This window comes from Acanthopagrus latus, chromosome 2 (assembly GCF_904848185.1).
Source record: "Acanthopagrus latus isolate v.2019 chromosome 2, fAcaLat1.1, whole genome shotgun sequence".
In the NCBI taxonomy this organism is placed as follows: domain Eukaryota; kingdom Metazoa; phylum Chordata; class Actinopteri; order Spariformes; family Sparidae; genus Acanthopagrus; species Acanthopagrus latus.
Window position 1 is genome coordinate 21,782,377 of NC_051040.1, and position 288,358 is coordinate 22,070,734.

General features: G+C 43.4%; 1 protein-coding gene across 12 annotated transcripts; it reads right to left on the minus strand.

The window, feature by feature from the left end:
* Nucleotides 1-36,325: 36,325 nt before the first annotated feature.
* On the minus strand, nt 36,326-202,163 carry kirrel3b (kirre like nephrin family adhesion molecule 3b). 12 transcript variants are annotated; one of them, XM_037086759.1, is made up of 17 exons: nt 201,839-202,163; nt 201,618-201,685; nt 101,472-101,621; nt 95,791-95,940; nt 81,439-81,608; nt 74,750-74,900; nt 65,029-65,134; nt 57,497-57,645; nt 57,203-57,330; nt 56,633-56,759; nt 49,167-49,267; nt 46,233-46,443; nt 44,660-44,767; nt 44,067-44,150; nt 43,634-43,743; nt 42,794-42,880; nt 36,326-41,420 (listed from the first exon to the last, which is right to left on the minus strand). In XM_037086759.1, exons 1-17 carry the CDS (start codon nt 202,132-202,134, stop codon nt 40,959-40,961), a joined length of 2,658 nt encoding a protein of 885 aa, XP_036942654.1. In that variant the 5' UTR covers nt 202,135-202,163; the 3' UTR covers nt 36,326-40,958. The 12 variants fall into 12 exon arrangements, with proteins under 12 accessions (XP_036942654.1, XP_036942647.1, XP_036942742.1 ...); XM_037086752.1 differs by having other exon boundaries at nt 43,628-43,743; XM_037086847.1 differs by having other exon boundaries at nt 81,451-81,608; nt 201,839-202,162.
* Nucleotides 202,164-288,358: the final 86,195 nt, after the last annotated feature.

Here is a 288,358-nt window from a genome sequence, read left to right on the forward strand (position 1 = left end):
TGCAGGGTTTTCTGGCAGCCCGTCACTCGAGGCCATGATAGACGTTACCTCCTCTCCTCCATCATTCATCACCATACACTGCTGAGTTGTCCTCCGCTGCTCCAACAGATGGAGCTAGTGCTGCACTGCAGAGCTCTGCTGTCAGCTTTGCTGTCAGGCAGCTTCTTCCCAGATGGTCAAAGCGAACACAAAAGCTTGTGTGTGTTTTTTTTGCCATGTAATACCTTCCTGTTCCCTTTAATCTACATTACCATCCTGCTAACTGTGTGCATCAAAGCAAAGCGCTGCCATGTCGCCAGCTTTAAGCTCATTAGTGTGAAAAGAGACATTAGACTGCGCAAATGTGTAAATATTTAGTTTTGCGGCTAAGAGACAAATTAGTTATGTGTTTTAAACGGTGGTTTTAGATAGTGATAACGACATGTCCCCCCCCCCCCCAACATTTTGCACTGACTCATACTCTCTGACAGACACACACACACACACACATACACACACAGGCTCACATAAACAAACCCTCCACCAGACGCTCATGAACACAAGCCACCTGAAAGGAAGCACACATCTTAATCTCTGGTTTGTAAAACAAACAAAAAAATAACCTTATTGACTCACTCTGGCGCTGTGTTTTCAATATTTTGATTTTCGGATAGTGTTTACTTGTCTGACGACTTGTCTCGCGTGCAAGTCTGATTCATGTGCGCTTTATGCACACGTGCACTTGGATAAGATCTGATTGTTATTCTGATGGTGTATCATATTGTGACAGTGCTGGCAGCTGGTATGAGGCCAGAATAACAACAATTTTCTTGATAATGTGTGTAACAATGTGTAATAATGTTAATAATTAATACACCACTGGTCATTTCATCTCTTTTAAAAAAGGGAACTCAACAAAAACCGTTGGCAACAAAATGCGTCTCAGCTGTCAATAAACAGACGCGTCCAACACAAAGATATCTAAGTGTGCATGTCTGTTTCTGTAATGATTATTAAGTGTTATGGTGACATTGAGCAGTTTGAGACATCTGAGAAGCCTTCATTATGTCTGTGCACATAGCGAGTTCTGTTTAGTCTTCATTCAGCGATAATAAACTACATCCTCCACAGAAACCTGACAGCGCAGTAAAAAAGAAAAAAAAAGAAAGAATCCTTGACGGCTGAATTTGATTTGCTCATGCTATGCATATTTCTTTTTTTTTTCTTTTTTTTTTTTTTTTTATCAGGAAACAAACAAGCCAAAGAGGCCTTGTGACAATCCCACAAAGACTGACTTTGGTGATTTCTCCCCACGCTGTTATCTGATGCAAAATGTGGCGTGCTTTGTTTTGCAATTGGCACATTTGCCTGCGCAGCGAGAGGACAAAGCCTTCAGAATCTGATTGAAAAGATTTGTTTTCTGCACTTTTCAATTACCTCTTACTTGACGTAGGCGTAGGAGCCCATCTCCCACAGTGTGCCAATCCAAGGATGGAGAGAGAGAAATAAAAAAGAGCAGCCGTGGAGACGGGAACCAAAAAGATGCATCTAGTTGACACACAAAATAGATTTATGTCTGCTTTCTGTATGTTCATGACATTTTCGAGACATTCAAAGCTGACGCCACTGCCTTGGGTGAAAAATACAGTATGTGCTCAGTGTTTAGAAACTCCTCGGTCAAGGCTGCCAGTCGTCCAAACGTTTGCATAGCAATGGCACTAATGCTAAAAGTTTAACCCAGTTTTTTTAAAAATGAGTTCAAAAGCAAAACTCCCTGTTGTACTCCCCCCACTTGCGCGTACCATATATTCAGTAATTAATGCAAGACTATTGGAGGCAAAAACACTCTTAGTTGCTCTATTTTGCATGTATGGCCTCGTTGAGAGGCAGATACTAAACGTGTCCTTGAAGTGAAGGAATATGGACTGCAGAAGTTACTGATGTAGCCATTGATATGCACGGCAGTGTTTTTTTTTTTTTTTTTTTGTCTTCCCACACCAGAGACCTCAACTTCTGCTTTTATAATGAACCGCCCACCTCAATCAATGAGTTAATTAACATATTCTAGACTTGCTCCGAGGAGTGTTGACGAAACTTAACACCAATCTTCAGCTGCAGTCAGTTACCCTGTGGAATGAAGACAGTTCCCAAGGTCGTACTAATCAGACAGCTGATTCAAATTATATTCCGCCTAAAGGGCTCTAAAGCAGCAACAGCCAGAGACAGTCCGCGCTATCAACGGGCGGTTAAAGACAGGAACAACGCTGCTTTTACAGGCTGACGCTCCTGTCGTGTTTGTCAAACTAAGCTGTGATCTGGTACGCTTGATTCTCTCAAGATGTCACGGCAGAAATCACGCTTTCGCTTTGTTTAGTTTGTCACAAAATGTTCGTCCTCTCAGACTAGCTCCTCTGAGCATGCACTGTAGACTCGCGTTCTCTTTTCACTGGGGCTTGCAGAAAAGGCTACATTATGCTTTATTTGCAGGGGAGAAGTCAAGGGAATCAGTTACCAATCACGCTTTGAAGTGCTTCTCAGCCGTCTTGCTGCCACCTGCGCCATGCTGCCCTCTGTCAGCCTGAATTGCTCCTTTCTCTTAATAACCTTGTCGACAAGTTCTTTCTCTACCTCTCGCTCTCTCTTTTCTCTCGCTCTCCTGCTCTCTATCCCTCTGTCACTAATGCTTACCCTTTAGGAGGGTTCTCTTTGCATCATCTGACAACCCTCTCAGCGTTCGAGAGTAAGGGAAGCATGGGGGGGGGGGAATCATAGGCTCACACTTGGCCTGACAAGCATTCAGATGAAGTGTTTAACTGATGAAATGTTATAATTTTGGAGGGTTTTTCTCAGCCTAAGGGAAAATAGACGTTGAGGTAGAGACGAGGTTAGGATTTGGGTAAGATGTATAAATATTTTTTTAAAAAATGACTGCCTTTTTGTGTTTAGCTCTCCTCTTGCTGAGAAACACATCCGTCACTCCTGTGGGAAGGCTCTGTAAGTCGGTATAAAAGTGGCGATTAATATCCTACATCGAACTTGAAAGCATACTTTATTGTTCATTCAACTGATGACTGATTGCTGTGTAAAAAAAAAAAAAAAAGAAAAAAAAGGGTTGAATTGGTGTGTGAAACCCGTACAGCAGAGGCTCATGAAGACTTTCTCTCGCTCTGAATTATTAGAGCCATCCCCACAGAACTGTACCTGTCTGTTGACATTTCAGCGAGCACGGTTGTGCTGTTGTTTGTGCAAGGCACACAACCGGCCGAGCTGAGTGTGAGCGGGCACAGACAGCCGCTGGAATTAAAACGGTGGCTGTGATTTCAAGGCAGTACCAAAGGTCGGTCCAAGGTAAATACCGCTGTGTGCAAAATATAGATTACAGAACTTATTTAAGATGGCTATTTAGTCAGCTAATCGATATTATGGATCTCTCTGTTTCTTTTCTGATACGCCTCAGATTGCCTCGCCCTGATGCTCTTGGAGTAACCTATCTCACTCCTCGTGCCTGAGTTTAACCAACCAGACCAACGGAGGCCACCAATCAGAGGCAGAGCGGGACAAAGAAAGGAGGTGGCGTCCAAAATAACGTGTCAGCTATCTTCTCATTCTTCACAGTAACTGAAGTAGTTTGCGTCTGTTTTAACAGAATACAGGGCGATGTGTCACGGACATGCTTGGACGGGATCCTGAGGAAGCAGCTGTGGTGAGGAGGATGTTTGGTCTGCGTATGTCGGAATGGCATCTCTGCTTTTTGCAGATGACACGGTTCTGCCGGCTTCTTCGGTCCATGAGTGCGCCTAGGTGGTTTGCAACTGAGTGTAAAGAAACTGCGACAAGGGTCAGCACCTCCAAGTCCGAGGCCACAGTTCCATGCTGGAGAATGATGGATTGCCCCATGCGGTTGGGGGATGAGCCAGCCCCAAACAAAAGAGCTGAAGTATCTTGGGGTCTTTGCAAGTAGCGTTTTTTTAGGGCATCAGCAGCATTCCAAGCATTGTGCGGGACCATCGTGGTGAAGAGGGCACTGAGCCAGAAGGCGAAGCTTTCAGTTTGGTTGATCTAAGTTCCGACCCTCACCTGTAGCCATGAGCTTTGGGTAGTGGCTGGATGAGAATGAGATGGCAAATAAAAAAAGGCTGAATCAAGGTTCCTCTCTAGGGTAGCTGGGGTCAGCCTCAGAGATGTTGAGAGGTGAGAGTGGAGCCCCTGTTCCTTCGTGTTTTCAGAAACATATGTTAGTGAAGTGGAATACATGATTCTTTGTCATCAGCTGAGCATTTTACTGTTTCCTGCTTCAAAATGGCTGAGGAGCGAAAACCAAGCAGGGTTTTATTGGTTCATTCTGTTTTTTGTAGATTTTCTACCTTTTGAGCAAACTGGACCACTAACGCCGTCTCTCTCTGTTTCTTTCTGGTCATGTAGCACCAATTCCAACAAATATTTCCAGCATGGAACACCTTCAACATCAGCATAGCATTTCAACTTGACTTTCTGACTGCTTGACTGTTGTGTGTCCCTTGAAACGCTCTAACTTTCCAATTGTGCTTCACCTGCAATGGCAAAAGAAAAATTAAAAAAAAAAAAACCTCCAAAATCCCTACAAGGACATCTTTTAGAAAGTGGATACTAACTTTGCAGTGGCTACATTTTACATCTTTATTAACTATTAATGGTGGGCAGATTGTGAAAGCTTTATTGCTGTAAAAAAACTTTAAAATTATTGCAGCATAGTTCTGGAGAGTGGCTCCAGATAGGAAAGTTTGATTTTCACGTTATCAAGTAGGTGTTCTGGGAGATTCGTGAAAGCTCTGGGCCACGTCATAAAAATTCCAAGGCTGAATCAGCTCGAAGGAGCTGAAAAATAAAACCTTAAGTTCAATATAACACCATAGAAAGCCAAAGGCCTTCACCAAATACCTGCCTTCATTAAGCTTTGTTGTCGACTTGTGTCATTAAAATGTTTTTGTAGCCTTGACATAGTTTTCAAGACCAGTTAGAGGATGTTGAACTAAAGTTTTGGAATGTGAAGCATTTAGATTTTACAATATAATAGCAATCAATTAAACACATCAAAGATTACCAAAGGACTGAATAAACTGTAAGCACTCTGTCAGCATCTAAAGGTAAGTCAGCACTACATGCTTTGTATCCTTTCCTGGACATCTCCTGTTATTTTTTGGATCTCGGCGGACTCACCTACAAGCTTTGCTCCACCTGAGGTTCTGGAGGCGCTGACCCAGACAGAATTTCAACTGGCAGCCTTTTGTCATCCTCTGCCATATAATTGTTGGAGTGGGGAATTGGCTGAGATACGTCTCCAACCTCGAATGACCTTCCTGTGAGGAGAGAGCAATGGTATCCGTCACGATCTATCCATATAGCCGGCTGATGGTGACCATCAATCTCTTTACTTCTCTGCAACCCAGCTTTTCTCATCATCATCATCACCCTCTCATCATCGGCTTGTACAGCTCACAATTTTAGACCTGCCGAGGAGCAGCACAAATCACTGGTGTAGTAGTATTCAAGTGTAAGAATTGGAGGTAGCACTAACACCGTGAGGGCTTTTCAACAACAGGTGGTTATCGGTCAAAGAAGACGTACAGGTGGTTAAACATCCTCACAATCCCAGTACCCTACACTAACATCAGTGAAACATAACTGTGGATGAATCAATTCATCATGTTTCAGATAACATCATAGATGGGTCACGTAAAACTTGTCTGCTTGCTATGACATATAACCATCATTCAGTGCGTTTACATGAAACTTAAGAAAACCGAATTACTGGGTTAGTCCGACTATGATCAGATCTTTAAGATGCATGTATACACCTTAGTCTGACTAAAACTGGACCAGATCTGATTTCTCATAGTCGAATTAAAGCACCCAGATTATTCGATTGATACAGGCACAGGTGCAAGATTTTTCCCCGGGCCATGAGCCGGAAGTAGACGGACGGCGGCGGAGGCGTCTTTCCTCCGAAGTCACCGCAAGAAATAATGCCACTGTGCACCTAGTTTGTGTAATTATCATGTACACCATATACGAAGTGTACAATGATGTCGCTTCGTCTCGCTCTTCGTACGCCATCTTTCTTGAATGCCGAGGCAGCTGGTGACGTAAAGAGGTCAGCCGGAGGTGTTTCTGTTCTGAAATGGGTACAGCGCCACCTAGCGTACCGGGGTATGACATGCTCCGGCCAAATAATCTGATTTTCTCTCCGGCATGTATACTCGGATAATTGCAGTTGTCTGATTGAGTGGCATTGTCGAACTATGGCTGTAATCTGACTAAGCTGTGCATGTAAACACACTGATTGATGTGGACTGTTGAAAATTTAGACCCAATTTTATGCCGAGTTACAAAATAAATGCATACAAATCTGTAAATCAGATTTTTCACATTTTCTGTTGATTTATTATTTTATCTGTATTTAGGACATCAAGTAGGTTTACAAAACCCTGTTTACTAACCCTAACTGTAAATACAGAAAGTGGTCCAATGTAGCTTGCCAGATAAGCTAACATAATATAAATAGTGAATAGATGATTGAGACCCTTCTCTACATGGCTAAACAAATTGTGACATCAACTGATTTGCCAACTGGGTTGAATTAAGAATAATACAAATCTGGACCTAACAAAAGGTTTTATCAGGTTTAAAAGTGGCTGATGCCTGATTACTCAATGCAGTTAACCTACAGTAGTGTCAGATGTGCTGCTAGCATGATGACCTTGTCCAGAGTCATCCTTGAACACTGTTGCAGGTTTTCAATGAGTAGAAATAACTGTGAGGCATTAGTGTGTTTGGCAGAGCTACATGATGCACTGTGTATACAATATATTTTATGTATATTGTATACACAGTACATCATTTAGCTCTGCCTAACACACTAATGATGATCTGTGTATACAATATACTTCATGCATGTTCACTGAATTCTGGGCTTGCAAAGTAGCACTACAGCCTACACTGGAATATAGCGGTTAGGCAGCAGAAGTTATTAACACTTATAGATTGCAATAACATGGTTGTTTTGACTGTAAATATTAAGTCATTGACTTCATTTCTTTCAGAAATGAGGAACAGACTTTTTTAAACTTTTCGCTTATATCTGAAGTGTTGTGGAGATCTAATGCTTATGAAGCACGGGTATAAAAAATATAATTAAGTCTACAGTGTGATGGACTGTCAGATCTGCTTGAGATAGTTTTTTTCCCACAGCAGTCTGTAAATAGCAGCTTTAATTAGATCAGTTCCCCATTTATAGGATTGTTATTGTGTAAGAAGGAAAAAGAAAATGTTACATATTATGCAGTTAAGTGCAATACAGCCTTTTGAAATTAATTCCGCTGCTTTTCTCCATAACACCCAACCTACTCAGCCTCTGATTTGGTTGGCCTTGTTGGTTGGGTTGGTTAAGATTAGACATGATGAGTGATGGGCCTTTCAGACAGCATTCAGGGTGCAAGCATGCCAGCAGTGTCCCCGTCCTGCTGCACAAGTAATTGGAAATAATCGGTTCCAGAGTGCAGCAGTGCTGTTTTCGCCATTTGTCGTTAGGATTAGCGTAAGATAAGGAACAGAGCATGGTGGGTCGTAGCAGTAAAAGAATGTCATGCTGTTTTCATTTTGCAAGTTGTATAATTGTTGATACTCTGAAACACTGACATCAAACTGATGACTTTTTAAGGTTTCCCAGTTGATCAGCTACTGAAAAGATGACGCGTGATGAAAATCTGGAGGGACAGTTCACCGTATTTCAAGGTAAACACAACAAATTGGATAACTTGTTAGCTAATTTGAAGAATGTGAAGATGTGTGTTGATTGTTTTTGTTTTGTCTTTTTGTTTTACGAATATCATTTCACAACAGTAAAGTTAGCTAGAATGTGCTTGAACGGTCACGTTCACTGTCGTTTAATGGAGGCTAATCGGTTATCAAACTTGTTACCTTGAAATATAAGCCGCTCACATTCAAGCTGGTAAATACATCTTAAGGACACAGCAAGTATTCATCTTCAGCCACTACATAGACCTTTTGCCTCTGAGTGAATCTTGTGTGTTGAGTAATGTGTCGCTCCATATGGTGCCAGAGAGGTATGTTACATCATATTCTGTGGACTGAGGTCAGCGGCTCAACCCTAACCCAAGCAATATGGCTGCCTTTATGTGTGCTTTCTAGGCAGGAGGTGATAATATAGCATTTGTGTATGACACCATAGAAGTTTAATGCTGTGCCATGGCAATAAATATCCATGGGATTTAGTATAGTCTCCAGCTTAATGGTCGGCACAGGTCACCAAGGAAAGCTTTTAGCACTGGGTCTGACGGTCGTGAGGAGCTTAATGGACTGGAGTTTCTTCTTAAGCAAAGTGCGGAGGAGCTGGGCTGGGCCCCGGCTGATTGGCCGTGACCCGAGGAATAACGCAGAGTCAAGGAGGCTGCTACGTCTTGCTCATGACTTGACTGAGAGCGCGTGGTTCCCACTCCTGCCAAAGTCCTACCGCCAACACCAGCACCCTCTCAGCTCTGTGAGAAGCTCGTACTTAATGAGGCTTGCAAGGTAATTAGCAGCGACAGAAACCTCGACATACACGTACCGTCTTCATCTTCCTTGTGCTCATATCGCCCTCTCATCTCCTACCCTTTCCTCTCCCCCTCGTCTTTTCGGCATCCTTTCATCTCTTCTCCCTTTTCATACCTGCTCTCCTTCATACCAAACAGATACAGCCTATTTTTGTCAAGAGGACGGAAAGGTACTTTTTGAGCAGGCACTGGCGCGGTAAACACAACCGATACGGCGGATAAAGGAACAGACAGAGAGACAGACAAGTCATCCCATAAAACAGGCACACGGATGATGGACAGGTCCTGCAGATGATTAACTGCAGAACACAGCCATTTTTTCCAGGTCCCATAAGGGACTCAGTCAAGGTGAACGCCAAGACATGATGAAACTTGAAGCAATCTGACCCCCAGCAGGTGAAAATGTGAAAGCTGTCTTCCATCCTGATCGATGTTAACACACACATTTTGTCATTTAGTGCAAAACAAGCTCGTTGTTCACTGGTATGAGACGCTGAAAGAACACTCTCTGACTCTCTTGGCCTTTAAAACTAAAAATTTATTGAAAGGTACCTTAAAAGCAGCAGTACACAACTTTTCACCTTGAGGCAAGAAACATGGACCTGCTCCACTCCCCTTCAGTTGATAAAGTTCACTTCCCTGTCTTGCCACTCATCCTGATGAGCTGTCTAAGTTGAAATGGCATACAGCCGGAGGCTGAGGTAACTGGTAAATAAACCCACTGCATGTGTAGAAGTAAAAGAGGTATAAAGAAGAAAAACCTTGTTTACCTCTGTTTTCATTCTTATCAGCTCTGTTTGTGATACATTTAGGTACACGGCTCTTTCATTTTCATGCTCTCTGCTAAAGCTGAATCTTCAAAAATATTTTGCTTTGCCTTCCTTTTCAAGAAACCTTGAAAAGCAGGCCTTCAGAAGGAAGACAACATCCTCCCGAAATTATATTTTCCTTCTGACGGCAACAATTTATTTTGTACTCTACAGTTCACCACACAACTTGTGTTTTCATGTCGGATTTGTAGTGGGCTTTTATTAAAACATGTCTCAAGGCAGCAGGAGTTGGCAGGGCTAAATGTGGATAAAAATGTCTTCTGCACACGGGTGCTTTTTTCCACTATCTGCTCAGATACTGTAACGAGACGCGTGGATGGATGGGCAGAGGTCGAGGATGGGGTTTAAGGTATGAAGGTGGTGAAAGGTGCCCCAAGTCAAAACTGGCTTTAAACGGTGATCCAAAGTAAGCCGACGGGCTGGCCTTGTCCAGCGCTCAGCCGTGCTCCCGTCTAACAGTCCAGCTATCGATTCTGTTTCCTAATGAGTTCTTTGGGGCCATGTGGGACTTCTGTCTTCCATTTGCTGTCTTTCCTTGATGAGAGCGTGGTGCTGTTTTCCCCCCTGCTAATTTATGAGTTTTCTTTTACATCTTCCGCACATAAACTTCCCCAGTGAAATTATTAAGCTAATTAGCTGATATATAATAATTTATCTGTCAGGCAGGATTTTTTTGTTTGTGAGGTAATAAATAGCCTCACAGTCTGCCACGTTCACATTAACACAGCTGTTTCTTGCCACTTGTGGACTGTGTTTGACATTTTCTTTTTCCCTGAGTTGTTTTTGTTCAAAAACTGAAACAATACATGAAAACGCACTTTAGATATGACAAACTTAAACTATGTTGCTTTCACAAATTTGGATTTAGCATTGTGTTAAAGCACTTTTTATGTTTTTTACTTTGTGTCTACATGCCTTTATGCATATGGTATTTGCATGCCTGAAAACAGGTTGAATCTAATGTTGGAAATTTGTCAAGAAAAACGGTATCCTAGTTTGTTTGTTTGTTTGTTTTTTTAAATGTTTTAACATTGAGCTTTTAGTTCAAATTAAAGGGACATAAAAAAAAACCTACAATGAATAGGTCTTATGAGGTATTGCATGTGCAGCAAAGTCTGTTATAGCTTCTTCTTCTTCCTCTGTGCCATGGGGCTACATTGTTGTATAAAAATCAGCGAGCCACACTGCTGCGCAAATAGAGCTAGTCTCCACATACAGTAGGTCCCTCAAAGGAAAAAATAAACAACATACAGAAAGGTATTTTTATTCTCTCTTTCTTGCGAGCTACTGCATGCTTTTCCTCTTTTAAGATCAACCCAATCCCCAGAGTTAATGTATGTTTTTGCCAACCATGAATATATTAATCTCTTTTCTTGACAACTTAGCGTTTCTTCAGGATCCATTTTTAGGTTTATCTTGTGCCCACTTCGTGCTTCTGGTCTGGTCAAGCTTAGGCACTAACAAAAGCTGGTTAAAGTTATATGAGATGACCCAACATCTCATCACAAAATATCTGGTCGTTTTCTTGCTTGCAAATGTTAAAAGTTCGTCTTAAACAGTAATCTCTGGCTTAGATAATGCAATACCCATCTTTGAGTAATATTTACTAAAAACTACAGGGGCAGCTGGTTAAGATGAATTCTTAAAAGAATAAATTAAGTACATATTTACAACCTTTAGAAGAAGATTTAATCTTCAATTGGATCCAATGAGAATACACTGATCATTCATACTCCTTGTTCCCATCACCATTCTACTGTCTCCCAGATGCAGCCTTGTATATCCATTCTAGTCAGTTCTTTGTGTGTCTGGAGCTGGACACATATGTACCTTATACATAGTATATTATTGTAGGCACGTCATCTATTAATAATTGAACAACCTGTCCTCCATCTCCTTTGCAAAATTCCCAGGACACCTCCGTGATAGTGTAAACTCTCCACTTAAGGGCTCATCAATTCACAAAGGATTTGTTAAATGTCCCAGAAAAAGAAGCCATCACAGCTCTCAGCAGGCTACATTTCCTGGGAGAGAGATATAAAACTGGATTCCACAGCACCATCCATCCCTCCAGTGGTAGTTAGGGCTTGATTGCCTGGCTTGTCCGGCTACACCTGCGAACAAGGCGAATCTCTCGGATAACCTGCCCCCCTTTCTTCTACCTGTCGGTCTGTCTCGCTTTATGGCAGCCGACAAGGGTTACAACGTCGCTCAGGGATCCATTTTTTAAATGTTTTTGCACACAGAGAGTAGGTCAGGAAATCCCCTCTGTGCGACTCATGTTTCGTGCTGGAGTGATTTGTCCATTGTCTTTCCATACGCGCACGTATGGAAGGTTTATTTTTATCTGCCTGTCTTCAAATGCCATTTCTCCTTCACCTCACCTCCTCAAAATGCTGTTTTTTCTTCTTCTGTGTACTATTCCACTGCAGTGCAGGCAATCTCCCTTGACTCACCGTCTCTGAAAAAATATTACCATGTGACATCTTATGACATCTTGTGTGCGTCTAGTTTGTGTCGGCATTGCAGAGGACACGAGTCAATGAACAAGCCCTGACCGGTGAACTGTAAAGTCTTCGGGAACTCCTGGGGGGACAGCACTAGAGGAGGAGGGGGGGAGGGGGCGCGAGCAAGAGCACAGGGATGAGCCATCAACGAGATCAGCTGGCTATACCTGGTATTTTGACAGCTCGAGGTGATCGGCACCACGTTCATGTCACTGAGACTGCGACGACAACAACAATCGCCGAAGTCGCTATGACTGACTACACAACCGATCACAGGTAATTCAACAAAGTCAATTCTGGTAAGATAATAACAACCCCAATTGCCAAAATAAATGTTAGCTGAGTACGTTTCTGCAAAACTGAAGATTAGTTCAAACTGAGCATTTCTTTATGTCTGTTTAGGCTGAACTTTTCTACATCTGTCCTGTCACAGCGCTGCGCTTATGCTCTGCCTGGGTGTTGGCTCAAAAACCACCTGGTCAGGGTCGGAAAAAAAAAAAAAAAAAAAAAAAAAATTGTCTTAAAATACCTGTTTGGTTGCCATGATCACCGATGGAGATGGTCCGACTTCCTGTGAAAACACCACTGGAAATGTTGACTGGTCTTCCTCCTGCTTTTGACAAAAACAGATGAAAATATGCCCAGCCATCCTTAAAAACATCAGCTGACGTGGTCTGCCGTTAGCAGCTAACATTGCATCCTGGCGGCTGGGCTGCAATGACTGCACGTTGAGAGTGTAAAACTAAGAGCTAGATGTTAATTCATACACATCCGAACACAAATCCTGATTTAAACACTGTATTATTACAAACATAATAATTGGGACTCCGATACCGAGGGGATGAGAGCTTGTTTACGCCACAGCTCGCACTCTGAAAGCTTAATTTTTGCATTAAGATTCGTGTGATATCGCAGACTAATTGCGGCTGTGTTCTATCCTTGTGCTGACCTTTCTTTGATTTGTTTTCTGGATTTGCAGGTTTTGCAGCTCCGCTTTGTTATTATTCATTTCATCATTAACATTATACTCTCATTGTTTGCCTTTCTTGATACTTGATGTACTTCTACTTTGAACCTTTAAATAATATATCAGCTCAAGTCATTAAAACCTCTTTCATCTATGGGGGAAAAAAAAAATAAAATAAAAAAACGCACACTTTTGTTATGATTCAGAGCTGTTGAGAAGTCTGAGTTCTTGTCAAGGCAAAAACAATTTAGTCCTATTTGACACTGGCTGTCTTGTTCTCTCGGGGAAGTATCTTAGTGATCTGGGTACTGGACCTTGCAGGCGGTGTCTGGATGTTTTCCTCACTTTTCTGCTGATGGAGCTAAGTGAAGACAACAAGCTATGCTCCACTGTCAGCTACCACCCACCAGTATCTGGCTCGCTGCTAATGATGCGTGTGTGCGACTACTGTACAGGAACCGAGGTATTGCTGGAGCCGCTCATGTGTGGCCGCGCTTTATCGTGGAGGTGAGACGCGGGGCTGGGGATTGACACGCGGTGATTCTCATATGTCAAGATTAATCGCAAGCGTGTGAAGCGTACATTTTTCTTCGACTGCTCACGTTTCAGGACTCTGTTTCTGCCAAAGTCAAGAAAAGCAATCCGCTTAAATGTCGAAATCGGGGAAATGCAAGAAACTCATGATTTCAAGGAAATCTGCCAGCAATCTAGACATCAGACTCACATGCAGAACTGTAACCTGCAATGCCGTTTTCATCTGTGACTCCGCACATTTGCAGACACAGTTTATTGTGTTCTGGTGTGTCTGTAATGATGAATGAATGTCGACTCGACTCCATTGCCCTTAGAGTTTGTAATGAACCTCGTTTCTGCTTCTTTGATCTCGGTGGCGGCGACAAATGAAGAACCCACTCGCTGGCTATTTATGAAAAGATGCATGACACACACCCACACAAACAAGGACACACACATGCACGCGCCTGCACACACACGCACACATGCGCAGATGTCAGAGGGGCAATGAGCTACTTATTAGAGAATATGCTCCAGAGAGAAGCTCTGCTTTAATTAATTTTGTGCCTGCCAGTGACAAGGAGAGGAGGGGGAAACGTGGTCAATTTGGTCTCCTTGGAGACGTCTTCAGTCCAGTTGGCAGTGGGTACCTTGAGTTTACTTCTCTAAAAACGTCTAAATGTTTATTTATTGATGCTCAGTCTCAGAGAAGAGAAACATTTATGCCACTTTGAGTAAAATAGTTCTGATTTACTCATCGTTTATCATCATGGTAATGCAATTATGTTATAATCTCAGAAATCCCAGTACGACATTATACTGTGGCTCAAACTGGAAAGCTTTGGCACGGACCACAAGCGTCACACCCCCAGCTAAACCACCACCAGGGCCTCGTGTCTGCCTAACAAGTCTCTGTTGCCCTTATTAGGCTTGCATTAGCTAGACACATTGTGCCGCCCGCTGCCCTCTATCCCAAATGTCTGCTGTGTGGATGACAAACTGTTTCAAGCATCATCCACCCCAACATGCAGCACAAACGCACACACGCAATTAAACAGTGATGGTTTCCCAAGAACTTCCCGCTCGGTCCAAGCAGATGGACGTATAGGCTGCAGCGTGTGCGGTGGGAGGACATACGGGGGGATAGAACAGACGACAAATGTGGGCATTATCCTCTAGCTCATCTTTGTGCTGCAGACTGATCACTGTCCCAGTGTTTGTGGCTTGCAATCACAGACATGCGGCACATCACAATGACAACCAGGTGGGATTTTTTTTTTTTTTTCTGGAGGAAGCAAAAGGACCAACATGGTAAATAAACAGAGGAGGGCTTTGGCAGGTTAACATGTACTGAATATGATGAAGTCTACACAAAAACAAATCAGCGAAAATGAAAAAGGAATCTGGCAAGAAATGAATGGGGCCCTTTTTTTTAACGCAATAAAGTTGACTTGAAAAACGTTCTCGCACGCGACGACAGAAAACAGGCATGTTCATCTTCAGCTCATTATACTGTATATCCTGGAGGCAGCAAAATATGGTTTGGCTCATTAATCAAAGTCAATACATCCTTGGAAGTAAACCTGAGGTCGGTGTACAGGAGCAAGGCGAGACAAATTAGGCTTGAAATCTGTAATGAGACGCAAAAAACCATCAGCTGCGACAAAACTTTGACAGAATGTGTTGAAGCGTCAGGGTATCCTGATGTCTAATAGTTTGCAATTTTATATTTTGAAACTCGGTATATACAAAATATGCATATGTTCTGCTCAGGGCTATGCATATGTAAGTGATCTGAATTTGCTCATGAAGAATGGCTTTTTGCATTGTGTAAGGTCTGCTGCTCCATTCAGCACTGTCTTTTTATGCCTGATGCACGGTTCTCTAAATTGCCTTGTTATTGGAAGGTACAATATAAATGAATCAGCCCGGCTATTGAGATGACTGCATGTGAAGGAGAAGGAGTAATGTCAGTGATGATGAAGCAGTGTTTACAGCACGTTACTGCTTATTGTGTGCCTCGATGCACATGGCGGACATTGTGAACACCTTCATCTCCTCCCAAAAGCTAAGTGTCCTTGTTCTGTTTGGACTTTGATCACTAACTAAAACAAAAAGGTGTTGTTTTTTTTCCGCCCCTCTCTTTTTGGTTCAGCTCAATGTGCCAAGGAGTTAACTCATTCTATTTTCATCTCTCCATCACAAAATTGTCAACTGCTGTGAAACAACATTAACCGCTTCTCAGGGATGGGACATTTTTTTTTTTTTGGTCATGACTGATGTTCCTCCCACACCCATGGATAATGTTTCATACTAACCCAGCCCTCAGCGGCAGAAAGTTATGACTGGCCCAAGTGCAACGTTTTTTATGGGCTCTCCCTGGGGGACTCTGAACGGGTAGGAAAACTGAATAATTCAAGGGATGAGGAGCCAGGTCCTGGGACATGCAAAGGATTATTGATATTTACTGTTTCAGGGTCCTGAGTAAGCTGTTGTCAGAAGGTGCAGGATTTCTGGTGAGGCTTCTGATCCTCCCTGAACCTATAGGGACAATATAAAAACACACACACGCACACACACACACACACACACACACACACACACACACACACACACACACACACACACACACACACACACACACACACACACACGTCAAAAGCAAATAATGTAAATATACCTGGTAAAATTGAAGGCTGCTGATGCATCAGTAACAGCAACGCCACATCAGGAGCTTTGAGGTTAAGTATGAACCAGCAACCTTCCGATCACCAGCCGACCTGCTCTACCCGCTGAGCTACAGCCGCCCCCTGATGAGCCGTGAGATGTACAAAAAATGTCTTTATCTTGAGTTTATGGCTTAAGTTGAATAATAAAGAGCTGTTCTTAATGACAGATGCTATTGTGTTGTCTCTAAATTTAAAGTATATGTGACTTGATTTAAGCTCAAGGTATGAAACTCAAACTTATTTCAGTTCAAACAAAGACTTTGAACCTTTTTTTTCTACCTTTATTTTCCAAGTTGTACTTGTGTCCGTAAACCACATTACTGGGAAAAGAGTGACCTCTTGATATGTTTGACATCCTGTTAAAAACTATGTAAATATTCTGCCTTCTCCTTAAAGAGCAGACAGACATCACTGACAGACAGAACCCTGTCTATTCTCTAGTACTGCAGCCACTACATGATAGGTCATAAAAATAATATAAGTCAATACAGGTATATGGGTGATGATCCACAGTGGGCATCTTTGCAGACATTAAGAAGGAGAAAACTTTCAGTCAATACATTCTTTTGTACAGTGTCACATATGGACACTGTCTGAAGGAGCTTTATGGTTCTTTACCCAGACCAAGGTCTCAAAGAAGACAAAGCACTTTTCAGAAAAAAATGAGAACAAAAAATGTGTATACAGATAACAAACAAAGGTTATACAGCTCAGTAGACAGAGGTAGAAGGAAGATGTCCTTCTCCTTGAACAATCAGCTGTGCAGTGATAGCTTGGATTGGGCTACAAAGATGTATCAAGCTAGGACCTCTACCTCTATGACAGCAAATAAAACTTGTAAACTTGTGAAAAGGTCATGATTAAAATGAACTCAGACAAATATATACATATTGTAATATCATTTTGTGAGGCATCTGATCTTATTCCATTTTATTTGCTTAATTTGTCTCTCTTGTACTGTATGGTATGATATTCTTGTAACTTCGGTTTTGAAGGTTCTATAGAAAAAAAAAGTATTGTTATTATTATAAATATATACATACGTAAATATGGCAAACTATATAACTATACATGAAACTACTTTTGCGTCCTGTCTGACACTTTCCAAATGCAAAAGATCTTATTAAACATGACCCATTTTTAACCATTTGACCAGTGCTCTCGCTCGGTCCTTCATGCTGGTGAGAACATTCTTTCTTTATGCAACAACTGATTTTTCGGCTACTTTTTGGCACTGGAAAAACAAAATATTCTGACCACTATATTGATTAATTGGTGAACTTGTAAAACAAAGAGCTGCTTATGGGCACATCCTGCATTCATCATTCATTTGGAGTCATGTTTCTGGCCACCTAAGAAAAAAAAAAACTCTCCATTTTCGGTCTCCACTAACTCCTGAGCGCCTGTTCACCAGCTTGTTGCTAATTGTGCCTGTCTGCTGTCTGGTGTGGAGTAGACAGTGTACAGTGGATTTTTGGAGCTTGAGACCAGACCTGACCAGCTTGTTGCTGTTGGAAATAACAATAAGAGAGTGGTGAGACGAAACCAAAACAGTAAAACAAGGTGCTAAAATTCGCTATAAAGGAGGAGCTGCAGATTCCAATGATAATTCTCATGCAGATCACTGTAGATATCCCAACTAACAAACAATATTCATTACATGGCTGCAGACAGAGTTACCAGGTAATCATTACCCAGTGCAACGCCATGCTGCCTTTCTGAAGCATGAGTAACGTTATTTCTCTAAACCAATTCAACCACTTAAGAGACTACTGAACGCAAACTAATGTTATTATAACTGCCCGGTCACTTGAAAAACACTTTTACTAACCAGTAGCCATAACGACAAAGCTAAACACCGGAGTTAGCATACAAGCTATCAAGACAGATTTACCAACAAGCTACATCGCTCGACTGCATCATCGTACGGTGATATGAGCTATTCCGAGTATTACTGTAATCACTGTCACCATAGCCTTGTGGTTAAAACATAAAATGAGTCCTTACAAATCCTGCAGCTCCCTCCACCTCTGAAATGACACACCAATATTTGTCCTTGTTTTCTCTCTGGTTTGGTCCAGTTCATTCTTTTTCCACTGTTTTTATTCATCAGTATTCCTATTTCTTGTCTTTGACGTGGGCAATGGTGTGGCATTTTTCGGCTCTGTTGTTGTTGTCTGTTCTCCCCCATTGTTTACAGTTTGGGCTTTAAAGTAACGGACCAGGTAAGATCAGGCACTGCGCCTGCATGGGGGACTACCACTGCCCAGTACACGCTGCGTGAGGGAGGGGGGCTGCATGCAGCACATGCACGAGAGTGACTGACACTTCTCAGACACTCTCCTTGGCTCTGATTAGTTGTGTTGATCCAGGAGCAATGGATTCTTGCGAATCAAATTACAGCCCCTGGGTGGACCCACAGACAGTTGATTTTTACACAGCTGATCTGTATCTCATTCTACTGTCAGATCATAATGACAATTTTAGCAAATACAACAAAAAATATTTACAGACTACAGCCTTTAAGCTTGAGCATGAGAGTAAGAGCTGCCTGAGCTGAGCAGTATAAATGAGCTGTGCTGTTGCAGCATGACATTGCCTGTTAAACTGGTATCCCTGTTATGTTGAGCAGGAACCTGCAGAAAAAAACAGAGGAGGACGTAATGGGAACCGCAGTGTTAATTTGATAAATAATTTTCACAGTGCTGGTGATGCTCTGCTAAGCAATGTTGACCCCCCGGTGTGATGGCATATGTTAATAAAAAGCGCTGCAGGACGTCCTCTGCATCCTAATCTGCTGGTGTCTGAATGAGTTTGTGTGTGTGCATGTGTGCATCCGTCTGAGATTCCCCATTTCTGTGCTGCAGCGTTGGCCTGACAATCGTATCAGCGCCAAGTCGTGTGCGTGTGTTGTGCGCACGGACATGCATATGTGCCCATTGGTGTTTATGCGTGTGCTGAACGGGTGCATGCACAGGGTAGTGACAGGCACAGCGCCTAATCTACATATCAATTTTCCTCATTTGAATACACCACTTATTGGGTGATGGCGGTGATAATTACCTGTTGTGCAGTGAGTAGGGCACGGGCTCCCACTGGGCATCCCTTTGTCAGCCTGGGTCACTGAATCTGCACATAGTACAGTCGAGTATCTTACACTGGGGACTGGTGAGACATGACAGCACAGCACGAGTTCCAGCTTTCTTTCGTGTGCATCAAACAATCCCTGGCTGCGCACGAGGGCCATCATGTAGGAAATGACACGAGGAAAATGTGTCTTAACAACTGGGATATTTTCAGCACGAACTCAACAGTCTGTGCACTGTAGTAAGCTGTCTTCCAGAGCACAATCTGTTGTGTGAGAAAAGGTTAAAGGATTGTGGAAAAGGTCGAGAGATAGTGTCAGAGAAAGGCAGCTTTGAAAGGGTGTGAGTGTAAGAGAAGGAGGATAACCTCCATTTGTGTTTGATGAAACAGTAAAGACTGTAAGATGACACCCCGGAGATTAAAGCTGACAGTGTGTGATGTCAGGTGTCAGTATGATCGCTGAAACCAAAGAAAAAAAAGACATCATGGAAAAGAAACGGATGCTCGATTCAGCATGTTTCTATAAAAGACTTGCAGATGTCCTAAAGAAAAAAAAAGGACCATCACTGGTGAGAATATTCTGGCAAGTGGATTCATTGTGAAACAGAGTGTGCTTGTAATTAAATCTGGTGCGTGTAGCAATTTTCTCCCTTGCATAACTCACAAAAAAGGGCTCAGACTGTGTTTGTGTGAGCACAGGTGAGTCATGCTGTCCAACCAGCAACTGTACATTGGACTGCCCGCAGGACCTCTGCCATCATTCCGCTTGGCCGAATCCTGAAGATGCCACTGAACATTAAAAATGATCCCACTCTTGCTCTACAGCTGTATGTTCCCTGCCACTGCCGACCCTGTGTACCGGTGTCCAGGACGCACTGTGAAGGGCCCACAAATGGGAATGAACAGGTGTCACTTTAATTATGTGTCCTCTCGTCGGAGCCTGGCAGAGTCGGCCAGGAGACGGAGGCTCTTTTAATTAACCTTGGAGCTCTGCTGTTGAAAAACAGTGATAGTGCCACGCTGGGTACCTGCAAATATAGGTGGACAATGTCTGTGTCTACATGACTCCCTGGCTTTTAATTACAAGCGCCGAGGGAATGTGCTCGCTTTTCTTCACCCCTGCGTACGTTTTATTTTCCTCCCCACTCAGGCTGTCTGCTGAGATAACATCGGTTTCACATGTTTCAGTCCATTCGGCTAACCCCACCACCATCGGCCCGTGGCTGGCTGAGACTGACAGATTGCTCCTCTTATGTCATTCGACTTGAAATGAGGTCAGCCCACCCTCAGAATGTATTTTCTGTTATCTTTACATAGATGTCTGGCGGCCTAAAATGAGCCCTGCGTCGGAACTTTCAATTTCTGGGGCCCTCTTCTGGTTCAGAGATGGAGGCAAATGGATCAGTTTACTGCTCTCTTCATACTGGAATGCCAACGCCGAGGCACTGATGCATATTTCAGTATGTTCATATTGGCAATATGGGAATGCCTGTGTAGATCTACCACACTGTGGGTTTCACACAGCGTGGCTCAGCTTTCACCTCACAGAGCTGATTGACATATTTATCCAATTATACTGATAATTATCTCCCAAACTACAGATGTTGGATCGCACATGCTTCGAGCATCTTTTGACCAGCTAGGAACAGGCTGTGAAAATCAAAGCTTATCCTTCCGTGTGATCATCCTTAATTTCATGTCATTTCTGGGCCCATACGTTGCTCTTATTTATTGTTATACAGCAGCAGGGCTTTCATACTTCATAGTTCTTCTTTTAAAGAACCTGTAGTGCTCATCAACTCTTATTTTGTGCATCCTTAAACTGAATCAAGTTACCACATGATGTTTTGCACAAACAACATGTCCTTATACCTAAACAGCTTCACTGGTGTATTGCCAGTGACTCCCGAAATGACACACATGACCATAACCAGACTGGACCTTCGTTATCGCCAGCGACTGATAGCAACATTTACTTGACGTCCATTTACCCAAAAACTGCACTGAAGTGTGATTTTGAGGTACTTGTACTTTACTTGGGAGCTTGCATTTCTTGCTCTTATACAGTGCATCCATTTTCTATTAATCTTTTCAGCAATCAGATGATATAAAAAATCATTCTGATGATCAGTAAAATGTTGAATGTGGGATCTGATAAGTCAGGCTGATGATACATGTAGATGAATGTATAATGTACTTCTGATACTTGATATATTGCCAGAAAATGATTTATGTTACTTAACTGCATTTACTCTTAGATAGATTAAATAAAACTAAGCTACTTTAGTGATGTTAAAGATGGATACATGACATTTAAATGTCCACTTTATGTGGAAGTTGATTTTTGACTATATGCCTAACTCATCAAATGCTGACGCTTTGCGAATGTAGGTCGGGTTGGTCGCCATAAAAAACTCAAAAAGACTCAAGATTCAACTTTCTCACAAACCTCAGCTTAAAAGAACTGAGGACTTTTGAGTTCATGCTTCACATGGACATCAGTTTCCCGGGGTACAAGTCCTGTGCTTGTTTGTCCCGACCACCAACCCTAGCCTCTTCCTTGTGCAGACTTCGTCGCTTTTAACACAACGTCACCTGATTTCATCCCTTGCTCCGCTCACTAGAGGTCGTAAATAGGCATCATGCTGAACTGCTTGCGAAAGACAAACCCACGCAGCCGTTTCTTCTGCCATGGACTGTGCAGGAATCAGATTGCCTTTGACTTTTACACAAGCAAATGTTACTCGAGCACTATGTCAGAAAATTATGCAGACACTAAAGTGAATATTTCAGAGCTCATGCTGATGGATGATGCATCATGTTTCTCATGTTTAATTCACTATCAGCGCGAATTCACTGATTATACTGATGATACATCTGCAGGCCTGAATGAAGAGTCCAATGCTTTCTAACCTAACCCTGTGCTTCTGCTAAGGCAGCTCCAAATGTACCAAGAACAGAAGAGCGTGTTGAATAAAATGAGTGTGGAAGATGTCATGGAAATATTCACCTTGAGAAAGGAATTTTACTTTCCTTTGCCCACACGACCCTTTGAATTAGGATACAAACACTCCATGACTGATCAATTCAGTGACAGTTCAAATACAACCGGTCCAGTGGCACTTTTAGAGCAACTAAAGGTTGAGTTTAATGAGGTTGTTGTTGTACAGTATGTTCCAGATTGTTCCGTGTTGCTTTCTGCCCTTCCAGACACAAGAGACAGCTTTTGATCAGTGACAGCAGATACAACTAATTTAGCAAGCTTACACGCTGCAAACAGTCTTATGACCAATATATGGCATCACACAAGAGCATTGTGGCTGCCAAATGTGCCAAAGGGAAATGTCTTCTTTACAGGACATGATGAATTATGCTGCTTTGTTGTTAACAAACCAAGGGTGCTGCAGTAGAAACAAGCTCAGCCCCAGCGCACGAGGAGGAGTGAGGATGAGACTTCGCAGGATCCTTTGACATGTCAGGCTTTATTTGAAGTTAATCAACTGTGATAGTTGGTGAATACACTGGACAGTTACGAGGATGTCTTTTGAATTCAGGTCACCTCTGATTGCTAATCATGGATTGATGAAAATAAAAATACATCTCATCGATTCTTTTTTCTTCATAATGAAGGGCACATTTGAACTAATAAAGACAAATCCACGCTCGTATGTGGATCATCGGTCAAATGTTTTATAATGGATATCTCATTTGGACTTTTGTCATTGTTTGTCTGACTCTCCCCATTGTCAATCTTGATTCATAAACCCCCAATTATTTCTCCTCTTTTCCCACACTGGTTACAGCTCTTGTTTACTGAGTGTAGAAAGCTACGATCTGTAACTATTCAAAGCTTCCAAAACTTACTGAACAGCTAATTTGTAAGTTGTGGCTGTAAAACCGAAAAGGTATTTTCACATATGTAAAAATATGTTTTCACAGACAACCTATGTGGTCATATCTTAAAAAAAAAACACTTGGTTAAGCTTAGTAATCATCATGGTTTGTACCTGTACAAAACAGTTTGTGTACCTGTTTTGGTTGTCACGATGACACACAGAGATGGTCAGTTTTGCCCAACACATAATGTCTTTCGGTGTCCTAAAAGACTGATGTGATTTTATGGTCAGCAGTACTAACACAACCACGGTCCCCTCCATGCCCTGATGCGAAAGTCAGCAAGTAAGCATATGTATAGGCCTGCAGAAACGTTAGCTGCTAACATTATATCCTGGCGACTGGGCTGGTTTTACAGCATCTGAAGATGTTTTCTCGCAGGACATTTTCACAGAGAACAAAAATAGTATTTGTACCTTAGTGTGGGCAACATAATCATATTTAGAAGTGGGAAACAAAATAAAGAATATGGACAGATTTATACTTTGTTTTCTATATGTTTACATATTTTGCCTTTAGGAAAGGAGATTGAGTTGATGAGGTTCCATCATCCACCTACATTATTCGAGTTGTTTATTGAACCAACAAATAGCTATTCCAAGGACGACTGCAGTAAATTAGCCATACATTAAAAAGGCAAACTCTCACACAAACAAACACAGAGCTAAATGTGCTGATCAGATACAAGCTTTGTGTTGAGATGTTTGGGGCTAAATAAAGGCAAGGATGCCGCTTTAGTTTTTGTCATTTGGCAAGTGAGACAGTGGGCGCTAGATGAGAAAAACAGTAAATACAGTGCTCATACGCGTCAAGGTCACTGCCAATTACGGCGCACATAGTTGGGAAGCATTCACACTGTAGACCAAGGAAGTATTATTTGCTTGGTATGTACAATCTCTTTTCCCCTGTAAGAACAGGCACTTTTCACACACTTAGGTAGAATGACTTGAGAGAAGCTGCTCAGAAACAAGCCTATTCAGTCTCCCTCAGTCTCTTTCTGTCAGTCTCTTCTGACTTCTTTCTCCACTGAATTTCTATTTACTGAAGTACTGTATTGCAGACTTTTTGGTAAGATACAGCCCGGCTCCATTTTCTGACTCCTTTTTCTGGCTCTCCAACAGCTCTTAGTTCGATTCTGGGATCTTGAAGACTCCTCTGGCGGTATTGAGTTTCGGGCCTTTGGGCTCGACAGGTATCGCTCTCAGACGGCTCGCCTTCGCCTTCGCACCCACTGCACTCCAGTTTGAATTACTAGACTCTCTTCAGGTCTGATACTGTCCCCCTAAATACTGTTGATATTGGATTTTCTCCCTCAAATTCAACATCGCCCATCTGAAATACAACCGTGAATTGCCCGAGGGCAGCATGTGTGTGTAGATGTGTTTGTTTGCGTAATGGAATGCTCGCCGTTATATTGCTCACCATGTCAATGTGCAAATAAAGTCAGGATCTTGGCCCACGCAGAAATCCAATCAATAATGCTGTACTTGATCATGATCCAATTTGCCTGCTGCACTTACCTAACAGTAAATACAACGAGCTTTGAGTTTACTGGCTCTTGCTTCACTTGTTTTTTGTGTGTGTGTGTGGGTGAAATAAGGAATGCAGCTTTGCTTCTTGTGACATAACTGTTGCTTCTTGCCAGCCTATAGAACTGCTTGTCAACAAGGCTGCAAAACAAACTCATTGCTGGAAGGTCAGGGATGTATGAAATGTTCAGTAAGGTAGCAACGCAAAGGCTAAGCCATGACTTAATACTCCATCAAAGAGCCTCAGAAAACTTTCCTGACTTCAAAGTTTTGTGAAAAGATGTTTCTATATTTTCTTGGCCTCACTTTCATCATGCCATGTACTTGGCATTACACTTTTTTTTAAGTGAGTGTTTGCACATTGTAAATATTTCTGAAATTTTCTTGTTATATTTTCTTGGTTCTCACATATTACAGAAGGGATATTTCGGCCTGTGTTGTTCCCACACAGTGCCTTCTGCTGTCATATAGAGGCTGCTCTCTCAGGCTTTTTGTTGGTTCAGGTACTGATGCTGTGTGAGCTGCAAATGTCTCTATAACACAGATTTTTATTTTTTTTTTGTTATACCGTAAGTTCACCTATAAACAAGAGCTTTGTTGTTTTCTCAGTTTCATGCAAGCTGACACAACAATGTGCAAAACATCTGCGATCCACACAGTGAGTGTGTGCTGCGCTACAGTATGAAAGCTAATGTAATAATTGCGATGGGACCATTTAAAGTTACAAAAAGAGTACATCGAAACATCGATTAATATGGCATCTCACGGAGCCATTGAACATGAAATTGTCAAAACATAAAACAGATAATGGGATTACGATAATGTGTTGTGAGGATGCAAGTTGTGTTCCACTGTTGGTGAGTACCCTCTCAAGCACGCCTAGCAGTGGTAGAGAACAGACTAATACTTACAGTTGATTTGATCTTTTCTTTACTTCCAGAGATCTGTAAATTAATTTTTTTTATTCATTCTTATGTAAAACTTTAATGTCAAATTGACATTTTAATTAAGTCATCGTGGAAGGAAATATGTATATAATGATCCCACAGATTTTGTGCCTGAATGTCAATTTCTCAATAACGGCCTAATTGAAGAATGAACCCATTTTTGGAGATAACGGTGACTTAACATTTAAGCTAGGGTCTACAAAACTGGAGAGCTAGCAAGATTTGAAAGTGGCACCTCCTCTAAGTCCCCCCATCAGTGCACCGTCCAAAGCCACGCCCCCACAAACTTGAACGCGCGGCAAGTCAGCTGAATTTAGCACAGAGCAGACAGGAAGTAAAGTGCCGAAATAACAAACAACATCCGGTTACTTTTCAAATTAAAACACTCCATGTTGACACCAGCACAGGTCGTGAGGCCAGCTGTCTACCGTACTGCGCCGTGGTGGACTCAAATCGCGGAGCAAAACCGGATCGGAGCTGCAACGCAGCGGACCATATCCAGTGGAAACTGGGTCGACTCATTAGCCATTCTCATGGCTAAAAACAACACACAAAAAAGCTAACATTAGCATTGAGCTAATATGAGCTACAAACATAGCCAAGTTGGCAGACCTTACATACTTAATGAAAATAACAAATCCCCTGGAAACAAAACAAAGAATTACCTGTCCTACAGAAAGAGAGCAACCTCTGCATCACTTTTCAGGTCCTTCACATGCCCCAGTTGTCTCCACCACTCAAACATCGCACCCGATGTTGGCTCGGGTCTGACTTCTTTCTTTATCCAGAGCCTTTTTCGTTTTCTGCCTCAGGCTTTCTTTTCCTTGCCTTTTTAGCGGTGAGCTGTTACAAGTAACGCTGGCTGCATTTTCTCTGCCATTGTAGCTAAATGAACGTCTTCTCCTGCAACTCTGTATTTCTGCAGAGGAGTGTGCTGAATATTTCCGGCATCATTGATACGTGACGTGTGCATGCGCGGAGGACGTAGGGACAGAGGGGGGCGCAGGCAGAAGGAGACATGAAGGCATCTGACCAATCCGAGCTATTCGGGGGAAAGCACAGATTGATCAGCTTTTCCTCAGTCCTGCAGCTGCCACAGAGGTCTGATTATTTTCATTCCTTTTTCCTTTTTCTAGATACATAATGTATCATCTACTCTCAGGACAGCAGGACCATTTCACCCAGTATAACAAAATGTGTTTCTGAGCAACATTACAGACCCTAGCTTTAAGTCCCTTTACAGAATTTAACATTTTGGAGGACCCATCGAGTTGTTAACTCAGTGTTCTATGTGGGCAGCAGATGCTAGCTAGTTAGGGTAAGTAGCTTTCACTTGGAAATATGATGCTAGTAAGCATAGCTTGCTAATGCTAGCACTGGTTATGACTCCTTGTCACTCTTTATTCATTTTGTCTGATGTAACATAAATAACATTGCTTATTTGAGGTTGGCCCAATTTCAGAAGTTAAAACAAACACTAGTGATGAATTTATTGATTTCTTGACTAAGTCTTTGTCTAGTCTGTTGGGTTTAGTGGCATCTAGTGGTGAGGTTACTGATGTCAACCAGCTAAACAAACGTCTTTGGGCCAGTACGTGTTAATCAACATCGTATTGATACAATTTGGCCACTTTGTCAAATCAGCTTCAAAGCCCAGTGCTGTTCCTAAGAGTTTACGGAGGATCTGCTCCCTCTGTAGATATAAAGGGCTCACTCTAAAGTAATGAACAGACCATCGTTCTTAATTTGATGATTATACGCAAATATAATTATGAATATTATACTCTATTTCTGCCCAAAGACCCCCTCAAATCCTACACACTGGAACTTCAATTGTCAGTATGTCAGCTGTGTAGAGATGTGTTTCTGTGGTAGTTTTTGCTATTTGCTCTGCGAAGACCGAAAATCAAATTGAAATACCCAAAGCTCTGTTTCCTTGCCATTTACCGAATTATCATCCATCGACACCATTTAAATGAATCCTCGTACGAATATGTGCACGCTGTATCGCTTTCCCCATCTCAGTCATGACATTCTCTTTCTGTCTCTCTCTTCCAGGATGCCATCAGACGGGTTCGTCACTCCATTGCACCCCGACTGTTCTCCACATGGGATTCTGAGCTAATTAGGATTTTTAACATTAAGGGCGAATAAATGCTAATCTTAAAGAGCCCTTTATGAAACAAAACACTAAGAGGTAACTCGTGGGACACAGCCAAACGCCAACCTACACGAGGCATTTTACTTGACTTGATGAATAAGATTGATGTGTTGGATAAATGATCTGCTCCCAGCATCAAAGGTTAATCAAATGAGAGATAATTAAATAAGTGGCTTCTTGGGCGAAAATTGCTCCTTGTGGATGAAGGAGTTTAAGGCACCTGAAAAGTATTTGACTTCCAAATCCCTTTTTTTCCTCCATCCATAGACTTCGAGTTATTATCACAGATGGAGGTGTTCTTCAATCACCTAATTCTGCACCTTGATTACGCTTGACATTTTATTCCCGAGTGCGGAAAAATTGTCGCCGTATATGCAAATGAGTTCAACATTTCTTCATTATGCAAATTGGCTTACTAACATTTCAGAGGCTCCTGGATGAAATCACAACACGCGAGTCATTCCAAGTCACAACACACGTATGGCGATCGTGTTGTAACACGACTGTACAGCTCAAATTTTGCCCCGAATAATTTAGGTGGGTTTTCACAGAGAGGCGATCTCACGCTGCTCAAACCGTTGTGCAGAAAAAAATAAACCATGCACTGAGAGTCTGTTGACAGGGAAATGCATGTTGTCTCAGACGGTGAACACAGGGGGGCAGTGTGGAACCACAGTCCCTGAGACGCGTTCCTCACACAAATGAGCAGAGTTTTAGGCTTTTCTGAACGGAATATCTGCAAGCCTGCGATATCTGACCCGTAAAGTTAGATCTCTGCCATAATCTCCGGTCTAACATTTTCACGGTGTCCCTTAAAAGTTTTCCAGCTTCATGGACTGCATGCATTTGTTACTATGCACTATGTCATCTTCAGACAAAAGGAGAGGAAAAGGAAAATAATGAACGGACAGAAACGTTATTAAATGAGATACAATGAAACACTCACTGGCATCTTGCGTCTCTGCTCTCTGCTTTGTGGGGCCTAATTAGTAACTTTCAGCTCACATAATGCAGTGGAAGAGGTTGTTTTTGTAATGTGAACGGTTTACATCTGACTGACCAAGAGACACTCAGAGGGAATGTTCAGCTCATTAGAGAAGTGACTCATTGTTTTCTGGCCTTCCTCTGTTCCTTCCTTGACTACAGGCACGGTCACAACCCCTGGGCCTAGATCACCCCCCCCTCCCCCATCCCTCCTCCCGCGCTTGTGTGAATTACTCAATAACTCCCATCCATGGCACAATTAAGGCATTATTACACCCTCCGCTGGACCTCACGCTCTGGGGTGAATTGTGGGGGCAGAAGGGGCCTGGCCTGACCCCCATTTCCATCCCGGCCGACTGTGAAGCCTTGGCTACTCTTTTCCCTGACCCACTTTACACTCCCCCATGTGCCCTGGTTACACACACACACACACATACACATACACATACACAGGCACACATGCAAATGGTCTCTCTGACACACACACATTCACTAAGACACTCTGTTGTCTCCATCCAGCAGGCAGAAACATGGCATCGTGAGTCATGTCGGTGCCAGCAGCTGTGCAAGGGGCGCCATGTGGGGCGCTCGTTCGGCCAAGCGGTGGGTGGGTGGGTGGGGGGGGGAGTTTGAGCAATCGTTAAGGGTTGAAGGGTGATGTGTGGGCACCTCTCCTCTGTCTCTTTCTTTTACCCTTCTCCTCTCGTTGCTCTGCATGAAGGAAGCCATCTGCCTACTGCCAGTCATCTGAGGCTGTGAGAGCGTCTGTGACACTCGGCACTTTGAGCCTGTCCATCACCCACCCACCTCCTCGCCTCACAGTCAGGATGAAACCACACTGAGATCTACCGCCCCACCATCTTTGGCTTTTCTTTTTTTTTTTCCTACACTCTCTCTGCCACCTCTAAGTTACGATTTCCCTCAATTGTTGCACCGCTCCTCAGCTATCGTCCTTATTATCTTCACCTTAGAAATGCTGCTGTATCATGCCATTGTAGTTTGTTTGTGCTCTGGCATTGTCACGTCAAATGTTTTTCTTTTCGCACACAAAGAAATACTTGACGGGGCTTCTTGTCAGCCTCTAAAGAGCGGCAGGCTTTGAATAAACTTCAACTTCAAGTTTCACTGGCCTTCATCTGCCAGAGCATCCTCCATTGAAAGCATTGCCTTCATTATCAACTCTGAAACCTGTGAGAGCATGAGAATTTCTTAGCACAAGAAAGTAAGCTACTCCAAAATGGTTTATCTATGTGATAAACCATGGGAGTCGAGTCAATATTTGTCCACACGCTTCCCTCCCGAGCTGATCAACGGCACGGCGAAAAACTCATCCATTTATTATCAGTGAAGAAAGAGCCAGCCCCTCTCTCTTGATAGCATCAGAGACCAAGGTCTTGTTTTCTGTATTCTAGCTCTGGGAAAGAAATCTTCCATTTCAGTGGATTAGCTGAAATAAAGGTCATCGCTTTCTTTCATCAAACTGCAATAAACAATGTTTCATCACGATTTGCAGGAATTAACTAGATAAGCTGCAGCTTCAGACGGCCCGAAAGAGTCTCAGGCTGCCGAAACAACTGCTTGTGTTATTCGCTAAGAAACTCTCCCTGTGTCCACTGTCCATGGGTTATTAATATTCATACGCGCTCGCATTTTCCCCGAACGCTTCCAACTCAAAGAGACAAGTTGAACGAATGGACTTGCGAAAGAAGAGAGGCTTGCACTCCAAATGTCACGTCTGCTGGCTGTTCCATTTGTTTTGAATGCACTCCAAATGAAAAGCAATTTAAGAGCTCCAACCATTAGAGAGAGCCCTCATCACTGAAGTGCAAACCGAGCCTTAATTAGTGAAATGATGATTGTTGGGCACACATGCTCAATTTGCTGTACAATTGGCCGGGCCTCTTTTCTTATACCCCCCCGACAATTCATATACTTCAGTCTGTCTGCGTTTGCAAAATGTCAACATGCCAGAGATTAAATTAAAGCAGGTCCCTGTAAAGAAGACACATCTATCACATCATTACTGGCGGAAGATTAACTGGTTGACATTTCTCCCTACTAAGTCGGCACAATAGAACCTGATCCAGACGATTCTCTGTCAACAAGCCGCGTCTGACACACGTGAATGATGGAGAATTTAATTGAGTCGAATATCCGTAACACGTACCTCCCCCCCTCGAAAAGACCTAAAAGATTGCGTGTTAACTTTGTTTGACTTTTGTGTTCAAATGTCAAGGACGCCGTGCAATTATGCTGCTGAAAACGTTCTTTCAATCAATTCGGCGATAAATCAGAAAGCAAGAGCTCACACACACACACACGCACACGCCTCTGTGTGTACTGAGGCATGTTTAATGATACCTGCCCGTGGCCCCATGCTTCACCTGTTATAATACTGTGCAAATACAGCCAGAATAATTAACAGTCTAATATGGAAAGCTAACATTTGATCAATCCAAAGTGCCCATGGTGTGAGTCCAGTCAACAGCGCTGGAACAAACAAGAGCAAACCTTAACACAGGGAAAGGTCATGGGATCAATATTTCATTTAAGATGCTCCCTGGGATTGACTCTGCAGCCGCCTTGTAATCAGGAGGGGAGATTTATTTATCTTAACTAACTTTAAATCCACATTCCTGCGGAAAGGAGGGGAAAAAAAAACAACAAAAAAAAAACCATTGTGCCACCTCGGTCGATTTTCAGTGCCCTCACGAGGCCATGAGATTTTCTTGTTTTATTTACCCCCCAGGACCTGGCAAGGAGCAGCTCTTTAATAACACTTCAGCTGTGGACTAAGCATCTATTAAGGAAACTTTGTAGAAGAAAAAAGGAAAGGATGAAAATCTAAGGATGAGGACAAATCCAAGGATAAATGTTTGTTTACTGCGAGGGATGCAGCATACACCTGTAAGTTGATTTAGTGAAAGTGAATTTCACGTGTTGATGTGTTTTGTTGATTGAAATGCACAGAGCCAGCTGCAGTCTTACTCTTTGGGTCCTTCTGAGCAACATAAAGCATTTCAGATTTTTTTTTTTGTGTCTTTGTCTTTTTAAACAATGCCCCCTATAATGATTTATGTGTTTATTACAATTATAGGTTATGAAGTCACATGCTCCCTCTGTGTGTGTTGTAATCTGAGCCTATTCCCTGAGCATGCTCTTGTTTTGGTAGCCAGGACAGCTGTGTGCCTGCTTTCCACATCAACAGCCTTGTAAGAAAGGTTCATACGTCACAGCTAGAGAAACATCAGGGTTTGGCTTCAAAATACCACTCTCGGTTGCCACGATCACAGATGGAGATGGTCCGACTTCCCAGGACAAATAGCAGGTTTTGGTCATGGCTGGAAATATCCCCAGGTGTCTTTAAAAAATATCCAGTGGTGTGACTCGGTCTGCAGTCAGCTGTCATGTGAACATGAACACACTATGTTTGGTACAAATGTCAATCTTAACTGCTAACATCATAACGTTGCGACTTGGCTGGATCTGAGATACGTGAGTGCACAAAATGGTGGCCAACTCTTGTTTCAGAGCTAAATGGTACACTAAAATATGGTTTCTGTAATCATTTCAAGAGGGAAAAAGGCTATAAAGGAGGGTTGTGTTGGTGATACAGTTTTCCCCATGACTATTACAGGTTGTGACAGTGCTTGTGTTACACAGTAGACCAGAGAAAGAACGCTCACTATCTGTAGAGCGCTGTGGTAATTTACTGCAGTTTGAAAACCAAACATTTCTTTCAGCGGCAACGTCACATTGAAAGCATTCAACTGGTGAAACACGAGTTGACGCAATGTGTTCAGTCAGTTTTGTACTCATCGCTAATGTTCATCAAAAAGATTATTACAAAACAGTTGTACGCAGTTTGCAGGAGAATTGGTGGTTGTTAGATGCAGGCAACAGGCCGCACCCCTCCAACTTCTCAGTGAGGTAACTAACTATTGATCATTAACGTTACAGGTTTTCCTTTTAGTGTTGAGTCGAATCAAATATTGCCAAATAAGCACTTTTCTTTCCCTCACTTTGACAACAAATCGTCCAGCATCATTCTCCAGGTTAACTCCTCTCATTTCCATTGCCTGATTCTGCTGCAACATCTTTACCTTATTGTTGTAGTCTCCATCAACAATAGCATACAAAAAGTAACAATAATGATAGTGTTACAGCAGTAACACTGACCACCGCAGCAAGCCTACTATAAAGTAACAGAATCCTGATTCATTTTTGATCGGCACTGCCAAGTTTTACAGTTTGATCCCAGTTTCGTGAGCAGTGTGTGGTTGGATGCCACCGTCTTTTTTCTTTTTTTCTTCCTTTCAGGTTAATTGCGAGAACTACTACTTGTATTTCTTTTGATCTCTAATTGCAGTGGCTGCTTTACATTTAACCTCTAAATGTCCCTGAAAAGGAACATGCTTTGTGATATTTCCAAATATCTGTCATTTAGTTAGCGGGGCATTTCATGTTTGCGGTGCTCACAGGAGTGGATGTGACTGTTTCGCAGACATCAGCACGTCCTCTGATTTAAATAATGCAGCCCTGCTGAGTGGAGGCATCGACTGGCTATGAGTGCTCAAATGCTACAAACCTGCCTGGCCTGAAAGATTTACCGACTTGCCAATCAAAGCCATGTCCAGGCGTGATGTGGAAACTAGATTTTCCAAAAACGCAATACCATGAAATAAGGATAATTACAACACATTTTATTAGTGTTTTCTTTACACATTCCCCTCCCCCTACCTGATGTGCAGTTAGCAGATTCAATTTTATATTCCTACTTTAGGCATCTACCTCAAGATGTTCCTCGAACAGACAGATGCTGCTTGAGTGAGTTTTCCTCTGAAACAGCTGTCCTTAATAAACAAATGGCTATAAAGGAGGCATTTCATAGGCAATTGCATCAAGGAAGCAGCAGTGTGGAGTTTTGTTTCAACGTGTCACTCAACTCACATTTCAGCTTGCTATTAGACCATATGGTTTACAGTTTGGAGAACATAAACAAGTTTGACTGACAATCCAATGAGACAGTCGAAGCGGGGAGAAAAACATTCAAATCGGAATGTAAATGTTGGCTAACGCACAGCAGTGTGATGACCTCAACAAAAACATGTTAAGTTTTGTTGGATACATCCCTTCGCCTGTGTTGTCGAGTCTGCTGCCTCCCACTACTTTCTCCCTCACATCGTGCGGATACTTGCCTCAGACTATTTTATAATGGAGTGCATCGGTGCACCAAACGCTTAGTCTGCCATTCGTTCTAAATTTGTGCCTTTGTTAAATTGGATTCCAAATGCAATTATCTGCCAAGGTAATTCATGACAGAGTGGCCCGCCGTAACAGCTCATTTGAAAGGATGCGGAGTCATTTATGTGTCATTTTGGAACAATACTGTATCTCTTGGATGAGGTGAGGCCCGTGGGGAGCACGGCAAGCTTTCTACTTTGTCAGGAGAGGCAGGAATGAGTGATTAGTGCCATCCAATAACTAGTTCCAAGGAGAGCGTTTAAAGCGATACTGTAAGCAAATGTCTGGCCTAGATCTGCTTGGTAATGAGTTGGATCTCTATGATTAGTCAAATCCATCACAAATGGCGCTATTTGTATAATGTTTGCAAAACATTTTTTTTTTCTTTTTTCACTCAGCAACGAGAAGCTTTTCCAGGGAAATCATGTTCTTGGCAGATGGATTCTCAATATCAAGACCAGACTGGTTATAGCTCTTGCTTTGAGGTAACCTTAAGGAGGCACGGAGAGTCCTTTTGTCTGTCTGGGTGCTGGTTTGATGTGCAGCGGTGAAACGCTTACTTTCTTTCCCCCCTCTAAGCCGCGCAGCGCTCACAAATCAGAGAATTGTTTCTGATGCGGGGCTTCAAGAATTCTACGTTTCCATGCGGGCTGCAAGTGGATTAATCCAGCTAAAGAGTAATTGCCCCTGCATTGTATTGACTCTATGCATGAGGGAATTCAAATCACTTTTAAGTTTCAGTTGTGTAGGATTGGAGCCAGTCCTTGAGACAGGCTAAGGTGTTTATGTGATTTCATTTAATTTGGAGTAAGACTGCAACGGTCCTATTAATGGATTAAAGGGCTGCTTGTAAATGTAATGATGTGAATCTGCTGACTGCCTGCCTGGGAAAATATCAAAGGGGGGAAGTAAATAAACAGCGGTCTGCCCTCTCTTAACAAATACTGTAAAAGTGTGCTCGAGCCAGGCACAAAGTGCTCAGAGTGGCTGATCAGCGGCCGACTGCGAGGCAGCGATGGGGATGAATCAGGCGTGTGACTGTGTGATTGTTTCTATTCTTGTGCCGCCACAGTGGTAGGCTGCAGCTCTAAGTAAGCTGTAATTCTACACCCCCTTATTAAGCATCCTCTTAATTTCTTCCTCATTCTGTCATGGAGAATGAGGATGATGTAATTGGTGCAAAATCACAAAGAAAAAGCCCCAGTAAGTGAGTTTGTCACAGGATATGACGTTTTAAGTCTACTAGCCAGCAGTACCTTTAGACATTTGTTGACACAGTGAAAGCCAAAAGCAGCAGCAGAAAAAAAAAAAAATGTAAAGATTATAAGTAAGGATTATATATATGCATAACAGTAGGCGATTTGTTATTATTTGAATGGTGGACCTGTTTGTTTCATTCACCCACAACTCCCCTTATGCAACGGAAATATACTTTATGTATACAAATGCACATGTATTATTTCAAAGTTCTGAAAGTTTAGTTCATTACATTTTGTAATTTTCTTGAAATATATTGGCAACACGTTGGGTTGTCAAATATATTAGGGTATTTTTAACACATTATGTTATGTATTTCAGTTTATGTCAATAAGCTCAATGCTTGCTGAAAAGGGTCAGAGCCTTGTTCATGGCCATTAATCCTAACTCGCACAAAACTCAGTTAGACAAAGGATCAGTGATTCAGGCAGACTAAACTAACGTAGTCAATGAAACAACCCCTCAGTCCCCACATGCTCTCTTCTATTAGGAGATGGAGAGTGGGGACCCACTGTGCAGCAATTGCTGAATGGAGCAAATGGTGCATAGTAGTTTGATATGAATAGTTTATCAAGTTTTATGAACAAATCAGTAGATTCCAACAAAAAAAAAAAAAAAAATCTCACATTTTTATGCAAAATGTGCCTGCCGGGCCTGAAAAAACAAAGCAGCACATCAGCCAAATCTCTGTCAAATTTGAATCAACACATCAGTTGAAATATTTGGCCAGCATCAGGAAATATCTGTGAATGAATGATGATCATGAGAAATCGTTAACAATGGGTTAAGACCAGAAGACAGACTTGCGCTAGACCACATTGTGGGGGATCTATGGCAAATGTGAACTGGTTCATTTTTTGGACTGTGAACTTCACAGTGAACAGAAAAAGTGAGATCGCTGGAATCTGTATGAACTGAACTTTGAGCCGGCTCCTGTGAAGTGTGAACATGTGTCCTTGTTTCCTTCCACTGAGCTGATGTGGAATGTCTCAGCATGGCTGTTAATCATTTATATCTTTTCCCTGAACATTGTACATTGTCCTGTAATATTAATGATGCTGCTTATTTATTCTCACTGATAGACAGAAGTGCAACATACACACGAACTCAAACATCAGTTTTATTCTCCAAATATACAGAGCAAAAGCATCATAGATTCACAGACCAGTACAGTTAAAATACAACCATTTTTCTTTTTTTTTTTCTTAGATACAGAGGGCCACTGCCTGAAAATAGTGGTTTACCCAGTAGAATTTACATGTTGTTTTTTTCATTACAATTATGCTTATGGTTCACTATTTATACAAACTCTTGAAATGACCTTTCTAAGTTAAGTACTCTTTTTAGACCTGGGTCATGTAGTATTTGCAAACCAGTTCACTTCATTTGGAGTCGTGAACAAGTCAACCTATCACAGAGAGGCATACTCGTTTGACTTGCAAATGCTTGTCTGTGATTCTTTCACTTATCTGTGACTTATGGGGATTCAGTGCGTTTTTTTTTTTTTGTTTTTTTTTTGCAACGTACGGTGTTGCAAAAAATAAAACCGCGCTGACTCCCGGTGTGCCCTGCTCGTCGAACCCGGAAGACTATTTGCAAATACTAATGGCCCAGGCCCTTTATCCTTGTAGTTGTTTGTTATTAAAGTACTAACAAGGTATTGATTGGTAGAAAAGAAAAGTGAGAGAGATAGAGATAGACAGTGACAGAGAGCATTTACACAGTAAAGAAAAGGGCTTTTTCTTTTAAATGATCAATTCGACGCTTCAAATGGCACCGTCCCCAATGTGTTCCACTGTGGACAGCAACACCTATCACACGATGAGGGAGACTTTGAGAAAGCCTTATGTAAACCACCCGTTGCAGGCATAGGCTAGATACTGGCAGTACGAATGTTCAGCAATTCTTTATGCAGTTTCTTCCCAGCTTACTCAGACCGAGCGGAAAGTTTTGTGCGGTAAACAAATGTAATATAGCCTGTGGGCAGAGGAGCCTTTTACAAGCCGGTCTTCACCTCGCGCTGTTTATAACCCCTCTCTCTTACCCCCGAAATGTCCCGTGTGCTACAGGCTAGTCTTTAGCATCTCTGAATAATAGACTGCCCCGCGTCCTGCCGCCATGAAAGGCGTGCTTTGTTTTATGAGGGAAAAGGGCAGCAACCCCTTGTAATTGTTCTGGGTCTTTGTGTTTATTCATCTGTTATGCCCTGGCATCTGTGCGCCGCTCGTAGCCAGGCAAAAAGGCCCCGCCAGCACCAGCCGGGGAGGCGTTCGCAGGTGAGCAGGGCAGACTTTGTCCCCACATGGGCTTTGATTCCCAAAGACTGACATGGCACTCGCATCATGTGGCGCTCTCATGCCCACTCTGGCTGCTGCCACGGCTGGTACGGGACAGAAGGCTGGCCCATCAAATATTTATCTGTTTGCTGTGCAGTGTGCAGATTCTCTGGACTGGGGAAATGCATTATGTTTGGATCAGCTGCATCAGATAAGTAAAACTGGACCCTTTGGACGGGAAAGCAAATTTGTTTTGTTTTTGAGGGAGAGACGGGCTGCGTGTCCGCGCTGTGATAAGTTTCGAATAGCGAGCACTTTTGACACCGTGGATGTAAACTGATGCATAATATATGCAAATAATAACAAAAAACTGAAAACCGCTTCTTGCCCTTTGCAAACTAGCTCAGACTGTAATTGACTGTGGCTGATATCAGGGCAAGAGTGTCCTCCTGCACTCATAAATGTTGAGAGAAATAAATAAGAAATGGAGCAGGCTTACTTGACAGTCATCATGGTGCCAAATGCAATATATTGCTGGGCATCTGGGCATCTCTCAGAAGGGCTGAAGGTATAATAACCTCTTACTGCATCGCACTTCAAAGCTGCAGCAGCTAAGCTCGGCTTCTCATCCTATAGCCTCCTGTGTGCTCGGTGCGCGGAGTCTGAGTCTTCCCCATGAGATCCGGGGGAAGAGAAACTGCTCGCACAACCCTTTCATGTAATTTGCGAGGGACAAGTAAGGTTGATGAAATTTTTTGGAAGGGAAACAAAGAGAAAATGATTGTCTGTCGTGCAGTTGTTGATGCCATGTGGATTTGTTGAGCTCTAGTATAATGAAATCTGACTGAGGAAGAAAGAAAAGCCAGGGAAAAAATTATATACAGAGAAAGACAGAATTAGAGATTTATATACAGTCTGCTAAGTGCCAAGCTGGATTATCAGCGTTGAAACAGAGCTTTTTGTCTTAAGCTGTACAATGGGCGCCAATCCATTTGTAAAATTAGAGTCCAAACCACTGCCACTCAAGTGGAAAACCCCATTCAACTGCTTTGAATATAATCATATGTAAAGTGCTTACAACAACAACTTGCTTTTGTTGGAAGTGCCGCGCGTGTTTTTTTTTTCCTCCATGGTTTTAGAAGCAGATTTCATAGTTTGAGGCTCACTTCATCCCAGCTGACAGCTGCACTATGAAAACAAAACAAAAAAAAACTACATAATTAGATTAGATATATTGTAACCTAATATACTTTCTGTCAAGTTTTTTGTTTGATTCGACAGAAAGCAGAAGTGACACTGACAGTGCGGGCCACCGTTTTTTAGGTTTGTTTCACAACAAGCAAGCTGTTATTTCCCAGGAACGCGTCTTTACCCTTCAAGGATCTGATCAAATAACAAACAAGCTGATTCTATAAAGTACAGCTGGAACAAACCTTGAAATACAAAGGATGTATGAAGCTTTTGATGGCTGAAATCAAATGTGATGTAATGTATGATGTAGCTAGGGCTGTTGCAGAAATGTTCCATGCTTCTGTGAAGGGCTGCCCTTCAGTCAGTAGAGGCCTGCTTTAAGGAGACAACACTCTGATCACAAGCTGTCCTACCTTGAGGTCCGTATTTAACTTGGCACAGGGTGCTAGCATGGTAGCGTCCTGATTAAAATAAAGTGAAATCATTTTTGCCAACTTGCTGTACAGTATCTGCTCAAATCGGCATGAGGTTTCTTACTTTTCGGTGCTGCAAAACAAAAATTTTCGAGCAAAAACCCCCCAGTCCCCACTTTGTGTTCTGCCACGGAACACGCACGGCGCATTGACTCACGACACTCCTGACGACGAGGCTCACTTTTAAATTTCACATGGAGTATGAGTGCCTGTGTAGCTGCAAGTTAAATCCCTACTCTCTGTCCCTACTCTCGGCTAAAAGAAAAAAAACAACAAAAAAAACAAATACAGCGTCAGTGATTAAACAATAAATCCAATTTCATATATGTCACACACAGTGCAGAAAAAACAGAATGAAATAAAACAATGCACTTGAAAACGAGTCAGTGCGCCACCATCAGCTCCACAGTAGCCAAAAAGAAACGAACAGCGGACAGCGAAAATAAAAACAAAAAAAACCAACACATTTTCTAAATTTGCTTTTCGTCGCCCTCGATGGCCGGCACGATCACAGGTAGGTATGCAGTCAGGATGCGCTATGCTCTAGTGTCAACGGTGATATTGACGACGGCAATGGGATAACCACACAATAAAGAAGCCCGGCTAAAATATGTTTACATTTCACTGAACAGGTACCCTCATGTATATATGGCTGATGATCTGCGGCGTGAGCGGGAGGAGCTCACAACCGCAACACGCGCTGCAGTTTGTGGGCTTTCCGGCGCGCGTGCCTCGGAGCTAGAATTGGTGCGGGAACACCGTGGCGGATCCAGCCCTCCATCGACAGAGGAGCTGATAGTGTATGCCTATCTCGCTTAGTCAAAGTTTGTATTGACACAGTTCAAACATACCCTCAAGGCAAAGTAGATATGGACAAGAAGAGGAGCTCGCGTCTCATTTAGAGTCCTCCGTGAGGAAAAAACAGAGTCAGAAATTAGAAGCTAGAAAAAGAAATTACAGTCACATATGTACACTGATATTCTTTATCGCAGAGTGTCACAGCAAAATAATGACTCAGGGATTTAAAATGAGATCTCAGCCCCTCTTTATCTGCCCAGCGCTGTGGCCCAGATACCGCTGCGGGGAGGGAAAAGACAGCCATTCTCTCAAACGTTCAATCGTCTGTGGGTACATGGAGAAAGTTTTCTTCCACCTACACAGGAGACCAGTTTCAACAAGAGAAGCTTCACATACAGTGTTTGAAGGGGAGGTGGGGGGAAGGGGGGGCGGCGTTATCGCTTTAACAACTAAAAACCACATGCACATTCATTTTTGTGCTTCAAACTACGAGTGAGCAGCAGGACATTGGCTCACACTCATTATCGCGCCGTTCGTGCTGAGTTTTTATGAATGACAATCTTCAAAAGGCAAAAAAAAAAAGAAAGAAAAAAAAAAACGGTCTCTGCCATGGGAGCTGATTGTCACACAAAGCCTTGTGGTATTCCTGTCCTCTGCAAACAATCCCACTGGAGAATCCAAGTAGTGAATGTTCAAAGTCCAGGCTTGTGTTGGCAAATAACCTCTCTGTGGCACAATTCTGCTCATGGGTTAAAAAAGGAGGCGGTTGATGGGTTAAGCAGGAGGGAAATATAAGGCTTCTTGATCCACTCTTTTTTGGACATTGAGAAGTCTCAACAAGTCACACAGTGTGTTAAAGCCAATCAGCCTCTGCATCTCCAGGTGTCCAGAGGAAACAGTAACCTAGTTACTCTAGGGGCTCCTGGGAGCTGATTCTGTCACAGTTTTTACAATCCTGGCTGCTTGTTACACCCCGTTCAAACACCCTCCCAGCCTGGTGGTCAGACGTGGGTCTGCATGCGCTTCTGCAGCGGCCGGGTGAGGTCTGAGTTCTGCGAGGAGGACTGGGAGTAGTGGGAGGAGGAGGAGGCCGACGCCTTGCTGTCTTTGTCGAACTGCACGTAGCCGTCCGGCTTACTGTAGCTGCTGACGCTGCTGTCACACTGCGTGTCGATAAAAGAGCTGGAGTCGCTGAGTGAGCCGCGCTGGAACTCCCGCTCGCACAGCTCAATGGAGCTGCTGCCCATGCCCAGCACGAAGCGCTGGCTGTAGTCGTACAGGCGGTTGGGACCTGCTCCCAGAGTGGAGTAGATGTTGGTGAAGGACATGCCCGTCGGTACTCGCTGCTTGCCCAGGGTACCTGTGTTGGTGGGGTTCCTCACCTCGGCGGACTGATTGCCAGCCATGGTAGGCGTGTGGTGCTCTTTAAAGGTGTTGACACTGTAGTAGCCATTAGTGGGGTCCTATTGAAAACACAGGAAAGACAGATTGTAAGTGGTAAATGGTCAGTGTCATGGCTACCCCTAATTAAAACAGGACAAAAAGGAAAACAAAATCACTCCTTTGTCTGTATGGATTTAATGTGTAAAGCTTAGGACCCAAGGTCATTCTGCAGGTAATTACCATTCACATTTGTGAATAAATAAGGAAACAGGCTGCCGTGCACATCATGAGAAAAACAGTGCTTAGTGCTTGGATTTAGTCAGCCCCCATGCTAACCTTTAAAGCATGTTTCTTGCTAATTAAACAGGCCTTGATTATTCATAGTTTGGCATCTAACGTGTCACTGCAAAGTTCACTCACATACCAGCCCTTAATTGGGCCTAAACGGCTCGTAGTGTCTGTGGCTTCATGTGTGCCCCGAAATGGCTTCTGAGGGTACGGCTGTGACACTTGTTTGTCTGCCACGCTGCAGGCGCTGTGCTGTTGCTAAGGGTCCGGCTAGGGCGTGCGCGCCCGTGCGCTATTTCATGTTTCCTCGCGTGGATGGACGTGAATGTCAAGCACGGCGAGCGCGGTGGCAAATCCCAAAAGAAGAATGTTCATAATGGGAAAATGAGAGTGGCAACCTGAGAGGATCCTCGTTATGCTTGTCATTATCAGACAGCAGACGGAGGGGGATTGTTTGTGTGTGGCCTTTATCTCTTGTTCACCCCCCCCCCCCCCCCCCCCCACCTCTCGCCTCCTGCTCGCTGCCATTAACGAGGATCAAAAAATCCCGGCCCTAGAGGGAGCAGGTAAGCAGGCGGACACAACAGAGGACCACTCGAGGGAGCCAACGGCAACACTGGTTCGGACAAGATGGCGTGTTTGTCCGCACAACGGGTTTTTGATTTGACAGGTGAGGCATTCATGGGAACAAATTGTTGCTTCAAAAGAAAAAAAAAAACAACTCAATTTCAGATTGAGTTTTGAATAATGACACACTGGACCACCAGTGAAAGATGGTGAAAGATGCTTCTGAGAGAGGATAATCAGCACGTCTTCCTCCCCGTCCAATATGTTCTCCAAAACCCGTAATTAACACCTTAAGTAACTTAAGTAACAGCTGAAGGGCCAACCGGCCTCGGATTTGTTGAACCACTCTTGATGAGAGTCTAATTAATAAAAATCAGACCTCTAACAGGAGTCATTTTGCCTCCGGATGCGTCCTCGGAAAAAAAAAAAAAATCACGTGCAGCAGGAGAGGGATTAATGCTTTTCCAGCTATTTTTGGTCCCAGAGCTGAAGACCACCCTCTGCCCCAAAGGTGTCCCATCCCTCTCTCTCTCTCTCTCCAACACCACCTCTTGCGCTCTCGTATTGTCGCCTCCCCATCGCCGCTCGTGAGTCGTACCTTGATGTGCTGGTACTCCTTCTCCTCCTCTTGTAACACCTCCAGCTGCTTCAGGACCGACTCCTGCTGGAACTCTCCTCTCTCAACCTGCACGGAAAATCAAGCAGAGCATACTAAGAGTCTGTGTGGCCTCTGAATCGCTTCCACTCGGAATGAAAAGAGACATTTTGAGATGGAAGGATTTAAGATTTTTTTTTTTTTTTTATCACTCGCTCTGCTATTTTATGATATCAATCAGGTAGCTTCACCTTCACTCGGAGCTGGCAGGGAGCATTAATAATGCATTTATAAATATCTTTTATTTATCTTTACAAAATGCAGATTTGTAAGGTGGGTAGGCTCATTTCCCCCGCACTGACATCAAGTGCCGACTGTATGAAGTCTTTTTGAAAGAAAAAAATGTAATCCGAAAAAAACGCACACTGCAAATAGCCCAGCCCTGGAGCAAGCGGCATGAAAACCAAAACACTGGTACGGATCGAAAGAGGAAACAGTCCTTTGTATGTCTAGAAGGCATGTAGATACAGAAGCACACCCACGGTAGGATTACCCAGTATGCATCAGCATCTCCATAGTTACAACGTATTGGGGTTTGCTCTGCTTGTTGGGCTGGTCGCATCGTATAGGTAAATACAGCCCCTTCACTTCGACTGCAGCTTTATATCTACATGCCTCTCTGTTCTGCCATTACTGTCCATGCAAGAAAAATGTAATTCACACAAAGTGCCAAAAACGTTATGTTACAGTCAGATCAGGAAGGGCATGCAAAATAAAAAATATTATTCTAAAAACAACAACAACAAGAAGTGGAAAGTAGTATGTTGTGACACTCACACTCACCATCAGCTGTTTCATGGAGGTGTGCTCTTCGTTTTCGCGCGCCGCGTTGTGGTCCTTGTGCACGATCTCCACCCGGATGTCGTTTTTCGCCGACACCACTCCCTTCAGATCTGGCAGAGAACAGGCGAGACACATGCATCTCAATAAGCTGAACAAACAGCGTTCTGTATTTGGTGACTTTATCATTTCTCCCCGTGCAGTCTGCAGCATTACGGAATTTAGCAAGAAAAGATCCCCGGGTTTTTGGTCTGTGAGAGCTCTCCACCCCCCCGTTCCCCCAGAAAACAATACAAAGCATTATTAATCATTTGCTTCCTGCCAACACAAGATTATCTCTTTTTCTGCATACATATGCAATCTCACACAGCCTTTCCACGGTGGCTCATTCTGTTCGGGATAATGCTGATGATACTGTCATATAACAAAGTCTTACTTTCTGTCTTAATTTTGCTTGCAAGTTCTCTCTGGTGAGCACAGATGGAGACGGGCAGTGAGGGCATAACCAGGTGCGCTTCCTCTGTAGTATACAGACAATAGACATGCTGAAGGGACCAGTAGCACAAATTGGGTGTTGGATAGAGACAGCGCCTGACTGTCTCTAACCTGAGTCACTTGGTACATGGGTGGGTGGCAGTGAGCATAACGCAGGATGTAAATAGCCTCACAAGCGAATGCAGCCAGACTGAGATTGCATGAAATGAGCCCTTATTACAATCTGGCTATCTGCGCACCACAAAAAGATGTCCATCTCCGTAAGTGATTTCATCTTCCATTAAGTGTGACACCATGTTCCAGCAATTCACATTGTCACAGCAGCGTCTTCAAGATGTCCCTTTTCTTTTCTTTTTTTTTTTTTCCGCAGACAACCAAAATTGCTTAACCCTAAGAGCAGATTCTTCTCTCGTGACTGTTAGTTAAATCAATATCTGCGTTTGAAGAGATGGACATTTTATTTGTGTGCTTGGGGGCGATACAGTACTTTGACATGCATGCTTCAGTGGAAGTGCCATGGGCAGGGAGACGTACTTCTCTGGGAGCGGGTGCAGCAGAACGCCCCGATGGTGCCCATGAGGACGATGACGGCCACGAAGGCTCCCACGGCGATGCCGATGATCACCGCCACCGGGAGCGATTCTGCGGAGAGAGAGAGCAACAAAGAGGAACGTCATCCCACAATCTGACGGCACACACGTTTCAACTGTGCGGGGCACGCGGCGGAACGCACACAACAGCGCACACAGCCGTAATGAAGAGGCAACCGTTCTCTTTCAGGCACACGCATGCACCGCCTCTCCTCATCTGCCCCTCTCTACGCTGTCTCTGCAGCAGACAAGAACTGAGGGAAGATTTGCTATATTTTATCCCTCTAAGTGGTTCTGACAATATCCCTCAGGCACAAGGCCATGCAATAAAAACACGCGGGCACAATACCACAGGAAGAAACAGCTCTGCGCTGTAGGTCCAAATAACAGCAAATACGGAGGAAAAACTACACTATAGTTATCAGCGAGCTGGAACATTTTTTCTGACCAGTATTGTCCTATTCTATTGTCTAATAACTTTTAATTCACACTCATTTAAGCCGAAAGAAGAATTTCACCGAAGGCTTTTATTTTCTTCGAGTGTGGGCGCTCGTCTGAGCACAGCCACGTCGGTGTGCCTCTTGCGTTGGATGCTGCATTTGTGACGAGGAGGAGATTAAAACCTGCGTCTATATGCTCCCCCGACATTAAAGGTCCTCATTAAAGCACATTTAATGATCTGAGTTACCAGCCCACGTTTATGACCTTCTCGCATTTTAAACAAATGCAAAACAACCAAGTGCTCTGCCCACACCATTAAAGCCTATTTAATGTCTTCATTGATCAATGTCACTTTCACATAAGCAGCTTATAATTTATCGTTTGTGATAAGTGGATAGAAAACACAGCTTCCCCTGACGGCGGAGGGGAAAAGGTCGACGGATAGAAAAAAAAAGTATTCATGTTCGAGGCAAAAGGAATGGAGAACGTTTTAAGTAACTCTTCTGCATAAGGGAAGCAGAATGTTTGTATTCAGGACACGGTCTGTGCGAAAGGTCACCAATTCAAATTAACAGCAAGTTGCACTTTATATTAACCCGGAAAACTAATTTGTCAGGGAATGTACCGGTGTCATCACCACATTTACAGTACTGTACATCAGAGTGCAGGCCATGCAGTGGAAGCTGCAGCTGGAAGTGATAAAATGTCAGTTTTGAACACATTATTTCTTAAAGAATCTGAAAGCTAATCTCGAATGTTGTTTATGTAAATCAAAGCCCTCCATTCAAACATTTAACACATACAGATACGCTGAAATCTGTGTCAATTTTAAACATCTATTCCAGATTTGTATTTGTTATTGTGCATCAGCTATCAATTATTCATAAGTGATTCGTTATGAAATCCTTCCCTGCACCCATACACAATAGCACATTAATACAGAAACCCAACCGCACATTCAAATATGGGGCTAAGGTCGCAGCGCAGGCACAGCCTCAGTCTACCATCTATCACTGTGTGCTGCAGGGAACCACGGTCACGTGATCTGAAGAAGAGGAAGGTGGAACTTGTCGAACCTTGGCTCCCACCTTGTTCCTTAAGGCGTATGATCTCGGTGTCGGAGCCAAAGCTGTTCCACGCCGTGCAGTTGTAGATGGTCTGGAAGTCGGCCGGGACGATGTTGCTCATGGTCAGCGTGGAGATCACTCCTTCTTCTGTGGTGACGGTCTCCACGGTGTAGCGGCCGGACGTTCCAGACTCCAACACGGTTTCCTTCCATGACCAGGCCTGGAAAAAAAAAAAAAAAGAAAGACAGGGTGAAGAGTTGAATTGTGTGCCAAGCAGACGTGCTAGCAGTGTGGCTCCATGTATGAAAATCTCTGCCTGTCTGTAGGGCCACCGTATGTTTCCAGGTTTCAGTGAAATTTGACAAGGCCTCCTGAGTCCGGTGATCGCCATTTTCTATTCCCGATTGAACGATTTGAAGACTGCAACCCTTGCAATGAAATTTGGTTTATTTTTTAGTATATCGGCATGCCTGAGCACAGCCCACGGAGTCAGTGCCGTCATTGAAGACTGTTCTCTAGTTATTCATTTGCAACAAGTTTTGTTGAGGATGATGGAATGACGACGAAACCTTGAAACGTCCGCTTGTACACTTTTCTGTGTTTTTAGTAACCTATAGCTAACAAGGCTGCTTCTTTGGTCTTTCTTTCTTTCTTTCTTTGGTCGAGATAGCGAACAGAAGAATAGAAAAACTTGCTAACAATGACCCTAACAAACACTGGATTGGCCTGCAGTATTCAAGAGCTGACCAAGCCAGCACATAGCCGTGCTTCGCAGGGTTACCCATTGTTAACCAGTAGATCCTCCTTTCGAAGGGTGCCCAAGTTCACTGGCAGGGGTTAACCAGGAGGGTCTCGGGTGATTCTTGCACTACGGACGGCACCTGTATGTTGCAAACGGTTCACATCTCCGTGGAGATGTGGTGCACAGCGCACATAATGGTACACATCTCCATGGAGATGCACGATGACCATGAACGGATGAACCTAGTGCTCAGTAATAAATGGACACCTATACGGTGTTCTGTTATAAGCTGGTACTAGTGTCAAAAGGCTACTTCTGCATGGTACAACTAAGAGTTGGGAATACGCTAACAATGTTATATTCTGTTTTGGTTAAAACACTTGAGAACATTGTGCTATGGGTAAAAATGTTGCGGCTAAAATGTGTTTGTTTACTAGCCATTTGCTGCAGTTCATCTCTGTTTGACAAGCTGCCAGCTGACTGAGATATCGCTGGCATCTGTAGACTGAGCTAATGTCTGATAGATAATTGCAAACTGCATGTACTCCAGGCACATCTCTTCTCACCGTGGTGTTTGTAATACTGTGCTTTTTGGATTCTGGCTGTTGTGCGAGTGAAAGCAAGCATTTGCAGAGCAGCGCTCTGGGAGACGAATATGAGAAGGCAGGGAGAGCGATACTGTGTGTTAATTAGAATACAGCACATTATTGTGATGGCAAAAACAGCAAGATTGAAAGTTCTGTAAAATAAAAATACAGGTATTTTTGTTATTTCAGTGTTACAGAATTTGGATCATTTGAGGTTCTTGCATGTTATGAATTAATAGCAGGAATACTGGCAGTTTGGGGGATTTTTGCATAGGCTCTTTGGAAAGTAAGTGTGTGTCTTATTTGTAAAAGTATATAAATTGGATCTCACCGCGTAAACATGTATTGTTCTTCACGCCTGACTCTTCAAAATGATGCAATGCTGGATACACGGCACGGTGTATTGGTGGATGTGAGCGATGCTAAGCATTTTTCTTCAAAAACACTGGATAACAATAGCTATTTTGCATATACAGGATTTATTTATGCAGTGCTATTATAATGTAACACGTACCGTTTAGTGGCTGCTTTTGTTCGAAGCGTCTTAGCGCAGGCTTGCTTCGGGTGACCGTGGTGAGAATTCCATTTTTCGCTCTCCCTGATTTTTAACTAACGATACGACGGAAATGTATTAAAGAGCGAGAACGACAAAATTGGTTTCCAGAGGATAAACAACACATTCGACGTCAAGCTTGGAAGAATGGACAGGTGGCTTAATAGAGTTGTGAAGTGCAGTGTTACATTGTTACAAATTTTGCCTTGGCTCAAGTGCTTTCAATTTACTCCGAGGCGAAAGCACACCGTTAATTGACTGCTAGGATACAAAGTGAATAATGTGAAGAGCTTTCCTTGAAGTTACTCAAAAATCATTTCCGCGGAGTGTTTGTTTTAAATGAAGTGATGTTTTCATCTGTGAGGAGACCGTAAAGCCCTTTGGGAGAGGTGTGTGATTTCTGACCACTGGCTTGACATCACCGCATCCAAACACTCACATATATCATATCTTATCACATGGAGCAAAAGAAAGGAACGACGGGCCGATGCTTATGGGTGAACATTAACGACGACCTCCGCGTGCACCAATCTCAAATGATTCTGGTGTTAATTATGTCGCTTGTTCATGCCGGACATCAGTATAATAAAAAACTGTGGCAATTAACCACACGCTTATGCACACACTCGCATGCAAACTAATAATAATCTCAAAGTGAGCTCAGACAGTAGGCTGTTTATATAAGGTCCATAAATCTTAATGGGATCGGTGCTAACAGAGCATAAATGTGTGTTAAATGGGAATCTGAGCCATTCAGACTTTTCATGCCCACCTTTTCATCGCAAAACAAATGATGGAGCTAATCCTTTAAAACCCCTTCAACTTGTCTTTCTCTTTACCTGCCCGTGCTGTCCACGTGTAGCTAAAAGATCGATAGTTCAGTCAGGCATTTTCATTTCAGATATGAAAAAACTGGAAATAATTTGCGTTGTTCAGCTTCCACAGGTCCAGAAAATACCTGTTCGAGCATTGCAGTGCTGGATGTGTCCTTGCAATAACATTAGGTAGAAGTTGGCACTAAGATGAAATCAGAACAAAATAAATAGCCCAGATGTACTTACAATGCGGTCCGGAGGAGGCGTACTTCGGATGAAACATTTGATTTGTCCTTTCTCTCCGTGTAAAGCCTGCTGAGTCTGGGTACTGGAGATAGTAGGTGGCCCTGAAAAAGAACAGTCGTAAAAAAAAAAAAAAAAAAGTTTTGAAGATGAGTCACAGAAATTGAAACATGAATTATTAAATTCATTTTCACTTTCAGGTCTTATGACAATTCTGCTCAATCGAGTTTTTGAGGTACATTATATTCTCATTGCTCTCTTGTTCCGAGCAGTAACACCTGAAGTGTTCAGTAATTTGGGACTCCTGGGGAAGATTATATTGCAGTGCGATATGAACATGCCTCATCCCTCGGCACAATCTACCCAAGGACACGCCAGGACTGAAGGAAGGGCTTAAGTGGGGGCCCAGACCTCATTCTGGTTCAAGAAAATTGTTGATTTATGGCCGGCTTGATTTCTCCCATGGAGAGAGGCGTTGCTGGAGAGTGCTACAGCGATTCTTTGGAGAGTATTTAGGACTGCAAAGATGTAAAATAGAAAAAATACCACTGCGGTGAAATGAGACACTTGTCCGCTTTATCTCCTCAAATCAATTTGCTTGCAGCATATTTGATCCCTGAACCAATAGGTTAGCAAACAAGTAAACACTGAGCATCAGCGCTTTTGCACAATCCAGCAGTGACTTGTATGAATTAATAACACAGAACATCCAAACTCTGTCCAACAAAATGTGTTTCTTATCACGTTTGTAATGCATTGCTCGTATTGTAACTGTAAACACATCTTTATGAGCTTCAAAATTAGTTGTGGGGAATTCAGATTTCTCCCAGATGAGCCCGATGAGCCGATGGAAGGGCTTGATTGGAATCATAATCTGTGTAAACAGTCCAGTCAACAGGAGCTGCAGGTACGGACTTGGAGCCAGCGTGTGTTAAACCTTGGTCGGGCTACAAGATCTCATCTGACAAGGGCAGCTCGGCCTAAACGACTGGTCTGCTTGCCATCTGGCCCGGAGGCTGTTCACGCCAGGTGACAGCACTAATATGAAGACAAGATGTCACACATGACCCAATTCTGTCTTTCAAGTCTAGATCCCGCCTTTGGTCTTGAGGAGCTCACTGTAAGTACGATTCCAGCACAGCAACATTTCAGAGGTTGACATATTGACATAAGTAAATGCAACTACAGTATGAGAACAATGCTATGGAGATAGATAGATAGATAGATAGATAGATAGATAGATAGATAGATAGATAGATAGATAGATAGATAGATAGATAGATAGACAAGATAAAAACACAGTGGCCGAAATACAACGTCAGAACCAATCAGTTACCGTCTTTAGCTTTTCATTAGCTTGTTTCAAATGACCAAACCTACAAATGCAGATGTCTGTTTATAAAGATCACAGCCGAAATTACCCAAGCAGCAGAGGGAGACTGTGTCTGGATATCCGTTATCTAAAAAGCCCCGAAACACTGGCTGCTGCCGCCAGACCCTCTCCCCCATCGTTGTTATCCAAGAGAATCATTATTATTATTTTCAGCTGGCTGTTTCCATCATCACTGTGAGATGTCAAATTTGGAGCCAACGTAATCAATCATGTCTGGAAAAAAAAAAAAAAAAAAAAGGAAACATGTGGGCTTCAATCGGCAGTTTTCAGTTTGTTCACAGTAAGTTCGGCAAATTTTTCAGACCCTCGAGACGCACTGTGGAGATGATTCAATTCAAAATCATACACAGGCAAACTGACATTCCCTCCTTCTCTGCGTTTAGATTCTTCGGTTCAGCTTGCAATCCCAAACTGACACAAAAAAACAACTCAAGGCTTCCATTTTTTTTTTTTTTTTTTTTACAAGGCCCTTAAAAAGCAGTTAAAATCAAACATTTAGCGCGTCTCCTGTGATGGTTAAGGTTAAGAATGTGGGTTTAAGGGGGTGGCAAGTGAGGCAGCTTCTTGATAAGGGAGACGACTCGCTTCTCCGCCAACTTCCCTCAAACTCCCGCTCTCTGCCATCTCTCTGACGATACATAATTGCAGTTTATTACCTGTCTCTTATTAAAATGAATTAGCATTTTAATGAGACTTTGCCAGATGGCGTCTTGGTATGCTACTGGAGGATGCTGGAAGGCTGCTACTGCTGCAAAATGAATGCTGCAGACAATTTAAGAAATAATGTATTGAAAGCTGTTCCTCTTTTTCCACTGGACTGCCAACATGTAGCAGCAGTAAAAGTACAACATGCGTGCGCTTTAGGTCCTTCTTTTTTTATTAACTTGTGATTCGGAGATGAGAGGTAAGTTTCGTAAGAGCTGCAACTGTCAAAACAAGATCAGTTACTCGCAGGCTGCAAAAGGCTGCTGGTAGTGACTGGGAAGGATCTATTTTATGGATCAGAGCTGCAAATGAGGAATATAATTAGATAGCTTTATCTCACTGGCTCAGCCTGGGTTGAAAGTGTGTGCCCGTGTGTTTGCCACTCAGACTATGTGATCAGAGCACAAACACGTTGGTAGCAGGGAGGTGGGTGGCACTACAACATCAATGTTAGCAGCAGGGGAGGTAATCAAAAATGTTGGGTGCAATGTTTTTTTTTTTCCCACTCATTCATTTGAGGAGGTGTTAACTCTAGAGTGGACATTGCAATCTGATTACACAACATCGATGTGGGAGTCGAGGAAAAGAAAAAAAAAAAAAAAGGCCAGGGCTCGCGTTTCCTTCCTAAAACTGAGGCATCCGCTTTGAACAGGGGCTTGACATTTCCCCGCTACCTCGGCGCAGCCCTTTTGATTTGCCTGTTTCTCTTTTGTGATAAAAGAGAGCATGAAACAGCTAGAGAGCGACTCGAACAGAGGAAAAAAATAAAAATAAATGTCTGATGTGGTCACCAGTGGCCACATTTGCCATTGGGAGAAAGCCACGGTGAGTGAGGGGACGGCAGTGATATGTTGAAATTGCCAACCAGAGTCAGTTCTTGTTCTAAATATTTTACTAACTGTAATAAATTAAATATACCACATTCAGCTTTTGCTACATACTTCTTAAAATGCTTTGAAAAAAAAAAAAAAAAAGCAAGATTGAGAGTGTTGTGCCAAAGGAGATTTTAAATATTTAACCCGATACTTTGTGTGTTTTAGTCGTCTCACACAGTCCAGTCATACTGCAGCGTGTCCACACATAAAGAGGACAAAGCAGTCGGACACATTTCGGTTAGCGAGAGTGACTTTATTGTTATAAAGTGGCTTGTTATCGTCCGTGCTAGCCTATAGCAACATTAGGGGGAATCTTCACGCTGTTTTATCTCGGCATTGCTATATTAGATTACCAGCAGCAGGTCAGAGTGGGGCCGCAACACAAATAATTTCAGCTTCATCTCTAATTGGTCAGCCGAGGTACAGCTATCATATTTACTCCTGCAGAACACACACTTTTCTGCCCTGAACGCTCTGACAGCCCGGCTGCATTTTTGCCTGTTTTGGCTCAATACATCTTTACAACAGGGACCGGAATGTATTTTCTGCCTGTCTCTTTCCCTGCACGCAGTGTGAGCCATACGGCCCTCGCTTCACACTGTGAAATACATTTACAGTAATAACTCCGGACAGATGGCACAGGCCAAAAGCCACCGGATTAGTCCCCGGCCAAAATCAGTGCTTTATCTGATTTTTACAACTTTATAGAGGCGCCGAAAAGCACGATTTCAAGCAGTATTCGCAAACAGTCTCAAGTCTTCGCGGTACGGACGAATTGGAAGAAAACATCAACATGAAATATCTGGATCTGCCTCAGAAAGCAAGCATCTTGCTTGCATTATGTTATATATGTATACAACTGTGTATTTAAAGTAGGAACATTAGTCATGGAAAAGAAGAAAAAAAAAGTTGTTCTTTCGGGGAACATTCTTCAGGAATTGGATCTTAGTGAGTGAAGCAACTTGTGTATAATGAGGTTCGGATTGGCTGGCGATACATTGTGAAGAACACCACTGGCAATTTCAGAGTGCAGATGAACACAACTGAGAAAAATCCTGGACAAGATTTATGTGAAGAATTCTCTTTCTTTATTAGCATGAGTTGAAATAACGTCTGCGGCGTGACTCCCTCATTATCTGTTCAGGTACCGATAAAGTTGATGCCTACTGATTATTATCAGTGCGCGCTGACCTCTAACGTGCTGCCTGTTTATTTATAGACTTCCTTTCCGCTTCATTGGATGTACGAAGGAGGCTTTCTCGACCATGGTGTCCTCCCTGGACACACAGAGGACACCTTGGAGCTGCTGACCTCGGGGCTGCTGTGCTCCAAAAATCCCTGTAATCCACCGTGAACACGCCTAAACTTCTGAATGAACCTCCCTGATGGAAAACTTTTAGTTGTTTAAACATAGTGAGAAAATATATAAAGATATTATTTGCATTTAAAAAAACAGAAGAGACAGGTACAAATAGAGAGGAAAGTCGGTTCAAAGTCTTGCAGAAAGCCTCGCGGATCATATCTCACTGCGCTCGATTTTTAGCCGGTCAGATGAAGTGCGCTGCATCTTAAATGCAGTTTTCTCCTTCATTAATTTGCACTTTTCTTTCTTATACGGTGTTATTGCCAGTTTAAAGCAGGCTGGAATGCTAATTAACTAGGCACATACAGGCTGTCTAGAAAGAGAAACAGCGGGGAAAAAGAAAAAAAAAAAAGATCTATAACAACCCGGCGCTCTGTGGGATATTGTGGGATTCTCTGGCCCTCCCTCTCCCTTACTGTGGTAATGGGCTTTCTCTCCCTAGGCTGCCCGAGTACTGTGCGTGTGTCATTATACATACTGCTTTGCCCAAAGACACACACACGTGCACACACACACACACACACAACCACAAACGGCCGCACAGATCTACTCGCACTCGTGGATACGTTAATTAATATGTATTGCGTGAATATATGGCTCTTAAATATACACAAGCTCAATCCTTCCAAGCATGTCAGATAACTTCTTGCCGGAGTCTGGAAAAAGCCATGCATATATATTGTGTGCCATGTATAAATAATCACACGCATGGACGTGCACATGCCCCCCCCCTCGCCTTCCGCCCCGCCCAGTCATACATGCAGCCACTTGATGGCCACATATGAAATGCTAAGGAGCCTTTCCATCCTCAAAATGTTTGACTAGAGTAAGCAATACGTATCCATTAGTGTCTTAAACACAAACTGCCTCCCCTGCTAGCTGTTTGATTATAATTAAATTACATTCTTCCCCCGGGGAAAGCAGGAATCCTCGTGTCTGCGTGGAGTTGCCACAGTGGGAGCCGGTGACACGCGACGGCGGGGAAGAGAGGGAGATACAGAGGGAATGACAAATTATAAACACATGTAATTTTAAACGACGACATTAAAGGAATCTGTTGGGGGGGGGCGGGGGGGATGACTGCGGGGAAAACAAACAAGAAAGAGCAACGATCAGACACCGTTCACGTCGTGGCATGCGCAAAGTGGGCGGCCTGATGTTTGCTGTATCACGGCCGTCCGAACCCAAAAGCCTGCCCCGGCCGCGGCGTTAGCTATTCGCTGTCGGATTCAATTGAGTCCCGCCGACTGTCGGTGGTGCTGGATGTATAGGCTGAGGAGAGGAGAGGAGAGGAGCGCCGGCATTCATCAGCAGTTGGAGACACTGGCACAGGACAATCAATGAGCCTCGGGAGAGAGAGCTACACGCGCGCCCGCCACTACTTCAACCGCAGTGTTTGCACTTTCACAAGTTTGACAATCTGATTCGCCTCAAGGATCGGGTAAGAAATGACTCAGGGTTCCTCATGTGGTTTTCGGGGGAGTGGGGAGAAAAAAAAAGCAGATGATTTTCAATTATTCAGAAGGGTAAAAAGGGAAGAGGCCTTTTGAATGTCAAACACCGATTCGTGCGGGGAGGGCGCGACGATGCCAAAAGGCGAGGAGACGAATACACGCACATAAAAGAAGACAAGAAGACATCCAGACCTCGCCTGAGTGAAGTCTGCAGAGACTAAATAAACATGCCATTTTAGCTTTGTTGCATTGTTTCCCAGTGTGCTCGGAGTTGTTTGTGTGGTGTAATCTTTATTAAAACAATCTATCTCGTCTCTCTCATGGCATCGTTTTGGAAAGCAGCACAACCTCAGTAGCTGCAAGAGCAGGGAAGGGATGGATCAAAATAAACTGGAGCGCTGAATATTGTGCATTCTGTTTACGTATTAAGGCAGCAGACAAAGGATGCCAGCATAGGTTTCGCTATCAACAGAACGGGAGACAATAGAATTAGTCATGATTCTTCCTCACGCCTCTTCTGCCTTGATTTCCGCTGAATTCCTGGTTGAGGAGCCGGGGGGGGGGCTCGCTGCAGTTCATAGAAAGTCACGGTTCTGATCTCGTGCTGGAGGGAATACTGGTATCCCACTCTCCCTCTGATATGCAAAGCTCGTGTCGGGTTTTGAAAAGAAAATCTTTACACACACTGTTTGCTACTTGATGTATCCTCATCCCCGAAATCAGCGCCAGCGTTGCTTACAGGCAAACTCTTTTGTTAGCTTTGGAAACTGTGCAACGATACACTGTCAGCATTAACTCTCGACATCATCTCGCCAGCCGCTTTAAAAAAAAAAAAAAAAAAGGAAAAAAAAAACCCCTCTCTAGTTTTTTCGCTCCGTTTTTATTTTTTTTTTCTTTCTTTTTCCTTTCCTTCACATTTGGCCCGGGTTTCTTCAGATGGACAGGGAGAAAATAAGAGCCATGTAAATTCCACAACTCTGCCACGCCGAAGCATGCTCCCTGAATATCAAGTGCTGATAATGAAGTCATTTGTTTGAGAGTTGCCAGGTCTCCCACCAAGGCTGGTATTCATTAGTCAGTCAGTGCCTCCGAAAAGGCAGCTTCCCTGTGACTCACGCGGAATATAATTAACATTTAAGTGCATTTCACATGTTTATGAAATGTGCGACCATATCTTGAAAAGACCAATTCTATGTTTACGGCTCCATAGGTTTAAAAGGCTTCACGAGGATGAGAGCTGATGAAACGGATCTGTTATGTCACATCACCTTTGTGTGTGTGAGGGGGAAAATTAATTTGCACAGGCACGCCATGTGCCACATCCTTGTGCAGTCTGAGTGTGTGCGTGTCGCGGGGCTTGTGTTTTGTTTCTATACCTGCCAGGTAAAATTAGCCGCGTCTCCAAGAAACTGCTACACCGAAAAGGAGACTACAGGAGAGGAATAAGGCTGCGTATTCTGTTGGAGGGCTTTTGTAAACCACAGAGGAGGCAGAATACTGACTCCCTTGACGGATTGCTTTCTCCTTGCCGCCGTTGACCCCAGACATCAAGATTCACACTTTGTACGTGGATGCAGCTGACAACTTTGCGGGTGTGCATCTGTGAGCCTATTTGTGCGAAAAAAAACAACAACAACAACAACAACAAAAAACCATACAGCATTAGCAATATAGCTCACCGTTGACCGTGAGAGAAACCTCCTTCTCGCCTGCTCCTACACGCGGGACCACGGCGCGGCAGACGTATTTGCCAGCGTCCTCCTGCCTCACCGACTTCAGCGTCAGGAGGTTCTCGTTGCTGAGAACCTGCGGGCGACAGAGTCAAAGATCATCGAATGCAATGACAGCAAATGCACCTTTGCGTCCCGACATTGCAACAAGGCAGTGCGATGGGGGAGAAAGGGAAAGGCGGCACATTGAACATTTAATACCATAAAGGGCACCTCTCCTCAATTATTAAAATCCAATTTAGGGCCTGAGCTCAGTGGAGTAAAGGAGTTGGCTTCGGCCTTTGATGTTGACAAAAGGGAAGGTGGAATGAGTCAGAATTTTGGATCGAATCAACAGATCTCATGTGAGAGCAGGTCACATAGAGGCTGGGACCTTAATGGCCTCAGAATCTCAGCTTTAATAGACTTTTAGGAAAGTCTAGAATGCCGGCCTCATCAGAGAGGAGCAGCTTTTGTGAGCCGCGGCAGCAGCATGTGGCTGTTTATTAAACAGGTGGCGGTGCAGATCAGTACACTCACCACCCCGGATCCCCTCTTCATCCACACTATGGTTAGCGAGGGGTTTCCTGTCCAGGCGCAGTTGAACACGGCGTCAGATCCAAGATCCACCTGCAAGGACTGAGGCTCGGCAGCCATGCGGGGACCAACTGTTGAAATAAACATCATTAACCGTTTATGAGTCATCCATAATCAGGCATCAGCTGTGGTGGCACCGGCTCTTGGAGCAGTAAAAAAGTAAATGTCCATAGCGGTGCTACATCACGTCGCTGGCACAAATGAAAGGCGTGCAGTATCGCTGAAGGAGCCACTCACAGTAGACGTCGACGTTGCGGCTGATGTTGGTGCTGCCGAGAGGGTTGGTGACCTCGCAGGAAACCGGCTCTGTGAAGAAGGAGTGGTCCACAATAACCTCATACGTGTCTCCAGAGACCTCCTTGATTATGCTCCCTCCTTTGGCCCACCTGGTGAGAGGATTAGAAGGCGCGGGAAGGAGAGACGGTGAGAAATGGAAAAAAAAAAAAAAAAAAAAACTGAGGAAAAAGGGGAAAAGGCATTAAGACAGGTTTTCACACATGCTTATGTCAATAGCATTCTTTTGTGTGAATAAATCATAATTCTGGGGGCAGGTTTTTTTTTTTTTTTTTTTTTCTGTGCTGGCTTCAGCATATTTTTGTGGCAGCCCTCCATGCTGTGACAAGCTCCCTGGCGACTCGGAGCAGACAGCACGTTCCTCATTACGGCAGGCAGAGAGTGCGGCACAGAGTGCCAGCTAAGAAAAACAAATCACAGAATGATAAATGGGTTGCTCCCCCACCTATGAAGACGTTGCTTGACACGTACTGTATTGCAGGCAACAGCTGATGTTAATAAATTGACACGGGATCACATAAAGAACATCTGTTTGTGTTTGTGAGTGATAGCTCCTGTGACAGGGATACAGACACTCCCCACATATTTAGGTGAGACTTTCAGGATGTCAGAAGTGACGGTGCACCGCTCTGCGTGGCGCGGATCGCTCTCTGCTGCTACAACAGACGAGGCCCATTTATAAAAGCTGAGCCAAGGCATCTGCGGATGTCTCAGGTCTCTTTGGGAAGTTTAGACGGTGCTGTGGGACATGCAATGCATCATGCATCTAAACGCTGCCATCCTCCACAATAGAGACGTGGCAGCATGCTGATGTGGCAAATGGAAACAATGACGACGGAGCCGGCGCCTGTCTCCGTTTTATATTCCTGCCAGTACTGAGAGTGGTTTCCACGGGATAGGGACCCCATTTGTTTTCCATGACTAAGCTGGCCCCATGCTTGACTGAAATGCTATCATTTAAATGAGAACAGATTACCTCATTCAATCAGTAAGTGAAGTGAAGCAGAATTCTAATTGGGCTTCATGGGATTTTTTCGCTGCTTTTCTCCGGCAGTAGGACTTTTTTTCGAGTTGTGTTCCTGTGTGACAAGGACACAGCTAAGAGCCCCGCAACACCTGTGTTTCCAAAAATGTTGAAAATAGGGCAGACGGGTGTTTTTGGCCTGTCTGATCCAGTAGTAGAAGTACTTATACGGTGTCTGGGTGCCTGTGTGTGTCAGCGAGTATGAACAGATGCAAACCCTAGATAGCCTTGGGACAGAATGGAGTTTATCTGTAGTCATACATATACATCTCACTCTGTCAGTAGCAGGATATCATATCACCCCAGTATCGGCATGGGAAGTCATATGTCTACTACACATGGGGAGATTAAAAGCATGTGAAAACCGTTATGTTAATATCAATGCAAATATCACTGTGAACGTCTCCGCCTCTGTTTGCATGATGATGATGATCAAGATGATGATGATGGCGATGATCACGGTGATATTAATTACACTGGCGATGGCTGTTGAAAACAGTAATGACTATGATTAAGACGATGACAACAGTGGTAACGGCGATGATAGCGGCGATGACAATAACGAAGATGATGATGATCATCACGAAATGAATTACACCAGTGATGAGTTGGTGCTGGAAACAGCACTTGACGAAACAATCTCTCAGTAAGGTTCCTTTTTGTAACTGCTGTGGCGCTTTCTCTCGTATGACACAAGCTTCGCCGGCAGATAGTCATACAGAGTCATACAACTTAAAGAAAAGTAGAAGTTCCAATTTTCAGTTTTTTTTTTTTCTTTTTTCGGAGCACTTCGGGGACTCCAAGGTCGTTCCAGCTCTTGAAAACAGCAGCGAACAAAACAACCTTTCATGATGTTCCATTTTGTGGCTGTTGTGAAGCTTGAGATCACATCACAAGCAGTAAAAAGTGCTCTGGAAAAATGGACGACTGGGCCAGCACACACTCTTAGCTCAGTGATCGGATAGATTTTCAGTGATTTCCAAAACGACTCGTGGCGCCGCTCCCAGACGATGACTGTTGCAGCGCACAAGCGGCAGGAATTATGTTGCACAATTGCAGTTCGGTGAGGTTTAGGAAAAGATTGTGGTTTGGGTTCAAGTGAATGTATGACTTATGTAACTTAACTTACAGACATTACACACCTAACTGATGTTGTGTGATGTCAGTTTACTGTGTTACTACTTGCTGTTGTCTTCTGGTTTCACATGGGACTTGTGGTCTCCATTCATCCTACGTGGACCCTGTCGCTCTTTACACATGGCCACCTGACTTCCTCCTTTGCTGCCATCATTTTGCCATAAAATGTCCACGAGAGCTCGCAATGAATCAAACTATGGGATGTTATAAGCCGCTTGCATAGTTGATCAATATGGTTGGATTACTGATGACAGGCAAACTTTGATCAAGAGCTCCAAAACACTTACCAAATGGATATCTAGCAGACCTTACTCTGCAATATACTGATGATGGTTCTGACAGTTTTGACCATTCCTGAGACATCAAAAAACATGCACGTGTACATATAGTTTATCGGTATCAGCCAAAGTTTCCACCTACGCTTCAGCAGCTCATACTGTAGGAGTCGTAACGGGCTGAGCGCAGATGTTTGGGCAGCCGGATGCTCCCGAGTGGAGGTTGCGGCTGCCAGATTTGGGAGCCCTTGACAGTGTTAGAGGGAGCGGAGACAGAATGCCGTCGTCCTCGGGGAGCATGGGAGCTCTGTTGGGGTGTTGGGCCTTGTCCAAGACTCATGTCTAAACATAGCTGGCCCAGGGTAACACAAACACCTGCATTCCCTCTGGGAGGTTAGAAGGGCCAGCGCGAGCTTACTCAATAGCTGACTCACTTTACACTGCTGTATCCTATTCAGGGATTTGATTCAGCCAAAGGGTGTGAATCCCGTACGCTAGACTCTGTGTGTGTGTGTGTGTGTGTGTGTGTGTGTGTGTGTGTGTGTCTACGCGTGCGAGTAGAGGCGAGCTGTGTGTTTTTGCGGGTCTGTAAGCTAACACCGTTATACAGATAAACAGGTTTGTTGTTAATGGAAGCCCGGGATGAAGGAGACGTGGGGCGGGGGGGAGTTTTGTATTCACTGAATGTGATTAAGGCAATAAAACAGTAACAATTAAATTAGGCAGGTATCTGTGCCATCAGCATCGAGACCCACAGTAAATCAGGCCCCACAGTTATTATCAGCATGGTTAAGCACAGCGCAGTGCAGCTCCTCTCTGCTTTACATGCATATTGTAAGTGATGACTGTTGAATTCTCAGCGGAATATAAAATAAATATGCAGGGTTTAGTAATGGCATGCTGTGATTTCGACATGCGCATACATTACCGGGCTAATTAATGTTCTGCCAAGGAATTGGAGTAAACAGATATGTACTCATACGTGTGTACCATATCTATCTGAAAACCAAGACAAGTGTCATGATGGCAGTAAACCTGAAAAAAGAAAATAGAAGGTGGGCATAACCTCGGAAATATACAACTTAATAAGTGACTTTTCTGTGGGGGATATTTTTTTTTTTTTTTTTTTACTTCTAGGATATTACATTTTTTTCTCAACTTTTCAGGGTTATCTGAAAGTTTCAGGTTGTTAAATACTTTTATGTGCAGTCTTAACTTTTCAAGGTAATTTCCAACCTGTCAGGGTCTCATTGATTTGTTTGCAGGAACGGCGCACATTAATCTACAATTTTGCAATTATGCTGTCAATTACTGGAACCAATTACATTTCAGGTGTTGCGCCCCGGCACTTATGTCCTTTTAAATAAAGCAACGCGCTAAAAGGAGTTGTTGTTTTTTTTTTTTTACTCCACTACACTTCGTTCCTTCGCACTTTTTTTTTTTTTGGTGTGTGAGGTGGCATCTGATGGAGGCATAACAATGTGGCGAGGGAATAGGAGTCTTGTCCAAAAAAACAGACAATGGCATGTATCAATTAGCTACCTCCACAGTTTGCAACGAAAGAAGAGACGGTGATTATAGTGTCAGTCAAAAGCAAACAAACAATCCAGCAGCAGCAACAACAACACTGAGAGTTGGAGTGTGGGGAGGATTGGGATGTAATTTGCTGCAGTTCCGTGCGAAAGGAGGGGGGGGTTTGTTGTCGCTCTGCGCACGGTTGTATGTGCAGACGAGGGACCTGATTTGCTTTGTTTGTTATTCTTTCTCGTCTCTCTCGTGGGTTCTTGTTTGGGATCTGAGGAAACCCTCTGTGTCTTCATCAGAGGGTGGTTGAGTGATAGTGATGTATGCCAGTTCGCCCTCCTACCATTCTAAACAGTAATGAAGATGTTCCGACCCACTCGTCTTTCCCTCTCAGAGACTGTTGATCCCCTGAGAGCAAACTGCAACACATGCCCATTACTCTTACCTCATTCACACCATCAGCACCACTTTTATCTTTTATTCCCCCCCGCCTTCACACCTCCAGTCCGCACCGATCCTCTGACTTCCTTCCTCTGTGCTCTCTCCTTGAGCCGTGCTCTGGCAAAGGTTCAGGTATCTGTGGGGATATATCTTATTTCCATCTTCACGTTTAAATTCAGATTTATTGAACCCGCGTGGCAATCACCGGGGGTCGCAGGCAGCAGAAACCACCGTGCTTTTTCGACTGGTGCCCCGTACTATCTTGGGTCTGTGTCTCAAGTGTCCATTGAGTCGGAGGATGGCAAAGTGGCGCAGTGCACATTGGGAATGGATGGCTCTCTTGAGGATAGAAAAGAGGCCATCCGTCTAAGAACTACTCTGTCCTTGTGCCGTATCTGATCTGGGGTAGACGGAGTGTATTAGCACTGAAAAATGGCCCCACACTGCTTGACCAGCTTCCTGCTCTCCTCTGCGATATTGCTCTCTAGAGGGGGAATTTGTGGGGGGCTGTCCCTAGTCGAAGTCTCTCAGGCAAGCATTATGAAGCCTAAAAGTGTGCTGTCTACCATGTCCTGAGCTCCAATGGCGCACGGGAGTCCTGAAGCGCTTGTATAAATTGCAGATAAATCTAAATGGGAGACTGTGAAACTGGAGAACCGGTGGAGAGTATAACCTTGAAGTATCAAACGTTATTAGTCTGCGCGGATATTATTTAATCCTACGGTGGATTGTGTCAATGACAGAGAGCCAGGCGGGCGAGAGAAGGCGAGGCAGAAGAGAAAAGGGAAGAAATGAATTACATAAAGGGAAAGTTCAACCTCCAACCTTTTTTTCACTCTGTAGTTTGTCAAAGTAAAAGAAAAAGTCATCTCAACAGGCATTGCATCTCAGCTCTTGATACCCCGGGGAGAGGTCTGATTCTCGCATTGATCCAGTCTCATAACAATAGAGGTGAAATCCCTTTGCAGGTGCAATAGACGTCCTGTCTATGCCGTGCACCTACACAATCAAATAGAAACCTTGTTTTCCACAATATCGCTGCCCTCCCTCCCTCCTTTTCTTTTTCAAAAGGGCAGAATCCATCAAAAAAGCAACATCTCTGTTTTGCCACCTGTGAGTGTGTTGTACATCCATTTCATTTCCCAGTACCATTACAAGATTCAGAGCTGGCCAATTCCCTTTGCTATCGATTTCGTTCCATTTTTTTTTTTCCCTGCCGGGTTTTTAAAACCTCCCACCCAGAAAAAAAGCATCTCTTGACAAATCGCTTCAGAATTACACTTCTAGATGACCGTGCGAGATTTTATAAGGATAATTACTGTTCATTTTGTGGTTTCATCACAAATACAAGTGTCGTAGGATAAAATATGAATGGGTTGTTAACAGGATTGCAACTAAGAACGCGCCCATTAATAAAAGACAATGGGCGGAAGGCAGCATTAGATATTGTTGAAGAAAAGAAATACATTACAGTTATTTCTGTTTTTGGTCAAACTTGACTCAATAAGTGCCAGGTCATTTCATTTACAACCGCGTTTTCGGCGGGGTTGTGAAGTTGAATTGCAGTATAAAGGGAGGAGGAAATGGGGCTGCTTTGTGTACTTGAATTCAGCCTTATTAAATCATTTTTACTTTAATTATTTGAATACAAGCCAGCTTTCAAGGACTCTTGTACATATTGGATGATTCTGCAGTGCACAATTTATGTGAAGTGCCGATATTGGGCCAATGCAGGTAGCAGTTTACTGCAGCAAAGTGGAGAGTTGGACTGCGCAGGTTGGGGCGGCGGATGGTGTGTGTGGATTTTTCGACTTTTATTTAGTTTAACGCATAGTTTGGCATAAACACACTTTTACTAGCCTTAATCTAGGTGTTAAGCCCAGATAATGTGTATAGAAATATTTCTTGAAATGTTAGCGTTTGTAGATTAAAAAGAATAATTCAAGAGGAAAAACTCTCTGATATTGAATATCAGCAGTCTCTGTGGCGATAAGGGTGCTGAACGCGCGAGGTCCGGAGGGTGAGTATCGATGCACTACGTGAGAGGTGTAAGGGTGTTCTACTTGTGCAACAGCCTCAGAAACCATTGAAATCCTCTGATGTGTTTTTATATCTTTTGCCACTCAGATTTTAAGTTAAAGCTAGAGACAAGGTGAAAAACCTTAACATGACATTTCAACTGAAAACATGCTCTCGAAACTGCTAGAAATGCATGCAGGAAATAAAAGTAAATACTGCTAGGGGGTCACATATATAATGCGAGGGTACATAGTAATCTTTAAGTTGACTCTTTTGCCACATGCTTTATTCTTAAGAAAATAGAAGGTGGGCATAACCTATAGTAATCTTCCTTGGCCTCTTGGCCATGTGTCCTCTTGAGTTTAGTTTACTGCCCTATAAGGACTTTGTTTCTGTCCCTCCTCAAAATGTTCTCTGGGCTTGAACAAAAACTTAAAGTATGCACTGTACACCGCGTCGACCATCACTGCACAGCACACACATAAAAGCACCGGCAGAGCCCTGGGGGGAAACCTGCCTTTTCTTTTATATAGTGTGGAGCACAACCTAATCTCAGAAAAGCTGTAATCTTGACAGCTCCATCAGATGTCATGCACATTATGTTTCCATCTTTCCTCCAACACACTGTTGGACATTTAATGTTCAGGGGAGATGATATGACCACGAAGCAAACAGCCATGCAACAAAACACTGTATTGCTTTGCTGCAACCCAGTGGAACATGACAAGGTTTCCCAAATGATCTTTTCTGTTCTGTGTTTTCATTAAATCTTGCGGCATGACGGTGTTCCATTGTTTGTCTGTTCTTCATTTCAAAAAGGTGCTGTGGGCTGATTAGATGACATCACACCATCTTATGAAGGTGTCTGGTCATGATTAATGCTATCAATAATGAAGTGTTGAATCAACTTAATGTGTAAATGTATCATCCACAAGCGTTAGTGATTACAGACGACCTCATTTAAAGTATGTAAATAAATCTTTTCTTTCCAGTCTGCATCACGGGATGGTTTCGTGTTTCACTGTACTCCAGCAACATTTCTATTGCGATCTCACCTGTAGAGCGTGACAGGAGGGTTGGCCTTTGCAGAGCAGTGGAATTTCACGAGGTTGCCCTCCAGAACAGGCTGAGGCTCCACTGAGAGATTGACAAGTGGGAGATCTGGAAAAAGAAAAAAAAGAAGAAACATTCAGACAAAAAGACAACCAATTACAGGGCTGGCAACCTCATCAAACATCCTGTTGTGAACTGTGAGCCTGAGACAAACACTATATTGTTGACATTTACTGTGGCTGAGTAAGGCTTAGAAAGAAAAGAGAAGCCTAAAACAAAAAAAAAAACATTGCAACCTCAAAAGGAAAACACCAGCCAAACACACCTACATGCAAAATACATTCTCTGTTTTATTAAGGGGATCTACATTTTCCACCATATTTTTTTTCCTTGTGACCCAAAACTGGAGACCTTTTATGTTGCTGTACCACACATATAGTACTTCAGGTAAACATGTCTCCCTTAAAACCACCAGGGATTATCTCACAATACGCTGACAGAACCGTTGTGACAACTCATCACAGTTTGTGGCAGCCTTTTCTCCCCAATAACAGGCAATTACTCCTGAATAATTTGTTAACTCCCTGCCACCCACCTAGGGTTTAGGCCCAGTTGTTGAATAACATTCCGGTGTATTTCACAGGTGTGGGAGAGAACACACTATTTTTAACAATGGTATAGTGCATATTAACAAATCAAAGGAAAACTTGACTTGATAATGAGTTTTGGTAAATAGTAATTTGGAAAACAGCGAATTGTCCATAGCGCAAACCACTGCAATTAAAACAATGAGCAACCCTAGTGATACAGTACAATTAAAACAGTTCTTGGAATAACAAGCACAGAGATTATGCAAATTTAATAAACAACTTAATTTATCCTAATTGACAAAGGTGGGATCCTTTTTGAAGATATGTGTTCATTTCCATATCAATCCGGTCCCATGTGGAACAAACAGCTATTTACCACGCAGACTCGGGGAATGAATTTCAAGTAGGTATATCTACAGCATTTGTTGGGGGCTGCACTGGCATATGTTGTGGAGAGTTTCCGACGCAACAAGGGGCAACAATGGACAAACTGACCATGCTGACCGGTAGTAACTGTAATTTTAATGGAGAATCAAGTGGATGGAGAGTTTCCCCATTTTTACAATTATAAATGTTCTCATTATGAGTTAGCTTTCAAGGAAACCAAACCCCACCCAAAGCATTGTCCTTCACAAGGGCTTTTTTTGCTATGGATGATGGATTGCCGTATGTCATGTCATACGTTTCATATCAATATTCCAACAACATGTGTCATGTCACGTTCAGGTTACACATGTATGAGCTGATCTTCCTGTCGGGAGGAGGAGGGGATGGTGGTGAACCTACAACAAGGTGAGACAGCTGCCAAGTCAGAGACCACTGCTGGAGATGGTATTTCAATTTCATTGAAACGTATTGATTTTTCGATGACATTTTCCATCCTTGTTTGTGAGGACACCACCAGGGAAGATAAAACACAATCCTCTACTAAAACTAACCTAAGTGGTTTTGAACCTAAACCTATCCAGTCCATAAATTCAGCGTTGTGAAAATACAGAATTTAAAGGTGCAATATGTAAGAATTACGGCAGTATATCAGCAGACTGTTGACTGTTGTCAACTGTGGCTGCTGTGAGCTAATTCACTCAGTTAGCTGTGTCAGCTAGCAGTCCAGACTGAGAGCTCGGAGCACCATGGAAGTGTTGGTGTTTACAGCACTAGCACAAGAGCTTTGGACCAGGATGAGGCTAGCTGGTTAGCATGCTAAACATGCTTTGCAACAGTGCATGCACCTCACGGCATCTAATCTAATGTTATTTCTCAGCTGTTGATAATTTTAGTGAGGTTTTGAATGTTTTCAACCCACATTCGTACATATTACACCTTTAAAATTGAACCTGAAGAAATTTAAATTGGCTTGTAAAACTTCAACATATCCATGGTTTTCAGAGGCGTATAGTGCCGACATTTATTCTGGTAATTAGGTTGATTTTTTTCCACATGATGGGCTAATATATATGTCTGATCTTGAATGTAACACACACTCTATAGTCTGTACCATTTCATCTCCAAGAATGAATGTGATTTGTTTTTTTGTTTTTTTTCATTCATATTTGACCCTAACAACATGAACTAGTGCTAAAAAAAAACACCTAAAATCAAAAATAGGATGCAACTTCAAGAGACTCAGCCTCCACAGTGCCATAGCCAGTTTGCCATTTGTGGATCCAGTGGCGTGCTGGTAAGGCATCATAGGCAGTAGATTAGTCACGTGGAGTGAAAAGCTGGTTTGGAGTTTGATGCTGGTGCAGCCATCTGTTTCAAAGGTGCACTCATGCTATCTGCGCTGTGCTCAATAACACTAATGTACTAGCTAGGGACCGTGTGGTGGGCCAGGAGATCCACAAAGAATTAAAGAAGCACACAAACACTGCTGCAGTGAAGCCAAACAACACCGTGTACAGCTATGTCATTCTGTGTGAGTATGTGTGTGTGTGTGTGTGTGTGGGCATGAAGTGTAGGGAAACTGCTTTTTACCCTGTGGCTGCGCAGATGCTCTGGGCTGGCTCAGCTGCCACAAAGCCCCAGAGAGGGGGGTGGTCCAGGTGCCACATTCCTCCCAGCTCTCTCACTCGCTCTCTCACACACACACACTTGTACCATATTCCCCCATCAGCAGACTTATACCCCTCCTAGACAGTTGGCCCCCCACCCCTCCAATCCCCACCCCAGCCCCCACCGACCACTCTACCACCTACAAATCCGTGAGCTCCACCTGTGCCAGTTCTCCCCAGGCCAGTAAAGCAAACAACAACATTGTGGACACAGGAACAATGAAGGTGCCCAGCAAGTGTCTCCAGGTACTGAGATTATGACTGTGTGTTTGCAGGAGAAGGCACATGTTTGGGGGGGGGGGGGGGGGTAATATTTGTGCATAACAAAGGGCATGTGAGTGTGTGTGATAGTGGAAGGAGAAAACTATCCACGCCTTGAGCAGCACTGTTAACTGCCCAGTAGGTTTGTATTGCATCCCGAGCAGGTAATTGTGTGGACAAAAACGCGGGGTAGAGGGAACCTCAGAGGCAAAATGACAGATGTGGCAAATGGTGAGGGTGGTAATAAAAATCCGACAAGAAGCTGGAGAGTAAAAAGGCAGAGCAGACATAAGAAGAGTGCGTGGGAGATTTTTCGAAGTCTGTGTCTGTGCTAATAGACACAGAAGCTAATTGTAGAAGCTGATTCACGAGCCTGAAAGTGTTGCTGTAATATACTTTTCAGTCATGCCAACCTTTTTTCCTCTGGTCTCCCCGCCAAGAGACTTCTAAGGACACGAATGCTCATTACTGTCAACCTGCCGACTAATTAATGTTCTTTTCAAATTGATAGAGGGCTAAAAACTGACCCGCCCCTTAAAAAGACCTCCGTCCCTCTCAGCGAGCGGTAATGGCCTGATGACTTTACATCCATTTCTAGGTCAGACGAGCGGTTTTGTTTGTAGATTCAACTCCCCGAGGAACCGCCAGCAAAGACAGCCGTGGGAGCAAAGGCAACCATACGTCTCCCAGCAAAGACCTTAGGTGTGAATCGGGGACTGACGCATATCTAGCCTCTGACCCGTCGGATACGACAGACATCCGCTGTATAACAAAGTCCAGTTTCCACTTTGATGTATAAATGCATGAGTTGCTGGGCAAATGCATTTGAGGTATCTTATGATGGCACATCATTATGCAAGACTGTTAATTCCCTAGATTTGTCAAGAGAGTAGTGGCGAGAAACAGGGGAGGAGGAGGAGGAGGAGGAGGAGGAGAGCTGGATGGATAGAGGGGGAGAGTGGGACCGATCGGTGCTCCAGTGAAAACAACAGGATGTATGGGCGGGGTAGCGTTATAGTTGGCCGACAGCTTTTGATCGGTTAGTTCAAAGTGGAGACCAGATGGTGTTTTTGGAACAATCTTCCAGCTTCTCTCTGTTTCCTGGAGATAGTGCCAGCACAAATTGTTTTTCCCTTTTCTTAAAGCTCAATTTCCAATCTCTCCGGGTCACTGTTCTCCAGTAGGACCAGCCTCCAACTCCAGGAGTGTCGGCTGCCTCTGAAGGATGGGGAAGCTGTTCGTGGGCCGTCCGGTTATGGCTTCTAGCCTTAGCAATATGGCTGCGCTGTCGTGTGGCAGGCTGAGAGGAGTACTTGAGGGGGGAACAGACTGGAGGAGAACCTGAGGTCCAGCATATTGATAATGGCATATTCAACGGTGGAACTGCGAAGGATTTGGTTTGTTTAATCAAGGCAGATGTTCTGCGATTCATGCAGCTTGCAGCACCCCTTCAAGTGTCTAAATGTGTGCAGGAGCATCAAAGTTGTGCCACTGATTCGATCGATAGTACTCTAATACTCAGAGCACTGGAAGTATGATATTGAGAAATGTCTGCAGGCAGCCAAAAATATAAAACCACAGGAGATAATTCAGTTTGGCGGCATCATTATAACTTAATCTAATGTACACAAAAATGTGCTTTTTATTGCCCCCGTATCCTCTTTCCCTCTCACTTTCAAATCCTTCCTTCTGTCATCTGCCTTCAGATGAATTTCCCATTATCTGCTTGATTAAGCAGGGAGAGCATGTAGCTGCTACCAAAAACAAATCCTCCCCAATTGCACATCTGCATGTTCTTTATTAATTAGTCTCAACAAATGGCATTCATTTTCCTCCCACATGGCTCAGCTTGTTTGCAATGCAAACACACGGAGAACCTTGGATTTGCGTCCCCAGCGCATTCATTTGCGACTACTTGCTTGAAAAGAGTGTGTTTCTATGTGGGGCAAAGCTCTGCGGATATCCAGCTGGACTAGAAAAAAAATATTTGAGGAATATTTTAAAGTTGTGTGATGAGTGGGATTCGTGGGACATGAAACTGTGGCATCAGAATGATATTCCATCGCAGTGGTTTTTACGCCAGGGGGTTGGGGGGGGGCTACTGATTTAAGTCCAAAGGGCATAATACAAGTTAAGTTATGCTGCTGGAGAAAACAGCATCAGGGGGTAGCCACCCCTCTGCTATCAAATAATTACAGTCGCTAATGGCCTGGTTTGGACAACTGAAGTCAGCAGTCTATCCAGGGCTCTGTATAACCTCTGTTGGCTCTAAATCCCCCTCATTTTGGCAACATCACCAGGACATAGTGTATTTAGATGCTAATTTGTCTAACCCTAGGTCAGATAACTCTATATGAACTTCTGTGGGAATGAAAATGCTGAGGTGGATGTAAGGCATGAGCATTAGAGTGACGATAAAAGAAAATACCGTCGTGAAATGCATTGGATTTTAGGCTGGTTTAAGCTGTCGAGCAATGTGCCGGGCCGTGTTCAGATTACGCTCATTTGGCTCGCTATAAGGACGGAGCAGAGACAGAACGGGCGACTGAGCGTAGAGGTGAGCGGAATACGAAATGCTGAGAAGGGCAGACGGGCTGAGGAGATTTTAATTACTTTTGTTGCCATTAGTATTATCTCACTAATACGGTCAATTACAAAACTCCGGGCAAAAAGAAAAATAAATGAGACTTTTAATTCTTAACACTGGGACTTACATACAAAGTGACGTGAAGTAAGAGCGGACTGGCGTTTATACAGGGGGCGTAAACGCTCGGTGGACATCATTCACAGTTTCAGGAGAAAGCTGCTTATTTGCTGTGGATGAGAGCATCAATATCAATCTAATCTCTGTGCGTTCAATACACAGCCAGCATGCAGGGTGTCAGAGAAATATTTGCAATGCGTTAACCTTGTACCCAATAGCTGTCAACTCATAATCTTCGACTTCTTGTTAGGAAAAGGGAATTAAAATAATGAAAAAAAAAAAAAAAAAAGGAAAAGGCGAAGCTCGTACATCTGACCGTCCACAAATTCAACACAATTTTTTTCTTCCCCGAGACTGCCTGCTTGAAATTCATTGCAAAGTGTGATTTTTTTTTTTTTTTTCAGCAAGGCTATTGGAGGTCGTTAGGTCACACTCTCCACTTCTGACTTCATACCCCTGCCAAAAAAAAAAATGAGGAAAAAGTTTTGCCCAAAGATCAAAGTAACTCTTAGGCCAGCAAATTCTAATGTAACTCGGTCAGATCTCGGAAGGACAGACGTGGTTGCATTGTGCAGTCTAGCTTCAGTGACTGTATCCGACCCTCACCGGGGTCCCACTTAGACTAAGAGCAACTGTTCACCGGGGAATACCATTAATCCCCTCTTCTTTGTTAAGGGACTGCAGCACCGCTGAAACACACACAAAGGGCTATGGGATGGAATTTATAGTATGAGGTAAATGGGAAAATCAAACCTGACAATTTTCCTATATCTGTGGAGAACTATCTATTTATCAATTATCAAAATCTTTACCTTGAAAACTGACACCTCCCTTTTCAATCCTCTACCAAAACATATGAGTCGATTAACTTAATTTATATTACACATCACAAATTTAGTCTCTAGCTCTGGCAGGTAGCACTTCATATGCGGGGATGACAACTACATGGAAAACACTGATTTAAATCAGGACCTTTTGAATTACCCAGTCTTAATATACATAAGGACATTTTGCTATGACACGCGACACCAGTGACGACTTCACTGGCATGCCCATCTTGAGTAAAGCACGTAGACGCAGAGATGGGAGCACATTATCGTGCACAGCCTCGGACAGCCACAGAACATACCGTATGTTCGCGGCAACAAACCACGTTATTAGTGTGCCGCAATTCCTCTCTCCAGTCACTCCGACCACGCGCCGCTTTGATGGACATGAATTACGGCCACAACTGCCCTATCATCCGCGGCTGAAAGCTTGAGATGGTGCCTATTACGGAATATGAGAACATCCGCATTTTGAGTGATGAGTACCAAACAAGACTTCAAAGCCGCGGGGTAGAAATTTGGTAATGTTTGATGATCTCCGCCTTTACAAGGGCCAATTCCTGCTGAATGTGTTGTATAACAGCGCTGGCCTGGCTACACATTTCTTCTCTGGGCATTCGACGCTGCCATAATTATGAAGCCCTATTGTTAAATCCTGACGTATGACCGGTCCTTGCTGTAGAATAGACGGGGACACCCAAGCACTATTGTAAAGAAGAGATGGTCAAGTATTACATTTCTTTCTCAAGCTGACACGGAGCGCCTGGAGGAACCATTGCTTTGATAGGTAGGGTGATGGCTTACACCCCCTTTTCGAGAAAGGCTCACTAAGAAAGGTGTATTGTGAGCGGGAGAAATTGAGGTATGGTTTCTGTTTCTGCTGCTTTAAAAAGGAAAATACACGTTCTCCTCTCGGGCCTTTCTCTACAGCCTGGCGTGGCTTTTGACTACAATATGTTCCATTTATTACAGTGTTATTATCAAAATTGAGTGAGTGGCAAAGAAACAAGGAATTAGTAGTGAGTTCCGGTAATGTTTGCCCAAGTTAAGACCAAACTATTTTTGTGAGAGACTATGACAGGACAAGGTGAGGATAAGTTTTGAGCTGTTATTGTTAACTGGAATAAAGGAATGAAATGATAATGAAATCTTCCATGATCATTTCATTAGTCTTTCTGACCCTGGTGGTATCAGGACAATCAGGGATATCCACTTCACCCGCCATGTTATGTGTTGTCCCATGCAGATGTAGCATTTGCCGAAAACTTTGCCGGCCATCTAGGGACAATTTCCTTCGGATACACTTGGAAAATGATTCACCCTGGTCCTGAGACTCAGGGCGCAGCTTTGTGTGCTGCCTTGTCTGTGTGACAAAAAGCATCTTCCCATCAATAGTTACAAAGCTGTCTGGTCCTTAAAGGGGTGGAGGTCAAGTCTCATCTGCCACTCTTCCCCTTGCCAGTGTCCCATCATTTATTCATCCGCCACCTATTTTTATTGAGACTTGGCGCTACTCTCCAGTCACCTTCTTTGCGACACACTGCGGATCCATGTTTAATTGGTTTCCCGATTTTCCGACCTCATAATACCCTATTTTCACAATGCTAGCATGGTAATTGGAATTTTATCAGTTGCAAATGTAGATATGAACATGAGTAATTGCAGGAAACCCAGCTCGGAATACCTTTGTTTACAAGATAAAACACATAAAATGGAACTGTAATTTGAATACAAGAGCACATCTCTACCGTAGAGATGTATTTACTGTATGTGTTTAGTGTATTAGACGTGCCTGCGGCAGCACTCCACAGCTCAGTGTTTTCACTCGAAGCGCAGCATCGGCGCGAATTTGCACCAAAGCGAACATTTTTGTTTAAAAAACATGTGGTATTTCAGGTGCTGCGGTTGAGCCAGGAGCCTCGTAATCGAATTAGGCAGCATTGAAATTAGGCAAATTGATACCCAACACGAATGAATCAAAGTTCAATTACAGCATGTTTCATTCCAGGAGCAGCTTAATTTGGAAGTGGATCTTAGTGAAAAAAAAAAAAAAAAAACTCCGGAGGCTCTGCTGAACCGTGCTGAACACTTTACCTGTCAAGTCTGAAGGGGGGAGGGGGGAGATGGAGGGAGGGAGGGAGGTAAACGTGAGGCTAAGCCTTGTGGGAGACAATTTGAATCTCGACAATTAGTCTCTGCTGTCGCTCAGTTTGATCTCACACTGTGAAAAATGTTGTCAGGAGCTTTAATTGTGTAAAGAGCACATTTTGGAATGCTAATTACACATCCGCCGCACTCATTTTTCAGGGTTAAATCGTACATTCAGAGGCGAGGATGATGCTATGATGGCGGGCATTTATCACAGACGCATCATTATACATGGTGACAAATCAGTTTACATGTGGGCAGACTTCCCTCTCCGACTGCATGACAATAGGAACGACGAGGACAAGCTGCAAGGGTTGCAAACACTAACAACGGTTAATCATTTTCACTCCCGCGCCTGAGTTGGCCTGATCGTGCCGCGCCCGCTCTCGCCATGCTCGCCTCTCGTGGTGTACATAATGAAAAGAATGGAGCCGTCAGTCATATTGGCTCCCTAAATAGCATTTTATGCTTTATTAGTCATACTTAATGGTGTTGAAGGGGCCGTGAGTGATGCAGAATCCCTTTGTTCAAAGCCCTTCTCTCACTGCGAACGGCTCTTGATCGAAAAAAGATTCCCTGACAATCGAGGCTGAATGTGTTTTACACGGTGGGCTTACTTTGCCTATTTTAGAGGGGAATTGTGCATGCTCTCATCAAAAAGATTGATGGCACGAGCATGGAAATAAAAGAGGTGGAGACAGTGTAGTGCCACAGCAGGCAGGTAGCTGGACCAAAAAAAAAACCAAAGACAGTCCTATTCATTTTGGACGGACAGCTCCTTTGATATTTCATCGTAATGAAACAAAAAAAAGAAAAAAAAGTGATGCATCATCAATCTATCCACCCACCTACATGGTATGAAAGCAAAAAGGAAACCAATTATAAATATCCATCAGAGCCTAAAATGAATCCGAGATGTTTACAGAGCGTTAGTCACGTATGCCTGTCTGACAGTTTCACGCCTCTACATGTGAGAAATACCTCAAATACTGTGTAACGCATGTCAACCAGACTTCCTTCTCCCCCCAGCGTCTGTGCTGGTAGCAAACAAAGGGGCTTCAAAAAAGGACAATAACTTAAACAAAAAACAACAAGAGTGACAGAGTAATGTGAGACAGAGACGGTGGTGGGAGGCTTACGCTGGATGTCGATGGTGACGCTGGTCTCCTTGCCGTTGGGCACCGCCTTGTTGGAGGCCTTACAGATGATCTGCTGACCCGTCTCGATGTTGGAGGGCGATAGGTAGAGCGTGCTCACGGTGCTTTCCCTCCTGCCATCCCGGAGCAAGGTCTGCGGAGAGCGAAGGAAAGTTGAGTAAAAGCGAAAGGTTACAGCGCTAGCTAGTTGAAACGGTTCGGGCCTCTGAATCCATAGTGAGCGTGGTTCGGCCGATCTGATGGATTGCCAGGCGGGAACCTTGGCCGATTGAGTTTCATAATCAATAAAGAGAATCTAAAACAGTTTTGGTTTTTGGGCGGTAAACTCTAATACTGTACACCCAAATTTTTCAGTCAGATACATATTGGATTGTATCTTGATGAGCAGCTCAGATTCAAGGTTTTCGAGAATGTTTAAATGATATACAAACAGACAAGCTTTGATGGAGAAGGTACAAAACTGTGAGAAAAATTCATGAATACACACGTGTCGTCCCTCAGGGGACCAGAGGCAAACCATCAGAACACCCCAGCCTGCAGTTTTACTGCAAAGCTGACTGAAATGAAAAAAATAAAAAGAATGTAGCAATATGTTTTTTGAGCCTCTTTTTGTGTGTCTGGAGAGCTGCGCTCTAGTGCATGGCTTGTCATACTCCACAAAGGAAATCAATCTTCTTTTCAGCGCTCATCCTCTGAGCCCTGCATTGTGGAAGCCATCTGGAATCGGTTGGTAGCGCTCAGTAGCTCTCACTCTCCCTAAAACGCTCAGGGGAGGGCTCCAGGAGTCTATGTTAACCAATGCGGCCCAGAACAAAGCCACTGACTAGAACAAATTGCGTGGGCAACAGGGCACAGTGTGGTCAACCACAAAGTCAAGATGCATTTCCCTGCCATCTCTTTAAAGGGGGCTCACTGTTGCTTTGTGTTTTTGAAGAAAAATAGGGCCGCGCCGTACTGAAGTACATCAAACATTTCCCTCATATAGAAGCGGAACCTTGGCGTTGACCAGAGGGAGCCGGGAGTGGACTCGCCTTACTGAGCCGCTACCTTGGGATTAGCCTCACAAATGTGCGGATTGCCTCCACGGATATTTCCTTTATTTGGATTCTTAAAGCACATCATACAGCAAGAATGACGGTCACACCGATTTTAATTCAATCCGCGAACCAACACGTCGTCCAGCTGTCACGGCTCTTGACTTAATGCACCAAAGGTTTCAATTGTAAAACAAAGGTTCCAGAAAGGAACAAAGGGTACGTGGAGGAGTCATGACTGAAACTTAGCCAGGTACTTAACACTATATTAAAGTGTCCCAAGCAGCACATATATATTTCAACCACCCTAATCACTACCCATTAATCAGTAGCTGAGTCAAACTGCAGCTCATTGTCGATGTACAAACCACAGTAATTATCTCCTCATTTCTCTACTTCAATGCAAGGGTTTCTTTTTAATAAAACTCTAAGTATGTGCTCTCATTCTCATTCAAGCATAGCTTATTCTGAATAATTAAAATGTCATTGAACTTGTTAAAATCAGGCAGACATTGCTATAGAAATCTTTTTGTCTAACCACTCCACAGTTCAAGTACTTCAAGGTACCCCTCTCGAAACCATCTAAACATTTGTAATTTTTTTTTTTTTAAGCCTTTTTCGTAAGTATAAGCATATTACAGATGCCATACATGTTTCTGTGAAGTCCATTTGTATGTGAGGAACCATGTCATGGAATTCATAGTTGTGCGTGAGTCCCTTCCAAAGCAGAACACATTAGCTGTCAGACGCGGGATATGTCAATGTAATATCCTTTCTGACACAATCAGGATTGTTTCCCTCGTCGCTCTGGACCTGTCTGAAGTCATTAATCTTAGAGAGGGGGTTAGCTGGCTGCTGCATTGAATTCAACACCATGCCACATTACAAATTGATAAATTTTCATATCACTGCCTAGAGCCTATGTGGGGAATATTTTTAACCATGCTAGGAGAGGAATGGCAAAGAGTAACAAGATTGAGACGGAACGCTTTGCTTTTTTTTTTTTTTTCCCCATGTATATTTAAAGCTGCAGCTGTTGATTTCTGACCACTAGAGGATAAAGGAGACAAAGAAATACAAAACAGTGAGCCAAACAAATGCTTATCAAGTCGTGAAATGTGTTAGCAAACAGAGGAGAAACCTGTTGAATTCAGGCTTAATATCTGCAGGCACGGGCTGTGCTTGTGCAACTTCCTTCCTGCCAGCCACCGTGTGGTGTATTACTTTGTGGGGTTGCTTATTTTCAGCGTGGCTTTAGTGTGTCTTCATCTCCGCGGCTACAACAAACGACAACTAATCAAGCTTAAAGGTCAAATTCGTAAGACAGTTGATTGTTGAGCCTCGCTTTGGGTTGGTCGGTCAGACCAGCCACCGACCTAAAGCGAGACTCCGGATGTGTGACGAGTTGCGATGACACTCAAGAGTAAACTGTCTACAAATCGGACCTTTGACTCAAAGCTGTAACTGCCAGGCCAAACGGTAACTTAACGAGACGGTGACCTGCCAGTGGCTTCAGAAAGCCCAGCCATCTGGATTATCTACTAATTAAAAAAACGGCTGAACCAAATGGATTATCTACTAAATAAAACTTGATGTGCTGCCAGCTAAGCTCATTTACCGATAACGCTAAACCTTCACTGTGTTTACCTTGAACCTGCGCTCTACTTGTCTTCAAGTTAATGCTGCCATTAATCCATGTATGAACATTTTAAACGTACTTGGCCATCAACGTGCATACCAAATGCACCGCGGCTGTGTTTGTGTTTTCCCAATGTCTAAAAAGGCAGACTCTTTGTGAGATTTTGAACGGATGGATGATCATGAATACCAGCGGATTAACTATAAAGGTTGGGATTTTATTAAAATGTTTTCAAGCCAGGATCCAAAGATTTTTTTTTTTTTGTCTTTGTGAACTTCTTTTATAAAAGCAAAGTCAAAGCATATTTGCTGAATAGACTTAGACATAGGATGTTGTAACTCAACTGGGCATTGAGTCAGAAGTTTAGTTAAAAGCGCACCATCATTAAACTGTTTTCTTTTCTTTTTTTTTCTTAGGTGTTAGCCATCACATAATGTTTGATGGCAGCAACTGTGATTTCACAAAATGATTTAAAAAAAAAAAAAAAGGACCTGCTGGTGTTGTGTATGTAGAGTGAAGTCAGTCTCTGACCAACCAGTCAACTATATAGCCACATGGTTTACTGTCAGTGTTAGCTAGCCACTATACAAAAGACACATGCATAAATACTAATAATAGGAAGCACTTCACTGCAAATGGAAGACATGTTCTATGAGAGCAGCAGTCTATGAATTACCATAAGCATTTAACAGACTACCAATGCCTTACCTGCAATTAACTTCTTTATAAAGCATACAGACTCAGATTAACCACGAGTGATCTCATTTGGTCAGTATATAAATTGATAGAAAAACAACAAGACGTGCCTGTTTCTCATCTTTTATGAGTATTTGATTCAAACCCTCAAGTCATCTCGAGCATAAATCTAAAAACATGAAGTCAGAAATGAAGATGACCCGCTGAGACCTGGCGAGCACGCAGGGAATGCATTGATTGGGTCAGTAGTGGAATGTAGTGGAGAGAAGGCCTCCGGGGGATGGCACTGAATTTACCAAGTAAGCAAAAGATTATAATTTATACATCATTAATATTCCGCGAACCCAATCAGCACGCCTTTGATTTGATACCAACTGCATCTCTGGTTTGTATTCAGTCAGCCATTTTTTGTATTATTCATATTATTATCTTTTTTTATTATCATCGACCACACAAGGGTTCTTTAACATGATATACACATTTAATATATAGCTTTAAGAAATGTTCCTTGGTCCGTGGTCACTGTTTAACTCAACCAAAAAAAAAAAAAACTCATTTTCCAAAGTGGGTTTATCTTTATTTCGGATCGTACTTTTAATTTTAAAGGCAGAAAAAAAAGACAAGGTTAATTAGCTAGCTGAAACCCTTTTGAGATCCTTTCAAGAGTTGCACAACAAATTACATTAATGTTGGAGGCAAAGAGCCCTTTGGCTGACTTCGCTGCTGGGAAAACTACACCTGTTTCATAATGAAAAAAAAGTTGACATGTTTAATGCCCACTCACATTTTAATTGGCTACTTTGTTTGTAAGCATTTCCCCACAATATTACTCAGCGAGCGCAATGATTAAAATGCAATAAAGTGGTCTAATTACACACTCTCTCTCACACACACACACACACACACACACACACACACACACACACACACACACACACACAACCGCAAAAAAAAAAACAAAACAAAAAAAAAAAACAAACAGAAAGGAAAATCTGATGACGGATGGGGGAATGAAACTTAGATGCAGTAAAAGCAGCTGCTTCGAGCACTTGTAGTGAAGAAGGGATGGGAAATGGAGGTGAAACTCGGATTGAAAAAAGGGATAATTATTTTTTTTCCTGCTGAAAATGATATCCATCAATAGTAGCAGCTTCATGTAAACTTTAGCAATTTTACCTGATATTAAGCAGCAACGCGATTTTACTGCAAAAGCTGAGAGGGTATACAATAAAAAAGCACTATTCGGCTCTTGCCAGCGAGAGCAACTCATAAAACTGTCATTATTTCTTTTTTTTTTTTTCCTCTCTCTTTTTCTTTTTTTAAAGCCCCCCTAACACTGAGATAACTCCCCAGACTCCCGCTCACCTTTCAGCTTGCCACCGGAGCATTCCAGAAAAAAAAAAATAAAAAAGTATGTGGCACATTTAGGGAGGGGGGAATGTGTCATGTTTTTTCAAATGATTTGTTGTACTATTCCCATTACAAAAGTATCACAGAGCGAGTGTGCACACCTTTACAAAACCACGGCTCAGACCTGGAGGCTGCGCATTACAAACAGCCCTTTGCCGCCGAGCGGCTCTACTGGAGCAGATGGGCGACGAGCGTTCGAGGGAAGGGAGGACATTATTCATTCATTTCCTCTGCCCACATTTCCACAGCTAGACTTGATATTTGAACCGCTCACCTTACTGCGACAAGCTCTGCCACTTAATTATTTGGGCTGCCCTTTCAATAATATACAGCAGCCATGTTTTTTTTTTTTTCTTCTTCTTCTTCTTTTTTTTGTGTTAAAGCTACCCTCACAAATGATAAGCAATGCATCAATTCAGTGACCCACTTATGCCATAAAAACCAACACACATTTTTGCTTAGGCGGCCGCTTTAATCTCGCACTTTCTCTTTAACCACTGGTCCAGTAAATAGTTTTCCAAGAGGTCATGGCGATGAGGTTTTTGGAGGCCTCGGTGGGAAATTATCTTTGGGTCAGAACTATCATTAGGCATGACACCATCAGCAAAAGCCATTTCTGCGAATCCGCCACCACATCTGCTCGCATTAGTCCTCTTCATCTGCGGGATATATGGGACGACCATCAGAGCAGATGATTATGCTTACGAAATGTCCCCCTACTGCTCTACGGACCCCCCCCCCCCCCCCCAAAAAAAAGAGTCATCTCTCTTTAATCGAAACCCATTGCTTTTTAATGGTAGGCAATAGAGATAAGGGGGAAGGGGGACATACTTGGGCTCAGTGCAGGCATGTGGGCATCCATCAGCTTACCAGCACAGAATGTCCTCATATCTGCCGTCGCTTTGAGAGGAAGCGAAGGCAGGAAGCGCGCTCTCCGCCCACCATTAGCGAGCGGCACCTCCAGCAATCACTTTATTCAAATCGGCCCGGTGCCGTACCCCAGCCCAATCAATGGCATTTATCTGCTCTTTGAAAAAAGCCGATAATGGGATGAGGCAGCGCGGGGAGCGAGAGGAGGCGGGGGAGGTGTTAGTGCTCTAAAGTGCCTGGTCTCTTTATGTCCTTTGTTTTAATGGAAATAGAACATGACAGTGTTGATTGCATGATTAGCCTTGAGGGTGAATGTCAGTCAAGAGTCTATGGGGTCAGGTGATCGCGCCGGCAGACTGGTGCGAAACGGCGGCGATGGCAAACCAGGGCGTCAGAGGTGGGAACAAGATCTGTCAGCAGGAATCAGACTTTGTTGTGAAGAGGATTCAGGCAGATTCCAGTGCGGGAAAAAAAAGCGACGAGGTAGATTTTTCATAACAGGTTGGGAAGATAAAGAGAGACAAACGCCAATGAAGAGGGAGCTCAAAACACCAGAGAGAAACTTAGAGTCAGCGGCGGTTTCGTGATCTCGCCATCTGCTTGTCTGAGTTGATTTGTATACTGGGAAAAAAAAGGCCAGCCATCTTTTTGTAATCAAAACACAACCTGGGTTTTTCAAGGGATTTCATTTTCAAAAAGCAGTCTGGATGCTGATGCAAACGCCCACCGATGACTCAGGCAGTCACCCTGAAACATCTCGTGGATGTTTATCACTTTTGTGGCTGTTATTTATGGCATAGCAAGATGTGCACAAATGGAAAGTAACAGGTGGTTTCATTCCCCATGTCAGGTCACTTTCGAAAAAAAATAAAAAAATAAAAATAATAATAATAATAAAAAAAATAATACATTTTATAAAAAGGGTCTAGAGAATGAAAGCACCGCCACCATGCAACCCTCCGCCATCAGTCCCACCCCACCCTGTCTACCCAGCCGGTCCTCAAACCTGGTACGACACACACCTCTAAGCTTACCTTGGAGTACATGGCCCCATTAAGGACCTCTCCGTTGCGGATCCAGATGATAGAGGCTGCCGGTTTGGCGTTGTCGGCGTGGCAGGTCAGATTGAGCGGGTCACCAGCCCTCAGGCTCACCACCGGCCCTCCGCTGATGACTGGGTCCTCAGGGGGAACTATGGAAAAAAAAAACACACACAGAGAAAGAGGGGACGTTACACATGTGATAAACAACAAGACAGCAGACGTTGTCAGGAAACCGGTGTGGACTGTGTGAAGCCAACACAAGCTGGACCGCTAGTAAAGTTGTAGACATGCAATGGATTTATCATGACCTCTGACAGGGAGGTTGTTTTCAGTTCAGTTTGTTTGTCGGCTTGTTTGTTTGTCAGCAGGATTACAGAAACATTTTTTTTTTTTTTGCTGGAAGTTGGAAGAAGGCTGGAACACGGGCCAGGGAAGAGCCTCTTTAAATTCTGGATACATAAAATATGTTTCACTCTCGTTAACGTAGCGGGGTAACAGGGTATTTGGCCTTAGGGACTCCTCAGCAGCAGACTCCTGTTCAGTGAGCTAACTAGGTAGCACAGTAAACACCCACTGAGCTGAAGAAGGAGCGGGAGTAACAGCAGAGAGGAGTCGTCTAGAGAATTAAGGATTCGTTTCGACCAAACCACAGCTGGCGACTGAAAAAGCGGCATGAGGACCAACAAAAATGGTTGTGGTGTGTTTTTATGTTTTTTTTATTGTTTCTGTTGAGTTTTCCAACTTGTTTTAGTGTGTGTAACCATCAGAATTTATACCAATTTATTCAACCAAACCACGCTGTCATTGTATGTATGTCCTTACCAAATGATCTGTGTGATCAACATTCCTATATCATGGGTATTATAGATGTCGTTGTCTGTAGTTTTATAGTTGTACATCATGTTTTCAGATTTCTGACAGATGCTTCAAATATGAATTGAATATGTTTGTAGATGTAAAAGGTCCAGTGTGTAGGATTTCTTTTAATGCCATCTAGATGTGTGGCTGCAAGCTGCAATCAATTGTGACACCCCTCAACATATAAAAGGCATCATGAAAAATGAGTGTTCCTTATTTCCAGTTGATTATGCATGAATGAAAGCATAATCATGAACATTTGATCACATTTCTGCCCCTTGATCCCCTTATGTCCCACTAACTGGACTTATAAAGATAACCAAAATATGTTTTTTCTGCCAGGGTAAAGATTTCCTCATGGGGAACATATGTTTTGTGTATTTATTTATTTATTTATTTTTTTTGTCACAGGTTTCTCTGAGCTGTCCAGCCTGTTGTGTTGCTGATGTTTTTCAGTCCAAGCGAGCGATATTTGTACAGAATGTACGTGATAATTAAGTGTTTTGTTGTGAAAGTATGTGAAATATTTCCAATTCAGGAGGGCATGATAAATGCACAGCCGAGGTGATGAGAGGCTTCAGCGAGGCACAACCGTATTTTGACATTGTTCTGATAGATCCAGACATATACAGCCTATCGTGCGTATCATAGCAGAGTGGACTCTTGGCGTTGGCGGATTTCTGTGATCTCCAACTGCACATCTAGTTCAATTTGTGTTACTTTGTTGAATACAGACTAACAGCCCACTGGCTTGTAATGACTTCCCTCTATCTTTTTTTACATGCAGTCATTAGTCTGATATATTGCTTTTCTACATAACTGACTTCAAAAAACACCTGCAAGAGTGTGGTTATTATGCCAACAAGGGGTTTCTGTGTAATAATGGTTTTGTTTTTTTCTTCCAAAATAAAAGCCACATCTGTGGTTACACATTCAGAAGAAGTTATGACTTCCCTGTGAGAAATAGATTTACCCTGTACATAAAAAAAAAAAAAAAAAAAAGATCTCAGCAGGACTCTCTAAATAACAATCAACTCAAAGCAAATGTGATTTCTCCGCTTCACATAGAATACACACATAAATGTCGACATTTAAATGTCATTCCGTCAATGTGTGACCCCCCTCAGATACGCAGATGTAGATTTCTTCACCATATTTCTCCATCTCTCAGCTTTGACAAACACAACACAGAGAAGAAAGCATCACAGCAGCGTTATGTGTGCCCGTAGAGGGCACTGATCAAAGTCCTTTTCCTGTTTTACCCATGAGCTGATCTGTTTGTTTTCTTTCTTTCTTTCTTTCTTTCTTTTTTTTTTTTGATGAAACTGCAGTGAATTATTGATTGACCTGAGTGCTCATTACAATGCAGATCTGGGGCAAGATGAAATCAAAGGCTGCAGGCAGCTGCCATATTCCCCTGCAAAAGCATCGTGATTGGAAGGAAGGTCGTTACGAGCGAGATTTATGCTGTCAAACAGCGCCGAGATAAAAAGGGCGGAAATGTAATTTTGGATACTGTTTTGTACATTTAATGACAATAAGTATAAAAGGGCTCTTTTATGGCAGGCATAAATTAGAGCGTGGTGCCAGAAGAGATTGCATTACAGTATTTTATGTTGCTAACTCTTCAGAGAAATGACTAATTTTGTTATCACTTTATTCAATTCGGTTTTAGTTTAAAGTTACTGAGAAATGATCAAACAAAATTCCTTGTTTGATCTCAGACCTAGATAACAGCGTTTACTTTAAAGTCATAATCCTGATGATTTTCATTATATCAAAAAGCATTTTTGATAGCATTTATGGTAGGCTTTTTTTTTTTTTATCAGCAATTTACTAAATGTACGTATACATCTTCATATTGTATTTTTCTTTTGTTAGTAGTTGGTGATGCTGTTGTAATTTCAGATCACCCTCACTACTGTCCACTCTCCTGCAGATGAAAGCAGTTGCTCTTAAGTTCTACGTGTGACAAATTAGCTGCTGAAAGGAATGTTTGCTGTAGCAGAGGGTTATAACTTTAATATAATCCAACCAACTGGGCAGACGTATATGTTCTGTCGTATTTCAAAAGGTACTTCATTCTGTCATTCCATTGCTGCTGGAATTAGTCCTTAAACCCGGAAATGAGTTAGCACTTTTTGTATCCCCGGTGACCTCAAAGTCAATGGGTTCTTTGAACGGGTATTCAGTTAGATGCCTGAAATAAGGTCAGTAATTAACATGCATTCGACAATAGGTGTTATATATGAGTTTTAAAAGAGCAGTTGTGAACAATGAACTAAATGAGACGACAGGTTGTCGGGGACAGTAAAGGTCATCATGCCGAACGCAAAGACTCATCACCTCACTAGTCTGTTTCTACAGGCGGACTTAAATCACAAACTAGTTCAACTTTTAGAATAGTTTCAAACTTGTAGTTTGATCAAATTAGTGTACAGAAAAGTGGAGTAAGATGCTTAGTTATGGCGATGTTGAAGTCATGTGACTGCAATGTAGTTTGTTTACAGCCCAGCATTGGTCTCTTTTAGCATTTTAGCGATTTCATTTATGCTTCAGAAATCCCTAAAAGTGGTGTTCATCTGTGAAGATTACCTTGAAAGAATTGTATGAGTGTCATAACCACGGAGCCTGTTGTCTGCAATAATCTAAAGTCCAACCGAGAAATCTGTTTGATTACTTTGATTTATGTTGAGTGAACTTGGGGTGATGCTAACCAAATGGTTAGCCAAGGATGGTAAACTAGTGAATTAGCGTTTTGCGATGGCGGTTGTTTCTTACAGTGCTGTGGGTCATTTCCAGTTAGTGGTCTTTACATGTGAAATGCGTTGGTGGTTAAGATGCAGATCTTAGTCAATTGCACAAATGGTTACGCGTCATTTGTGGCATCATACAGAGCAAGAGGAGCGACACATCGGGTCCGGTCACCCACAGCAACATCGCGTTCCAGCTCTTTTGTCACGCACAAGCTCGTCTTTGAGCGTGGGGTTGATGATCACAAGGCGGTGGCATTTCGGTCTTCTGCTCTTCTGACTAAGGCCGTTTCATCACAAAAGGTTATTGGCTAAAAAAATCCCCAAAAAACACGGAAACGCTGTTTGTTTTTTTTCACCCAAGTGATCAGAGAGCATATTCATCAGCACCACACGTTTACAGTGAGTAACGGCTGAATCAGACCGATGTGGGAACAATGAAGTCTGGACTCTGACTCGACCACGCTCGTAACTCTCACCAACTGGACCAGTAAATCTGCTATTACCACAGGCTACTCCCGCTCACTCGCTCCTATTGTGTATTTGAGTTTGAAATGCAGCCGGGCTCCCTTTCATCTGCTCCTCATTAACATGCAGAGGGTCGGGGAGAGGTAGAGGAATCTCAGGTCAGCACCGGCAGATCAGACAAACAGAGTGTGCTGATCTAGGCAGAGTGAGAGCGAAATCCTTATGAGAAAGTCGTCACCTTCTGGTCCTTCACCGGCAACTGGAAACAAGGTCAAGAGGATCGCGTTAGTTTACTCTGGTGCTAAAAGTGGAGCTGCTGCACGGTTATGCAAACGAGACAGGCGGCGTGCATAAAGGCACCGCGAGCCGGGACTCTCGAAAAAAACAGCTCTCCCAGTCGTCATTAAGGAAGATGGACAAGACGCGAGGCTCGATGATAGCACTGTGACAGCTGATTGCACAGATGTAGTGTTCTTGGCTTGCTGTCAGTGCTCTATTGCACACATGACTGAAACATTAATTAAATGTCAAGCATATAAGGCAGCCATAAAGGGTTTTTTTTCTTTTTTTTTGGTTAATGGAGAGGAGGGAGATTAGAAAGGAAAGTCTGGAGGAATGTGACTGATAGGACTCCAGCTCCAGCACTTGAACTTGAATATTCTCCCATTGTTGCCCACCAGTGCTTAAAAACTCTCAGACATGCGTAGCAGGCTCTCTCTCGGGAGAAATAGCCACATGTAACATCCATCCGTATCTGCGCTGTATGTAGGTGCTGCGGGGTCAGAGGGTGACACCGCTAACGAACAAGGTCACGCCCTCGCAGACTGTCGCCATGCGCCTCGCTTTGACCTTTAATAGCATCCGTTATCCACTACCATTCTCCCGTATGTTTCCCATTAAAGCATGTCACCGCGGTGGGAGTTTATGATTTCGTGCATAGCGGAGCTACACGGGAGGTCATGGGCAGACCAAACAGAGCACCGCTACGCTTTCAGGTCGTGTTCCCCCACCCGAAGGGGCCGCCTGCCAGTGAGACAGGGGAATAAGGACACGGCTGGCTGCCTCCATCCTGCATCCGTAACTTTGTCTCTCTCTCTCTGTCCCCCATTGTGTTTTGAGGTCTTACTGTATGCGGCGGGTGCCAGTGCAGAGACTATGTGTTTTGCGACAGACTGGGCTGGAGCTGTTTTCCCGTGAAAGTGGCACATGTTCGAGCCTCTCAGCGTGCGTTCCTTTGGCATCTTTTTTTGATATCGCCATCCACTAAAGGAGCATGGAAAAAGGTTCTCTCGAAGGGAAAAAAAAAAAAAAAAGTGCAGCCAGACTTGCTTACACAATAGTCCTGTCCTAGAGGAAACTTCTGTGCTCTCTTCACTTGGCAAGTGAAGGCCCTCACGTCTGCTGCAGAAACGGGAGGATTTGACCGATAACCCAACATCTATTGAATACAGATGAATGACCGGGAAAAAAAAAAAATAATAATTTAAATAGATCTTTAGCTCTTTCTCTTCATCCGAGATCTTCCACCGATCCTGCCTTATGACTGCCAGGTCTGACAGTTTTACAGAGGCCAAGCCTTGAACTTGAATCAGCCATCATCATTACTGGGCTGTTTGCAAACTCGGCAGTCCCTAATGGTTCTAAATTAGCTCTTTACTGCAGCCATTCGATGGACTTGGCATAAGTAGTGTGGTCAGTGGTACAGATTGATCGCTCCTCTTTAATTACAGCGCTGACTCACTGCAAACTCTGCTTCACTAGCTACACATTTTTTTCCCCCCCTTGGGGGTTAATCATGTCATACCTTTCAACGCTTTGGCAAATTTGCATCTGTCCTGTGCATGCGTACACAGCGGCACTGACGGACCGGAGGAACAGTTTTTAACACAAATCAAAGACGACCGAGGGCACGTCAGTCATGGAGGAGCTTGTGCCTTTTTGTTTTCAGTGCATGTCCATAATAATCACAGATGTGAGGCGTGTGGTTTCAGCGACAAGACCGGGCTGCGAGCTGCGGCGAGTTCATTATTTTTTGTCGTTTGAAAGAGTTTGTCGAGGTCACTTTGGCCCGTAGCTTCTTCAGATCATAGACATCATGTGGGGTTGGAAGCTCCGAGCGGTCCCTTTTTTTGTGTGTGTGTCTGAGGGAGAAATCCAATTGGTCCGTCGCAACTTACATTAACCTATCCAGGTCCCTTAGATGGGTAATTCTCCCATTTCGCTTTAGGGCTGCTAACATTTTATGGAGGTCCATTACCTCACCCGGTGTGAGATAAGATTTGGGAATCATTTATGTATTTTCCCATATCTACCAGTGGTAGACATACCTGACTTTAAACCCTAACCCTCGATCAAAAAGGAGAAAAGACAGTGATGTCAGAGAGGCTGGACTTCAGTGAGATCATTTTGCTTTTACTGCATAATCAAAGATGTCCATAAAGGCGACCAAAGCATATTGATGTGTAATGAACTCGACGGTGCAGGGCAGTAACTCTGTCACCTCCGAGATGAGCCTGGATAAAGCCTGGGGGTCATAAAGTTGCCTATTGTCCCGTGATGCGTGCGATCTCTCCCAAAATTTGCCACGAACATGAAAAACCAAGTATGCTATAGGGAAGTTGAAAGCGTGTGCTGGAGCTGGCTGGGAAGCCCTCTTCAGTCTGGTGTTGCTGATGTCCAACCGGCGTGGTTTTTCCAGGCCAGACCAATACCCGGCGGGGGGGGGGAAGAACCTCTCCGAAGCAGCCGATGAATTCCTGCGAGCAACCCCGGCTTTCCAGGAGCGCGAGTAACGGAGAAAAAGCAATTTGGAGGCGAATGAATGAGGGAGCGCTCCTCGCAAGGAGGCAGGATGGTGTAGGGGAGGGGAGGCCGGCGAGGTGTAGCTGCTGTAGCGCTGCGCTCCAGCAGACGTGTCCTGAACAACAATGAGCTCCCTGACTTGCCTGTCTATTTCGGAGGAGCGCTCGCACGGGCCGCCTGTCACCCCGTTGCGACAGCTTGCAGAGTTTGTGATAGATAGATCAGGCAAAAAAAAAAAAAAAAAAAAAGGAGTCAAAATGGATAGGAGAGGAATACCCAACACAGGTGGATGCAAGAGACACACGTGCCTCGCTGGCCCAATTCGACGGCCCTCGTCGAGTGCTGTCATTGCACATCTGTTTGCAAAGCCAGAGGATCCCTCAGCCGTGTGTGCACACATGCACTCCCCGCGCAGAAGACGGGAGGTGCAGGAGGAGGAGGAGGAGGAGGAGGAGGACGGTGAGTGAATGAATGAAAAATAAAGTGGGAGAAATACACAGCAGCATTTTGCTCTCTCGCACAGGGCGACAGATGGCAATCACAAACAGCATGGCAGGCTGTACAAAATGCATACACCAAATAAAAAAAAAAAAAAAAAAGCAAGCAGCAGAGGACTGATTTGCAAGAAGAGCGTGCGCTGCCACATGGTAAAGAATAATAAACAGAGAGGGCAGAAATGTGATGGAAGGAGGAGGTAGGGGGGAAATGGGGGGGGGTTGATAAAGAGAGGAAATGTAAAATGATTGGAGTACGAGACAAACGGGAGAAGATTCAAAAGGCCGGGACGTGTTTTCCTAACATTTTTAAGAAGAAGTCTCGAAATGCTTAGTAATCCGCTGGCAGTGCTGGTGTCATGATCTATCAAATGAGCAGTGCCAAATAAAAAAGGAGGGCAGCGGAGATGAAGATGAGATGAGGAGTGCGGAGATGCCAGAGCTGTCAGAGACGTGCGGAGCCTGCTCTTTCACAGCACAGCCATGTGCAGCACCCAGAAGCCCCCGCTCGCCACAGATGGGGAGGGTGCTGACATCGCTGCTCATCACCCGGCTATAAATCCATCTATGTGTGTACGCACTTGCGTGTGTGTGTGAGAGAGTTCTAGGATTGAAGGCTGGATGGATTTGGAAGTCAGGTTCACAGTTAAAAACAAAATAATAATAATAATAAAAAAACTGCTCGCTTCAAGGTTCTGTCAATTATTAGCCCACGTTGTTTTTTTTTTTTGTTTTCTTTTACGTTTTTTCACCACGTCAATCATTAGTTCGCTCGCTAACAATTGCAGTTTTGCTGAGGGAAAGCTGTTTACCATGTAGCGTGAATTCAAATCAGCCCGGCACCTGTACACAGTTGGTTACTGTTGTTATGCAGAGCACAGATGTATTCGTGTCGTTTCTCCTCCGTCTGTTGAAACGCAGAGGAAAAAAGGAAAAAGGGAAAAAAAAAAAACATCCTACATACAGTCTGTCTGCCATAATCACGCACCTGCTCGCAGCCTCTCTGATATCATAGATGTAGTAATCATTCCATCTCGCGTTCCAGACAAAATGGCAGAAAAGGCAGCATAATATAAGCGTTACAGTCATATTTTTTTTCCCGGAATGACTGCCGTTTAGGACACCTTATCTCTCTCTATACTTATGCTGAGATGCTTGACTAGACCTAAATTAACTTTTGTAGGAGACAAATTGGTTACTTACACCGCAGGCTCAAAAGCTTCTTTTTTTTCTTTTTTTTTTTTCACTTCTACTACTTTTGGACTGATGGGAAATTTTTGCTTGAGTGTCTCTTGAGAATTTGGCTCTTGCACTCACACGCACACTCTCACACAGACACACACACAGACGATGTCAACAACAGCATTGAGTAGGAGGGATATAGTATGAATATGAAATATGTGAAGTAAGGAAAACACAACTTTAAGTACGATTAGACGCAGACATCTTGCTCCCTTTTACTGTAAATCATCAAATCAGAAAAGCTACGAACATAGTACACGATGTCGAACCGTGCTAAGCTGTCATGGGGCGCTGCTAAGACTACCCTGAGACTCTGCATGCCCCAATCATAATAACAGCACAGGTGAAAATCACAAATAGAGGACGGTGAGAATCAAAGCTTTTTTTTTCCCCTCTTTTTCTTCCTCAGGGAACAACAACAACAACAACAACAGCTGCCAAATTGCACGCATTGTTATATATAGTCAGGCCAGCGTGTTGCAAACAATCCCTCTTATTGCAGACCCAATCGCTGGCCTGTGGTTTCCACTCGCCACGGACAGGATCGCTGTCGGAGTCAGCAGTGAACCAGACTCTCGGCTCAGGCCGGGGCTAGCACCACGGACAGCGTCTTTGACAGAACACACATTCAAGAGCTGTGCGGAGCAGCGTCCGCGTGCCGTTTCAAGCATAAAGAACTTCGAATTCCTCATTTCTGCGTTTTGTTAGTTATTCATTCCCCCCCCTACCCTGCCCTCAAAGTTCACCTCCATTAGTAGAAGGATGGCAGCGTGATACTTGAGAGCTAATGAATTCAGACTTATCCAGAGAAATGGCTGATTCAGCTTTGGCAGTTGGAAACAACAAAAACAAAAGATACCCTTGGGCTTTTGTGTACATGAATATTGTAGCTAAAGCGCTGGTCCAAAACATTAACCATGCAGGGAATGGAAAACAAATGTCTCGTACACAGCAGCTCATTCAAATGGCACGTTATCAATTATGTTTGGCAGCAGCACACTGCGTTTTAGGAACGCCTGTCCTTATGAAACATCTCGTGCGGCGTCTCTGATGTTGTCACCCCGGCGCAACAACTTAATAACTTAATAATGGCGCAAACCAGATACGGGTTCAAATGTAGAGCTAACAAAATAGCGTGCTGAAGAGACTCTAATCTCACAGCAGGGATAACATATAGGACGAAAACTCGCGTATTGAACATGGAGGACACAAAGCTGTGCGAGGGTCCAACTTGACCATGAAAAAGCAGAAAGAGACATCGCTACTTCTGAGGAGCAGTTTAATAAGAGTATAAGAAATCACCAGTCATTGGCGAAACAAACTGAAGCCACTGACATCAAAATCTGTGCAGACTTAAGCCTCGAGTGCACCACAATGCCGGTAAAAGCTAGAAATAGCGGCGATGCTGCTCGAGCAAGGCTATTCTTAAAACTCGGCTGGTCTGGAGTCAGCGCTGTTGGAACTGGATCGCGGGGAGAGTCAGCTGAGCAAACTTTGAACTGACAACTGCTGAAACTGTTTAAACCTGTTTAAATTTAACCACTGAGAGGACTGCCGAGTGCTCGAGGTAAAACGGTTCCCACAATATTTAGATCCCAGTTGCATGGCTTTCTGCACTGGAAGACACATTCAGGGGTTGACTTTTCTTGTTCAGGTGCCCAAACTATTTTGTGGCGTCTGAGTTACACAGTTTCTATCTGTCGTAAAAAAAGAGCCACTTTTGAAGCAGATAACAGAACCAATCGAGCGCATTACAAGCTTTTTAGTGGTAAGTCTGCAATGGAATTCCTCCCGTAGCTGCAGAGAATTACAGATCCTGACAGCTTATATGTTTTTTTTTTTTTTTTGTTTTTTTTTTCCCTGTGTCTTCAGTGAAGTGAACTATTCCCTCTTAATGAAGTGTCAAACCTCTCAAAAGAATGTTTCTAACTCTTTCCTGATCTCGGCAGCATGGTCCGCAGTATGACCTTCGTGACCCGGCACCGGGCAGAGTGGGGCCACAGGGGTGGAATAATGTGAAACGTTTGTCAAAGACGTGTCTGAAAGTAAAACCACACTGGACACCCTCCCTTGCCCTTGCTACATCGTGTAAAAGGCAACAACTTTGTCACATCCTTTCTTGCAGCAGGGAGAAAGAAAACAAAAAGAATCAATCCCTTTTCCTTTAAGTGCGAGGGTAAGGAGACAAAAGTTAAGGGACTTTTTAATGAGTTCATGCGAGGGAAAAAAAAATAAAAAATCAGTGATGGTATTTCGACTGTGATTTACGACCGGTGAGTGAGCCACTTCTCTCATCTCTGGAGTCTATCTCCGGCAAAGTAAATACCTGATGAGCAATTTTGAAACTTCAATTAGCAGAGATTACACGGAGGTACAAAGCGCCTCGGCATTAATTGTGCATCCTCTTTAAAAGCGGCCTTTTTTTAAAACCAAGAGGATTCGGTAATAGAAAAGAAATCCATGTCTCCGCATTAGCAGGGAGTGATTCAGTGAGTCACGGAGGGAAAAGAAGGCCGTGTTAAATAACGCATGAGAGAGACGGAGAAACAAAAACATTCAAGACAGACGCTGATTTATTAAAATGTCAGCAGTGAGTCATTAAATGGCAGCTCATTTCCTTATGACATTATGACATGCTGCCTATTCACAAAAAAACAAAAAACAAAACAAAACAAAACAAAACAAAAAAAACTAAACAGAACACCTTCAAGTAGTTTTGCAGCCGGAGACCTTAATCAAACAACGGTGATCTCCGGTCCCTTTGTTCTAGTAGTCCCCAACCTGAGGTAGAAAGATTAGAGCAAAGGTCTTGGAGCAGTGCCAACTTGCTGCAAGGGATATAATTAGCCTCAGGGGTCTTTTTTGGACCTGAAACCCCTTCGTTCTCTTGCTTCATGACTAATTCACAAGACCTTGATTCTCCTTTGGCATCCGAGGGTAAGCCTGCAAGCCACGCAAACGCTTGGATAGGTTAAGTTCACCAAACATTACGCCCTCAGAGCATTTTTTTTTTTTTTTTTTCTGACGAAGGAACTTTATTATTGTTTTGTAAATGTTTATGCATTCAGCGTTTAATTCGATCACTCGTGCACTCGAAGCGTTGGCTGAAATAAAAGGAAAATGAAACAAAGGGGCTTTTTTTTTTTTTCCCTTTTCTCTGCTTTGTGCGTTTACTTGTTGACAGGCAGGTCGGGAAAAAGGCCTCAGAGGAACTGGTTGACTTTCAAGGACAAGCTCAGCCAATCATTAATGGAAGAGAAGCAGGAAAAAACAAAACAAAACACATGGTAGGGTATCTGCTCTCCGGCGGTGATAAAGGTCTTTCTCCATGTGTTGGTAAATATTTATGTTGTGTTTCCTCCGAGCCCATCAAAGTCAGGAGGAGAGAAGTTCCTCTGATATGGCACATGGAGGAGTTTGGGCTGATATTGAGTTATGAAAGACGGAGGGCAGAGTTTTTTAGATTTATTCCGCTGTCAGCTCCGAGGGAAGGGGAGCTGCGTGTGAGCGTGTGCACTGGTGGATGTGAGCGTGCACGCGTCTGTGTGTGTGTGTGTAAGCAGATTGCGTCTGCGCGTACGTATATGTGTGTGCGTGCGTGCATAGGTGTGCTGGGCCGTAGCTGTCTTCCAAGTCGATAGACACACTCTGTCACCACTGGCAAGTAATTGACAGCTCGGAGTTTGCAGTGACACAGGCCTTGCATATATTTCCTCCATTACCTTGTGTGTGTGTGTGTGTGTGTCAGCTTGGAGTTCTCCCCGGCAGTGCGTTCAGGAGTCAGCTCACTCGGCGGGGGATTAAACAAACACCTTCCATTCGGGCTTATGGGGAGGAGTGATAAACTCTCTCTCTCTCTCTCTTTCTCTCTCTCTCTCTCTCTCTCTCTCTCTCTTTTTCTCTCTCTCTCCCCCCTCAATCAGCCAAATAGGTAATAAAGGCTTCCCCCTTTTTTTTTTCTCATTCTCACTTCCTGCTGCTTTACATTGCTCCTCAGTCCAAAGTCGAGCATTTGCAAATAATTTGTTTCTTCCTTTTTAATTACTCTGAGTAGTCGGTGTAGGGTTTGCCAAATCAGGAAAGCGCGGTGTCAAAGGGATTAAAACGAGAACACAAGAATTATTTGCATCTGCCGTATAAAGCAGCTGTTCCCTCCTACGTGGGGGCTGTTTTCAAATGAAACTGCAGTTTCATATGTAATAAAAAATCTACCCAAGGAGAATCACAAGGCTGGGGGAAATGCCTCTAAGCGACTTACTCTGAGGCCCTGGATGCCCTGAATGGAATGTAGTTTAATGGCTCATCCAGTCTATTGTCAGCGACCTTGCTCCGGTGTGTACATCACGGATTGTCAGAGGCTCCTCTCTCCCTCCTCGACACGTGTGATCAGATGGCAAAGTTTTGGGGAAAAGCACTCTGTCAGAGCAAGACTTAAACAACTGCAGAAAGAGGGACAGCAGCAGTCGGCAGAATAGTGCAGTTGCAACAGACAATTTTAGCCCTCTGTTGAAGTATCCATAATTATTCACTCATATCCATTTGCAGGGGGCTTGGCAGCCACAGAAACGTTATGCCGCAATTTGTCTTCCCCTCTCTCCTTTTCTCCTGCTGCCTTCTCCCCTACAAATCGTTAGTTTCACTTTTCATTAGGCCGGATCAATAAGGCGGATCAGCCGCTCGTGGCGAGGATACTGCGTGGCAGACACCCCCCCCTCTCTCTTTTTCTCCTCAACTCTTTTCTTTCTCCTCATTCGTTCTCCCTCGTTCCCTTTCTGCTCCGCCACTGACTCCCCGCTATCTCTCCGGCAGTCGCCCGGTGAAGGGGGGCCGCGGGAGGCAGCAGCCGCAGAAGTAGCGGGAGGCTCGAAGGGGGCCCGCGAAAAAAGACTTGGGCTGCCGATTGCACTGGCGCTACTCAACAAGGCAGAAGTGGCAACGCTGAATGATAACCCAATAAAGTTTAATTAAGAACAAGTAACCTCTCAAGCTTATAGTAATAATGAAAATGGAGGCTGCATGCAGGGGGAGGAAATTAAAGTGGAAATGTAAAAGTTCAGTCACATTGACACTGTCTGCCAAATGGGGCACGTTGGCATTGATTCAATTCCTGTTTTTTTAAATGGTTTTAACACAACATATGTTTTTGTTTCAAGGATTTACTGCAAATACTTGATCACGGCGTGAGTATGACTGCATGTGACGTGCGTGTATATATATATATATATATATATATATATATATATATATATACATATATATATATATATATATATATATATATATATATATATTTATTTATATTTTTGTGAAGCACCACTTCTGTTCGGGCTCCAGTCGTACTTCTGTCCACTGTTTTGGGCTCTAGAGCCTAGATTTGCGTTGACTATTTGGGGTGATGCATACAAGCTACTTTTCCTGCTTCCCCTCCTTCAGGACACCTGCACGTTGATCACGGGATTGTGCCCGACAAAAGCAGAACACTGCTTGTGCTACATTTGTTCTGGTGAATCACACACATTGAGAGCAATTAGGGCAAGTTCTGTGGCGTTGGTGCCATTTTGTCATCAAACTAGCATGAAAAACGCATGGGAGTGTGAGAAGCCAGTGACGCCAGCGAAGCCTCCATGAGTTGCTTTGCACCTCACTGAGCGGAGGTGGTTGGCCACTACAGAGGTGTTGTTTGGGTTGTGCGTGTGTGATCAAGTCGGACTCACCCAGCACAGTGAGGCGGGCTGGACGGGACCTCATGGCAGCCTGGACAGCCTGGCACTCAAACACGGCGTCATCCATCAGCTCGACGCGCTGGATTCGCAAATGATGCTCTCCCGAGCTGTGGTCGCCAATCACCGTGTAGCGAGGATAGCCTGCGGAAAAGCGACAACACACTCGTTCAGTTGAGTCCCCTCAGAATCACAATCCATGGGAAGTTTGCCTTTTCGCATCTAAAGATACATGGACAGTTCACATTTTCACACAAAGTGGCACATTTTAAAGGTGCAATACGTAAGAATTTGAGTTGAAAACATTCAGAAATTGACCTGAATTCTAAACATAATGTAAAGAAATAACAGTTTGACATTTTCTCTTCTATGTATTCTGTCGTAGAGAAGCATACTGAAGTTAGCACGCCTGGCAGCTAGCACTGGCAAGCCCTGGTCCAAAGCTGCAGTGCTACCAGAGCAAACACCAACACTCCCCTGATGCTCTGAGCTCCCAGACGGGACTGATAGCTGCACTTATTTAACTCATGACAGCTACGACTAGCAGCAGTTCATTAATCTGGTGTTATGCTGCTGTTTGTTTTGGGTAAAAATTCAGCAAGACACTAGTTCTTACATATTGCATCTTTAACATGTGACTATGAAATGATGTCACATGAGAACTGTGCATTTTCACAAGAGACAAGCATTTTTACATTTGAATGAAATCTTCTGCATGAGAAAATTACTTTCACGTATGAATTACGTTCATAATTTGTTTTCGTTCACAATAGAATTAGGACATCCACATGTACATAACATACAGCTCATAATACATTTTGCATGTATAGAAACAACAAACAGGTACACAGGCTTCATTTACATGCAGCAGGCTTATTTTCAGGTGGTCAACTGGGAAACATCTAAGTGTTAAAATACAAAATGTTAGCTTGTGCATGTGAATTGCACTGAGCTGCTCAAGATAATTCAGAGAAGACAGGTGAGTGTGAAAGGTTAGGGGGGTGTATATTTTTTTAATTGTTCATTTGCTAATTTGCTCAGGCACTGTCATACAAGGTTGAAACAGGAATCGTATGAATGTTTTTATTGCACTCCCAGCAATGTTAATGAGGCTGCTGCGATCCGGAGAACGGTGTTTTACTGCAACCGTAAACAGGAACAGCCAGAGTTTGAGTTGTTTCAGCATTGTTCGGTGAAATGATTTACAGTTTAATAATGCAAGATAGCAGAGCAATATCCAAGAGACCTGGGCATTTTTTTTTTGGGGGGGGGGGGGGAGGTTTAAAGATATCCCCTCAACTATTATCGAAATATGCATTGAGAGTGCGCCGTGGAGTGCATCCCTCCACCGGGGCAAATAAGCAGGAAGAAGAATGTGTTTGACTGGGAAGCTTTATGGGTTGTTTCTCATGCTTTTGGAATTACTCGTCTCTGAAGATCCCTTTTCTTTCCCTCTCACTCCATCTTTCTAATTATTGGGCATACAGTATGTGGGATGAAATTAGACTGTCTGCTCATAAAAGCACTTCAAACGATGTTAAGAATATCCAGCTAAGCTTTTTTTTTTTCCCCTCCACCATCCCTTAAATAATTGTTCAATGATGAAACCAGTGTACGGGGCTGGGACTGGATCGTTTTACAGCAGAACGAGGCCAGGCTTTCAACGAAGCACTCAGGAGACAACAACACACATTTTGTATTCGCACACTAAGTTATTGCCTTTTCCAAAAAAGTCTATCAGTACGCACTCAACTGTAGGGACGGCAGCGACAAATGTTGGGAAGTAAAACATTGATTTCTCCGTAACAGCTCACCGATGACTCATGTACATTTCGGAAAGTCACAAACTGTGTCTTTGACCGCAAATTTTTTACAGCTTTAGTGCCCAGAAAAAAAAAAAAAAAAAAAAAAAGGACACAACAGACTGGGCAGCCTCGTAACACCTTCTAAGTCCTTGAATGTGTCTACTGCAAAAGCTCATTGTATGCTCAGAGTCCAATTACTGACTGTTGCTTCACTGAACCCAGTTGCCTTTAATAGAGCATGAAGTGGGCCTCATTTTATGCTGGTGGGGTGAGTTACAGCCGATTAGGCCATCCGCCTACGTGTAGCCTTTAATCTTAAGGGTCCATACAGTGGGAGGATGAAGGACAAAAGAACACCTAAACATAAACACAAGCGCTGGGGAGAAAATAAACCGAGGAAGGCAGAATATGTGGCCGGCTAACGTAAAACAATAAAAGAGCGAAGGCGGGAGCTGCGACACGTGGATGTTTTGTGGGAAAACTGGTCACACAGGTGATAAAATGTCTCCCTCTCTTTGAATTTTACATTCCCCGGCGACAACGTGTCCCGCACTGAGCCACAGCGGGACTCCAGTCGGACCGGTTGTAAAGGTAACAGGGTTAATAGAGACCTGGTCACAACTAAAAGCTTCCATTAATAATATTAATATCCATTGACGGAAAAGGAGCTTTCTGCATGTTCATGCCCGGAATGATGTCCTTAAATAGAGGACACGCCATTATGAGCACAAGGTCACCTGGGGAACCATTTTGCTTCAATTTTATGTTCATTGATGGGATCCAAAGCAATAATGCCATTGTGGATCACAAGGGTAATGGTCATTGCACATTCCGAATTGATGTGACCTTGAGCTGACTCAGGTCCAACCCGCGAGTGTGTCCGCTATCTGGAAACGGGAGAATTTTTTCCCTCCCTCCACCCGCGCTTTTGTTTTGCTCGCCGTAATTGCTGCAAGGTACAGGCCTATGTACATTGCTGCAACACAAACAGATGATCTGGCCAATTACCTCATCCGTGCCTCCAGCCGGCTAAGAATAATTCTGCTGTGTGAGGACGTGGCTCTGTTCCAGTTTCATCTCTGTGCATTAGCTGGTTCCAAAAAGGAAGAGTGATTTGCATTTGCGGTGGACAGTTAATGATAAGGATTTCATAATCTCGTTTCCGAAACAACAGGGACACACTCTAATGTGTTTCTGCCACCTTATTAGCCCCCTTGATCACGCATTGTGTCAATACGACTAAAATTATCACGGCGCACATGAAGACGGATCGGCCCCCTGCTCTGATGTGTACATAAAGGGCCATTGATCTTAGATCTCAGCGAATTTCAAAGACACAATGTGTTACCTAAAGCAAACAATGTAAAAGAGGCCCATTAAGGAGTAATGAATCCATCAGGAGGAAATGGATTTGTCTCCAGGCCCGGATCAATGGCGTGCCGGGTGCATGTGTGTGTGAATATATAAGTATACAGACACTCGAGGCGTGGCCTAGTGATTTATAGTTTCACCTAGCACATGTTCCACACACTGTAACCACCGGGGGACGGGAACAGGTTAGCTGAAGCTGCGAACAGGTGACCGGTGCTCAATTTGCTCTCATGAGAGGCAGGAGAGGCGACGCACGCCTGCTCGCCATTCTTCTCACGAGAGCCCGCTCGCCTATACCCTCGGTGCGTCACGAACACTCCTTTCTTCTTCTCCTTCTTCGCCGGGAGAGTTAGCTTATAGCCGCTTTTGTTGCCATCGCCGCGCATGCAACAAGATGCGTCCTCCCCCCTCATCGTGCATATTCATGACATTGATTGGTATGTTCTGAGCGGTTGTGGGGCTACTTCACTTTTCTTTAATTAGAGTGGAGGAGCGTGACACAAAAGGGAATGAATAGGAAATTCAGGGGCAGATAGGAATCATTGGCTTTTGTGCTGTGATTTCTTGCGCTGAATGGTGAAAGAGTTCTCTCGGTTTAATCACTGCTGCTGTGAATGGAAACAGGTCCCAGGCGGAGCCCAGCGTTGCCGACGCAGCTCCTTTCTATGAATAGCCGAGCAGACCTATATTATTGAAATGCTCCATGCAACATTTGATTCGTCGCACTTTTTATGTATACAGCTGCCACTTTCCCTTTCATTGTGTACATCTTGCCGTGCATGTACCGTCACTCTTTTACTACCACGAGCACTGCTATTTTTTTTTTTTTTTTATGTAGGCAGGAGTGATAAAAAGGACAGCTGCGGAGCGCTTTATTTTGAAAAAGTGTCACTCCTCTCAATGGAAGGCACTCTGTGGGTATCATGCTGTCGATTCCACCTATCTCCCCCAGGCAGGCAGCTATTCCCCCCCTCGTATGGAACCCTGTGCATTTTCTAAATGGTTTAAGAGAGGAGGATCGCTCCAACTCTGCGTCTCAGGCCTGACTACGCAAGCCTTGGATTACTGTGTCTTGTCCATAAATGTTAAACTATTCACAGACGTGATGTTAAAGGTTGATCCGCTGCGGTTCCCTTGAGCTCTGTGACCCGACGGTCTCTCTGTTTTCTCCGTTCCGTTCCATTTTGACCATTTTTCTAAATAAGATTTCATCTTGATTGTCTTGTCCTTTTCAATCAATAGAAAATGGAAGAGGGTAAAACAAACTCAACATCTCTGCTCCAAATAAAATTGTGCCCCCCTCTTGCTTCCTCTATCTCTTTCTATCTCGAGCAATCATAAGTACTCTCCCTGTCTGCCTCCTCCTCCTCCTAAGGAGACTCAGAGACTGCAGGACCATTGTTTACTGCAACCCCTCGGGCTCCCCTGGGCCTGATAAGAACCTGAGGAGGGAATAAGGTGGCTTTACTGGGGCTCTGTCAGCCTCTGAGGTTTAATTACAGACCACGTCGGCGACAGGGAAGGCCTGCAGGAGCTTTTACGAAAGGTCAGGGGGTAGAGGACCCCCAATCTCCAGTGAAATACATATTTAATCGTTCCTGATCATCAGAGACTATTGTATTTTAAAAACTATTTTCTCGCTGTGCCTTGAATTGTAATTATTTCAGCTTTTCAGTGGTCACACAGAGGTGGCATGTGAGGTAAATTAGACTCCAGAGTAGAGACTGTGCCCTTATAGAGCACCACAGCGCCCCGCTGCGTACCGCGCGCCTGTGCACGGATTCAAATGGATCTCCGTTTCAGAAGAATTTAATGATCATTTCAGTAAATGATGCAGGCGTGCTACGCTTTTATGGATTTTCTCATTCGGTGGGCTTGGCGCTTCAAAAAGGTTGTAAATGTTTATTTGGAGGAGTGATATGTTTCCTTGAAACTCATCAAAGTCATGAATATACATAAAGCCTTGATTGGTGGAACAACGGGCTACTAAATGACAGTGCAGTAGTCACTTTTACTCCAAATTAAACAATTAAGGCAATTATACACGAGGTGCAGTGTAATTAGCGTACGCCAGCTACTCTTCAAAATGCCATTTAGCAGCCTGAAGCACCAGCAAAAGACCAGTGCCACTATTGATTTCACATTTCATTTGGATTTTTGGGCCTCCCTGCCAAACTCAAAGTAGAAAAGATGTAGGTCTACCTCTCACACAGAGATGCATTTTTAATTCTGTCTGGTCATGTCGTTAACGATGCTCCACGCAACACTTGTAACATTACACTTCTATTCCAGTGAACCATTGTGAGACCTCTGTTATCTAATCGCGCTCTAATTTATTTGGCAGAGGCTGGGGTGTTGACACGAGGGGGGCCTCGGATGACAAAAAGCAGCCATCTGAATATGACAGTTATATTAGGGAGTGTTAATTAATAGGAGGAACGGAGGGTGATGGAGAAAATCCGGGGTGACGCGCTCAAGGGGATGAATGCTGCTTCTTACCCGCGAGGTCTCTGCCAACACCCAGCGCCAGGCCATCTTTGATCCACAGGACGACGCCGTGGTAGCCGGGGATGGTGCAGGGTAGCGTCACAGGCTGGCCCGCCACCACCACCAGGTCCTGCGGTTGCTGGGAAAACATGGCCTCCGCTCCTTCAGAAGAGACAACAAAAAAAAAAAAAAACAAAGGAGGGAAAGGTTAGCGCTAACTCATCGATTTGTTATTCTAATAGGCATGAGAATTCAAGATCAAGGATGGAAACGAGTGCTTTTACAAACACCTGCTTTCAACGCCTTCAGTGTTTGAAGGTCTGCGCGAAGGCAAAACGAAGGGGGTGATGGTGGTTGGAAGGAAGTGCACCGCATGCCCATTTCCACCAATTTCACTCAAACGTCTTGTCAAAGTCATGTTGGAAGTAACCCTAAAGGGTGAGACACAGACGCGGCGCACTCTTTTACAGTTTCCCCCGAGACAAGCTACTGTACACGCATCAGAGGTGTCAGCGCAGCGCCAGGACTGAAGGAGCGGGCTAAGAGACAGCCGTCGCAGCTCGGCTTGGTTCATTTATGAAGGATGTCAGCGTGCAGATGGGCCGGGGCCCGTACACACCGCGGCGGATAACACGATCTCGTCTGCCAACACCGCTCTAGTGGCATACATTAACTCGAGCTCACACCCATGTACTCCGACTGTGCAACCGCTATTAGCTGCACTCCTCCGCCGCGTGTTCAGGCGGAAAGTGGTGTGCAGTGAACTCCATTAGAGGCAGAGGGTGTGTTAATGGCGAGGGGAGGGTTAGTGTTGTGGATCAGAGAGGAGGGTGCAGAGTGGTGCTGATGTGTAGTTAGACACACTGGCACACTGCCTATCAACTAAAGCCTACACACACACACACACACACACACACACACACACAGATATATGCTCTCTGGCATGCATTCGTACAGACACATTTGGGAGCACAGATTGCAGCGAAAGGTTTAAAAAGTGTCACTTCCTCTCTCACACTTTTTCGTCCGAGACAGTTTTGTTCGCGGCCCTTTTTTTTTTTCTTTTTTCATCCAAACTTCTGAAGTTCAGTCACTCGGATCAGAACCGTCTACCTATTGTTATTACTATTATTATTACTATTATTTATTTATTTATTTATTTATTTATTTATTTATTACTGGAACATCTTCCTATCCTTCAAACACACAGGCACACATACAAACAGGAGGCGTGTATCCCTATAGTACACATCCACACACACACACGCACACACACACACACACACACACACACACACACACTTCTTAAATTAATCACATGCAAATGAAAAGCTGATGGAAGACTAACACGAAGCGAATTACAATAACAAGCAGAGCAAAGACGGGCGAAGAACGCGACAGGGCGTTTTCATCTTACAGCATCTCTCCATCACGCCGCAGTTCTTTGGATGCTTAGTTTTATATTCAAAGAAATTACTCATCCTATTGCGGGCGAGGAAATTGATTCGCTTTGTTGTGCGATTTCAAAACCACATCAGAGGAGGGGGAGAGAGAGAGAGAGAGAGAGATTGTTGTCGTACGAGAAAACTGATTTTAATTTAGTTGGAAAATGCCATTAGAATCCCCACAAGTCATTTATTTATTTATTTATTTATTTATTTTTTCCAGCCTTGAACTGAATTCGGCGTGATGGATAGCTTGTTAAAGATGTAAGCAGAAGTTTTTCGTATTGATTTCGGGCACTCTCCTCGCTGTGTACACCGTCACGCCGACAGAAATGCACAACCCCGTACGCCGCCTCATTTTAATATAGATGTATTACTAAACCAGCAACAGGAACATTAAATAATGCGCTGTACCTCAAAGCACATAATGGGCTTTTCATCATCTGGAGACTAAACAGCTTCTCCCCTTGCTAACCAGACCCTTCGTAAGTGCGTGGATGTATATTGTGGGTAATGCTGCCCTGCGTGAGACTTTGTCTCCCAATAAGCGTTGCCCTTCAAGCCGAGACAGCTTTGTTCGGGGCCTCGACTGCGTTTCCCGCGTGAGGAGCTTATCTCGGCTGTACTCTGCTACCCAGTCAGTGGCAACGCCAAGATAGACAACTCCTCAACAGATCTCTTGGCACGTTCTGGGAAAAAAAACAAAAAAAACCCCACTGTAAACGCCAGGGAATCTTGTATCTGCTCAGTCATGACTGATACTATCAAACAGTTCCGCCTGTGCTGTAATTGATTTAACATTGGAGGGGTCTCACTGCTGGCAGCACACGGGTCTATGTTCTTTCCTACAGCCCACCTATTTTCTCAGCCCTGTGTTTTATATTCACCGGATCCCTCTTGCCTCATCTGTCATCGATAAAATAAAAAAGAAAAAAAAAAATTAAAAAATAGGCTGGAGATTATTTTTCACAGATAGTCTTCCCTGATGTGCTGCTCCCCAGGCGGAGCGGCGCGGTATCAGCTTGATTACAGCATTCAATTAAGTGAAAAACATTCTGAGCTGTCTTATATGTTGCTGGATACTGTCTGCACGGTGACAGGTTTTTTAGCGCACAGTTTGCAGTGGGAGTTCATGCTAATTCCGTGTCACACTTTTGCCCTGAAACTGTTGTAAACAAATATCTGGCTCTCAAACAGCCCCCTCACAAAAATATTCATTAACGACGCACAACTGAATCACACGCTTTCTTACACAACCTGCGCACACACACACACACACACACACACACACGTGAGCCGGTGCCGCTTATTAAGCAAGCACGACTGGGCTCCACTGATTTTTGAATGTGGAGATCAGTTTACTCATCACAGGGAGATGCCACGCCGCCTGTGAAGACAGTTGCGTAACGTTCTTCTCCGGCTCCGGAGGGAGCTTTCCAAAGTCTTAAAAACTGATTATGTCACAAGTTTGGTCTTGGAGGCTTCAACTTGGAGCGGAAAAGCCTGGGTTTTCAAACTGGAGGTGCAGAGTTTAAAAGACATAAGGATTTACCTGTCAAGGTGGGCCTAATACTTGATGAGGTTGCATTATGTGAATTATAGGCTCCGGCGCTAAAAATTAGACTGACTTCATGCGAGTATAAAAACAACTAGTGTTACTGTATTACTAGAGCAAAAGTGAAAGTCACCCTTATGAATAGTCCTTAAGTGTTGGCATTGAAGATGCAATGCGTTAGAATCAGCCCCTTTGACTCTCATATAAGCGTAGCATGTGTTAGCTTGTTGGCTCTGTTGTCCATGCAGGTAGCCAGACCACCAGGGGATTGCTGGTGTTTATACTGCTAGCACAGGAGTGTTGGACCAAGTATTCAGATGCTCCCCTGTCAGTTATGAAATCAGTTTTTCAGCATTTGTTTGATTCTTTGTTTGATACTTATAATCAGCATTCTTTTCTTTACAACTCTGATTGCTGTTAAATGAATAATATTATATTCACTATTTATGGGTCTGGTGCAGCGTGCAATCTGCGAAGCAACTACTGACTGAATTCTCAAATTAATGTAGTAGAACAGAAAGCAAAACGCGTTCTTCCACAATTTAGCAAAGTGGAGCGAAGTGGTTAACAAGTGCCCCAAAACTGTACAAATAGGGTTTGCTACATGGCACTGAAACAAAACAAGCATGGTATCATCGGCATGGAGAGTAGTCAACGGTGACCGCCAGCCAATCAGGATTCAGATTTACAAAACATCGATACTGCTCTTGAACAAAAGGGGTCTGCTGACACATGCTGAAACCCAAAGTTTAAGACCTTGAACGGGGCTTCAGACATGCTCCCTCTTGGATCGGGAATTGACACTAAAAACTTGGCCCTACTGCTGTAGCATATTAATATCCTTCAAGTGAATTAGCCTAAAAGTTTGTACTGTGTTGCCAATCCAAGAATGATGTCCTAGCAGGGCTATTAAAACACGCCGGTGATGGGGAGAATCAAAGCCTTAATCTGACACCAGCTTGTACTTGTCACTTGAGCAGTTAAAAAGTGACCTCCTTCATTCAATTTAAAGCCTGGCTGACTCTTGCAACAAATGTGTCTTTGCGGGGACACGGCAGCACAGAAATGGGCCGATGTGTTTTAGAGGGCCGGGGCTTCACATCAAGGTGGCTACATTCATTCATCCATCCCCTCTGCGCCGAATAAATCTCTGTCACATCTGCCAGATTCATCCTCCACTGCGGCTTCACAGTTTGGGCAAAAGACTTGTCGCTCCCCCTTTATTACGTGCCAGACATGGCACGTAACAGAGTGGAGGCAACCTCTGTCCCCCTCACTTATTCGTGTAAAAAATATATATTTTCACAGTTAAAATGCCCAATTAAGAATCAAGCACCTCACTTTTGACTTCATCGCTGACAGTAATACGAGGGGGGGGATTGTGCTCAGGTGCCCACGGAGCTGGAGATCCACGTTAATAACGCTTTATTGAGCATCCTAATGGGGTTTACTAGAGAGCTTGGTAAAACATTAATAATAATATGAAAAACAGTCCAGACATGCTAGTTTGCTGCGAGACTAATGGGCCTTGACTTCAGCGGCTAGGTTCGGTAACTGTGTGGGCACACAGAGCGGAATCAGACACATTTCGTCTGTCGCTACAGACAACAGACGGCCCCTGGGTTTTTCTCTCCCAGCAGCAGCCAAATCTGCATTATGAATATAACCTGAGAAAAAAAAAAAAAAAAAAAAAAAAGTTTTTTCTTTTGGTCTTTATGAATTGTCTCGGAAGATTAGTGGCAGTAACAGAGGAATGTTTGACGTCAGCACATTTTCTAAATTGAGCATCGTGCTTCTTTCATAAGAGAGCATATCCATCCATCCATCCATCCATCCATCCATCCATTATCTAACCACTGCCTTTCCTCAGAGCCACGCTGCAGATGTCAAAATGTAATTGTATACTTTAATCAAGGTGGGTGTGTTACATAGCAAACAGAGAACAACAGCGTTTCAATAGTGCTGATAGTGCAGCATGAGACAGTAACACACGTCACCTTAAAGGACCAGTATGTAGGATTTAATGGCATCTAAACTGCATCCAACTGAATATCCCTCAACCCGTCCTCCGTTTCCAAGCTTGAAGGAGAACATGTGGTGAGGGTTGAAAGGCCTGCTTTACAGGCCGCTCTTTAGTTTGTCCCTTTTGGGCAACTATAGGAACACGGTGGTGCAACATAGCAGACTCCGTAGAAAAGCAACCGCTCCATCTATGGATATAAATGTCTCATTCCAGAGTCACGGAAATGCAACAGTTCTTAGTTTCAGGTTAGAGAAAAAACTAGTATTCTCTGAAAAGCTTGTCTGTACAGAACCACATTCAAAAGCACAAAAGTGATAGGCAATGTTTTTTACATGTCTAAATCCACATATTTTGTGTTTAATCTGTAACATATTCAGGTAGGTAAATGACAATTTTTGATCCCCTTGCAAATGTTCATGCATTATCCCTTACCGGATATGTTTATGTGCATCAAATCATTCATAGCCCTGCATTTGGAAATAGGAGGCTAGAGATCTTTGATAAGGACTGCCCGGTTGTTTCAAACGGTGGAAAAAAAATGCAGGTCGTTAAAGACTGTGCACTGAGCCATATTCATAATGTGGACCGGCACTCTGCATCGCCTAATGTTGTCATTTCACTTCAGATAATTTGTTTACCATTGGACGGCTCCTGCATTTCCACACACTCCAGCACTATTTTCCCCTCAGTGCTAACTGCCCCCAATTTCATCGCTCTTTGCCAATCAGGCCTGAAAATTACCGTTACGGACACACATCCAGCCCACTTCAGAGAAATAATCAGCATGCCGTCTGTGCAGCATGTGGCCACACAGCACCAAAGCTTAGCCCAGGATCATTATCAAAAACTATTACCCCTCTGGCCTGGGCATTTTATACCAGCAATTTAGAAGCACAGGAGGGCTTCAGAATATGGAGGAGTGGGTGAGTTAGTTATAGGTGTCGTAGTTTGGTAGGCAATGACAGCGGTTTCTTTTTTTAATGACTTTGCTGCTGGTGGTATATAAATGGCTGGGAGAAACCATTGGAGGGAAAGTGAGGGGGAGAGGTTTATTTTCATCGCTGTCTAATCCACTGGCAACGTTGCCATAGGTGACAGATGCTAGGCACTTTTTCATCAAGGCATGAATTTGAAGCAAATCTAAAGATATTCTTATAGATCCTCCTGCAATGTCCAGCAGCACTGGAGACAAATGAAAAATATCACGCATTCCAACAGCTACCAGAAAAAAAAAAAAAAGAAAAAAAAAAAAAAATCCTAAGCACTTGATCAATCATCTTTTTTTTGATCTAGTCTTTTCAAAGCTCTGTAAATTATTACTCAATGCACATAAAATAAATCCACCGGTGTCTTTAACTCTGACTTGTAGTTCTACATAAATCACAGATCTCCAACAATATTGACCTACATCTTTTTTCCTCTCCCAGCTGAAACTCGCCTTGTGCAACGCACGCCCTCCCCGTCTCTTCGCCAGACCTCCTACTCCTCGGAGGCAGCGTCGCAAATCCTTGTCCTTCGTCACCAGACGCTGATTAGTCATCAGCCTACAGCTCCAGCATGCACACTCTCATTCTCACCATAGGTCTAATGGCTGTGATTTGTGCAATTTAATTATCCGCGGAATGCTTATGAAGTTGACATTGTCAGTGAAGCGTGCTGTGATTCATCAGTCCACTGAGAGGATAGACACCACGGGAAAAGGTTGCCTTTGGTCATAGGCTCGCATTCCTTGTTCAGAAAAAGTCTGTCTCAGCTCGGTGATAAATGTCTGAGAATGCCATGGAACACATTTGACAAAGAAAGCAAGCCAGATTACAGAGGTGTTAATGCAACATCACTGCAAGTGTGTGACAGAAACTTGGCAGGAAACGGCCAATTAAGTACCGATCATATCTACTGAAAGACACACTTTGATCAACTATCTTTCGTGATCTAATTCATTCGCAGTAGTCACCCAGCATTTCTGATTGGGTGTGATTGATATACTGCCTGAGTTTTACTAGGCAATTATCATTTCTTGATATTTGGCATGTTTAACTCTTCAAAACCTTAACGCGGGATATTTCAAATAACCTCCTTTAAGACGTAATACATACAGATGCACCTCGCTGGAATAAATCAGTGAGACTCCATGAACGGTACAGCGTGTAGTTACCAAGAAAAGGAGGCCTGCGCCGACAGACAGTGCGCGGAGGTTGGTTTAAGTACAACACCTTTTCATAAACTTGTCGTTCTGACAGAAATTGCCTTCAGTGTGTTCTGAAAAGTGAACATTACACGAGAGCGTGGAGAAACAGCAGGAATGACAAGGCCTCAGATACTCGCTATAGCTCATCGCGGGGCTGCTCCGGGTGTTATTCGTTGTAATAATGTGAACCTTCTTTCTCTCCGGATGCAGGAATTCTTACGAGATCGCTCAACCCTGCTCTCGCCGAGGTTTTCGACGCAAATTTGTGAAGCCCTGTTTTTTTCTCAGAGCCGCTTTTGCTACACGGGCTGCTTCATTAAAAACAAAAAATGTAATCCCTCAGATGCAGCTGGCAACGTTGCAACAATAGTTACCAATAATGAATATTTCATAAAGCTCTATCAGCCCATTAGAGGAGGCATGTATTACTATCAATCTGTCTTCCTCATCAGAATGTTCAAATCCTTTTTCCCTGCCTGTCCACTTGTAAAAACAAACACTGTATGCAGACTGATAACACGCCAAGCCTATCCGCGCTGTGATGGCTGCCATTATGAGCAGAATTTGTCTGTGGGAATGCAAATTCATGAAGCAGGGAAGATAAACATCAGTGCTGCCTGAAGACGTTGTATTTATGCCCTCTCTCACACTGTGCATTAGTGGAGCATGACAGTTGCCAAGGCATAATCAAGATGGATCGCCTCCAATGATGACTTCTAAAAATTACAAATGGCAACAGCGGGGAGGCCTCGCAGGCACTCGCTTTATCATCAGCCGCGCGGCCAGAAGTGAGATTTCATGGACATCAGAAAACTGGAGTATCAGGGGCCACAAACAGTTTATTAAACCTCTTTAGGCTCCGTCGTTTCTGGCAGGTTGAATGCAGCCGGGGTTCAGAGGTCGTCGAGGCATCATAATCTCATCCCTGCCCGCCTCGGAAATTCAGAGCGGTCGGACAAACAAATCCGTCTCAACATCCCCCTCGATGAATAAAGAGAGTGAGGGCTTTAATGAGGTGTAAAGGTCTTCGAGGTTGTGAGCCTCTAAGTAGCGTGAAATCAAACAATACACACGTCTTCGTCCTGGACGCACTCTGAAAAAAAAAAGAAATTCCGACCGCTGATTGTAATCACTGTTGTAAAGCAGCAACTCCTGCGGGCTGGTTTCCAAGGTAACTACAGTTCAAAGAAAAACAGTTCAAATATTCTAGTTAGCATAAATGCGACTGAACACCCCATAACCCTCCTCCCCTGACTGGTATTGATTAAAAAAAAAAAAAAAAAAAAAAAATAAGGGTGGGGGGGGGCGGAGCGAGTTGCTTTGGAAGCCGGACCACTTTTTTAGAGCACACGTTTGCATAATGGGAAGCAGGGACATAAAAGAGATGCAAATGAGCTGTGGAGGGAGATGGAGATGGAGAGGAGAAGAAGTTTGGGAGTTCAGATGGGGCCTGATTGAATGGGATGGGTCCCTTCTGTTTCTCCACTGCGTCATTAGATCCTCTCTTTGTCAACTTTCACCACTTCATCGCCTGCTGCCTCCTCAGGGCCCCTCGGCGACTCGAGTGTTTGTCTGAATGTTTGTTCGAAGAGTCCAAGGCCAGTCTTGCTATTCTTCGCTGACATGTGAACACTTGAGTGTTTTTTCCCGCGTCTATAGATTCCAAGAAGCCCGACGATTTGCAAAGTGAATACATTGTTTGTGCAGGGGAGGGACCTTGAAGGCTGTTCAAAGTGAGCCTACATTGGGATTGATCATGTTCGTTAAGGGATGATGAGCATTTGAAACAGACTCAGGTGGCTGATTTGATGGATGCTGTGTGGAGAGGGCCTTAGTCCAATAGGGCATATCATATATTTTGAGGGCGAGTCCCATTTTTCTATTACATGATATGTCACAGGCACAGAAAGCCACATTAAGCTGCCTTTTGTCCAGCCATAACTCATATTTTGTAGGGCTGACAAGATAAAAGTGTACCTTGACTTTCAAGACTCAGAGCATTTTTTTTTCTCTCTCCCTTTGAGTGAGATTAAATCAAGAGGTAGATCAAAGCCCTTGGAAAATAAAGCCAAAAGGGATGTATCTGTGTGTCAGAGAAGGTTTAGAAAAGGTTTCCAATCCACATAAAGGTTTTAACAAGTCGCTAACAAGTCTTCATGCTTTAGAAAAAATCTGTAGAGGTTATTCAGATCAGATTGGTTGCCATTCTGGATACAAAAGCCTTCAGCCTTAGGTTTCAGTATCCATTAACTATTTGTTTCTTGCAAATAAGTCACAGAAAGTGAAATAAAGAAATCATTACAGTAGACAACTCATGGGAGGGTGAACTGGGGGGCATGAGGCTCCATAAATAGGCCCCGCTCTCAGAGATGTTTTGCCCAAAGATGAGGTTCCTCCCTCACAACGCAACGGTGACGGCACTTTGAGTTGTTTACCTTTTCCCAGCGTTCCGCCGGAACGCTCGTCGCATCTGTCAAGGTTTCTCTCGCAAAGACGTGTCGTATTTTTATCTCCCCGCTCTATACAGCGTAAGCTGCGGGAATCAGGCGTCCCCATTTTGTTCTTTATGAAGGAAATATTCGGGTATACAAGACAACATGTTACGTCTGCGCCACCGCTGACTGGATCAACAAAGGAGGTGTGTGGGACGGGGGGGGAATATAGGCTCTGTGGGTTGTTTACTGGCATATTTTAAAAGAAAAAGCCACAGATAGATAGATAGATAGATAGATAGATAGATAGATAGAAAGAAACTGTTAAACGTTTTGCAAAACTGCATATCCCCCTCTGAGATAGCTTAATTCAACATTAAACACTGTTTCCCATTTCCTGTTGAGCTCAGTGGATTAGAGTAGGAAGAATAGTTGAATGATAGAGACGGAGGGATAAGAGCCCTGCTACTACCATCTCTCAAGAGACACAGCAGCTAATGCTCACATGTCTTCGCTTGGGATGGATTTATAATTATCCACTTTTAGTGATTAATGGTCTTATAATTATCTGCGATGAAATATATCAACAGACTTGTGTGGCTTCTCACAATCGACTTCAGCGATTATAATGAAAACACCATGAGGATGAGGGGCTGAGCAGTGTGTCAGTGATAGCACATCAGTGCTTATCCAGTAAGGAAGTAAACAGGGTATTTTCGTTTAAAAAAAAAAAAAAAACAAAACATGGTTGTCTTAGAAACACTACCTGTGATTCGGATAAAGTTAAAGAAATATCTTATGTAATGAAGTTACTTTTCAAACAAACAAAACACATGTAATATATCCTGGATTTTAACAACAGGCAAGCAGGAATCAAGATGGTGTACTGGAAAAAGGAATGCAGTCTCATTAAAAGAGATGCTCTCACTGAGCTTCCTCTGACTCATAAAATCCCCATTCGACACCCTCCAGACAGTGGAGACATCCATTCTCCTCTCATCGTCTTCAACAATTTGCTTCCCTTGGAGACAGCCGCATCTCATTCTTCTTCACTGGCTGCTGTGACATTGAAAGAGACCCCTAATCAAAACATTTGTCTTTCTTTCAGCCTGCGCTCAGACCGGTGAATGAGAGCTGACACCGGAGGGAGATATATTTGTACCAATCAGGGCCTCATCTCCGTGTCACCACCAGGCGAGTGTTTTATCTCGACAGGGCACTGATGAATCCGCCACTTAGCCTTGATTTGGAGGAGCGGCTCGCCACTGCCAAAGTGCCAGGTTACATCAGAACGTCAGCGGCTCAGCCGCGGCCATTACAGGCAACACAGGCATCTGCCTTTACCATGAATGCTCATAAATGTTGCAGTAATGATCCTCTTCTTGTCTTTGGTCAAGTGAGCCGTAGTTACAATTCTATGTTCTATTGAGTGGAATTTTTCTTTTTCTTTTTACCTGTTATGTGAGTGTCATGTGTCAATAATGGTACTTTGTTGCCTGATCTCTTAATGTATTTTATCTTGTAAATGTGGCATTAAACGAGTGAAAGGGGATGCCTTAACACCATTTCTCAGGTAGTGCTAAGCCACAGCCATGCTACCGCATTTATTCAGTCTCTTAAAAAAAGCTCTTTGCTTAAAGCTGTAATGCCTTTGTCACATGTGCTGGAAAAAAAAAAAATAGGCTGCAAAGACAGTTTTCTGAGTTAACGACTCAATAAAAGGCTACTGATCTTCTGTGTCACTTTTAAAAGGGGGCTGTTTCAAAGGAAAGCCTTTAGATGTTGGACCTCAGCATCCATATTTCCCCCCTCATACCATGTGGCATCCCTGCCCTGTTTACATTCCAAAGCAACACCACAAACAGTAAGCCATCTGAGATTTGATTTTTGTGATTTTCTGTCACCACCCCCTAAAAATAACAGGCCTCTAATGACGACATCCATTGCGCCCATTAGAGAGCATTTAAATTAACCCTCAGCCTGGTTAGCGGCTTGATGGCTGTCAGCGCCTCTACATGTAAACGCAGGTGAGGAGGATGAGTGTAATACACTTTGGATTTTACCAAATGCATGTTCATGGCTGCAAGTGCTATCCGCTGCATTAGTGTGAAAAAAAATAAAAAAAATAAAAAAAAGCTTTTTGGAAAAGTGGAGAAAGAGTGTGTGTGTGTGTGTTTGTGTAGAGAGAGAGATGAGAGGCAGGTACCCGCGAGCTACAGTACCTGTCAGACAGAGTGGAATGTTGTAACAAGACAAGTAAAGGAGGCTTTATCAAGGTGTGCAGGACACCACTGACATGAGATAAGAGGCCTGAGTCGGAACTACATTATGCCACACCTTCACTAAGAGGACTCTGTCAAGACAGGAGTAAAGAGATCCATTTCAGTGAGGGAGCCACCATAATACTTGACTGCAGAAAGCCATTACCTTTCAAGTATACACTCTACCTTTAAGTGCATATAAGGCAATAAGCAGACACTCTATCCTGTAATTTCATTTGGATTCCCAAAGCCTTTCTTTGAAATCGGGCCCCTTAAATGGACAAAAAACATTATTTCCAGAAAGCTGTAGGCAATGTCTTTAAAGTAGTGAAAAAAAAGGGTGCAGCCATATATTGTGTTTGGAATGGAAATTCAGCTTTTAGAGGAGGTGCGGTTTACAGTGAGAACACCAGACCGGATAACTGTCTGTGAAGTTGGCGCGCCGCGGATGGCACTTCGGTTGGGGGCTCAACAGCGCGTCCTCGAGCGTCCTCTACCAGTCTACGCACCTCTCCAGCAATACATCACCGGGCTCTGAACGGGACCACAAAACATCTCCCCTCGGACCCGCTTTCCACACTGTCACCTCGCACACAACACCCCTTCCCCGGAAATCTCTCAATCAAAGCTTCATTTGCATTTCAAAGTAGCACTTTACAGCCATGGAGAGGACATAAAATCACACCTGCCTTCAAATAAATAAATGGGAATTCAAAACGGTGTAAAAAATGATATAAAAGCAAGAGCTGGCAGAAAACTAAGCTTGTCATATTTTATGTCATTTACAGTACATTAGCAAATGCCATAAAAGTGCACAGCTGTGCGAGATGCACTAGTCGTAGGATTTAGGGGACTTAAGGCAGTAATATAAACGGGAGGGTAATGATAGGAAAAGGTTTGGCAGAAACTCTGTGGGCAAAAAGCCTAAAAACTAATTGAAAATGCTCCCTTTTACTTCTGTCGCATTTCCTCTTTGGAGTCGCGTAACATTCTAAACTGATCCGTTTGTTATAAGAGCTGTTTATCGAACTACTTTACGTAAATGGAAATAAATACACCTGACTCGAGATGGGGGCTCTTTTTTTTTGTTTTTTTTTGTTTTTTCTTCCTCAAGGCCCTTCACCTCACTCAAATACATTTTCATGAAATAGTTTACCTTCACCAGATGCTTTAAATCCTCCCTGTTCCAAATAAAAAAGGGAGCCTTTCCTGTCCATTAACCTAATACATTTGCAAAGGTGGCTCTAAGAGCAGTTCAGTGAGGCAGTACCGCTAAACCGTCATCCGTCCTTGATTCGTGTCTGCCACCACCAGCATCACCAGCACTGGGCAGACCGTCGGCGTCGCTCCTATTGGTCATTGTTGGGAGACTTAGTGTGCGAGCAAAGGAGCCCTAGTCTTCAGTGGATCACAGAAGTGGTTTGATGCTGAGACTCAGGTACCTCTCATCTCAGGTTACTGTCTCTCAGCGCCCCTGGCCTCCCCCGGGGCGCTTTGCCACATCCAACTCAGCATCCTGGTTACTAGACTGTGAAGCCTGAAGAAAGCCTTTTTTTCCAAGACTACTAGCTCTCCTTTCTGTCACACCTCTTGAACTTTCTTTTGCCGACAGCACCGCCTGGGGCCATAATTCAACTCCTGATAGGGGAAGAGCTTTGAACCCCCACACTCCTCCCACTCCTTTCTCGTTTTTTTCTAATTTAAATATCAGCTTTTCTCTTGCCAACGTTCATTTCTCCATGCAGGTGAAACACTCGGAGAAACGCGGCTTAACCTTTCATTTAGATTTTGCTTTCTTTCGGAATAAAGATAAAAATTCAACCAGGCGGCACTGCTACGCACAACTTCGCCCCCCTTGCACGCTTCTAACTCACCTGGATGTCAGTTTGACAAATGACTGTGACAAGGTTTTGCAACAGGGCGCTCCCACTTCGAAGAGTTTACCGAGGTGGCTGAGCTGTTTGAGAGCAGGGGGTCGGGCGTTATTGTGTCACCTAAAGAAAGTCCGCTGACCAACTTCCACTGGTTTCATGAGCGGTGATGGAGAGTGTGAGCGAATGATTCCTTTCACACTTTCTATCTCATTAACATTGGAGGAAATAAGTCGGGTTACTGCCAGCGCCTCTTACTCACAGTTTATCTCTCCTGGAAAAAAGGCATGGCATACGAGAGAGCGAGAGAGAGAGAGAGAGAGAGAGAGAGAGAGAGAGAGAGAGAGAGAGAGAGAGAAGACTGAATTACTACTATGGGTTTTAGAGTGAAGAAACATCCTTGACTGCCTTTGCCTTATGGAGAGCTCATTGGAAATATAGACCGTTACAGCCAGAATGCCAAGCATGAAAAGCAGTCATAAAAAAACTGTGCCATCTACTGTCGAGTCCTCTCCAGGGACCGGCTACACCTCATTATATCAAACGATCTTCCATTTAAACCCGTTCATAATCCAGGGGGTAGGTCCTCACACCCTCTCCACTTAGTGTGCGCAGCACCGGGCTGCGGAAGCGTATCTTAAACCGCTCTAAGTCACGATAACTAAACCAATTAGAGGGCCCTCTCAGCACAAAGCAGTCACGGGCCTCTACTGTTTTTAACGGGCACTCACGGGCACTTCAGCCTTCGCTTTTTGCCTGGTCACTGAACTGCCTCATGTAGTTACCCTTGGCTATTACCTTTGGCCGCCATTGGCGAGGTTGTCAGAGCCTTTGTCCTGCTGCCGGGCAGGACGCCAGCTGCAAGCTGGAGAACTCTGCACGGCTCCCACACACACAAGCGTGCGGGCACTATCAGGTGTACACACAAACATACATATAAATATGGACGTACCCGCATATAGAAATGGAGTGCCGCTTTTTGTAGACACTAATGGAGATAATGTCGCGCTACTGAAGGTCAGGTCAGGGGAGATTAGAGTGGCTGCCCCGCACTGACAGTCTGACCTTTAGTAAGCAAGTCCTCACAGTGTGGCTTCTCTCCTGTTGCCTTGCATGGTGTCTGTGGCAATGACTTACAGACAAAGCCAACAGGCTTGAACTCTATGATTGCGAGCATTAGATTTATCATCTAATAGCTACTCTCAAGTCTTTTTAAACAATCAGCATTCAGCACTGGAATCTACACCCTGATATTTTTTTTTGCAAAATCAGAAAGCACCGCCGGGGGGAGGGATGAACTTTTTGGATGACAATACTTTTAGGCCTTAATATTCAGCCTGCGCATGAAGCTGTAAAAGAGGCACAGGTACCTTACCTGCTATTTGAAAAGGGCTATAAATGGACGAGTGGGATGGGAAGGTGAGGCTGCAAGTGCATTTCATTTAGCAAGTTTGCTGCAATCAGTTGGATTGAGCTAAACTGGCGATGATGCCCTTTGGGATGACAAAACATCACATTCTGTTGTGCCACTGCAGGCAGTGCCTCTGCCTTGTGTCAGCGCTACCCTTCAGGTGTGAATGAAGAAGAGTGGAGATACGACTCCCAGGCAGTTTCAGACCCTCCAGGATGACAACTCTCTCCCGCAGCTGGCTGCAGAGGAGCAATTAACATGTCACAACCTGAACCTTCTGTCCTGAGCCTTCCTCCGACTCCGCCTGACTCTCTGTGTCTCAATTTCTATCTCTCTGTCTCTCTTTTTGAAGCCCAACCCTTTCATTACTTTTTTTTTTCTTCTCCCCACTGCCGCCATATGCACCCCACAGATGACTGAATACAACCGACTGCGGAGGTTTGACAGCAGGTGTCATAACAGCTCCCAATTAAAAGAACAGATGCATGGTCAAACAAAGACTGTAAAAGCGGAAACGTGTGGTGTGATAACCTATTTTCAGTAGCGGGCACGCGTTGCAAAATAACGCACACCTAGCTACGGATTAACAGTGTCTCACATGCGTATGATAAAGTTGTCAGAAACCATTTTAACACTGTGCAATTTGCGACCGAATTGTTTCCGCCAAAGTCCTGGTAAATACGTAAAGAATTTATGAACCGAAGGCTAAGAGTTTGCCTGATAGGGAATTTTCCCAGGTGCTATATACGGTATAAGTGGGGATTCAGACTGAAATGAGCGGTGTGCATTAACATATATCCCTTGCAGTGACACCATTATTACCACTTTGTTCTTTTATACCCACATTTAACCTTGGGTGAAATAGTGCTGAATATGAATAATAGGTTGCAGGTCCTAACCCTGCATGCCGGTGTTGCCTTGCGTTAAAAATACCTTCAGATACATTACCAGGGTAGAGCAGTATGCATAATGCCTCTCCATTAATTTGCAGGCGCATATTTTTTATGAATAATTATCGCCAGTATCCCCGCGATCTCTGAGGTAATGAAGTCGTCGTGCAGGGAAAGTGCAGGGAGAGGGATGGGAGGGACGGGAAGTGCCAGAATAATGTGGGGCTGGAGCCAGTGGAAAACAGCTCGGTGGAGAGGGTGATAATTTGAGAAAAAGACGCTTTCTATGATTCTTAAAAAGAGCACTATTTATAGGAGCCGCCCTCAACTAAGTTCCACTCCGACTGAAAACAGCTGCGAGTGGAGAAAAAAAAGATTTCTGCCTGGGAGAATCCGTCCTCTTGACTGCCCAGTCGCGTCCAAGTGTGGTATAATCTAAGCAGCCCATAAAAAAAAATTTCAAAAAAGGGGGAAAACAACAAACCTATTGTATGAGAATGTGTTTCTGTTGGGCCGCCGCAGCATGGGTTCTTCTACAGCTGTTGGAATTACGTGCCTAATGATGCACCAAATGTCACCATGTTTCCAGTATTGAGCCTGCTGCAGATGTATTCATTGATCAGTATTAATCTTATAAGCCATGTTTTATGACGTGCACAGAATTTGAGGCTGCAAACTGCTCGTCAGATGTAACCATTTACATATTAAACGCTACGATAGCACTCAGTACAGCGCATCAACCACCGAGGTCCAACTAATCCCCTTTTGTACTCACTCATGGAATACACATGATTTTCACCCTTTTCATCAGGTGTCATCATGTGTTGTTCCCAGAGAAGTGAACACGGATGTCAAAAAGGCAATGAAATCTTGCAGTGTTGAACAGATAGATTAAAAAAAAACGTGCATCCGTCCTTTGGTCTGGATCCGCAACAAAAGTCTGTTCTGGGCTGAGACCCATCCTCCATCTAAATTTCATGAAAAACCAACCAGCCAACCAACCAGCCAACCAGCCCATCAGGCAACCAGCCAACCAACCTACAAACCAACAAACAATATAGACACGGGTCAAAGACAGAACCTCCTTGGTGGGGATAATCAATACAGTTATAAGAAAAGTTCAATGTGACTGAAATCCAACTAACTTGACGTGTCAATAATGTATGAAGACTTTGAATCAAATTTTCCTTAACCGACAATCTTGTGCAAGTTAATCACATGAAGTCACAGTGGTCACAGTGACCAGAACCTTTTTTTTTTTTTTTTTTAAACTGTAAACGACTGGAAATTGTGATGGACCCTGCTGTCGATTTTATACCATGCAGGGCTAAGACAGAAACAAATCCCGAGAAGTGATACGAGTTGAGTGCCCGTGGGAATCAGATTAGCATGGGCAAGCCAGACAGGGAGCTGTGGCACAGCCAGTGTTGCTTGAAGCCAGTGCTTTTTGAGGGGAACCATGCTAACTCGATCACTGGTACGATTCCATCTACAACACAGAGCGCAGAGCATGCATATGAGAAGAGAGGGCAGATGTGAGGTTTACAAATGTTAGCCTGCACAGCAAGGACAGATATCCCACTTCGGCTTAGCTAATGGCTGTTTGTATTCATTCTCACAGTTGGCTCTAAGAGATAGAAAATGATTTATTTGTATTTTTCATCTGTATGGGGGCACTACTATGTCCCTCTGGAAATGTTGATCGAATAGCCTTCTTACCCGCAGTATATCTGCCAGCTGCCTCATCTGTGGGCAGCATGCATCACAACTGGGCCTGACACGATGTGACTTTTCATCTGCGGGCTTTGGAGTCACATAGGTATAGATTATGTCTTCTCGCTCTTTCTCTCTTCTGTCTGCCGGATTCGCCCTCTGTCGCTCTCTTTCTCCAGGCCCGGAGCATATAATTTGTCATCTGGAGAAATTGCTCCGCTCTCTCTCCCCATCATGGCGGAGCATATTTTTGTGATCTCCAGGATCAAGGGGTTTTTTGAATAAAAAGACTCCATATCATCCAGTGACCCTTGCTTCACGCTGCAAGGCTCCTAATGAGCCCTCAGCAAATGGGCTGATTTTTTTCTTGTCTGTGCCAATTGAGCTGTGACCCGGCTAAGGCCTCGCAAATCAAAGACATCTTGAATCTACTCATTATTTACTTGTGACAGCTAGCAGAGAAACATGATTAAAGCGAGCCAAATGAAATAGAGGGGAGAGAAGAAGAAACGGCGCCGTCGAGATATGCGCGCCGATTTTTATCAAATATTTGCTTTGCGCTGCAACACCGCTGAAGGTCATAGCTGCCAATTAAACAGAAGAAAGGCAAACAGAGGCTGTTTTATCGCACTATTTTTATATTTAGTCAAGATTTGCCCGTTAGAAAAAAAAAAACAAAAAACGAAAAACACTCATTAAGGTGTTCTCGCAATTAATTATGCCATCGTAGTGTAGCCGTCACGTGTTATGCGATAGACTGTTTCCCTGTATGCCCGTGAGGGAGACGAAAACACGACTTAGCCGGGTCTTCAGGACCATCAATCACTGCTAGGTGTGCGCATGTCCGAAAGCTTTAATATCTCAGAGAGTCACTTTGTCTGGGTGTCACCGCACCGTGTCACATTGCTAAAGAACACTCGAGAAGGTTAGCTCACTCGACATGCTTCTCATATTCATCATGTTCTGTTCAGGAAAGTCATTCCCTTATCAAAAGGTTGAACACATGAGTCACTGGCAGACATGTTATGAATTATAAACTCACAAACGAGAGTCTCGGCGCGCTGTTTTATAAAGAGAGTTGTTTCTGAGCCAGTGGAACAAAGACAATTAGAAAATACCAAGCCAAATATTGCTCCAATCAGTGACATTCTCTGTTAAGAGAGCTCCCAGATGAATAAAAACAAAAAGAAAAAAAAAAAAAAACAGAAAGAAAAAGAAACTGAAATGTGTGCTGGTTCAGCGCTTGGCTTGCCAGAAGAAGGAAGCTGACAGTAGATGTGTGTTATCAAAGCTCCGCTGCTCGAGCATATGTTGGCAAAGACAAACATACATGCCAGACACAATTTAGCCATTAGATCAGGCTTTTAGATGTCAAGGCAACACATCCTAAAGGAAGAGATGGAACGGGCCTTCAGGGAACTGCGAGCGAGAGAGAGAGAGAGAGAGACTGGATCTAGCTTGTCCCCACCAATGTGGAGAGGGCTTAATTAGGGCCCGGGCATTTCATTAAGGCAGCCATTAAAGTCAGCTTCGTTTAGTACAACACTGGCATGCCACAGTGGGACACTTGAGCCATCACACAGACACACAGGCATGCAACCATGGCAGTGTTCATCCAGTGGATCTGAACAATATGCAGTGGGGCAAATTCCGTACACTGTAATTAATCGGAAGTCTCCCATCCCCCACCCCGGTGGGTGGAGAATACATATTGTACCCTCCATCCGCTTTGCTCACACTCACAGGGACCATCCGTCATTTTGCCTTAATGTGTTTAGTTGCACCACGCGAGGGCGAGGGATTTTGAATGAAATCATAAAGGACACTTAGATTGCCATTACATGGAAGAAGGGATCCCATGTATCACACCCCAGTGTATGTTCATTTCCAGGAAATGACTTGGGCCTTATGCTGTAATAAATGGTTGATCTCTCCCTCCATCTCCTTGCCTCCAACTCACGAGCGCATAAAAAAAGAGGGAGATGGTACCCGGCAGTAATGCTGTAACCGTATTATGTTGCTGATTGGGATGCATTTCATACGGAAAACATTAGTTTTGCGTTGCGTTGCCTCCCTAATCATAAACAAAACGCATTTTGTTCCTATTTCAGAAATTCATAATCCTCACTAAATGCAAGAGGAAAAAAAAGGGGCGTACAATGTTATTCTGCTTAGTGTCAGTTTAAGCTGAGCCATCGACTTGCTCTCTGCCAGGCCGCTTTCCATTCTTTCCAGTCAACTGATCTCTAAACCATTTGTTAGACTCTGCATGCAGGCAGTGCGCGAGTCATCCCATGAAGGAGTTGGAGAGATGTGAAGACGGCAAAAAGGAAAAAAAAAAAAAAGAGAGAGAAAATAAAAGTGAGTGAGAGAGAGAGAGAGATAAACTCATCTCTGATCTTAAGTGACAATTTGACTTGGCATTTTGCCAGGAGAACGCCATACTGATGAAAGAGTGCATAAATAAAGGATGCAGAGAAGATGTCAGCCAGCTACAGGAGAGCAGAAGAGACAGGGAGGGGGAGAGTGGGGAGGAGATACAGAGAGGGAGATTGAACCGTTTGGACACTTCTGGCTAGATTCCCTCACCCATTACGGAGTCTGGATCTGACTTCACATGTCATTAGAGGCAGTGTAAATCAGCAATTAGGTGCACAAATGAAGAAATGTCAGCTATTACCTGGAGCACAACAGGCCGACAGACCTCGCCACGGAGCATTCCAGCACAGCCAGGATTCCTCGTCTCACAGCCAGCCAGCCAACTAACCCCCCCCCCCCCACACACACGCACACACACACACACACACACACGGGTCTCCGCTCACAGTTTAATTGAGCAGTTCCTGACTGGTTTTGGCAAGAGGATGGCACTGAACTGCGTGGCTCAATTAGACATGTTGTTGTAGTTCACGGTAAGTATGACAACTGCTCCCTGCGGAATGGCGACAGTTTCGTCTCTTCGGTAAAGGCACGAAGCTACACATACTAGTAACATGAAGGCAGACAAAAAGTAAAAAAGAGACATTTGCTTTGTGAGCAAGATAGGCGCAGTGGAAATGTCTGAGTCCTTGGAAGGTGCAGTGAGAACCACCTCTACCCGCTGTCTGTGTTCAGCCCCCTCCACTTCTTCTTCAGTCTACCTATAGAGGTGATGCTTTTAACCCTGTGGATTGAACACATGGACGCATCCAAGCTCCTATTCTTTCCACCTGCTTACACCCCATGAAGGACACAGGGAGCTGATGCCCATATCCCAGCATGCACTGGCTGAAAGGCTGGCTGAAGAACCCCAGACGGCTTGTCAGTCCATGGCAGGGTTAACGCGTAAACACACAAATGCACAGACACAGACAATTTAAAGTTTCCAGTTGATCTGATGTGGACTTCTGGGAGGAAAAACTTGCGCCCACATAAGGGAGACAGTGTTAAGCCAAAACTTACTGTAAATCAGGACTCTTTAAAATGTTTCACCCTCTAGTGTTTCCAGATGGTATTATGGTTGGGGGATTAACTGGATCATTTCCGTTTTTTTTTTTTTTTTTTTTTTTTTTTTTTCCTCAGAGTAGCAACTACAAGCAATACAGAACAAAACACGACCTATACATTCTTAATGACGACGTGAAAGCAGATAGGAATGGTGCCAAGCCGCCTGCCAGTGTATGTGTATCGATTACGTGTGGAACCACTCTAAACACGATCATGTCAATACTCCAAAGCCATTCAGTTGTTCCATCAGCATTTACTTCATCGTGATATGTTAAAGAGAGTTGAACCACGCAGCCTCCATGCCACCTAACACAGCATCATCGCTCACTGAGCTCATTCACAAGCGTTTTCCATCTCTGCATTGTGATGTGCACAGAGCTAAATCCTCTAACACATCCCTGCAACCGTCACCAGTTCTTCTTCTTTTTTAGGCAGGTTAAGTTTCAAGGCTGGGCTTAATGTGGGGAGGCCTATAATGTGGAAGGAGACGGGAGGAAACTTGCAGTGTTGAAGAAAAAAAAAAAAAAAAAAAAAAAGCAGGCCACTTTGCAGCACTGTCAACAGAGTTGTCCTAATTATGCAGCCACCCAAACAGAGGCCTCTCTAATCCGCAGGCACACTGGCCTGTCAGATTTCCTGTGAAGATCAAGAACGCGCACACACACACACACACACACACACGCGTGCGCACACACCCCTCCACGCGGCGACTGCCTCTGCACACTCACCTCGCGCCCTAAGCCAGCGAAGGCATAACTTTGCGCCACTGAAGGAAATTTACACAAGTGTGATAAAATCGAACATGAGCACACAGTGCCCTAGATTTACTCCATGTCCATGTGTTGGCTTGCCAGTGTGAGGGATAGGATGCTGTGACCTGGGGAGACGGAAGCGTCAGACTTCATCTCAGAGCGCTATCCTCCGGGGATGTGTTTACTCTAATGCGAGTTATTAAAGCAAACAGCTGCATTAGCCACGGGGAACCTTTTGTGTGAGCGTTGCGCGCCGCATGTTTGGGTGTGGGGAGCGCTGAAATACAGTAGTGACATAAACAGTCAGTGTTGACGGAGGCAGATATTGCACGCAACCAAATATTCTGCCTTCTCCCGTGACCTCTGTCTGCTCGCCGTGTTTGCCGATGCTTTTTGAATCAGCCCACGGCCGCCTTGATGATTTGCCTGGTAATTAGATATATTCCCAGTGTTCTGTGCTAGCGCTAAATGTCATTATACACCTCATATAGCTTCTTCCTTTGAGCTAGGTAACACATTTTAATGAATGCCTTTTTCTCTCTCTTTTTTTTTTTTTTTTATCCCCACAGCAACCTCAAACAACTACAAAACCTGCTTTTAAAACACACGGCACACACGCCTGCTGTTGACATCGCAGCCCCTGGTGCAAACTGACATTTAAAGTGCATCATGGGGTCATTTTAGCTCCTGCGTACTGCAGATCAAATTGACACCGATTCATCCCAATTGCAGGTCACGAGTGCAGCCGTCTAACGTGGAGGAGTGTGACTTGCAGATATGTTAAACACTATCATTGACAGAGTGGTGCTGTGTTGGCCTGAGTTGACCAGCTGGCAGGAGGGCTGATCCAGTAAACCCGAGGGCCGAGAAAAATAAATTAACTCTAACTTATTCTGCTCTTTGGACGGCCTCCAGTCTGAATTTGAGTAACTCTGCCACATTTCTTTTTGGCCCTCCATGTTTTTTTGTGTATGTGTGCGTGTTGCCTTGGTTCTGTTAGATGGCGTCATGGATAGGGGACTAAGGCTGACGGGGAAAAAAGGAAAATGTTGTTGACTGGGTGTCTGCGGTTCCTGTCTCTCCCTCCAACATAGGAGATTCTTCCCGTGCAAGATAAAAGGAAAACTGGAAGGGGACTGAAGATCCTGGAGGTGTTTGGAAGGATGAGGTTAGAAAACAGCCATGGTGCTGGAGGCAGCAGCTTCCTGCATAGAGATGCGTATTTTTTACAGCCTGAGCCTGGCAGCGAGTCTACGCTGCAGCCCCTGAACGCATGACAGGCGCGGCATACAAAAAAAAAAGAAAAAAAAAAGAAAAATCAGCCCAGGCTCCCTGATGGAATAGGAGGAGATGCCTTATGAGTCCTGTTATGAAAGGTGTGGAATGATTTCCCCAAAATAAAATCACCCCTCTAAGCAGAGTTTATATTCTTGCTGCATCTCTCTCGCTCTCTCTCTCTCACACACACACACACACACACACACACACACACACACACACACACAGACATAAACTCAGCTGAGTAAGCACAGACGCCTGAATGACTTTTTACCTTTGCCCAACTTCTTTTTTTTTTTTTTCCCCCCCTTGCCAGACGCTGTTTGTCTTCGACCCTCTTGCTTATAGTATCTGGGGCCAATCTGAGCAACTCTGCAGTGGGATTGTGCGCTGCTGGGTTTAGAGCAGTGTGTGGGAAAGGATTAATGTGACAGAGCCTCCCAAACGTGCCACAAAACCATCATCTTTAGCCCTGGCAGCAAGAAACGCGTACAAAGGGGGTTAGTAAGATGAGCTAACTGGCTGGCTGCTATCTCCCACAAACCCCCCCCCCCCACCACTAAAACAGGGCTTTGTATGCTAATGAAACTCTGCAGATAAGCAACGGCAGGCGAGAGAAAAATGTGCGAGGCATTAAATCATGCCTCTGCTAGCATTAAAGAATAATAATAATGGAGAACATCGAGACATCTCCTGTTATTGATGTGTCTTTTATGACATGCCTCTATTGAAGAGAGTGTGACACTAATGTGTGCCCCGTGGCAGGGAGAGAGGCAGCACCAGAAACAGCGGCCGCTGTTCATTTATTTGCATAAGAAAAAAGAGGATGCCGTGTCAAGACACATGTACAGTAATAATTTCAAAATCCAATTTAGTCGCTTTATGAGACTTGGGAGTATATATCAACAATAACACCCGAATTTACGCACAATTCAGGATAATCATTCCACTTTTTTTTTTTTTTTTTTTTTTATAGATGTCTGTGCAAATGGCTTTGGAGATTGGGAGAGATGAAACACTTATCTGTTTGGCTGGAGGGGGGAGAAAGCTCACAGTATATTGCGGCAGTTTCTCTTCGACGCACCCGTGGCCTGATTGTCACCGAGTTCAGCGAGGAGGCTCAGGCCCCAGGTGCCACCCAGTGACAGTTGTGCTCAGATGGATCTAAACCACCATTTGCACCGTTGGCAGCGCTTCTCTTCCATATGCTGCGGAGTGGGCATGCAATGTGGGACGCTCAGCTGGCCATGTGGAGCGGGTCAGGGGGACACGGTCCTTTGCCCAAGGCTAGCCGCCTAGGGATTGGCTTTTTCGTTGTCGGGCACGGCAACGAGAGTATTCTTGCAACAACTTGCTGGAGCCTGTATTAAGCAAACAAGCGGGGAGAAATAGTGCAGATTCACGTGACATCACCAGCTTAGGCGTTGAGGAGGGACACAGATTGCGGCAGCGGTGATAAAAGTTGCCTCACAAGTCCTCTTTGTAAATACACCCGGTGAAGGTGAAAAAAGTGGAACTTGTTTCTTTTTTTAATTCAGAAGCCAATCCTGTGTATTACTGTAAGATTCCATTCGAACATTTTTGAAAGCAGGGGGGACACAGGTGGCTCCCACAGTGAACGTCCTTGCTATGCACAAGATTTAAAAGGCGCCTTAGTTTGGAAACGATAAAAGTGACTCCCTCTCCGCAGATTAATAGATTGCTCTTTACATTTATTCCCTTTATTTAACACTCACCAAACAGATTAGCTTTGTAAAATGAATAAGATTGTTTTCCTTTGGAGAAGAGCTCCTTGCCTCTCTAACGCTGAACTCTTTCCCCACAAACGCCACCATCACCTCAGGACTCCCACAAGAGCAGCTTAACGTCTCTGTAAATATGTCCTTGCTTTATCATTCTTTCCCTGTCCCTATAATTGTCTGTCTCTCTAGTGTCTCCAGCAGTGCATTCTGACACAGAGGTCATCAAACAGTCAGAGTTTCGGTTCTATTTCGGTTTCCAATCGTCTGTCCGCCCTCCGCGCTTTCGCACCGCACAACCTGAATTCCCAGAGCTCCACCTGTGTGACCCCGCCCCAGCGCCCGGCCCGTCTGGGCGAGGAACCCTCCGCGCACTGTACAGCTTCATCAAATGCGCTTGTGTGTCCCTCTGAGGGAGAAGGGAGTAATGGAATAGCGTTTTCCTGGGGCGAAGGCTGAGCGCCGAGACGGTGGAGAGCATCGTTAAAAGCATATGAGCATGCTCATAAGAGCGCGGGGGCCAGGCTGCTCAGGAAAGGGCAAGCTTTTATAGGGACAACCTTTGGCTAGGAGTGCAAGCAATCAACATCTTTTCTTTGTCCAAGGCTCTCAGAATTCCTGTGTTTTTTTTTTTTTTTTTTTTTTTCCCTTAGCTGTGGGTGTCCTTCTGAAGTTTGTTGATTTGTTCTCTCGGGTTTTTTCCCCCCCCCCCCCCCCCCCCTCCCCCCCCAAGACACACACACACACACACACACACACACACACACACACACACATTCGCTGTCTCTCCCAACACGGTTGTCGTCGCATGGCCGTGACAGAATGTTGAACCAGCAGGTCAAAAGTCCCTAATAGGTTGTTGCTTCGCAGATGCAATAATGGCGCTGATTCACTTTCTTTATAACACCGCAGCGTTAATGGAGGGCCAAGGGTGACAGTAACACCATATGAAAATAATAGTGTTTGCCATGTACTGGCTTGTTGATTTGCTGCCTGATGGATTTTTAATATTCACTGCCGGGTCGTTCCGGATGGTTGGTTGTGGCCATTTAGCAGCTCAGTGCTTCTGGACAAGAGCTGCGCTGCCACCACAGAGAGGTGGCAGGGGTTGGGAGAAGACAGAAAGGGTAGACACTTGAAATTAATGATGGTCTGTGGCAAGTCTGCTCCGGTCTTGGCCGGTCCGAGGAAAGAAGACGTATGTTCGGCGACTAAAAGGTTTGTTCTAATTAACAGAAGTGACTGTGTCTGGATGGAGAGGCAATAATCAGGTTTGGGAGGACGAGAAAGGAGAATGGGGACACGGTGACCTGCACAAGGAGAGCGACGAGCAAACAGAGAGAAAGCAACGCAGACCTGGTTAACTGTGTGAGACAATCAGAGCGCCCTGTTAAGGCCTTGTAGCGACGACCTTGAGGGACTCATTGATGTCCAAACACCTTCACTGCAAAGCCGTATTGTTCTGTTTGTTAGGCTGGGTCGCTTTTTTCAGTTCAGGTAAACGCTTCACGACTGCTGCACAATAAGGATGCCATACAGCCATCTTTCTCCAAAAAAGCGTAGTAATTCAACAATCTATAAAGTATGTGGAAAAGAAAGAAAGAAATGTGGAACCAAAAGCAACGATTTTATTGGCTATACTTCCTGAATGTTGAATCAACGTACCATAGCAGTGATTTTTATTAGACCTTCCTTGATCTAATAATAATGTAATTTTGCTTAGACTTCATAGCCCAAACACCCTTAATACAACCAAGGCTGAGCTCTCCATAATGAATGAACCTCATACATATGTAAATAAATAGAAAATATATAACAATTATTAGTGGACCTTTTTTGGTAAAACTGGTGGACTGACCCTTTAAGAGTTGTACAAATGCAGAAATGGAAACTAAGCGATGTGAGAAAAGGTGAGGGGGTACTATTCTGTAACAAGTCACATATTTAAATCCCAGAGTACCCAAAGTAGAAGCATTCTTTATTTAAAATGGCAAATTACAGAGCAATATATACTTTATTAAAATCACATAAAATGCCACTTTCTACGTAATGTCGCTTTAAAGCTGAAGCTGGCAAAGGGGGTTTGACAACTTTATATACTTTGTCTGCAGGGTAGCTTGGTATTTTGCCCACAGTGATCAATAAAGTCTAATCTTAATCTATAATACTTTATCAGAATGTATGTATGAATGATCTCATGTATTATTCAACTGAATCTTCAAAGTTACGAGCAACAAAAGGTTGTCAAATAGATGCAGTGGAGTAAAAAAGGACAATACTTCTGAATGGTAGTGGAGTACAAGTAGAAAGTAAGAGAAAGTGGAAAAAACGTGACTAGAAAAAACAGACTTTAAGTACAGTCCGTGGGTAAATGTACTTAGTTACTTTCCAAGTGTGTAAGTAAATCATAGAATGCTGTAAACCGCACACATTCTAGACTGTGAGTGAACACGTGTGAGGGAACCCACAGCTGACCTGATGTGAGGTTCACTGTACAATTCGACGCTTTCACTTTCCATCACAAGCACTTCCTGGTTTGCATCTGCACGGAGGTCAACACTCTCTGAGGACTGCACTGAAGAGCTCTTGTTGTAGTCACAACCTCTTCAACCTTGAACTGAGCGAACTTCAACGAGCTCAGCACCGTGCGTCGAAGCATTCGCTGGCCGGTTTGCGTGCTTCTCACCGACAGATCATTTCATGAAATGTTCCCAAAAAAAAAAAAAAAAAAAAGAAGAAGAAGAAAAAAAGCCGTCCCTACTGTCTAAAATTTCTCTTACAGATTACTGAGTGTATTCCTCTCAGGCGCTGTGTTATGAGTTCCCCTTCATTTGTAGGTAGGCTTAATTTGACACCTGCCTCATCATTTACAATTAGGCATTATGGGATGTAATTGGCCATCTGCCTTTGCCATCTTGTGTTCCTGGAGAGGGGCCATGTTTGTCTCCTGCTGTTTAGAAAGCCCCGTTCACTCGGAGACGCCGCCGCGCTTAACGTGACCCCTTGATTCCCTGATATTTCATCAGTCGGCATGTGGAGAGAGCGAATGGCCATCCGAGGAATAAAACTTCTTTTAAACTCTTCTTTGCAGGGAATAATTTAGAGAGAGAGAGAGAGAAAAAAATAAAGTCAGCTGGATTTCTTGTCCTACGCCTGAATCCTAGGCTGTGAAGAACAGTGAATATGATTTTTGAGTCGGTGATAAGTCGGGGCAATTTTTGGGCAATTTCGATGGGCAGTAAAAGGCACCTGAACGGAGAATGAGAGTCAGTTGTTGGCTGAGCATAATTGTGCCATTTTACCTAAGAAGCAGAGCCGAGCAGAATATCAGTCGCTGGAGAATGTCAGACGAAAAAAAAAAAAAAAAACATGCGAGAGATTGAAACTGAAAGATTTAAAGGAGCAGATACATGTTGCCTGCTCAATTATCCTCACCTCCAGTGAACTCAAAATCCTTGGCAGGTACTGTAATTGCTCTGTTCTCCCTGTCAGTCACAGTTAACTCACCTCCGTAGCTGTTCCCACTTTTAGCTCCACCTGTGCCCTGTTGTTCGGCTCGACGTGACGGCAGGCGCCGCGTTTTCTGATGACAGGCAAGAAAATCTTGAGTGACAGTGGCTTTCATTCCTCCATCCCTGTCATTCACGCCGCCTGGCCACTGGGAACAAGTGTTTCAACTTAGCTTGTTGCCTTTGTACTGTAAGTGCTCGGCATTGACAGGGAAGAATTATGTCTTGCGCTTGTTTCTCGGAAAAAACCCCGCGGTTGACGCCCGCATTAAAACGGACAGGCAACGGCGCATTGAGTAAATGACCTCGTGCGCGGTTGCCGTGATCAAAAGAGCCTTTGCCGGCAGATTTTTTTCCTCCGGCCTCGGGCACATTGTTTCCTGCAGCGCAGCTGAAATCACTACTTCTTCTCCTCTCTCCTGAAATGGGTTATTTTTGAGTCCACTATCAAAACACAGGGGCCAAAGCACCGGCGGGAGTGAAATGTGTTTGCCCGCTCGCACACTGCACAAACAATCGCTCATTCTCTCCAAAATGCAGATTTATGGCTCCAGGCAATGAGAGTGCTGGGGGCCTGTTCCTGTTCCTGCTGTATTATATTCCAAATAAAGCTATTTTATTTGTTTGCCGATACCGTTTGATTTGACAGTTTGGAGCAGAGTTTGTGCACTCAAATCACAAGAAAAACTCAAACTAAAAGCTGGTAAAAAGAAAAGAAATAATAAACAAATCCATCAGACAGCACTAAAATAGTTAATTGCGGCTGCTGAATGCTCCGCGTTTGATGTTTTTCTGTGTAAGAGATAAAAAAAAGGCCTTTCATTCAGATTTCCAGTGTGACCCCAGCACTCACACGCTGTCCCCCCTTCATCCATTAACATTGCCGCTCCACACACTGCGACGGGTTAATTAACGCAGCTTAAAGAGTACGCGGGCAAACATGTTTCTAAGAGTCTCGCGTGTGTGTGTATGTGTGTGTTGCTCATGTCAAATGTCACTGATTTTTTTTTTTTTTTTTTTTTTCCCACCTCCAGAGAGATATAATACCAACTGTAGCCATGCTTGGATAATCCATGGGGGCACTGCCCATCACAATCCAGCTGAACACCCAGCGGGGACGCTCGACCACAGAGAGGTAGTGTTCCATATCTGGATGGCTCCTCTTCAATGAGCTTAAGTCTTTACATTTCCACTTGTTTTATTTGATGCTTTTTTTTTTTTTTTTTTTTTTAGCTTTCCAACTTATACCAATTTTGTATGTGTGTGTGTGTGTGTGTTTTAGAGTAAAACTAAAAGAGACTGTTCAAGCTCTGACAAAGCCGGGGCGTTATTTTACACAGTTCCTTCATGTAAGTTTTTGATTTTTGCATTTTTTCTTTCAGACGTGATCCTAATTCGAGCCTTTTGTAATGCATGTCCCTCCAAGGCATTGGCAAAAAAACACAAAACAAAAGATAATTCATCATCTTCGAAAAAGACAGCACACACATAAAACTTTCAACTTTTCCTTGGACTCTTGTTTTTTTTTTTTGTTTTGTTTTGTTTTTCTTTTTCAATCCAGTGCCACGGGTCAGTTTTGGACTGTAGATGCTAAAGGGCAAACGGAGGCCAAGATGAACATACTGCGCAGCGCTAGCCGGCAGACATCTCACCGATTTGTTTCACTTGCCTAGTTTTTATCTAATCAATTCCTCATGTCATCAATTCTGGATGAGCAACTTGAGGGGGAAAAAAAGTGAATCAAAGAGAATAGTCTGGTACGGGGTGTTTTTTTTTTTTGTATTGATATTTTTTGCGCATCTCAAAGATTCTCTGATATGTTACCGTGGCAGCGTGAGAAACTTTTGCTATCACGCTTCCGTTAAACAAACGCAGCACAGAGTGGTAGGAAACAAGCAAAGAGAGAAACAACAACAACAAAAATCTCTGCTTGGATTCAGATGGAGTAAGCTGTGTATTTAGGTGTAATAGATTGGACCAGTGGGTCGGCGAGATGACCCAGAGTTGAACTTTTAGCTTGAGAAATGTGAATGATGCAATTATTGATGCAAGTGCTTGTGTGTTTTCTTAAAGGTGCACTATGTAGTTTTGGGAGCATCTTCATTTACTGATTCTTTTGATGCCTAAACAAACTGAGACTTTAACTCATCTGTCTCAACTGTCTCCATACAATAGGAGGTCAAACGTGACTTGTACAGACGTCTGGATAAGGACGGTGACGATTGCTCTCATAGTCTCTGCAACCTAGATACTCAAAGCTACTGTAGCTATGTCTACAGAACAGATGTCTGATGAACCAAGCCAAGGCAAAGCTAACTGTTTGCGCAAACCTCTCGAGGAGGCCTTCGATCTGTCTGTTAGCAGACTAAGTGTCTCTGACCTATTTTACCTCTTTAAGTCCTCTGGCTACAGGGGAGAGACTCTGCATCACCCCTCTTGCTATGTTGTTCAACAGATAACCTTGTATGGAAGCGCTGCCTCCTGAAGCTGTGAGATATAACTTGGACATTGGGGAAGTCACGGGAGGATTATCATGGCAACACTCAGACAGTGCTGTTATTTTGCTCCTCCGTGATCATGCTTTATAAACTATATTAATGGAAGCCATCGGTGTCTCTGAGTCGTCTTCATCTTTCCTGATGGGTCAAGCGAGCCGAAATTCCACAACACTGAGAACACCTTGCTCATTCAGTTATGGGAATATAAATAATTCTGAGTTTGTATTATTACCATGTTAATATTATTAATGTTAAAATTTCTGAGTTTGAATCTCCTCTCCAAATCTGAATAGTGCCCCCTTTAAAGACATGTTTTAAGGTTTCTCTCATTTTGCTCAGATCCTTTAAATTACATCCGATCTATCCGTTCTCTGTATAATCATGCCAGTAGCTGTCATTTCATAGCTACTTCACAGGAGATTTCCACACTGCACATGCTCAGGACTGGCTCCCGAACTAGTCACGATGTGATGTCACGAGTCATGCGTGTGGGCCAAGCCCCTTGAAGTCAGATCCTCAATGAGCACGGAGAAACTTTTCGGCAAATGAATGTAAAAAACATCCATCTTGTGTAAAACTCTGCACATGAATCTTTTAAAACGCGGTGCTGAAAGATTCAAGAGGAAAAAGTAATATTTCTGAGGGGGACTTTAGGCCACATTAATACATCCCAGCCACTGCTATCTCCATCTTTTGCACATGCTGATGCACACAGATGTATCTGCTCTGTGATATAGTGTACGCTGTCACTGAGGTGGGAGTCGGCTGGTCGCTGTGTCACTATGACAAAACATGACAGATGTGTTTAGGCAGCGGAGTGCCGGACCTGCCACACAGCATTAGGCTCACACAGTCAGAGAGGAGAGCGCTGGGTATTCCCACACAGGGAGTCCAATCATGGACATAATAATGGTTTTGTCCACAGTGAGGATCGGGTGCCTGAGCCGGCCTGAGAGACCGCCGCAGAGCAGGAGAGCTGCAAGTCAAATCTTCCCCCGGATATCAGGGATTCACTGGGGTGGGGTCTGTCGACGTGGAAAATGTCGAGGAAGGCTCCGGCTTAATGGGCCCGCAGCTGAATTTCAATGGCGGAATTTGGAGGACTTAACACAAATTACTGACACAAGTTAACATAAAGTGATCAAAGACAATCTCATTATTTTCCCATCATTCACCGGGACTTTTTTTTCTCCCCCCAAAAAATCCTGATTAATCATTAATTCATCATAAGGAGGGCCGCACACACAAGGTTCTGGGGGGGGGCTGACAGGTTTGACAGGTATCCTCACGCAGCTTTTCATGTTCATTTTCTCTGCCCGTCTGGAAACCAATCAGCGAAACTACAAGGCAGCCCATTGTCGATAAAAATCTAAGCTGATGACAGATCCCTCTTGAAAAATTCAGCGCGTCTGATGAATTATGGAATGGCATAATTGAAGCTTTGGAAGACCTTTTTTTCTTCCCATGGAGACTCGTGGTCAAATGAGTCAGGAGATATCCCACCCACTCCATAAAAGAGACGACTTGAAAAACATAATGAACACAGCCCTTTTGTCCCTATTATCAACTCACCTGTGGTCAATTTTTACTGTACGGAACAATGACAATTACCCCAGATACCCCTGGCGGCAACTTTGGCTCCGGTTAGTGCCCAAAAATAAAGCGCAGCGGCATGACTTTGCGAGCGACCTTGGGAAAATGGGGGTTTTGATTAGCATAAAATTAAGTGCCAGATTCATTACATCATAAGCACACGTACATTAAATGAGCAGTGGAAGGAAACCTTTGCTCCGGACCACGAGGAATACTTATATGATTACCCAGGGCTTCATTACAATGTGGAAGTTAATCCCTGGCAAACACTGAACTTCTAGTCGACACGCGTGAGAAAAATGGCACTTTGGATGCATTTGTTTGTGTGTTTGCACATTCGGCTCCTCCGCAATTAGCCTTAACGACGCCTAAATAAAACTCGGCGAGTGTTAATGTGTTCAGCTGAAATCAGACTTCAAGTACTATAGCAACTCGTTGGCCGTTTAATTATGTCGCTTTGGCAGAATATGATAAACACATAAATAAATAAGTCGCTGCTGAATGTGAAATGAGCGCATGCTGCCACACTACGCATCGTAAAAACCACAGAAATCCGACAGAAACTCCAGAACAGACATGAAGGCAGGGCAGATTCCACCGCGGTTCGCTTTGGCACACGGATATTCTCTCTCCTTCGTCTGTGTTTCCTCTGGTTTCATATCTTCTCCGACAGAGGCGGGTTAACCAGCTGAGATGAAAAAGTGTCTGTGAAAGGCAGGTTCGGGTCTTTGTTTGTGAGTGATACGCCACTCTGCAGTGTTGTTTCAGTGCCCGGGCTGCACTCTATAAGTCTTTCTATAGTCTGGTCTCATCTCTGAAGGATAGTGGACACATGAGGCCCGGGGGAGCACGTGTGAAGTGCAGCTGCTGTCAACACGGCTGTGGTCACAGCAGAGGTCAGCGGCATCGGACCCTCCAGCAAAAGAACGGGTCCCTACATTTAATACCACGAACAGAGGTCTCCATGTCGTTCTCACTTACATACACACACACTCGTGCATTTCCATCCCGCTTTCCCCGACAACCCCGCCATGCAAGACGCTACACACAATAGCTTACACAGATGGCAACTCCCTCTTTATCCGTGACACATCGACCAATTCATAACACACACGCGCGCACACACAGCGTAGAGGGCAGAAGATTCCGTTGTCTTGTAAACTTCTGCATGTGATAAAACTCAGCAAAGTGCTAATTAGTGAAACAGTGACACCCGAAGGACCCTCATGTTTTTTTCCTGAATGACCGTTCTCCACTTCAGCAGCACTCACTCAGACGGAGTAGTCCTTTCACGGTGGAACAACAGCAAGCTATCATAAACAAAAGCAATATCAGCATAAGTGCCTGCATGAGCAATATAAGTGCCTGCAAATATGACACAGTATGTCACAAGCCCGCCCACTGCTCCCATGGAGTCATGTGGCTGTCGCCATGGCAATCGAGTTCCCTGATTTAAGTTGTCCACAAATGAGATGCTTACGTCACCGTAATCGGTCAGACAGCCTGTGCATGCTTACAGCTGTGCATCTACCCACTAATTTGTCAGCTGTAGGCTTTAGAATCCGCACATTTCCTTTCTTGTTTTCCCCCCCGCTACACGTACAAGAGATCCTAATGAGAGTGCACATGTTCGGCTCCAGACCGAGAGAGGTTTTGACTTTATACCTTAAGCTAGGACTGAATTCAACACGTGATGATGCGGTGAGGGTGTGACATTTCCCGAGCAAGGGGCATATTCGCACACCTTTCACAGGCCTCCGCTGTGGGGCAGAGGCTAAAAATAATCGGAGGATGTTGCGGTGAAGCTGCCTCACAATAAAACCTCTCCTGAGCCCCGGTCTTTCATTGCTCCCTAATTGGCTACAGGACCTTCTCACCTGCTTTATTGGATGTTTTGACAGCGTGGCAGACAAAGTACTGGCAGCAACCTTGCGCGGGTTTTCATTTTACGATCGAGTGCAACAAAAAGCCTGACACATTCCGTCAAGTGGCCAGGCAAATCAGGGCGAAAACTGTGTGTCTCGATGCTAATATTTTTCAGCGCCTTGTGACAACTCATGATGTTGTCCGTTTCAATTCTGTGCGAGGACACAGTGAAGGATCTCCTCCCCTCCCCCCCCCACTACATGGGATCTCAAAATACGTTAGACATATTGCTCAAATGATGCAGCAGTCTAAGTGGGCTCTTATTGATCGTGGAGGTAAATGGAGTTCATGAAAGTCAAAAGGCAGATTTAAGTAGATGAGTCATGGGACAGGAATATATTCCTCTTGAATTTTCTCCGGAAATATCCGATGGTAATGCTATTCAAGCTACATGCCCCGTCTCTGGCGCTGTTTGTTGCCGGTCTCCTGGATCTAGTACCAGTGGAAAGTGTGTTGGGCCCGACACGCACACTGTGCGGGCCAAATTGTCAAGGATGTCAAGGAATGGCGCTGCTTATCCTTTAAAGCTTTGATTGGATGCTTCCGCATGATTTGAAAAAGGAGCAGCACGTACAAGGTGACTGCTAATTTCTCACTGAGAGTTCACATGAGATCACACCTCATTCCGTCGTCAGTCTAAACTAGTTTTTTTTTTCCCTGCAGCGGGAGAAGGAGAAAAGCTCTGTGCTGGCGCTGCTCACGTCCAAGACAAAAAAAATAAAAAAAATAAAAAAACTTTCTTCATTAGATGGCTTTAACTGGCACTCGAGGTTTGTATATTAGTGACACATGTGCACGTCAGCATGCATGTGCAGGAGCGTAGGGCTAATGGAGAAACCTGCCTGAAGGTGTGGCTCTCCGCCCTCCGGCTGTACTCCACTTCCGAGCAATATGGCCCCGAGTAGCAGGAGAATTAAAAACAAGCCCTGTCAATTTTCATTATTAGGCATCAGGTGCTGTGCCAGGTCCAGCCGTCATGCTCGGCTGCTCTCCACCACCCTCGGAGCCTTTTAACCTTAATTGACAGTCTTAAGTCCACTATCCCGGTGCTGCCAGGGAGACAGACATGGGGGGGCGAGGGCTGGGGGGGGGGGGCTGAGGGAGAGGAAAATAGAGATACCATGGATACAGTAGAAAAAAAAAAAAAGTGAGAATGCTTTGTGTGTAAGCCTGTGACATTCGAGAGCCTTCCTCATAACCAATGTGTTCCAGTATGTTTGTTCTTAAAGTGAATCAACAAACTCCAAGGCAACTAAAGTCATTTCTAAGTTCAGCCTCCGCACGACATAGATTTAGCTGGGAAAAAAAAAAAAAAAAAAAGGCGACGGCATTTCCAAAGAAGAGTTGTGATTTGACTGGGACAATGCGCCCCACTCCATTGTCTCTGACTCCTGAGGAGGTGAACACATTTAGCCGCTAAACACTGATGCGCATTTACCACCGAGCACGTTGACTCATAAGCTGCGTAACCGTCCCTGCCGCTCCCCCTCTCCTCTCCTCTGCGCTCCTCTCCTCCCTCCCTCCCGCCGCTGAATGCTAAACCGAGCGAGCCATGCTAATCGGTGGGAAGAGGCGACTAAAGCTACTGCTAATCCATTCTGGAATTACGGGGGAGAACAAATTAAGAAACTTCAACTCATTAGCTGAGCTTTAATTCACCGCCCCTCCTGGAGTAATCCCTAAACTCAGCCTCTCCAGTTAATTATACCGAGGCCCTGGATGAGAGGCCCTTCATTGTGTTGCTGTTGTTGTTGTGCCGTGTTGAGTTCGTGAGGTGTGCGTTTGTGTGTGTGTGTGTGTGTCTGTAGGTGTGTGCGCGCCTGTTTGCCTCGCCGGGTTTTTGACTAAGAAACATCAATACCTTGGCAGTAACAGTGAGAATCCCCTAATGCTAAATATTCTTCAGTTGCTAAGATAACTGCGAAGCTTTGACAATTCCAATGATTTATTTATTCAAGGGCTCAGGCTGTAAGGGAGATGAAGGAGGTGTACGCGCGTGGAAATGTGTGTGGATGCATTTTTCTATTTGCGGTGCGGGGCTTGAAAGTAAACTACATGAAAATATAAAAACCTCCGATGAAAAAAACCCCCCCAAAAAAAACAGAGGCATCGATCCCCTTTTCTTAGCACAGGTTTGAGGGATTTTTTTTCATTTTTTTTTTTTGTTGGGGGCGCCTCTGTGCGTGCGGGGAGATGCTCGGCACCGCTGTGACGAGAGGAGGCGAAGTCGGAGAAAATCAAAAAACAGTCCCTTTCAAGAAAAAGTCACCTGCGCCAAGCTACGCACTAAATGATTTACAGGCTTTGGCATTTCCTCGCTGCTCGGAGTATTGATATACACAGGCGCATGATGCTGGCCTCCTTCTCGAGCGGGAGCCAAAGAGGCATGAGATTTGGCAATTCAGTGAAAGCGCCGTCTATTCCTTTGGAATGTTTAAGCATCCGAGTGTAAATTAATGCGGCTTAAAAGTGGGACATCGCATGCTCGACGCGCGTCTCGCTGCATTTCTATGTAGTGCAGACAGGTGCAGAATTTTCCCCTCATTTCCCTCCTAAGTGTAACTCTCCTGCATGTATTTTATTTATTTTTTTTCCTGTTATTGGACCTGTTTGCGATGCTTCATGTTCTCCCTATAACTCTCAGCTTTGTGCACAGAAGTGGAAATCAATAGCAACCACATTTGATAAATGGTGTGGCCACATCAACAAAGGTGCCTAACGAGGGCACCTTTGTGCTTACAGAATGTACTGGAACTCAACGTGCCGTGCCTAAAAAAATAAAATAAATAAATACATAGCTAAATGAGTCAGTCCTCTCAGAAAAGTCATGTTATGAAATGGATTTCGCTCTGGTGTCCGCGAGAGTGCTGAACTCATTTTCAATCTACAGCCGCGCAAAAATTCCAGCCCGTTTAGACACCAGGTACTTTGTAAATTGACAGTAGTTGCCGTGGCCACCGGTACCTTTCAGAGAGGATTTCAATGGCTTCCCGAGCCGTGCGAATGGATTCACATTTGAACTTTGTCATTACATGGGTGATAAGCCACCCATAAGAGAGGCTTTTGTAATTTCAAATATGGATAAGTGGCAGTAGAGGATCAAGCAGGAGCGACGGATGGATGGAGGGATAGATGTGCAGGCCTGCGCTTTAAAACCACTTGATGTGCCGCACTTATCTTGCCCAGAGACACGTGGTGATTGTCGTAATCAGACGAAGCCCTCCGGGAGGGCCTAATATGGAGGCTGTGTAATACCTGTTTCCAATTTGCTTTTGTTTACGCTCCGCTCGCACAAGTGGCCTGACCATTTGCAATCACCGCCTCAATAATTAACCCCAAGTATTGTGGACGGAGAGATAGGACGGATGAGCTCGTCGCCCCTCCCTCCCACACCCCGCTGCGAGCACATTGATTTGCGGGGCGACGGGAGGTTAGTGTGGGGGCCGCTTGCTATGGATCTCCCATCAGGCTAATGAGGCGCGGCGTGACAGTTTTGGTGATTGGGTGAACAGGGGACGCTCCTCGTGGCTGTTCTGTCACTGAGTAGTATGTACCGCTGCCAATCCCCCCCCTCGGCGCAGCGCTGTTGTCCTGCTAAGGGCCTTATTAAAAACAGGGGGGGTCAACATTTACAACTGCTCTGATGTGCATTTCAGTGTTCGTGTTCCAGCAAAACAAGCGTGGAGTATGACGTTTGTGGACATCAATTATGAGATCAGACCGAAAAACAGAGGCGCTGTACCCGGAGATAAGGCTGACAAGTTTGTGCGTCTGTGGTGCGTGTGTGTGTGTGTGGTCGCATGAAAGGAAACACACATTGTCAGATTCAATTAGAAACTGCCTTTTCAAGAATCTACAGGCAAAAAGTCAGAAAGAAAAGAGCTGAAAAGGAAACAGAATAGGAAGCCTTGATCCTTTCTACTGTTTTTAATGAGTTTTTCTGCACATTAAAAATAAGCTTTGGTTCTGTTCGGCACAGCATTGTTCCGCGCTGTGATAATGTCCATTGTGTGGCGGATCTCAAGGTATAATAAATGTTACTGAATGCCCACAGACGAAAGAAAAAAAAGAAAACAAAGGCATTTCAATGTGATGGCATTGTCACACACACTTGAACCCTTCACACCCTGAACTCGTGTTCACACACACTCACACACACGGGCGGGCATGCTCACTCCTCTGCGCCAGATTCCATCTCCCCTAAAGGCTCAATGTGACGCCAGATCAGATCTCGTCTTAGGCAACGCGACACCGCATCTGCACTTGCGCCGGCAGCCAGAGTGAGGGAAAAAAAAATAAAAAAATCTGTCGTTAATACCTGAACCTAATTAGCTCTGAAATCTGAGGTTAATTAAACAAAAGGAGGTTAAATTAAGTGACTGGGATTTAAGTGGCGACACGCCGGATTAAAAACGCCCCCGTCTTTCTCTGAATCACTCATCCTTGCTATCCCAAAATCCTCTTTCTCGCCTCATCCTCGTGTATTTTTAAGACGTTTGGACCCCCTACTGTAGTCCGTCACCGAAGGTGTGTTTTGAGGACACTTGGCCTTTTTTTCACGGTGCAGAATAACACCAACCAGATGAGCATGAGACCAACTCTCATAAAGGCCAACATAAAGGCTAGTAATTATTGTCCTCATCCCACCACGGTGTCTCTGTTTGCACCTGTCTAATGGATGGCAAGGCACCGATCGGAATTAGAAAACCTGTCACATACTGCGTCTAATAGGCTAACAGTGAGGGGAAATTACCATCAGGTTCCTCATATATAGACAGAGGGCAGCCTCAGAAGGCATCAGAGTGCTCTAATGAATGCTTAATTGACATATCAACTAATGGTCATCATAAAGCCTCCTGAGTGAGCTCGCGACTCAGTACAATGAAAGCTTTTGTCTCACCATAATCAACTTTGATCTGCAATAATGCACTGTCAGCAGACTCTGAGGTAATGGATTTTTCTTTTCCTGAGACACCACAGGTGAAGACATCATTTGTTTCACGCACTGAACGGATTGCATCATTTGCTAGTTGAACAGAAAATACATTTAAAACACGGAATGGTATTGTAAGTACTCAATGGGGCTATATGGTGGTATCTAAAAGTTTAAAGATTGTTTACGTTGTTCTCTTTAAAAACTGTGTTTTTCTCAAGTTTGATGTGGCCTCATTGCGTAAACCAGTAATTTCCACTTAAGTAACACTTACATACATCAAACGTCCCTGTTTTATTCTGAAATTCTGTTTTAACAGATGGGTTTAGTCATAATGTCATTCAGAGCCCGATTTACAATGATGGCATTTTATTCTTTGACAAAATGGCAAAAATTTATTTTTACATCAGGAAAAAAAAACATCCTGGCTTCATGCAGTGCTTGGATTTTTCTGTTTCTTAAAATGTATTCAAATAAACGCTTGTTTAATTAAATGATAGATCTTTTGCATACATTGCAAACATGAGGAGCAGAATATTACCCTAGAAAATTGCGAACTGTAGCTGCCTTTAGGTAGTTAGCTCAGTTAGCTGTGCAGCTGCGCGCAATACAGCTCGTGGCTAACTGGTCAGCATGCTATCTTCAGCAGATGTCTCTGACGTTTCATCAAAAATCGTATTTCTTCGCATTCTGTTGACAATGTTGGTTAATATTTGAACTTTTTTTTTCTTTACTAAAATCGAGTGTTCATCACAATTGAGTTTTGCAGTTTTGCAATTTGAGTTGTGCAGCATTCCATCTCCTGGTGCACTGCATGAGGTTAACATATCTGTTTATTCATTTGCAGGGTGCACTTGCCCAATCGCCACACTCAGGGTTGCAAATAACAAAAACAGAAAGTCTCCTCACTCCCACTCATGCGGTCTCTTCATCCCACCTCACCGGACTGTAGAGCTGCGTGGAGTGTTTTGTTGAGCATTCTGAATAATGCTATTTTTAAAAGAGTTACACAAGCTGTCGGAATGAAAACGAAACCTTAGCTGGGGAGTCTAAATTGCAGGATAAATATTTTGCCTATGCAGGTGCCTCTGTGCTTCTGCCAAGGCCACCAAGAAAGAAAGAAGAAAAAAAAAAAAAAAAGCCTGACGCATTTTGTTTGAAAGCTCTGCCTCTCTGCGAATGACCTTTTCGTGGGTGGAGAGAGAGAGAGAGAGAGAAAAAAAGCGGATTGGCCATTCAGTCTATTTCATTTTTTTAAGGGACAGAGGTGACATGATGATAGCCCAGCCACCGCCAGCACTTGAAAGCCCACTACTCTTATTGCTGCCACCTGCGCTTGCTGCACAGGTCTGTCTGCACTCAGGCTTTCAGCGGTGGTCACTCTCCGTCTGCGGCTAATGACGTTCGCTGGGTTCGTGGGGAGGAGGGGGGGGGGGGGAACCCGGCTCTCCATCATGGACCCTGGGTATCTTATGCTCATCAGTGATACCTCTCACCGCTGTAAACAACCTAAAAAAAAAAAGAAAACAGCAGTTTGCAGACAAAAAAAATAAATAATCCTCCGTCCTCGAGGTTAGGGTTTCTTCCACTAATGGGCCCCCGCACAACCTGTTGCCTGGCGATTTTTTTTTTTTCTTTATTCCAGCTCGAGTCAAAAAGGATGAAGGGCAACTTTTTGAGCCGCTATTATGTTTCACATTCAAGGGGGAAATGTGTTGCCGGTGGGCTATTTGCTGATGCTATAACCACGTTGCGAGACTGAGGGAAGCGAACGCACCGCCGAGAACGGCAACAAAGACGCGGCTGCTGGATGTAGCCCTGTAATCATCGGATCCTCGTGTAGCTGGAGCCCTTAGTTTAACCGCCGTTCTCTCCATACCTTCTGTTCGAGTTCTATCATTATCGGATAGAGAGCAGCACGTCTCAGGGCCTTTATTCAGGAGTCTGTGGCCGACTCTGCTGGAGTGCCTCCACACGGTACAACAATGTAACCCTGTTGAACCTCTCTGAGTCTGCCTCCCCCTCCCCCCCGACAGGATGAAAGGAATGGCCTAAGGGGGGTCATTTGTATCTGCTGCCCCTGTTCCTTGTCTTAGTTGTCCAGCCTGTAGGCCATCTAGTCACATGGAACCAGGTGTCAAAAGGAGTAATGGCACAGATCGATGTCAAAGGATGCTCCAGCGATGGGGGAGCTTCCTTTCTCCCACGTTGTTTTAATTTTTTTTTTTCTGCTCTTTCTCACTGGTTCAAAACAGAAAAGAAACCTCTGGGGAAATGGTTGGATATGCGAGCCGACGGTGTCGAGGCGTCCTAAAGGGTCAGCGGGGTGAAGTTGCAAACATTATTTTCTTGCCTTAACACCAGACGTCTCGTGCCCTCCGGACAGAGCATACATCAAGCGAATGAAGGTTTTTGGCTGTGGCTACTTTTTGGGGACGATTTGCTGCCATGGCCATCTTCGAGCATGGGGTGTTGCTGTAATAGGTCGTTATTTAGAGCTCTGTTGCAGTGGAAAGAAAATCCTGGTGGCTAACGCCTTTGAGGCAAAATTATTTCATTTGTCCATTTAGCATTACATCGATATCATGAAATTCTCATAGAAGGTTTAAAGGACGGCGAAATTGCTGAGGCTTGAAAAAAATCATTCGCTGCTGGTTAAATCCCAGCATACATAGCAGCTGGCTCAACTGTAAGAAAGAGATGGACCTTTTAGGGGGTGTTGTCATCATCTATTTCCTCAACACCATGAGAAAATGTCCAAACTACTGTACTCCTGCTGACTGATCAAATAGACCAAAGCCTTTGGAAGAGATTACCAGAGTAATCATCAGAATGTGGTTCCTCCAGGAATCAGCTATGAGAATGAATGGATTACATGAAAGTAATTCCAAGCTCAATATCAGACGCTATCCCAAAGCCAAGAAAACAGATTCTGATCTCATACTGTTGCTGTGTCCTCGGGCTCTCTGCTGCCCGTCTAAGTACCTTTGAGACTCTCCGGCGCATAAACCACCTTTCGGTTTATAGCGCTGTCAAGGTCACAAGTTCACGTGGGTATTTTGCACGTCTCCTTCCACACACCCAGGCCCAACGTTTCTGTGAATATTTTGAGCGCATTTTTTTCCCTTTGCAACGGCCCCCCAAAGCCATTTTCATATCACGGAAAAAAACACATGCATGGCCGTACATATTAAGGGAGACATAAACACGCAGATAAAAGACAGGTATCTCTAAAAAAAAAAAAAAAAAAAAGAAGAAATTCCCTCTCACAGTAATGATATGGGTTCGCATCTGTCGCTCTCTGCCCCGTGGCAAGACCCCATCTCCTGGGAGAGAAGGTAACAGGCGGCTAATCAGCTTCCCCCTGACATCTTCATCACCGACAGCCACACGCGAACACGCATGACCGCTCAGCCACGCACACGCGTGCACACACACAAACACACACACACACACAAACACACATGCGCGTGCCCTGAACAAACACAAAGACTCGCAAACACGGCGCAGACAGATAAAAAGGATTAGGGTCTGACAGGCCAGCAGACGACGGGACGGAGGAAGGACACGCCGCGAGTGTGTACGTGTTTGTGAACTGCAGCTCCCTCTCTATCCGTCTATCTGTGGGTGCTAGATTATGTCTGTCTCTCTTACCTTGCGCACACACAGTCTCATCTCCCCCTGCTAAAAAAAAAAACAAACACACACAGCCAGCCTCTTCCTCCTCCTCCTCTGCCTCAATCATTCCTCTGTGATTAACAGACGAGTAAAATTGCTTTATTGACTCGAGGGGAGGTCATCTGTAACATCAATGTCTAATTCCCCCTCGGGCGTCATCATGCAACAGCTTTGTGGCAGGTTTATGCTTCAGCCAATACACAGGTTTGGGCAACAAAAGAAAAAGCTTTTTGTATTTATTTATTTATTTATTCATTTTTCCTACCCGCACGTCTGATTTCATTATTCCCTGCTTTGCATACTGTACATGCACAGTGTGCCGCACACAATGGCGTGGCGAAGAAAAGAGGAGTGCGCATTTGGACGACAGCGAACGCAGCCGAGCGCTTCAAACGCTCTGGTTTTCAGGCATTCGGGGCGATGCATGCGTCGGACTACAATGGGCTGAGAATTCAAACAATAACGCAATGGCGCGTCGCCTTTCGAAGCCAAAACAGTGCAACGGTACGTGTCAGTCATCATCATGTAATGAAACAGCTGAGTTTGTCGTAAGGCTCGGAGCTCCGCAGTTCATCTTCAGCGCGAGACAGGTCTTCTGACAGGGACTATTAGGCCCGGCTCCTCGCGGTGATCACAGGAGGTTTACAGGATGCTGCGTAGCCTCGCGTCCTGATGACCCCCCCGATGATTGTGCTTAGCGTGCGTTTGATACAGCCACGCTAAATTATCCCACGTCCACTAACTCATCGATCAAAGCATGAGCAGCAAAGAGAGAACAGCAGGACCCACACTGACGTCCTCTCTCGTCTGTTTTTTGAAGAAGAGCAGGAAAGTTTCCAACATCTTGTGATGGTTCTAACTGGGGTCTGTCAGAGGTTTCACATGGCATATGTCAAATGTTGTTAGTTCTCACCCTTCATGGTAATTTAAGGTCCAACAAATAAGCAAAGTTATGCTAATGATGACATATATATACACTATATTACCAAAAGTATTCGCTCACCCATTCAAATGATCAGAATCAGGTGTTCTAATCACTTGGCCTGGCCCCAGGTGTATAAATTCAAGCACTCAGGCATGCAGACTGTGAAACAAGACATTTGTGAAAGAATGGGCCGCTCTCAGGAGCTCAGTGAATTCCAGCGTGGAACTGTCATAGGATGCCACTTGTGCAACAAATCCAGTCGTGAAATTTCCTCGCTCCTAAATATTCCACAGTCAACTGTCAGCTCTATTATAACAAAATGGAAGCGTTTGGGAACAACAGCAACTCAGCCACGAAGTGGTAGGCCACGTAAAGTGACGGAGAGGGGTCAGCGGATGCTGAAGCGCATAGTGCAAAGAGGTCGCCGACTTTCTGCACAGTCAATTGCTAGAGAGCTACAAACTTCATGTGACCTTCAGATTAGCCCAAGTACAGTACGCAGAGAGCTTCATGGAATGGGTTTCCATGGCCGAGCAGCTGCAGCCAAGCCACACATCACCAAGTGCAATGCAAGGCGTCGGATGCAATGGTGTAAAGCACGCCGTCACTGGCCTCTAGAGCAGTGGAGACGCGTTCTCTGGAGTGATGAATCACGCTTTTCCATCTGGCAATCTGATGGACGAGTCTGGGTTTGGAGGTTGCCAGGAGAACGGTACATTTCAGATTGCATTGTGCCAACTGTGAAATTTGGTGGAGGAGGAATTATGGTATGGGGTTGTTTTTCAGGAGCTGGGCTTGGCCCCTTAGTTCCAGTGAAAGGAACATTGAATGCTTCAGGATACCAAAACATTTTGGACAATTCCATGCTCCCAACCTTGTGGGAACAGTTTGGAGCGGGCCCCTTCCTCTTCCAACATGACTGTGCACCAGTGCACAAAGCAAGGTCCATAAAGACGTGGATGACAGAGTCTGGTGTGGATGAACTTGACTGGCCTGCACAGAGTCCTGACCTGAACCCGATAGAACACCTTTGGGATGAATTAGAGCGGAGACTGAGAGCCAGGCCTTCTCGACCAACATCAGTGTGTGACCTCACCAATGCGCTTTTGGAAGAATGGTCAAAAATTCCTATAAACACTCTCCTCAACCTTGTGGACAGTCTTCCCAGAAGAGTTGAAGCTGTAATAGCTGCAAAAGGTGGACCGACATCATATTGAATTCTATGAGTTAGGAATGGGATGGCACTTCAGTTCATAGAATGAGTAAAGGCAGGTGAGCGAATACTTTTGGTAATATAGTGTATATATATATATATATATATATATATATATATATATATATATATATATATATATATATATATATAGACTCAATGTCAAAAGCCATTAAGACTCTGACACTTCTGTTTAGAAGCTGGTGTGCTGGTGTTGGTTTTGACGTGTTAAACTACATCAGTTACTGTTTGACAGCCCCAGTTTGAACAAGCTCTTATCGGAGTTACTGCTAGGGAGGTGCTTAGTAAAAGCTGTGACGCTAGACACAAGACGTAGCACACTGGTAAAAGTGGCAAAACATGACCAGATCATGTAAAACTACATCTGTTTGTTGTCAAATTAAGGAGAGAGAGGAGATAAGTACCGAGGCACTTTTTCAGCCCACCCTCTGCATAAAAAGGATGAAACTGATGAAATGCGGCTGTTTTTCTTTCCCAGGCTCATTCATACTCTGAGTATTGCCCTCTCTGCCCCGTCAAATAGCCCTTTTGTACCCTTTGTGAATATTTTATAAAAGAGGACTCTTCTGTCAAGAGACAAGTGTCTGCTCTTCTTGTTACTATTATTTCTCCTCGCTGTGAATATTTCCCTCAACCGGCACCAAGCAAGCATTCTGCAAAAAAAAAATAAAAAAAATAAAAAGCCTAAAAAGCCTAAAAAGAAAGAGAGCACGTAACATACACAGTGACCACAAGTGTTATAATATAAACCCTTTCGGAAACAAACTACTTCACTTGGTAACGTCTCACCGATGCCCTTGAATTACTGGTTGGCAGAAAAAAAAAACTGCCCACCTGCTGCCAACTTGGGGGAGATCACCATTAGCCTGACATTAGCCCTGTCTCGGCACCCTAATCCCAGGGCAGAGGGCAAACACCTATTGGATGCTTTTGCTGGGAGCAGCTGCAGAAATGACAGCTAATGCTGGGAGGAAGAGGGAAAGACGTGAGGTTAAAAAAAAAAAAAAAAAAAAGTTTCTCCATCTCTCTCCCTCCACTTTCTATCTCCACTAACCCTGACTGCCTATTGCTCACCTCTCACCTCCCCCGCACTCCACTGCAGGTAGACTCGCTCTCTCAGCCTCCCTCTCCCTCCCTCTCTCTCTGAACTGAACTGTCTACTTCATTACTCATGCATAAGAAAATATGCCTGCCTGCACACACACGCACACACAAAGTTGAACCCTGACAGCCACTGGGCTAAACCTAGCATTTACCTCAGCAGCTGGGTTCACCACCAGCAACAATTACAACCATTAGCATGCTTAATTAACGGATTCGCTGGCAGCTCATGCAGGCTGAACATGTCCCCCACCCCCCCCACCCGCCCAAACCACCAGGCCTCCAGAGATCTAACTCCCACACAGGAGGTGGTAAAATTGTGGGAAGGCTGCGAGAATATTGCCGTCCCGCTTGGCCTCATGGGCGACAGACAACATAATGACTTCTTTTTGTTTATCTTTTCTTTTTTTTTTTATTTCAAATATTTTGCCTTAGCTCCCGCTGACCTAAAGCAGTGTTTGATGCAGATTGTCGCAGCGGTGTCTCTTGACTCAATGCGCATATCCAGAAACAGCGGGCATGTACACAAGAGGCACGCGAGTAAAAAAAGATCCAAGCGGCGCTCCTCCTTGCTGTGGCTCGCTGGGTGAGAGCGGTGCCAGCTCTGGCACATGTCCGAAAAAACACTCCAACGCTGCCCGGTGGTACCAATAAAGACCCGCTCTCTGAAGAGCGCAATCCACCTCATGTTGAGAGAAAAAAAAAACATTTCTCATAGTTGCAAGGGGATGTACACATTATCTAATGTCTACAGTAAGCAACGGTTATTGTTCTGTTCCCTCATGTGGACTCGTCTCTTGTTGCTAAACACCTTTTGGCGAAGTCACACTGACACCCACGCCAGTGGTATGTGGGGAAAGAGGGAACCAAGACACCGAGTGCAGGAGCAAGATTTCTCAAAGAGCAGCTCTTGACCACTCGTTGCAACATTTTTGTTTGCCGGTAAAACGTGGCAAACCTCGCTCCCGCCGGACTTCTGCAGCAATCAGCGCATTCTTTACACAGAGACAACACCGCAGGTACATGGCAGTCTACCGCGGCAACAATATCATCACAAACATTCTCTCCTTTTTTTTTTTTTTTTTCCTTTTTTCACAGACAGTAAAGATCAGACATTACATACAGGACGTATCGGGCATAGTCCAGAGGATGCTTGCAATGTTGCTCCACTGAAGGTTAAACAACGTGCATTAGACAGAAAGGATTACCACTAAACTTACATGATACATATTTATGAGATTTAGTGGTAGATTTAGATGTAGTAGAACCAATGCCAGCTCTGCAGACACTAGGCACTCACCTGTAACGACTACACGTTACAGGTAATGTACTTTTCATCGAGACAAGGACCATAAATAATAAGTAAGTAATCCTCTTACTCAGGAGATCAGAATTGATCTGACGCTCAGTCTGAGGCTGTCCTTTGAATAGTTTTCCAATTAATAATAAATACCAGCTTCTTGTAAGTTTGGCCCACTTCCCCTGAAAAGCCACGCCTACTCTGAGTATGGAGACGGGTAATTGCCCCTACTTGCGCGGTGGCCAGTTTCCTCTAAGTAACGCTCAGGGTGGGGAGCTTAAATGCTGGGATAATGTAATGCTGCTGTGTTGCAGCTTGCAGGTCATATAGACGTTGGGATTCTGACAAACTGTTTTCATTTCGGCTCCAACTGGTGAAGTAGTGACTTAAAAAAAAAAAGTTAATGGACAACAACTGGCGGGGCTTTGGGCTGTATTCTACATATTAGCATATAATGTATTAACATATTAGTTAACTGCTAAGCACAAGACCCCTTCCTAGCTGATATCACTGTTTACATCCAGTGTGTTTCTCATCCAGCCTTAAATATGTGCGCAAATAAGATGTGCATTGATATTTTAGAACTAAGTTATGCCTTTCCTATCATACCATGTAATGAAACAACAACGCCTGCTAGGAAGTGGCAGCATGCTAACTGTAGCCGTTGTCTGGAGGAAGCTAATGGGTCAGTTTGTTGTTTTGCCTTGAAATATGGCCCTGACGTCGCTACGTTTTAATTTCACTTTCTCACTGTCTTTTCAAAAGCTGATCGTTCAGGAAGCAGTAAAATGAGAACAATTCTGGAACACAGCTATACCACTATCCACATGGAGGACAATGGCCACCGTGTGGATACAGTCAGTTTGCTTGGCTGAACGGCGCGACAAATGACGTTGGACTACGCTCTTGGTAGGTGATGTCATCCAAACTTGAACAGGAAAGTAATACAACAAGTGTGAAGTTGAGAGGTAAAAAAAAAAAAAAAAAAAAAAGAAGAAGAAAAGAAAGAAAGAAAGACAGGTGTCATGGCTGGACAATCCTCAGTAAAGTACTTGGGGATGAGGATATAACTTTATACAACAATAATGTAACGCTACGATGATGCTGGAGGAAGGGAAAACCCAATTAGATGTGGGCACTGGTGCAAAGTCCTCCGTAGAGACCGAGCGGCTCTGTTAAGAAATGTATCACAGGGCTCAGCTTATTAAGATGTCATCTGTGCAAGCTCCGCAGGTTCAGGGTAAATACCCTCATGGCATATTCTTCTGTGGGGACGTCGATCCACCCTGTCGCCACTTTTTGCAGTCGATGGCTCTTTAGTGGCTGTCATTGGCTGCCGAGAATGCTTCATAAACATCTTGTGCTTTTTCACCTAATTAGGCTGGAGGGATTTCGCTAAAAAGTACTGAGGAAGCTACGGCACACACCGCCACCAAGACACTACCCCCGGTACTCTTTTCACTCTCCTGCACTGTTAGCTCTCAGACTTCACAATGTCACATCTTCGTCAGAAGCGCTCGCGTGCAACCGGAACATTTCAAAGTTGCAGTAACTGTTTGTGGTTAGGAGGCCGTCGGGGCCAATGCTCTAAAAAAGTTGTCTTTAAAAGAAAAAAAATAAATAAATATTGGGGGAAAAAAGCATTAATTGCTTTCATCAGTGCAGTGAATAGACCACAGTTAGTGAGATTTAACATGTTAACTGTGCAAAATACAAATACAAAGATTCCCAGTCTTACGGTGTAACATGGATTTTATATCCTGAGCATTATCTGCTAAAAGGCAACAACAATTTACATTCTAATTAGAGCGCTGGCAGAGAAAAGAGCAGCCAGCCTAATGCAGTTATAACATTTGTTGACTGACTCGACCGACTGTGCATGTGGATACACATGCTGTATACTCATGAGCATGGATCCCGCACACACTGCGTAGACGTGTGTGAACGAGACATCTCGGTAACCGGACCAGCTGACCTGAGACTTGCAGAGCTGCCGGTGACTCCAGGGAAAAGGATAATAGAATTTCTCCAGCCGACTTCCTGTTAATTACAGCAGACCTTGGCTCTGAATAAATATTTATTCAAAGGCTACAGCAATCTGCATGCATATTGTGCTACACCAAGCCCCGGCCAGCCAGAACAATGGCTGGATATGCCACGAGTAAACAGCATCAGAAAAAAACAAAACAAAACAAAACAAAAAAAATGACAAGAGTAATAACAGTTTTGTATACGGAGATGTGTGGGTAGAGCATTACAGCGCTTTTAATTATTACCAAGCCACACATGGTGAAAACAGATGCGCTGACACTTCTGAGAGGTACTACATATATAGCGCTGAACCTCTGGAGGTTGGTGAAGGTTCTCCGGAGCGTAGATGTGATATTGCGGCGGTGATTAGCGCACATTTCCGACCAAAAATGGACACGGAAATTGTATTTCAAAGTGTGGAGTTACTTGATAATCAACACTTGCGCTTGGAGACAGGGTTGGACAACACCGAACCCGCTGCAGCATTGTGTGTGAAAAATAACAGGAGTGTCAGATGAGTAAGTATTTTTTCTGGCAAACTGTAGCATGAAAGTAGAAACTTCTCTACTTATACAGCTAGCAATTTAAGCGACTATTATTTCAGAATCATATTGCACTGTATAGATGTTTCCATTAACTATGACTGATTGTCAATGATCAGTGACTACGTTGTTTTTATATGGATCATTCTTTATGCATGTTCGCCTAAGTTCTTAATTTGTTATGTGCATGTGCAAATAAGGAATCAGAGTGCAAGCTCACTGTTGAGTTGCACAAGTTTTCTTTGACAGATGGAAATCAGAATCTATACTTTGCCTGGTTAGCTGGCAGTACTACCAAACAGTTGGAGGGGAAATATTGAAGGGCTATAGAGAAGGAAAGACAGGATCCAACACCACACTGAGGTGACTGTGAGGAGGAAAACAGAGTATCTGCTCCGAAACCGCCTCATCTCTGCATCCACACGGGCAGGCTTGAGATGCAAATGTGCGACGACACACACAAATATGAACGAAACGCTCATGCACACACACACACACACACACACACACACACACACACACACATACACATAGATACATTCCCCTCTGCTCTGTGGGCCAGGCAACAGCTGTGTTTGGTGCAAGTGGAAGAGCAGCTAATGAACCAAACAGAACGCTTGACAATTCACATCTGCTGACACTCTCCAGCTGCTGGCCTCCGCAAGCCTTCCTAGACCAAGACCTAACGCCAGGGTAAACACCTGGGTAAGACACCACACACACACACACACTCACACACACAAACCCCCTCTCATGAAAATACATACAAACCTTAAACCCATACATGCAAACATGCACCAGTTCCTGAAAATCAGCCTCTGACTATGATTTCTGCCATTAAGAAAAAAAAAAAAAAAAAAAAAGCCTGAGTTTGCTTTAGCTTTTAACTCAACTTGCAGGCGGGAGCGACCCGAATACATCTGACCATAGTTAACATTAAATGCAGCCACAAAAGTCACAAACAAGCAGTATCACACCTGCTGTCTGTAGATGGATAAATTACTCCATACATTTTGTCACATGTAGTGTTACCTCGTTATACCGCGGAGCATAACACCCTGTAGCAACACGGTGTCAGCACCATTATCTCTGATGGCGCGCTGCACTGTCTGTGCCTCAGTATGCAAAGGCTTTATTTATAGCCAGGTCTGGAGAGGAGGAGGCCTTGCTGTCATCGGAGGAGACAGGTCAGTGGACCTCCTCCTCCGCGAGGCCCTCATCACAGGACAAAATGGACAGGCCCTGATGTCTCCTTCATGCGGACTTTAAATATATTTTCATAGCTCATCGCTGGCGACAGTGATGGCTCTACTCACAGCACAGCAACAGGTTGTCCTCGGAAAAAAAAAAAAAAAAAAATCAGATGATGCGACTGCAGCGCCGGCTAGACTACAGCGCTCGGCCCACACACATGTTGCAGATGGAGCATCGCTCCATCTGCCGCGGTAACGCTGAGGCATGGTGCGTGCACTGGCGGGGCACGTTCCGCAGCGAATGGGAAAAGCAGTGGCGGTGTGAGGATGCTCACGTTTTAAGCGTTCTCCCGGGTGTTTGTGGCTGCCCTACTCTGTGGCCTCATTTAGTAAGAAGGAGCTCACTTGTTCGGAGCAACGCATACATCCAGCTCACACACAGATCCACAGATCGGCCCCTCTGTCGCCGTGCCTCGTTTCATGGTGCCCGTTTCCTAAGCAGGCACTCGCTCACACATACCTACACACAAACATGCTCTCACAGAACACCCCTTTTGTCATCCCATCCCTTTTCCCATCCACTATCTCCAATTTGCCCGCGATCTTAATGCGGTGAAAAATGGCTTCAGTCTTTTTTCTGATTGCATTTGATAACAATTTTGTCAAGGCTCCTCTGGCAGCCGGCGAGGAGCGGTCCCATCAGCAGCTGTAGCTAATTAGCCACTATCGCTAGCTCTTTTGGCTCACCCTCCGCTGCTTCCCTTGGCCCAGTGGCTTCTAAGTATAAATTATTGGATTGTCGAGATAAACGAGGGGCTGGCAAATAAGTGAGCGAGAGAAGGGGAGAGATGAGAGGGGGGTTTCAAGGAGGAAGCGTGTAGAAGGGGAAAAGGAGGGGGGAAAAAAAAGCTGCTGGTTACTCTTCCTGTTTCAGATTTTCAGAGTTTACCTGGAGCTGCGGCCTTGGTCGTGAAAAAAGGACTTCGTGTTGTGACTATTTCATTCGCTTCAGTCGATTTTGCATTGACCGTGGTCAAATGAATTCAGTTCACTCCCACCTCTGAATCAACAAGCTGTGACCTTTTTCTAACCCCTCCAGGAAAAACAAACAAACAAGCAAAAAAACCCTCATCATCTGCTCAGACCAACATGTATGATGCTTTTCGTTTTCCCGTTAGCTGCTTGATAAAAGCAAACAACTGTGCTTTCTACACACTAACTAATGTGTGAGATTGTTCGAGGGGTGAAAATCGAATGGAAAAGCCCCTCTCATTGCATTACGCGCAAATTCCCGAGACTGAGTTAACCGTTATTGGAGATAACGGCAAAACATGGCGAAAAACCCAAACTCCAGAGGACTCGGACTTAATTTGCTGTGCACCACTAAGGTGCTGATAGTTGCTGACCGTGGGAAATGGGAAAAACGCGACTGAATTACGGTGATAAAAAAAAGAGAAAAAAAAGAATGTGGCCTGATGAAAACACAAGGCAATCACAGGGAACAGAAAGTCTAGTCAAGGACAAGCGGAGAGCGATAACACATAGGACAATCTTTTATCCCCCTCTGATTAATTCCAGGTCCTCGGCGCTGTACACTGGATACAGTGTCATCAGCAACCTCTATGTTAATGGGAGTTTCAGCAGGGTTGCAGGAATCTGGCCCCGCAGAGGGCCGTTTGAGTATACAGAGATTAACCCCCTGGCCATCACAGGCACATATCTGCTCTTTTTCATCCTTCATTCCGTGGCAGATATTGCATCTTGAACCCGAGTGGCTTATATGAAAAATCGGGGCGCTCATAATGGCAAAATCAATAAAAAAAAAAAAAAAAAAGAGCCACACTTATGAATCTCTGAATTGTGCGCATGAAGTTGCAGAGTCAGATTTGGGAACCCGTCTTTCTTTAATGTACTGTAAAAGGGAGTGAATCGGAACAACCTGAGCGTATCGATGAACGCAGCGGTCTCACATCGGTGGTCAGCAGACAGTTCACTGAGGGCGGGGGGATAAATCCTACTTTTCCAAGATAATGGTTATTCGGAAGATTTGCACCACAGCCACAGAAAAAGTACAGTAAAAGTACAGGTTTTTTTTTTTTTTTTTTTTAAATGCTATGAAATAATTTCAGCGGTATGTGTTAATCAAATTGTGGGGCCCTTGAGCAAATGAAGAGGCAGTCGAAGGCAGGGGGAATTAATAGCACGAGGAGAAAAACAACACTCATTTAGATTTAAATGTCATCACATAACACTCATTTAGATTTAAATGTCATTGCGTTGCATTGCAATGCCTGGCACCTGTGAGCGCATGGGACCCGCAACAATTACTCGCGTGTTCTGGGAAGCCCGGGTTTTCAGCAGGTAGTGCTCATCACCTGATTGTATTTTTATGACGCGCTCCTTAGACTCGTAGTTGATTCATCTCTTTTTTTTTTTTTTTCCATCTTAATCCTATAAAGTATAGTCATCACTTAAAAAATAACTTTAAAGTGCAGATCTCTCTTTCTGTCTTTCTTTTTTTTTTCTTTTCTTTTTCGAAAAAAAAAAAAGTTACTTAGGTTTTTGGAACTGTCTCTCAAAGATGCATTAGGGCATGGTGCATCATTGGTCAGCGTACCGTCTGAGCCTCACTGGCCGCGTCCCAACAGAAACTTACAATGAGTCATGAAATGCAAAACTCCCAGCCCATCAATTCCACCTGGTCATCGAGCTGATGATAAATGAACTGTGGCATAAAACTTCGTATTAGGGCTCTCCAAGGCGTTCAGCAGACTGTGTGAGCAGAGACTGTATCATTTCCCCCTTCGCCTTGAGCCTACAGTGGATTTAACGTTATGGGGGGGGGGGCCCTGACACACCAACCATGTCTCAAACCTAAACCAACTGGTGATAGACAGATACCACTTTGGTTTTGTGTTTGTCGTTGCCGCAAGCGTCCCGTCCCATGTATCACTCGCCACACCATCATACTTCATCTTCAAGTGACAAATAGGCAAATGCAGTGCTTAATCATTCAAGGCTAGACCATTTGCCGTATTCCCCATCTTGCTGAAATCGCTGGACATGGATCAAGCAATCCATTACAGCTATGCATTCAGCGAGGCTATACAATCCCACGTAGTCGTCCACAGGTTCATTGACAGGTGTGTGTGTGTGTGTGCGCTAATTGAACATATGCCTAGCAGGCTTATTGGTGTCAAAAGCAGACATACCCCCCGTGGCTGCGATTCAGTAAAGGTGAGAATACAAATTTGGTTCAGCCAGCTTCCTCGTGACGCCTACACACACTGACAGTCTTTTGCCACATCTGAGCTGGAAAGTGTGTTTCCTTGTGTGCGCTAGCAGGAAGTTTTTTTTTTTTTTTCTTCTTCTTTGCCGGGGATGAAAGAAAGCAAACAAACAAGTTACTGGCAGCCCTCAAAGGCCGCTAACCAGTGTGTGATTTGCAATTCGTGTATTGACCTTCACGTGTCAAATAAGCATACATCAGAGAGAATAACTTTCCTCCGCTCACACTGCGTGTGTGTGTGAGTGTGTGTCTGCCAGAGAAAGAGAGAATTCACGGCGTGTTATTGTTTATTTTTCTTAGGTTCCAGCTGTCATTGACTATTAAACATTTACTGAGAAAAACAGGGTCTGATGGGGAGAGCGAAGGGGAGGAAATAACACCGCTTTTGTCATTTAGATGAGGAAAAGTGGATTTCTGCGAGCTGTGAGTGATAAAATAATCATGGGGATCGGATCATTACCGGGCTAACTTGAAATCATTACATTTTAACTTGACCTTCATCTGTGACGGCATTGATTTGCGCTTCCTCGTTGGCATGTTGGAAACTCTCGCCACAAAACACCCCTCGTTCCTGTCCTCTCTTTCATCTCCCATCCTCTCCCGCCTGAGCTACCGCCGGTCTATCGACGCGCCAAATCCCGGACGCTCGTGAATGACAAACTGCCCCCTCAATGAAATTCTTCATAAATCACACAAATAATAGTGTGCACGCCGATGCCACACTTGACAGATAAGAGATGGATTGTGGATGCCGCAGGGGCAGCGGCAAATGACGCAGCCCATTAGGTGTAGGGTAGAGTTATTCAAATCAATAGCGCTGTCTTGTAAAAAGAATCCACCTCCCTCCCTTGAGGTCCGGACCTGTCAGATAATGACGCCTCTATTTGTTTACCTTGTCACTTTCTAATCACGCTCCCCCCCCACTTTAGTATGCTATGAACCCTCGCCTGAACACTGCATCAGGCGCCAGAAGTGACTGCAAGTGCGCGACCTGTCGAACTCCGAGGCGGTAGTTCGACATTTGAAAGAGACATCAAGCGATTGAATAGGAGACATTTCAGACGCAAGTTAGATTTCTGTGAGATATCATTATAAGACAATATGTCTGGGCATTGGTCTTCTGGCCGGTCAAGACAAGCAACGTGAAGATATCAGCTTGAAGTTTGTTGGGGGGGTAAGATCAAGACGAGTTGCAGACATTTTGAATTTCAGGTTTAGATTATACCGTGTCACTAGGATATAGCACAGAGCAAGAATGCTGAGGCTATGAAGTAGAACCACGAGTTTCGTTTGTCACTTGCCATAAGACATGATGACAATGCTAGTCTGGTCATCTCGATGTAAAATACCCAACGATTGGCTGAACGCACCGGAGGCCAAGATGCTTAGCACAGCAAGAGCCTCACTGTCTACAATATATTGTGTCACACTGTCAGGCAGAGTTGATAAATGAGCCAAAGCAAGACATTTAGAATAACAAATTAGTCTTTATGTTAAAAAAAAAAAAAAAAGAAAAAAAGCTTGTTTAAATTCAAGGGATGCCATCCTGCTGCGCTCAGATCTTCTGAAGCGGTTGAAGTACAAAGAATAGAAGAAAAAAGAAGAAGAAGAAGAAAAAAGAAACAAAAAAAACATGAAATCGGAGTGGGTTGTGACGGATTGTTTTTGAGTAATAGCTCCACACACTGTGTTAGATCCTCCAGGCCCGCTGCACCGCATCTGGCTAAAGACAAAGCTAATCGCGGTGGACGGCGATGTGAAGGATGGCGCTGGATGGGCCCACTGCAGGGCAGCTTGGCTCACGCTGGGTGTGATGTTTGTGTGTGTAAATGTGTGCGCGTGCCGCTTCGATCGTGATCTCAGCGTGTGGGGGTGGGTTGGGGGGGGTTGGGGGGTCAGAGCGCAAACATCACAGAGGCTTACCTCAAACTCGGCATCTTGTGCGTGTGGCTTGTCTTTTTTTGTTGTGTCTGAGTTGGGGGGGGGGGGGGGGGGGGGGGGGGCGCGCATCGGTGTTTGCAAGCTTCGCCTTAAAAGCTAAGACCACCCCAAGCTGCGATTGCTTTGCCAAGCATAAAAGATACTTTGGCCCGTTTTCCGTGGCTGACTGTTTATAAGACAAACAACATTAGTCATCCTCGACAGTCGCTGCTATCGCTCCGGTTTAATGTTATTCTAAATAAAGTGCGCGGCATTGTCTCATCTTTTTATGCGACTTCTATATGTTCGCCGACGTCTCTAACGCGAGCTGACAAGACTTGTGAGCATGAGCATGCCGATGACTGGTTTGCCGCACGCCGCGTTCTGTACGGAAGGCTCGATCCGAGCCTGTTCTCAACTGAATTGCGGGGCTCCGGAATTGGAAAAGACCCAAACTGTTTCAGCCCAATCATCTCTTTTTCCTCAGCCTTTTTTTTTCCCCCCGCTGCCATGCTTCTCTTGTACTTCGGCATCAATATGTACTTCATTCCTCAGGTCCATGTTTCAAATTACAGAGGGCTCTCGGGATAATGGCCGACGATTCGATTCACTCTGGGCACATTTGGAGCAGAAAAAGAGCTAGAAGAAGCTTGTCACATCTTTTTGGGGCTAACGCACCTTTCGTGGGATAAGGTTAGTAAGAGCGGCTGTGTGTGGCTCTAAGCCCTGCGATATCACTGACTTCCACCCAGTGACGGATAGAGACATCATGTTAGAAGAATGGGATTCGGAGGGAAGTAGTCATTTGCCAACTTTGACACCACGGGGAAGCATTGTCAAACACGAGTGAGAATATTGAATGAGGGATGTGTGTGTGTGGGGGGGGGGCAAAAAAGAGCAGACTGCTGGCTCCTCTGTAACAGGGCAAACAGGAAAAGTAGTGGAGGTTGTGAATAACAAATTAATTAGAAATGGGAGCAAGATAGCGATGGATGAGAGGCCCGACGGACAGGGTTGGGGGAAAAAAAGCCAATCACTGAGCAGTGAGCTGTGAGCCCCATCCATTATGTGGGGACTGACAAGTTACCAGCAGTCAGAGCAGGAGCTGCACTTAATAAATCAAAGCTGACAACTCCTCCTTGGCCCTATCTCAAGTACAGCTTTCCCACTTCCCCTTCCCCAGCTTCCATTAAGCTTCACCTTCTGCGGATACCCGCTCCGCCGCCGTCCACCTTCCAAGGGCTTTGCGAGCGCTGGATTTGTTATTCCCCAGGTTGTTTCCGAAAATATGTGCTCCATACTGGATTAACCAGCGGCGGTGACAGTCGGAGGGGTTACAAGTTTGGGCCGAAGCAGTCCTCGAGTCTTGCGAAGTGAGAAGGTTGGCAAATCACCGCGAAGAAATCTCCTCTCAGTCGAGTGGCCAGACGACTTCTTCCACTCGCACGTCGGGTAGCCAATAGGCATGCAGTCTTGTGATATTGTTTTTTTAATAGGCATAGATTACTATGATTTGAGTACAGTACAGGTTATTATTTCTCTTCTCGTATTGACACAGAAGAAACCCATGGGGATAATTGCAAGGAAATCTGCTAATCCACTTCTACAGCCCGCTCCCTCCGTGTGACTTTTAGTGGAATTCTACTTGAATTGCCTGTTTCATAGCTGGAAGAGGAAAAAAAAAAAAATCCAATGACACATCAGCTCCACAAATGCATGTGCGAGCGCTAAATAATGGCAACCGAAGCCATTATTTAGCACTTGTAATTTAGCACCATTTGTTCTTAATGAAGGCAGAGCTCCGGAAAAGTTACATTTTAATTAAAAGAAGTTTGTGGCTTCAAGCGGTAACGAGTTTTTCTTTCTTTGTTTCTTTCTTTCTTTCATTTTTTTTTTTTTTCTTATTAAGTCAAAAATCTTTCAAAGGCTGATCAATTAGCACCCGCCAGAGAGGCCTAGTGTCTAAACGAGTCCTGTGCAGTGCAGCACAACATCTCCAGCAATTAAAACTCTTGCTTGTACTAAGTGGAAAAAGGCTCTTCGGGGAACAGTTACCCATACACAAACACATACACAAAGGAGGGAAACAATTACTAGAGCAGATGTTTAGACTGTAGACCTTGCTGGGATCAATTCTAATCAAGTGTCTAAAGGTTGGAAATCAGCCTCGGCGTTCCCTTGTTTTCACTTCATCTTCCTCTCTCGATAACACGGTTGGGGCCTTTGTCCTACGCTCGAGAATCTTCATTGTGGTTTCGGTGGTAAGTGGTGCTTTTTAATCACAAAGGTCGCACTTGAAATTCTGAGTTGAAAAAAAAAAAAAAAAAAAAAAAAAACAAGGGAGAAACTAGACACGGAAGCAGAACCGGCGAACGCTCAACTTATGCAGGAAATGATTCTAACTTACAGAGAAAAGCGGGAGCAACACACTTAACCCTGGAATTGTGCAGGTAGCGCTACTCACCGACCTATGGGAGACCTGGCAAATCAGTTTGGTTTTAACAGGTACAAATGTGAGGTTTTGCTGAAAGGTGGATGCAGGTAATAGGCTCTCTCTGCTGCACAAAACGATACTGGACATTTCCAGGCCCGCCATGATTCTTAAACCTAATTCCCGCTAAAGTAATATAAGTGTTTTGAGAAATGTTCGGTCTGCTCAGTGGTAAATGAATGACACGGGTTATTTTCTGTGACATCATCACGAAAAATTATATTTTCCCTGCTGTTTACTCTTTAATACCTGCTTTCCGGATCTATTATCTCTGTTCACATGTGGCAGATTTGTCATAAAACACCCTTTGTTCCAGGTAATGGAAAGGTTAGTTGCCTTTAAACAATCGCCATCTCGCTGTGCCTGCAGTAGCTGTGGGCTGAGAGAGGACAAGTCCTGCAGAAAAAACTGGATAATTGCAGCAAGCACATTGTTTTCACACATTGTTTTCACCCCCGGGCATTTAGAGACTCTCCAGCCTGTGCTGACATACAGTATGAACTGTACACCTGCAGTTTCCTGATAAAGGGGAAGAGAGATTTCAGAGATTTACTGAACACAACAGCTCCCAGCGTGATAATGATAGTAAGAGGAAAAGCCACCATTTCCCCATCACAACAGAGCCTGGTGGGGGGATATAAGCAGCGAGATCTTGTTTGATTTGATAATTAAAAATGCAAACCCAAAAAAGGGAAAGATAGACAGGAGGCTTATGAAAGGCAGAGGCAGGTGAACTGAAAGAAAAGCTGCAATTTTTTTTCTGTGCAGAGGTAACGGAGAGTTCATTCGGAAAGTTATTCCGATACGTGGCGCATGCTTAGCATGTAAACTGATCACGGAATTGAATATTAAACAAACAAACACATGCACACATGGTCAAGGACACTGTCGCGCACACAAAAACAAGCTCACTCACATACACACACGCACACACACACACACACAGTCCAATTTACAGAATCCAGTTAGGGCTGATGTGTGTATGTGATGCCCATGAAGGCCAGAATTAACCTTGGGAGTCCCCCGGTCCTCGTCACGGTCAACGGTCATGTAACACACAAATTTACACACACGAGATTCGCCCTCTCCTTGTCTTGGCACCCAAACATGAACAATTAATGCGCACCAGCACCATCTAATGCAACTAACGCAGCGTTAACCTCACCGGTATTTATTGAAAGTGCGGTGCGATGACACCCCGAAGCCGTCCGAGTAATCCCGTGCGAATAATGAAGCCTGTCCATGACACGCCTGGTGTAGATCTTGGTCCAAAGTTCCTCCTTGCAAAACTGATTACGCCGCCATAGCGGAGTTTCTGAGCAGATTGGTGCTCTAATTTAGCCGTGACCTCCCTGGCGCTCGAATTTCAGCAGCATGTAGCAACACGACCATTTTAACCCATTTTTTTTTTTTCGGGGGTTTAGTTTAAGCCTAATGCGATAAGATGGAAGAGTGTGCGTTTAAAAATAACTGCAGTCCGTAATGCGTTATTAAATCTACATCTACTTTTCCCATTAGGATGCTTTTTTTTTAATTTTTTTTTTTTGATAGTCAAGCCGGCGCCGCGGCTCAGGACCAGATGTGAGCAGAGGTGTCTCCCTCCTCCCCCGACACACGACCCGATCAAAGTGATTTTGAGACAAAAACAAGCTCGCTCCCCTCGAAGGACAAGGTAATTACCAGCCCTGAACCCCGAGAAAGACTCCTCCTACTTTGTGGCTTTGGGTTTTTGTATGTGTGGGTGGTACACAAGTTATCACTACCCGAAGCGGTGCTCCACGGCACCATTCAATATCTGCTCTGCTCATCAGCACTCAGTATTCTCTGTCGCTGTTCACTCGAGGGCACCACTTGCTATACATGTGCTCTTGAGGAAAAAAAAAAAATGCATTGAGGCTAGACGGGACCTTTCCCATGTGGGGTAAGTTGTCACTTCGCTACATATGACATTAGCTTCTTCCCTAGTTTAAGTAATTGGTGTTCCTGTCCCTCAGCCCAGAAGGCTAGGGGTTAGGGGGCTCAAAAGGATGGAAGCCAGGAAAAGGAGGAAACGGTTCACTGGCAGCAGGTATGCCTTCACAGAGGCTTTCTGATGAGGTCCCATGAGCTCTGTGCATCTGCTGCTTCAGATAAGCATACCTCTGATGCCAGTGGGAAAGGTGGGTGGGTGGGGTTGGAGGGGGGGTGGTAGGAAGATGGATCTTCTCCTCATCTTTCCGTTTTTCAGAATGAATTCAAGAGAGAACTCGTCCTCCCAGAGTAATGCATGGAAATCCACAGGCAGCGTGTTCCACGCGGGCCGTGCTACAGCCGGGCTCACGGAGCAAGCGATGCTGTGGTCATTCGAGACAGGGCGCGGGGAACAAGTCCGGTGCCTCCTTAATCTCGAACATGTATACAAGTTCTCTCTTCGAAAGACTCGCAGCTTCACTCTGAATTTTACTCCAGGCATTATCCCTGAGCGAAAACCAGCGAGCAAATAAAATTAGAGTGGGGTGGGAGAAGTGGCGGAAATCTTAGATAAACTCCTCTCTGTCAACAAACCGGCTTTTGCAGCGCGATTCTCAGGTTGCTAAACAAGGATGTGAGCAAGCACACCGGGCGCAGATCTTCAATTGGAAAAAGTAACAATCCATCTTTGTCTGGTTTTGATTCTCGCCGCTCGGGTCCCTGTGACAGACAGATGGCTGCTAAGATTATACTAGTTGGATGTGCAGCCTGCTTCCTCCCTTAAGTCGCTCCGTTTGATGCTGCAAGGCCAGCGCTCTCAAAATAATAACAGGCCCACGGTCTAGCTCATGCATTATGAAGACCGGGAAGGAAACAGCTGCCCAACATCAGCAACAACATTAGCTTTGGCGAGAAAAACAACAGTGACAGTAGCCTTGGTTTGGTGTTTAACTTTGCATACTGGAGCCTAATCTAGTATTTTCTTTTAAGCTCGCTGTCTGCCAGCATCAGCCCCCACTGCATCTCAGCCAGTTGCATGCGAATAACTCATTTCACAGTGAACAAACAAAAAACAACGGACATCTGGCTATTGTCTTTGCTTGGAAATGGTATAATCAGCGCTCACTGCGAGGTCAAGTGACCCTGCAGTAGTCATGGTTCTTCGTTGGCTGCAACTTCAATTGGCAGTGATGGAAACATGATACCCTGCTGGATACACTCATTTTTTTTTTTTTTTTTTGCCCCAAGAGACTGAAGTTCAAGATATAAAAACAGTAACTTCTATAACATCGTCACTGACCTCCACGCAGCTTTCCACTGTTCCCTGACGTCCATCATGTTTGCGATGCTGAACGTGACGCATCAGAATTAGTACTGCCAGTGGGAAAGGTGTCAGTTGCAGATAGTCTTAAACACATTTAAAAAAGCGGCATGTTAATTCAAATTTTTGGTGTAAAAATGGTGTGCTCCGTGGTAAGATAACGCCAGGATGACAAATTGATTAGGAGAGATTAATCTTGGAGCGCCGCCATGATAGCTCCTCATTGAAGTGAAGCTGTTTAATATTCCAACGACTTTATGGAGAAAAGATCAGCTTTTGATGCTTCTTCACTCTGTCTGGTTTTAGTCAAGTTGAGCGTGATGGAACCTGATATTTAATCACTCGCCTGAAAATGATCACAAACTGATTCATTTTCGGAATAGGCCCGCAAGATGTATGGCACTTCAGCAGAGAGCCACCCTGCCCTTCATTGTCTCGACAGCTGACAGTGAACGCTCATACGGTATAAACCCAAGTTTTCAGTGCACGTGTGCGACTGTGAGCATACCTAATGCTGCAGTGGCGGCGTGGATCCAGAGATGGTTAAGTGGCGGCAAGGGGACCAACTCCATCTCCCTTTTTTTTTCCCTCCCCACTGAGGCTATTTTTCACGGCTACGGTGCATTCAAGGTCAAACAAACTACCTTGGAAGACTTGGTTATTCAGCACAATAACAAATAATAATAATAATAATAATGATAACAGAAAGCGTCTAATTACGAAGTTCCTAATCATTTTCCTATTTCGCTACACTCTGTGTTCTCTGTGTGCTGATTCCGCAACCTTGTGTAAACAAAAGACGCATTTTCAAGTTTTTCCTCCAACTCGTGTACGCCGATGATCCGGGAGCAACGGGGCAAGGCTGTGCCAAATACTACACGATTTGGCATGAATCACAGCGCCGGGCGAGTTTGAATCGTTCAGTAAGACAAACGGAGAAAAGGTCACCAGCCCCATCCCTTCAGGTCCCCACTCCCCTCTGTGTGACTTTGCCTCTCCTGTGTAAATGTCTGGCTTAATTAAAACGCGTCCGAGACGTCTCCCAGCGAACACCTGTGCGATCGTAAATCCAGTCGAGCTGTGGCGGCACGGTGAGAGCAAGGGGAGGATTTGAGTGTATATAGGTGTGTTGGGGGGGGGGGGGGGTTCATTCTTCTACCTTTCCGCGTCTGGGCTGCAACACCCTTGACCCGCTTGTCACCTATCCGTCATGACGGCTGAGTGACGGCCGCCGGCGCATCTCTTAACCTTCTTTTAATCAACCTGTCCCTCCGCATCACCTTAAACATGAGAAGCGGCTGACGGGGGGGGGGCAGGGGGCATTTGTCTTTGCATCACTGGCGGACGGCCTCTCCTTGAGAAGCCCACCAGATTCATCAGCGTGATGAAGTGGCGTGTGCACTCCTTAAAGGAAGCCTTGGGAAAGGGAAGGAGAGTGAGGGGAGAGAGTCAGAGAAGCAGAGACAGAAGGCGAGGGATGGATGGAAAGAAAAAAAAAAGAAAGAATTAAATGAATTGGGAGGGAGAGAGGAGCGGGCCGGTGTGCGAGCGCTGTGTGTTTGTGTGTGCGCACGTGATGGAGTGTGTTGTGTTGAACCTTGAAACTCAAAGCTTGTGTTCATAGGGAGCAGCCAATCAATAACGGTGCGCAGTCACCGAATGGGTGTTAGGGAAACACAAGTGTAATCCCAGCCTTTGCTTCTTGCCGGCCCATGGATTGAATCAGGGAAGATTGTGTCTGTTGTTGTCATGTTAAAAAGGCAAAGAAAAGGGGGAGGTGGATAGTTATCAATAGTTTATTTTTTTTTCTTTTAAATAGCAACATGATGGGTTGAGGCTTTAACACATAGAGTGTGACAGGCACACAGGAACAGGGCTGGGAGTCTACGGTTGTGCTAGCAGCTCTGCTAGACTGTACACTGTGAGCCACACGCTAACATCAGCATGCTAACATGTTGCTGTGACAATGCTCACAGGCTGATGTTAGCCAGGCAGTGCTTGTCATGTTCATCATCCTTGGTATAGGGTTTTGGCTGACTAAAAACTTGTTAATCAGAGCTTAACAGAAGGTACAGATAAGTCTGACTGGACGTCTTTAGATGTAGGCACTTGGTCATAAAACACAGATAAAGAAGCAAAGGACAAATGATGGAAACTCTGACCTGATGATTGTTATGATAGATCGATGAAGAATGAGGGGTTAACCAGAATCTGTCCAATTCATCCTGAGAGGACCATGAGACATTTCATGGCGATCCAACCAATAGTTATTGGAACATTTCACTCCAAAACACGAATATTACCCTCGGCAGTGCAAGAGTAACACTTCCAGCGCATCACCACAACCTTCACGATGAAGCTTCTGGGGACGGTGAATGTCTGTAATCCAAGTTCCATCCATCCAGTCGTGATTAAGATATTTCACTTGAACCCTTCAAAGGAGAACTTTAGCCTGCTGTGGGTGCTGGATCAGATTACTACAGTCAGTTGGATTCATCCTCTGGTAACAATGGCTGTCTGCACAAAATTTCATGGACCCCCATCACATAGTCGCCGAACAAATGATCCAGGCCGCTGTTGTCACACCTCTCAACAGTCTTCACCTGAAATGGCTTCCCATTTTCGACGGCATGATTTCAGACAGCAACAGGCCGGTTCCCCTCTCGAAGCCTCCACCTACCTGTCATCTCTGATCGACTCCAGCACCGCTTTTGTTTTACCTCCTGCCAAACCTGAGTCTTTATGACTCACCCAAAGCTTCCTCCTCCTCCTCCAAGCCTCGCATCAAGCACAAACACACGCTATTCGTGCCAAATAACTTTCATACTCAACTATAAACATTGGCGAATCCTTAACCCAGCCCACCCACTCGAGAGGAGGCAGCTGTGAGCTTCTGCCTCGACGTCCCAATAGACTACGGGGCTCCTTTACAGGTTGAAGGTCGATGCTCCGCCAAACAGGCTTTGTGGTCACCAGGGAGGCCCACTCCCCCCAATCAAAGGGCACACTTTAATCCTGCAGGAAAGCGAAAGGTCCCTTTAAAGCTTTTTTTTCAGAGGCACACCACAAACTCATTAAGAGATAGATTATCAGACGGACAAATTAAAGAAAAAAAAAAAAAACACGAGAAAATAACCCAATCGATGTTGTGAAAGGTTCCAAGTGTTTCTGCATGAGGCGAAAAAAAAAGGGGTTCATTAGATAAGGCCTGACACACTGAATTATCAGACTTTGATAGCGCGTTTAGTTAATTAACGTTGGCGCAGATTGAGAAAGGTTGCCTCGATTCCCTCAACCCTTAGTGCAAGACCAAGTTTAAGCATTAACAAACTAAAAAATAAACTCCCTAGACATTTTCCCATGTCCTTACATTGTCTTCAAGGACGAACCCCATCACAACACCGCGCCCGTTCCCTGCACACACTGAGAGAGTTACAGGCGCACACTTCATACCTCAGTGCACCTTACGCACCCCAGAGACCCGGCGAGCTGAGAAATCATTAAAAACAATATTTCATACAATGCCTGCCACTGCAGTCTGACTCACCTTTGACTGTGATAATATAAGTAGTGGCTAATTGATTACCTGCTGCAATCTAAAAGGACTGAAAAGGTCAAGGTATGGCACCATGCAAAGGACAAACACCACAGGCAGCGAGGAAAGGTCACAGCCCCTTTGCCTTTTTGAAGAAAGGAGCAGTGGATGAGCTAACAGGAATCCCAGGGGAGACACAGCATGAGTAATTTTGGGGCAGACGGCAGCCTTGTCTAAATATAAGCACTCAAGCTGTGCCGGCTGGCACATGTTGAAGACCCAGTCTTGAGACAATGTTGAAATCCAGGTCAGGAGATAGATTTTCTGTAGGCTATAAGCTGCTTCTAACAGTAGTTAAGACTGCATGTGACTGCTGAAAGGTATTTAATACGTGCGGCAATAAATGGAGGATCTTCCTTTGCGAGGTGCATAGCAGCATGCTGCCAGCATGTTTATTTATTTCCATTTGTATGAAATAATTAAATTAGGAAAAACTGGCATTATTTCCGGCTTCACGTAGCTCGTCGTATAGATAGTACGAGTGCAGTCTTGCCAGCTCACTCTACCTTCACGAAAGCTTTTTGAATTCCTCTTCTTTTTAATGGCCATTATGTTCTCTGTTGGAAGTGAATTTCATTTGCATTGAAGTCTGGCATTATGATGGCTAAATGTATTCCTACACAGAGTAAAGTGCGGCGGTTCAGACTAAATCCTCGTCTTTCCCTCCGCACCTCCCTCGTCCTCTGAGACGTGCAAAGTGTATAATGACGCCTAACTGAAAGCACAAAGTGTCGGAAGCGACATTGTGACACTGCTCAGCGAAGACTCCGCTCAGGAAATTAATTTGACAGATGTAATATGGCTGAAACAACAAAGATGTTGACGCAGTGCATGTTTTTCTTTATTTTTTTTTTTTTTAAGCAGAAAACTTTTTTTTTTTTTTTTTTTTCTGAGAAAGGAAGCAACACAACACAATCCAAACATCCAAATCTCTACAAAACCACAGCGGCCACGTTCAAGTGTCCTGCCAGAGATTTACATCTGTACACACACACCCTGCCTACTAAATCCATTATCACAACACATGGCCACTGTCTCTTTCCTCAAGAGTGTGTATACGCAGGTGTCTGTTATTATGATGTGCAAGGCTGTGTTGTATATATAAAAAAACAAAAAAACACACAAAAAAAACAGCAGTTCCATTTATTTGTCACCGTCGCTGCTTTTAGTTGATGTCTGACGACAACACTCCACTCCGGCCTTTCATTCACCCCTCCCCAAAAAGCAATGAAGTGAAATGGTGGTGACAGGCACATCCTTGCCGGAGCAGGCCAGACGTTGCTTGTTAACACGCGGAGACTGGAACAGGGCTAATGTATACTTCAAGGGCAAAGGAAAAGGTTGAATAATTGAAAGCCCCCACTCTCGCTAGGACTATGTGTTAAAAGAGCCTGACGATCACATCACATCGCCTTCACTTTTCCAGTTGGTTTCAGCTCTAGCGTCGGGCAGCCCCCGTTGGCACACAGGCATTAGGTATTCTTTCACGTAAGCTCGGTTTCTCCCACGAGTGCCTGAGCTCTATTCAAGGTACAAAGGGGAGATAGTGTTTCGCAGTCTTTGATTTACTGATGGGGGCCCCATAAGATAAAAGGAGCTTGGGAGTCAAACTGCACCAAATACTGGGCTTAGTACACAGCAGTTAACCGACAAGGCTCCCTCAGGACCTGCGGGTCCTCCTTGTCAGCTTGACATACTTCATGTTGCCATTTGCACTTTTACCAAGGGGTTTTTTCCTCCCTATGGGGCCTCCAGAGGGCTCTGCTTCTCAGACGGAAGCAGCCTGGCGACGGAGGGAGAATTCATGGGCCGTGTTGTAGGTTGCACAGGAATACAAATGCTGGGGCCGAAGCGCCATTTGACCCCGAGCTTCAGCCAAAACCCCAGAGCCCCTCAGATACACTAACCACACACGGGGATATGTCTGCATACACACAAACGCAAAATAAATGCATTGCAGCAGGTGCAAGCACACACACACTCACAAAAATAAATAAATAATAATAAAAAAAAAAAAAAATCAGGAGTTACTGCTAAATTAGCCTAGCTGACTATAGCATAATCTGACACCTTCTGCCAGACTTGCAACTCTTAGCCTTTTTTATTGTTTGCTTCATGGTTTTATAAAGGTATTTTAGGAGTGCTCCGGGAGCTGCATATACTGCATTTGCTGACACATGTATATTTCACAATGTGTCAGGGCTGCAGATCAAGGTGTGAGGGGGGAGCGGGGGGGTTGTAATAACCGTGACATAATATTAGTCTTAAGAATAAACACCCTGCAAAACACTGCAGTGCCTCCCTTTGATTATGAATTGAGACGATTTGTTTGTATTCTTACATTCAGAAGTTAATGTCAAATTCTGCAGATTAGGCGGGACAACCCAGTGACACTCGCTGATGATCATTCACTGCCACGACCCATCAATCAGACGTGAGGCGTCGGGAGATACAGGCTGCTTGATTGATACTTTGTGTCATTGCGCTGTGAACAGAATTCGATTTAGGTGGTGACTGAGGGCCTCTGGGAAGTTAGTCAATATGTTGCTTGCCAAACTATAATTAGCCCAGCGGGTCCTTTGTGCTGGGGCAAGGTAACACCGCGAGTCGATTGTCAACTTTGATGCAAGTGTCAGTTTTGAGAAGTGCTGGTTTGACAAAGGTGTCATGGAGTATTATGCTACAGAAAAGAACGTGCTCTACTTGACGACATAAAGCGTTGCATCATGTGCTTTGCTGGTTGCAGCACTGTTCAAATCACTGCGATCGCCCGCTTTCTTTTGAAAGCACCGTATGTACTGTATATAGAGTTTGCTTTATAGCGATGGAGGCATTCAGCTACGGGCTGCTGAAAAAACTTTTCATGGTTCATTTGTTATGGTGAGTCATGAGTTATGGTGAGGGCTAAATCCATGAACTGCTAAGGATATGAAACAACCTTTTTCATAAACTTTGATACAATTTTTTTTCCCCTTTTTTTTCATTTCCAAAAACAGTCGGAGACATACAGTAAAATGCTGCAAACGAGCCAGCGTGCTGTTAAAGCTACAAATGGCATTGGACACAAGGGAGTGACTGATTTGCGTGGTTAAAGTCTCAGACCATGCTGGGCAGTGTGTTTACTGTGCAGTTAAAAAAAAAAAAAAAAAAAAAAACTATTAGAGTTTGTGCGTGGGTTCTGAGAGATGTGGTACGCGATGAGCCTCAGCAGAGTGCTTTCCCCGAATGAGAGGTGCTGCTGTTGAACTCATTAATGGACGGGGAGGAACGAGAGGAACAGAGATCATATTTATGGGATGAAACAGGCAGATGAATTTGTGTGTGCGTGCACACACACACACACACACACACACACACACACACAAAACAAGAACACACTCGTTCCAGACAGTAGAGTGATGGCATGTAATTATTTCCTCAATGGCCGACCATGTGTTTATCAGAATGTTAATGTATGCATAATAACAGGCTCCACAAAGCCTGCAAGAATGTCAAGGCTGCCAGCCCGTCAATCAGGCCTCAAAATAGAATGGCAAATAAGTATGCACTGCTGTCATGCGGCCCTTAAGCTGACAAATATCAGGCCAGTGCACAGGGTGGAATTATTGTATCACGGAGCATAGCGAGCAGGTGGTCATTTGGCGACAGGCGAACTAGCACCTGAATGCGGAGCTGAGCTGAGGAGCCGGTGAAAGGAAGAAGACAGCAGGGAGAGAAAGAGGGAGGAGGTGGGGTGGGGGGTACGCAGGATAGAGACACAGGAATGGACCAAGCAAAAAAAAAAGAAAAAATCAGACAGGGAATAGACATTAAAAAGCCTCAGCAGAGATTTCCGTCATGCGGTGCAAGAGACGCTGTAGAGCAGACAAACAGACAAAGCATCAATGAGCTACCCACTTGTAGCTGCTATTGATTACCTGCGAGTCCTCTGGGGAGACCCCTAACCCCCCACCCACTATTCACCTCACAGGGAAAAAAAAGGAAGGAATGGAAAAAATAAATAAAATACCATAAGGAAGGAACAAAAGAAAAACCGTGGGTTGAATCCCTCTTAGACCCTGCGAGCGATGCCTTATGTTCGAAAAGATAGTCTGAAGCGCCGAAGCCTTTATTTCTTTTATTTCTGCTGGATATTGGTTGACAGCATGTAGGTGTGGAAGGCGTGCAAAGTTAGTGCACCTGCGGCAAACTTTGAATGCTTTGAGGTGAAATTGCCAAGTCAGTGATAAGCCATCCCTCGCTAGATAGGACTCTTTGCTCTGAACTAGTTTGGATCTGGCGTAGCATTGGATCAGAATGATAAAAGCGGCATCGGCAAGGGAAGAGGCAGATTTTGTCCATTTGACGACCTGGGAATGAGACTTGACGATCGGCCGTGTTACATGTTGTACCCTGAACCACAGCTGAAATGAAGCACAATTAAGAGAGACATGAACGTAGTTAGCTGTCAGCCAACTGTTTTCTGTTTCCCCGGTGTACCTTCGCCCCTCTTGGGTCTTATAAATAGTTATCAACATGACAGCATTTATCTGCTTTGCCTTATTAAACAGTACAACCTGATTATCATCATCCACAGGACAGATTTTCCTCGGATTAATTCAAAAGGACGGCTATTTAGGGAAAGGCTATGTTGGAGAAGGAAATGGGGACAGAGGCAGGAGAGGGCCACCAGTCGGGCTCCCCGGATGGATCTCTGTGTGCGTCCATAAACCCTAAAGACTTATCTCAAGATTTTAGCCCCTGTCTGGACCGCACGTTGTGCCGGATTACGACCAAGGTGTGAGGATGATCTGTTTCCAGTAGACATGCGAGGTCAAACTGCACACATACGCAGAGCATCGGCTTATACTGTAGTGATTTTTTTTTTTTTTTCATTTCATTTTTTTTTTTTTTTTTTTTTCCGGGGGGAGGGGGGGGCGGGAGCTGCAGCTTTGGAGATGTTCCAGACAAAGTTTTGGATTAAAAAAAAAAAAAAAAAGAGAAGAGTCAAATTGATTGCAGTCATTCATCACGACGGAGGCATCTGCTTTATTGAGAAATTCTGAGCTTGAGCCACAACAGCGCGGGGAGGAACCGCAACTCATCAAAGATACAAGGGCTTTGTCCTGAAAATTTTACTCGTGAGAACATTGCCGCCATACCTGTCACTGATTGGCTGCCCGCCACCACGATGCGGGGCATCTCAGGCGCGCACAGCTGCAGAGGAGACATATGGGAGCCTGCGTGGCGGATTTCCTCTGCTCCTTCTATGTTATGGCAACTCGTGAGCTCCCGGTCTCTCACTGCCAAGGACGCTGCGAGCAAAGTCTCACCAGTGTAAATCTTTAAACAGTGAGGTCACCTGCACAGATTTAAGAGAATTAATGCCAGGGCCCGGGGGACGGGATGGCGCGTCAGTCTGTATGACTGAATGCCACTGAATCGAGTTAACCAAGCAGAATCGTCTTACAATAATCAATTCTTAATTTCATGCCGAGTGCCTCAGATTAATCTGTGCACCAAGGAGAAGCGGATGAGCTTTGATTCGTGGGCTGTGTTGCAGCTTGTTCTGCTTGTTAAACGTAAAAGAAACAGAGGTGGCAGGATTGGAAAAGGACAGGGGTTGGACTCCTCTTTCTACCATTCAGGTATGAACAACGCCCCGACCGTACGACTACAGAAGTTATGGTATTGAAAGGCATCGCAATGATAGCGCGTAGACCAGTAATGTATGGCAATTACTGTAGGGGTGAATGAATAATAAAAATGTGCTCTGGAAACGCACGCTCGGTACCGGTGGCTTTAAATTAGAGAGAACCAACAACATGCGGTCGCAGTAGTTGTGGAAATTGCATTATGCATCGCACACATTGAGAGCCCTCCAAATCATTTCCTATAGGGATGTTTAGCAGTATGTCCCGCCATGCATTCAAATGACCTCATCTCATAGAGCAATGTAGGATTTATGAGCTTTTTCAGTGTATAATCAGCAATATCCGAGTACGATCAGTATGCCTCAGTAAACAGTTTATTGAATTAAAAGAAAATGAATAAATCGGATTTCCTCTTAATGGCAGTGTTCAGCAGGCAACACTGACAGCATCGGTGGCAGAGACTCTGATATGTTATATATCGTCTTATGCAATCAGGCTCTCCTCCAGCGCGACCTTGATCAGAGAAGCCTTCAAACTGTTAAAAACACACACACACGCAGACATGCAAGCCACGCGTGCACACGAACACACTTGGGCTCGGGACACACCGTCTAATCACTGGGGCCAATCTGGTGAAAACAATCACCCAGCTAATTGAGAGCAGTTTAGAGGATGAGTGTATCAAACACATGCACACACACACACACACACACACACACACATACACCCCACATGGAGGAAGGGAGCTTACAGGGACGTCTTAGTTATTTACCAAGTCATTTCTCTTATCACTTAGGCTTTGTAAACAGCCAATGGGGAGGTAATGCAATCTCCGGTGCTGCTCACTCAAGTCTCAGATCAGTGGAAAAGAAAAAAAAAAAAAACAGAGAGAGAGAGAGAGAGAGAGAGAGAGAGAGAGAGATCAGCACACACCCCTTCCCCTAGTCCATCGCTCATGACAAAGTAGCTGCCCCATGAGGTGATGCTGAGAGGAAGTCCTACACAAACACTCCAGCCTCCTCCCTCTCCCTCCATTTATGACAGTTGTGGAAGTTTTCTCACATCCCAGGTCTGCGCGTGTTGAGCGGCGCGCCTCAGTCGATGGCCTGACACGGGACTGCGCCTGCCAAAGATTGATTTAGTCACTGACCTTGTGTAATTGAATCGTAACTAATTGTAATTAGCAATCAGAGGGGGGAACCGCCCACCTTGTAGGGAGCAGTACGTCTACCGTCGGGGAGGCTCACAACCCCGCTGTCACTTTTATGGCTTGTCAACCGCGAGGCCCGGCTTCAGAGGGGGAAAATGAATCAATCACCCTATGCATGTAGCGGAATTAATAAGGCACGCGGTAACTTATTGCTTTCGGGAATAAAGACACATTTTATGTAAAATCAGCCGCAATGTGCAACCGTAGAGAGCACATTCATGTGACAATGCGTCGTCTGCTGTTCCCTGACACGGGAATCTACCTTTATTTTGCCCATTTTCTTAACACCAGTCTGGCATGTTCACACCGCCGCATCACAAAAGACAAATCTATGGCTCTGCAGAGTGCCACAGTGGCGGTTTGATTGCTTTCAAGTGAAGAGGTGTTGGAATGAGAAAGAGATGTATCGCAGATGATTTACAGCAATCTTCTGGAGCAAAAACTCACACTAATGGTACATTTCATCCGAGAGACGCTCGAGAACGGATGGAGAGTAACATTTAACTAGCCATTGCAAATTACTGGTTTGAAAGTGACAAAGTGGGTTGTTCCATTATGTTATATCCTTCTCCTTATAACGCCCTTATTTTACCACCACAGCCCAGCCGCCCAACACTGCTTCCCCCACCCTCCGCCCACTGCCCCCCCCACACACACACACACACATTCTGCCACACACACACACGCACACACACACACACAGTGATCTGGGAAAATGCTTTCTTTTCACATAATACAAAGATAAGCATGCTATCTCACACCAGTATCTGTCAAGTGCCATTAGTTTCCCAGCTATTCCATTTCGCTCCGTGGATCCATACTCTGTGCCTGGTAATGATAAAGTCACTTAAATGGATGGCTCTCGGGCCGGCTGCAGATAATCTTCACCCAAGAACAGTCGTTGGTGTTCCACTACTTCAAATGCTCACCTTGACTTTGTTACTGTGTTGTAATGCATGTTTTTTTCAGGGAACAGTACAGATGGAAGTCAATTTACTAAACAAGTGCTACGTGCGCCCTGCATCTGTGAGCGAAGACTAGAAATATTGGGCTTGTACCCGGAAAAAAAATAAACATGACAAGAAAATGAAACCTCGCTGCATTTGATTTGATGAAATTGCGTGCAACCTTTGCTTAGGCTGCAGTTATGAGGAAGGTACAGAGCGGTATGTCCCGTGACAGATGATGGTTATGTTTTAAAAATGGTGATTCTTTTTAATGTTAACAATGTGATTCATGAACATTTTCTAATAAACTGACAATGAAAATAAGCTTTTCAGCTTTATTGTTTCTTGGTGTTTTTTATTCTTTTTATCATGCATAGGCCTATTACAGGCATGCAATTTGGACAACCAACGCAACGGATCAACTTTTGCAGCAGAAATGTGCTTCAGCTTCTCAACGTGTTTGCAATTTAAGCACGTTTTTCTCTTTGCTCTCCATTACTGGAGTCAAGGGAATCATGGTTTAAACAGATGTGCTCCAACAATGAACCTCAACTATAAACAAATATATCAGAGAGTTCTGCTGACAGGTTTTTTTTTTTTTTTTTTTTTTCCATCTTAAGTGTTTCACATGCAACATCCCCCGAGTGCCATCAAATGGGTAGGGATAGAGTATGTATGTGCACCCATCTAATCCTGCTCGTGTTAAATGGAGAGAGGCTCAATCTTGCATAAAGATATGATCTCTGCATCTACAAAGCTGGTTGAGCACAGCACGTCCATCCATCCATCCATCCATCCATCCATCCATCCATATCACGACCCACATTGAATTCCCCCAACAACATGCCTGCTTTACTTATTGCCATGGCAACTTACACTAAGCAGTCCCAACTCACAGTGAAGATTTGGTGTCTGCACAGTAACGTCTCTAAGTCCAGGCCTTTCGCTTCCATATCCTCCGTACAAGCATATGACAATGACTGAGCAAAACCAAGAATCTATCCCTAGAATTCCTAAGTCATAATGTAGACATTAAGCTTGCATTGTTTCTTGCCGGGGTTTTTGCCAGACTGCGCGCCCTCAAGCTGCATAAATATCTAAAACCATATAACTGCAGGGAGCAGTAAATCCCTTTTAACCAGATGTAGAGGGAAGCATTTTCTTTTTTTTCATGTCATCTCTATTCACTACATTAGATAAGATACAACATCTGTGGTCATTTTCCCAAATAGTTCCAGAGCTTAAAAATCTGCGCAATGTTTCGCAGCATTTAGGGTGTTTTAAAGGCTAATCCCCCACAGTCGCCGGCAGCTGCTGTTTGTTTACTTACGAAGCAGATGTTACAGATGTTATTTCTGGGCACATTTCATGACAGATTTTTTTTAGTGAAAAAATGGACAGTGATGAGCAAAAGCAGACCAAGTCATCTTAGTCGGTTAGTGCTGTGAAGCAAAAAAAAACACAGAGTTGGGCGAATCCAAAGAAGACGTTACAGATTAAGGACGTGTTGTGAATAAGTCGGAAGGAAGAACCACATTGACGGGAATTCCGCCTGGGTTATCTCTGATTCATGCCTGCCATCATTCAGAGGGTAAATCTGTTTCAGGACCCCGATACTCATTGAAAAAGTTATAAAAATGAACCCCCATGATCACTAACTTTCAAGGTTCCCATTCGCAAAATGCCAATTTGTTTTTGGTTACGTTTCAGTGTGATCCCAGGTATTTGTCATACGGAACCATCCATGCAAACAAAATTTGGATTTGTTGTTTCATAAAATCTCCATTTCCAGGAATCTTGCTGGGTAACTACATTGTTCTGCTGCAAGGCTGATGTGTGAGGAATTGTATTTCCTTTTAACAGATCAACTACTCTATTACGGAAAGATCTCTTCAACAACAAATCAACAAAAGGACCTTGAAGTTCTTCCTATCATTCTTCCTTTGGATGGCACATTTCAATTCAGAACAAAGAGTGAACTTGCATAAACAAACGGCTATCTTCTGCAGTCTAATCCTACTTAAGTTCAATGCTCTTGGGGTACTTTTGTTGGAAAGGAAACCAGAGGTGCTTGCCAGCTTCCTGGAGACTCCACTGTCTCAAAAGAAGATGTGAAGAATATAAGCTCGCCGCGATGAGACAGTCAGTGCTTTTGTTCAGCAAGGACAAGAACTCTTCTATCATCTGTAGGTTTGCAGTCAGCACTTGAGCTTAGCTGGGTGTATTTGAAGTTAAGCTGAAGAAACAAGGCCACAACTTGAATGCAACCGTACACAACTGTTTATCGGTGTAAATGGAGTGTAGTTCCCAAGGAGAGAGAAGTTGTGAATGAGGATCAAAAACCAACTAAATCAGACCTTCAGACTTTTTCTACCGAGATGAATTTTTAATACATCTTTTTTTTTTCTCTTCAATGACCCATTAAATGATGACGAAGGCTGATGTGTGAAGAATTGTCTGTCCTTTTAACAGATCAACTACTCTTTTAAGGAAAGATTTCTTCGAAAACATTAGTGGATGGAGCACAGAGAGCCATACAGTAAGTGCAGCATTTTAATGTATTTAAGTATTTTGTAAATGAAAAATTGAGGCATTTGACAGCACAATTTGAAATCAGACACTATTCAGCTCAGCGAAGTTGAAGCAAACTAATGTCTCTCATTTTCAGTCAAACTGGCTAAGTAATTCCTAGCCAATCAACATTTTCTCCAAATAACTGACGGCGTGTCTTAAAGACACAAAGAAAAATACATATTAGTCAAAAAAGATGGAGTGAGATTTGGGCATGGTTGACAAAGAGTAGACCCTAATCCTCCCTTTCCAGAAGTGACAGTATTAAAGATGTGGAAGAGCCCTTTGCTTTGAGGAATCATACATAGAGGACAGTGTAGGAAATTCTCCCCTTGCTACAGCATATATATGGCTGGAGAGACCTTCACATTGTTACAGGAGGAAAGATGCAGCTACAGCACGCTGTAGTCAGCCTACTGTTTCATGAGCGCAGATTTACAACTTAAAAAGCAGCATTAACTAAAAGTGTAATAAGAGACGCTGGCATAAATAAGTGTCAAATTGCAGGGATTAAAATTTTACCTGTCACAGTGGCACAAAACAAGTGTTTTTCTTTTTCCTTTTTTTCCTCACAGATACTCCGCAAAAGAAAAGAAAATTCCCTGGAAAGTCGTTCCCTGTTTGTACATCAGAACGTGAGCTCTGTGTCAAGGAGAAACTGCATCTTTCTTCTGCGTGACTTTTCAGGGGTTTTGAGGACATCGTTTGCTTTCTGATGCTTTCCAAGAGAAAAATTATTGCTTGCTGACCTCTGTGGCGGTCACACCAATCACAACCAGTAGGATTCCAGGCAATAGTAGGTGCTAGGGTTGAGGTTTGCAGCCGAGTGGATTCATCAGGAGAAGTCAAGGTGCATTTCATTTATCAAGATTTCTCATCCTATCAAACACAACAGTGAGCCAATTGGTATTTCAGGTCCCTGAAATTGCCCTTTAGCCACGAGGCTGGGACCCTTGCTCTCTAACTGTGCTCAAGCAACCCTTTCGCTCTCTGGTGCAACATTATTGGTTGTACTTTGTCTTTTACTCATTTAAAAAAAAAAAAAAAAAAAAAAAAAGGAGATTGTGTCGTAGCAATACCGCACATTCCCCTCCCTCTGGTGGCAATATGTATTTGAAATACAGCATTCCAAAACACACATGCTTTCACACACCTAAACATATTCCACCCACATCAGACTTGCTGTCAAGGCATCTCCTTGCAATCATCAAGTCCTCTCATTTTGCATTTCCGCCCCTGCATTGCTACTATTTAAATCAATATTCCAGCTGCTGATAAATAAATAGATGCTCGATACTAAAACTAACACTGCATATGTTGATGCTTCCATCAGTATAGATATTACCACATAAAAATCAGTTTCAGAGGAGGCCATCAAACAGCAAAGGATCAGGGACGTGGTGTATAAAAAACAGGACTTAAAGGGCCACATTTGGTTTCTAGAGGGAGGAAGGGTCCCAGGGGATCTGGTACCTTCCTGTCCAGTAATGTGGACTTGCTAGGTGGATTAACAGAGGTTCTAAGCTGAGTGCTACAGATTGTCGGGATTTAGGGATTTTGCAGGGAGGGATTGACGGTGGTGCGTGTAGATCGGCGTGGAGATTGAGAGCAGATTGCTGTGATTTGGGCATGATTATCCAGCCGGTATTGTCACTGATCTCCATCATCCTGTTTCATTTTCTCAGGAAGTGCAGCTCATCTCAGACAGCGAATCCAACTGCCCCAATCCGAGGCAATGGACTCTATTAATGGGAGGGATTAAAGGTACCTCGTCCCCTCTTCCTGTTGCTGTGCCTCTGTTTCTCACAAAAACATCATCATTTACGGCCACATTATGAAACATTTGACGTTCGAGCCTCTTGATTGTCTTGTTGGAACTGTTTACCTCACAACACATGGGAGTGGTAACAGGGGAATGACCCAAATGCAGACAGAAGAGGCAGCGGGGTGATTTCAGTGATTCATCGGTAGTGAAAGGTTTCCAGGCAGGTACAAGTAGGCAGGCAGGCAGGTAATGACTCAAGTGGGCAGACGAGTTCTGGTGCAGGCTTAGATTCTGGTTAGGTGGCGGAGGCTCGAGAGCAAAAAGACAAGAAAAAGCATTGCAGCTAGGATGGATGATGAGGGGTAAATAGCTGGAGGACTGATGATAAAAGTGTGATGAGCACGGGGGCGAGCAAGGTCAGGTTACTGCAGGGATAAACTCCGTAACCAGATATCTGCATACAGACACAGAATCTGTATCCACCGGCTATACCGGAAGCATTGAAACATTGGCCCCGAGGCTAGCTCCGTCATCAGATGATAGCCGATAGGTTTTGAGATTGCTGCAGGGCTATCGAGAAAAGCAGGAACAGGTGAGTAGATGGCAATGGGCAGTCAGGTGGCGGGGAAAGGAGGGAGAGGCTGAGAGCCTGCGGTGGACGAGAAGAGAGCAAACGTGGCTGGAGGCGGGGACAGAGAGGCTGAGTGTGACGAGAATAGACGAGCCTTGACACAAGAGGTGCAGGAACTGTTGACTCTCGGCTACAGAGATTTAGACTGCTCCTGGCTGAGGCAGGTGAGATCACAGCAAATAACAAAATTAGATCATAGTCATTCTGAGAAAAAAGGTAAAAAAAAAAAAAAAAAAAAGGATCTTATTCACAGAAGGTCTGCCAAGGGACAGGGGCCAAAGCGACTTGCCAAAGAAGGAAATTAATTTGAAGCTATAGCAAGTAGCGAGCGGTGGAAGGCAAACGATATTAATCTCAAACATGAGCATATGTCGTCAGGGTGTTTCTTGGCACAGCGAAGTCCATTAACAGCCAGTTTCTATCAAGCGCAATGGTTTGTCCAAAGCCTAGGTCACAGTGAGGTCAAACAATCTTTCTCAAACGGCACATTTAAAACAAGGTTAATCCTGGCGCTGTCTCTGCCTCATAGAGGGCGCACTAATCTGAGCGCTCCATTAAAAGCCTCGGGAAGGTTAACTCTTCACAGCAGGCACAAATGCCCGCATTGAAACCCATGCCTACAAACATTTACACACAAAATCACACAGCCATGTCCACAGAGATAATCAACGCCTCAGCCTTCAGGGATACAAACTTAGGTCAGCAGCGGTTTATTTCCAATTTCATTCTTTGGGGTTAAAGTCTCGGTGTTGGAATGTATATTCTTGAATCTCTGTTTTCCGCAGAGGTACAAAGTAGCCAGTCCCATTCATTTTCATCCTTCTTCCCCTTAATTGCTTCATCTCCAAATTGAATAGCTACAGGACTACGAAGTAAATCAATTTGACTCATTAAAAAATGTTTTTTTTTTCTCATTCTGCTCCACACTTTTCGCAGAAAGCACGTCAGACAATTTCATCAGTCATCGTATGTTCATGAAAAATAAAACAGATGTCTCATTTTATGACCACCGGCAGGTTCATTATTAGATTCCCCTTCAAATACATTTAAATAATTATGTGAAAATTGTCGGTGAAAGATAAGGTTCAATTAAAAAAAAGGAAAATTGGAAGCAAAAAAAAAAAAACAAAATCGCACAGAACGCTGTTACCCGTGTCACCTCGCCTCGCCTCGCCTGCAGTCCCACTTACATTAAGCTGCTCTGGCAGACTGACACTTCGTCTCACTTTTGATATCCGACCAATCTTTGTGACAGGACCCTCTACGTGAACGGCCCGTGGCACATTTACACCAGCGTGGGGTGTGAGTGAGACTCCCACCACCACAAACCATTAACAAAAAAAAAAAAGCAAAAAAAAAAAAAAACAGAAAACACTTGATAGCCATGCCCTGTCTGCGTGACAGGAGCCCATTTGTGTGTGCGTGTGTGAGAGAGGGAGCTGGGGCTGATATACAAGGCCCAGGGCAGGTGACAAACACAGGAGCTCTAAATTTGGAGTCGGTGGCACCTTAATAATGAGAGTGAGCGGGCACTATAGGGCAGAGACAGGCGAGATTACAACCCCCCGACTGTATGGCTCTCTGTGCTCCATCCACTGTATTACTGCCACGGAGTCACTTTAGTCAAACAGGAGTGAGTGCACGGATTCCATCTAAGAGTAGCTGCAATTGCCACAGAGTGTCTCGCACAGACTTGCTTTTGTCTGTTTTTTGTTGTTTTTTTTTCTTCTTCTCTATTGCCTCCTTTCAACCATTCAGCCAGAAAAAAAAGAGAGAGAGGAAAAAAAAGTAAAAGTTTGTGCAGTTGTGTTACTTCAATGTCACTTTGTCAGAGAACTGTTTAGCTACTTGTCAGTGCAGATTATTTCTAATGCTTCAGCCAACTGTTTCAATGTCAGCACATTCGGTAAACAACGTGATTCATTTCCTGCAAACTTACAACAACAACAACTTTCAGTAAGCATCATAAGGTCTTAAAGGCTTCAATCTCTTTTGTTCTCTGGATCCACGGGACCTGCGTTCTGTATTCTTGGCTTCAACGGTGAGAAAATAGAAACGAGGGCATTTCAACATCTGTTTTCATGACTTTGGAGAGTGCTCTCTCGATGGTCTGAATCCAGATGAAACCCTCCGCATTAGAAGTGGAGGAAGAAATGCAGACCCTTAAAATATGTCCCTGTGAGGTGCTACACCAACCAAGGAACCCTCCTCTTTACTAATGTTAATGAGACATTTTCAGCAGAGGTTAACGCTTCTCTTCACTGATTGCTACACTACCTCTAAGTATGATACGATTTGGCATGGAGGGACGGTGATATTAAAGCTTCGGGGTGTTTTTGTCGGTTTTGTTTTCAACCTTGGGAAGACAGTCTTAACTCCGCGCTATATAGGAATGGAAGCATTATGCTAATGAGAGCTTGCCCTGTGAAGAATACATTTGCTGTTGGAAAACATTTTGGCTTCCGCCTTGGGAGCTAATTGAGTACTCTGACAATGCAGTGCTTGGCTGGTTCACGTACACACAGGGGTGGAAAATTCAATTTCGCAGCTGGTTCAGAGCACTCTGCAAGGAGAAGCGGGAGGGGAGAAAAAGGGGTGCCTGGATTAAAGAGTCGAGCTGGCTCTGTGGCTCCCTGTCTGGCTCAGTGGGCATATTCTTTTCATTACCCTGCTGTGTTTTATTGTTTTATTGACCAGTTGACAGTGAGACTGCACATGTAAATATACAGTACAGAGCCAGTCCAAGGTTCTCAAAACACACATTTTAGCATGAAACATTCAACGGTCGGGTAAAATGACTGTGAGTTTATTTCAAATACCGGAGCACTACAAAATGTGTGGGTCATAAGTGAATGTAGGCTTTTTGTTTCAAGACCTGAGATCCAGTTGATGCAAACGCTGACTACATTATCTGCCCGGCCCAAGAATAGTAATGTTTTCTTGCCCCTTTTTCAGCGAGTTGTTCTGTATATACATCCAAAGTAAGACACTGTACATCGACAGCTGCTGGCGAGATTGGTGACTGCCGAGCCCCGTGGACTTTTCTTCAAAATGAGGCCAAAATATCAAGCCTGCGAGAAAATAGGCTCCATAATCTAATAGGCCATACGATATGTCAAGGACGTTTATGCTCAAAAGGGAGGAAGCAATGTTGATTGAATCCATCCAATCACCAGATTGTCGCTCAATCCAGCCATCAGGCCCACTGTCTTTTGATGATCAAGTCTTCTTCAAGATGCCTCGGAGTACTGTAGGTGTCAAGAGTTTTAAGGATTTTAGATTTGTCACGAAAAAATGTCACACCGTAGTGCTATAAATAGCTTGCATGCAATGACACGTGCCTCCCATGATGAAGACTGAGTGCCCAAACACACATATATACTTACATTTGTGAACCCTCTAATTTGCAACCTCTCACAGCCTAATGCGACTCTTAATTAAAGCCTTATTTAAGGCAGGCGCGTTGGAAAGGTTCCTAATTAAGCCTCTATATGTTAAAAACACAAGGTTCAATTGTGAGACAAGTACACCGATACACATTAACAGCCTAATTAGAGCGATCGGGCTATTGTCACTTAGAGGTGATTTCCAATTACGTGCAAAGTCACATAGATAGACAGAGAGATAGACAGATCACAGAGCCCTGCTATACCATCACAGTGGTCCTCAAGTGGCTGTCACTCTGACCCCCACACGCTGTCTGTAGTTGTATGATGCTACTGGAGTATGTATTGCAAGTGGCAGGGGGACCCAGCTGGTGTCAGTGGCCCGGACCTTGACCCAGCCACAGCACTGGGGCCGGTATCAGTCATAGGGAATTGGTCTGTACGCCCATCTTGCTGATGCAGCTCAGACACAGGGCACGATGAAGTGTCAGCGGATGGCCCGGAGAAAAACTGGGGGTAGTCCAGAAAACGGAGCTGCCCTCTCACACCGACCACTGAACGCGCACGCACATATAAACATACACTGACTGTGAAATATTCAACGTGACACTATGTAGGCTCAGTGACGGCGTATTTCCCCCCTCTGTCCATATGACCTTTGTTCTACCAAACATCTCAACACAGATGGGAACACACAAATGACTCCAAAGGCTTAAATCATGCATGTCAGGCCAGCAGGAGGTGGCGAATACAACGCCAACCACATGAGAAGAACATTCTGAGCGCGTGGTGCGAGCTTATTTTATTTAAGTTAAAAAAAAAAAAAAAAAGCCATTCAGTTGAGTCCTGGCAGTGCTAACTTGAATCAGTGCCAAAATCCCCCCCCCCAAAATAGTCTGCTTTTATTGATTTAGTTGGATGCTCATTATACAAAACAACAGTGGGCTGGCATTGGTTGTAGTGTCGACATCATCATTTCCCAGACACGTCCAAACCAGAGATTTGAGAAATTGGCACTTTCATTTTCATAAGAACACGTACGAATACATAACAAAAACATTATTCACTTGTGTATCTTTCATCTATTTGCATTGCATGCCGGACAATAAAGCCGTCAACATTTGTAATCAGCCGTTTTGGTTCTGTGAGGCTTTGTTGGTGTTGCCGACTGATCTCCACAAATAAAAGACTCAGTCAACAGAGTACAGACAGCTGCAGAAGAAAAGAGGATGTTGGGAAGGAAAACAAGTGTACTTTGAAGGTAGGGTTACAACACTCTTGGGACAGCCTGCAGATTCCTCATTGTCATCAACATAGACGTGCCCTTGATCAAAGGAGCACACTGCCCCCATTGTTTGCACTAGTGTAAGGGAGGGGGAAATACTTCCTGCAGTGCTCCTCAATACTGAGAAATCTATTTGTTTTAATTCCCTTTGAAAGGAGCACAGCTGAATCAAGTTCTTGTCTGACAAATTAAAATCTGTGCAAAGACCAAAGTGCTGTTTAGCACACATTGATTTTGGGCCCCGAACACAGACAAAAGCCATATTTTCTCACAAAGGTAGTATTCTTGTTCCCCGTTTGATGGACTACTTTGAACCTATTAACTGTGCTGTTTTGTTCTGCCATAGTAATTACTCGTGGAAGCTAAGCGCAGGTTTGAATTTGCATTATAATGTGGGGAGAGTGCATTTTTCGCTCGCCACTACACTTTCAGAGCTCCATGCAAGATTGCAGAGACATTAGCTCGTAGGCATTGCGGCGCTGTGCTGAACTCAGTCTCTCGCTAAATGACTCTTAATTCAGGGAGCCCTTTTCTCTCTTCGAAATACTGAGCAATTAGCATTTGATGCTAGAGGTGCTATAGATTGCGCTTTGGCACAGCGGTGGGACTGTAGAGCCTGTGGAGGAGAGGACGAGTGATGTTAATTTCAGTATGGGGGTGGCCAGTCGTGGGAGGACAAAGTTGAGATGGCAGCCCTTTTTTAAAACATTTCCAGCTAGTGAGCAATATCAACCGCGTACCTGGCTTCACTGAGGGCATGACCATGAGCGATTCTCCATCTCTTGTCTCATTTGCACTTCATGCCAAAAAGTTGCTCTACGTGGGCAGCCTTCAGTATTGTTAATGATGCTGCCCTTCTGCTATATACCAACAAGTCTGCGGCGCTCCTCAGTGTGGCAGAGAGAGAGGACAGAGCGAGATAGAGACCAAGTAGGGCACTTCAGAGCGGCCAGGGTCCGCCGAACAAAGAACAAGAGCTCATTTGTTAGTCTGGTGGATGATAGGGCCACGTGGCATATAGTCTGCTTTTCTATTCCAGACCTTTCAGAGGTTCTTGGCATTTCCGACACACGCAGCGGCAGTGACGGGCAGGCCAGGTCTTGGCAGGGACTGATATGTAGTAACCACCCATGCTTCAGAAATACACTGATAAATACATCCTCCAGTTTAAGACTGCTGCTCATCGACCTGTTTTTTTTTTTTTTTTTTCCTGAGCAGAAACGAAAAGCAGAAGTACGTTAAGGTAGAGAGCGATAAAGTCTGTGTTCCTTATACTGTGTTTCCTCGCTTCCCCTGAAGACATGGTGCTCTGCCATCAGTCATCTATTTGCTCCACTGTCACACAGGCATATGTTAGACTTGTCCTGTCATGTTGCATTTCGTGAACTTTAAGATGCCCCTGACCTGCTTTATGTCGCCGGAGGGTGAGGACGCTGCGGGGTGGGATGATGGGGATGCAGCGCTGGTGTGCGGTGTCCCAGCGCGAGTCTCTGGGGTCAGGTATAAGTAAGCGCGCATGTGACATGCAGTCATGTTAATACTTACATGTTGCTATTTATTTCTTTATTTCTCTGCTGTCATACCATGCTCCCCTAGCATGCTCTGGTTCAGTTTCCCAACTCTCACTCCAGCCGTGTGACTTAATCAGTCTGACAGACTCTGGGCGCCTGGGGAAAGTCTCCCTCTCTCCGCAGTCCCCTTTCTCCTCAAGTTTACGCTCTCTGTGACAAACTCATTCTGGCACCTTTCGAAATGCAGTGCTCTCTGTTGGACGGCACCTCCGCGGTCTCTTCACACTCGCACACGAGCGCACACACAAAGCCTAAAGTGGACAAACTCTACAGGAGAGCATGCGGCACGCACGGCACAAACACACACACACACACACACACACACACAGGTGCATGCTGGGACGCACACAAACAGGAGAATTATGCGGAGACATAAATGCGGTTGAAAAGCAGGACGCGCAGTACCCCCCAGGCACACATATTATGCCTCACACGCTTCTCCCCCAGTTACCGTCCCCATCCCACTTTAAGTGCTTACTCAAACAGCTCCCATGCATAAAAGAGGAAGCAGTTCTGCTTATTGGTTTATTGTTGTTGAGTGACATTCTCAATTAGTTTTCATCAGAGTCTCGTGGTGTCTGACCTCTCGAGTTGTTTTTCAGAGCTCATTATAAAAGCAATGGGATTCCGCGTCCGCGGTGCCGGCTAACCTTGGCTCGGGTCCAATACATTCTGGCTAACAAAGTGGGCTGGAGAAAACTTCAGCCCGTGGTTAAGGACCTCCCCGCAGGGCTCAGATGCTTCACTATTTAATTCAGCAACACAACAGCACCCCTGTGGCATCTTCAACCACTCCACTTAAACTGAAAGCTGAAAAAGATTTCTATTTTCTGGAAGAGCCGAATGGCAATCTCACCACCTCAGTCTCTCATCTTTTGGGACCTGATTAAATGTAGACAGAAAGCCTTTTTTTTTCTGAAAAGGGCAGATATCATTGCTTACAAAGCCGAGGGAGGCTTTTTTTTAAAATTACAGCCAGTGTAAATGTTGGTCATAAAATGTAATGATTGAACTGAAGCCTTTTACAAATGAATTAAAAAAATTAGACTAGAATACAGGAGGCCTTTATCTCATGTCAGAGGGGAATATACCATCAGTGGATGAAACTAAAGCACACAAAGGCCAGTAAGAGTTTTTCACTCGCTTATGTGTCGGATGAAAAAAGAAAAAGAAAAAAAAAAAAGTGAGTTACACAAGATAGAGAAAAACCTCTGTGATTGACCTTTACTCTCCACAGTGCCAAATTATTACACTCACCTAGGACTGCTTCAATTAGCTTTCCTTGAATCCAGTCAAACTGATATGACTCAGCCTTGACTCAGACTCTGTTCCCCGTCTTTTCTCAGAGGCAGCGTGTTCACTTCCCCAAGCTGCGAGCTTTCATTCTTTCAAATTAAGTTTCACCACATTTAATGTGCACCTGGCAGCTCATGTTATGACAGGTTCTTGCATATTTTTGGGGTTATTTTAGCGTTTTCCCATTTTTGCCCGATTACACTTCCTTCGCCACTTTTTTTTTTTTTTTTTTTTTCTCCCCTGACAAAGTCACAGAGTTGGAGTGGTCCATTTGGTCCAACCTCTCTGACCTGCTTTTCCTTTCGAGGGTCTTTAGATGGACAGCTTTCATCCTGATAGCACCTGACAAACGTTTCCCCTGACATACCATTTCACCCTCCTCCCATCTCTTGTCGTTCCCTTCCACATGCCTAAGCATTTTAACAACACAGGCTTGCAGGCTTTCTCTGGCCTGGCTGAAATTGATGGAGCCGAGGTCCTACAGAGCAGAACAATCTGCAGACCTTTTTTTCTGGAAGGCAAAACAAGGAGAGAGGGAAGAGGAAATCAACAACGAAGGGCGGGGGGGGTCTGATTTTTGAGGAGTCAGATAAAGGACATGTGTTAGGTCTGTTCAAGGATTCTCTCATTATTCTCCATTTTCAACAGGCGCAATGATGAGAACAAAACATTTCCTATCTCTCAAAGTGGCAATTTGCCCATTTAATGCCTGCGTTATGCAGGCCAGACATCCTTTCATCCACCGTCTTTGCGCTAATTTAATTCCTCTTTCCTTTTATTTCTTGGCTGATAATTCTCACTTTATTTCCATTAAGCTTTGTTTGTTCACAGCGATCTGTTGCTGTAATTTATTAGAGCTGTCAGCTTAAATGATGTGGCATGCCGACACGGCCCAGCAAATAGTGCGCCCCCCCCTTTCTCCTTCTCCTTTTATGGAGAGCTGCCCTAGTTTTTTTTTTTTTTTTTTTTGTACAGGGAGGAAGAGGGAGACATTACAATTAAGGTGGCGACATCGACCCCCTGGTGGCCACGCTCAGGGACCAGATGTCCTGTCAGAGAGATGCCGGCCCTCACCTCCTGGGAGCTCTGGGTTGAAATCTGGTTCACGTCTCAGTGGGGGAACGCCGCTGCTCCTGTTCCATCATTAATTCAAGGATAACAGAATCTGGAAGTACGAGCCTCTTTTCTTATTGTTTTTTTTGTCTTCATTGTGAGCTGCGCCACAAAAAATAAATAAATAAATATAAATAAATAAATGAAAATGACTAATTCAGTCATTTGTTCATCTTCTCTCCTTTTAAGTCACTCCCTGCTCCGCTACCCTCCGTACAAACGGTCCGGAGTTTTGTTGTTCAAATCAACCTAATGCATGGCACGCATTAGCAAACCCAACAATACCAGAATCTTCAAAGCATGAGGGCCACTCGAGTATTGACAGACGAGAAGGCCATAATGGCTCTTGGCGAAAAAGGGAGATGAGTCATATTATACCGAGTTCAATAGCATCAGTATGTCTCTGAGAGTCAGTCTCCATTACCTGATGAAGCCCTTTCATGCATCAACACATTCTTGGTTTGTCTCCTCATTAGCGGTGGAGGGAATTAGCATGAGTTTTTTCAGAAAGCAAGTAATCTGCTCGGCCTGCTAAATGGACTCCCTTTTTGTCCTCGGCCTTCCTTGAGCTCGGGATGTTTGACAGATGCCCGACTATCAGTGCTGCACGAAGTGCATGTCTTTCCCCTCACAGGAGGCCTTAGAGGAAATGCGATCACAAAGAGACCCCACAATCTTCACTTTTTCATTTCCAAACCCTGGATGCTGCCTTTCTCTCTCATTTTGTCCTGTTCTCCTTTTGTACGAGGCGGCTGCTGGTTTTGGAGATGAAAGACACTTGTTTGGCAGCCTTCAAAGAGTCACAGAACTCTGAAAGTCACTTGTATTGCAGAGCCGCTCATTCTCCATTTTATATCCAATATGGAGGTGATGATCAAAAGGATCAGAGCTGAGGGAAAAGCTAAAAGATGTCTGCTTTGGAGTAAACAACAACAATACCAATCCCCAGAACCGCATGAGGCTCTTTTTAAGCATTGTCCTTCAGCTAATGCCAGGGAGCAGACATATTGCTATTTCTGTATTTGAAAAAAAATGGCATCAGCATTGACCAATCTAAACCTGTTCCAGCACCTATTACTTTAGGCTGTCTTCTCTTGCCTTGTCAGGAATCGTTGTGGAGACATTCGCCAATACCTATTAGACACATTAGGTCCAGTGTATCCATGTATTAGTGTATCCATGTACTGAGTTTAATTGATCCATCGACTGATTCTACACATGACAAGGCAAAAGATGGAGGAAAAATATCAAATCAGAAAGGGAGCCCGCAGATAAGGACTGACAGTAGACTCCAAGCCATTAACTCTCTACTCAGTGTGGAGCATACCCATCTGGAGGAGACACCCTAGGCTGCAGGAGACCCAACATGAATTTATGAGATGTTTCAAAAGAGGCTGTGTTGGAGTTTGTACAGCTGGGCCTGAGCAAATTGCATTTTTAAATGAAAGCCCCATTAATAATTCACTGTCACAACCTAGGGGAAAGTTTAGGGGCCATGAACTGGAGGTGATGTGGGGATTGGTGACACCCCTGAACATCCCACTGTGTGCCGCCACGATCATCTTTGAATGCCCTTCTGCATTTTTAATGCCCTGCTGTGCCGGTGTCGCACACGATTGGGACAGAGACATTGACTTGTCCCAAACAGATCGCAGTGAAACATAAGCTAAAAGTCACACAAGGGTACTTTTATAAATAATAATATAAATCTCTCGTGTTACTCTACAGCTCTGCTGCAAGCAAACAGCGTGGTGTCCTTTGAAACACCACTGACAAGAGTTTTGAACCAAAGCTGTTTAGAGTGAGATAGGCAACAATGTGGTAATAAAATTAGCATACAACGAAAGCAAGGAATAATCACATTTGGCGCTTGCTGGCACATACACACAAATACTCCACTCCGACAACAAATACACTGGCATTAAGGATTATGGCTGCAAGACGCAGATATGTTTTAATTTGTGACGAGAATGCTCTCCCTTTTGAGATTTCTTTTTTTCCCTTTTCGTTTCTTTGTTGTTCTTTCTTCTCCCCTCACTTCCTGTCCCTAGCCCTAGATATATTTGTTTACCTTGGGAGGCATTGTATTGTCATTACCATCATCCTCTCTACTATTAGATAACATTGCCTTCCAGCAGGAAGAAAATCCTCTAGTCATCCTGAAAAAAATGAGCGCAGGACTTTTACCTAAATGCTACTTTGCTTTCCCCCAAAGACCCCCTGAAATCCTTCAGATGCACTTTCTATTTTCATTTTACCTCCACTTCCTGTGCACGTCAGGAGTGACCGCTGCACTCCACATTCCCAACAGAGCAATCTTTTTACATACAAAGACAGCGTGGTCCTCATATAATTCTTTATACATCACAAACTCAGCTGCTGCGTGGATCAGTGCTGTTAGGGAGACTACAAATCTCGGCTATACCGCTGCCATTTCCCCCCCGAAAATGCCTCATAGGTATGAGTGATGAAATGAGGCCTAAATTGCAGTGAACCGGAGCCCTGAGCCGGTCTAAACCAGATGCACCTGTGATGATGGCACTGCAGGCTAACCAGGGTGCCAGCAATTGACAGTCCATTTTAAACTAACTACCCACCGGTCCTACTTCCTGCTCTTAAGAGAAGATGGGTTGACCATAGCGGACCTGCCAATCCACCATACCCGTGTCTGATGTTCTTTACAGGGCGCCGTCCACTCATCCGTCATTACATGTGCTTTTCTGTAGTAACATTATCGCTTTAGATAAGGCTTCAATAAACTGCGCATGGCTTTTAGGGTTCTCTCTCCTGCCACTCTAATCCAATCTCTGATGTGGAGTCTGTTCATCATCGTGCACCGCAGGCATTTTCTGTGTCCCTGTGCTCTTCGCTGCACAAGAAGTAATGGATGGCCTTGCCCTTGGTTCACCCCAAGGCCTTCTGGTGCCTCCTCAACTGTTTGTCTTCAGGTTGTCTCAAATGGGTCTGCGCTGTGGTATTTTGATTTGATTAAATCAGGTTTAAAAGGTTAGAGACGGAAGGAGGCGAGGGGGTTGCCCTGCCCAAGTATTGTGAGCCAGTCCTCTCTGCCATTTAGCATTGGGCAGTGGCCAGAGGAAAGTGGAAAACTGAAATGACTTCTGTGCTCCTTTGTGATTTGCACTAATGTCCCCCAGGGACTGAGCAATGACCACTGTGAATTCCCCCAGGACGCCAGCCAGATTGAAACCCCTGCCAACAGATTTGAAAGGATAGCAAATCATTTAAACTCCCAAATGTGCATTAGCATTTTTTCACTGCCCCGGCCAGCCTCCACAATATTAAATTGCACTTGATGAAATAAAACGAAAATCAGAGAGTGCGACAAGAGCTCTTCAACTTCCGAATCTGCAAAGTGAATATTGGAGTGGCCTCCGAAAAAAATTAATTACACCTTAATACAGATTGTTTACTCTACCATGTGTTCTGACATCTAGTCGAGGAGCCCAGCTCAAGAAGAAGGCACTTAAGATAGAAGAGGCACCGAGGCGTTGAAAGGTGCGATGTGTCACAGAGTAGGCAAATATATCTAGGGATTGCCTTTAGCGAATCCTGCTTGTGACACCACGTTATTATGGCATATAAAAATAGGCCACGCATTACAGAGGGCAGAGTAATTCCCAGCAGCACCATATTAAAGGAACATCGGAGGCACCGGGGTGGCAATCAATACAGCTATTTTCTTATATTAGGATATATTAATGTTTGAGGATCAATACAAAACTTTATTTATAGCATGTTGAGGAGCATGCCGATACTTTCCAGCCCTCGGTGCTCACATACTGCAGGGTTTCTCATCCGTTATTGTGCTCTGGCAGATTGCTCTTTGGTAATGCAAGTGAGAGCAGGGAATATGTGTGTGTGTGTGTGTGTGTGTGTGTGTGTGTGTGTGTGTGTGTGTGTGTGTGTGCGTGCGTGCCTGTGTGAGTGTCTTTCACTGCGCGCCTTTCTGTAGGTGGGTTGTGCCAGATGAAGCCCTGCCTCGTAAACAACCGTAATGACACAGAGCCACGGGCCTCACACTGAATGCGTCTGGAGACCAATAGAGGGATTTTCTATCAACATGCCAGCCGAAGCATCCAGTGTCACAGATTTCCTCAGACTGGTGTCAAACGCTCCTAGATTTCCCTCAATAAACACACAAACGCGAACAAAGTTGGCACAGCGCCACAACCAGTGGCGCTGAAAGAGGTTTTTTTGTGGGGGAGGGGTGGTGTGCAGGGGCCGTCTCTGGGTCCCATGCTAACGCTGCGGTCCCCACTAGTGAATGGCCCTTTCTTCCCGATTGCTTAATTGTCTTAGTGGGACAGGCAGGTGGCTCAAAGCTGCATTTGGCATCTGGTGAAAAGAAAAAGAAAAGAAAAAAAACAAAAAAAAAACAACGAAACATGTACATCGACTCAGAGCATGGGAGTGTTGGGGGAGGGCGACTGCATTAGACTTTTTTTTTTCCATTCTCAAAGCTGCATATCCTCCACTTGGCATATTTCAAAAAGTTTTGGCTTGGATGAAGAACAAGTTTGTGCCTCTATTGTGTCCGATGTGCTTTGCTGAATAAAACATCTTTTGGTATCAGCACCAGATCAAACAGCGATTCAAAAAGCCATGCCTCTCACCACTGGTGTCTGGTACCATGGAGAGAGCTGTTTTCCTATCCCTTTATTAAATAGAAACTACCGAGCACTTCCATTTAGCACTGCTGAACACAATTTAGAGGCTTCTCCTAAAATGGAAGCACGCAAGTGGCGAGGTAATGCTCGAGGCACATCACTACGTGTGACCGTCCCACAGCATGGTGTTTTACAGCCGCTCCCGAGAGTGGACGTTATTATTTTGGAGTCCGGACACATACGACAGCCTCGAGGCCCGCTTGCAAACGTACACGCTATCTATTGCCGCTGTCGTCTTCTCTAGACACGCACAGCGGCTATAATGGCGGACAGAGGCACGTCCACACTCATCCACAGGTGAGGAGATTCTGCCTCCCTAGATTCCGCTTGTACAAGTTAAAAGGCTGATTTGCATTTATATTGCCATTCAAGGCTTGCAGCTGTAATTTTCGTGGCACAGCGGCGAATGCACCGACGCCACACGCGCTCACATGGATACCGGCAGCACGCGGAATGCACGCGAAGCGCGCAGTACGAAAGGCTTCTTCTTCTGCGAGTCCGCCGTTATGAATCTCTGGCCTGGGAATGGCGGGAGAGTGAGAAGCAGAGACAGAGATGGGGGGAGAAAGAAGCGGGCTCGAGGAGGGGGGGGAGTTCATCCACATGTAATATTGAGCTGTCCCAGAAACTTCCCACCAAACACTGGGAAGTCGTTATCAGATCAGCAACCCAATTCCTCAAGTGCCTCCTGCGCTGAGGCACCACATGCATCTTCCCGGCTCTTTCCTAGCGCAGCCATCTGCAATGATGTCGATGCATTGGCTTACTGGTTTTTACTCTCAGACGTTTCGAGAGGTGGCGGGGCATATGAAATGATACAGGTTGCAGAACCGTGCCTGCATGTGATTTACTTTATCGTGGCTTACAGCCGTACATCTGCACAGATGGCACCGTCATAAAGAATAATGGGACAGACAGTTTCAGGCTAGGTCGCTCAGTTTTACTTGAATGTTTTTTCACGTGTGGCACACGGGTCTTTGTAGGTCACCAAAGCTCTCTGCAAAGGTTACATGCGCATTACTGTACATGCATCACACTCTTATGATGCGTAGCGGCATACATAAGTGGCCGTATTTCATAACGAGGAGCGGTGAACATGCACTCAGCATACTACTCAGCTACAGCCACAGTGTACGTTTAACCTTAGGCTTCACGCTTAAAGCTGCGCCAGCGCAGGTGTCAAGTTAAAAGAAGCATATATTAAATTAATGTGTGACTAACAGGCAAAATCATTAAATTAAATCTTGTATTATAAGCAAAACCTCACTTTGCGTCCACTTAACCTTTATATCAAAGCCGCAATCTGTAATTCTTTGCACACACGGACTACAGCAGAGATGATGGAGCATGCAGTGGCACCTCGTTGCGAAAATGCCATTGCATCCATCTTCCCATTTGGAGACAACAAACCTAATTGATTCAGTTCACCATGCAAATCTGTATCATAAGAATGTATCTACTAAAAACATTGCAACTCTCAACCCAATTTTAGATTTTAGCTTAATCTAAATGTAGTGTTACACCATCGTCTGCCCTGATGCAAATCTAGTTTGAAAACGAACAGAAACTAACTGAGACTTGTTGCTATTTGCATAAGAAAAATATATTTTCTTTTCCCACTATCCTTTTGTTCACACATTTTGCATTTTCACCCACCTAACCTTGTGTTCTTGTCTTGCTCTCCTGTTTCCAGACAGATGTTGAGTTCAAGCTCAGCGGTGTCACCCATGCATGGCAAACAAGCTGCACTGTATTTCTGAGAAACACAACAACCGAACTCTGAATTATGGACCTTTTTTTTTGCTTAATAAAAGGTGCGCGGGTGCCTTTTCTCCACTAAATGCTTGGGTGCAACATCACTCCTCAAAGGGGTGAGACTGTTTTAAAATTGCATTAACTCTTCCCTGTGGTGAGAACTTTCATTCAGTTACAAAATGAAAAAAAAAAAAAGAGAAAGAAATCTGTCTGAATGTGAGACATAATGAACATGTAGCTGTGTGGATGTCTTGAGCAAAAGTCGTATTAATGCCTCAGATCTGAGAAGCGGGGCTTTGACGAGAAAAAAAGAAGCAAGTTTGCCTTGTAGCATCGTTTGAGCCCACCTGTGTTCTACAAGCAATCACAGATCCCAGTAGCTGGTTTGAAAAATATCCATCAAAAAAAAAAAAATAGAGAAAAAAAAAACCTCGGCTAGGTGGAGACAGGATTAGCAGACACAGTCGAGCTCAGAACACCAACATTTTTTCTTTTAGCCCCGCTGTGCCAGTGCTTTGTCCTCTCCAAGGAAAAAATAACACTGTATGATCCACCACTACTCTACTTACAGCACACCCACAACTGAACACACACAGCACTGAGGAGCTGCCTTTGGTTTCTTTAGCCGGGGAAAAAAAAAAACAAAAAACAAAAAAAAAAACATAGCCGTTGTTCCCTGTGCATTAAACTGCAATTTAGAAGCCATTAATCCATCCCGTAATCCGTCACCAAATAAAATCCTGATGAGGGGGTTAGCGAGGGATTCCGCACACTTCTCCTACAGTTAACTGTATTCTTACATGCAGCTCTTTTTTTTTTTCTTTTTAACAAAGTCGCCCAACTCCGACTATTTCTCTCACTGTCTCCCAAGGAGAAAGCCGCAGATGGGTGGAGATACGGCGATGAAGAGCTGAATGAAGAGGTGCAGATGCTAACCCTGCCCTCGCAGGTGACCCAGTGATCACAACAGCATCTGGTTGAATTACTTAACACTGCCGCCCAACAGACATGTAATCCGGGATAATGCCCTTTTGCTGAGTGCTCCAATCTGGATAAATTCATCCCCAAGGAATGAGATCCAGCGGCAGAGTCTCAGAGAGAGGGGTGTGGGGGTGGGATGGAGGGGATGAGGGGGCTTGGGGGTTTGATTGGTTGGTACTAAAGAAAAACTGTTGGGGCTGGGTAGAGAGTCTTCTAGATGGATAATGAAGCCCGGCAGTAAACAGCTTGATTTTGTTGACTGGCTGACTGACTGCATGAGAGGAAGCAGATCATTGCCTGGTTTTCCAAGAACACTCCAAACTAATCATATTCCCTTCTCCAGCTGACCTGAATCCCGACAGATTCCAAATGAGGCTTTGGTCCAAACTGCAGTCACAGGGTATACTGTACTTACTTACATACCGCATTTATTTTCTTTCTCTCTTTCTTTTTTTTTTTTTTTTTTTTTTTTATTTCTCTTCGGTGATGCCTGGGAACATTTACTAAATCCCTGCATAAAACACACATCCCCGACTGTGACTGTATAGCTATCTCTGGGTTCAGTGATTTATAAATGTATTAATTCATCTAGTATTTTCAAAAAGTCATCCGCCAAACTTTCTTGCGGGTATCAACAAAATATAAGTCACTGCCAAAACTGATTTTTTCTTGGAAATAGCATCTCTCGTTAATGCCACCAGCACTGCCAAACACTGGGACTTACAAGTTCCAGCTGTCCAGCGGCAGCCTCTTAGATTATTTATTCATATGTTTACTTATTACCATAAATATCCAACAGGGCACTCAGCTCAGAGGGATTACAGTGGGCTTAATCTATCGTGGCACAGAAATGAGCAGGGGTCACAGCGGCTGAGGTGACTTAAGCTGGCTAGCCTTGATGGGACATGCAGCACAAACAAGAAAACAAACTGCACGCCACTGGGCCCCCATCATGGGCTGATGACACCACCCGTCACTCACTCCGCCCGCATGGCACGATCCAGACGGGGTTAGCATTACTCAAGCCAACTGTCATGTGTGGCGAGTGGGTAAGTCATGCAAACAGGGCAAGGACATGTCTGTTTTTTTTGTTTGTTTGTTTTTTTTTTTTTATGGAAGATATTCATTGTGACGTAGCAGACTCCCATGACAGTGCGGGTGAAGCTCCCAACTGATTCTGTTTTTATTCAGTTTGTCAGCCGCCTTAGTTGCCATCGAAGATACACCAGCTGGAACAGCAAAGCGTATGACAACATATAAGAAAAATGCATATTGTTTTTTGTTTTTTTTTGCATTCTGATAGAATGGGGATAAATCAATTAATTACCTCTGAGTTATTGCGGTCATAATCCATGCATCACACAGCCGTGTGTCTTGCTTATAAATAAGAATTCATAATTATGAGGCTGAAAATTGGTATTTCTCTTCGAGTTGTGTTGTGCAGTGTAATGGGCTGTATTTCTCTCTGTTTTTTTCTTCTCTTTACAGAAGGGAGACTGATTTCCCCGTCTATAAAAGAAATCCACACATCCAGACATGACATTGGAAAGACATTTAATTATACTTTGCTTGAGAAATATGTATCAAAGCCTGCCGCCCATGAAAAGCGGATTTAGAGTCGTCAGACAGCAGTTAATAGACAGCAGTAAATGAAATAGAGGCTGTTGGGGGGGGGGGTGCTAAGGCATGCTTTCCAGGACTAAGAAACAGCTTAGTCTGGCTGGGTGCTGAAATCGTGAGTACTGACACGAGATATATGAGGGAGCGGGAGATAATGAAGGCGATGGGTGGAAGTGGAAGGGGCAGGAGATTTTTAAGTAGATTGGGATTTCATTCCTGTGCAGCAGCGCTGCCCCTAGTGGGCAAAACCTGGAGTCAGGGAGAGCTCGGAAAATTGATTTCCCTGAGAAAGTGGACCAAAAACCCAGTGATTTCACTAGATGTCATCCAGACCAAAACAGAGATGAAGAGACAGGGAGACACAGGGGGAGAGAGGCAGGGGAGACGGGGACAGAGCCCGTACACTTAACATCGAGGATGTGTGATTTTTCTCGAGCACATTTTCTTCAGAGCCTCGCACATCCAGTACAAGACTGTTCTTAAATTGCCCCTCCTCCACTGGGACACCACGCTCTCACATATTTCACCCTCTCCCCGGCAGAGGGTTCTCAATCACACTGCATCACACGACAAAAGAATGAAAAAAAAAGAAAAGAAAAAAAAAGAAAAGAACAGGAGGCGTGAGGGACGGTTAGCCGGAGAGGGGGAAATGTGCCGCTGCAAGGTGAGGAGTGAAATCAGGAGCCAAGTGAGGAATGTGCGAGGCGCTGGACAATGTACAGATTGGATGGGAGGTGGGATGGAGAGGAGGCGGTGTGAGGAGATGGACGAGGTCCTGGGCAAGTTTGGCCTGAGGTGAATGTGTTCCTGGAGACCGTCTCCCAGATCCTCCTGGCTCCTGCTGTGTCATCTGTCACTGGCAGGGGAGGTGACAGCGAAAAGAAAAGGTGCCCTAGATGCGCCAACAGCACAGTCAGGATGGAGAGCGTCTCGGAACAGCTTTCCCTCTCCTTATTCTCCCTCTCCAGCCTGCTCGCTCTGGACCATTTATTTCTCAAAGTTGAGAGAAAGGAAACTGCTCAGCGCTTGGACTGACTCCTCTCTCTCTATCGCTCATTCCCCTGTTTTCACGCTCCCTTTTTTCCTCATTCTCTCGCAGGATATCTGCGTCTTAAGTATGCGACTGCTACAGCCACAGCTCCCCTCTGTTCCCCTGTTCATAAAAAGACAGAAAAAAAAAAAAAAAGATTGTTTTCCGCAGCTTTCTGCTGACATCGACTCGGCACATAAACAGAGCCGTAATTTGTACAACAACAGTAAGCTACAGGGAAGCACTTCTTGCTCCCCAGAGGCACGCATGGGGAAGGTACGTTGTTATCCCCTGTTTACCTGGGAGGGGAGGCAGTATTTTATATTATGGTAATAGCCAAGTGTGCTGAAATGGCGCGGCAATCTCATCTCATTCCAGTTGCAGCAATCTCCTCGTTCCAGCTGCTTCTGTCTGAGATTTGGTGTCAGTTGTTCCCAGGACTGGGGGCTAAACCTGTGACGGTATGTGAATGAAAATGTGACGGCGCCCAAACAAACAACCAAACAAAAAAAAAAGTCCAACAACAAAGTGTGCAGCACGTCTGTAAATCAACCCCCTCCTGCGGTTCTGATGTCTTATATAATTAGGGCGTTATTCACGGTCTTGATTTGCAGGAAACAGAAATGAAACACGGGGCAGCAGAGACATAAAGTGAGTCAGATGTGGGAACTAAACCCAGCAGATGCTTAACAGAGTTGGAGGATAAGAGACTAATGACTGATCGTGTATTTCTGCATCACAGTAAGCACAGATGGCGCAGAAAGACTTGACAATGAAATCGGAGGAACAGAGCACACAGCAAAGCAGCAGCAGCAGCAGCAGCAGCAGCAGCAGCAGCATCAGGGAACAGTCACAGCACCTCCAGTACAGCGCCCGCGTCAGATGCACTGTAACCCCCCCCCCCCACACACACACACACACACACACACACCCTGCTTAACAAAAAAAAAAAAAAAAAAACCCCTGTGACCTGGAGAGGGAGCTTGACTCATGCCACTCTCTGAGTCCACGCACACAGCTTGTGTCATCGTCCCAGGTCACACACAATCATAAAAGACAACAGGCAAGATGACACCCCTCGCCGGAGGGGATCTACAACGGTTAATGAGTGAGAGACGCTCAGAGGGAATTAGAAGCTTCATCACTCTGGTCGGCTTTAAATTGGTCTGTCTCGATGTCATTATTTTCTCCCTGTTTCCTGCGAGAGAAATGAGTCGTCAGAAAAGAATAATCACAGTGAATTGTTGTATTTGATGAGCATTTTTTCTTCTTTCTTTCCTTTTCTTGTGTTGGGGCTGTAAATCAACATGTGGAACAGCTGATTCGAGTGCTGTACAAAATGATCTTGTTTACCAAGTCTGATTTGTTTGCCACTGCGTCAGCAGCGTGCTGCCGACTTTGAGCTGTCAATTCCAACACAACGTGTGAACCGACTGAGACGTCAGAGTGGAGAAGACTGGGTTTTGCCTTTTTCTGTGCTGTTTGGCAACAAATAGGTTGACAACCCCCCGCCCCCCCACCCATGGGAAACAACTGTACACAAGCAAACGCACACATTCACTCATTGGGTGCCCTTCTTGGAATGTAGTCCAACGTGACGGGGTCAAACTCTGAAAGGGGGTGGGGGCCGTGTCATTGACCCCGACCCCACGGGTAAACCAAGGGTGGTCGTTGCTGGCCGGCCGTGATGCCGACAGCCGCCGAACATCCAGCGTCTGATCCTGCCGTGCGTGCGCCCGTATTTCACAGGCACTCCAGAGGTAGAGTTCTGTTGTACTTTCTTCACCTCTATTGTGTTCCAGAGACAACCACCTGGTGGCAAGCCGGGGAAACAACTAATCCATCCTCATTCTGTCCACAACCAGACTGTCTAGGAATAAAAATAACAACAGCGGGTACTGTCCAAAGGGGGCTGCAATTGCCCTGCTATGCTCACGAGCCTGCCTTCAGAGGCGCTTCACCGTTAACTTTTTCTCTCTCTTTTCCTTTTGAGCAGACCCCCCGTAGTCGGACTCAATGGGGAATGGCTGTCAGTTCAAAAACAATGTGACTCGGCGGTGAACGCTTGACTGAACCGGACTGGGGTTAGAGGGCTTTGTTTGTGTGTGTCTGTGTGTGTGACAGGAATATCAAGCCCGCATAGGAAGTATTTAACTCGGCTGGTCTGAAGGCTACGACAAACGACTGATGAGGGGGGGAAAGTGCAGGTTACAACAACCCGTGGCTCCTCAACCCCAGGAGAGCCGCACGCACTTCTTCCCCCAATTTCCCCCCACCTTTCTCTTTTCGCATCTCTCACAGCAGTGCACATGGGAGTGCTATATATATATATATATATATATATATATATATATATATATATATATATATATATATATATATATATATATATATATATTACCAACGTTTAAAAAAAACAAAAAAAAAACCAAAAAGAAAACACAGATGGTAGGACAAGCTCAGCCATCGCGGCAGGGATGAATTCAGAGACGCAGTTTCCCCCCGGCCAGCAAGTCGCACGGCAATCACAAGCACGCAAGATGTGATGAAGAAGCAACTTAATGTGGGGGGAAAAAAACAACAAAAAAAAAAACAAAACTCACCACGTCCGGAGATCCACAGGAGCAGAAGGACCCAGGGGATCATGACTGGGGAGTGGAGAGGGCAAAACCTACGGAAAACAGTGGGCGAGTGTGAAATTGAAGTTGGCAGGCACAAACACATGCACGAGATGAAACAGTGCTCCTCTGTGCTGCTGCGTGGAAGGGTGGTGGGGGGACGGGGGGACGGATGCTACAGTCCCTCAGTGCTGTCTCCTCTTTACCAGTGGAAGGCTGGTAGTCTGTCTTCAGTCCGTCTCTCTCTCTCTCTTTCTCTCTGTCTCTCTCTCTCTCTCCTCCTCTGTTGACTGGTCTTCTTCTTCCCCGTGTCTCCCCTTCCTCTCTGTGTGTCACTCTTCGGAGTTGCCGGTGGACAGCTCCTCTTTGCCTCGCACGCTCTCTCTTGTTGATGTGAGCTTGTAGACTTTCTGTGTCTTCCGCCGCTGACTCTGAGCACTGACACACACACACACACACCCTCACTCTCGCTCTCTCGCTCGCACGGCTTCTCGTCGCCCATCCATTCTGAGTCTCTTCAGCCCTCACTTGCCCCCCTCCTCCTCTTCCTCCTCTCTCTCTCTCTCTCTCTCTCTCTCTCTGTCGCTCTACCACTCACAGCTCTAGCAGACACAGTCGGGGGATAGAGCTCCACAACTAGACTCCTCCCTCCCTTCCTCCCTCTCTCTCTCTTTCTCCCTCCCCCCCTCTCTATTGCTGCCTGGCTGTCTGGGTGGCTGTGGCTGAGTGTGAGGCTGGGAGACTCGGGTCCTCACTCTGGGAACGAGGGGCTGTCACGGGAGAGACGGAGAGGGAGCAGTTCCAATTAGAATGAGAATGGGAGCGACCCGGCCTCGCCAGGCTACAAATAACACAGACATCCGCAAAACAAAAGTGCAATTTCACCCCTCCTCCCAGTTAAAGACCCCTGCCCCCCCTTTTTTTTGTTTTTTTTTGCGATCCCACGGACGGCACTGAATTTTTTGGGGGGAAATCCTATGAGCTCCCTTCCTTGAGAATGGATGATGGATGTATTAGCATTCAAGTCCGGGGCTGTGGTATTCAATCGTATCCAGTTCTTATCAGGGGGTGAATTAGATTCACAGTCAGTCACTCAAGGAGCCGTGATGCAAGACGTCATAAAATGCCTAAATGCACCGCGTACTTCCTAGCAAGTTTTCCTGGTGACGCCTGTTCAATAATTAAAAAAGGGGCTTTTGTCTGGGCTGTTCTGTTCCAGGGCAGGCTGGGTCCACATAGACGAGATCCCCACATGTCTGGTACTGTAAGAACACAATGGAATCTTAAGGAACCAGCAGGTTTGTGACAGGAGGAGCAAATATTTGCTACCCTCCTGTCTGTGCTCAGGAGCAAATAAAACATTTATTTAAAAAAAAAAAAAAGATTATCTAGCCACTGAATGACCACAGCAACAAGTGGTGAGTTCTGCTCGCTGCATGACAAAGTTTTTTTGTTATCTCATATACCATATCACGCACCTTCAATTTCAAAGTCACACAACATTTTATGATGAAAGATTGTGTTTCAGTTCCACTTCTGAACATCATCTCACCTTAGAGAGCTGGCAGTCTTAGTTTAATGCAATTGATATTCCAGTGGTATCGGTAATTGGTCATGTTAAAATGCACGAAATAGAACAGCAACAGAAAACATTTATATGAAAACATCAGGGACAAGATGATGGACAAAGCCAGGAAAAAATTGGAGAGTTAGAAAAAAAAAAACAAAAAAAACAGCCTCGAGATATGAGGGTATGCCAGTCGGTGGGATTTAGGTTTTCAGAAAATTTGGTAAATAATCTCCAGTGTCTTACTGCATCCAAACAATGTCGGTCTGTGGATCACTACTTCAGGCCAAACAGAAACAGCTAACAGTGGATGGATGGATGGATGGATGGATGGATGGATTGGTAAGCCCCTATACTTTTCTTCAGCAGCAGTGTGACAATGCAAGACTTCAGCACAGCACTGTGAGCACCCCCTGTGGTTGTACAGGTACACATACCTATAACTGCGGTCACATGTGATTACACCATCCTTCTCGGTCTCACAACATGTGCTGGACTCAAAATGCGACCGGCGGGGGTTGCCGGACGATGGATGACAGAGCAAAAGGCACTGGAGCCGAAACGCAACGTACACGCATCCAGTTGAATTTTAAGGCAAGGCTGCTGTAGTTTGTGTTTTGTACTAACTAGGTAACATTGGAGGCAATGGTTAATGCCATACCTGTTGACTCAGGGCACTGTTGATGGTGCCTACAACATCAGCGTGGCTATATACCCTTGAATGGTTAATTTTATAACAATTGCTATATTTTGTTATGAAAAACAGCCATTGGAACTTAGTTTATGTTTTTCTTGATCAGGTGGTGCAGATTAATGCACTGTACCTAATTTCTAGCGCTGGATTGTTGGAATTGGTTGTTTTTTTACTGTGAAACAACAACTGTCGCTGAAGACGTCACGTTATGGTGAGTTAGTCATGTTTACTGCCTTCCTTCAGGTTGGTTGTACAAAACTGTATTCCCTTCGCATTCGACAGAAGGAAACAGCAAGAGTATGTCCTTGATTATTGTGTGATCTATTATGCGATAGAAAAACATTGTTGGAAACTCTTGAAAATGTATGCACTTCAACAAAACAAACGTCTTTGTCGTCTCTTGGACATTACAACACAAAAATGTTGTGTGTTGTATCTTTCAGTTACCAGAAAAAAAATATCTCAAAGAGCAAACAGCACAGTTCCCTTTTGACTTAGTCAATCCAGACACAATGGGACCTTACTTACCCCATTAACATATCCATAAAATACATAATTCTATCTTCCTTATAAATAATGATTGACATTCAAATCTGGACTAAAGGGACAGACCCCCATATTAATATAAGACTTACATGAATGTCCAGTACTTCTAGATCAGCGCTCTGATAATGACACGGTAAGCACTGCACGGGGGCCTCTTCTACATATTATCAATTTAATCCTTTCTTTTGACTCCTAATCTAATCAAAGGGCCAGAGGATGACAGGTGGTCTTTTCATCAGTGCAGCTAACAGCTACACACAAAAACAACCCCAGTGCGGCCAAACCAGAGGATAACAGATTTGCATTCCGCCCAAGAACATGATGAGTAGGGGCAAAGAATAACAATAGAGCTTATGTGCTTGAAGGTTGAGCAATGAGGGTAAACAAGGTAAACAGCCAAACAAATCTGAATGTCCACAACCCACGATCCTCTACTTGGTACATTAAACCTTTGGTCTGGATTACATTTTTGTCTGCCTGGAAATATTTGGACACATTTGAGGGTGGTGAGCTGAACTGAAGTCGTCTTTTTATCAGCGCTAAACGAGATAAAAATCCTACAATAACTAAATAACTCAAATCTGATCCAGGCCAATTCAGAAGTGTGATATCAAGAAAGGCTTTTCTCGAAGAAAAAAAAAAAAAAAGGTTGCTTTGTTATCTGGAACCTGCGTGGCATTCAAATGTCATTTGCACATACGTAATAAACAACACCAGGGATCCACTATTTTTACACCCTGACGTAGAAGTGCCAGATTTCTTCGACCCAGTCTGGCGAATGGAGCACACAAATTCCACCCAAAAAAAATGTTTAAAAAAAAAAAAGCATCAACAACATTTTGTACTAACATTCTTACACAGGCAGAGAGGAAACATTAAGGGATGTGAGGTCTAGTAAAGGGCTCATATACTGTTAAACCTGCAGTGCACCCACAGGGGGCATAATCTTAAATGACTTGGGAGACAGGGCACACTTCTTCTGTGCTTTTAAGAGCCTCTTCATACCAGCGATGACCATAATCCTCAGTCAAAAAAACATGCTAGCAAGGCAGTGGAAGTGAGCTGAAACAAGATGAAGATATAACGACGGTCGAACAGCGCTGCCTCTCTCATCTCTACATGGATGACATGTGATAAAAGCTGCCAAAGTCATTCTCTCCTGCACTGATAACTGATTTGACACTGTTTGTGAATTCATAAGAAAAGCATGCTCTTTGCTTGTTACGATCACTGTGTCGCTGGTATAGTCTATGTCAGAATTTTTGCAGTTGGGATTCGCTTATTTTGCAGCGTCCATCAAGTGGAATTCCAGTAACAAAGTGTGTCAATCATCTTAGAGAAACACATTATCATTTTGTCTGCTTGGGTTTTCTGTCGCGGACGTCAGTGCTGATCACATGTCTGCCCTCCATGCACCACAGACCGTGGAGGGAAATGCCAAAAAACTCAATCCACACTTGACATTTATTGACAAACTGCCTGAAGTGTGTCTTAACGATGTAATACTTCTGCACTGAATGTCTCATAAAAGAGTTACAGTGCTTCATTTAGTTTTTTTTTTTTATTTATACCATTATTTTACTGGTTCCTACATTACCCATAGTGCATCTCAATTGCAGATAGTTCCCTGGGAACAGGGCCGCCAACAATCTTGCTTGTGCACAGGACAAGATGATCTCCAGAGGACCTGCCAGACAAATTGTTTTAAGGGTTTGAGGGCCATTTTGGGTTTTGGACCCTCTCGTGCACCAGCCCCACTGCTCAGGACAACTGGATTCGGCTGTGTTGGCTAATCGTAACCCTATCCCCTAAAGGAACGGACTGCAGAGGTTTGGTCAGTTTGCTTCCGTTGAACACACCCTTAACCCTGCACCCGTAGATCTCTCTCTCTCTCTCTCTCTCTCTCTCTCTCTCTCTCTGTGTATACATACATATATATAATTTTTTCTACTTGTCTACTTCTAGTCTTCAACTGCAAAATCGATGCCGACTCAAGTTATGTCACTCGGGGCAATTTATTGGATTTAGTTCGGCTCCCTTTTAGAGCCGCACAAACTTGATGCAACTTTGTTTAAACATGCAACAGTACTCCCCAAGACCAGTAAACACACTTGGATGTGTGAAAATCAATAAAAAAACGCGCTTTAAGTTTTCAAGCCTACCTCTATAACCTGGAAAATTACAACATAAGGTTTAACATGGCACAAAGCCAAAATTCCATTAACATGCACCTGAAGCCTCCAGGACAGGCTTTATCATTTAATGTAGTGGTGCACCAAAGACAAACATGTCCATTAAAATAATAATACTTACTGTATGCTCGAGGGTTGTAACGTGGGGATTAGAGATTGATTTTCATGTTAGTCCAGCTTTCAAAACAGAGTTTTATGCAAGGCAGCCAGCAGTTTCTCTTCAAGTGCAAAATGGCAATAAATCTTATTTATTCAGTGCTTTCTCAAGCCTGCATGTCAAAGCTCAAGGAGCACTTCTTGCACTGCACAGCAAAACAGCGGCTCCCGACTAATTTAATTAATAAGGTGGGGTTACAAAGTGACCTTTGAAACTTGAAGGCTTAAAAATTACCAAGAACAGATTGAAAATCAATCCAAAACTAAAGGCTGGGAGAAAAAAATGGCAACTTGGAGGACATGAGTAATGCTTCATGGGACTAAATGTTAAGCCGTTTATGGCAGGTATGATACTTTGAGAAAAATGTTATTGAGAAAAAAATTAAAGCATATACATTAATTGTAGCTTTTATTACAACATGGCTGCCATGGGTATAAAGAGAGGGTTTTCAAGAGCCAGAGCTTCACTGCTCTCGTTTTTTTTTATTTTTTTTTTTATTTGCTCCATGCTACCCGTGAATTATTTTGGCTCCTCTTCATGCCTTCACAAGATGAAATGCAAAGTCTCATTCTCAGCCACAAAAAGTGACACATTAAGATGATGGACAGCCACTCTGTGTTTGAGCTAAATAGAAAGTGACATATCTGTTTATTTCTCTTGGGCCTGCACATCCGCTGTTGAGACACGGAAAGGTCTGAAACACTGCTGTCTGCGGACGTGTGTGTGTCCCAGCGTGCCTGTGTATGTTAAGTGTGTGTTACCATCAATTTGTATTTTGAAATTAGCAAATCAGCCAGTTGTCTTTCAATGAAGGACATCCACTCAATCTTTGTCAGTCAGATGATTCCCCAGAGATGCTGCACCTCGAGCCCCAGTGCCTCAGATTCTCATTCTAATCAAGTCTGTAAAGTGGCAGAGCAGAGGATCTAAATGAATGGAATTACACAGTATGGAGAGGTGTTGGAAGAAAGCTGGAAGAGTGACGACATCTCATTTTCATCCAGGGCACTTTTTTTAAGACGAGGGCTCTCAGTGGAGGAAACAGGACGCCGGTGAAACACCCTTCATTTACATTTTATTTAGTATTCGACAGATAAAGACACAGCATGAGTATGTCGTTGGTTATTGTGTGAGTTCAATCATATAATCACTGTATTTTATAGATTTTATACTTCTTTCTTCATCCGATCTGAACCAGTACCCACAGTGAAAGATATAAGGAAAAAAAAAAATATTTCTGTTTTCATTAACACCACCGCAAAGTCAAGATCATAACCTCAGTGAACAGTCTTTTTCTGCTGCACCATGCTCCTTCATCTGACTGCTTTGGCTTTACTGATGTCCCACCTACATGCAAGATCGCTTGCCCTCCTTGGGACGGAACTCCGCTGACTCTGCTGATATCAACTTAAGACACAATTATGCTTTGAAATGAGGCGAAATTCGAGCTACACAGCAAGAACTAGAAGATGAAGACTGCAGGGTTCAAGAGAGGAGCAGAGCACAGTGAAAGGACGTTACTCAAACTAGCATGTGGTTGAGTTATTGAAAAGGTATGAATAAAAATTGCCATTTGATTTCTATCATTCAGCAATCAAACTGAAATACTTCCATGCACTAGAACCCTTTTTTGACTTCTGTGACACCTTTTTTCTCCGAGTTATATGTATAACAATAAGTTTCTATTCTATTCAGGTCTGCATTCAATTAAGTCATGATTGTGTTTCAAATAGTGTCAGAATTCAGAGGTCATTTTCTCAGACACAGCCAAAAATGCAACATCTCAGACTACACGTCGGCTACATGTTGTTCACAAACTGGGAGCTGGCTTTTTTGGATCCCCGCTGCCACAGTTGGCGAGCCTGTTCACATCGAAGTCATGCAGCATTCCTTTGCAAACACGTCCTTTTGTTCATGTAAACTGAGCAAATGCCGTCTCCAAAGCAAGCGTGCAGCCCGCTTAAGCCCAGAGCTCTTCTCCGACTCAGTCGAGTTCACACTGCTACAGGGCGGTTGGGTCATTTGACTCTTCCCCATTTGAATTTCCGTCTTCATTGCACCGTGGAATTGAGGTTTTTACATGGTATGCAAAATAGCGGTATAGATTTGTTTGCTGTGCTCTGTGAAGATAGCCTAGGTAAAGAGCAATGGTCAGCAGTATGCACCTCAAGAAGCCTTGTCAGGGGTCACGGGGCTTTGCATAAGTCAAGCCGGTTTGCTTCTTGAGAGGGAAATAGGTACATGTTGTTTTACATCTGACAGATCGACCATCGACATCTTCATTGCATGCATTACCCCCGCTACTTCTCTTCCCTGACATGACGCGCGGTAAAATAAAAGCACTGTGTTGAACTATGGATTTGCCCTCAGGCTTGAAGAGGACACTCCGCATGTCAGTGGGAGAGAGTTTGAATACATCAGCTGAAGGGGAAATATCAACCAAATAACCAAATTTATGTATTTTATTCCAATCACTTTTTTCTAGGCCAGTCTGGCTTTATGAATAGAGGTTATTAATGTGCCTGACATGGTCCAAACTCAAGGATTAAAAGGTCAACTTTTGGAAAGCAAACATCTTTTGAAGAATTAATCGGAATTAGGACAAATTGAATCCAAAAAAGGGAAATGCAATTTACAATCAACGATTATAATTAACTTAAACCTCTACACGCATTTAGAATTGTTCCCTTAAAATTCTAATTAAAAACATTTTCTCGTGAAAACATTTTTTCGAAAAGTCAAACGTGGCCATGTTTGTTTTCTCTCACTCTAACCTGCCAATTAGTTATTTCTTCCCCCCTTTTCTTAAACAGCAGGCAGACATTTAAAATGCCTTGGGGTGAATCTCCAATGGAAGCTTCCCCATGGAGGATATGTTGCCCTGAACAGGGGTAGCATAAACATGGGTATGGAGCATTTCTTTAAAAAAAGAAAGTAAAATGCTGATGTTGTGCAGAAAGACAAAAAAGAAAAACACAACATAATATGCTTATTCAGCCTTTTACCAGCCTACACTAATAATATTCAGTTAACCTACTCTAAGTGTTTTGCCAGTGGTCTCAACTGAATATTCAGAATGAGACGCTAAGTGTGAGTGTCTCAGATGCCCAAAGCCAAGCCTTTCAACCATAATACACAAATTACTCCTGAGAAAAAAAAGTGAAACCCCTCAAGAAAATGATATGCAAGGGAGCAGCTCTTTTGAATTCCAAACTGCAGCGTGACATGGCACGGTTTACAGTCGTGTGATTAAGTGAAGAGGTAAATAATAAGGGCTGACTATGAGCCTCACTAATAACACTGCACTGACTTGGTAAATCACGGCCATAAGATTTGTTTCCTTAGCTTAAGTGGATCACTTAATCCACAATATAAACTAATCACAGGCTTTATTATATGCATACACATACACTTCATAAAATGATGAAAAATGACAATTAAATTGTATGTATACTAGTGCAGCTACAAGTTACTGTAAACAAACAATATGATAAGCTCTATAAATAAGATGATCTCCATCGATCTGTATATGTTTATTCATGGATGTAAATATAACACTATGCTTAGCGTTTTAATTTAAGAATAAATGTATTCAATTATTGTGATATCTGAGGTTTTCTGAAGCGAAATTCAAAATGGTGTGTGCACCAGATACATTTAATGCAACAACCAGTTGATGAATCGTGAAGACTGGTCCCTAAACTGCACACTAGCTGGCTTTTCTGGCACTTCTCTGCGCCCAACAGTTGTTGGTGGAGATGTCACTTGCTGTAGCCAATTAACACCATTCACACATTATCAGTTCTTATGTGTATCTGCCTGTATACAGGCAGGCCCATCGGAAATTCACATGATTGTACATAGGTGTGGAGATACAGCCATACAACAATCAAACCCACATCCCACAATCACATGAATAAACCACATGCCATCACTCGTTTCATGCACTTATGTTTTATTGACGGACCATTCGAGTCGCAATCATCATTTCAGTTCATAATCTGTTCACTTGTTGTGATGACTGCACAAGGCATGCACACACACACACACACACACACACACACACACACACACACACACACACACACACACACACATATATGGCCGATGGGCGCTATAGAGCCCCTGGTAACACCTTTGGTCAGCTACCCTCAGGAGGGCATTGGCATTAACTGTACCAAGTTTTGTGTTAATCCGATCTACCATAATGGAGATAGAAAATACTCCAATTTAAAGAGTGCCACTTAGTGGTAATCATCCACAATTTTGCACAGAGCCTCAGGAGCTCATGGGGAAGTAGTCACCTGAGTTTCATGTTACTAGGACAGACCAATGTAGAGATATGCAACACTCTGTGTTTTGTGCAGGGCCGAAAATGTACAGGAAGTTGTTATTTAATAACTTGTGTATTGTTTGGAATATCGAACTTTGAATTACTTTTTTGTCAGGAGAGTCCACAGATGCTGTGTGCAAAGTTTGGTGCAAATTGGTGAGATGGCCTGAGAGGAGTTCGAAAAAGTAGGTCTGCAACATTTCACAAATATATTTTGTGGAAAAAAACAGAGACAGAAATGGGCGTGAACTATATCACAAGATTCAGCACAATTCAGTGAACGCGTTGGTATAAAAGTTTTTTTTAAAGGGGGACAAAGTATTTGTGAGTTACTGGCAAAAACACACTTTCCTAGATTATAGCGCCACCTTGAAATTGAGGACAAGAATAGCTTATGACATTTTTTGGCAGGTGTCACGCATATTTCAAGTTTGGTGAGTTTTGGGGTATGTTCAGGCAGTGAAAAATGCGATCAAAAAATCATCACTACAAAAACAGCAGGACAAGACCTGCTTGGGCCCTAACAAGTATAGGCTGACATTAACCACTGGGCAACACAGTGTAAAGCCTCACACCATCTGAGAAAGTGTATTTTTCTTGCCTCTGTGCAGATGTAATAGATCACAGTGGTTGGTTCTCTGCTGTTAGCGGTTCGTCATTTGCTCGATTACCACTGATATAATCACCATGGGGCTTCTTAGCATTAGCTTTGCAGGTTTTTATTTGCTTTAATGACAAACTACTGTGTTGAGGAGGCGCTTGTGTACATGGCAGACAATGAAGCCCAGATGGGGTAATCAGGTTTTGATCACAACAAACCAGCTTGAAAAGTTGGGGGTACTCAAAGCCAATGCAAGGTCTTAGACTTAGCTTGTGTGCGCCACCATAACTCCATGATGTGATGATGATGTGGTACGCATGCAATCATACTTAGTATTTAGAAAGCATTCCTGAATTTAAAATTGGGAGGTTTCTGCATTTCCACATTAGGTGTGGTCTCACATTTTAACTAAGGTGATGCCAATCCTCTCCAGCTAAAGTTAGCACACTTCTCATTTAAAGTTCTGTGTGTTTTGTAAATGTTCACAATGGAAAATGTTAATTGCAAGAGATGGGCAAACACAGAGCATACCACTGAATGTTAGAAAATGGAGTGGTGTTTGTAGCTAAAGTTTGCTGTCTTACTCCAGGGAAAAAAGAAACCTTGTTTGCCTGCTTACCTGTCCAACAGGCCTTGAATGGAAACATTCACTCCTCTATGTTCACTTTGCTGGAACTATAGCCAAGAACCAACTTCACTAATGTATGAACTTGGAAAGATTCAATAGTTAAAGATGCAATATGTAAGAATTGGTCACCTGTCAGATTCATTTTCAAAACAAGCAGGCATACCACCGGGGTAACCGCTAAATATACTGCCATTAGTAATTTAGCTCAGTTTGCTGTACAGCTACAAGTCTGGACTGGGCTATCAAAACAAGGGCTAGTGCTGGTGTTCACACGGTTAACAAGCAAGCTTTCCGGCTGGGGACCAGACGGGGTGAGCTGGTTAGCATGCAGTCTCTGCAACACAATAGTGTACATGGATGCCACAACATCAAAACGGTTACTGCTTAACATTCTGTTGATAATTGTTAATGTTTTCAACACAAACTCTTACATATTGCTCCTTTAATAGTCAACCAATCAATACAGGAATGTCAACATGTAAGCTAAATGCTAATTAAACTGCATGAACTGTGCTTTTCCTACATGTTGAGTACACAAGATACAATGTGTAAATAAATGATATTTCTCTTATACATAATGCATTTGTAATTTAAGACCACAACATTACCGTCAGGGTAGACTATTGTTAAAACAACTTCCTGCCCTGACATCATTGTAAATCAGATCTCAATGTTTGGTTACCAAAACAGTATGACAGCGTGAAAACAGAACAGTTAAGAAATTTTGGCTACTTTAGTCATCACCTGACATCACAGAGTTGTCACTCATGACAAGACTAAACATTTTAAGTGCTGCTGTTTTCTGAACTACCCCAGTTGATCTTCAGAATCCTTGAGAAGCTGTTAACATTCCTGCCACAACAGCTCAACGAACCTGGAGAAAAAAGACCACAAGAAGCTATAGAAAATATTACAGTAAACCATCTGAAAAGCTCATAATGAATTTCCACACATTGCAGTGGATTGCAGGCCCCAATGTGCCCCGACCTGTCATGTCTTTTTTTAATGATCGCACATTTGTTTATTCACATTATTCATGTCAGCAGTCATAGTAGTCGCAGTGGTATACCCAAACTGCCGTGGAGTAAATATACTTTTTGAACTGAACTAACTGCTCTTCTGGCTTGGATTAAGTCTTTGTTGATGCTGTGACTGTGTTAATCATATTTTCAAAGTAAAGGCATTCTCTCCGGTTTGAAGGATGCCAAAGGTTTCTTTGGCAGGTGTGGACAATCCTGTTAGAGATGCCGTTTTTGTTACACCTTAACCTCTTTTTCCAGTAAATCTATCTTTTGTTTGTACAGCTTCCCAGAATGAAGCTTTCTCTGCCAAGGAGATTTAAAATATATAACCATAAGGAACGGTTAATCTTGTGCTATCTCTGAATCTATATACATCCATTGTTGCTTATATTAATTCTCCTTGCTTTTACTGTGAAAATCATTCACTGTGTATTTGTGATACAAAGCCAAATCCAACTATCGAACACACAGCACATATGTATTTGTTATGTAAGCAGATATTCAGTGCATTCTTCTGAATAAGTAAAAGTAATTATTCTCCAAAGGGTAGTTGTCGATCGCAGCAGCTAACATTATTCAGATGGTATGGAACATGAATGCCACAACAGTAGGCTTCTATTGTTATTAGAATTAACACAACACAGTACAACAGTGCACAAAAAGCCCAACTACAGAGAGCAGCCTGCATCCAACTTTTTCAGCCGGGTGCAATAAAGCATACTAAAACTCTAATATGATGCTTGAATGTTATAAAATATGCACGAGTTAAGAACAGGCGACAATAAAATTGCTGGTCTTTAGCCAGGTACTAAGCAGCGCATAAGGGAGGGCGTCAACACTGAGCAGGGGGAGGCAATGGCCTAAATTGCAAATACTATATCCTGTTCATGCGTAAAATGTAACTGGTCTCTATTCTGTTTTGACACTGGTTTATATAGGCTATATGTACAGTCAAATGAGGAAAAGACATGAACAAACATGATAATAGTATAAGATACATAATTTTCAGCCCTAATGTGTTAACAGTTAACATAATTGCACACCACCACACAGAGGGGATAATTGGTTTTGAGAATAAAAGTTACTATTTCATCCATTTAATAATTTAATTTAATAGAAAATACTGTAAAGCGCTGCTTTATGTGATTGTCCGTGTTACTGCAGGAGCTATAGCATTAAGTTTTTATCAGTTACTTTTTCTCCATGCAAATCCTGAGGGTGCTAATGGGGCTATTTTCGTTGAATGAGAGCTTATGTGGGTCAGGCTGTGTTTTCCTTTGACAACCTCAGAACACTGCTGTTCTGCTGCAGTCTTGATTAATGGCCCAGAGAGTGTCACGCTGACCTGAGATGGAAGGTGTTCATCGTTGTCAGAGACAGAGCGAAATGGCCCAGCTTATTGTATTTTTTTTTTTTTGGGGGGGGGGTTAAATTCTACCACTAACCCCATTGCCTAACAGCAGCAACAATGATGAACAATAATTGAAAAAAAAAAAGAAAGAAAGAAAGAAAGAAAAAAAAATGCTGGCTTTATTTTGTTGACAAACGCAATTACTGTTTCTCAACATTTCCCAGATACAAGTCTGCTCGTTTAAATGGAACAACATAGGTGACCACTCTCTGCAAAGCCGAGTAACGTCTCTGTGAATAAAAGAGGATCCGGGGCATTAATACGTTCTCTGGCACACGGAGCTGGAGAACCAATCTATGAACTGTAACCTATAGTATGATGAAAGGCTCCTCATACGAGTGATTTGTTTGCATTAGAGCGAGGGTGGCCGCTCATTTTTTCATTGCTCCCTTTCAAAGGCAACAGCAATTGTTTACATTTTGATCAAAACCCTTTTTCCGCTGAAGGAAGTAGTGGAAGAAACACATACTTATGTAACAAAGGATTTCATCCCGCTTCTTCGCTTATTAGGGATTATGTTGGTTCCTGGTGTGCCTCTTAAAGTATCTTTTCTTTATGACTACGCCTTTGGAAATAATCAGTGGCTATCTATATATTTCAAGTACTGACGACTTATTCAAATGAATGATTCTCCTCTCTCGGCAGAAAAGGGTAAAAAGAAAGACACTTTAGCGCTGAGTGACACTTCAATTAGCCCCTTGTCCTCCACTACTAATAATCAGATTGTGAGCCGTGTAAAGGACAAGGCAGGTCATTAAAATATCCTCAAAAACCCACAAGATTTACTGTAGGCTGTAGATTTTGCTTGTATTTGCTGACAGCCGTATAGAGCTGCACCCCCGCCCCTTGCCCTCCCCGGATGAAATAAAAGCTATCTGGCTGTAATTGCTGAGGAAAACTGATTCTCCAGTGTCAGAAACACTTTATGTGCTCTCTAATTTCGTTCGGCTCTTTCTTCAATTGCCAGGCCCTTTGCAGGGGCCCTCATCTATTCCATTCAGTGCTCTTCAGCGTGATGTCGCCGCGGACCCAGATAACCAAATTACGTAGGCACAGCGTTATGACAGTGTAATCAGACAAGCAGAGATTTGTCGAAATTATCCAACACTTTATGTCGACAGCGGAAAAGGAAAGCTACACGACTGGCTCGCAGCCCTCATGCGGCAGCAGCATTTGAGGAGTGAACTGTGCTTTAAGATGCATTAAACGATTGCATTGTGTTCAACAAACTAACATCATTTTGGATAAAATAAGCATCTAATTCAAGATCAAATGTTGCGGGATATTCACATTCATGTGACCCCGGGCGGCGTTCAGTTGCAGTAATTGGTACTTTAGAGTTCAGGCTCAGTGTTTGTTGTAGCTGCAGTGTGACTCTGCTCCGGACTGTTAACTATAAGCAGTTCCAGGCTGAGAAGCGTCGGAGACACTGGCGACAGTCAATAGGAATTTAACTCCAGGGGTTAGGAAGAGGAATGAAACAGAAGTAAAGTCACCTTTAACAACAATGCCCACTTATGCAGATAGCTTACATCAGCAAGAATCCCAGCTGCACTTGCCTCACTCTGAGGACCCGCTGCTATTCACAACTCCACTTGAAAAATAAAGCCTTTATAAATCAAGATTAGAGGGACGTTAAAAAGTTACTCTCATGCAGTCACTTTAAAATGTTTCCATGGGGTAATGTGAATGTTACTGTAAATGTTCAGTGCAATGAACTTCTTTACTGTACCCGTCTGTACAGCACAGGCTCTGGAACAATGGAGAGAGTTATTTTGAGTGACAGAATCAGGTTGTGTGTGATTGTCGTCTTCATTTGTGACGCACGTCTTTGTCTTGTTGACTGGCGTGAACAAACCGACTGTTTCGACAGAACTAACCACGCAACAGCAAAAGGCAGATTTCCATTATTTTCTGGCATTAACCGACAAAGAAAGTTTTGGAATCTTAAATATCTGGCCACTGAGGGCATACAGCCCACAAGAGCAGGCAGAAACTGCATTGCTAATGCCATCATATAACATTATTTCTCCTTAGCGAGGAGTAACTTCCTGCCCTCTTCAGGCTGTTATGTTTCCAGTTGTGTATTTAAATTCTGTGATGTTGTACATGTACTCAAGAACTGTGAATATGCAATTTTGAGGTACTTTTGTCAAATATTTCCATTTTCTGCTACTTTATACTTCTATTCCACTGCACTTTGGGTGAAGATATTGTATTTTACATTTACTAAACCACATTTATTTGGTAACTTTAGTCACAAGTTGCATCAAAGTTTTTGTGCTGCATCAGAGCCAGAGTGATTTTTAAATATATGAATTTGATCTGCCGTCAGATTAAACAAAACACCAATTACCATATCACAAACATTTCTGAAGTATAACATCTGATGATTGGCCAGGCAGATAATTGGTTGCCCCAGAATACAGTATATATATATATATATATATATAATATATATATATATATATATATATATATATATATATATATATATATATATATATATATGCATGTATGTAGATATACTGTATGTAGAATTTACTTTTACCTGTACTTTTAATACTCAAATACATCTATTGCCAGGTCTCCTAAAGAGACGTGATGGTACACACCATGATGATGACGTGTGTGTGTTTTTGAGATGTATCCCCAGTGTCCTCCTTGTCAATCTAAACCTGCAGACAGTTTATAATCATATAGATTCTATTATGTTTCATAATGTTTTAATGTGTCGTGATTGAGTTCCTGACCCATCAAACATCCTGGTGACAAAGTTACGTTTTTTGCTCGAAGTTACATAATTACATAATCGCCATCAGTAAACAGGTCACTGTCTGACTCTGTCACTCGCGGGGACAGAGGCTGTTGTCCGGGGGAAAGTTCATTGACATCTCGGTCAGGGAGGGCTGACGGTCGAGGTGACTATTTTCATCACAAACACTCGCTGAGTTAAAGTTTTATGCTGGTGACAGGTGCTGTTTTTCTGGCAGAAATGTGACGAGGACTCGGTAGGACAGGTGGTAGGACGGGCGGGAGGACGGACGCTTCTCCATGTACAGCTGCGGTATGTTTCGCCTCACATGAGTTGCCAAAGACAGTTACAGTAACTGCGTTACTTTTGTTTGGTTCTTCAATGCTGCTTTGTGGGACATTTCTCTTTGATAAGTTGAGTGATGGACCTGTGCAGTTATCAGACTGTACGAACGACACGCCCTCGATACGCGCAGCCGGCTCCTCCATTCACACTGGCTCCGTTTGCCAATACTGCGCCTCTGATACTATCAGATGAGTATAATATACAGAAGTTATTGAAATGTTACATAAATAAAATGTTTATTTTTTTTTTAACGGGAGGTTTGTATGGAACAGTGGGTCAAAAACCATGATACACACTGAATACTGAGTTTGGTGTATCGTTACATCCCTACAAATATGGTTACTTTTTGAACAGTCAACTGATATTTCCTCCGCAGAGAGTTTGTGGTGCTAAAGACTAACTAAAGACTTATATAATGTGATATCAGCCTGCAAATTATACATTTACAAAGGTCATTTCACCTGGTCTGTTGCGCTGATGGGGTCTCTGGAGCTCATTTTGTACTAATACATCCTCTTTGAAAATTACCAAGATTGCTGATGTTGTTCGCCGTGGATGTTCATATCATTATCATTACAGTTATTTTCAGAGCTGCAGATCTCAGTGTGGACAGCCCTTTACTCTTTGTAAGTGGCAGTGACTGTTAAATATGTGGGCAGAGCTAATGTTGTCCGAGGTTTTCACAGCAGTGCTAATCAAATAACTGCTCGCATGAAATTACAAGATAAACACTATCCATTTGTTTGCTTGCATATGGCTTAATGAGTTGAATACAATGCCGCACTGTTGGAATATTATGATCCATGTCTCCTGTGAGAAAGTCCGTAAAATTAGAATGTTTCATTCCGTCAGATGCGATCACGTTGGTAGGCAAGGTGTTAGCTGGAGACTCACTCGATGCAGTCTGGCTGAGTAATGTGTGTGTGTGTGTGTGTGTGTGTGTGTGTGTGTGTGTGTGTGTGTGTGTTTGTATAAACACTAGGTAATCTGTGTATGTGCAATTAGACCTTAGCTATCAAGCTTGATTTGTGTTATGCTAGACCATCAAGGGAGCTGTAGGAAAGTCCACTGGTGCTAACTCAGTTGAGAAAACCGGGCCAGAAGTGTTTCATCTCCTCACTGGGAAGTTAAAAAATGCGGTGCCCTGTGTTTTTATGAGTCCAACCGAATTTGCCGGTGATCCCCACAGCAAACCACTTTAAACTAAAGGAACTTGTTCTGTTTCTACTTGTGAGATCAGAAAAAAGAAATAAAGTAAAAAAAATAAATAAATAAACAAGTTCGAAGTGTTTCTGGAGCTCTTCCATCACTGAACGCTCTGGCTCCTGACAGATGCTCCCATATGTATAATGGTCACCACGTTTTCAAGCAGCCTCTGCCGTGGGCAATTCCACGATAACATCTCAGAATTGTTCATCACAACAGTTCCTCTGAAAAGTCAACTCCGTGATAACAAAACTAATTGTTGGAAGATTGCCAGGAACACACTTTTAGTGCTCCCCAACCTCCGAAACCTGTCTGGAAATGTTGTGCCATGTGTCTGATTTTATAGTGTTCTCTAAATGTCCTGATGCAATTTTCTTGTGTTCTGAAAACAAACAAACAAAAAAAAACACACTTAGTCACATAGTCAGTATATCCCTCTGTTTTTGTGTGTGCCTTTTGCTGTATACAATTTTGACCTAAAAATTAGAAATATTTCCAAAGATTTCATTCTTGTGTGTAAGTCGGATGAGGCACCGTGTCAAGCAAACCCTGCGTCATTAATCACTACAAGTTGTTAGTGATGCTTTACAGATTTATCTTAATTTTTTTCAGGAATCCTTTCTAAGTTTGAGACCTATCAATTCCTGCTCCCACACCTTAAGTTATTCAGCACAATAATAATTGAAAAAAGAGACTGATTTACATTTAAATCGAAAATCACTATCTCTCTAATAATGATGCGCTCTAATCCACCTTCAACTATCATCCGAGGAGGTTAAATTGTGAAATATTACATGCAGCAGTCAGAGGATCCCATTCTTTGAGTGTCTCCTGGGACCTAAACCCTGTTCTTGGTAGTTCCCTCTCCTCTTTGAAGATAGGGGAGGAGGAGGAATAGAATTGGGAGGTGTGGCAGGGAGTTCACACAATCTCTTTTAGGTTCGTCTTCACGTTGCAAGACACAGTGAATTTAATACCTTCTTTTTATCTGTTATGTGTGCTGCAGTAAAAGGGAGGAGTTGCAGATGTCAAGTCTTTATACTCAGGTAGGTTGTTTTTACTGCAGTGTCTTTAGGTGCCTGGTTGGTGTGATTCCAAGGGAATGGATGCGGATGCTATTTATAAGGAAGCCTTGGAGTAGGGAATGACAAACACGCTTAAATGATCCTGACTCCTGTTAAACATTAAACGTAAACATAACCACATAAGGATTAGCAAGTCGTGTGTGTTAAGCAAGGGAAATTGGTCTACATTTAAATGGGGCTGTTTAGGGAAGGAACCTTTAACCAACTGATTGGCACATCGGATGTAATAAAGAGCAGTCCATGCAAATAAGCAATAGAAACACTCATTTTGTATTTGCTGCTATACTGTCTGTCAGGTCAACAGCCAGTTGTCAGTGTTAGATGATGCTAGCCAACTTATCTGTACGGTTCAACTGAAATGAGTCAGAGACTTGTGATACTGTTGCATTTTATCACAACACACGTCAACATTACAAAGATTATAGAATTTTTGATCTTTCATTTGCTCTATGTAATGTTGCCTACTGAAGAAATAATTAAAGGTAAGGCAATCAAGAAAAGTTTAAGTTTATTTGAACTTCGTTAACATAATGTAATTGAGGAAAAGTTCAGCAAGATGGCATGCATGCTTATCCTGTGGCAATCGTTACCTGGAGCAGCCCACTAGCTGAAAATTGTGCTGTACTTATCGGTTGAGCCGGTTGCCTTCCACAACTGAAGGAGCAAGTACCCGACCTCAACCAGTGATGGAGGCTAGTTTGGTTTATTGTAAAAGTAACAGTGGAGAATTGTCTGTCGTCAAAAAATTTAAGAAACGAAATGACACAATCAAAAGGAAGCATCTACTGCATACGTGGCGTGTATGCACGTGCAGTGTGGACACTAAACAATGTCAAAGATGCTATTGGTCAAATACGTTAAAACCTGACATTTTGGGTCAAATGCTCAGTAATGAATGCATTATGTAAGGAAGTTGAACCATTACCCATTATCTCATCTGTGAGGGATATACTGTATATAGGCGTTTCAACAAATATATCTGTGTGTGTGTGTGTGTGTGTGTGTGTGTGTATTGTGGTAGTGTGCAACATTCAAAATGTGGTATGCATTCAATATCGGGTGTGCAATGTTCTTGAATCATCAGATATCTAAAGTGGTCAAACTGTGCCGGCAAATTATATGTGTGTATATATATATATATATATATATATATATATATATATATATATATATATATATATATATATATATATATATATATATATATATATATATATATATATACCTCATTAACCCTACAGCCTACTAATATACAATCACACCACCCACATACATTAACATTTAAATCAATAGCAAACAAAAAAAAAGAAGAAAAAAAATAACCATTAAAAACATGGGCCTCAACTGCTTGCCTTGCCTCCGAAGGCATTGGCTCAAATCGATGCAAAGTTCAATAGCCTTGATTCAAGATCTGTGCTCTTCTTCCCAACATCCCCTCTGACTGTATATCATTGACTATCTTACAGTATAATTAATGCATTTTGTATTCAAACCTTGCACATGGCTTCCTATATCTGCATAAAATTGTCGACGGCGCACTGACAAGTCGTGTTAAGCATGATCAGTGAGCTGTGATTCAAATTATTGTTGCCACTAAGAGTTAGGTACGATCTCTCAAGTAAAGACGCAGCTGGTGCTGCAGAGGAGAGTAGGAGGAAGACAATAGGGTAGAGAAACCCTCTTGACCTACCAAGAGAAAAAGCCAGTTGGTCCAAACTTTGATTACCCATCATATCACATGAGGTGTTGCAACTTCTCTTCGCCCACTCATGCACCAAGAGGATTACCAGATCCAAATAGAAACAGCCTTGAACAAGCAAACACAATTGTTCAAGTCATATGGAATTGTCTCATTATTCTAACCTTTGACTTCACGGGCTTTATTAGGCATACGCTTTCAAGCTGCTTTCATAAAAAAAAGGAAGCCATCAGCTGCACGCACACAATTGCAGCTGACAGTCTGGCTGTATATTCCACTGACACCACATTACACCGGGCAAGACAAAAACACATTTGTAAGGGATAAAACATATCACACTTAATGTGTTTTGCATGGCCTGTGGAGACTTTATTGAATATTCCAAATCCAATGAGAGTCAACAGACATTGCGAGGGGTATACAATGCATTTTGCTTTTACAACCGCAATATGTTTTTGGGCTCTCTCCCACCATACTGGATTTCCAAATTAAACAATGACTACGAGGATAAAGTGCTGACTTTCACCTGGTGTTCACATCCATTGTTGTTGAGTGGTGTGGGAGTCGCAGCCCTTCTTGCCCTTGGGGAGCATGTTTATAAAAAGGGCAGCGATTTCTACAGGGTTCACTGAATGTGGTTGTAAACACCCTCAAATTAAACCTGAAAGGGAACAGAATTGCTTTCTTCTGATCTGTGGCACTCTGTACAGTTCACTGCAGTTGTAGAAAACAGTGTTGTTAGCATGACCAGACAGCTACAGGGTCAAATTAAATCCTTAGTGGTATTCATGAAACAACAGAAATGTGAGATTTGTCAAAACTGCAAACAGAACCATTCACCTGAGTGTAGCTACATCTATTTCTTCTTCCTATTCAACTGAAATTTTAAACCATATGTGGATAGCCAATAAAATTCCTGCAAACATTCATGATGAATCCTAATGCCTTGAGATATATATAATAAGCATCGCAAAAGACTCTTAAGCCTTATTCTCAAGGGGGGCAACAGACACCTCTCTCACATCTGTGTTTCGTGTGGCGCAGTTGCATGGGCTCAGCAAAGTCTGTGGTTTACTTGAATTCACTGAATCCCCTGCATACAATGTCAAGGTTCTTTCAGCGTGTGCGACAATCATAAATACACATTTGAAGCTCAGGTGGACAAGGTAACAGATGCTTTGTGTCTGCACTTCAATATGACAACCTTTTGTTGCTCCTAACCTTCTCTGCTATCTCCGATTTGCTGTCGGCACCCCATTTGACACCGGTCTAGCTGTCTGACAACAGAAAATGTGTTAAAAAAATACAAAATCACAGAGATGCCGTTACGCAAGGGACTAATAATACCGTTTTTACATGAGCCCTGTGTTTTGCCAAATATGGTTGGTTATTTGTGATGGAATGTGTGCAAATATATATATATATATATATATATATATATATATATATATATATATATAAAAACACTGCTTTTAAGCATTCCATGTTTTCTTTTCTGTTTGCTTTAAACACATGATACACACAGGAGTTAGTACTTGATTGCGTAACCATTGTTTTTGATGACTGAAGCCATGCGTCTTGGCATGCTCTCCACCAGCTTCTGACATTGTTCTGCTGTCACAGCAGCCCATTCCTGTTGCACAAATTCAAATAAATTTGCTTTGTTTTTGGGCTTGTGGTTCTCCATTTTGAGTTTGATGATTTTCCATAGGTTTTCAACTGGATTCAGATCTGGTGATTGAGCAGGCCAAGGCATGGTGCGAATGTTGTGGTTCTCCATCCAGGCTTTAACTGACCTTGCTGTGTGGCAAGGGGCATTGTCTTGTTGGAAAATCCAGTCAATCGAGGCAGGAAAGAGTTTTCCAGCTGATGGAAGAAGACTGTTTTCAAGAGTAGCCCTGTACATGACCTGGTTCATTCGCCCTTCACACAATTGCATTTGCCCTGTTCCACTCATACTGAAACAACCCCAGATCATCACTGATCCACCCCCATGTTTTACTGTAGGGGCAAGACAGTCTGGTTTGTAGGCTTCTCCAGGCCTCCTCCTAACCAGTAAGTTAGCTGGAGTGGGCATCAACTCAAAATTGGATTCATCACTGAAGAGAACCTTAGCCCAATCATCAACAGTCCAATCCTTGTGATCCCTAGCAAAGAGTAACCGGGCCTTCCTGTGCCTTTCGTTGATGAAGGGCTTCTTCCGTGCTCTGTGTGACTTCAGACCAGCTTCAACAAGTCGGTTTCGAACTGTCCTTGCCAAACAAGTCACATTTCTCGACAGTGCCCACTCATTTTGAAGGTCCCTGGAGGTCTGACGACGATTCCTGACACAGGAACAGACGAGTGCACGGTCATCTCGTGGGGTAGAGAGACGTTTCCTGCCGCGGCCAGGTAGCAATTTGGTAGTGCCGTGTTCGGCTTGTTTTTTCTTGTTGTAATGAACAGCTGTCTTGGAGATCTTTAGTTTTTTTGCTACCTGTCTCTCACTCATGCCAATTTCCAGCAGTGCCAAGATGGCTGCCTTTGTGGCTTCACATAATTCTTTTGTTTTAGGCATTATGTGAGAGCTGACAACTTCTGAGTTGTGCTATGGCTTGAATGTAAGCAGGAAACCACTCTAAGCCTTTGCATGTGCAGTGCTGCTTATGACATGAAATGGCCTCTTATATACCCTATACAATTAAGCTTAAGAATGTCAAATAGGACATAAAGTATTATGTGATCAGCTGCATTTTTTGTCGTGTTCATTGTATTATACCTTTAGTGGTACCAGGTATTAAAATGAACAAGAAATTGAAGAAAACAAGGGTGGTCTAATAATTTTTTCCATGACTGTATATATATATATATATATATATATATATATATATATATATAATATATATATATATATATATATATAGTTGCTCTCCTTCATTTTGCTTTAGTATATTTATGATTATTTTTATTTATTTATTTTTTTTTTTTCAGTGCAGTGTTTGAGAGAAGAGAGCTCATGCTGCAAAATAGCCTTTTACTTGCTCAATGCGGAGCAACAACATTTCAGTCCTTCCACCTTCATCAGGTAAAAAAGAGAGAACCAAGAACATTCCAGACAAATATAGACATCACCTCCTTAGGTGAAGCCAATCAGGGACCATGAGCTGTCAGGCAAACAGACCTACAGGCTGTATGAGTTCAGCCAATTAGAAGGTCCATCCTGCCATCAAAAACAGACAGGGACAAATCAATGAACAGCAATAAACAGCAACTACATCAATCTACATACAAACATTGATCCATATAAAAGAAATAAAATGTATCCAAAGTCTCTCTTCCATTATGAACACAAAAATAATATAAGACTAATGGTAGATCTCAGGGTAGAGGGCACTGTGCAAGATGTCTCCACCTACGCACTTGTCGGCTAAAGAAACCAAAGGTGTGCATGAGCCTTTACAGCCATCTGCAATGCAATGTTTAAATCCTGTTTTTAGTCAAACTTTCTGAAGTCGGCTTCTGGGAGCTAACCTACCTGATGTCTGCCTTCATGATAAATATCATCATCATCATCCTCATCATCATCATCATAGATATCCTCCCACACGTGCATATTTGAGTATGGACATGCAGATACACACATGAATGCATGAATCCCTTAAAATGAATATTGAGCCACATAATTCCTAAAGGCTCATCCGCAGGAGATCTAGTTGTGTTGATTTGCTCCCATGTTTCATCATGGTCTATATCACTGTCACCGCAAACAAAGGAGACTAGAGGGGCACTGGGCTCAATGAACATGCACTCCTAACACCGCTTGTTCCACATAAATCAAAAGAAATCAATGCCAGATTGAGGATTGTGGCCTCTGTTGTGCAAATGAAGCTTGGCTCCTGCATAAGTTAATAAATCCCTGCCACATTATTTCAGCTTTTGATAAATGGAGCAAAGTGTGGGGGGGGGGGGCATCAGGTGGGAGAAGGGGGCACACATCTGACTGTGAACACCTCTAATAAAACATGAGGAAGGCCTTTGATACGCCAGCACAACACCTCAGTCACTATACATCATGGAGCACTTTGGCATTGCCCCCTTCTGCAAATGTTTGTATTTATGATTATTAATTTCCGATACTTTCACTTCAAAACTACATCGTCGTTAAATCCCATTAAGTATTTACGGAGCGTGCTCTCAATCACGCCAGCTCATAATTTGACTCTTTTTGGGTCTGATAGAGGCGACTGGTCTGGTCATGTCTTTGATGTTGCTCAGCAGAGGCCCAGATGGCCAGCGCTCCAGTCACTAGTGGGCCAATGAGTGTGAGAGGTTTGCTATCAAAAGCAAGGCAGGTTTTAGCCTCTGACAGATGTGAGATCAGTGTCAGATGCAAGCTATGCCAAAGGGCTGGATTGGTTTAGACTGCAGCGAGAGGAAATGACTTGACTCTCCTGGCCCCAGTATGTCTCTGTACCGTGGCCCCTGAGGGCAAGTGATGGTAGGAATACAGAAAGGATATCTCTACTCTGGTAGATGCCACCAACCACCCGTGCATCCATTCCATCATAAGGCTCTCCGCACCTCTTTGATTGCTACGAGGGACCAGTAGATCACCTTTAGTTCCATCCATGGTGTTGCTTGGCATGTCCTCTCCCTTACCCAACACCATGCTGCACTCCACTAGAGGAAAGTAATGAAGCACAGTCTTATCCCTATCACATTTGCAAGATCAAGACTGCTTTCACAGATTCAGAATTTCATACCAGATAGGAGGTGTGTGTGTGTGTGCGTGTGTGCGTGTGTGCGTGTGTGTATGTGTGTGTGTGTGTGTGTGTGTGTGTGTGTGTGTGTGTGTGCGTGCGTGCGTGCGTGCGTGAGCGTTCATGTTTGATTGTTACAATTTTCTATTTTAAAAGACACAGCTGAATATTCGGATGTTGTATAAAACATAAATGAAAACAGTATTTAATCACTTGCAGGCCAACTGTGCCTCCTGATCCAGTGTCACCTGTCATGAATGGACCTGTTTACCTGTGGAAGGTTCTGAACATGTGCTTTTGAGTATTCCACAACCTTCTCAGTCTTTTGTGGCTGGCATCAAATTCAGCGTATATTTACAAAAATTATGACTTCAAGCAATCACTTATTGCAGGACTTAATTTACAGTTAGGGTGTCCCATGCTTTCAAAGAGGGGAAGGGATGCAGCATTGAAATGCATCACAATGTGGGACTGTCGTGCACGAACCAGTCATGTAACGTTAGCAAGATAGCTATTTAGCGACAGAAACAATTGGGAGACCTTCAGTGTTAAGTAGTAGGGCTAAGTTGTTGGGGCAAGGGTGTATTGGGATTGGTCCTTAATGTGTAATGTGTGTATCATCTACATTCAGCCCTCAGTAAGCCAGATCGAATATGCTGTCTGCGGGCTGAATTAGTATGCAGGGTTAACACTTTTGTTGAGTTTTGTTGTTTGCTCAAAGCCCCCACCACCGTTATCAGCAGTCACTCAATGGTGCCACCACTGTCAAATTCCAAGAGCTGTGAAATCAGTGGAAGTTCACAACAGAGGCAGCTGCCGTGTTTATTTCATTGTATCCCCTCTCTCCACCCATCCCTACCCCATTTATTTTACACAGAAGTGTTTGCCTCAAAGGCATCACTGTTGAAAAATCTCCTGTTTCTGCTGTCTCTCACTTTGATTTGGGCACTTAGCATTCAGCTGAAGGTTAGGCAAGAGGGGATTGTTGTACCTGGCACAAATATTGACAAGTGCTATTGTAGTTCTATAAGCCTCATGATTTACATACACATGGGAGGATATATTACACACAGAGCACAAAGGCATGGATGCCAACATGAATTCATTTTGGGGAGAAGGTGAGACAAGTGATTTAAAGTGATGTGGCTTTTTTGGGTTTTGTTGTTGTTTTTTTTTTGTTTGTTTTTTTTGTCAACAGGTTTAGAGCAAGTAGTTTGTTTAAAATGTTGACTATGACCTTGTACTTTATTGTTTTGAAACAGCATTGGTACGAGATTGAGATGTGAAATTGCATGATGACAAAAATTCAGTTAGTTAGTTGAATTAAAAAATTCCATTTTGTTTATAATTAGTTTTTTGCTGTGAATCCTCAGATAATTTATCACTCATCAATCCAAAGGTAAATGTGGCACTTCTGTATCTCGCTGTCTTGCTTAAATATTACTCTCCGGCATCTGGGGGTTCAACTAAAGGCCTATAGCGTCGTCAAATGCTTCCTGCTATGTCAACATCTTTTGAATTCCAAAGAGCTCCTCCCTATAATTTTCATTGGCTGGCACCCCTCCCTGCTCTCATTCCTTGACATCCCATCCCCCTGAAATCATCTTCCTCCACCACAAGGTCTGCCACCCTTATTCCCTTTGCCTGTCTCCTCCTTCCAACCAACTCCTAATGGGCCCAAATAGAGAGTGACAACTCTTCCTGTTCCCCTACAAAATTCATGATTAATGTTTCATTAATCATGGGTTTTTTAAAACATTCTGTTCCCCTGGGCTTTCTTCTATACTAAAATAAATCCATAAAGGAGCCCAGTGTGCACAACCACTGAGAGACATTGCTTTTTCCATGCCATCCTTCCTTATCGCTCAAATAATGGTCATTGTTTATGGCACCACTGCACTCAGAGGTGCTTTCAGGAGAAGACTATAAAGTGAGCCAGTGTTCTACTGAGTTTTATGTGTTGTCTAAATGTTGTATCTTGTCTTGCCAAGGACTACGGGACTTTACACCTCTGAATACTTATTTTTTATTAGAACCATTGAGAACATATTATATACTGCGTATGATCAAGAGATAGGAAGATGTGAGACACCATGGTACGTTAATGTTGAACAAAGCATTACGGTAGGCTCTGTGTATTGATCTTATCGCAAAATATAGAGTGGTGAAAGGTTTCCTGAAATAACAGGGTAGAAGAAGAAAACACAGAGGAGGCAGATATGAAGAGAAACATTGCGGTTTTAAATGAAGGCTTTTCAATATAAGTTCATGTGTAACACTGGGAAAAGAATGAAGAGAGTCGGTCTGAAGCTCATCTTCAGTCTGACTCCATGACATCAATCCGTCGATATGTCACATCGGGTCATTGTGCTGCAAGAAATTACTTTCAGCATGCTGTGAAGAATAATATTTATAACTGATTGCCAGCCTGGAAGTGAGAGAAACAAACAGCACTGTCTCATGTCTTTACTCAGTAAACAAGCAAGTCTGGCATTTCATCCAGCAAATCCAACCGCACAAATACACTGGAGCTGTACGATAAAGGGGCCATTCGGAGGTTGTGAGTGTTCATGTTCATCTTTGCTGCCATGCCTGTAAAATGCCTCGTCGAAGTAACGTGTTCCTCTACAGCCGAAGAGGTCAGCCATAACATCACGATCAACTGTACCGGCTCAACTATTTGAAGGCAATGACCTGTGGCCTGATCTTGAGAATTATTGGCCCTACTGGAGTTTGCCAGCCCTGTAATTAACTGTGCAGAACAGGGTGACTTTAAAGGTTAGTCTCAAAATGTATCCACTGAATTTGATTGATGTATAATTGCCTCATCTAGAAAGTGCTTGCAGTTGTTCCTGTTGAATTGAAAAAAAGTAGTTGAAGAGTTCAATAAAGCACATTCTGTTAACCTATTAGCGTACAACTATGACTCTGCATCTGCTAAGTTTATATTCTTGCCAATAAATGTGATGGGCAAATATGAATCAGGGCTGATTTATGTGTAACATGTAGTATTAAATTGACAGGCTTGCCTTCTGCTGTATCCCAGAATGTAAAATTGCTGCCGCTCAGATCTTGCCCACATGAGACACGTTCATCTGGCCCATATACCACATGGAATGATGGCACCTTGGTGGTCTGCACTTGTTTGCCAGATCTGAGCCGCGAGCAGGCTACACCACGGCCACATACCAGACCTGGGCCAAATCTGCATCATTCCCATGCAGTATGTGGGCCAGGTGAGGGCATCTGGTACAATTTTGCTCTCTGGGATGTCTATGCATGCAACTTAACACCAACCATATTCATGTTTATTGGTAGGTGGTGACCACTAGTTGCCACAGTAATTAGGACATAAAGACATAAAGAGCAACAAAGTCCGAGGAGATAACAGTTCAGGATGGATGGATGGATCAAACACCTGTGTGAAACCAATTTCAATTTTGTACTCGTTTTATCCGAATTAGGTAAGCTAAAGGTGCAATATGTATTTGCCATCTGTCAATACATACTCTACACAAAAAAAAAAAAAAAAACGGCACCACATAACCACAGTAAGTGTTGCTAACTGCTGCTAAATGTACCTGCTGTTAGATTCTTAGCTCAGTTAGCCATGCAGTTAGCAATCAAGGCTTGGAGCTTGTATCACTTGGGGAGTGTTGGTATTTACACCAGCCCCAGTGCAGGAGCTGGGCTGGGGCTAGCTGTTTAGCACAACATTAGTCGATTTCTCTGCAACACAATACGTAGATGTCATAACATCAAAACGTACATATTTGCACCTTTAACTTACATACCATACTTTACCTAGTATGTTACATACATCACAGAACTTACGTGACTTCAGTTAAAAAAAGTACTTGTTGCAAATACTGCATAATGGTGAGTGTGATCGATGTTTTACATCGTAATAATGATGTGTGATGTGCAAATCAATAGTTAGTAACTCCCTCAGTCACTCACTGAGTACTTGGTCTCAAAGTGTTGCTGTGTGTGTGTTGGTCAGCCGGTCACACTTGTGAATGCTGCAGGCCTTCTGCTCTCTGTGTGACAGCGTAGAAAGTACTTCCAACATATTTCATGTTCGCCTCACAAGGGTATTTATTTAAGCATGAAATGCATGCAATGGCTGCCTTCTATGAAGATAAACTAGAAACAACGTCAGCATGTGTGCCTTGCATATTGTCCGGGTGCTGCACTCTCTTGCAGTTGAGTCCCTCTTTTATTCCCTCGTCAACATCATCGTATTTATCACATTTTGAAAACTGACTTTTGCCATTTGTCAATCGATTCGAAAACGTTTGAGAAATGTCATGCGTGTGTGTGAGAGAGAGAGAGACAGATATAGTCTGCCGGCCTCATCGTGTGAATAAATGGGGACTTGGAGTGGGTGGCACTCGTTTGATTCAGCGGGTGTGAATGAGTGACTGGTTGTCCTGATACTCAGCTGTGAACTCGAGTTGAGCCTTAAAACTGTTTAAGTGCTTCTATGCAAGCCTCCAGGAACAGCTCCGGGCTTGGAAGCCAAGTTGACATAGCAATCAAACCTTGTAATTACAACTTCTCGGTCCAACTGGAGCTCAACACATATTACACACAATAATGCAAAAAAAAAAAAAAACGAGTGGCTGTAAAATGGTGGATTCATATTTTTTGAGCGTCATAACCTCTGACCAGAATTTGATCCATTCTGTCCAGAAGAGGCTTGTTGGATGGGAGCTGTGGCTCTTGACTTTAAAACCCAACTCTCTTTGGTGAGTGACTCATGCAAACTCGACTCGGGAAAGAGAGTTTGACTCACCATCTCTACAATGTAATGTTAGGCATCGTTGGACACCTATCTCATTCCTGATTGCATTTGTAATGACATACAATATATGACGTGCAGCAAGTTTCTACAGGAGGAATCCTGCATAGTAAAACCAATCCAAGTGGATCGGAGCACCATGCTTTCCCACATAAAGTGATTGCTGATGTCTGCTAAGAAAGGGACATTAATGCAGAGAGTAATCATTGCCCTGTGTCCACTCATTTATTTCTGGCATCTTTTCTCTTTCGTGGATCAATGCAATTTGCCAAGGGGGTCAACCTTATTAGAATTTGAAGCTATTGATCAACACTGCCTTATCTGCTGTGTTGCATCTGTTTTTTTTTTTTGTTTTTTTTTTCCTCTTCTACTTACAGCTCCCACTTCTGTCTTGTGATCACAAAGCCTGTAATGAGAAAAATCCCATATTAGTTACTGCAGAGAGATCCAGCCCATGCTGGTCTTGCAATAAAGGCAGCCATAAGGTTGAGAGTGAATCTGCACACGTGCTCTGATAACACAATAGGGCCATGATAATATTGATTTTTCCCGCTGGCAGGACTGGTGGACATACAAATGATTGCACACATTGGCTGATTATTGGAGTGTTGCATTTTGTCAGGGCAGGCGGCGACTCAAGACAGAAGCAGCACCTGACAATGAAGGCAAACTATTCACACTCAAGAGAAGAGGTTTACAATGCAACTTGAGCCAGGCAGAGAATCAGCATTTTGTCATCAGTATTCTGTCTTTTTTTTTTGATTCGTGGGTCCTCTTTTGGGTGCTAAGGAGCAAGACTGCTACTCCCGACCAATGAATGTGTCCTTACTTAACGTTCTGGCTTGCTGACAAAGTTTATAAGTTAGAATCAACAGCATACACGCATAAAAGTAAAAAAAAAGTCACTAAAATAAAGTAAAAATAAAGAGTGAATTAAAATTTAGAGAAGTAAGCATGTTACACTACTCAGAAATGGACGTATTTACCTTGGAGACTCCATTAGGAGGCTATGAAGCATTGTTAATGTTTGAAAGCAGATGTCTTACAATGGCAGAAAGTCTCTAAGTGCTCTCGCTGTGCCGGGGATACGGGGAGTGTGTCATGAACAAAGAATCTCTGTCTGGCTCTGTTTGGCAGCTGTTAACTGGGTTTAATAATGGTCCGCACAACGAGCATCCTGGAAAAGTATCGCAGTTAATGGACCCCGACTGCATCCACAAGCAGTATCTCCAATGAATCAATGAAAGCCGAAAGACACTGAACACAGAGACATGCACTCATCCCCCCTCGCACGAATGACTGAATGAATGTTAAACATGTTTCCCCTCTGTTTGAGAGGCACACATCTGCTTATCTTTCATACTTGACTTCCATGTTGCTATGTGGGGCAAGTATCAGCAGTTCATAGAGAAGGCAATGAAGCCTGTTGGTTGCGCTGATTATCTGAATGGCGGCACAAAGAATATTCAAATGCTTTTTAGTTATCAAATAATGAAATGTCACATAGACACGATCTTCTGAATAACTTCAGCGGCATCAATAATGCAAGCGCATAGAAGTTGAAGCAGTGGCATGCAGCAATAATAAGGGAACTCATTAGGCTTCTCTCAATGGCTTGGATGATACACATCATCTTTTGTCAGCGCTCCTGCCATATAAATCTATCTGATATCAACTCCACTGTATTGTCTGCAGCAACAATTACGTGCTAATATTATTTTTTTTTCGCCCGTGTGACTGGCATTTAATTATATTTCTGTGTTAATATTTCCCCACTCTCTTTCCGTGCCCTCACATTCAATCTGATTTTCTTATGTTGCTCTGATAATTGGAAAAAGCAGTGCAATGTCATATTATGATAATCTGGTGAGGCGACCAAATTATGTGGATGTTGAGTTGACAAATTAAATATTAACACTCAGTGTCAGGTCTGGTGCGCACCCCTTTAATCAGAAATAAATGTGTATGTATGCACGACAATGCGATGCATAAATAAAGAAAAAAAAAAGTACAATGCCAACATGACTTCATGTGCAGCCTAGGACACACAGTACAGTAAGTGCAAAATTGATTCTAATGCTGGAGGTAGATACTGTAGATTGGTGTAAATTCAGTGCAGCAGTGTATGAAATTAGTGCAAATTGGATTTTTGTGCTAGGAACAATGGGATTAAGGGCTGGGTCCACTAAAGAAGCATGAAATAGCACACATTTACAGTGATATTCTAACAATAGTAATAGCGTAATAGCTCATTGCTCGGCAACTCGATATCCATCCGTCTCAATATTCCCTTTGTCTGATTTGATGTGATAGAAAACCATTTAAAGAGTCAATAAGAAAAAAAAAATAGAAGCAAGCAAAATAATCAAGCATCAGAGGCCTTCACTTTTTTGAAGAAAGTCTGTTGAAAAGTAAACTTTTTATTCAAACATAACTTGGAAGAAGAAGAAGAAAACATTACTGTCTTGATAACTAGGTGTTAGAGTAATTCTTCAATTCTTTGTGGTTGCCTTGTTATTGGCTCCTATGTCGTCAACACACTGAGGCAGATCCTGCAAAGGGCATGAGGGGTTACTGAACGGTTTGATGGCTATGAAAAGGATTAATTGGTATGCTGCAATTCTTGCAGTCGCTAGACTTTAGCTCAATTGAACGCCCACAAGATTTTGGAGCCATGTATTCAAATGCACCACTATCAAAACATTAGATTTGAGAGTCTTTTGAAAACTGTTGTCGGTCCATCCAGTTGAGTTTCAGAGTTTCAGAAAGTCTGTGGGAGATGTTCTGGTGGTGGATCAAGCTCTTAGTATGACATTCTCATTTCTCTGAAACAAAACAGGTTTTGTATAAAAATTATTGTAATACTAGTTATAGCTATTTTGTGCCATTGTATGAAACAACGTTGACTAATTCCACCTTTGACACAAGCCAGACCCTTTCCTTGTGTATAAAGTACGTGTATGATTTTAGGATTTTTTGAATTTGTTTCTTCCCCAACCTTGGCCAAACTGCATGACCAGTCCTTAAAATCATTCTGCAGAATTTCAATAAGCCCGGGCTAAACATGCAGGTGCCCCAATTTCATGTCTTTGATGCTCTAATGCAAGTTCTTCTCTCATCAATTCACCTATTCTCGACTCTGTTCATTACAGGCACTATTGCTCTTTTCTCTGCCTCTGACCCTTGGAGGCAGACACCGCTTTAGGTGAGCAGTTGCAGACATGGCATTTTGTATAGCAGGTTTTATTGTGCCAAAGTCCATTTTTTACCTACCACCTCAGTATAATGTCTTATTTTGCAATACATTAAAAAATTACTCTGTTGTGAATGGATCTTGGTTTCAGACCAAGAGTCAACGTGTCTTAGTATAGCTGCATATTTTTTCTGGCCACTTCCAAATGACAGAACGTTCTGTGTTTGTGTGATCCTCTGACAGTTGAGTAAATGTTTACATTTTACAAGGATGTACTGTACCTTGATTTAGGTGATCTAGGCACTTACAGATATATCTTATATTTTTTCAGTTACATTCAGATGTATCTAAGTTTGGTTCAGACTGCAAATTGGTTAAAATGTGGAAGCATGTGTAAACAGAACTTTGTGGATCACAGGAGTGCATGCATTAATTCCACTGACATTGAAAAGTCCATAGAGAAAAGTAGACTACTTTAACACTGATCTTTTAGGCTTTCATCATTGTTGTTTTTGCTTTTATCTCGCACACAATTAAAACAGCAAATGGCCTCTAAACACTGACATGCTTCCAAATGGTCTAAAGTGTTGGTTTTAATTGGAATTGACTCATATTCCCTTGGAAAATGTAAATAGGTGTTTGTTTGTTTTTTTTACCTGCTTTTACTTTCCTTTTTGCTTTTTAATGTAAAACAGTTTGATAGTCCCATGGATATTATTGTTAAAAACACTGACATGTGACTACCCGCAGAACACATTTGTTTTTTGTTTTTTTTTATTGCGGTTTGTTTTAAAAACAAAAGAAATGCTCTACTGGAAAATGAAAAAAAAAAAAGAAAAAAGATACATACAAGACATTAAGAATAAAACCTTTATGTTCACAGATGAAAACAACGCCTCAGTATAGTCATGCTGACTACAGAAGTAAAATCTCTTTAGTCTTGATCAATTTCCCATTGGAAATGTGACAATTCTAATGATATCGACTCTGATTTCATTATCATCTATTTTTGCGTTTGTGCTGAACCGGGATTCACATCACTCGTTAATGCATTACGCTCTCTATTGATTGAAATAATTACATTTCTGCCTCTTAGAATACATAAAGGGTCATGCTGAATGTGTCGGTGGTGGTGGTGGCAGTATGCGTCTCTTGTGTGGGAGTGTGTGCCTGTGTTGGCAAAGGTGGAAGTTGCAGGAAGTGTGCACAGCTGTGAAACGGGAGTGAGAATTTTTTATTTTTTATTTTTTTTTCACACCGGCTGTGTCTGAATCCGTCTCAAACTATATCAACATGTCTGAGGTCTCAGAATACATGTTTTACTGACCATTTTTCTCGCATAGTAAAATGTGTGGAGAGAAGATGATTTGATGGTGATGATTTGGTGATTTGGTCTGTATAAGTAAAGGGTCAGTTCAGTGAAAATGTGTCTACGTATGATCCACTTTCAACATCTGCTGTAAGTGCATGTTTGAAACAGCGATCTAAAAGGTTTGGGATTTTTTTTTTTTTTTTTCCACAACTAGTTGAAAATGTTCTTAATATGATTCACTGGGCTCTATAATTAACTTCCTCTATAAGTTGAATTACTGGCTGCAAATCCTTTCCTTTCCATTTTAATTAACCAAGGCTTAAAGAGAGTGGGAAAGTGAGGGAGAGGAGAAATGAGAGTGAAAGAATGAAAGAGATCGGATCTTAAGTAACTGGCAGCCGCTTTGACAGAAAATTAGATTAATTTTCGCCTGAGAGCAATCAGTGTGATTTGAACTGATTAGTTCGCGGAAGATTTCTGAGGAAGCATCGGTCGGCTTCAGAAGTACTCTGTGTGTACAATGAGATGTGCGGCACACACATGTGCTCATGCCAAATCAAACAAATTGCTTGTCCACGCTCGGCATCTGTCATGTTGCCTCAATCTCCGCGCTAAACCAGCACGAGCTTCTCCCGAATCTCTCCCACGTCTTAGATTTTATTGAGAGATTAAAAATAGTCCTGGTGTTGCTCTTGTGAATGGCTGTGCTCTTGTCGGAGAGGCAGCCAATCGGTGGGCAGGACTAATGTTATTTTTAATTTACCGAGTGTGGTCCAAGTCAGACAGATTGGAACAGCTAAAAATAGTCGTGGTCAACAAATGAATCACTGCCTCCAAATTAATGATCATAAACTGCATTTGGTCTTGCAAATAAATTGAGAATGATTATTCATGCCTCTGGTGTTTGGGTAAAGGTGAGCTTATCATACGGTGCAAGCAGACGCACGCTGTAGTCTACACCCTTTCCACAGCAGACATAGTAGAAAAACCTCAGGTGTAATTGATAGCATTAAAAACCAGCTACTGAGGTGAGTGCTGTTGTGCATGCTGGCTCACAGTCATGGGATATGTAATGGTTCTGAGCTATTGTTAACACAATTTATCTCATCAGTCTCCTTCCTGCTATGACAGTAAAAGGGTTTAATGAAGACAGCTAGGGTATGTTAGCTGGCTGGTTGTGCAGCATACAGTTTGGAGAGCTGAATGGCAGTGTGTGTGGGATTAGCACTGGCTAAAAATAAATCAATAAAAAAAATGGAAAACTGATCACAATTCGGGAAAAGTGGCATGTTACTAACACGCCAGATGCACTATATGGGCAAAATAGTACCGTAGACAGGATGTGCCAAAATGCTGATGTGTCATGCCAGCTTGCAAACATAACCGGCCAGTGTCACGCAGCCTCAAGTGACCTCTAAAGGTGATGTCATAGGAGCCATGTTTTAGTCAATATTCATTAGTGAGAGAACGGTACGGGTTAAGAAATACTTTACTGTTACAGGAGTGCTAATTAAATGGCAATTAGGTCTTTGTATCAAGCTATACGATTGCTAAGTGCACTGTATAAACTATATAAACTGCTTTTGGGAGCTGGCCTGCGTGTGCTTGGAAGAGAGGACCGACTGTGACACCTGTTGCAAAGAAATGTTGCACACTTTTAGGCCTAGACACTGACCGGACACCAAAAACAGCCTATCAACACAAGTGTATGAGCCTGTAAACCAAAAACAGAGCACTTGGCACCACACTGGTTATACAGTATTTACCCATGGCATCCAGGTGAGCACAATCACTTTCTCATTACAATTAAGATGGCAAATGTGAGCATCATGTATGGAAAAAAATAAAAAAAAACAGCCTTTAACAGCACAAACAAGTAAATAATAACAAAAATAGGCATGGCTGCCTACCAGCGATCCAGCCCTCAACACCCATCACATACAGTGTAGTGTTGACAGTGAATAATAGAGTTCACTGGGAAGACCCCTTACCTTAAAAAGTGACCTGAAACTGTTTCCTTTTTGACATTACTTAATGCTTTCTACAAAACAGATTTGAGACTATGGCAGTGAGAGTAAAACAATGTCAATTTTCTTGCCTTATCTCGAAGTTAAAGTGAGCGACACTTATGATATTGCGCCGTCACGCTTTGATGGTGATGACGAGAATCCAATGCATGCCTGTGTCTTTATTAAAGTGAATTAGGGACAAAGGGACGCGTGAACTATATATCAATAACAGCCTAATTTTCGCAGATGATCCATGATGATAAGGATACAGAAAAAAAATAGAAATTCATGGCAAAACAATAGTATCCTGTTAATATTTCAGAGACCACTCCAACGTTTTACAAATCATGTTTTCGGGGGAGTTCATGTCTTATTAAGAGGAGCCGAGCTCCCCTTGGCTCCCCTGCAGTTCACACCCTGACTAATTGGATGGCTGTTTGTCATTGTATGCAATTTCTTGTTTTAGAAATACTAGTGAGAGTCGAGCCAAAATGCTTTAGCACATTTAGTATCATAATTGAGAAAAGAATGTGCCTGCAAATGTCATTGTACGCTGATTCATGGATGGCAGAATCTACCCCAGTAGTTCCATTAGAAATCTAGGGCTATTTGATTTGCTTTCATCAGGTGCAGGTGGTAGAACGAACTGAATACGGATGAATGAAACACATTTGTAGATGAGCGGTTGTATTGCACATCATTTGACAGCTACAATATGATAGGGGAAGTCAACCGAAGGTAGCTGAGTCACAGCAAAGCTGATCTTCATTCTGAACGTAACGCGAGGTCCGGATTCTGTCCATCTGCAAGAGATTGTGGATTCACCTGGCATAGATTCAAGGGTCAGGAGCTGTTGCTTCTCCACAATGACAGAGAAAGATGCACCCCTGGGTGCCTTACCTTGAAGGTGTTCCAGGCATGACGGGCTGCAGAGAGACTGACCTGTGACATCCTGGAGGGACACACTTTCCAGAATAGCCCGGAGAACCCCGGATCATGAGGAGTTAGAGGGAGCTGCTGAGACGAGGAATGACTGATCAGCCAGTCCTGCTGTCTCTGTGACCATGACCTGGAAAGACGGCCAGAGAAAGAAGGGATAATTAGAGGATAAATAACGCTTAAACAAATGTGTTTGAATTTGTGTCAGCACCAGACTTGTAAACAGCTAGGCTGTTGTTTCTCACTCCATATGATGTGAAAGTCTTGTTTTTCACACATGCATTGTGCATACATATATTAATTGTACACCGTGGCTATTTACATAATGTGTCATTAAACCAGTCTGTAACAATTAGCACCTTTTTAATGCAGTGAATAAAAATGTTACTTAGAAGACATGTAGGACAGTGTTCCACAGTGAGAGAAGGGAAAACAAATCATGATATAAATCATAATTCACTTTTGTTTTATGAATGATTTAAAGCCATTTAAAACCATGTCATTCTCAAATGTGGATAAATGAATTACTATCAGTATATTCTTAACTGTTGTTAAATAAATCATCATAAACAATGTTGATTTATATATATATATATATATATATATATATATATATATATATATATATATATATATATATATATATATATATATATATATATATAAAGTCAGTCACACCTCACAAAATGTGATGGAGCAATCTTTACTTTTAAAAGCTGACAAATGCTCAAAAGTGGACACAGAAGCCATTTATGAAACACAAACACAGACACGAATACATATATAAATAAATAACATTAAATAGAGGCATGCGATTCAATTATCCGCCCAGGTCACGACTTTAACAAGTGTACTGTCAAACAATAATAGGTTCGTAATGAACTTCAAATAATGAGGTATCGATTGGAGCCAGTTAAATTACAAGTTGTAACATGACAGATTCAGTGCCAATTGGCACACTGGCCCCCGTCACTGGATAGAACATTTTAACAAGGGGAAACAGAAAGAGGCAAACAAACTCATATAAAATAACAAACTCATTAAATACTCACCAGGCATGACTACATACTGATAGCAACGCTTTGCCTATCATCTCTGCTCTGCACAAACAATACCCATTCGCTGGGAGTGTTGTAACCAATCAATAATTAGCTCGGAGATGTGTATCCCTTGTATCAGAGGCCCCATGGAGATCCTCTGATCTGCTTCGTATCGAATGATTACGCTCAAATTTAATTGTACATAGATTGCAGACATTGAGTCAAATGAACACGGAACACCAGAGACGACCCATTAACATGAACATTAGTTTCATTTTTATTTCAATTAACACATTTATTTATTTATTGCTTGGTTTTGGTTTGCTTTGGTTTCACAGCTGCACACTATGAAAAGAAGGCCATTTGGCTGATTAGTGGAATCTCATGCAGTGCTTATTAATCTAATAAATCAGATTTAGACACACAGATTACATATGGTCATTTACGTGAACATATGGATTGATAAACAAACTGGATTATGTAAACACTGCACAATTGGATTATGCGATTACTGGACGGAATACACACAGAATTCGCCCAGTTGTCACATGAGTAGTATAGGCTATACGATGGCCAAATATGGGCAACTCATACAGTTTCTGCAAAGTCTATCATAGATTAAAGAAGCCAGAGCAAATCACAGAAGCATTAAAACAATCAAACAAGTTTATTAAAAACACTAAAATAATGTTACAACAACAGTCTTGTCTGCTTGTCTGGTGATTATACGGTGGGTTCCTTTAGGATCTAAAATGATATATTCACTTTTTTAAGCTCTAGAAATCAGTACAGGACACAATTTATTGCATCGAGGTGAAAAGATGAGCATGAACCTTGTTTGCTAATTAATTTATGATGACAAAGGAATGGGTGACATAGTGCTTTGTGTTGACTGACAGACATGAGTTTGACTCTAAAGGAGGTTAGGACCATGACTAACTCCTGATACACACCTGACACAAAATGGAAACTATTTGCATCCCCGCCCACACACACACTTTTATCATATTGAAAATGGATCGGTCTGATCACTCTTCTCTCATTTCAGAGTTCTGCGCCTGTGCTTACGTATCAAAACCATTCCACTTTGACCATTCCTAAATTAATGAAACTCCATAGCACGTTTTCACTACTGCTGACACTGACAACTACTCACTGATGCCCAAATGCCATCACCTGAATTATGGTGGGCCGCACACTGTCGCCACAAAAAAGCCCTGAGCACAGAGAGGATGATGGACAATAGAAAACATGACAAGACACAGAAAAGTAACAAGGCAAATGACACTAAAAGGGAGAAGAGGAAAGGGATGAACTGAAAGAAGGAACAAATAAACCAAACAAAAGATGATGAAGGGTATTGAGGCATCCAGGAGCGATAGCTGTGAGCTTTTTTTTATTATTATCTTAAAATCTTTGAATTGCCGTACCACCATTACATCCCGACCTGATAACTATATGAGGCGATGAAATGTATTAATGTATTGATAAAGTACAGCAACAAGCCCCAATCCCCTTAAGTCATTGTTAGTGATTAATTGTATTGCATTGTTTCATATATTTCATTGGACGTTTGTGTTTATGTGCGTAGGATTGAAAGTAGTTTGTTTTTTTTCAGCACCACCACAAATATGTGATTTGGATGAAATTACAAACATAATAACCCATAATCCATCATTCTTTGCCATGCTAGTTTATCCAGATAAACGTGCCAGTCCACCTGCTAAAAGCAAACAGAATACAAGAAATGATACCCTGTTAAAAAAGGTTCCAGGGGGAGAACCCAGAGACCCTCATTAGATTGTCCCAGCCACATTTTAAATGCGTCCTACACCCACCATGTGTATTATCAGTGTATCAATCCTGCATGATATCCTACATGACACTACCTCTCCTGAACTTCACTTACTGTTAATTGTGTTATATTCTGTTAAACAAATGTGGAACATCCTCCAAAAATACGCAGTAGGCATATTTTTAATTAAACAGGCTGTGTCTCTTTGTAGAGTAGTGAGTCATAATACAGAACAAGCATTATTATTTTTTAACTCTCCAAATTATGTAAAATTGTACTTGTGTTAACTTTGATTAGCACGCCCAGTAGTTGGCCTCCTGTCAGTACCTGACTCAGAGAGCCAATCACTGAGAATCAGAGAGTTTAAAATTGCAATCAAACTGTAGAGAATTAATGAATGAGGGTGAAGAAGTCGCCGCTACTCTGTAGGAAAGTTGAAAAAAAAAAGGATTCATTTTTCATACATCTGCAAACTCCAACAGCATCACCCCAAATGCAAGGGCATCTTTCTTATTTGGGTCACACAGACCATTGCTCACCAAACTTCTAATTTAGTGTTTTGGGGAGTAGCAGCATGCAGAATTTGTGTCACACTGGCTCCATATAAATTTTTTCTTAAAAAAAAGAAGCTCCAGTGATCTGAGGAGAACGAAAGAGACAAAGAAAGGGAGACAAAGAAAGAGAGGGAGAGGGAGAATATTCCACTGTATTGATCTCTGTGAATGCTATGGTTGGTCTATTGATATTCCCTGTGGTGGAGCATATAGGACAGCCTACATTTGAGAAAATGAAAGCAGAGAGGCTGTCGCGGAAAGATTGTACACAGGCTGATATCGAGCTTGGCCTCAGTGGGTTGGTGTGTTTGTGTGTCTGTGTTTGTATATGTGTGTGTGTCTGTGTGTGTGTGTGTGTGTGTGCGCGCGCACACGTGCATGTGAGGGCCCACAAGGTGTGTGTACATCTGTATTTTGATCCAAGTGCCTGCAGCATGCATTCATGTGTGAAGAGATGGGAGAGATTGTTCGCCTAACAAAATTAATTAGAAGAAGGCAGATATTAAGGATACATGCAAGGTAATTTCTGGAGGCCTATTAAAGGGAGACGAAGAACAATACAGTATTGATGCAGTTGTATTATTTTAGTTAGTAGTTATATGTATATTTGTGTGTGTTAGAATGAAGCAAAGGGAGTGCATTTCATTCTGCTTACACTTTATTTTAGTAATAAATAGTTTAATAGTTTGTTTAAATAAATTAAAAAATAAATATAGATTTTTCTCGCATTGCATTGCTGTTTCCTTTTTCTTCAAACACCGAAAATATGTGACTCAAACAGCAGATATTGTATTCAACGTGCTTTCTCCAGTCTGCAGTTAATGCTGAATGTTGGAGCCGTGAAGACGACCTCTCCCTGACCTTAACCATTCAAATCGAGTTTCAGTGATTAAATGGGAGATATGCTCATTCACTTTTCTTGTGAGAGTTAGATTAGAAAATTAATGGCACACTTGCGCGTCCATATGGCAGGCTAAATATGAAGCTAGAGCAAGCAGCTGGTTAACTTAACTTAGTACAAAGACTGGGCTCAAGAAACAGTCCAGCTCTTCACCCCCTGCAACATTGCAACTTGGCGTTTCTACGCTTCAGTTTTTATGCTGATCGAACAAACAGCATGAATGTATAACATGCTGGTATTTTGTTATTATTCGACAGAGCAAAGCTAACTGTTTCCCCGCCGTTTCCAGTTTTGGTCTACGTTAGCCTAACAGATGCTGGCGCTAGTTTCGTGTTGTCCACATGGATATGACAGTGGTATCGGTGTCCTCATCTGACCCTGAGGAAGAATTCAGTGTATTTCTCCTCAAAGTCAAACTTTTCCTTTGGATATAATTTAACCATAGAAGTAACCGTTAAGAAAAAACTAAACAAAACAAAACAAAAACAAAAACAGCTCCTGTGAGTCATTTCTGAAAATGGTCATATGGATCGTTCTGGGCCCTGACAAACATTCATTTAGTTGTTAAGGTAAGGGGACTTGTTGGGCTATTGAGCTCCCCCTGTGTTGTCAAATTTGGGGAATTATCTAAAATGACCGTTAATGGACATTGTAAAAGTTGCAATCGATGCAGGACAACTTTGGACTTTCTGGAGTGGAAACACTTTATCCTTGAATGCACATTGATTTTATACCAGCTGGCTGTGGTCCCGACAAACAGGCTATGTGGGTATGCATGATAGCACATGCATGTATATGTTTCTGATGCAAGTACCAAATACAGTCTTAAAAAACTGAATGAACGATTCTGTGTATTTATCTAATACTTGTTTGCATGAATGATTATTTTCTTTGTGTGTGCAGAGCCAGACTGCGCCCCTTTGACATCTCACCTACCTTTTTTTTTTTTTCTTTTTTTTTTAACACTAATTCAGCCCCCTTCACTCACGCCTCTGTCTCACCCTCATCCTCCCTCTCTGTCTCCCTCTCTCAGTGTCAGTGACAGGGTCTGTTACATGAGCAGACTGCCAGCGTGCTCGGTGCCAACTTCTCCCAGCTCTGGGGATGTGGTGAGCAGCCCTTTATCTCCGGGAAACAGACGCGTCCGATCACCTCCTCGGGGGGCTGGTGTGGGCAGGGAGGGTGAGGAACGGGAGGAGACCAGCAGGTTTTTTTTTGGGTTTTTTTTTTCCCTTTCCTTCCATTCCAAAGTCAGTGTTATCCAAATATTCATGCACGTACGTGTGCACGCGCTCGGTATGAAGGCCTCGGTCCCCAGTCTAAGGAATGGTGACAATTCACGATTTGTGTATTAATTAACATACCTCACCATCTCCCTTAGGGCAGTGTCTCTGGTAGTGTTTTCCGAGAGCCTCTCTTGTTTCTGCTTCTCAAAGCATTCTTTCCCTCCTTGGCAACAATTGGAATATGAGTTGCAACCGCGCTGACCTGCAAGATATATTTGCAGGGTTAGAAAGAAAACTCTTGGTTTCGAAATCTGTCTCTTTTCATTTGTGCTCAGTCATTCATCTGCCCGAAATAGGCACTCCATCTCAGAAGATGATAGAAATGCATCTTCGCGGTGGATGACTCTAGTTTGCTCTAGGCCAAGCTCTGTTTGTGTCTTACCAAGCGAGATAAAGCCCCAGTGCATCAACCAACACGCTGGTCAAAGGTAAAGATTACTGGCGTGTTTACTTGCGGAATTTTTACAAGGATGTCTTTAAAGACTGTTTCTGTTGGGTTACAGCAGTCATCACACACACACGTATTATGTCCTCCAAATCCTCGGCATTTATCCACACAAACCTGAAACCTGTTGGGAAGGAACGGATGCTTCCTGGGCTGCCTGGCATTTGTTGATCACTATGCAACATGCATTTGCAGCAGTGTGCTTTATCCAGCAGTCCGCTTAATCATGACCTGAGGCTTTTACTACCTGCTTTTCATTCCCCTATTGCCATCTGGCAGCAGTGGCTCTGCTTACAGCATCAATTTCCACGAGTTAAATGTTTTCAGTGGTGTCCAAAGACTTGTCTGGTGTGGTTGTCATGCAAAACACTAGCAGGGTCTGTGTTTCCCTGAGCCAGACAGGTAATGAATGTAGCAAACACATCTGTTAATCTCTGGAAATGACAGTGCACAGAGGAAAGTTCTATTAAGAGACCCACTAAAACCCCCTCATCAATGTCTTTCAGGGGCAAAGTAGAAATATGGAGGCAATTAAGTCGTACCTCCTGAATATGGTGTATTCCAAAGAGGTGATAGAAGAGTAATGTGCTCAAAATAAAGTTAATAAAATTTCTGCAGGTAGTACTCCTGTGGGAGGGCACTGATTAATAACCCATTCCTTTTTACGACTGTATTCTTTATGAATTATTATTGTAATTTGGTGAGGTTGGGATAGAGGTCTGCCCTTTTACACAGGGTGCCCTTTTCAGATCGAGATAGTTTCTGAAGGGGCATTGCTAACACTGTTCACCTCAGGAGCTATCAGCTAAAAGAGGCTTATAACCAGTCTGAAGGGCAATATCTCCGCTGTGAAGTTTTTTTTTTCTTTTTTTTTTTCTCAGTCCAGGCACCTATGCCTTATCTGTTTTCAAGGGCTTACAACGGTCAGCAGTGAGCAGACATAGCTTTGCTTTCTTATCTAGCATGAGCAAAAAAAAAAAAAGTCTTTAGTTCTTTTGCTTTAACTAAAAATGCCTCTTCACTATCATCAGCTCCATGCAGTCTTACCCAGAAGACCTCATAATTATAAAGGCACCAGAGAATCGAAGCATATAGCAGCATGTGGGGTTGAGAATTTAAATTACTGAAGGGCTAATGCACATGTTGTTTAAACCAAGATCTACATATTAGATCGAAACTATAAACGGGATAGTGACTTTCTTCAGATGAAAATATTGAATATTGATGCAACTCGTATGTCTGTACAGTGAATGTGCTAACAGGTTGGTTTATCTTTGCACAAAGGCTGGAAACATGGCGCGGGGGGGGGGGGGGGGGGCCGCCATGGTGACATAGCAGATTGCAACAAACAAAATACTCTTCACTTTTTTATCGTGCTTTCTCCTTGCTTAAATTGCTTCTACTAAATGGGCTCTCATTTAGGTTGTTTTACAAATTTAAACATCAGTCATTTGGTTTATTGTCATCAACTCTGCTCGGATACGTTCACAGGCTACAGCACTTTGGTACCTCATTTAGTTTTAAACGTCCTACGGAAATACGTTTGATTTGCCTTGACTTTGATCCTCGGCTGGTTGCCTGGAAACCTCACGTTGACGACGAGACCAGGTGACTGCCGAGAAAACACAACACAATTATACTTTAGTTGTTGCACGGTTAACCTGTTAATTGGTGATCTTCAGATGTGCTGAGGGGTTAGATTCCGACACATTTGGACAGGGCCAGGTTAGCATATTTCCAGGTTTAGCGCTAAACCAATTTGCTGCTTGTGGAGGCTTCACGATGGCGCTGACCTTCTTGTGAACACCCTCAAGAAAAATGGAGTATATGTTCTTCACAATGTTGAATTCTTCCCCTTAAGAGCGTTCAAGCCGTGACCTTTGCTGAGAAATTGCAGTGGTGATTACACTGCGAGTTAGATATGATGATGAGGGTGAATCTGTGAGCCATGCATACACTAAAATAATCTTTGCTATTAGATAGATATAGATAGATAAGCCTGAGATGTCCAATCATTAATTACAAAGACACTGGTCCAACAATCCTCCAGTGCGTTTGCAGCCATTTCCAGGATCTAATGCAAGTCAAATACTGCTTGATTCTAAACTAACAGCAACTAAATATCTGTCATTATGTGCGCACATATTGCAGGGCTTCTGCCACGAGCAGCTTGACTAAACGTACCTCTTTTGATTAAGCCTTACGTTTGTCTAGATCTCGTTATCTAATGCTTTGGACAAGTAACAGGAAGCTATGAGGAATGAGTTTTCTGCCCAATTATTTCTTTTCCTTTCCCAAAAGTTACAAAATGTGGGATGCGGGAGACCTTTCATATCCTGTGTGTGACGGTGTACCTTGTTAAAACAGGCCTCCAAGATTTGTTCTGCTTGTAAAACAAAACTCATGGCAAACAAACTCTGATTCACCTAGCCCAAAACACACCGTTTTACCAAATTACCAGCAGAGGCGGTTCACACACTGCAATGACAGCTTCGTATTTTGATATTTGCGCACGCATACTGCACTCACTGGGCTCTAGAAAGACTTTGTTTTGATTCCCTGATCAGACATCACAATCTGAAAACTGGAGTCTGGAGTTTAGCATCAATAAGTCAGTGTCGCATACGCTGTGCAAGCAAAAAGAAACAGGATCGATACGCTCTCTTTTATTTGCGAGTAAACAACTTACCTATGTGAAGCAATGCCACTGCGGGGCTTAAAACTGCCTGAGATTGGATATTTTCATTTAAAATACGGAGCATTGAGGGACATCTTTCAAGACAATATCCTAAATCAGCAAAAATTAAGTAAAATGATAGAGAGGCAGATCCCTGTGCGACTGCATCCTGCTGCCTGGACGTGTTGCTGCAAGTTTGTAGGGGGACACCATCCAGCAGAGCGGCAAACCGGTTAGTGACAGTAAACAACTTGCATACTGCCATTTTCACCTTGTAATTCTTGACTTTGACCTTGATTGCTATTTAATTTAAAGGCGTCACATGTAACATTTCTGCATCGGAGTTGAGTTTGTTGAGTATTGACATTATTGCAAATGTTCCAAAGACTGTTCAAACCCAACTGGTAATTTTTTATTCAAGGTAACGGTGTGTTTCATTTGGTCATCTGTCAGTAGTGCCTCCTTTACCTCAGAGTTGCTATAAAACCAGATGATACGTTCGAGAGAGGAAGGGAGTCATTGAACTCCCAAGCCTACCTGTGGTTGTTCACTATTATTGTTTACTGTTAATATTTGATCACTTGTGGATGGAGCACAACTATTCGTTACTGTTTGCAGCATGTGCTGTTAAGCAAAAACGACAACAACTCCAATCCAGGTGACTTCATGACATCATCAAGCTCTAACTTTCTGTGCTGTTCTGATGCAAGACGCCTAATGCAGAAAATGACTGCATGTTACATATATATTTACAGTTTTTTTCAGCTAAACATAATTCTCACAACACATGTCCACATAACAAGATCTTCTGTGTCATATAGTACAATTTAAACTGTGAAGTTGATTTTCCACATCACATTCCTCGAGGGCAGGTTTTGTAAAAAATAGAAGAAAAGGACTTCACTGAATGTTTGAAGATTGTTATTAGCACTTCAGTATGTAGGATGTGACATGACCTTAGAAAAGAGTAGTTTCCGAGGAGCAAATCAATGAAAATTTGATATCAAATTAAAATACAATCCATCAAATTAGTGCATATATTTCTGGCCAGTAACAAAGTTATGAATATGTCTTTCATTAGCTCTCGCCTCTGTCCTTCAAAAGCAATAGTTGTCACTGCGAATACCATTGGCAATTCTCAAGTGACGATCTAAAATCAAACACATCTGAAGCACACTGTCAAGGTGTGAAGTTTGAAGCCTCCTTTGACGCCTTTGGCGCTCATTAGTCCATTAAAAAAAGTTGAGCGATTTGAAAACTTGTACCTTGCTTTACAGTCATTTAACGTTTCTGAAAGATAGAACAAGACCAAAAAGTAATACCGCAGCCACTTTATTAGATGATAAAAAAGATGGACTCCATACCCCTTGAGTACTGTTGATAGGTCATTTCAAGATCCAGGCAATGAGTTCAGTCCTCAATGTTAACTCTTAGGCAGAGCGACAAAGACTGGTAAATAAACTGCGTTTGTTCATATGAACTTGACAGGAGTGTAATGCAATAATAACTTCGGGGACTTCGGTTGCTCCCGGACGAGGACTTAATAGCTAATAACTTAATAACATATGCCAAAAAGTTTGAAAATACCATATCAGTGACAGTGTAGGAGTGTAAAGGCAGGCTCCCAAACCACTCTGAGATATGATATACACTTCAATATCTGTCTGAGTGTACCAGTGCCTAAAGTGCGATCCCATTGCCCCCATCATTCACCCAAGTAATGAGTCATACATCATTCGGAGTGTACGCTATCACTTTGAAAATGACCACATGGACATGGCTGGTGAGAGCCCGTCCAAGACACCGGCAGCTGACTGACTACCTTGCCTCGGGACAGTGATAGTTGGACATTTAAGTCACCTTGCTGAAGTTTCATGCAGGTTTTAAAAGAGACGATACAAATGTAGAAGCGGAAGGCATATTTACTCAAATACAACTGCAGATGTTATTGCTTTCACTGTAAAGGGGACCATGTGTCTGTACTACTGAGCTTGTTTTGCTACACTTGATATCACATGTTCTTACTCCCAACCCATCAAATCTAGGAGCCTTGATGAACTTGCCCACAGGATGCGACATTTTCTTGTCCCAAGAGACAGGACGCAGTATTGCCAGTTCCTCATTTGCATAAAGTGGAACCTGTCTCCCCGGACACAGCTGTCAGAATATCTTGAAGACATGTAAAAAACTAAGCATTGTTTTGTTGAGCTAAAATGCAGTCAGGTTCTGTAACTGTATGGCTTTCTCTTGCCTAAAATGTCTTCAGAGACACATTTCTCAGGGCTGTTTTTGTAAGATATAATAGCAGATGGTTTCCAATCGTACTGCCATATTTGTCCGGTCTGAAAACTAGTGGGCCAATGGTTGGCATCTGCCCAATGGGATGTAACCCAGTAAGTGTTTGCATGGTTATTGGAGGTTGAAGCCTGTTTTGGTAAATCGGGCAAAGCTTCGAAGCCACGAATGCCCCTGAGGACAGATACCACCAGGCCATGAAATATGACACTCTATCTACCCCTCCTGCATCTGTCTTAGCTCTGTGGTCAAGTTAGCATTAATACGTTACATGAATCGTCCAGTACGACTTTCATAATAAAGGCTCTGCGCCGAAGTTTGCAACAATATGCAATGTACAACGTCCAGTTAAACCTAAATAAAGCACACCGACAAATATCACACATATGACATATTACGACTTTTAGAAAGTTATCGTCATCAAACGGTTGTGGTTTGCTTTGGTTATGGCAAAAAATACTTTTGGGTTGGGGTCAGGAACCAAAATTGCTGGGATAGGTTTAGGGAAATAAACATAGTACGGGTTTAAATTAATCCATTTAGTCTTGTAAGGTACATAATGTAAGTGATGTACCTCACATCATGCTTCAACTTAGAAGCAAGGGCCACTGAGCAAGCTGCCGTATTTGACGCACTGGGAGTGAGAACTGACTAGATATGGCCACAGTGAGAATTTAAGGTTTCTAATGTTTCGCAAGTGTTGGCTTGACCTTTATTTCACATCCCAGAGTTGAAAAGTTTGTAATGAAGTTTTATATAATAATCAGTCAATGCAATCTTAATTTCATATCTGCTGAATGTCAGGGTCCATTGTTGGACAAAAGCAGTTTACTTAGCAATACAGTTTTCACCACAAAGTGTCAATATTTCATCATCAGTGAAAAAACTCTGTCAGCATGCCCATAGCTTTCTGGCTGTACAAAAAGACAGCGTCCATGTGTGCCATAATGAGTGTTAGGGGGTCTTTTTAAAGATACCATCGCTGCCAAGAGGTGCTGACACGCTGGAAATAGAAATTGTTACAGTGAGGGCACATTAATACGGACACTTATGTCGGTGTGTGGCTTCAACAATTACTGGCAAATTAGCATAAGAACAGAAATAGCTCAAATGTGCCCTGCTGGGTCCAGAGTTAAGAATAGTTTGGACTCGAAACTCAGTTTATACTCTTGAGAAAGGGAAAGCCACACATTTCCGCCTAATGAAAAGGGAAATCATTGCAATGCAACAATGAATTTTGGAGAGTTAAAACCTCCCCCCCGCCTCCACTTCCCGGTTACCAAAATAGAATTTTAAATTCTAATGGCTCATCAAGACAAAGTATTCTAAAAGCAGTGCATAGTATCACATTTTCTCCACCATGAATCTCATTACCATTCATTGGGTAGAGTTATTTAAACAGTAAGGGACTACATACACAAGTATCGTCTATGAGAATGTAATTAAAGAGGGGCTCGTGAAGAGTGCAAGGTAAAAAGAAAAGCCTGAGGATGCAGTGCTAGATCACTGTGATTAAGCACTGAGTGCCATATGTCCAGAGCCTCCTGACCTATCATCAAGTTTATTAACACCGTCCTCTAACAGCACTAAAGGTCAAACTCCCAGCAAGTCACCTAATGACTACTGTGTGGCTAATGTACTACACTTTATATGCCCTGACAGAAAACAGAAACACTGTGATTATGTTGCAAATACTGAACACTGACTCATATACACTACAGCTATACTGTGCAGCAATAATAATAGTGCATTTAAGAAAAAAGTTGCGTATATACTTTTGCTCTGTAAGCTTGTAAACCGAACTGAGAATGGAACGATTGATAGATGTGTATAAGGAGAGCCAGAAGAAAACAATAGGCTCCCCCGATAATCCCAGCTCCTCGAGTCAGTCTGCGTTACAGCTGATGAGGAAGAAAAGGGGATCTCTTGCCGAAAGGGGGTCACTGCAAAAGACCAATACTGTCACTGTGGGCAGTCAGCCTCAAGATGGCTGAGAGTGATGAGATGTATAGGAGTGGGCAGTCTATTAACAACCCATAGAAATTCATTTTCATACAGTCAGACAGGGAAGCACAGAGGCTAAGGAGACTGAGGACCTGCATGCCCAGAGCCCTCCAGGGGTGAGATGAGCCGACTGAGTCAGAAAGATAGAAAACACTGGCTGACAGCACAAAGAGGAGGCTGTTTGGAAAAAGGCAGGAGGAGAGGGCACGAGGAATGGAGAGATAAGTAAAACGATTGGAAAAAAACAGAGGAAAAGATACAGAGCGGTGCCAGTTGAGCTGTGGGAGAGAGGGAAATTGCTTTAACTACTGTCAATATGATACATTCTCACACATTCATCATTTTGGACCTGCAATTAAAGCCAGGATAGTTATCACCATGCTATACACAAACAGCCACGATCACAATGTTACATTCTGGAAAATAAATAAATAAATAAATAAAAAAGTCCTTTGCAATTATCACCAAATTTTCATTATTACATATGGGAATACATTTGTGCTCATTACTCTCTTGGTTCCTTGAAGTTCGCAGTGAATACATTTTCCTTCGCTTTGTAGAGATTCATTTATTTTAATTTTGCCTACATCCTGTTTCTCTCAGAGTGCTGTTGTTTCAAATTGGGTGAAATCTAAATGTAAGGCTGGACACAACAAAGCCTAATGATTGAATCCCTTGCACTGCTCCTCAGTCAATTACATAACACATGCCATGGTGTCTCTGGCACCTCAAGAAAATGCCTTAAATCATGGCTGTTTACAGGCTGACTGTTTACATGAAATGGCTTAAAGGCTTTCTCTCTCATTTGCCTGTGGTAAATGAGTTGCCATCTGCTTTGGAGTCTCTATATTTTTCAAGCACACAAACAACCCCCTTCGCTCTCATACTCATACAATCAATAGTTGAGCTACCAAGATGATTTAACCCTCAGGAGGACGCTCCTAGAATTTGGTTCCAGATCCCTGTGCATGGGAACAATCATAGATCCCACCGTGCCAGGAGAGAGAGCCAGTGTAATAGCTCCCTTATGACTCCCCAATGTCCCTTATAAGAATTCAAGGAGGTTGCTTTCCCCTCTTTTTCTTTGCTTAATGTGAATCTCCCCTGAGCTATATCCTGCCCAGTCCGGCAATGATAGCTGAAAAAGGTTTACAAGCACTTTGCAAGAGAGGAGCTGTTTTATAGTTTGTGGATGCTGTTTTTTTGGTCATTGATTCTACCTCTTGGATTACTCCCCATGGAAGATGATGTTGTAAATCCAAGTATGCTTTAATAATGTACACCTCAAGGTGTCCCCGCAGTTTCAACCCAAACAGCCGGAGGACTGTGAGCAGTGCATTGTCACAATTCACTATTGTCACCAGCTTTAAAATTCAGATCTGTTGACTATTACTGTGGGCTGGATATATTTTTTTTTTTCTGTTTTGCTTTGGATGTCGGATGTTTTATTCAACATGGTTTTATTCACATTATCTGAGGGGGACCAGCATGTATGTGAAAAGGGCAATTCATCCTGATGTGTAAAAATTCGCCCACATACCCATGGGTATGCTAAGGGTTGAATATCGATAGGATGGCAAGTATAAAGGGAATGTAAGCACTGTTAATAATTCATGTAGGCGCACTCCATTAACTATGCCACAGTATGGGCCTAAGGGCCATTTTAGAGTGGGATGGAGGAGAGCGGTTACCTCACTCCCCCATGAGCTAAGTGCTGTGATCCCATCAATCTCCCAATCTCTTGGGTTAAAACATACATGTGAAAAAAATCAGATGTTTAGGCAATAATGGCTAATTATCTTATAAATGGTGGGAGAAAAAAAAAAAAAAAATCTGCTTTTATTTATCTATTTTAAGGTCTCATGGTCAATGTCTTTAGATCGCTCTTAAACTATTCTTCTGATTACAAAAAAGCGACTGCACCTGTCATAGCAGGTTGCCCTCAGATTGCTACTCGACTGCTTTATTATGTCCAAACACAAGTTGGTAATGACTCCTGTCGAAAAAATTGCGACCCGCGGTGTCAGCTTTTAAAAAAGGGTGCTTGAATGTTGGTTTCAGTTACCTTTAGCATCCCTCTTGCCGTTTAATTGTTGTCAGCGCTTTGAATACTATATATTGAGGTCATGGCCTACGTTTATTGCTACAAAGAGTGAAGAAGAAAAGGCATCAAGGATTTAATAATATTGAGAATTGCAATTTTCATTAGATGGCATCAAATACAGCAGACGAGCCAATAACCCACACCACCCTCCATACCTTTCTCATTCTGTTTTCTTTTAAGCCCTTATATTATTTGTCAAAATCCTCAGTTGGCCTAATTGGCTGGGCTGCCCTGCATCAAGCCAGCCTTATTGATTCAAGCCTCCAGCTTCTACTGCACCTAATCGTTTAGAAATTCAAATTTTCAGGCATCTAACATGCTGTGTATCTGAGCGTGTCTCAGTAGGGACACAGGGAGCTAAGGTCTGAGCAGCCCTCAGTCAGAGGGAAGTGTTGTCTTAGCTTCAGAACACTACAGGCCCCAGAGTGAATGTCGAGAAAATAGCCAGCAGAGACCTCCGGCTCTCCCAAGCTGGAACTCATTGCCCCCTACACCCTTGGCTGGGTGAGAACTCAAGGAACAAGGCTTGTCTCTGGCCGACCTCGACGAGTACTCTATTTCCAGATCTACTGGCCCAGATGATGGCTTTTTCCACATCAATGGGCACAGTCACAAATATAGCAATCCGAAAGGTGGAAGCAGCAGTGGTGGTAGCGGCGGCAGTTAGGGTAGGTGGAGTGCAGAGGAAAGGAAAGGACAGTAGGAGTAGTGGCAGTAGGAGTACCGCAAATGAGAAATGAGTCACCCTCAGCAAGGGCTCTCCATCTGGTCAGTCAGCTGACGTGCAGCCCATTACTTTTCATCTTGTCTTGGTGCAGATTTTGGAGCCATCGTGCATTGTGCTGTTCAAACCTTTTTCTATTAAAACCTACAGAAAGATGAAAAGGGACTATATGTAAGAGATGCTTACGCTGTAATGATCTTTGTGACCCTGGGGAGACAGAAGAAAACCCTGTGTCTCTAAAAAATGCCGTCCCTCTTGTGCATTGCAAATTGTTGGATGAAAAAAGGCTTTCAAGGCATTCATGCAGTATATCGGAGGTACGGAGCTGCGTTCTCTGTGTCACTCTTGTTGAATTGGGGCTACATTTTTTTTCTAAAGACAATCAATTCAATAGGACATGTTCTGTACAGTGAAACTCACTTTCAGCCCGATAGTGCAAGTGAAAGAAAATGCTGTACGGCCGCTTCCTGCAAGGTAAACAAAAACAGTGGCAGTGGATCTGGAAGAGCAATAAATCTCTGGGCAACCTTCTGTGATCTATAGTGGTAGATGTCATGTGGGCAAGCAAGGAGATAAACACAAAAATGTAACAAACATAAGACAGCCGCCTCAGTCAAACTATGCTCGGCAGAAGAGGGGACCCCGAGATGCAAACATGGAAGTCTTTTTTAGATAAGATGGTCCTGTAATCGCTGAAGCTGACTGAAATCACCATGGCTGTACTGATTTCACTTTTTTTGAAACTGTTCAGACAGCTGTCGATATGCATCTCACCAGGACAGATCCTCTCACATCTAAGGCACTAGCCACATGTTCAAGGGTATTTTGAACACACCCAAACAGCCTTCTAGGGAGCTGAATATGTGCTTTTGGAAAACTCTTTCCAAGGTGAAGATATCCAGAAACTCTGTTGTCAGTGTTAAGGCTGGGCAGAGACTGAGCTTTTTGGAAATGATGATGCAGACACCCACATTTGTCAGTGTTTGTGGCATCCTTGGCAACTGTAAACACAGAGTATGTGTTAATATATCAGAGCATCCTAGCCTGCACATGACGGAATAGATGACTTTGTAGACATAAAAACGCTGTTTCCAAAAATACATGTGCATGTTTCAGCTTTGCTACCAAAAGATTGACAACATTTGTTTGCTAACCGTCACATTTTGTCACTCGAATGACATAATTGTGAGGTGTATAATTATCATCGCTATTGTCTCTAACTGTATGTAAGCGAATATTCTTATCAGTTGATTTTTTTAGCAACTGTGAGTCAATTGTAATTGCTCTGACACAAAATGCAGACACTGACAACTTCATTTCAAAATTCAGTAATTGCTGTCTCACTCACCAAAAATACTATGCGTATTCACACTCCATTTTAGTATGTATGTTTAGATACTATTGTTAAAAACTGCTAAATTTACATCCACAACACAACATAACTACCCCGGGAATCCATACAAAACCAGACCGAATGGGCAGGTGGCCAGATACGGCTGGCCGCCTGCCCATTCAGGCAGATTTCCCTGCATCCTGGACTGTCACGGGCCCATTACAACCGTTTATCTAATATGGGGTGGGTTTGATGCAATCACTGACAGAGGAGTCACTGGCCCATGTTTGAAAAGTCACACACGACATGTTTCACTGCTCTGATTGGTTGTACGTCTATCCAGTTGCGTAAAGTCTGCCAAGTCCGTCCTGCACTTCACAGGGCTCACGAGAATCAGATCAAACTGATCAAATATGGATCAAGATTCTGATGCTTCATAGCCTGTTTCCTACCTTAAATGTTTCAGAAAAGCTTTTCAGTGTGTTCAATGTTTAAGAAAACTTGTGACCAGACCGGTCAGCACCCCAGCTTGGATAAGTTGTTCAGAGCTACGTCACATGTTTGGATGTTCTGATTGGTTGCAGCTCACTTTTATTTGCTCTGCTTGCTCCATTGTGCCCAAGGGGCCTTATTGGTATGCGCTCATTGATAAAGCCCCTAAGAAATTAACACTGAGCTGAGAGGAGGTTCAATCCAGTCTAACACATATTTGCAACTAAGTTTGGACAACATAATACAAACCTACGGCAACTTGTAACATTCTGCTACATCTACATCTAAAATGAAATTGAAAAATTAATAAGTAAATTACAGTACAACACTAAGCACCTCATTTCATCCCTGGATGCCCCCATAAGAGACTATGGCCATGTGAGGAAAGGGATGAAGTGAGCTGGCATCCAGAACATTTTGTAATAGCACAGGATGATGTGGTGTTTCACCTCCTCCAGTAGCACAGTGGTTTATAGCTCATCCCAGCACAATGCCACTTTTTCTTTCCACAATACTTCCCCATAGATAAACTGTTTTCCCTATGAAGGTGGAAAGTTAATGACCATAATGCTCCACCCGGACAGAATAAATGCTGGATGTCTGTACATGTCTGCAAAATATTATCAGAGATGGATCAAGCATGCAGAATATTCAGAAATGCTGCAATATGCTGCAAAAGACAACTACATCGTCTACAGCAATATAGTTAATGGGACGCCAGCACTGGCATCTCATTGTCATTTATCATCGCAATCAAGGTTGGAGACAAAAGTGGGGCTTTAAGAAGAAGAGTCTACTCATAATTATACAATAAAGAATCTTGAGAAACATCACAACTAAGAAAATGAATCCAACTTTATATATAGACATAAAAAAATGTGTAACTGATGGCAAATAATTAATCTGTCCTTAAAAATTTAAAAGGCACACATATATTATATCCACACAAGCGCACCATTCATTACTTTGACAGAATTCTGGACCTGATTCTCCGCAGCCTCCGAGTCAAGACATATCAAATTACTTTACGTCTCACCCCTCGTTTCCCACCTGCCTCTCAGAATCTGAACACAAATGTATTCATGAGAAACCTCTTGGCTTCCTCTCCCATGCTTCATCTTCCAAAAGATAAGGAAAAAAATCCAAGAGACCCCACCCCTTTCATGATAAATTGTATCTTGTATTCCAAAAGCTATCCATTAAGTGGAAAACTAAGTTAAGAGCTGCTATGGCAGAGTTAAGATCAGTCATATACTTGTGATGTTGTTTATGATGTTGCTGGGCTGCTGTTGGTTGAGGTGTAATACAGGAATAGTCCCTTTTGGATGAGTTGACATGTTCAGTGGTTCAGAGCAGAACAAAAAAAGAAAAAAAGACTGCATGGATTGTTTTAGCTAACAAGGAAGCACACCGCCGAACTATCCTGGGAAGGCACAGGCCAAGGTGCTGGAAGGGAGTATCCAGTTGTCAGATACCAGATCCAGGCGGAGCAATGCTGCGAGTCCCAAAGCACATATCAATTTAATGGTTTTCAGAGATGATCTGGGTTGCACTGCTTCCTCTTTTTTTTTTTTTTTTTGTAATATGAGAAAAAGTATTTGAGCGTCAAGAAACAAAATCTGTTCTATTTATTTTATGCTGTCAAAATCCCTGGTAGATGGGTCTGTATATTTCATGCACCCTGCCTGGTCAGCAAATTGCAGTAAGTAATGATACGTAATCATTAATAGTTAGATAGTTAGCTTGAATTGAATTAAATATGGTTGATTTCATTTCCCCGACTGGGCCTTGGCCATGAACTTTGCGTGTAAGTCCCTTTGGAGGTGTACCGTCAGGAAGCTGAGGCAGATCTTGGGACAAAACTCAGTGAATGGACTACATATCCCAGCTGCCCAGAGAGCTGCTGAGATCCACACTTAGCTGATTCTGCAGGGGCGAAGGTTAACCCAAAAAAAGACACTGCAGAATAATTGAATCTGGTGCACTCAAATGCAGGATCATTAATTTCATGGTGTCTTTTTTCAACTAGTCTTAAAAATCCATCTGACACAGAGGAAACAGACTGATTATAGTCCATGCTGTAGTTATTTTAAGTGTAGTAATTAATCTGATAAGCATCAAGTTAATTGGCTTGAAATAGAGGCAAAATTTAATTGAGAGAAATTGTCAGTTACAATGCTGCTCTCACGTTTTCACACACTGGTGTATGAACACCTGTTTGAATTATTATTTTAAATTGAAAAAAATTAAAAAAAATAAAACAATTGCTACTATCTTGATTCAGCACACTGACTTTTACTCAGAATGTTTTTGTCAACATAGTGACAGATTATTATGATTTACTCTGCCGCTTGTAACATTTAATAGATTGTGCTCACGTAACAAAACAAACGAAAATCTATATTTTATAATTGCAAAAATGCATTTGAGCCAATATACACTTGTGATGTGAATGAGCGCTGGTCTGACTCTACTGAGTCTTAAATATATCTCCAAATTAAAACTGAATGCATTAAAATGATCGAATAACTACAGCGGCATTTAATTTAGAACTCAAGCAATATTAGTAGAGTCTTGTGGTTTGTTCAAATGTAGTTTGTTATTTGCATTTGGTTATTGAAAAATGGTCACTGTTTTTAATTGGATAATCAACCTGTATGTGTGTGGCACTTACAAAAGTGCTAAAGGTCTCATATTGTGAAAAACACACATTTTCTCTGGTCTCTACATATATAAGCTGGTCCTCCATGAGCCTACCAACTCCCAGAATGGGGAAAACAGGCAATTCCTGCATAGTCTCTGCAGCCCACCCACTGGTAACATGGCGCTCCTACACGCTGTTCAGAATCTGCTCCTTTCGTTACGTAACATCACCCCGGTTTGATAGTATTCACAGTTGCTGACAAGTATGGTGAAGTCACCTGGAAATTGGCTAACTAGTTACCTCTGTCTCGGTCCGCTAGGCAATGGTGTATGAAGCGAGTTTAATGTTAATAAAGTTACAATGGAGCTTGGTTGTTACTGTAAAAAGTCTGGAAACGTGTGCAGACTGGAGACAGAGACGATGCGAACAGTGTCCAAGAGTTTGGAGACTGAGTTGGAGACAAACACAGCTTTTGCTAGCTGTTAGCCGTTATCTACATGTCAGTAACTGTAACAACACATACAAGCTAACATTATACAGGCACACTAACCATTCTGAAACGTCCTGCTGCAGCCACAGAGTCTGTACTTCTTCAAGAGCCTCTCATTTTGGGTCCCATTCTGGGTCAAACTGATTCAGCTGAACGAAAAAATCTCCAGGAGCCATAACCTTACATTTAAATATACATCCACCGTAAACATTAGCACATGCTACCAGCAGGGTAAGGGGCTTCCCCTCCCTGAGAGTGACATAGAAGGAAGGGCTCTCCAAGTAGGCGTTGACAGATGGAGCTCATTAGCATTTAAAGGTGTAGGCACAGAAACAGACTGCTCTGAATAGAGCTCTGTAGAGTGACTTTTAGACAGCTGAAATTCAGGACCACAGATGGGTTTGGGGCAATGCATATCGAATACAGAGCTGTTGGACGGCTGAGAGCTGTGTGAAATTGATGAAAAACAGCATAATATAGGACCTTTAAGGTTACACAATAAAACGCTGGTAGGTTCAGATTTTTTTTTTTTTTTTTTTTGGGGGGGGGTGAATACGAAATATGTTCAGCTGATTGTTACTGTGTTACTGCGCTTGGATGTTCTTCACTGTTGAGAATCTATGAAATCTAGTGTGTCACACTCGAAAGCTGTCTTATCGTAAAGATTACCGGAGTTCACCTTAAATCTCATGCAAAGACGTATACGTACAAGCATGATTTTGTGGTATCGCAATATGTTTAGAAGTGGTCCAATATGTGTGATTATGAAGCCTAAAGCCTCAAATACACATATGCATTGAAAACTGACTTTTCAGTGAAGCAGGAAACACTGAATAAACAGAAAACTTTTTTTTCTTTCTACCCAAAAATGTAACTGCTAATTCAAAATAGCTGCACATGAATAATTGGTAGAAAAGCAAGTGTTCTCAACTTGTGTACATTATGTATTTTAATTTCTTTCTACCATCTGTCTGTCTGTTTCTGTTTTATTTTATTTATTTATTTATTTTTTAATTCTAAGCAATATGATAATGATGAATAGTGGAATTTAGCTTGAACCATTTTTTTTGTTTTTTTCAGTTGAAATGTTCAAACATAATTGAGAGGAAAATGATTCCTTATTTTGCTGATCAGGTTAAAATGTGCTGGACTGACAATATATCCAAATATATATACTGTATATATATGCCATTTCATGTCTGGATACACTGCGTATGTAGCCCAAGGCAAAGTCGCTGGAGTGAAACTTAGTTTGTGGCAGCCCACACATACTCTCAGTGCGTGTAAACTGCTGCAGTCCCAGGTCTTTCTGCTGGAACAGCTTACTATGCATACGAATTTCAATGTATGGAAATACTGGTATGGAGCTACTGAACCAGACCCATATCTGTGTGTCTGGTGTGGGCATGCTAATAAAAAGGCTGGAGGGGATAGAGAAAAATGATTTGTGACTTGCTGTATTTCAGCGCTGGAGCAAAGTGTATAGAGTGAATGATCTGGATTAATATAAGTGTCATCAACAGCTCACCCACACTATTCTGTGATTGTCTGTTTTTTTGTTGTTTTTTGTTAATTAAAAAAGAAACCAGTTCAATTAAAAGGCATTCATCGGCACTTTTGCCAAGCCTAATAGAGTTAATTAACATACCTGCAGTGTAATTGCTCGATAGGATAAATGGAGCAGGTCTCTCTCACATTAATTAGCAAGAGCAACATAATGTGGAAAGAGTTGATAAAGTCAATAGCTTACAATTATTTAACAATCTCATATCCAGATGGTGGAACGATGCCAAGGCCTCCACGCTCATTTTAAAGACATTAGGGGCACAACCATAATCGTGTCCCTCCAATCAACCCAGTCTCATCAATCTGCTTACAAATAACCCGGCTTTACACTTTCAAATTTCCATAGCATTCATGCACTGAAGTGTAATTTTGCGCGCAGGTGATGCGCTAACCATTTCTATCAAACTTGTGGAGAACAGTTGTACTTTCATTGGGTTTAGGAAACAAAACTCCTGGCTTAGACTTATGAAGAGATGACCAATATAGCCATCGTTCATTGTTTGATGTTGCTGTCAGTGGGCTAATGACTTACCAACTTAAGTCTTGGAAATAAATAAATAAATCAAGCATCTTCCTCTGCTTTTAAATTATGCATGTCATGAACACTGATATTTTCTCTTAAACTATTCTTGGATCACTAACCCCCTTCCACAACCCATGATGGATTAGATTGTTATTGTTTGGCTACGACGTAGTCTTTCAAAAAGTTTAGATGGATAAGATAAATCCTTTATTGTTCTCCAAGAGGAAATTTGTTTTTACAGCCCATGGCTGCATGGTAATATTAAAGAGCACTAATACAAGGCATTGACGGTTCATAGCACACAGTAGTAGTCTGCACACTGGGAGGAGACATGCCTCAAAAGAGAGATAGGGTGTAACAGGAAGGTTAAAAACTAAGGGCTGAGGTGCCACCCACCTGACCCACCAGTTTCTTTGTTTTTGTCTTTATGAAAAGCAAAAACTCAAACTAAAGTGATTGGTTCATTACATACTCCTGTCCCTGAACCCCTGCAATAAATCTCAGTTATTGTTAATTAAATTACTGTATGTTGTCATGTTTGGATATTTACTGGTGTGTATTGAGTTTACAATGTTGCGTGCTGTTCTGAGTTCTTTGTGCTCAAGCAGATCCTTCCAGTCTGTCCAAGGAAGGGACTCAACATGACATGAATGGGTTTGAATCAGCCTGCCAAATGCAGAGAATGGATTATATAGGAAGGGAAAAGAGGGGATGAATCACTCGACGAGGGGGGAAAGAGTATTTGACTAGGCACTGTTTCTCTGCCCAGATCTGGCTCTGAGCGCTAATATTTTCTGTTTTACATTAATCCCTGCTTGGCAGTCACCTTTGTGGGGCAAGCTTATTTGTTAGCATCTCCAAAAACAGCACTGGCACTCCCGACATCAATACTCTCCAAGGTTCACATTGAGAGGCATAAATGTAACAGTGAAAAGAGAGAGAGAGCAAGGGAAAGAAAGGCTGTGAGAAAGAGAGAGAGAGAGAGAAAGAGAATCAAAGCCACAGAGACAGAAAAAAAAGAGCCTACAATGAAAAATAACTCCGAAACCAACACGTCGAGAGGCTTGGCAATCACAGCCGGGGTTTTGCAGGCATCACAGACAACAGATTCGCAAACAACACTCTGGTCTGGAATAGTGTCGCCCCATGATTGATTCCCCCAAGCTGACTGATAAGTTTTCTGGGGTAGGCAATCTGTGAAGAAACGAATCAGTTGAGGTGAAAGAAAACAATGTTTGAACCTGATGCATGGCGGCCAATACTTTGACTAGTAACATTTGCTCAGGGGTCAGTCACCTTGGAAAGGCAATCTGGGCGGAACAACAGTGCTGACTGTACTGTAAAGTAACTGCTCTTACCTCAGGGCTGCTTTTTTTTTTTTTTTCTTTGGGTTTCCCGATAAGTTGTCACTGACAGATTTGTCCTTGTCTGTTTTAGAATGTCTCTTTTGGAATATCACCATCATGGCATGGAGCCTGATTTTTATTGGCAAGTTATGACTTGTTTGTTCATTTCACGACCGAGAAATGTATTAGATCCCCCAGTTAGGATTACCACCACGTCTCAGAACAAATGCTTGTACATCTACTTGCTGTTATTTTCATATCCTAAATTGAATTCCCAATGTTTTCTATGAGTCAGCCAACCACGTGTGACTTCATCACCAAAACCAGAAGCACTGGCCTACTTTTTTTTTCCGGCTCTGCATGTGATACATCCCCCTGGTTATTTCACACACAGCCTTGGCCAGTCAGAGTCCAACTGTTTGAGACTATTTATGGGACAGAGTGGGCAGGTTCGTGGTCCAATAATCTATCCCGAGCAATATTCATCATCACCTCTTATGAAGCAGCCTATGTCTGTCTGTCAGATGCTGAATACAGACATTCACTCCCACATACTCCAAGAGGGAACTAAATTAGGACCAGACTAATGGGGCATGCAGGAGAAAGAGGTACTTTTATTTCTTTATTTATCACTCTCAAACCAGTAGGGATGATGAGATGGAGAGAAGCTGCAGAGAGCTTGAGAATATCACTCAGTTTTCCAAACAGCTTGAGGCAGCAGCAACAGTGACAATCACACATAAGGAGATCTAGATATCACAGTCTTCAAACATGGGGAAAGTCAGGCTGTCCCACAAACAAACACTCACAATTAGGAGACAGAGCATGTTGGAAGGGGATGTAAGACGTTCTTGAGGGCTCATTATGGGCTAGGGTGACATGGCCAGGTGAAGGGTACCAGGGTGGAGAGGCGAAGGGAGGACATGTGGACTCAAAAGGGATAGAGGATGTACCAAGAGATAGGGGAGGGGGGCACCAACACTGATTTATTCAGAAGCTCATTAGCAGAGACAGGCCTGTGCACAGGGGAACAGGGAGTTCACCCTCATTGGGGCTCATTACACACTGGCAGGAAACTGACCCAGCCGGGGCCAAAGTGGCACTCATCGGGGTAACACTGACTACCTTTACTGAGACTGAAACAGACTTGGCTTCAGTCCATGCAGTCAGTGGGAAGTCTCGTCTGACTCGCTCTGACAAACACACGCGCGCATGCACACACACACACACACACACACACACACACACACACACACACACACACACACACACACACTGTTGTTCCCTAAATTCTTTTCTCAACCATTATCCCTCACTCCCGTCTCTGTGGGTTGACTGACATTCAGTGAAGCACTATGATCTTCATATGTAAACATCACACAGGATGAACTTAAACACATGAGGCAGTGCTGGCACAGCTGCTGGCATGTGGTCCTACATCATGTGGAGGAACTGCAGAGTGTGAATAAATTACCTTTTACCAAAGAAGGCAGTAGGGTATTGGCTTGAAGGGAGAAACAGATTTTTTTTTCTTTCTTCTTCTTTTAAAGTGCATTGTGGTTGTTGTTGGCAGAAATGTAGTTGCGGTTCAGGAAACTGGTTGAGAGATAGCCCATGGGCCTTTTGTCCCAGAATTCATGTGTGAGTGATCACCGCATCCATAGCGACACACTGTGTACCTGAACAATGGCATTGGCTGGGTGGCTAAAAGGGAGCCAATTACGATGGGGTTGGGGTATCTTGCTGATGGGAGGCGAGCCAATTAAGCTGACAGAGCTGAGAGTGCTGTGTACGGAGAGAAACTGGCAGGGCGTGCTAGCCTCGGGAGCTACACAGAACCAATGGGGGGCTTGTGCTCACTTTAGCCCACTCACAAGCCCTGCTGGGGTGTGAAGTGACATCACACAGCTCCAAAAAAAGGAATCCTTTTAGTGATAAGGAAACCGGATCTTTTTAAGTTGCAGTGTGTAGGATAGAACCAGAATTTTAGTTTCTGAATATTTGAAAAATGAACTAATAGTATTAACAGAGAGGTCTATGTATTGTGCTGTATAGATGTCTACTGAAGTTAGCATCTGTGTCTTGTAATACCCATTTGTTGATCAAGAGGGGATGGTCTGATAGCCTATTTCCCTTGCGAAACAGAAAAGGACTGTAAACCCTTTGCAGTTAAGTTAGTCCTGTCATTCTCAAACTGAGACGTGGCTTTAACACAATTCATAAAAACCTGACAGAAACAAAATAGAATGCATCAAAACCTCAATTCACTGAGTGCGATGTGAAAATATTCTCCCCCCCGAAGGTGATGACCTGCCTCTCTCTCGCTCCTCTTCACATCTCTCCCCTCTCCACCTGTCACATCTTTCGCAGAGACGGAGCCACTTTAAATCACCTTGGCATTGGATTCCCTGTCGTCAAGATGGGTGTTCGGTCCCCCTGTTCACTGTGAGGCTGCTGAGCCGGACTCTGTTGCCGGTGTCACAGGGCGCCGCACAGTAGGCAAGCCTTACCGTGCCCAAGCACATTTGACCCCCAGCGTCCAGTTTGTTTGGCGAGTGTGAGCGCTCCCTACCTTGGCCTTGGTGCGGTTGGGAGAGGTGTGCTTCGGCACGGCACGGCACAGTTGCTTGTGCACGAACACAAGCACACGGCAACACGCACATGGGGTATAATCATGTGTTTTACGGCGTTTTGCACAGTCAGGGAATCCAGGAATGTGAGACGGCATCAATGACCAAAATGGCACAAAATGAGCGACCAAAATGTAAAAGTAAAGCGTCACATTCTCTCTGTTGTTCTCTGGTGTGCCGTGACTGCACTTTGACATGATGACGTATGTACAAGAGGTAACCGCGCTGAGGCCCGAGGCGGCCAGAGCGATGTGAGTGCAGGCCAGCGGGGGGACTGGGGAGGAGGGACAATCGTGCATCGGCATGGTACAGAGCAAGTGGGCCAAGTGTGAGTGTGCCCTTAAACACAAACACTGGTCAGCAAACAGAGCTGCTAGCTGGATGGCTAACTGAGCTGATTAGCTAACAGCTACACTAACAATTAAAGGTAGCTAAAGTACAGAATATGGGATACAGAATAAGAATATAGGGCGCAATCTTTGACAGTTACCCAGTTAGCTTCACTTCCCCATTGCTACCAGCTTCCTCTTTAAGAGTTGTTCTGAAAGGAACAATTTGGTCTTAAATATAAGCATCACTGTTCCTTTAGCATGGGGAAAAAAAAAAAAAATAACTACAAAAGTTGTGGTGCAGGTTCTCTCTAGAGCTCTATGTATGATTTTGCCTCACTTGCTCTGCTTCTGTCAGGTGTCCATCGGATTGATTCAAGATGAGCCACAAGCCATTAATTAGTTTTGGAATTGAGTCCTGTAAAACAAAAGCACCTTGTCTCCTCCCCCTCATCTCACCAGCAGAGTTACATGAGATGTTTCCAGGGACGTCTCCACGTCAGATGTATTATTCAACTGTGCCTTTTTTTTTCTTCTTTCCTAATGACACGATAAGACTCCTGTGAAATAGAAAAATGCTCATTAAACTATCATCAATTGAAAATAGATCACACCTTAAAGAGAGATGGCTGGAAAAGAAAAGAGGAGTGGGAGTGAAGAGTGATGTTGTGCAAGGGAGATGAGAGTGACTGTGGGAGGGGGGGTGTGTACGTGTGTGTGTGTGTGTGTGTGTGTGTGTGTGTGTGTGTGTGTGTGTAAAGATAGGGTGTAGGCATTTTTGGAGGGCAAGAATGGAGGGATAGGTGCTAACCAAAACAGTTGTTGTTGTTTTTGGGGACCGGACATAAAAAATGAGGCTGGAATTAAAAGGCACAGCTTTAGAGATTACTGCTCAGTTTCTGCCATACATCCTTTAATTAATTAGAACCCCCCCAAAAGCAGGAGTAAGGGATTAACAATGATGCACACATACTTGGCAGGGCTTTCCCTCTTCTTCATCTCAGCTTTTCATGCATCTAATCCTTGACGTCAGAATTCACGGATCAGTCCAAATTAACTCTTTGACTCATGAATGATTTATTCTACTTCAAGGGGTTTGTCAACAGGAAATATCTCATCAATCCCCAAAGCTCGTTTTCAATTCACATTTTTCCAGGCTTTCCCCCACTTTTCTGACCTTAATGTTCGATTAAATTATGGGTCAGGGTACATCTTCAGTTTTACAAACAGCACATGAAGAAAATCGGACTCACAGGTTTGCCGCTCAAGGTCAGTCAAATTGCTGACTGGTGACTGAAATTTATGGCAGGTAATTTGCAGTCTGACATTAGGTCTTCCAGAAGCTTGGACAGATACGTTTCGAATGAGAATGTGTGTGAAAAAAGTGGATTGATTGCTTCTTATGTAAGTCTAAGAGGTGAAGGTTAAGGGTAGAAAAAGTCGTGTCTGTACTTTATCGTTTCCTCTCACACTGCCATCCCTTCGTCTTTCTTCAAGTGCAGGGATTTAACAAGCAGATGTCCTGGAAAGCTTGTGGATTGGTGTTGCCTAAAAAGGCGAGCTGGCTTCTCAGTAACCGAATGGCGGCCCGGCGTGGGTTCGCCCGGCCTCCAATCTGGCGAGCTGTCTCCTCGCACATCAGCAAACCACTAAATAGCATGATTGATGGCTATAATGGGAGAAAAGTTCAGGTCTGAGGAGTAGGTTGTCTCCAATCAAGACTGTCCATCACACAACAGCGTCAGCAGGAAAGGCTGCAGAAAATGCTGCTCTTACTTGCTATCATTTTTGCGGAGAAGCTCGCTGCGCATCCCAAACCTGCTTCAAGTCAAGGCTGTGGATGCCACCTGGAACGCAGCCATTACTTTTCTCCAAGAAAAAAAAAAAGAGAGAAAGAAAAAAAAAAAAGAGTAGGCATTCACTCCTAGTGAGTAACTTTGTCCTTTGTCTCCTTGTTCTCTCAAGTCAGTGGCCAGTGCCTTGAGAACTCTTCCCACCGTGGTCACTCTGTGGGTAAAGGGCAAGGCATTTGATGTGACTCTATCACTCTTATGAAGCAAAAGCAAGAACAAGGCCACAGCGTCATCTTCTGCACTTCACTTTTTTGTCCTTGACTGGCTTTACTGGCTTGGTGAAGGTACTGTCTTATTAACAAGGGGCACAGGGAAGGGTGAAGGTGCTTAACTCTGCTACCTGTTGACAGATTTCCATCCATCTAATTAGCCCAGGTGTGAAAGGAGATTCTGAAGATGCGATGCATTACGCCGATGCATTTAATGAAGATTGACTGAGGAGAACATTGCTCAGCGGCACATGTGGTAACACAATGTGATTCTGACAGTTCTGGAGGAGTTCGGTCCGTCACGGTGCGTCTCTCGTATGAGATGTAGCAAAGGTTAAGTTGCTGGAGGAACAGAATGTGACCTTGGTTGTCTGGGAGGCAGCATCTTATCTCTACAGCTGCCCAAAATAATCTTCCACTGTGCAAAGGGACATGACCCAGAGTGTGACCTCAGGACAACTCTATCTCCTGGGTGAGCAGAGTATACAAATTTATGACTGTGAACCTGTGAGACTTAACATATGGTAATTACTTCACACTGCCAAGCAGGGCCACTGATAGTTCTGCTCGTGCCCAGGCTAAGATCATCTCCAAAGGCCCCCCCAGCACATTATTGTCAGGGCGAGAGGGCCTTTTTGTGCCCTTCCTGACCCTGGGCCCAGGGCAACTGCTCGATTCATGCTGTGTGCAATAGTTGCCTCAAAATGGCACCATATTGTTGGATAAAACAATATGAAAGAGGTTGGCCTTTCATAATATGATCATATTACACTATTTTATGCCAGTTGCCTCAAAATGATAAATGATTGAATTATGATAATACATGACTGGCCTCTCTAACACCATTAGATGATGATGATAGCCTTGAAAGGAGAGAGAGAAAAACAAAATCTGGTTTGAATTGCATGCTATGTTCCAAAAACACACTCTTATTCCAGTCTCTCGCTCACCAGACCATGGCTTTATAGTGGCAAGGTACTACTACTACTACAGCAAATATGGCGTGTTTATCACTAAAGCAGTGGTTACCTCATGAGGACTCTCTTAATCGTTTGTCAGATAATCTGTTCCTCTTCCTCAAGTCAGCACAAATTTGCCCAGACGGAGGGGCCTCCCTGTGGGCACACTAGGGGGATATCCGGAGAGAGGTCGGACAACTGCTCAGCAAGCATGTATGAAAAGGCTTGCACGATGTTGTTGTTGGTTTTTTTTGTTTGTTTGTTTGTTTTTTTAGGTCTGCTCATGATGTAGATAATTGAAGAGATTATGTAATGCAAGTAACAACATAATTGTTTGGTAAGTAACAGTAATGTGATTACCGATTCAAGGAACAGCAACATGTTACATCACTGTGTTTCAGACAAATCTAATGTGATCACAGTCCCCCGCACGCTGTCCTCACTGCTTTGCCACACATCGAGTCACAGGAATCTCTGAATTTGAAGAGATTTCCTGAGTAAGTGCGAAGTGTTGGGCTACAGATGGCACTGCCCCTGTGAGTTTATCGTGGCTACCATTCTGGATTAGGGAGGTATGGGTACTCAAGATGAAGCCGCCCTTGGCTAACTTGTTGTTTGCCGTTGCTGAAAAAAAAAAAAAAAAAAAAATGTGTTTGTGAAATGGATTGAGCGCTGCCCTTTTAAAGCGACAGTGCCCGCTGGGATAAATAGGGTGAGCAAATATATAGTGCGCGGATTTGTAAAGACATACGGTCAAGCCTGTAAAGCTCAGCGTGGAGGTAAAGCCTGTGTGAAAGAGAAACGCTAATAACGCAGGAAGATTTACTGAGCATGCATGAGCGTACAGCAATGCCCTGCTCCACTTAAATAATATTGTGAAGCCTGCAACTGTTCAGTACATCCACAGCCTTCTAGATTTGGCTGCTGAGCAACTCCACTGCAACAGCTGAGCGTTAAGTGCCTTACTTAGGGGCGCCACACATTACTGGTTCCTTTCACTGCCCAGAGTTTCCAGCTCTGTTTTGCGGATTGGAATGTTAGCAGTGTTCCAGCTCTGGTCACAAAGTAACACGACTAATGTTTGTTTCTTTTGTGACACTCATCTTGGTCAGCCGCCTTTGCAAAGCATGAGTTATTCCTATTTTGCCCTCAGAACAGATCCGCTTCACAGGGCACACAAGTACTCCGAGAGCTTCGAGCAAATCAGGCTCCCGAACTGCCAACTGTTGTTTCCAACACGGAGCCTGGGCTGTCACCTACAATCACATGTGCCCAACACACCTGACGTGGAGATTGAGAGACAATGAAGTGGGGGTTGTATAAGCCAGGCAGTGTTCTTTATGCCAAATGAGACTGCAATGAGGTTATACATTTTCACTTTATTTTTAGATCATTAGAGATGATATGAGAACGCCATTTTTACAGTTGGAGCTGCAGCAATTTGTCGATTTATAGATTTACAATCAACTAATTGTTTGAGTTGTTCTCAAGCCTCTTAAATGTAAGGATGCTCTGCTTTCTTTGTCATGTCTGACAGTATATGACGAGTGTTTTGGTTTTGGACTTTTGGTTGGACAAAACAAGCAATTTAAAGGCCTCACTTTAGCCTCTGGGAAATTGCGATAATGTTTTCACTTTTGTCAGTATTTTCACTATTCTATAGACAAAATTATAAAAAAAACTGAAAATGTGAAAATAATACTGACTATAAAAGTAGTTGTTATTGCCTTTGCTATTATAGAACTATCCAACGGCAGACAACTACAGAGTTGAAGAGATGCTGTCAAGATGATGGGGAAATGTCCTCTCATTTTTTGAGGAGGAGAGTTTTGGGGTGTGCAGACTCAGATAAGCAATCAAGGTGCTTTCCGTCTTGAGTTGGACTGAAACTTGAGGAGTGGGAGAAAAGAGCAGTTTTATCAGAAAATAGAATAACGTTCAGGCCCTGAGGGCTGGACTCCAAGTTAAAGATTGTGCCGAAAGTTATCTCGTCTTTTTTTTTTTCCCCCCCCAGGGCATTGATTTTCAACCAGTTTGCTTCAGCATTTTACTCACAAACTTAATTGCTGAAACCTGCGGAAAAGGGAATGGAGTCCAGTGGACCTGGCAACACAAGCCGTCATCACACATTATAAACCTTGCTCACCTTGTCGTTTTTACAAAGACAACAAAATGTGCAATGTGCTCACTTTGCAGTTTTCATCTTGCCTCAGCATAGCTGTCTTTGTTCCTCCTGTCTGCTCATTTTACAATAATATGACTGACACCTATCTGCATGGGTGGTGATTGCCTAAAAATGCAAAAAAGGTGGTTCTGTTGGACGTGCTGTTCATTTTAATGAGTTTAAACTCACTCAAGCCCTATAAACCAGGGGTACTCAAACACGAATCTTAAAGGGCCACAACATTTTTTTCAATGACTCAAAGGTCCATGTATTGAGGTCGGTCAGGCCACATGCAATAATACAGTAATATTCAAAACAAAATGTCCTTTTCATTCAAAACAACAAAATACAACCAAAAATAAGATGTCATTTCCATTTTAACATAGATTAAATTACACAGTTGAATATTTGCTATTTTTGTTTGCCTTCAAACATTGTGTCCATCACTTCAGTCATGTATTATTTTATTTCATTGTTTCATAGATGTGACAAGAATCCTGCTTGCAGCTTGATATGATGACTTCAGTGCATTTATTTGTGTTGTGCTTGCCTCTGAATTTTGAGGAAATGTCTCTTCAAAATTCCTATGCTTCGTCTCATAATGCCGTTTCAAATTGGAAATCTTCATCACAGCTTCTCCTGGCATATTGTAACGCCCCTTGTGGACTGTGACGCAATGACTCATGGGTATTCTGTTGGTGTTGGTGTAATCATGGTTCGTGAATGTGTTTGTGACTAAGATGATATGTAAGATGGTTATGGGTTAATTCACGTTGTTTGTTCTGTGATTAAATGGTGTTGAGTTTTACCAAGGATGATAAAAATGTTGGCACCGTGTGTGAAAGGGTGTTTGCCGGGAGAGACTCCCCCGTCTGTTAATTATCATAATGTAAGTCAATGCATGACAAATTAGAATAGAATTTCTTAATTTGACAAGTCTGTGTTATGGCTGTTCTGTCAGGGTTATGGGGGTTGTGGGGCTGAAGTAAGAATAAGTACAAATGGAAAGTCCATCTTTCTTTGACTTGCACATTTTCATTGTCCACTTTCTTATAACGGTTTGCTTGGAACATGCCATTTTCAATCCCTTACAATTGCCAAAATGATAATACGTGAACTGCTCCAAAAACAAAAGTGAAAGTTAAAAGTTGCTCTCGCGGCTGTGAGTGACCAAGCTGTCTGTGTATCATTGGCATGGAGACAAGTCCTGCTGTACACGTGCCGACCCAACCAAAACACATAGTGTAGGAATAACAGTTCGGGGGCCATAAACAGGAGGCCGGCGGGCCGGATGCGGCCCCAGGGCCGCCTATTGAGGACCACTGCATAAACAACAACAAACAAGCAAGCAGTCATGCTGGCGTTAGCTGATAGACATTACTGCTTGCTGTAATAAAAGGGAACTGACGTTATCTGAATGAGTTGCTGTGAATGTGCATAAGGGTATTTTTTTCAGTGAGTTGTGCCATTAAAACATGGTTTCTTTTCCTCTGTTTATATTCTTTGGAAGACTTTGGTGTATGGATGATCAATGGTGCCCCAGTGGGACCTCTGTCTCAGTGGATCTGGTTCTGGTTTGTGCTTGCCAAGCTCAGTCAACCCAGGCCCAATGTAATCATATGATACTGTGGCCTGGAGTAATTTCTTAGAGAGCATGCTACAGTAAAATAAAAGCAATTACTCAAACAAGCCCAGCGCTCAACCAACATGTCATCCACCACACCAACTCTGCACTCTCAGAGCAGTGAGAAGAAAAGGAGCAGAAGAAAATAAATTGTAGTTTTTATAATTCTTTTTTTTCACAAATTTGCCCCAATACACTTTGGCATTGCCTTAAGCATGCAGTGTCGTGGATCAGGCCTCAGACAATGTGTCCCTCAATTAGAGCGGGTCGCTAATAGGACTTGATTCAGTCTGCAGCCATCACATTTCTACCTATTCACTGTCAAGGCAATTTGGCATCAGAGGTTTGTGTGGCAATCTCTGCCTCACATCCATCACTGGCTCATCCAAATCCTGGGCAACCATCAAGGGACAGTTCTAATTCGCTGGTCTAATTAAAAGATAATGCATGTCAGCATTCAAAGATGTCAATGGAGTTCATGTGCACACCTTAATCACAAGATGACTACTTTGATGCAGTGGGAGACGTTGACAAGCCTGCCTCTTGTTCATTCTCCTGCTTGCTGTCCATTAAGGAGCTAAAAATTAGCCCGCTCTGATGAACAGTGGCTCTTCCTGTCTGGGAGGAAAACATGGCCTCACATCTTTTTTTTTTTTTTCTTTTTCATTTGGCTGATTGATGTTATTTCTTTTTAAAGGAGAGAACAAAAAGAAGAAAAAAGACTCAACAGTGTAGAGACTCTACCGGTAACTGTATGGAATGATAAACAACATCAACCTTTTCAGTTTAATGAAGGTCATTAGACTATTAATTCTCCAAGTCTGATGGAGAGAAGTTTCCCTGACTTTGTTCTCCAAACAGTGTATTAAGTTATGCGGCAGCCTGCCTCCCACATATTTGCCCTGCTTGACTAAGCTGCCAATCATCATGACCGGCTTATTTGAAAAAAAAAAAAAAAAGAAAACACCACAAAATAATTTTACTCCTCAATCACTGTCAACAAGACTAAATACATACCTGTTAATTGCACAAACCGTTACCTCACACCGGAGAGTTGGAGTTAACAGCCTGCCTGCAAGAGGGGAGAAAGAGGTTTACATCGCCTCTTTCGTCTACTTTTGTTCAGCTGCCAAGGTTCTCGACTGGTGTTTGACTTCATTTTGATGATGGCCAAGAGAGGTGACCATTAGCCTAAGGCCACCACTCAGATTTGTATTGTGTTGCATGAACTTTTGCCCATCAACAGGGAATTGCTTGAAAATGTCACCAGGACCCCGACACCGCGTCTTCGTCAGAAAAGTTTGACAAAAGCTGTATACTATTTCAGACATGTCGCTGACATCGGGCCTCACCTCCAGCAGCCTTTCAATAAGCGATCACACTGTTTCTGCAGGCAGCTGTTCTTTTCTCTTTTCTGTTTCTCTGATGGCTCTGTCAGTCATTCGGCCCTGTGCAAGGGGACGTGATTTTCCAAATACTTTTTGCCCTCCGGTGAAATGGAGGGGTCATTCGAAACTCCATAAGAGTTTGAATAAAGGAAATGCAGCACATTATAGCTTCATATCATAATTCACTTTAACCTAAAGGAACTATTTGAGTCTTATGCCCAACTCATCAAAAACTTACGCTTTGGGATTGTGCAGTCGGCTGCCGTCCCAAAACGTCAGTTTTTGACGAGTTGGGAATGAGACTCAAAAAGCTACTTTTCTTGTAAATAGCACATATATAAAGAAACTATGAAACATTTCTGCATTTAACCGCCTAAAATTGACTAGATTTTTGTTACATATTTTACTGAGCTGTGCCCTTATATTACCCCAAATATTTCCCAACAATGTTCAAACCCAGAGGACTCAACAAGTTTACCCAGAGTCAAGTTGATTTTGTTTGTCGAAAATGCAACACAAAGTGATACAACATTACAAATCGTTACAGTTTACCAACATTACCAGAATTCATACAGGCGATTATGTTGTTCTAATACAATCATCAACATAACAAAACATGATCATAAAAACCCAAACGATTTTGTTTTCAATAACTCCCAGGCAGAGATTTTAAATGGTTGAATTTCGGCTCTCGTCGTATTTTTGAGAGAGGGTTTGTCAGACTGTTTTACAGGAGGAGGGAAACATTAAGTGCAGCATCAGTCTGTAAAAGGCTGATAAAACACATTCACCTTCACACCCAGACCCATTACCTAGATTGAAGACAATATTTTATTTATTTATCCGTCTTTAATTTAATAACAACGATCCGCTACCTGTTTCCCTAGGTCGTTGTAATACGCCGAAACCTGAGACATGACTAATGAGGCGATTATCACTCTGCCAATGGTGTACATTACTTTTGAACTTCACTTTCTACAACAAAATAGGGACAATATTCACCTCGATGAGGATGTCACAGAGGCTTTTCATCTCAATTTTAGCGGTGTGAGTTTCCACTTTGGATCTCTCCTGCTATGGTATGGTAAAACTTTATGAGTTAGGAGTTTAATTTCAAGCCCTCAGTCTTTTTTTTTTTTTTTTTTTTATATCTTATTTATGTCGGAGGGGGGAAGAGAACAAACTTTGAAATGTAATTTAATAGTTATGATGTACAACAGTGTGCTGGATGTTCTGATGGAGCCGTTTCGAAAGCTGCATGATGATGTAATCCTTGGCGGTGGTGATCTGAGGACCCCGGTGGTCACTCCCTCTGAAATTAGCCGCTGGAATGAATTCTCGCGCTCATTAATGAGCAGCCTTATCGCAAGCCTGCAGATCAAGATTAATGAGTTGTAATAATGATGCGTACCTGTAAAGTGACATTCACTTCAAGGATATTTAATCAAGCTTTATCCGTCTCTGTTCTCGGCGAGATCCATAATTGAGACGCAGATTGTCTGGGATTGTTCCTCATAAACTACATCATGTGTCTTATAAAAGGAATCATATAAGCTAATAACAGTATGCCAGCGGTAAATATTAATGTGATTTGCATTAATCTCCATTAAATTACTGAGTAAATGATAAGGGGGTTTTAATATCAGACAAAATGATCACCCATTAAATTCCAAGGCCACTGTGTATTGTATTCAGTTAATGTGATATTGGGCTGAAATACTGTTATGCTCTTATCATAAATCACTTTCCTAAATATTATAGAAATGCATATTAGAGCTAGCAAATCTTAAAACTTATTTAAAATGTATGCCACAACAGCTGCAGAACATCAGCAAGGCACAACTAAAAGGCAATTAGCAGGCAGCAGTGTGATTTCTAGGGGTTCTAAATATATATGCCTACAATATGCAGATAAACTGTCTAATTAAACTGAAACGCCACAGCGTGTCATGAGGCTGCCTGACTGAGGGATGTGAGTTAGCATTCATAACGCGTTATTAGAAGAAGCACGGCAAAGGCAAAAGTTTCCACAATACTTTGCTCAGTAGTTGTCAAGAGGCAACGTATTGAAATGATTGCCGTTTTTCTTTTAATCAATCAAAACATCAATAACATTCATTTTTCATATTTAATTTTTCGCCTGTCTTCTGCAAAAACGCTCATTTAACTTATACCTGTGATGGCGATGGTATTGGACTGACTATCTCTAAGGTACTGAGAAATATCTGGGCAACTACAATCCTCTCTAGTGTCAGGGCACCGTACTAAATCATCCAGGCTTAGCTGTGTGGTTGGGAAAGAAAAAAGAACTGTAAATGGCATGGGATGCAAGGTGTAGCAGACAGTAGACAAAGACAGAATCAACTCTCTCTATTTTATTTTGCAAACACTCATCAACACCCTCTGAGGTTTGCTGTAGGTTATGAGGAATTAACTGATAATGAGGCGCTTATTGCAACATCAATAATAGATGTGGGAAGGGGCATTCAAAGATAACTGGCAGATCACACCTACGTGTTTTACATAAATGGGTACCAGTGGATCTGAGACTTGGTAGCAGTGGAAGACGGCAAAAGAGCTGAGCTTGTGCGAAATACAAAACCGGAGAGGGCAGCTGAGCCACATTTATCAGCTCGGTCTTCATTTGGAACACAAACAATGAAAGCTGAGTGAAAGAAGCGCCTACAGTGCACCTGCAGCTCAAGGGGCTAATTTGTGTGCAACACACTTGGAGGTTGAGGACGAGGTTACGCCCATTATAACTGGTTACCAACATTAACAGCAAAACGCGATATTGTTTGTCAGATCTTTATATTTGACTTTGTTGTCTATAATATTGCTCATGCAAAGAAAGTGAAAACAATATGGCAAAAATGACATCTCACAAGTTAATGTCAACATTTTTTAATACATTTTTGTTGATGTGACATATTTGAAATAAATAAATAGATAGATAAATAAATAAAAGGCCTCAAAGCTAAGCAACCTGATTTGATTCAATACAGAATAAGTGAATAAGTGTGCATTTCTGGCCAAACCACAGATACCTTGTAATGTTACAATGTGATGTTATGAGTTCTTTAGGTTTAGGCTCAAAAAGCAGTTGGCAAGGGTTAGGAAAAGATCACGTCAGTTGAATTCTGTCGCCACACACAAACTCGTCAGGAAATGTCCCATTGGTTGTTGAAAGCATCCAGTGGTTTCACGCTTAGACGCGGTTGCCCCTCATTAGTAATATCCAGGGGTTTCATTCCTATAAATCTCTGATCTGCCCTGTCAGACACTGGCTTGGCACCGGTCACAGTTTTGCACCCAGACGCAAAATTGTTGCAGCCCAGGTCCGGCCCGCACCGTATATGTTCATCTGGCCCACGTACCACATGGAATGATGGCAGTTGAGGTGGTCCGCTCCGGCTGTCTGATACAATTTTCCTGTCTGGGAACTGTTAAGCCAACACCATCCCCACCACCTCCTGACTTTAAAGTCAGGTTATAGTTGTGCTGAAATTGTGAGATGACACATATTATAGAAATGTTGTACGAATGACATTTGTCACTTATGTATGTGTAGTTTGCAGAAAGCTGTGATTATACCATACCATGTTATACCCACAACTGGGCTGAAATGAAAGAATAAATGCTCTAATGGCCTTAACTTTCGCCCCTCCTCACCAGTCCACATTGATTTTATTCAAATTGTACAGCTCAAACCTTATATTAACCTTTTTATTCTCTGTATGCTACTGTTTACTGTCCAATTATTTTAACAATGCTGTTTCCTGTGCATTATTAAATTGGTTAAATTAAAAAATTAATTCACAGTCCTCTGCTGCATATTGTAGTGATAGTGAACGGAAAAAAAAACTTAACAGTCTGTTCCATCAGCACAGAATGAAGTTTGAGGATTACTGCTGTATTTCTGTCGGCACAGTAAGTATTCCAAAAGAAAAAAAAATAAAGAATGAATAAATAAAATGCATTTGTGAGAAATACAGTATGCAAACTTCATGACAACCACAGGCCAGGTAAAAGGTCAAAATAAATAGCATTCATTAACACACTTGGTTAAATGTATGTTAGAGCACCCATATGAAGGGCTCGAGCATCGCGGCTGTTTATGGAGGATTTATGGCGGCGGCTGCTGTCAAAGGGAGTATGGCAGTATACAAACTAAATGTACACAAATTAACCTCTTCAGTTGACTCTTACATTCTTCAGCACTGACTGTTTTTGTATTGTTTGGAAAATGAATTTGGATCCACTCCAAGGTAATTAATTTATTTGGCTGACTGTCTCAGGAGGGAGTTTCTTAAAGGCAGTTTGGATTGACTGTGGAAATCAGTACTGCTTTACAGCCGCCGTTACTGCTTCAGTACAGTTTTATGGATACCACATGCGCCACGTTAAAACGAATGGCATTTTTTGATTTAAATGTGCGTCAAGCAGCACGCATTTTTCATTTTTGTGAGATTTTTTTTTTTAACATTGTCATCCAACCGTCTCTGTCAAAAAACGACTTTGACGCTTCGGTGCTTAAGGTATTAAGAAACACACAACATACATTATGCACACAACACATGGCGCTCCAGATGGCTGCTAAAATGCTACCTTTCCTCGTATTAAAATTGCTATATTCATTTCCAGTTCTGTTTTACTTCCTCGCAACTTTGGAGACCACTGTGAATTATGTTTAATATCGTTTTATCTGAAGATGCTTCTGTTATTTTCCCCAAACTCTGTATATCTGCCTCATTCCCACGAAGGTGTGATCAAGCCCGGCATCTAGTTTCTGCTTCGTGGGAGGTGAAAAATTGTCAATCAACCAGAGGGCTATAGCCTCGGGCGGTCATGTCATGGGCAGGGCTATATATTGGTTTTAATAATCATATTTTACACTTCACTTTGATAATCTGATGAATCCGTCCCCACACTCCAAGGACCTACCAGACCAGCGCTGACCCCTTGCTCAAATCAGAGGGATTTCTCAAAGAGAGAACATGATAATGTGTTAGAGAGGCTGGTTTTAAATTCAGCACCGGTAGAGCAGAGTTCTCCAAACCGAACTAGGTCCCTGGTAATGATTGTACCTGCTTATGCAACAGCCCACATGAGTCAGATCCTCATCTATTGAACCAGAGGAGAGAGCACAGCTTTTCTAAACAGGAGCTCTAAGCATTTTAGATGTGTTCCACTCCGGTTTCCCATCGCTATACTGTGGGAGTTTAATCTCATTCCAACTGACGTATCCCCAGGCACAGTTTTTTCAAAAAAGAGAGAGAGAGAGAGAGAGAGAGAGAAGAAAAGAAAAAAAAAATGAAACAAAAAAATTAGGACAGATTGAGGAAGATTTTTTTTTTCTCTCATTCAAGAACACTGGGGTATTTGGGTATCTCTCTCTCTCTCTCTCTCTCTCTCTCTCTCTCTCTCTCTCTCCTTCTCTATCCGTCAGTGCCTCTCACTCCATCTCTCAGTCCATTTTTACAGAGATTATTTTATCTTATTTGCTGGGGCTCTGGCCGTGCTGGCCATGGGGCTGAGGGGGCTTTTATGGACTAATCCCCCACAAAGCCAGTAATAACCTGTCAGTTCATCCCCAGCCAAACCCTCTTACCCCCACCCCTCCTGCCACCCCCCATCCAAGTCTCACTAACCGTCCACAAAGATACCAGAATGCGAAAGAGAGGCAGGGGGGCCAAAAGAGAGAGCCGTGTTGGGGGTAACGCCAGGCTCGAGGCACAGGGCCATGCATCCCTACTGAACCGTGAGACTGTTTTTTTTTTTTTCTTTTTTTTTATACAGGAAATGGACAGATATCGTTCCACAATGAACTGTGACGGCAGAGAGCAGGTCTTCAAACGAGGACTCTGTCTGATATTCTGCCTACAGTCTGTGGGGATGATAAGAACTCATGGGAGGGAGGAAGGGAGGGAGGGGAAAAAAAAAAAAAAGAAAGGCCGGGGCGGAGCAGCATTTGGGTTCTCCGGAAAAGCAAGTTTGACACGGAACCGCAAAATGTAATCAGGATTAACATGTTCGAAAAGATAGGTGTAACATAAAGCGGCGGGGGTGAAAAAAAAAAAAAAAAAAAGCAGCTTGCGAAACACAGTCTATTTCACGATTTAGATAATTTTCCACTTTGTCAGATTCCACAGTCAGCCGACGTCTTTACTGATCTCAGCAACAAACATCTACTTTCCTGTCATGAATAATATACCAGCAGCATATGTGCAGGGGTTTCTGCTCTATCTGATGCCCCTGATTCACTTTATTTTTCATAATATCGCCCCTTTCAAAACAAGATTTCTGCATTTCATTTCTGCTACAATTCCAGCTGACAAAAACACTCTGAAAGGCAATATTTTAACCACCAGTAAAGACATCCATAATGGTGACGCCGTCTTTGATCCCTCTCAAAATGACAGATTAGATATTAATCCGGGTTGCTTTATGAAAATGCCAGTCATTTGTCCATCCATCGTAATGATATTGTCTGAGCTGACTGCGAAGAAGAAAAATGAGCTGTGAAAAGTCAAATGCACACCACTAATAGTTCAATGGATTAACAAGTGGATTAGCGTTTGCCACACACTTCTTGTATGTTTTCAAAAAAGGCTTAGCTGTCAGGATTATGTTTTCATTTGAACCTTATTCTGTCAGAAAAACAAAACAAATCAATAAAGCTTGTTTGCCCATCCGAGGCTGCTGTACAGTTCTGCCTCAATGGCAGCCTACTACTGTGCGTGCATGCTTTCATCTCATCCCTGCCTTGTCTCTCTGCCATACCTTCCCTGTTGGTTATTTTTAACCTCCGTTCCCTTGGTCTCATTTGGGCCAGATGGAGTATGCCCTGCAGCATGTGTTTGGGGCGAAGCTGCACTCCTGGTTAGCCTCTCTCACTAGTGGAATGAGGCCTGTCAGAAGGCATCAGGGTGACTCATCTCAGGAGGATGTGCTAACACATCATCGCCCCGGACTTTTCCGCGAGGGGTTGATCGTCCATGAACAATGCAGTTCCCGTCGCAAGCTCACACTTGGCCAATTTATCATCGAGCCTTTCGACGTTGGGCAGGAAGGGAGAGTGAAAGGAATAACTTTTAATTCATGAATAGAGAAATGTTTTGTTTGTGTTTGCCCCCACAGGGATTGACAGCAGTGCTCGGTTTGAACTGAGTCATTTTTTATTTGTTGCAACCATGTTACATGACCTTTCAGTCTGTGGCCCGTATATTCAGCTTTTTTTTTTCTTTGCAGTGGGGGCGGGAAAACACGCATCCTCTTCTTCACCAAGGTATTGGTTTACACACAAACTAAAGGCTTTGCATCGCTTCATGTGGCCCTTACACATCTTTTGCGGGGGAAACCTGTGGTGTTGATTGCATGTGATTTGTGAAGCCTTAGGGAGAGTTTCAGTTTGGGACTGGTAGATGGATGTCAGAGAAGACCGTCAGACTGTCGGAGCCTCGGCTTTTGCTGTGTGCTCACCTGCACAGGCTGCCGATGCAGCTGTAATGCACAAGTAAGGTCCAGTCACTGAGCCTTTGAGGCTATATCTTTCCAATAAAATACCTGCTTAGCAAATATCGAATTTCAATCTTTATTTTTCCTAGGTTGTAAGATGTATAATCAGGTAGCTACCTTACGCAGTATTGCAGAAATCACTGCTAGAACAAACATTCACATCTTGCTCCAAAACAAGGCTATAAAAAAGAGAGTGTTAAAAAGAGGGAGAAAAAAAAAAAGATTAAAATGCGAAACGAGGAAGTGTGGGACAGATTAAATTATGCCACTGACAAATCAAGAGTTTTGGAACGGCACCAAAAACAACAAAATGCTTCACAAAACCGAACAAATGCACTGATTTTCTTTACCGCGGTACACTTCTGGGTTGGTGAAAGATTATGTGTGCGATCTCATTCCTTGAAGACAAGCGCTTGCACATGTTGTCCTTTTTTTTTTTCTTTCTACATACATTCGTTGTGTCTTCTCAGGGAGCATAACACAAAGAACATATCTCTTGTGCGAACAAAAAATATATATTATTGAATCACATTTTCTTTGTGCATCTCTCTCTGGAAAAGTGAATAAGTTAATAGATATCATTTAGGTTGAAGCTCATGTATGGCACACCCTTGGGTGAAGATTATAATAACAGAGTGTTGTTGTTGTTGTACAATTAGTTATATTATTGAGAAACCATTTGGTTAGTTAGTAATTTACAGTCATTGATCAGCTGCTGACAGGGGTTGAAAAATGATCAGTGAGACAACATCTCCATGCCGCGATAGAACAAAAACCTACAACACTGTGGGTTATAAATTGTTTTGAACATCTCCTCTGTTAGTACTATAATTTAGATAACTCTTATTTCAGTGCTGGGAGAAAATTCCTATTTTGCCCCAGATGAGACAACTATTGCTTTGAGAAAAATATATTTATTTTGAGGAAACACACACGCTACACGGGCTATGCCTCGGAGACATGTTCATGTAATGGAGTGATTATACCAAAATAATCAGCAGCGAGGCTTGCATATGAAATCCATTGCCTGGAGCCAAAAGTGAAATATGTACTTCTCAACATTTCTTACAAATGTACATCTACACCGAGTCAGGAATCCAACACGGGCTTGCCAGAGCAAGTAATTGAAGGGCGGGTATCAAAGTCTTCCGGTGTCCCCGCCTCCCATGTGTTGCAAATGATATTGCTTCACAGGAAACATACATAGACAGATTCTCACATCCATGGAGGTCCTGGCAGAGACATGTGCCTGAACAGACAGGAGGGCAGCATTATTTGTCCTGAGCATGGAATGAATCAGTGTGGATGCACTTAAGGCAAGGAGCTGTTCTACTTCATTCAAAACTGCATTGTTAACGACTTCCTTAGAGAGCAGACAGACAGACAGAGAGCAGACGCTGTGCAGTGTTTCTCCTGACATTGCCTTTAGGGGGCAGCCCCCTCATCTTTATGTCGTCATTTTATTTTGAAATGACAGACCTGATCGTTTCCATTCTCCCTTCCTCCGTGATTACCGGTGCAGAAGTGACAGACGTAGCATCGGTTACAGTAACATCGTCCAGTTGATGTTTTGTATTTTTGCATTTCATGTAATTACATTCACCGTGATGTCGGTAAAGACTCAGAAATTGGCCTCGCTAATTGTTTAATCAAGCTAGATGCTAAGCTAAATGGCTAGCCTAGCCAGCGTGAGTCACTGTGTGTGGCTCCAGTGTGATGTAGCATCAGTGGTTAGTTCAACAGCTGGTGTTGGGCAGTTGCATGATCAGCGAGTATGCCAATCTCATTTTTACAGCCTTGCTGGCCATCACTAACAGCTCACGGTTGCGCAGGCATTTGTTTCTTTGTGTTTCATTTCAGAAACTCGAGAATTATACACCAGTATGCTGTGCTGATTGTTCTACTTTTACCATATTCACTGCCCTGATGCTCCTCACTACCAAGAGTGCCCATATCCTCTCTGCTAACCTCACACACAAGTCAGAGGCAGACGGTGGTAAACAGAATTTTAAATGGCACTGGTTTAAAGTTTTAAATGTTCAACTTTATTTTATGTGTGCGAGGAACATTTTAAATATGTGTTTTTAGTAAAATCTTCTATCGCTTTCTCAGTGTGTTTTTCCATTCAGTACGCATCAATTCATTTTTCTTTTAAGTTTCATCACGTGAACCAAAAGCGATGAGCTACATGAATTTGGAGATTATAAAATACAAAATCCAAGAGGTAAGCTTAAAGGTGTTTTGTAATAATGATTACTGTAGTACTTTAAACCTTTGAAAAGACAACCTACAGTAGCATTGGGATGCTGGGGAGTTCTTCTGTCCAGTACATCAGTAGCACCTTTACCCATTAATATGGATTGGAAAATAGTTTGTTCAGAATACCAGAGCCTTCCAAATGCATTTGGGAACATACATTTTTAATAGCCAGTATTCCCAGACAGTAGGCAATAGGGCATTATTATCTTTCATGTGGTCAATGCATTCATCTTGAAAATACACAAAACAGAGAAATTCGACGAGCAAGCAGGTTTGAGGCCAAGTCGATTTTCACATACCAAAAAAAAAAAATGGCCTTGGTCAAAAAGATAGAAATATACAAAATCGAGGGTGCTACTTTTGGCTTGAACCTCAGCCTCCTCTCTGCGTCTTGCTAGCACTTTCCACAGAGTAAAATACGAGACGTGTCACAAAGAATTTTTAACTCGTAGCATTGTGAGCGCTTGACATGTGTCTTCTCTCACCAGGCAACTGATTTATAAAGCAGCCTAACCAGCCTGAAGGAACAATATCCTGTACTGCTCCGCACTTCTGTCTCCCTCATTAGAGCCATGATTGGCTCGGACATCCCCGGAGATAGCCGTATTAGGGACCAAAATACCAATGGTCCCCTGTCTCAGAGATGACAGCCAGTTGTCAGAGTTTATAAGTTAGTAGTGATCTCGACCAATCTAATGAATCAAATCGCCGCCATTCACTGCTCTCCAAGTCCATCCCTTATGGCATACACTGTCTCCACTGCCCTCGAGCTGAAGGGAATGAAGGCAGAAGGGCAGCGGAGAGCCGTGGTTTTTGAGAGAGTGAGGAGAAAGAAAGAAAGGAAGAAATACAGAGAAAGGGATTGAAAGTGTGCTCCCTTCTTTTTTAGGACAAAGGTTGGGAACGGGAGACAGTCTTCCGGCCGCTTCCGTCAGCGCTCACCACGGTACTTATCAGTCCAGAGGCTCTCACGTAGGTGCCACAGAAACAAATCAAATTGCCGGATTTCGTAACACATCTTCTGTGCTTTGACGAGTGGGCCAGCTGTACGCAGATGTGTGTTGAAGCGTGCGGTGTAATTGGAAAGTCTGTATTCCATAAAGGGCCTATTAGTTCTACTGATGCCGATTGGCTGTGGTGTGCAGTGCTGCCCCCGTCGCTCTCACTGACCCATATCTAAAAGGTCAGATATTGACTCTAATATGGCTCCATTATCCCACTCATTAACCTCACGGCGGCCCGCTGGGACTTTGGGGATGTGATTGGTGGCAGAAGGGGAGACACAAGCCACAAAGGAAGCTGCTGTCACCGGGTGGACAGTGGTACAGCGACTGGGGAACCGGCCAACCAGTCTGCTATTGATCTATGTGGATTAGGAGGCCCTTGTCTGTGGGGGCATCTCCCTCAGCTGACAGATTATTACAGGCTTTGCTGGGATTTGGGCCTTGAAAAGACTCCCAGCACAATAACTTTGTATGGCAGAGACATATCTAATAAGATACCAATAAGCTCACAAAGAGAAAAAAAGAGACGAGAGGGAAAGAAAGGATTTTTTTTTGGAAAGCTTCCGGCAATGGGAGGCAATCTCATTTCTTTCTTCCCCCTTCTTGTTTTTTTTTTTTTTTTTGTATTTTATTCCTTCATTCCTCCACTCTAATTCTCCTTCAATTCTGGAATTGCGCAAGTGGGATTTACAAAACAGATTGACTCCCTTTATTAGTTCAGTATGTCATTATACATGCATAGGCTTCGAGGCTGCGCCGTGTTGTATGCGCCGTGTAGGGAGTGCAAACAGGCATCACAATGACCTCAGATTTCTCCCATCAGGGCTGATGAGAGAGACAAACCATCAAGGGCCAAGTCCAAACTGCACCCACACTGCATCCAATCCTCAATCTGCACGCAGAGCACACGGTGTCGGCCAAATACAGCAGAAGGAGATGAGAATTCTGTGCCAGGCATGACTTAGTACGTAATTAAGGCCCTGGCTCAGGAATGGCAAATCAACTTGCTTCATTTCCCCAAGGAGTTATGAGGAGAAGTTAGGAAGGGATAAAGGCAACCAAGGTACTCGCTTTCATGCCGCAAGCACACTGTGGCGAGGTTTGACAAAAACACAGAAAACATGCTGTACGTACACCAGGCACCGTTGTCAGAAGTTTTGGTGGCGGAAGTTACTTTGCAATCGATGGCAGAATGGGTATGATGGGAGGCCAAGGAGCTGTAGCCTTTGAGCTATGGTTCATCAAATCAAAACACCGCGGTCAAAACATGGACGCCTTTTGGAAATGCTGTGCTTTTTTTTTTTTTCTTTTTTTTTTTTTCCCAGTCCACTGTGTAAAGAATTCTCCCTTTCATTTTCTCTCTCTCTCTCTCTCTCTCTCTCTCTCTCTCTCTCTCTCTCTCTCTCTCTCTCTCTCCTCACCCTCTCTTTTTCCTCATCAGACTTCAGCCTCCACTGATGATGCCCTGAAGGAGAGCCTGTGTGGGTTGCATACCAAGCAGCGTAAGGCTGCTTTAAAAGCGAGCGGCCAAAGAAGTCGAGAGGGGTATCAAACGCGCTGCTGAATATGCATATATAAATGACCTGTTCAGTAATCACGAACAACCGCACAGCAACTTTTCTGGGGGCTGTTTTGACACAGCTGGGCCACATCCCCATTAGTCCCACAAATATGTCTTTCAAATCAGTGGTTTGGAGGCATGTTTCTGTGTACATGCAGACTAAACTCAGATTGCGTTCAGCGGGCAAAATGCTTTAATTCCTGCATAAGCACGAGGTAGAGTTTGTTTCTTCAAAGGGTCACCAACTCTGATTACAACTTAATATTCCGCCTGTGCAGCAGTTCAGTGCCTATAGCATTTAGCAAAATAGGTCTGATTGGGTTCTGGATGTTGGGGTTGAAAAAAATGTGTTTCTTTTTTCAACTGTGCATAATGAAAGCAGATTTATTCAGGGAACATAGTTTAACCGGTGTATACAGCACACATATACTGTATTTCAAGTATACAACAAAGGAGACCTGCGTCCAAATTCCTTTTCTGAATGCTGTTAACAGATAATTGCGATTGCAAGAACAATGCATGTGTTAATGTCACATCAGTTTCACAAATCACTGTGTCCAAACTGTGATGATTCGACATAATTTGTCTTTGTAGTTTTACACCAAATCTGTGTCTCCCTTGGCTAAAAAAGACACGTTACACAAAGTCCAGATCGGACTGTGGCACCCGCCCTGTTTCCTGGAAAACACTGTTTGCTTTGAGGGGAAATGTAGTGCCGACCGAGTTACATTGTCCATCAACTTAATGAGCAAATATTGTAAATCAACGTACCTGGCAAGGCGCAAAAATGTTGATACTGAACAAATGAGGACGTATTTCATCTATTAATTTCAGTCAGTGTGGGTGTTTCAATGCACTAACCACTGGTAGCGACTGCAGCATAAACTGCATACAAGTTAATGTTGGCTTTAATACTCAAAACGACTGTGATGATTTGAAAAATAAGACTTTTTATTAATCTTCATCCAAAAGCACACTCTTTTGACACTGTGTTTACAGGTCTTGTGGAGTACTACTGCATATGTGAAAAGAAGTATCCTTTTGTGGCCCCTGAAGAAGCTTCATGTAATCTGTTGAATTGTCTCTAGTGATGTCACTCAGTTGCACTGTGGGTAATGTAGGCAGCAGGTTTTGAAAAGGAAGAGGAACAGCATGGAATTGAAAAAAAAAAAAAGGTGACATCTCTGGTTCGGCTGTATCGATTTTGATATTGTGTTTCTAAGCTGTTCATACTCAGTGTTGTAGGAGTACAGACCAGTAGTGAGCTTCTCAAAACTTGAGGCCTACATTACCCATAATGCAGTGAGGCCACGGAGTACATGCATCTTCCGCTGGAGCCACAAAAGGCTTTACGCTACTTTTTTTCCACATATGCAGTAGAACTGAACTGAATGTTTTACTCATGTCAAAGCAAATTGTCTAACATAATCCAGGCAGCGATTACATTTGTTACCAGGACATGATTATGAAAACAGTTTGTTCAAACAAAAGGTAATTTCTAGGAGGCAGGGTTTGTGGGACCTGTGCCAAAATCGCTACATTCGCAGCGTCGCCCCTGTACGGTGTCTGAGCAGAACTTGGCTTAACAAATGCGAAAAATTTATTTAAAAGCTGCCTCTGTTTCTGTTGACATTGTGCCCTTTCTCTGTTTTTGTGGCCACAGGGCTGCAGCATCAAGTCAACACATCTCAACTGCGTGTTCCTTCAGACACAGGTCCAAGATGCAGACACAGGCTAGTTAAAAATAATTGCTGGACATAGTGAATGTTTTT

What these genes read in the sequence shown, in the direction of transcription:
- kirrel3b (XM_037086752.1), bottom strand. Translation starts at nt 202,134, where the DNA reads ATGGGCGACGAGAAGCCGTGCGAGCGAGAGAGCGAGAGTGAGGGTGTG. An exon ending in TGAAGAGGGGATCCGGGGTG is followed by an intron (nt 56,760 to 57,202) that starts GTGAGTGTACTG and finishes TGTCGCCCGCAG; the next exon opens with GTTCTCAGCAACGAGAACCT. An exon ending in CTGCACCCGCTCCCAGAGAA is followed by an intron (nt 44,151 to 44,659) that starts GTACGTCTCCCT and finishes TGTATACTACAG; the next exon opens with AGGAAGCGCACCTGGTTATG.